This window comes from Danio rerio, chromosome 19 (genome assembly GCF_052040795.2).
Source record: "Danio rerio strain M-AB ecotype USA chromosome 19, GRCz13ab, whole genome shotgun sequence".
Classification (NCBI taxonomy): domain Eukaryota; kingdom Metazoa; phylum Chordata; class Actinopteri; order Cypriniformes; family Danionidae; genus Danio; species Danio rerio.
In genome coordinates, this window is record NC_141039.2 from 26,714,294 (window position 1) to 27,002,651 (window position 288,358).

A 288,358-nucleotide genomic window follows, 5' to 3' on the forward strand; every position below is an offset into this window, starting at 1 on the left:
AATATATTAAACAAACTCGATTAATGTAACCATTTTGCAGCATGACAGGTTTTACAGCTAGGGTGCGGCCATCTTGGAATATCGATGTATCTGACGTCACTGGGCTAGTTCTGTTCCCATAGCTGAACAGATGCAGTGGAAGTAATGGACTGAACATTGAGACAGTTAAATTTAACTTAATTCGTGAACACAGGGACGTGAAACTGGTGCAAATACAAGCATCAAATGTGCGTCTAATGTTTTTCTTTTTTCTCCCTTTAAAATTACTGATTGTTTGATGCACTTTGGTACACTCTACCTGTCTGGATTTCAACCAGGGTTTCAAAAAGGTCCAGTGGTGACGTAATAGGGTACTTTCACTTTTCACTACTGCAGCTGCTAACCTCTTTTCATGTTCAAACCAAACTAAGATCAGCACGGGTTTTCATATGGCAGGTTTTTATGTCCTTCGTTAATGTTGAGAGATCAAGTTGATCAACTTGAAATAAGAATATATCTTGACATACACAAAGACGTAACTTGGTAAAGCATGAAGTCATGTACTTTAGCCCCCCTTTGATTTTTTTTTCTTTTTTAAATATTTCCCAAATTATGTTTAATAGAGCAAGGGTATTTTCACATATTTCTGAAAATATTTTTTCTTCTGGAGAAAGTCCTTCTTGTTTTATTTCAGCTAGAATAAAATCAGTATTTAATTTTTAAAAGCCATTTTAAGGACAAAATTATTAGCCCCTTTAAGCTTATTTATATTTTCGATAGTCTACAGAACAAACCATCATTAAACAAAGAGAAGTGTCTTGAAAAATATCCAGTCAAATATTATTTATTGTCATAATGGCAAAGATAAAATAAATCTGCTAAAAAAATTGACTATCCGTTAAACAGAAGTTTTGGAAAAAATAAACAGGGAGCTAATAATTCTGACTTCAACTGTATGATTTTAATCATTAGACTCAATGTAAATCCCCTCGTCAGGCAGTGCTGGAGCAGCATGAGAAAGTGGACCAAAGCTCATTAAACGAACAGTATTTAAAAAAAGAAGAATAAAAAACATGTGAATATTTTTTTTATATATTAGATACAACTTTGATGCTTGATGATTTGTTTATTTATATTAGCATCAGCTGTGTTATGTAAATCCACAACTTCACGCATTGGGTTAAATAAGGCTTTACAGTCTCCATGTTCAGTCCACAACTTTCATTGTATCTGTTCAGCTGAGGGATCAGAATCAATCCCGTGACATCAGACACAATGATATTCCAAGATTGCGGCACCACTCGCGCTGAAAGCTATAGTAAAACATGCCATTTTCTTCAAAATGCTTACATTAATCGAGTTTGGGTGGTGCAGTGGTGCAGTGGGTAGCACTGTCGCTTCACAGCAAGAAGGTCGCTTGTTCAAGCCTTGACTGGGTCAGTTGGCATTTCTGTGTGGAGTTTGCATGTTTTCCCCATGTTTCAGTGGGTTTCGTCCAGGTGCTCTGGTTTACCCCAAAAGTCATGAGCTATAGGTGAATTTGGTAAGCTGAAATTATTCATAATGTATGTGTGTGAATGAGAGTGAATGGGTAATTCCCAGTAAGGGGTTGCAGCTAGAAGGGCATTGGCTGTGTAAAACATATGCTGGAAAAGTTGCCGTTTCATTCCGCTTTGGCGACCCCTGATTAATAAAGAGACTAAGCCGAAAAGAAAATGAATGAATGAATGAATGAATAATCGAGTTTGCTATATATATTTTCATTAAAGTAGAAACCAATGTACAAAATAGTGTAAACTTGACTGACTGCTTCACTTCCACTTTAAAAGCTAAAGGGACAGTTCAACCCATAAAAACAATTACCCCATTAATTACTCACCCCTAGGTTTTTCCAAACCCACAGGACTTTTCATCACCTTGAAGGTCATACACAACTACGACTTTCAAGACCCAGAAAGGTAGTCATTCCTGGGGATTGATTGGGTCTTGTTTGGGTTTCCTCTGGGTCAATGGAATACCTTGGGCTAAATACAAAAACCAGCTGAGACTTGTCATAAATAGAGTGAGATGCTATGTACAAAATTCACTCTATACCCTTAAATTTTGCAATATTAGAGAGAGCAGCCATTTGTAATGGTGTCCAAAACCATTTAGATCTTCTGAAGTGCACTCCATCAATACCACAATGCACCGCCATAACAAGCATACATCTGAAGTACACTCAATGGCTAGAGATTTTATTCATTCATTCATTTTCTTTTTGGCATAGTCCCTTTATTAATCAGGGCTCGCCACAGAGGAATAAACTGTCAACTTATCCAGCGTATGCTTTACGCAGCAGATGCCCTTCCAGCTGCAACCCATAATTGGAAAACATCAATACACTCTCATTCCCACACATACACTACACTCTCAGAAATAAAGATACGCAAGCTGTCACCGGGGTGGTACTTTTTCAAAGGGTACACATTTGTACTTAAAGGGTCCATATTGGTACCTCAAAGGTATATATTAGTACCTTAGTAGGAACACTTTTGTACTTTTTAGGTACTAATATGTACCCTTGAGGTATTAATATGGAAAAGGTACCACCCCAGTAACAGCTCGTAAATCTTTTTTCTGAGAGTGTACAGACAATTTAGCCTACCCAATTTACCTTTAGCGCATGTCATTGGACTTGTGGGAAAACCGGAGCACCAGGAGGATAGCCATGTGATAAATTAGCATTAGTTGTTAAATTAAAGTTTGTTTACATGGCAGAAATCAAAATACATTGTTTCATTGCTAACAATCATCTCATTAAGTGTTAAATAACTCAGGGTCTGATCAAGATGTAAAATTTAATCTGAGGGATTCATCAACCAGCAAAGCAAATGACATCCGTTTTGTTTACAAAACGCTCCATTTTTTTGATGTTGAAGATGCTAATGTTGCGTGGATGCCAGATGCACTTTAAAACTAAACTGCACTAAATAAATAGCTAAAAATTGCTTCTCAGATTTTATTACATTATCTTGATTTGTGTTCTGAACAGACATTATTGGTTAGATCTTTTATATAGCTTTATAAATTCTTTTTTCTATTTTTGGCTTTGTACTTTCAAACTGGACTATAGTCAAACTTTGTTGTGTCCTCGTTCTGAGTCCCGGCATTTGACTTCTGACATCAATGAACAAGACATCAATGTTCATCTCCATACCTACACATTAATTAGATGAGCTTTAATTCAATTAGCCATTTGACATGACCAAAAGAAGCAAAACAGAGAGCTTTTTTGAAGAATATTCATAACTATTAGGAATGCTTATTAAGTGGTTACAGAAAAAGGAATAATAACATAAAAATGACAAATTTTTCATTCATGTCTGCCAATGAGAAGCAATCACTGGGTCACGATGGCAAACTTCAAAAACAAGATGCCAGATGAAGCCGGTGACCCAGTCAGCTTCAAACCTGATTCATAATTATATTAGGTATCAGAGAAACTCAGTTTGCTGCCATGTGGCAGAGTTGAGGGCGGGTGTTGTTGCCGGGGGAATAGTTATTTTTTGCCTGTGACTCGATTTGCTCTAGAAACATGACTAATGAGATTGAGGAAAACAAACTTGGTCACAGATTGGCTGCTGGTGCAGAGTTTACTGACCTGAAAATCCTTCCAAGAGTCTTGACTTTATTTTGAGAAGTTGAATACCTCTGATTGACAATGGGTTTTTACTTTTTTTACTTTACTTTATATTTATATCTTATTTTACATTATTAATGGTTTTTTGGTGGTTGTTCGAAACTACTTAGTTTATTTTTTATTGCTTAAGGGCTCTTGAATAATTTAAAGGAATGTGTAATTTACGAACTGTTATTAGCTTGTTATAACCGGTCCCCATTAAATGAACTATAGCCACACTCTAAAAAGGAAATGTATTACTTTGCTTAAAAAAGTGAGTAAACCTGTTGTAACTTTAAACTATTAAGTTTACTCACTTTGTTCAAAGTAAACTAATTGATGTAAAAGCAACTCATTTTTAAAAGTAAGAATTATAGACTCAGTGCTCCAGTTTATGGATAACGTTTTTGATGAAAAGTTAATAAAGGTTGGAAATATCTTGGTATGGATGTACTGATAATGAACATTCCTAAATATAGTCTCAGCCTTGGATGTTCTGAGACCTTTGGGTCCTTAGCCGTCCTCTGATTTTGAAAATATAAGTTATAAGTGTACTTATAATCTAATGAGAATTTGTTGGCATGTAGATGCAATGTAGCTTCAATTCAACAAACGGACCATCAAAATGAAGTGTGAGCATCAAAGTCAACTTGTAATTTTTAAGGCAATGGGTTAACTCACTTTTGTTAAGTAAAGCAACTAATCTCTTTTTACAGTGTATCGCCTAATAGAAAAACACCTAATGCTACAGTCAAATCAGCCAGTTACAAACTACAAATCCTGACATGCACCTCGCACACACCTCACTTACACACACAGTACTGAGTCTTGTTCTACCTGTAGCATTATGAACTGTTTCTCCTTGCCTTGTTTTGATTCTATGCTTTGTTTGTCATTTTTTTTTTATGTTAGCCGCCTGTAACAATCTCTTGCCTGGTTTTGACAACTCTTTTGGATTGCCCTTTTTGATTATGTTTGCTCCTGTGATCGACCCTTGCCTGCCTGGCCATTCTTTGTTCCCCTTCGGGGGGAACTCCAGCACTATAAGTGGATTTGATGTTCTAAATCCACGTATGGGAGATTGGGTTTAGAAGCTACTTGTCTGAAAGAGTATTGAACGGGCCAATGAAAGCAATGAATTGGCAGCGTAAGCTTGCGCAGGTGTGCTGCATCGCCAATTAACTGAGCATATAAGCACACCTGGCAAACGCTATCCTTTTTGCTTCAGAGACTTTTCTGATCGAGCTTCATGAGGGTTGCTCTTGCTGTCTACAGCCACATCGAGCGAACGAGTGTCTCCCGGTCCAGAGCGAGTCCACGCTTTGGGTCCGGTCCTCCAGAGCGGTGCGTATTGTTGCAGTTTTCCAGCAACACAGTCGTGCAGCACGTCCTTTTCAGGATGGTGCTCCGACTGTGCGTTTCTGATTGCGGGGGTTTCCTGGCTCCGGATGATGGGCACGATCACTGCACGATCACTCCTCGGGGTGGTTCATGTCGTCACTGCGATGCCATGACCGTCGCGCAGTTGAGATCGCAGCTAAATTTCGTAAGAGAGTGAGCCACCCTAGTCGCCTCCTGCTCTGCAGCGGGCGTTCGGGCAGATCTGAGGGTTCCAGCGAGAGATAATCCGCTGCCTAAGGGCTCGCGGACCTCTCGCTCCTCCAAGCCCTCCATCCAAGCTTCGGGTACTGGGAGTGATCCGTCTAATCAGATGGTAGCTCTCACGCTCGCTGACACTGGAGATCAGATGTCCTCCGCAGCATCGGAGGGTGAGCTTTCATTGTCCAACGATGATCCGGACCCGCTCGCCCCCAGGCAGGTGAGCGCTGTCAAAACGGATCCTGAAACGGACGTGTTAGCCATGCTTCCCCGGGCTGCTTCGGCCGTGGGTTGGAGATGGTTTATACCCCAGCTCCGCGGCCGGACCAACTAGAGGGGCGTTCCCTTCTTCCCGGCGATGCACAGTAGGCTCACGCGGTCTTAAAGGGCACTTTTTTCTGCTCGTGCTGCGTGTCCCTCCACCCTCACCACTCTTGGTGGTGGAGCGGCCAGGGGGTATGTGGCGATTTCTCAGGTTGAGTGCGCGATGGCGGTTAATCCGCATGGCGCCTCTTCTTGGCGGGGTCTGCCTCGTCTCCCATCCAAAGCCTGTGAGTTTTCAGCTCCCTCGGAGCTAGAGCTTAGAAAGCTATGGACCAGGCTGCATCTGCCTTGCATGCGATAGCCACCTACCAGCGCTACCAAGCGCAGGCGCTGGCCAAGCTGCTCGAGGGTGGGTCCAACCCAGGCTTACGAGCTCCGCACCGCCGCCGGCTTAGCTCTTCGGACTACTGAGTCTGCTGCGTGTGCTTTGGGGAGGACGATGTCCACACTAGTGATCCAGGAGCGCCACCCCTGACTAAAACTTGGCTGGTATGCGCGAAGTCGACAAAGTCCGCTTTCTTGACTCGCCCATATCCCAAGCTGGTCGGCGACACTGTCTGCGAATTCACCCAGGAATTCGAGGTAGTGAGAGAGCAGTCTGATGGGTGATGTCTTATCGGCGGATCCGTAAGCCCGCTCTGCCCGCCGTGCCATCCATACCTGCTCCTCGCCGAAGGCGCCCGCCTACGAGAGCTGCACCGCACACGCCTCTGACAAAGCGAGCGCGTGGAGCACCTCGGAAGCAGGCAGCTCCTCCTGCCCAGAACGCCGCTAAGTCCGTCAACGGACCGCGAAACCATAACCTCATCATCCAGTTCCTTAGAGGCGCTAGGCGAATCAATTGCCCCCTTCTCACGCCCTCTTGGGATCTCGCCCTCGTTTTCACGAGCCTGCGATTTGATCCCTTCGAGCCACTCGATTCAGTATCCTTAAGATTTCTGTCCCTGAAGACAGCTCTGCTGGTCGCGTTGGCCTCCATTAAGAGGGCCGGGGACCTGGAGGCATTTTCGGTCAGTGACTCGTGCCTGGAATTCGGGCCGGGTTTTTCTCACGTTATCCTGAGACCCCGCCCGGGTTATGTGCCCAAAGTTCCTACCACTCCCTTTAGAGATCAGCTAGTAACCCTGCAAGCGCTGCCCCAGGAGGAGGCAGACCCAGCCCTTTCTTTACTTTGTCCAGTTCGCGCCCTGCGCATTATGTGGACCGTACTCAGTACTTTAGATCTTCTGAGCAGCTCTTTGTCTGTTATGGCGGACAGCAGCAGGGAAGTGCCGTGTCTAAACAACGATTATCCCACTGGATTGTGGAGGCCATTTCATGTGCTTATTTGAGCAGAGACCGCGTCCCCCGGGAGTGCGTGCACACTCCACTCGGAGCGTTGTATCCTCTTGGGCGTGTGCGCGCGGCGCTTCTTTAACAGACATTTGTAGAGCTGCGGGCTGGGCGACACCCAACACATTTGCAAGGTTTTACAATCTGCGAGTGGAGCCGGTTTCCTCAAGGGTGTTAGGTAACCCTTGGTGATTGTGGAAACAACTCGGTGGGGTGTTGTAGCATGCTTGCGGTGCCCTTTTTCCCTAACACGGAGAGATGTGCACCCTCCTGTCTGTCAGTAAAGTTCCCCATTCGGTGAGCCCTGCAGATTCCTCCGAGGCCCCCAGCACTGACTCAGCGGAGGAGTCACTCGCTGGCCCACTACGTTAGGTCTGCCCGCTGGTCAGCCCGCGTTTTTGGGTACAGGTGCCTGCTATGGGCGATCCCAGCTGGTGATCCTCATATGCTTTTCCGCCACAGTTAAGTTCCCCCCATGGGTGGACCCGTGCCTTCCCTATCCGCTAACCACCTTCTTATGCGCACTCCCCCTTCTTAGGGTTAGTCCATATGTAATTCCATTGTCCCCCTATTGGGTGCGGATGGTCGTATTTTCCTAGAATTATCTAGATGCTAGCGACTCCCCAAAAAAAATACCTATTCCGTAAAGCTTCTTTGAAGTGGGAATAAGTTAGGGCCAAGGGCACGTTGGAGGACCGCGCCTTCTATGATTTGGGTGCGTCACGCTTGCCTGACTGCCCTCTCATTGGAGGCGTTGGTAAGGTGCAGTCATTATGGCGCTTTCAATGGACTCCCATACGTGGATTTAGAACATCAAATCCACTTATAGTGCTGGAGTTCCCCCCGAAGGGGAACGTTCGAGGTTACTACAGTAACCCTTCGTTCCCCGAGGAGGGGAACAGAAGCACTATACTCTGTCGCCATAATGACTGTCCCTTAGCTGTTAAAAGTCTCTTCAGCTTAAAAAGGATAGCGTTTGCTGGCGCCAGGTGTGCTTATATGCTCAGTTAATTGGCGATGCAGCACACCTGCGCAAGCTTACGCTGCCAATTCATTGCTTTCATTGGCCCGTTCAATACTCTTTCAGATAAGTAGCTTCCGAACCGAATCTTCCATACGTGGATTTAGAACATCAAATCCACTTATAGTGCTTCCGTTCCCCTCCTCGGGGAACGAAGGGTTACTTTAGTAACCTCGAACGTTCTCTGCAATTGGATCCTCACCTCTGTTGTCAGCATTCGTATTACATCTAACTTACACTCTTAAAAGAAAAGGTCTCTTAGACTTATCAATTTTATTTAGGTTACATGCAACAAAATGCATGATAAGCTTTGTTTTAAGATTAACATAACAGACATATCTGTGTCCTTATTTAATGTCATTTTAATCTCTGCGTATAAAATATGATGCACTATTTCATCTTCAGTTATTTCAAGGCTTACTTTGTGTTATTTATAGAAGCCATTTGTTTGTTATTTCATCAAGGAGCTGTAAAGGCTGCTTTCACTTATGAAGTGGTCTGAAAATTTATGGCCCGCAAAAACACTTACAAAGCTAAACACCTTCACAAATGCATCTCTCACTTACTGTACGCAGTCTCAAGCATCTGTTATAAGCAAAGCATGCTGTAGTAAACATTTAACCAAGCATCTTCTCAGAAGATACAGTTGGGACATAGAGTCTCATAAATAATTATGAGACACCAACATGTAATTGATAACTGAAGTCTTCTTTCATGTCACAACATGCAACTTTGAAATATGTTATAATGCATATTTCAAACCTGGATGAAAAGTCATGACTAGATTTCTCCTGTGAAATATGAATGGATGCTAAACGATGCAACACAAACAGCTCTGCAAAAATCTCTGAAAATGTTGTGTAACATGAACCTTTAAAGGGCACCTACGATGAAAATCGGACAGAACAGTGTGTAGGTATAATGTGTCCATTGTCTTATCAGAGTGATATAAACTCAAGTCTTTTTAAAGAAATGTACTTGACGTTAAAATAGGATTCATTTTGAGATTTTGAGGCCCACCGCAACGTGACGTAGTAGGAGTGTGGCTTTCCCCACCCATGGAATTTATTGACAGGTGCCATGTCTCTATAATAACACGTACTGTATACACATGTCCATTTCTTGCAAATAAACTGGGATTAAAAATATGTTACAGCTCTCTGATCAGCTGCACCTCAGTTATTAACTTTATAAGATTAAATGTTTTTAAAACGCTCTAAAACCAGCATGGTTCAAGAAAATGCAAATGTGTGTGTGTGTCTGTGTGTGTGTGTACTGCATCAGTATTTGTGTGTGACTCGTCATTTCAGAAAGATTTCATCCGTGTCTGTCTCTTTCACTGATAGCTGTTTATCTGACGTAAGGCATGAGACAAAAATGCGCAGGTTGGAGTGGTGGGCGGGGAGAAGCAGCTCATTTGGATTTAATGCCACAGGCTACAAAAACAGCTATGTTCTCAGACAGCTGAATGGGCATATTCTACAATATTTAACAAATAATCTGATGGGTATTTTAAGCTGAAACTTCACAGACACTTTCAAGAGACACCAAAGACGTATCTTATATTTTGTAAAAGAAGTTAAAAAAATCCCTTTAACAATTGTTCACTAAAAAGTTCTTTGGACAACTAAACAAGATTGCTTTTTTAAGTATTTTAGTGTATTGTTCAATTGTTTATTTCAAACACAAGTTTATCTTTGACATAAATTGTTTTTGTTTAAATGCCTCATTTTTGTGTGTAAAAAGTATACTGTATGAAACCATATTACAGTAATATTAAACCTAAAGCTTTGTAAAATGCACAAATATACTGTCAATAAAATGTTCAGGCTTCACAAATTTAAAAAGCATCTACACTACATGTCCAATAATTATTGCAACGATTTCTTAGTTTTTTTCACACTTACAATTTCTTGTGCCTTTCTTGGACATCTTTTAAAAAGCTTATTTTTAATAATTTTTATTACCAGCATATTTTACCATTAAGGGCCCTATCATACAGCACAATAAGGTGCAAGATGTGTTTGAAACAAATTTGTTATTATTTTCAGACCAGCACAACCCTAATTTTGACATTTTGCACCACATTATTTAGATAGCCACTTTGTGGACTTGTAGGTGTGCTGGTCTAAAAAGGAGGTGTGTTAAGGCGCATTGTTGCCGCGTTGCTATTTTGAGGAACTAAAGTAGACTGAGCCATTGACCAACTAAAAACTGGTCAAAAGTCCAGTGCAAATCACATAGGTTATGTGCCTATGCAGGACCAAACACTTAGACATTGCTTAATACACACAGGATGTACAGCAATACACAAATATCTTTACAGATGAAAAAAAAAGGATTAAAATATTACAAAAAATATTTTCTACATAAATATAAAAACCACTGCCTCCATGCCTTCTTTATGTCAGGGGGCTTTTTTAGTGTATTCTTGGCAGTTATCATTTGTATAATGTCATTATTATTAGTAGTATTATTTATTATATGCATAAATAAATTTTCTTTCATAAATTTTTTTTTAGACTCCCACTTGTCGGGTTGTCGAGATGTTTGACGGAAATTAGCACAAAATTTATAAATGGTTCTAAAAAAACAAATCTTTGCACTTAACAAACGAAATTAAATATGTGGGCTAATGAATGTCTTCAGTGAGGTGCGTACAACACCTTTCCTTATCCATGAAAGTAAAGGAGTAAAGTAAAGAGTAAAAGTGAAATATAGAGTAAAGGAAAGAGGCCAAATTTAGGAGGTTTGCTTTTTATCCTTGGGCAGATGGTCTGTTTAACTGTTTTCTCGCTAGTGAAGCATTCAGTTTTTCCTCTTACGAAGTCGCCATGTAAATAGCAAATGCTGGCAAATAAGGCGCAAACCGGATTTTTTCATCCCTAAAATAGCAAAAGTGGATTCATACATGCCCTTAACCCTCTACCGCACGCATTATGATAAATCTCTTTTAAAAAAAACATAAAATTGTTTTTCTTTTTTTTGTAGAATAAAAGTTGCTATAAAATTTTTTAGAAAAATAAATTTTTTAAGGTACTTTATGATATCTTGCCATATGGCAACAATGTCCAACAATGGGATCTAACTTAGAAATGTCAAATTAAAAACTTTCCTTATAATTAATAATGTTATTGTTGGAAATTATTTAATTGGTGTTGCAGTATTATAAGCTTTATCACAGAACTTATAAATGACACCTTAAACATGCTTTCCAACAACTGATATTCCAACAGCTTTCATTTAATCCATTCTTTTTTGCTAAATATTATTAAAAACAAACATAATGTTATTATCATGCATACAACTTACAGTAAATATAAATATTTCCTCCAGTAAATATAATAAAAATAAATAACAAGTCTAGTATATCCAGATGCATCAGAATAATGTACAAGCTAACAATATTTATATTTTATATTTATTTTTATATTTTATATTTTTTATAAATATTTTATGTCTTATCTGCCTCTGAGCTAACTTACCTGAAATCACTCTATCAAATGTCCAATCTGCATCATTCTCATGGTCACTAAAACCCATCTCATCCTCACTTTCATCTGCAGGTAGAGCCAGTTCTGTCCTTTTTTTCTTTTACTTGCATTAAAACATGCGGTGCTCGCTAATACACTGTTCCCTGTATTCATATCTATTCAAAAGTAGTATTGCCATGAAAACTAGATTTTTAGCAAGCAGCTAGCTCTCTGCAACTCTCACATGGTCGCCCACTGAAGCTAAGCAGGGCTGCGCCCGGTCAGTACCTGGATGGGAGACCACTTGGGAAAGCTAGGTTGCTGCCGGAAGTGGTGTTAGTGAGGCCAGCAGGGGGCGCCCAACCTGCGTCTGTGTGGGTCCTAATGCCCCAGTATAGTGACGGGGACTCTATACTGCTCAGTGAGCGCCGTCTTTCGGATGAGACGTTAAACCGAGGTCCCCACTCTCTGTGGTCATTAAAAATCCCAGGATGTCCTTCGAAAAAGAGTAGGGGTTTAACCCCGGCATCCTGGCCAAATCTGCCCACTGGCCTCAGTCCATCATGGCCTCCTAACCTTCCCCATATCATAATTGGCATATCATCACTCTGTCTCCTCTCCACCAATCAGCTGGTGTGTGGTGTGCGGTCTGGCGCAAAATGGCTGCCGTCGCGTCATCCAGGTGGATGCTGCACACTGGTGGTGGATGAGGAGATTCCCCCCCATTGTGTAAAGCGCTTTGAGTGCCCAGAAAAGCGCTATATAAATGTAACAAATTATTATTATTATTATTATTATCCATAATACAAATGCCATTAGCATACAAGTAGTCAAAACTGAGTTGTAAATATGTCATCACAACTTACTGGAGGTGATGTTTCAGATTTTTTGGGGGATCTGACATGAGTTGATGCTTTGTTTTTATTGACGTTGAGATTTGCATTCAGCAACTACTCACAATAAACACCAGTCTGTCAGAAATCGCGCCACAGAAAAACACTGCATGTCATGTGACTTAACCAAAGTACACCATTGGCCAGAATGGCCACACTAAGGTCTTCTCTTTCCAACAACAAAAAATGTAATGTTGGTCTTAAAGATACAATGACAGGGAAATAAACATAAGTATCATCACTGTGCAGCAGAGGGTTAATGCTATTGCGCCATGCACTTTAGAGTTTTCGATCATTAAAATAGAGCCCTATAAAATTGTTTAACATTTTAAAAAAGAAAACTGTAATTTAATAAGTATTTAAATATAGAACTTAATGTCATTCATTGCTGTCAGTTACCTGAAATAAACTGACAGCTTGAGTAAAAAGTGTGAAAAAATACACTTTTAGGTTCCCCAATCCCCAATGATGCTCATGACATATTGAAAAAGAAAATTCAATGTCTAAAGGCAGACAGGTGTGTTCAAAGCTTCAAAATATAGACAAAAAATAGACAAAATGAAAACAAGAGGTGTCAGAAGGGATGAAAGAAGCTCACAGCAGGAAAACAGGTAACAGAAAACAGAGTGACAGTAGAGCAAACTGTCACTACTCAGAATCTTCACGACTGAGATGCACAAACACACACAGAGACTCTCCATACGCCTAATGATTTTTAGACTATCCTAATCATATTTTCAAACAGCAATCTCTTAAACATACTGTAACCTTAACAGACACTGTTAGAAATTACAGTTGAAGTCAGAATTATTCGCCTCCCTGTATTATTAGCCCCCCTGAATTATAAGCCTCCCTGTTTATTTTTCCCCCCTAATTTCTGTTTAACAGAGATATTTTTTTCAACACATTTCTAAGCATAATAGTTTTAATAACTCATTTCTAATAACTGATTTATTTTATCTTTGCCATGATGACAGTAGATAATATTTTACTGGATATTTTAATACACTTCTATACAGCTTAAAGAGACATTTAAAGGCTTAACTACAATAAGTTAATTGGGTTAACTAGGCAGGTTAGGGTATTTAGGCAGGTTATAGTATAACGATGGTTTGTTCTGTGGACTATCAAAAAAAAAAAAAATCTATAACTTAAAGGGGCTAATAATTTTGACCCTAAAATGGTGTTTAAAAAAATAGAAACTGCTTTTATTCTAGCCAAAATAAAACAAAAAAACTTTCCCCAGAAGAAAAATATTATCAGACATACTGTGAAAATTTCCTTGCTCTTAAACTTAATTTGGGAAAAAATTTTAAAGAGGGGCTAATAATTCTGATTTCAACTGTACATAAAATTTAAAGGGACCTATTTGGACCTTATTACAAGATAAGTATTTTGTGTTTTCAGAATGTGTGAAGTTTTAGCCCAAAATACCCATCAGATTATTTGCTATACCAATCTGAAAATGTATTTTTGAGTGAAAGGGAATTGTAGCTGTTTTGTGCATGTACCTTTAAATGGAACGGAGCTGGTTCTCTCCTCCCACTCTTTGGATATTTAGCTTCAGAGAAGACAGCACAATGACAAACAGCAACTCGCAACCCACAGTCACAAATTACAAAGCTAGGACTGAACCAGGAAGTTTCCCAATGGTGATGTAGATGCTGTGGAGTTTATTCAGCCTACCTGCAACAAAGAATAAGCCACACACAAATGCTGTTACAATGCTTGCTGTGCCAAAATCCCTTTAAGGCAAGTCATTTCACTCAGCGGCCATCTTTGAAATGCCTCCGGGTGGTATGCTCAGGCATTCTGTCTGAATTGGGAAACATCAAAGCTTACGATTACATTACATATCTGGAACCACTGGTAAAATTAAACAATATCTGTCTCACAAGTTTAGTTAATAGATGTTCAATTTAAAATCTGCATTTTTTTTTTCAGGTCATCCAAGTTAATGCGCATACGCACTCAAAAGGAACAAGATCATGACACCAACCTCATTTATGGCCGTTCTACACATTATCATCCTCAGAATAAGGCTTCGTCTGATCGCGCTGCTCTTCTAAAGGAGTTCACAACTTGGTCTTGATGGCGAATTTCCTCCAGAAATGAAAGAGACTGTTTGTTTACAAGTTTGTTGGTGTTTAGTTGCTGTCATGTGATGTGCGTTTGACAGGACGGACTGTGCCTCACGTTCATTTCATACAAATTACAAAACCAAAAAACTTTTGTTTTCAAGTGCACTTGTTTCATTGATTTAATTTGACATATTTCTTATGTCTGTGAAGCAAATATTTGCTGAGATTCCAGTGTGTTCTGACCACAAATATTGTCGTAAAAGCCCCAAGGAAAAGTCAGTCTATAGCAATTGATGTTTGGCTCCGGTACTAGTAGGCAAGGCTTCATTCGTCATATTTACAGACACACTTTTCCCCACTCAAAACTGTAAGAGTGACACGTGTTGTGTATTCTATAGACTTTGGCTGTGCGCACATGTGTGTTTAACATGTTGTGCTGTATTTGCTTATCTACCTGCTTTAAATGTGACAGGATGCCCACCAAACATGTAAATGCTGCTATGTAGAAATCCATCATAGCTTAGCTACTGTACAAAATGTAATGTCCTGATTCAATGACAGGGGCTTCTGTTGTGTTAGCCTAATACGTATAGTTCAAAAGGCTATAAAAAAAGTGTACCACTTTGCAAATCCTGTCTTGAGGACAATAATATAATAATATCCATTATAATAATATGATAATATCCATTAATACTGAGGTATGGTAATATACACATTTTAATCATTATCTATGGGCAAGAAAAATCGAACTGCTACATCACAGTGTGGTGGGCCTCAAAATCACTGGTATTTGGATCATAGTTTGACATCAGAAATTGTTAAAAAAGAGACGTGTTGTGTTTATATCACTCCGATATGACTGTGGACACACTATATCACGCACATTTCTATCCAAACAGCTTCCAAAAGTTGATTTTGCATGATAGCTGCCTTTAAAAAATAATAAAGTTAAAATGTTAGTAACTCATCTGCTTCATGAAACACAATGCTTCCATTTTAATAACAGCGCCACTTTAATAAGAACACACACAAATGCCAACAAATCCAACAGACACACAATTACTGCCTGTAACATTTAATTTTATTAAATCATAAAGCCCTCATTTAATTTTTTACAAAGCATATTTATTTTGACAGTTTTGAATAAGCATTGCAGTAAGTAACAAAATTCGAAGGTTTGGGGGGACATCTGGTCACATATTCGAGTGTGGCGCAAAATGCAAAAATACATTAAAAAACCCTTGGTTAAATCTCCACAGTTAAAATGTACATCATTAGAAAAATATACAATGAACATTAAAATATTCTCCATATTGCAAAAATTGCCTGTAGCTTGTGATTCTTGGGTGTTTTTTTTCCTACAGTTTGATGAAGTGACTATTATTGATATTTTAAGTAGTTTGAAACAACATATTATCTTGGTAATATTTTATTAAATAACAATAAATAGCAGAAAAGTACTGGCAAAAGTTTTATAATGGACATGAGCAAACAACACAATGCATTGTTTCAAATGACAAAATAAGTCAATTATAGCCACATTGCTAGATTTCAAAAGCAGAAGTCATGAGAGCATAATGTAAGACCCATAATGTCATTTGAAAAATTAAGTAAACAGAAAACACCCATGAATCACGAGCTACTATTTATTTAAAAGTTGAAATGTTATAAAAAGTGCAAAGATTGTATCAACAGAACATTCCCTTTATAATTAAATAATGATCCAAACTATTGAAAACAGTTTTTGTTTCTTGTGCAAACACTAACACGGGAAGGACAGCGGAATAACAGCACAACTTTTGTATCTTCTTTTCAAACACACAGTTTACACACCTTAACTGTATAACAGCATTTTTAGTCTATTTAAAAATGTTAGTGCACATCTTAAAACACCAAGCTGCAGTTTTTTTTCCAGAAACAGTATCTGTGGTTCAGTTACTACTAAGACGTTGTAACAGCTGGTCAGTGTGGGTTCGGATGTACTGTACCGATATCTACAAAATAGTATTGATAAGTGTCCTGTTTTACCTAAAGTTCTCTGCAACCAGAAGAAAGGTAAGCACTGAAATAGGGTGTCTTTGCCTGATCTCACTCCAACTGATAATAATAAAAATATTTATATTTAAACCAATTTATTAAAAATATATGATTTTATTATACATTTATAATATTACATTTTAAACAGAAGACTATAGAATGCTGCAGAGATGACATACTTTTGTAGGTCAAATCCTGTAAATACATAGCAAGTTAACATTTAAGACTTAAATTCCATTTTAAGTTGTGCTTATTATTTTTTTGTGTGCTTATTATGTTTCCTCAAATGCAATATCCCATTTTCTTGAACTACAAGAAACATTTACAAACCCAATCATAAAACAGTTTTTGGAAGCTTAATGGTGGTGATGTTGACACTGCAGTTATATTTTATAGCCTGATTTAATTCTTATTTTAAACAATAAAATTGTCTAATTATTTTTAGGTTTGCTTGCACATTATGTTAATCTGTGCATTTAAAGACTGAGTAGTAAAGTGTACTAAATGTACCAAATGTAGGATTACACTGTCTCCTATCAACACGCCACAAGACAAGATTTTAGCAACAAACAGTTTGGTTGTCGCAGGACAGAAACATTTAAACGAGAAGTTGAAAAATAAAAATAAAATGATTGAGATTGAGAAAATCACTGCTAATGTTGTCCATTAAGTTGCATTGAAGTGATGCTTTAAAAATTATTAATCAAATAACTAATTAGTAGTTTAAATTACTAAACAAAAATTGAGTTTTGAATGAGGGAATTGGGAACACCAATCACTTTTGCTTAAAAGAAAAATGCATTGTTGACTCATTTAATGTTTTTCACTATTGTCAAAAATACCAGCCGTTCAGAAGAGCAGAATAGTGCACTACACTCCCAACTTAACTTAGAATCTAATTAAGAAATATTAAATCTCCTTAACAATATTAAACTACATGCTGAGTTACTGTTTTTGTTGGTTTGCGCAGATCTTACATTCATATTTACGCCATATGTTAATATGAAATGTTTGCAATTTTATTTTATTTTCAAGATCTGAGAAAACTCTGCTTCTGCTTTCATATCTGCATTATTGTAAAGCTATAAATGTCACATAAAACGATATTCACACTGTTAACATAATAACAGTGAAGAAAGCATGTGTAAATGGGAAGCTGATTTGGGTAGTGTAATTGACAATGATTCCTGGCTGGATCTACTGTTTGTAGCAACCCTGTTTGTGTGTTCACCTCAAATTCTGCTTGGGAAAGTATTTAAAATTTTACATAGATTGTTTATTACACCTGAGGTTAGACATAATATGAATCCAGGTCTGTCTGAGCCGTGTGTAAAATTTAAATCGGACATTAGATCTTTCTATCATTGTATGTGGAGTTGTTCTCTCATACAGCAGTTCTGGGACTTGATTAGACTGCAGCTCAACGCCATCTTTAAATGTACATTTTGACTGGGAGCAAAGACTTGCTTGCTGAGTCTCAATGATGATATACTTTATAATTTTCGGAAAAGGGACCTTTTACATACGTTGGTTTACTTTGCTCGGAAATGTACAATTTTAAATCAGTTTAAATCAATGGCTGCTTGCAGTCTGCAACATAATCCCACTTGAGGTCTTCTCCACAGCCATAAAGAACAAACCTTTCCTATTTTATCGGACCGGGGACCCTTTCTTTGATTATCTAGGAACATCTACGTAAGTCTCTAAGACAAAAATTTTGTCTGTTAGACTCAGCCTGGACAAAAGAAATGTAATATGCCACTTTGTGATATCATTTTGTATTCTATGTGATTATTATGTTTATTTTATTTTATTTGATTTGTTTGTTTATTTAATTACAATTAAGTTTTATTTACTACTATTATTATCATGATTATTTTTTTATAATTTGTTTTTCATGTGGGGGTCAAAAATCAAATCAGAACTCAAATTACATGTATGACAGATATTATCTTTTTACTCAACATAATTATTTTATATGTTTTTGCACTAAAAATGTTCAAAAAAATTATATTTGAAAGAAATAGTAAATAAAGCAAACAACCAGCTCCTGATGTGATCTTTGCCATAGTGGTTTATACTGCAGAAATGGAAACCGTTTCTAAAAAGCAATTTCATGCATCCCCATTACACATTAAACTCCTTCTAACATGGAAAAAACACCTTTTACTATGTGCCGCAGCATTGTGTCTCGTATAGTTAGGACACTGTGTAATTGTCACTGCATAATAGTGTACAATGTACTGTTTCTACTACAGTAAGTACATGCGTAACAAGAACACCATAAAATAAAGGGTTACAGAAGATTCCCACGATGAACAAAACTTGTAAAAATCAAATACATTTGTTGTTAAGAGAGCACACATTTTGTAATAATCAAAAAGTAACCTGAAGGGTCTCTATTATTGACAAAACCAGTAATGTGAACTTAGGCTACATAGATCTGAATTGTTGCACAGATTTACATTTTTCAAATGTGATGCCTATAGTGAATAAGTGTATTTCTGTGTGAATGGTTTCAAAAGTACACTATTGGTGGCAGCAAACTGTGCGACTGATGTAGGAATGGGAAGATAACCGTTTTTAAGATATTCAGCCAACAGTTGACCGTTTCTATGGTACATGTAATTTTTTTTTGTTTGTTTAAAGTTTGTTTGAAGCTATTTAACACAACAGTATCTCCAGCAAAAAATAAATCCAAAGATGACATTTTAAATTGGAAAGAAAAAAGTGTTTTTAAAAATTAATGAAGACAGCAGAAGTTAAAGATTTATTTTAATATTTTAGCCTGACATGTTTACTGCTTCAAAATATATTGTGTTCAAAGGGGAAAAAGTTTTTTTTGTTTTTTTTTTTAAAAACCACACATTTAAATATATATATATATATATATATATATATATATATATATATATATATATATATATATTTTTTTTTTTTTTTTTTAGAGCAGCCATCACAATACCATAAAACCAAAAATTTTTTATCCAAGGTTATCATACCGTCAGACTCTTCTACCCATGCCTAGACTGATGTTGCAACTAATATCGCCAAGAGAACCTTGGCAAAACAGATTGCCTCAATTGCCAAGCCTGAAAAACTATAGTCCAAACCTTGTTTCCTCAGGACTGTGATGATGAGGATGATGATGTGGATGATGTAAATCAGGGGTCTCAAACTCGCGGCCCGCGGGCCATTTGCGGCCCGCAGTGCAATATTTTGTGGCCCGCACCGACCGCTGTACACTGACAGAATCCGTCCACACTACGCAGGAGTTCTCGAGCGCTGAAAACGGATCGTTTTCATTCTGAAACGCTGCTGCTCCGTCTCAGTGTGGATGGGGAAAGACGGAGACATCTGAAAACGGAGGCGGGGCTGCAGACATTCGCCTCTCTGATTGGGGCTTTTCCTCAATATTAAGTAGCCTAACAGACAGTTCAGTCCTGAATCTTCTCCGTGTAAGTTCAGACTTCGCAAGTTTGATCAAGGCTGCATCTCTTCTTCTCAGTTTGATATGAAAAACATACCGAGGACACGGGTAAATCTTCACAGGGAACAGTGTACTTTATAACTTCATTCACATCACCCTGGCTACGTTGTTTCACTTTCTCAACAATAAAATGTAAACATGATATAAGGAACTGCCTCTTTTTATTTTAATATTAACAACTAAACAGACAGCAGAAATGTTGAGGCGTCGTGCTGCATGAGCGTCATCTTCCCTGTGTGGATATTTATAACAAAACGGAGCCGATAACAACTGCCTCCTTTCAATTTCAGTGAAAATACGAAACACACCCTCTCTTTTGCTGAATATTAATTTTAATAATCGATAATGGCCATTATAAAAGTATAACATACAATAAGTTTATACATTACAGGAAATAAAGGCAAGCGATCAGTCAATATACAGAATGTAGGCTACGTGCTTACATTAATCATTAACTTATCTTTGCGCTCAGCCAAAACAGGTTACCTGAGAACAAGTAATAGATTCCAGTGACCAAAGTCAGGGAATATGTCGTTAGATAAAGACAACAAGATGAATGAAATATCACGTTTAATAAATATAGTGAGATTAGATCCAGCGGGAGATGCTTGATGAGAAGTCCGACTAGCAGAGCTCTCATCTGGGTAGACAGGCTGCAGCGCTTGCCAAAGTGTGTGTGTGTGGTCACGTGATGTGCGTTTTCAGCGTTTTGGTGTGGACGAAGAGCAGTTCAGAAACGCTGGGTAAAACGCGAGTGTGGACGCAGATTGTTTTCATTCTAAAACGCCGTTTTAAAACGCACTAGTGTAAACGGGGCCTGACAGAATCAGCGGAGCGGGGAGAGAGAGCGCTCCTCGCTCCGCTGATTCTATCCGTACACAGCGGTCACTGGCATTCCCCGCCTGCCGTGTAAACAAAGGGGCGGGGATGCCGGTTACGTCACCACGCACCCCGCCCCTTTGTTAGACGCTGTGACGGGCGCCCCGGCCAGAACCAAGGTAAGCTGTTCCCGCCCCTGCCTGCCACTTAGCTACCTATCTGCAGCCTGCCACCTACCTAGCTACAGCCTGCATCTTATATATATTATAGGTAGATACAGACTGGCACAGACTGATGTGACTGGAGTGGGGTGGGGGTGTTTTATTTATACATATATACGCCTGGTGAGGGAATGGAAGTTTTGAGTGTGTGAGAAGTATGTGAGAAGCTATTCTCCACCTTGAACTTCAATAAGTCAAAGTACAGGTCTAGACTTAATGATGATCATCTTCAAGCCATACTGAGGGTCTCAACTGCTTTCGCTCTAAAGCCAAATGTGTTTCAGATTTGTGAGAAGAAGTGCTGTCAAGTCTTTGGCAGCAAGGAGTAGGCAAAAGATGCCATGTTCAGAAGAACTGTTCATAATCTTCACTCAATGTTTTATTAATGTTCAGGACACTTCATGTTCAGAAGACATAATTAAAACTGTTAATAATGACATTTGAGGACTTTTTTTTTGTGAAATCCCTTATGCGGCCCAGCCTCACCCAGACTTTGCCTCCTGCGGCCCCCAGGTAAATTGAGTTTGAGACCCCTGATGTAAATGGTTGGCCTACAAAAATATGCAATCACTGAAAAAAATATAGCACTCTATTAAAACAACAAAGTGCATTGCTTAATATGGCAATACTTTTAAATATCCAGTCCTATATTATTAAGTAAAATCTAAGGCAGTCATGGTCCCATCTCTTATTGAATGGGTGAATACTGTTTTATACCATTTCCTGCGAAGCCCTGAAGGTTACTGGGGCAGGAGTAAGGTAAATCCCGTTCGACTTTTCTTGAAGTCTGAGATTGTCTGTCCTGGTTTGGTCTCTACAGTGATGCTTTTTGGTTTGCCGCCCATTTGTACCTGGAGTCCAGTGGAGCACACTTTCACTGGCAGAGGAGTACTCTTCACTCTGAAATAAAAACATGACATAATTACTCTCAATTCTGGACAATGCTGAATATGTGCCAAAAATAGCGTGTGACAGCTCCCTGTGGCCTATACAAAGCAGTCAAAGCTTCACACACAATTGTGTTTATTCTTTGTTCTAGTAGCTCATGATGGCAATCCAATGTAGAAGCTAGATATTTTTCATATTTTTCCAATATGATCTCCACAGTACAGTTGAAATCAGAATTAGCACCCCCCCCCCTGTTTATTTTTCCCCCTTGTCTGTTTTACGGAGAGCAGATTTTTTTCAACACATTTCTAAACATAATAGTTTTAATAACTCATCTCAAATAACTGTTTTATTTTATCGTTGCCATGATGACAGTAAATAATATTTGACTAGATATTTTTCAAGACACTTCTATACAGCTTAAAGTGGCATTTAAAGGCTTAACTAGGTTAATTTGGTTAACTAGGCAGGTTAGGGTAAATAGGCAAATTATTGTGTAACAATGATTTGTTCTGTAGACTATCGAAAAAACTAAATTGCCTAAAGGGGCTAATAATTTTGTCCTTAAAATGATGTTTAAAAAAATAAAAAACTACTTTTCTTCAAGCCGAAATTAAACAAATAAGACTTTCTCCTGAAGAATATATTAATTATTATATTTATTATTAATTATTAATTATTATTATTATTAATAATAATAGAAATATTATCAGAAACTGTGAAAATTTCTTTGCTCTGTTAAACATCATTTGGGAAATATTTAAAAAAGAGAAAAAAATCAAAGGGGGGCTAATAATTCTGACTTCAACTGTATACATTTCTGTTATGTAACTTGATGCACAAGCAGGCTGGTAGGTCACCCAATCTGCTTCTATGTTATTAAGTACACGGTGCAGGACATTAGTTGGTGTTGGCTTGGCAGCCAATGGGCCTTCTCCACAGCACTTTAAAGAGCCCCTATTATGGATCTTTGAAAATGACCTTCCATGCAGTGTGTAGCACAACTCTAAGTTAAGTGAAATATCCAGCTAAGGCTTAAATCTGAAAGTGCACCGTGTTTAAAACTATTGATTCATCTTTAAAAAAGTTGACTCAAAGTGGTTCGAATGAATCGCCGTGGTAGCAATTATTTAGCTGTGATGGCATGACGTCTAGACGGATCTCAAGCCCCGCCCAATTGTTACATGTGCAGACCTGGTAAAATGAAAACCTCCGGCCCCGCCCACAAATACCGTAGAAAGAAAATGAGGATGACAAACACTGTAGCAGATCCCGGTTTAATCAAGTCCCAAAGACGCTTTGCTCTGAAGTGTGAGGGAAAGTTAGGGTTATTTTCCCTATCCGGAGGCTGTGAAGAGTCAGTGGTTATTTTTGCAAAAATACCTCAGCATTATAGCCCCAGCCTTGTGCTGTTCCCATCATTTTTCTAATGTGTGCTTCAATAATCTACATGCTTACAATAGGGGATTTGTCGGTCATTTGTTAAAGGAAGAACAGAAAAGAATATTGATTTATGGGACTTGGTCAAAGCTCGACAGTAACTTTACAGTACACAGTTGATGGATCAGTTTCTTCCTCCATTTCACAATTGTAAGTAAGTGTGTTTTAAATGGTTGCCTCCTTGTTTTCTTTAGCTTCCAAATTATTAATTTAATTGTGTTTTGTTACTTGTAACCGCTTGTAGTATATCTGGTTAACTCTTTGTGTTCTTATATCGCGTCTAAAGCCACGTCAAAAACACAATGCATGCCGCTTTGTTTATGGATTTAAATGCGTGCCAACAAACTGCCATTTGTCATTGTTACAGCCACTGCCCGCTGTTCCTACACATGTGCGGCGGTCAATTTTCTAATTAGTTAAGCTTTTGGCACTGTGTGGATTAATACTGAATGTGTGACATCATGGTTAAGAATAGAGCACTATGCTGGTGTATTGCTTTAATGCACTCCTGTATTGGGCTCACACATACAGTCTGCACTCTGACTACTTCAAAATTGTTGATAAGCTGTGCTGGGCATTTCTCTCTTTCTTGCGTTGAATGCAGTTGACCAATCACAGCAGACTGGGTCATCGGACCAATCAGTTTAGGAACAAATGAATCACTGAACGAATCATATGGGAGTCGTTGGGATAAATAGGTAAAAATAAATATATATGATAAGACAATGAAAGTGTTTTTTGACCTTGCATGCATATCAGCTTTTTGTTGGAGACCCCAAAAATCAAAATAGGACCTTTTTAATGCATAATAGTTAGGGGCTCTTTAAATGCTTAATGTTGTTACACACTGTAATGTCGCAACATGTTTTCAGAGACCCTCCCCCACCCCAGCTCCACCTGTATTTATATCTGCTACGGAGGTTACATATAAGTTTTGAGCAGTGTGTGTTATATACAAGTCTCAGTACTTGCTTTGCCATAATAATTCCAGACCAAACATGTCAACTTTGCCATATGCGCATATTCATTACCACACTAAATTCTCAGAAAAAAGAGATATATATTGCTAAGATAAAAATTTGAGAACAACTAACAATCTTCAAATTTTCGAGGTCACAGGACAGTTATGTGAAGTTAAAAACTGTTTTTTATGATGTTAAAAACAGTATAAAAACAGTATATGATGATATTCTGAAGCACAGCATAAAATCTTAATGTGAATATGTAAAAAAAACACCACTGATCAAAATGAGAGAACATTGGTGTTGATCTGCATCTGCTGGTAGGTTGCTTTTTTAGCTACAAACCCTATTTAAGGCTGCATAACTGTCCATTTTTCACTGACTCTGCAAGATGACCTTTAAAAAGTTACTGAAACCATCTGACAACACGTTGTCCAGATGAAGGTCAAGAACCTTTCAGCCACAGCAAGACATCACTTCAACAACAGTTGAAGTCAGAATTATTAGCCCCTTTAATTATTAGCTCCCCCTGTTTATTCCCCCCCCCCCCCCATTTCTGTTTAACAGGGAGATTTGTCATTTCTAAACATAATAGTTTTAATAACTCATTTCTAATAACTGATTTATTTTATCTTTGCCATGATGACAGTAAATAATATTTGACTAGATATTTTTAGACACTTATATACAGCTTAAAGTGACATTTAAAGGCTTAACTAGGTTAATTAGGTTAACTAGGCAGGTTAGGGTAATTAGTTATTATATAACGATGGTTTGCTCTGTAGACTATTGGAAAAAATAGCTTAAAGGGGCTAATAATTTTGTCCTTAAAAGGGTGTTTAAAAAATTAAAAACTGCTTTTATTCTACTTGAAATAAAACAAATAATACTTTCTTCAGAAGAAAAAATATTATCAGACATGCTGTGAAAATACCCTTGCTCTGTTACCCATCATTTTAGAAATATTTAAAAGAGAAAAAAATTCAAAGGACTAATAATTCTGACTTCAACTGTATGTAATTTCTAAGAATATTACTTTACATTATCATTGACTCATTTATTCCCCACAAAAGGCTGTTTATGCACAAATGGCAGACTTTTGAAAGAGTAATGTGAAAAAATCATTCAATCATTCAGCTTAATCACTGCAGTGTTTCTGCAGGCTTTAGCAAGATAAATTGAAGCATTTTATGACATTTTTAAGACCATTACTAATGAAATTTTTGCCTCATACAGGGCTAAATGCTAAATAGCTTTTTTAATGGAAAAGATTTTTATTTGCCCTGTCAAACTTTTTTATATATATTTTATTAAATTTAATGAAACATTAATAATAATTTAATAATACAAAAAATAGGGTGAGGCAGTGGCGCAGTAGGTAGTGCTGTCGCCTCACAGCAAGAAGGTTGCTGGGTTGCTGATTCGAACCTCGGCTCAGTTGGCATTTCTGTGTGGAGTTTCGCCTGTGCTCCGCTTTCCCCCACAGTCCAAAGACATGCGGTACAGGTGAATTGGGTAGGCTAAATTGTCTGTAGTGTATGAGTGTGTGTGGATGTTTCCCAGAGATGGGTTGTTGCTGAAAGGGCATCCGTGGCGTAAAAACTTGCTGGATAAGTTGGTGGTTCATTCCGCTGTGGTGACCCCGGATTAATAAAGGGACTAAGCCGACAAGAAAATTATTGAATGAATAATACAAAAAATTGTTTAGTTAATTATGAGTAAACTATTTTAAATATTGTGCAAGCTCTAGTTATATATTGTACATAACCATTTTTTTCAACAAAACCTTTCTTAAAAAAGTAAAAATGTTTTAAAGGTTTCACAAACTATATTAAACTAAATGTGTGCACAGCAGTCTGTCCAGGTCAGCTTTTTCAGGAGTGCATGAAGAACAATTAAGAAAGTGTTATAGTAATGCAAATAATTAAACCATTATGGTAAATGGAGTGAAAACTTACATTCTTAAATATTTTTTTTTGTCTCACTCAGGCGCAGAATGCACACTGAAGTTTCAGTCAGCTGTCTGGTGTGTTCATGTGCAGCTTTTTGGCTCAAATGGGACCAGAAGCAGCTGATCTGAGGGGACAACACAGTCTGTATGTTCTGGGCTTTGCAGAATTTGGAGTGAAAGCCCAGCAATGAACAAAACTCTCATCAGAGAATCACAAGAACAGTTTAACCTTTGCTGATGAGCAATTATGTGTGGACAGAGGAATAGTCCACTTCAATGATGACAGCAAGTTTAATTTATTTGTTACCGATGGGAAACAATTTGTATCAAGGGAACCCAAAGGACGTCTTTGTTCAGGGGATATTTTCTGCAGATTTTCTGAAGTCTTATATACAAAATTAGACTTATATCTAAAATTAGAATTAGAAAAAAAACAAAATTTCTGGGTCTTATATACAAAAAAACTAGGTTAATGTATCTATATTATACCTAATTAAACCTAAATGTTATTTTAAGTCCATCCAGGATTTGTCAACCTATTACATAAGTGGTTCAGAGACAGGAAAGTGGGGCTCAAAATGTCCCATTTGATGGAGTCAAAAATAATGTTATATGTAGGACAGAAAAGACGAGAAGAGACACCTCTGCTGTATATGATCCTGTCTCTATTACCAAAATGCTAAATCCTCTTACTTCCTCTGAATATTTAAGCATTATTATTATCAGAGAAGTAATGTATTTATTACTTCAAAAAATACTGATCCGACAGTTTTGAAAATGATTTGATCACATCCTTTATGACTTTATCTTGTAAATTTTTGTCAGATTTTTATTAAATGAACATGCTCTTTTTTCCAAAAAGATCAAGAAACATTCTGTTTTCTGTTACATTTCTTCTTTAAAAGCATGATCGTATTTGAATTCTGGTCTTATATTCTCAGTGGCCTTCTTTTTTTGAAGCAGAATCAGTCTTTCTATCAAGTTTTGTCTTTCTATCCCACAACAAACCCTGTAAAGAACCACTCAAACTTTCCTCATAAGCCCTTCAACAGGTGGACAGCAGTCCGTCATGAAAAAGCTGGTTGTGGGTCACGCGATTCCTCATTCTCTTGTTCTCATTTCACCCAGCTGTTCCCTTCAGGGCTCAAAGACACAGTCTACACACCCACCAACCCACTGACCCTCTTCTGATTCACCAACTGGAGGACAGTATCAGTGTGGGGTAAAATTAAAGAGTAAAGAAACAGCTTCTCCCTAACATGCCTCATCTTTTATTACCTCACATCATTCTATAAGAGTTGAATTGATCTTTAAACCACAAATTAATATTTGGTAATTTGGTAATATTTGATAAGTTAGTAGATCGTTTTGCTGTGGCCACCCCAGATTAACAAAGGGACTAAGCTGAAAAGAAAATGAATGACTAAATGGCCTTCCTAGAATTACCTGCATAACACTTCACTTTTAATGTTTAAAAAGAGTTATTTTTCTCATCTCATGCATTACAGTTTCAGGTTGCATCTAATTTTAATAAATACTCTTTATTGTATTACTTTAGGGTCATGTTCACCATGACTTTCTCATCCTCACATGCTTTTTTTGGTTGTTTTTTTAGTAATGCAGTATTTTACTGTAAAATGTAGAAACTTCTTTTACTTTTTGTATTGTATATCCAATGACAAAATCCTGACAACCACAGCTGCCTTTTTTTTCTGCTACCATTGATTTTACAGATTGTTTTTACAGTGTACACCAAACCTTACTCTAACACTGACTGTGTTAAAGTGCAAGCTATTTTACCTTTTTTTTTTACATGGCTGGCAAACCCTGTTTCACAATACACATATGACAGGAGAATGTACCAGGTAAGCCACAAAGCAAGTTTGTTACATTTAAAAGCCATATATATGAAAAGAGATATTTGACAATGATTTAATGTGGTGATTTACAAACTATGCACCATGGTAGATGCTGTAAAGTCTTAAAATTGTGCACTAAACCATATGGAAATGTATCTACATTACATTTAATCATTTAGCAGAAACTTTTGTCTAAAGCGACTTACAAATAAGGAGATATTCAGCGGTTCAACAAGAAAAGGTGAGACACGCAAAAAGTGCTAATTATTCAAGGATGCTATTTAGGCTAATAAATCAACAATCTGCACAGTAATCCCACATTATATGAAAAGGAATAAATTTTATCTTTTTTTTACAGCCTTTAGTGTTCATTTTAGCTGAAATCTGCAGCAAATTGAATAAACAGGTATGATTTTTTAAGTATTACAACAATGTTGATAGACACATGTTTTTTTTCCCCAATGAGCCAATGTTCTTACATTTGTAGATTACGATTTTCAGAAGGACTTGGTTATGATTGGCTAACATTGAGGAACTTCAAGAGCATTATGCTTCCTCACTGGTGCAGATTTGTGTTTGACTTGACCTGTACTTTTCCAGGAACATGACGTCCCGACCAATGAGAAGATGCTGCAATCGGGTTGCATTATTTATTTTCATGAAAATCATAGGACAGAACTGGGACACAGCAGTAACTCCGTAAGGCTCTTGCGCTCCACCTACATTTGTTTCATTCAGCTTTTATAAATCACATGTGAGTGTACATCTCCATGTCCATTACAGTGAATCACTGACATTCGGGCCATGCATGAAACACACACTTCATTACACGCTGTAATCTTTTTTGCTATTCCTGCAAGCTACTCCCTAAGAGTGGAAACCAGCTCCAGAATACACACGCAACTGCGGCAGTCTGCATCCCCGGGGCCCCGCTGTCATAGTGTGTACTTTTTGTTTACCATCACACCATGAGTTTGGGCCCCTGTGGGCTCCGACTGCATGTGTTTGTTTGCAGTCTCCTCCTAATGGCCTGTTAAGTGCGGCACAAGCTAAAGAAGTAAGAGTAACTCAGCAATGTTCCAATTAACACACAATGTTCAATTTTGAAGTGTTGTAATTAAAAATGTGCTTTTGTTCCAACAATGAAGAGATTATTTAGTAGAAACAAGAACAATAAATATAATAGTCTCATGAATTTTGTGGCAAACACTGAAGAAAAAAGATTGGTCAAATGTTATTGTAGTATGTTTTACACGAAACTATACCATTTCAGCTTTTCTTTTATAAAACTTCATGCTTAAATCATTTAGGTTTACCAATAATTGTAAGGACTAGATATTTAGATGATATGAGCAAACATTTTCACTCTGTTTACATGCAACTGTCATTATTCAGAATTTTACTTTGATGTATCAAATAATATAGTGATTCATAGTAAATACTACAGTGTTTTTGGATGATACTATAGCAAAGTGTATTATGCTGTATATATCACACTATTTAAAAAACTTAGTTAGTGAATGCTACAGCACATGGTAGTATTAATATTGAACAGATAAACTGTGATAAAGCCTTTAGCTGTAGAAAGTTATAGTGTTAGGTACTTTAGTTATTGTGTGTTATACTGTATATATGTAGCTGTTATGACCACAACCATAGAATTGCCAATTGATTTTACTCTAAATTGCTGTAGTATTTTTCTTATATTGGAACATTCTTAAAATAACTAGTGTTTTAAGTTGATTCACCGGCCACTTTATTAAGAACACTGTACTAGTACCGGGTTGTCTTTAGAACTGCCTTAATCCTTCATGGCATAGATTCAGCAAGGTACTGGAAATATTCATCAGAAATTTTGGTCCATATTGACATGATAGTATCACGCAGTTGCTGCAAATTTGTCAGCTGCACATCCCAAAGGTGCTCTATTGGATTAAGATCTAGTAATGCTCAATTGGTATTAATGGGCCTAAAGTTTAGTTTGCTAAAGAAAATATTTCCACACCATTACACTACCACCAGCAGCCTGAACCGTTGATACAAGGCTGGATGGATCCAAGCTTTCATGTTGTTGAAGACAAATTCTGACCCTACCCTCCAAATCGAGACTCATCAGACCAGGCAACGTTTTTTCAATCTTCTAGTGTCTAATTTTGCTGAGCCTGTGTGAATTGTAGCCTCGGTTTTCTGTTCTAAGCTGACAGGAGTGGTACCGAGTATGGTCGTCTGCTGCTGTAGCCCATCTACCTCAAGCTTCGATGTGTTGGGCATTCAGAGATGTTTTCTGCATACCTCAGTTGTAATGAGTGGTTATTTAAGTTACTGTTGCCTTTCTTTCAGCTTGAACCAGTCAGCATCAACAAGGCATTTGCACCTACATAACTGCCGCTTACTGGTTAGTTTCTCTTTTTTTAGGCCAATCTCTGTAAACCCTAAAGATGGTTGTGTGTGAAATCTTAGTAGATCAGCAGTTTCTGAAGAACTCATACCAGCCCATCTGGCATGTTCAAAGTCACTTAAATCACCTGTCTTCCCCATTCTGATGCTAGGTTTAAACTGCAGCAGATCGTCTTGACCAACTCAATGCATTTAGGCATGTAGTTGCTGTCATGTGATTGGCTGATTATGAATTTGCATTAACAAGCAGTAGAACAGGTGTACCCAATTAAGTGGCCGGTGAGTGTACATTCAGCGGCACCTTCATATTTACAAATATTTAAACTATTTGTCAACTGACTACCCTGACTGCCAAACAACTTTAAATGACATTCAACACTGACGTAAAATATTTAAATAACAAAATAATCTAAAACCTTTTTTTAAATTGTGTTTTTGACAGCAATTTTGGATGTCAATTTGACATAATTTTGAGATAAAGGTACTTTACATTCATTGTAGAGAGACAAACACTACTGCAAATAAGTACTTTTCAATTGAAGCTTTCAGATGAATAAAACTTACTTTACTTTTAATACTTGTTATGTCGTTACTTTGGTGGTCAAATGGGCATCAATGTGTGGATGTCAAATGGATGTCAAGGTTTTTACATCAAATCAATTTGCTGTTTTTTTATGTCTGATTTGACGTCATGTTTGATGTCAATTAGATGTTGTTTTGACATCATGCTGCCCACTGGGTTACATCAAATACAAAACAAATTTCCATGTATGATTAATTACCACAGTGATGATCATATGTCTTTAAGCATTACTGGATAAATTTACACAGCAGTTCATTGTATTGTTCTTTTATTCTTTGTAAATTCTCTAAATAAACAGTTTAGGGATTCAGAGAGAAGGAAAAAACATACTTTTGTTAGCATATGCAACATATGTCTCTCCTCAAAATTATACATTATTCATCCATATCTTTTGTAGTGTAATGCTATAACTCATAAGATTATTAATAAAACTAAGTCATCCAAGGTGAGTGAAACTCTCTTCCACCTTTCACTCTGCCACCATCACTCAGTTTCATCCTGAACTAAACAGACTTTTGCATCTCCGCTGCTTTTAAAATCATTTTCACCTCAGGCATTCATCAATAACTCACACTTCTTTTAGCCTCTTTAAAACTGTCATCCATTTCCCTGAAGGGGAAGACTCTCAGGACAGGACCTGAGAATGCACATCTGTCAACGACCAGACAGAAGAGAGAAACTCTCTCAGAGAAACAAAAAGTGGAAGCAGAGATACAAAACAAAGTAGGAGATTGATTGAGAGAAGTACAGGGTATAATAACAGGTGTCAGAATGTACAAAATAAAGTACTATTACTTTCAGAGTGATAAATCACACTGAAATGAGTGAATGCCAAGTTAGTTTAAGCCATAAGCCAATGTTTGAGCAAACTAAAGTTGCACATTATTTGAGCAACATTCAGACAACTGTTGACATAAAGTCTTTATAATTTTATTGTATGTGTGCATATTTGAAAAAGTCACTTCAATCAAATCAATCTTGCATTTATACATCATCCATCCATTATACTGTTTATCTGATGCTGGTTGCAGAGAATTCTGCATTCATTTGATTTAAAAAATCTGTAAAAGTAGAAATAACCAACCCAAGCTCATTCTGGAAACGTAGCTCCGCGGACATTTCTGGAGACCGCGATTTACGTGGTCGGAGGTACGTATGGCCGCGTTTAAATTTTTTCGAGCAAGCGCTGCGGGGCAGTGTGACGCCGCTCCGCTCCTCCTTTTCGCGCTTGCCGGCTGACGCCTTGCCTCCGATTGGAGGGCTTTCCCGATGCAACCAGTTTGTCCGCTTAGGCCCCGAGGAGGAGGAGCCGGCCACGGGGACGACCGGGATCGAGTTCCAGAAATCAGGTAAGATGAAAAACAGAATCCAAAAAATAAGGGCGAGAAGGAAATAAAATAAGAAAATAAGGGCTTTTTTTTCTGGATGGCTTAGGGAAGGAGGAGGAGGAGGAGGAAGAGGAGGGCGGCCGGGTCGGCCGGCTTCCCGGTCGATCGTTCAGTTGTTCAGCCAGCCAGTCGGACGGACCGTCGCTCCACAGTGGCCTCCGGCGGCTTTTCACGTGAGATCAGTGCAGGCGCGAACGGCGCGCGCTCCCGAGAGGCGCTCGAGACACGAAAAAGCGTGCACAGCGGCCTCTTGCGGATCCGCGAAAACAAAAACTGCTCGAATACGAACCTCCCAGGACGTATTTCGCGGTCTGCAGAAACATCCGCAGGGCTAGGTTTCCACAATGAGCCCGGGTTGCAAGTAACAGGACATATTTAAATACAATGTTTAAACAAACATTGCCTATTTTAATATACTTGATATTTTAAATTTAAAGTATATTGACATTTATTTATATTTTATTATTATAATTTATTCCTAAGATGCATTTCTCCAGTCTTCAGTGTCAATCTATTATGACATTGTAAAACCTGATAAGATAAGATAACTCAAACTGTTTGAGGAAACCGACTGCGACAAACCATTTAAGTTTTGAAACCAAATGGTTTAACTACTGTAAACTTATTGAGTCATATGCACACATATTATTTGTGTTTACATCAACATATATTTTTAGAGTATTATTAGTAACAAACATTTTAAATTTTCAAATCGATAAAAATTCAAACAACTGTAGCTAATCAAATGGTTTGGTATTGCTTCTAAGATTGAGTTAACACACACACAAAAAATCATTCATTCATAACTCATTCGTTATGAGATCTACTTGATATAATCAGTTCATGAATTATCATAACTCTTTTTCATTAAGTCAAAATAACTTTTTAAAACATTATAAGTTAAACTAACTTATTCATTTAGTGATTTTCACTGTTGGCTTTTACAGTGTATACATGTGTGATACATCTGCTGTAGGATTCTTTCACGAAAAAAAGTTCAAAAGATATTTTTTTGGAATTTTAAGATGTTTTTCTCTTTATATCTATTTATTTATTTATTTTTATTGTTTTCTTTAAAGTGAAAACATGCAGAATCACAGAAATTCAGTCTAAATTAGGGATTCTCAACCGTTGGGCCTCAGCGATCCTGCAGGTGGGCCACAAGATAAAAGAGCCTAGAGAGCTCCTATTATGCATTAAAAAGGGTCATATTTTGGTTTTAAGGGTCTCCAACAACAGTCTGATATGCATGCAAAGTCAAAAAACACTTACATTGTCTTGTAATATGCATTTATTTTTACCTAATTATTCCAACGACTCCCATATGATTTGTTCAGCGATTCATTTGTTTCCAAACCCCTCCTTAGCACGATGCTAATCTGTGCTGATTGGTCCGATGACCCAATCTGTTGAAACTGGTTGACTCCAGAGTGCAGAGTGCAGGTATGAGCCCAATGCAGGAGTGCATTAAAGCAATACACCAGCATATTGCTCTATTCTTAGCTATTAGTAAAAACAATGACATAGATTCAGTATTGATCCATACAGTGGCAAAAGCAGAACTGTTTTGAAACTTGACAACCACACGTGTGTAGGAACAGCTGTTGGTGGTCGTAGCAACGACAAACGGCAGTGGATCTTGAGCTCACAAAGGCATTTAAATCCATGAACAAATCGGCACATATTTCATTCTCAACGTGCCAATAGACGCGATATGAGAATATAAAGAGTTAAGCAGATACAGCGACATGGTGCACCTTCAGATTTAGGCCTTTGCTGGATATTTCACTTCACTTACACACTGCATTGAAGGTCATTTTCAAAAACCCATAATAGGGGCTCTTTAAAGTTAATTTTAATATTATGCTATAATTATTTGATTTCATTATTAAATATGTCATATTAAAATGATCAAAGTAATGGCATTTCCGGTTTTCTGTGACTGATTACTTCGGATTCAAAAACAGCCTTATTGTTAAATACACACATAATTGTGGCTTAAACTTCTAATCACGGCACGGCAACAAGAACTACATTCTCAGTTCTATAAAGCAAATTGTCACGCAAGTGTAAAGGTAACGATGATTACTTCAAAATATCCACGTTGTCCAAATTAATGTCCTGCGAATGTTTATAACAAATAGAAAGAGATGGGCCTCAAAGTGAAAAAGTTTGAGAACCCCTGGTCTAAATCATCCACTAATGAATAATGAATGTTATTTCATTTGATTTACACCATAAAAGCTGCACTAGAGAATAAATAATATGTAATCATGAAAATACTTACATTGTCATAAGTCCACTGCATTCACCTGTACTGTTTAACCAAAACCTAATCTATATACACTAGTATTATAGGAAGAAAATACCAAACAGTCACACAAACACATTTTTGTCCAACCCCTCCCCGGTTATATAGCTTTTTGTATGCACAAAGTAAAAGCCTTCAGGGCCCTTTGACAAACCACAGCAGTCATAAGACTCCATGAGGAACCATTAAGAGTCCGCAGATTAAAGCCCATTTAAAACACACTCAGCAACACGTGTACATTTACACACACACACACACACACACACGCACACACACACACACACACACACACACACACAGACACACACACACACACACACACACACACGCACACGCACACACACACACACACACACACACACACACACACACACACACACACACACACACACACACACACACACACACAATGCTCCCCATCATCTCTCCTGCAATCCTAATTAGCGATTCCTCAGCTGCTTGGCAACTATCGTCGGGGCAACAGCATCATCTGCGTCCCACAGAGGTGTAGAGGAACAGGCTGAACTGGTTTACTAAGTGTGAGTAGGGGGAAACAGGGCCAAATGCCTGCAGATCCTCCATGTGATGTGACACGATCATTATCACTATAGAAAATTTAAGTAATAATTAAACATGAAAAAAAAATTAAGTAGTTGCCAGTTGCTAAAAAAACAAACAAACCTGAAATTCAAGTTATTATTTACTAAAATTCTCACCCTAGCCCAATACCCATCTGAATATTCATTCTTGTAACACCATGAGATGTTTTTTGGTGTCACTGACGTCAAAACTGTGGGAAAACATTTGGTGCATCTGAATATGTCGAAATGATTCATACAAAGATTTGTGTTTTTTATGATCCAATTTATGATCCAAACAAGTTTATGATCCAAACCAAGAGAATGAACGTCTGATCTCAGTCAATAAAATCAAAAATCTAGTTTTGACTACCAGAAGCTCCTCTTTATTAGTCCCTTAGGGCTTAGTCCCTTTATTAATCCGGGGTCGCCACAGCGGAATGAACCGCCAACTTATCCAGCAACACACTCATACACTATGGACAATTTAGCCAAACCATTTCACCTGTACCACATGTCTTTGGACTGTGGGGGAAACCGGAGCACCCGGCGGGAAACCACGCGAATGCAGGGAGAACATGCAAACTCCACACAGAAACGCCAACTGAGCCAAAGCTTGAACCAGCTCCTCTTTATATTAAAAAACAAATACACGTTTGACAGTTTGACAAATACGTTTCACAGTTGCCAAATTAGTGAAATAAACGACCAAAGTACCAAATAATACCTGCCATGAGTATAACTGCATTCACCATCAGGAGTCGGTTTTCACTTTTGTAGGAGAATTTTGCTTTTACAATCCAAAATGAGCGCCTGATAGCTCCGCCCCCTCCGCTATGTGAGCAAAGCAGTGGCGGTTGACCATGTGAAGTGTCCATCCTTCCACACTTATTATTTTTATTTTCATGTTTTCAGTGTGAACACACTACTTACACTATTTATACTAAAAAATGTGTGCATAAGTATGCGATTTGGGATGCACCTATAATCAAATATTCATCAAAATGGAGTCAGAAATGAAAGCTTTGCTGCAATTGCTTTTGTCAGAAAATGATTCTTCAGATATGCTTACTGACATTTCTGAGTGGCCTGGTACTGCGCTGCACAGGAAATCATTAATCATTTACTTTTTTGTTTATTATCTAAGTCTGAATGATCTTTTATTTTTAAAAATCTTTTATTTTAAAAAATGACTATATTCTCTCGCTTACATCTCGGTCACTTGAGCGCCCAAATTTTACCCACAAGCAGCAAAATGAGAAAGAAACAGACGTCTTTGGAAAATTTCTTTGCTAATGGGAAAAGGCCCTGCGAACTGCCAAGGTATGAATCGGCAACCAACAACGACAACAAATCAGATGAATCCACCATGTCTGTGCTAGAAGATCAACTACTGGAGATCGCAAATGACGGCAGCCATGGAGATGTTCGCATATCAAGTCTTTTCTACAGTTTGCGCAAGTTCGTTATTTCCAATGTAGGTGGAGGTAACTTCTAGATGCAACCAGTTGAAAGAATGCTGCGAGCGCACCAGAAGTCATGTGACAAGAAATTACCAATTAGCTTCATATTTTGTACGGAAAATACAGATTTTAATTATACCAGACAAACAAAGAACAACCCAACATTGCAGTGCTTTGTATTTTTTTTCATTAATAAAACTTGTATCAGAGTGACAGCAATGTTTTGTCAGCTTGTCATACTGTGAGAAAAAGGTTGATGGTCACCTAGCAATCTACGAATCAACAAAATCTGCCGTGTCCTGTTTTTTTTATTTTTTTTATGAGGACGTCTAAAAGTGAGAGCAGTTTTACTTTCTTTAGAGAGCTCGTGTGCACTTGCTGTGCTTCTGAATTCGAAAAAACAAACTATTTGAGCAGATTATAATAACGTGCTGGTGATTAATGAATTGCTTCTGGCATCTGATCCTCAGAAACGGACAAATGCGAGAGTGAAGCGCGAAAAAACAAAGAAGAAGCCTGAAAATTATTCTGTGTTTAACTATTATCATCACCTATTAGACTTTTATGAACTCGGAATTACTTTCTAACAGAGGTTACATGTGCTGCTGAAGAAGAAGAATACAGATTAGAGCTTCGCCCTGACCAGTGCTTCTCATATGATGTGTGAGAGACCCATACAGCTTTACTTTGAGTGAGATTTCCTCGAGAGAAAATGAGGTCGACTGAAACTTTGTGTCGTACACCACGCCAGTTTTGGCAGTGGAAACACAAGCCTGATAAAGGTGACCCATACTGATCTGTACTGTAATATACCGTACTGTACCAGTCAGTGTAAACAGGCCAAAAGATATGATTCAATAAAATAAACTATATTTTTATTCAACTAATGCAGGTAATTGGCATGCTGTGATCTATTCTGTATTTTGTTACTGTAACTTGACAACTCTTGGTAACAGTTTACCTCATTGTAATGAAAAAGCAGCATCAATATTCATCAAAGAAATTTATACTCAGAATCACATGAGAATAAAAATCTCAAAAAATATATTTTTAATTCCACTTAAATAAACCTGCTGCTCAACTAACTCTCTCATCCACATTAAGTGCAATGTTTTGTTATTATGTAAAACTATAGGACATTATGCTGATGAAGTGTAATATCAAGTGGTCAAATTTAAGAGGGAAATAACTCTGGAACGACTCAATAAATAGAGGCCTGAGTAAATTAATGAAGACAGCAACACCTTGTGTAAGGGTTATATAATCATACAGTTCACCTCACAGATTAATTGTGGCCTGGTTAAGCTTCAGTGACACTGAATGTACATCTTGGAAAGATAGATCGAGATAAGCTGCTCACCAACCGAGTGAGTATTGATACACAGCATCACACCAGAGGAGAATTACGCAACAGGTTCTTCCTTCCTATTAGACGGCGACACACACAGACACACACACAACAGGGATGATGTCACACCTTGTAACAATAGAGCTGATTATTCTGGTCATAATGTCTGTAGATGACATAAACACAAACTCTGTTAACCCCCCTGCCCGAGTGGCACATACACACATACTCACACACACACAAACACATTGTGTAAGATGCCCACCAACAGATTCAATGAATTGTATTTAGAGGACAGTTATTCTATAACTAAACATCTAAACGTTCATTTTCTTTATATTCATCAACAACAATGAATCAAAATCTACATATGAAGTAGTGCAAACTATTTTCAACATGGTAACAATACTCAAAAAAAAATCTTGTTGAACTAATCAGCGTAATCCAATGATTTGGGAAAAATCCCGTGACACTGAAGACTAAAAATGATAATGCTGAAAATTCAGCTTCGACATCACAGAAACAAATTACATTTTTAACATTTAGACAGAAAACAAATATTAAATAAATAGCACAGTAATCTTACTAGTCCCATTTTTGAAAGGTATGCTATCATTTAAAATTGTGTAGTTAATAAAATAATTTGCAATCCCTTTTTATTAAACTAAAGGCCATTGTAATCAACAGGTGTCATGGATAATATTAAAGAGAATAGAGCAATTTTACTGCAATAATGTCTTGAAATTCAGCATCTAATCAATTGTAAATGTATAAACGTTATAACATTATAAGACTTCCTTATATTGTGATCATTAATAATATGCTTAGTACATGTTGACAAGTCAATGTAAAAATACATTCATTCCTTTATTTTTCATCGGATTAGTCTCTATTTCAGAGGTCACCACAGCAAAATGAACAGCCAACTAGTCCAGCATATGTTTTAGGCAGCGGATGTCCTTCCAGCTGCAACCTAGTACTGAGAAACACCCATACATTCTCACATTTACACTCTCGTACACTAAGGTGAATTTGGTTTTACCCAATTCCCTTTAGCTCATGTCTTTAGACTGTGGGGGAAATAGAAGCACTTGGAGAAAACACACGCCAACACTGGCAAGACATGCAAACTGGCCCAGTTGGGACTTGAACCAGCAACCTTCTTGCTGTGAGGCAACAGTGCTTACCACTGAGCCACTACACTGTAAAAAATATATATTTCTCCTATAATTTGATAAGCTTTTAAGCTTAGCAGTATACATAGGCAAAACTGATATATTAATATATATTATATATAGTTTTTTTCAAATGTATAAATGATATGTTTATCATATCTTTAATCAAATTAACTTCCCCTTCCTTGTCAACATCTCTTCTCTGATTATGCATTTACCAGCACGCCGGCAGGATCAACCTGTCAACCACATGCGATCCACCAACATGCAAACCACATCTATTCAACCATCGAATTATTGATTGTTCCACTCACAATAGTAGAAATAAAAACTCTTGCTAATTCTGTTTTATATAAATCTTAACATTAATATCAAACCCAGCCACTGAAAAACAATTTACTGAAAACCATGTTAAGTAAAAGTCATCATGCTGCTGATATAGTAAGTCTGTCTGGGTTTTTAAAAAAAAAAAAAATTTATTTATTTATTTATTTTTTTTACGTGTGTTTTTATCCTACTAATTATACAAAACACTGTTCTGAGTAACTTCACTATAATACCTAATAAAACGTAAGGCTGAAAGAGACGAAAATGGCTGAATGGAGCATTCACTAAACTGGATACATCATTTTATTAACATGTTAAATCCAGCAGTGTTGTTTATTCATATTTTACTCAAAATTAGGTTTAATTGACTCAATTTCTGCAAAGCTAAACTATACTATATCATTTATCTACATAGGTGAAAGATAATTCATAACAGGTCATTTTGGAAGATTGTTAAGATGACAAACAACCTCTTCAAAACCCCTTCGGCTCCAGAAGTTCACAGAGTCTCACACACCACAGCTACAAAAAGATCCTAAGATCTAAACCAACACTGCCTTTGGCCAAACCGTCCTCAACACACACACACACAGCACACACACACAGCTGTCTCAGCAGATGGCCAAAGAGGGGTTTAAACTATACCCATCACACACACACACTGGGTTTTCACAAACAAACACACATGACCCAGTCATAATGTCTGCTTGAGTCAGGTGAGGGTGCGTGACCTACAGGGTAGCCCAGAGAGTTTCAAGACACACATGATACCAGTATGAAAAATCAACAAAAATTACCATATTAATCACATAAAATTACCATCAGTACAAAATGTTTAGCACAGCCTTGTATGCTTAATTTGAGCAAGAAAAGATATCCATCCTAAAACATTAAACAAATGTTATAGAAAGCTGAAACTTAACTTTCTAAAACATCAACATATTGTTACAACATACTTTATTATTTTTTTTATTAAATTAATAAGCAGATTGGTTGTATTTCTTGAAAAGTATTGCTTCAAAGAATGATCTGCCAGATAGAACCTTATAATTCCAAGCGGAAAATGACTTTTTAGAGTTAAAAGCTTCTATCAGCTATTTTTTTTTTACCTCAATCAGCACATTGAAGAAGATTTTGATACATTTTTACATTTTAGAGCACTTTTAGGGTCTCTTGTCATGTTAATGTATGAAAGAGAACTGTTACACACACCTTGTTTGCTATATGGAATGTAAACACTTTGAAGCTCATTATCTTGAAATCATTTAGAACAGATAGAACCTCATAATTCCAAGGTGATGAATAACAGAGATAGATAAATGGATGGATAGGATATTTTAAATTATTTCTAATTTTCATTAAGCTTAAATAAAAACTAAAATATAATCATGCAGATTAAATAAATTGATACATTTTACTAAAGCTATAAATTAAAAAGAAATTTGACTTTGGGCCAGAAAACCAAGTGTCCTTTTTTAATATTTTGATCCATGCATTAATACGCTAAACAAAGAAGATAAAAAGAATAAATAAGTTTTCCATTGATGTATGTTTTTTACATGACAGGACAATATTTGTTCAAGAGACAACTACTTGAAAATTTGGAGTCTGAGAGATTTAAAAATCTAAATACTGAGAAAATCGTCTTAAAAGTTGTCCAAATAAACTTAATACACTGACTTGCTATAAAAATAAGTTATTTTTTTCGTATATTTAGATTAGGAAACTTAACTTACAAAAATTTTTTGTGAAACATCATCTTCATTTAATGAGAATATATAACTTTGACCCACAGAATGTATTTTATGACAATAAATTCCTGATGATTTTATGACAATAAATTCCTGATGAAAGATTATTCCATTATGCATTTTGGCAAGTGCAGTGTTAAGCATATAGAAGTACACCCCTCATAAATCAGTAAATTAATGATGGACCTTCATTAAGCATTTGACTTTGTGAGGATATTTGGTAAGATATCAGGTTAGGACTACATTATTTTTGAGTAAAGTTGTATCAGGGCGAACAAGACATGCTGTTCCAAGAGCATGGTCTACTTGGCAAAATTACCATCACCTTCTGTTTAGTGCTGAGTGCTGACGAGGTTATTTTTGAATCCATTCAACTGAAATACCTCACACACTGCATACACAACTACAGGATTTTTAAAAATGTATTTAAAATATGCCTAGTCTGCTCACCAAGGCTGCATTTATCTGATTATAAATAAAGCAAAAACTGTAAAACTCCTCATTTGTCACCAAAACATTGTTCTTATTGAATGATTTTCTGCTAAATAATAATTTATTATTATTAGTGTTCAAAAATATGTGGCTACTTCATATTTTATGAAAACTGTGATATTTTAGTACCGTTCAAAAGAACTATTAAAATATGTTTGCTTTTTTTGAAATTAATTTCAATTTGCAGTGAAGTACATTTTGTGATGAGTTCTAGAGGCAATTCAAATGGAAGGTTATAACTAGATTTTTCTCCACTGTTATTTAAAATAGAACCTTTCCTGCTTTGACAAGAATACAGAACGTTGGTAACCACATCCATATTCTGTGATTTATCATAACAAATTTTACTTGCTGCAGCTTTGAAGTGCATCACATGAAGATGGCTAAATACATCATATATTGTTTGGATTCAAAAAGTATGGGAGCTGTATAAATAAATAAATAAATATATATGTAATTATTATTATTTTATTACTTAATTGTTGTTATCATTATTAGAATTATTTTCTCTCCTCCTTTATAAGTCCAAAGGAAGTTTTTGTTCTCTACATGCGTTTACTCATACTGTATTTAATTCCGAAAATGCTCAAAATAGAAGTAAATGTCTGAGTGAATTTTATTGTTAGTTTTGAAATGAATGGATGAATGAATGAATAAATAAATAAATAAATAAATAAATAAATAAATAAACTCCAAAAATGCCATTTCAATGCCAATCATTGAAATCTCTGACACTTACAGATGGTCACAAATCCAAATATTAAATCCAAGTCTTAGGAAAAAAAAAAAAAAAAAAACTTTACATATTATATACAGTAGAAGTTTCTGTTTAACAGAGAGAAGATTTTTTCAACAAATTTCTTAACATAGTAGTTTAGGTTATTAACTAGGTTATAACTAGGTTAATTAGGTTAACTAGGCAGATTAGGGTAATTAGGCAAGTTATTGTATAATAATGGTTTGTTCTGTAGACTATCGAAAAAAAAATCACCTAAAGGGGCTAATAATTTTGCTCTTAAAATGGCTTTTAAAAAATTCAAAACTGCTTTTATTCTAGCCGAAATAAATCAAAAAAGACTTTCTCCAGAAGAAAAAATATTATCAGACATACTGTGAAAACTTTCCTCGCCCTGTAAAACATCATTTGGCAAATATTTAAAATAAGTACCGATAAAAATAATGGCATGACTAGAGTAAATTCAGCATTGAATCATTGGCCCCTTTCACACAGTGATACTGGAAAATATCTGGAAAATTTCCGGAACGACTTTACCGGTATATTCAAAAAAGCGCTGTTCACACAGGCAAGAACGTTACGGATTTTTTCCAGAAAGGAGCATTCACACATCCATTCCAAAATACCAGTAAATTCTGACATCATTAACCAGAAATTACCTCTAAACGGCTGCACTTGTATTTGTAAACATTTGACTACAAACTCTGTGGATGGATCAGTATTGTGAACAACTTCGATGAAAACATATAGAGAAACACTTTCGCATGTCGAGATGTACATGATATGTGTGTGTGCTGGCACTCCGGGCTGTTTCACGGGCACACATAAAACTTGAAGGTAAACAAACAACGGCTTATCATAAGCATCTCATCGATAATTATTTACACGGTTGGCATTAAGATGAACATATAAACGTTATCTGAATAACTTCTAGCAGCTGAATGTGTCTGGGAAAATATTTAAAGGATTTTATTCTCATAAACCGCGCGGACGTGAATGCGTCTGACTGTTCTGATTGGCTAAAGTAGACGTCTCACGTCAGCACGTTCTAGACGTGCACGCACTTTTTCCGGCAATGTTTCTTCTGCGTTCACACAGCGCAGCATTCCGGCAAATTACAGGTATTGTTACAACTTCTCTTTCTTGAAAATAGCCAGAACAAATTTACCAGTATTTTCAAAAAGATCCTGTTCACACATACACACCTTTCCGGAAAATTGCCGGTAATTTTCCCGAAAGGTCTGTATGTGTGAAAGGGGCTATTATTTATTACAACGTAAAACATGAAAAAAGCTGTTTTCACAGAAAATTACATTTCACAATAGTACATTGCTGTTGTATATTTAATCAAATAAATGCTTTTGTGAGGAAAAGAAATATCCTTAAAATGTACTAATCTCTAACAAACATTTGACTTTTGAAATCTAAAGTCTTGTCCTAAAACATCATCAAAACATCAATAGTACGTTTATGGAAAAGTAATCCATAGTATTTAAAACAATTACAATGGTGCCACATCCATGCTATAGACTCTGCGAGTGAATGAAAATGAAAAGACATGATGTCATAATGACGGTATGTAATATTTTACTAGATATTTAGCAAGATAGTGTCCAGCTTAAAGTACAATGTAAAGACTTAACAAAATTAATTTAAAAAATTTGCCAAGTTTGCTTAATTAGGCAAGTCAATGGACAACAGTGGTTTGTTCTGTAGTCACTTGAAATAAAAATCTTTCTAATAATATTGAACTAAGCAGTTTTTTACATTTAAATATTTTACAGCCAAATTAAAAGAAATAAGACTTTCATCAGAATTTTTTTAAATGTCTTTCATCAGAAACGTTTTTTAAAAAGTTCCATTAAACATCATTTTAAAGAAATTTCTTTAAAAGGTACTTAACTTCTGAAAAACATTTGACTTTTGAAATCTAAAGTCTTGTCTTAAAACATCAATATTTATTTAATGAAAAAGTAATCCATATTTAAAGCAATGGGGATGGTGCTACATCAATGCTATAGACTCAGCGAGTGAATGAAATGCACGTGCATGTGTCTTCACCCCCTCACACCCACACAAACACAGGCACACATTTGGCTTCCTCCACACTTCCCCGGAGCCTCTGACGTCTCCTTTTGATGATGTCTTAAAGAGGGCATGACCTGCACATTGACTCGCAGATGGCAGCACAATGGCTTTAAAGCAGACATGGAGGAGCAGTGATTACACACACTCACACACACACACACTGCCCACACCTGCTATACATAAACACACATAAACACACACAAACACACACACACACACACAACCAGGCTGTTGTCTGACACGAGTACTAATGTTGTCTCCCCAGTAGAAGGTTCTGTGAGGATCCTGAAAATGCCATTGCATGAATGAACTTCTCATAACATGAGCCAGCATGTATGTGTGTGAATGCTTTCAAAACAAAAAAAAAAGTGATACGAGGTACCATATATCAAACTCTTATGATGGAATGATGTTGTATTTTAACTTAATAACTAAGTTTTAATGTTAAAGAGAGTATATTAGTTCAAAAACTTGAGATTTGTAAAAAATGGTTTGTATCTGTAATGTTCACCAATGCACGAGAGCATATGTGTTAATAAAAAACTAACTAAAAGTGAAATTTTAAAATATTACTACATTATTTTAAATCAAATATGCACTGCCTTAATGAGACTTTATAAACTTCATTTATATGTACATTTATTTTCACAATAAAGTAAATGATGGCAGAATTAAAATTTTTGGGTGAACTGTCCATTTAAGAAAAAAATCACACATATTATTTACGCTGTTTTGTCTATAATGAAATTATGAAGTTTAACCCTTTTAGCGCCATATTGCCAGCAAAAAATAAAGATAGTTAGTTTAAATTTTAAAAATGCTCAACATAGATTTAAATGTCTGTGTGAAAAGTTAGTTGTGAAATGAATGAATGAATGAATGAATGAATAAAGATTTTGCCAACTCCAAAACTGGCAATTCAATGCCAATTATTCCAATCTCCGACACTCAAAGATGATCACAAATCCAAATATTAAATCCAAGTCTTCTGAAGCGACATGATCAATGTTTATAATGAACAGATTTAATTAAAACTTTTACTACCAATGTTTTAAGGATTCAGATTTGTTCACGAAAGCTCAGGTGTGCTTGCTTTATGGCTGGAAACCCTAAAGTTCATTCTTGTGCTTCACGCCACATTTCAGCTTCACATTTTTAAAACAAATTTAAACAAATTTAATTTTTAGTTTTATTAAATCATTTCTATTAACAATTTTTTTGTCTTTACCATGATGACAGTGCATAGCATTTTACTAGTCATTTTGCAAGATATAGTATTCAGCTAAAGGGCACCTATTTTAACCCTTTTTCAGGATTTAAGATAAGTCATTTGTGTCTCCAGAATGTGTCTGTAAAGATTCAGCCCAAAACACCCATCAGATTATAGGTTTCAAAATATTGAATTTCCTGCTCTGAACACAGTGTAGCTGTTTTTGTTGCCTGTGCCTTTAAAGCTAGTTCTCCCCGTCCACCGTTCTCACGTGTCTGTCAGTGTGCCTCAATCTCTGCCTCGGCTGTGTCAGAAAAACAGCACAATGACAGACATGAAGGAAGCAGATCTCACATAACGTTTGTGAGACTTACTAAAGTATTAACTTTACCAATGATTATTTGATGTATTTGTTGTGGAGTTAATTCTGCAACGATGAGTCACAAGAGTGATGAGTTTGAGTTACAAAGTTCACAAACACACAGTGCATGCATTTAACTTTGCACTGTTTTTGCACAGCAAATGTGACAGGATACACATTAAGATCCACTGCTGTATAGATATCGGTTATGTTACTGTACAAAATAAACCTGATTTAACGTTCACAAAAGGATTGAAGCGTCTTATTTTATAATTGTACTGACACACAGCTGTGAAGATAAAGTAAAGACAGTAAAATTGCTGTAATTACTATAAACATACACTGTTTTAAAACTAAATCTTAAACTTGTAAAACTCATTCTTGATCACATTTGATTAACATAGAGAGCCAAACAGATCTTTTAATCCCAGTTGCTTTGTGCATGTCCTGTCTTATTGATATGATTTTACGCGTTACTACAGAAACATGGTAATACGCGGCTGTCAATCAGTTCGGTGGGTGGGGAAACCACACTCCTGCGTCACGTTGCAGTTGGACTCAAAACGGCAGGGATTTGGATCCTTTTTTTACGTCAGGAAATTTAAAAAATGTAATGTTTTTATATCACCCTAATATGACTGTGAACACACTATACCTACACACAGTTCTGTCCAAACAGCTTACACAAGATGATTTTCATCATAGGTGCCCTTAAAGTACAATTTAAAGGCATAACAAGATTAATTCAATTAATTAGGGAATTTCAGTTAATTAAGCAAGTCCTTGAACAACAGTGGTTTGTTCTGTAGTCAATTGAAAATAAAAATCTTGCTAATAATATTAAACGTAGCAGTTTTTTTTTTTACATTTAAATATTTTTCAGTAAAATTAAAGAAATAAGAAAAATGAGAAAAATATAATAGGAAATATTTTTAAAAAATATGACAGTGTGCTCCTTCAATCTGATCACCATATCAAGCGATCTTACCTTATCTCATATAATATAGAAACTTGATTCACATGGATTTTAAAAAAATGTTTCCTTACAAGCCTTTGAAAGCATAAGAGTTTTGGGTAAATAGACTTTCAGTGGAGAAACAGAAGCCTCTCTGGTTTAAAAATAACTTAATATCTTTTTTAAAGTTTAACAAAAGTTTTACGGGCTTGGAAGGGTAAACGATGACAGAAAAATATCATTGGCCCTATAACTAAAAGTGACAGTATGTTTATATCCACAACAGTAATGTGTAAGCATCAGTAAAAGAGACACATGCTTTAGTAGCAAAAATACTTGCAAATATGCACAAAAGTGGCTTTGAATTTTACCGTGTAAAGTGGTCTGTAATGGCGCCCACCAACTCTCCTACGCGATCTTGATTTGGATTTAGTTGACCCCTCTGCAGGTGCACTAGAAAGTCATCTTGAGTGGCAGTGTGTAGCACCACCAACTGGTCGCTGCCACTTGTTACGCTTAAACCAACCACCTGTAAGAGTGAGAAAAGAATAAAAGAGCAATTCAAACTTGTGAAAACACGTTAGAAAGCATGTGTTGCACAGTGATGCCAAAGCAATTGTGTAAAAAAAAATCCATGTTTTTTTCCAACAGATGCATTTTTTCTACTTTCAACTACTGGTATGCTGTCAACCTTTGCCTTTGCAATCCCAAAGTAAGAAACTCACTCACAGTGCAGTTACTTTCTTTGCTTTAGCACATGATTGACTCAGTAACCTTGAGAATGAGTAATATGCTGGAAATAATCATGAATGAATGGCTTGATTGTTGCAATTACTCAAAGAGTGTGACCAATCAAAGTTGTGCGTCAGAAAAAAATGTGTGTGTGTGTGTGTGTGGCTGGTACACATGACTCTAAGATTAGAAGCATTCCTGGGGATGCTGTATGCATGTACGTGAACGTGCATATCCATGCGCATTTATGTTGTTGTTTTGTATTTTATGTGTATTTATGCATGTATGTTTAAAAAAAAAACATGAAATAGTGCACTAAATCTTTTGTGGGAAATTCTATTGATGACTTTTGCTGCACTGCACGCACTTTCGTCTAATCAAATGCTTCCTGCAAATGTCAAATGTCATTAAGCTAGGTACACACTTATGTTCTGTTTGTAGACTCTCATCAGTTTTTTTAATGAAAGTAAGGTGTAATTTACACAGTGTTCTTAGACAAAACTGCCCAGTTGTTTACATGACAACAGCGATTTGGTAACTGAAATTGGTAATGAACTGAAAACGGTTTCAAAGTGGAAGTTTATGAAAATGCCATCGTTGTTGTGTCTGTGTAAACACCCCCAAAAAAGTTATATTCAGTTTGTGGGCTCTCATGCTGTGTTACCTTTAGTTTCGTGCATAGGCCCCAAACACTTTTGTCTAATTGTGTTTACCTGTGCTTTGTTTGGTTTCTCGTTTAGACACGTTTTTAAGCTCTCAGTTTTGAACTGTATTATTTGATTCATGTATTCTATATCACAGTTTTTGTAAATAAAGCAATTTACGCAATTTTTTTATAGACAAAATTGCCCATTTGTTTACACGACAAAAGCATTTTGGTAACTGAAAACATATAAATTTGTTAACAGTTTGCATGTAAACACCCAAAAATGATTACCTTTGAAAATGCTGAGTTCATGACAGCTTTGATAGCTTTAGAAATGTTTCAATTGAAGCCATAAGCGAAAACAAGCATACAAAACAATAGTGGAGTACATTAAAGTGGTTTTGTTGCTCAAGTGTTTGCTAATGCTTCAACAGGAAAGTGTGGATTTATTTCACATTAGAACCAAAAGTGTAAACACATCATAAATGCATATACAGCATATTCCAAATAAACATCAATGCTGAGATGCCCAGACATACAGGTACTTCTCTACAGCTGCTGTTTTTAAAAAAGTGACAGCACCAAATATGGCCTGGCATATGTTAAACATCATTCTAGCTGTACTTCTGGATAAGTGTGAGGGCAGATCATTTTAAAAATGTTGTGTATATGAGAATTTTTTTTAAAATGCAAGAGAAAGCGTCTCTGTTTTGCACTTCATCAATGACATATAAACGGACCCTAAATCTACTGCCACTGAAATCCACTGCTTTTCTATTTTAGTAAAATTCGTATAATGACTTAAATACCTAATAAAACTATTTCCTATTATTTTTACCTTTTATAAATAATATTCAGTGTTTCCTCTAGGGTTTTTTTTCCAGCTATGGCGGTAGGCCTTTTACACAGATCTAGCAACTACCTGTGGCATTATTTCAATGAAAAATGTCATAAGTGCAGCAGTATTACAAGTTGAGATTGCATTCATGTAATACAAGCATGCAAATATCTTTGCCTGCGCACCGATTTCCTCAGTTCGTGCACAAAACTTCTTGCATGCCCACTCAAATATATGCTGCTTAAGTGCAGATTTTCTTTTGCGCTCTCAAATAGACACTCATTTGTGATTTAGTGCATTTTTGTAATGAGTATGTCTCCAACATTTAATAGATTGGCTAGGAATATTTGTGAGTTTTGGAAAGTCTCCAATAGACCTATAAAGTCGCATTAATGTGTCCTGAAGCAAAGTGAAAGGGCTATAAACTCCAGCAAGATAAAGTCATTGTATGCAGAGCCATAGATCTTTATCTATAAAGTATAATTATGGAAACTGTGTTTATCTTAACTGAAAGCATCATGCTCCTGTCAGTGAGCATGTCATCTTAAAGCGATAAACAAATAACGCACAGCACTACTTTGATTACAGAAAAGTTTGCACTGTTATAATTCACTTACCTTTTAATATGTTTTGTTTCAATTATAACCCGCTATTAAAAAAAAAAAAAAACAATAACTGAATGTTTTGAATCGGAAGCTGTAATGTAGCCGTGGCAAGAGGAATTTTGGTGTGGCACCCACCATGGAAGAATGAATGTAGTGGAAACCATGATATATATATAAGTTTATTACTGGGAGACAACACAATATCCTGTTAATATTGGCACTGGGCCAAATTCACACTACGAGCAATTTGCAAGGGCAAAGCAACAATTGATCGTTCCTTTCAAAAAAGAGTGAGAAACATCCGGCAACCTCCATCTACGCAAGCGTCAGCGATCATTGGCGACCAGGTGGGCATGTCGGGCGATGCGACAAAGTTAAGAATGCTTAAACTTTACGCAAATGAAAAGTTACAGCCAATAGGAGCACCAGTAAAGCTCACATGATCCTCTCTTAGCTATCAGAGGCCTGTTGTATTCTCTGTGCTGTAGACTTACACAGACCTGTGTTTGCAGAAGGTTGCCACCCAGAGCGACGGGCAGCTATAAAGTCGCTGTGTGAATGAGGCAATAGTTTCCCACCAGTGATGATATACAGCCATATCGCACTGCTACGAGTGTGATAATCGTGTAAATAAAAAAAGAAAATCAAACACGAGTTTCAAAAAACTTTTTTGTATGAGGAACTACTTTCTTCCACCATTCATTCACATCTGTAGTTGACTTCAGAACAGCAGACCGTTGCTACTTCACCAATGTCACTTTAGAGCTACTGTTTGAGAGATTCTCTAGCATAATATTTAAAGTAATGACAAAACAGGAGATTTTGCTCACATTTTAAGATTATAAGGCTGAACTGTATGAAATGCCATCCTTATACAGAGATTTTAGTATTTCTCGAAAGCCGCAAAGTACAAAAAGCCACAAAAGTACATTGTATTGTCCAACAGCTGCAATGTTTGTCAAATGTATTTAGAGTGTCCTCTGCTTGTTGCTGAATGTGGGAGGAGTAATAAACAAGGTTGCTGTTATTTGCAGAATATCGCACAGCTAACTGCCAATCAGATTCAAGAACTATTATTTATAATATAGGGTTCAAGGATCTTTTTTAATACCTATAAAAACTGTGCATACATTTATTCAGTGTACTGCAATGATAAAAATGTGTGCGTTGCTGTAACTAAAGCAGCCTAAGGCCATTTAAAACACAAGCCTTCAAATTGTGAGACACAAACAAATTTTAAGGGGTCTTGTGAGCATGAAGGTTCATTAAAGGCTAGTGTGTGTTTATAAGTATGCATGAATGTGAACAGTTATGAACAGTCGGTGCGTCACCGCGGTGCCTGAAAGAAAGCGAGTGATCAGGCAGCGTTAAGCCTCTTTACTGCCACTTGGATGAACACACAAACATGCGCCCATGCACATACACACATGCACGCGCAGGTTAATCGCTCTGTGCCCTGCAGAACACATGGCTGACCTTGCTGTCTGAGAGTAAGGGAAATGAGGGTGGACCAGAAAACACAATCACAGAGAAACACGCAAAGACCTAAATAGCATTTTTGAATTAACTTTCAAAGAGCAATGAAGGCTATCCCAGAATGCTCTGAAATCAAGAATGCAACACATGATTAACAGTTATAAATACATCATTGTGGGTTTTAATGCTGTGCTTCCTGTCATAATTGCATATTTCTTTTTAAATAAAGGATATAAGAACAAAAAAAAAATATTTTCTCAATTTTACACTTTTTTTTCTTGTTTCCACAAAAACCCTTAAGTGAAAATTTCTTCATAGTCAAATTTTATATTGATTTCAATAATATAAAGAGCCTTTTATTATTTTTGTACTATAAAGCCTCTTTTGTAGAATGTTTTCATGGATGTAGAGCTTCTCCATGGAACCCTCAATGCAAATAAAGACAAATTAATAATCACAATAAATCTCCAGTTGACTGATTACATTAATGGTTTAACTGGCATCATAACTGCCTGGTTATCATTAAAACATGCTGTCAATTTAAATCAAGAAACTGGTTAATATGTTGAATTTACAGGGTTAAAAAAAACAATAAAAATCAATGGTATGTTTAAATAGGTAATTATTTAATTAAGTATGCACTTTGTTGAAAACATTTCTAGAACAAAAATCTGAGCATTTGATGAGGTCAGGTCTAAAAGGTTTAATTTTGCTGACATATCAGTCAAATGTTTTTACAGAGGGGATTGTGCATATCTGATTTGATCACTTAAAGAGTTCAGATGCAAAACTGCCATCTGAAATTTTCTTCTAAAATGAGCATTTTACTCAACAGCCAGTGTTTATGTTCAGTTATTTCAATTTAATACATGAAAAGAACATATTTGTTGCTATAAAAAATACAGAAAATGACATATTTCGATAAAAAATTAAGAAGGCCTTTAGAAGCGTTATCCTGCTGGAAGTAGCCATCAGAAAATACATTGTGGCTATAATGGAATGGACATGGTCAGCAATAATACTCAGGTAGGCTGTGTGGTTGACAAGGCCTACTCACACTATGCCATCCGTACCGTGCCCAGGCCCGTTTCCCGGATCGTTTGAGAAGTGTGAGTGCGTTGAATCGGGCTCAAGCACGGTTCACTTGGCCGGCCCTGGCCCGGTTGGAAGAGGTGTGCCTGAGCGCGGTACACTTGGGCTTTGGCGCGGTACGCTTGTGTGTGAGCGCGAAACGCGCCAAAGCCCGAAACCGAAAGCGAGACGTGACTTTTAAGGGACTTTTTGATATGGATTTATTAATCATTCTTACTGTTCAGTGATCGCAAACTGCCGTAGTTTATTAAAGACGAGAACTCCTCACAGCACGCCAGCTGCGCGCCTTCAGCAGATCTCCACTATGGCAAGCCGAAGGTATCGGAAATACACTATTAATCAATCGCGTTTACAATTAAAACGCCGCATTAAACGGCGCTAATACCATTTCAAACGCCGCTAAAAACGCCGTTCTGGTTGCAAACGCCGCAAATAACGCGCGTAAACCTGTAAAAAACGCCGTTTTTAACGCCGTTTTAGTGTTAGTAAAAAGCGCGGCTTATGACGCGTTCCGCTTGCCACAAAACGCCGTTTAAAACGCCGTTTTAACCCCACTGAAACGCGCGTTATAAACGGCGCTTTCCTGAAGTATAATGAGCCACTCCCGCTGATTTCCACAGCCAGTAAGCTTGAGCTGCTCTCACCCAATCAACGATGAACAGAACCAGACAAGACTAATTCACCACTGATCGTGGCACTCTGAACTGATAGCAAATGCTTATTTACAAAGTACCTTTTAACATAGATAGATTCCACGTCTTTATGCTTGTTAATGTTCATTTTAGATAGATGGCATCAGCAGAAATATATTTTTGTAAGTGCCTTGGCAAAAGTGACCGGGCATGTTGTTGTAACCCTTATTTCTGGCTGTTTACAGACCATTCTCTCCAACGTGGGCATCGCAAATAAACGCTGGATACCAGGGTGATAATTCGTTTCTTTTATTTAATCTGGAGCATCGACATAACATTCACAAACAACATTACAACAGCATTGCATCTGCCGAATTCCTCCACTTCCTTTTTCCCTCTCTCTCCTGCTTTCCAGTGCGCCTCCCTTAAAGGAGCCGGAGCACAACAATAACTTTCTCAACTAACACATATTAAACATTGTAACAAACATATTGAACGTAAATAGTTTAAGTAGATTCAATAACATTTTTACAGTTAAGTATTAATTAGCAAAATATAAATTAAAATAATGAATAAAATATAAAGTTACATTGACGTTACATTGACATAGCAGGTCTATGCAAACGCAAACTGACTCAATACTATTAGGGCTGGATGGGCAACATCAGTTGGAGGGCTAATGCAGATTTTAGCTCCAGCCCATCAAGCTCCTGCCAGCTTTAGTGGTCTTGAATACGTTGGTTAGCTTGTTTGGGTGCGTTTGATGTGCGTTATAGCAAAACTCCACAATGCCATCCCTGACAGGCCCTGCGCCAGGGGCATTTTAATAGGGCAGACCTTATGACTGATTTTGGACGATCCTGTTCCTTTCATTTAGGCTATTTATTCACTTATTTGTTATTACTTTGCATTGCTGCCCAAGTTACTAGCTTAAGGCAGTATAATATATAGGTACTTTTATTGTAGTAATAATACGCACAGTTTCATTATTACTGGCTTTATCAATGAAGGTAGTACAACAATACCGTTTATATAAATGCGACAGATCTTTCAGTGCCAAGGGCTTTATACATTATTTTCATTTATCCATTTTCTTGTCGGCTTAGTCCCTTTATTAATCCGAGGTCGCCACAGCGGAATGAACCGCCAACTTATCCAGCAAGTTTTTACGCAGCGGATGCGCATGCCCTTCTAGCCGCAACCCATCTCTGGGAAACGTTACATTATTTTATTCTCCTTATTTATTTCCGTTTTATTTCAAATAATAAATGTGTACAGTTTTAGGTAAAGACGTCAAACTATGCATGCAAGCTTACCACGGTTAGACTATTCTATACCGATAAATAAATAGTGAAATCAGCAAAATCATCACGCTTCACGTACACTGAAAAAATTGTTCACGTACCCGTACCCAACCAATATAAATGAGAAAAAGTTAAATGTTACAATAATGTCATTTAAAAAAAAAAAAAAAAAAAGTAGCTATTTGTGTTAATTAGTTAAATTTTAAAGCATTAGTGTAGACAGAAAAATACCTTAAAAAGATAGCTACCTAAATTCACAGTTATTACCGAGAGAATTGGTTAAATTTTGGCATGGATAACACGCAACTCTAGACTATATACCTTTTTTATAATTTTAAAGGTAAAAATAAAGATTTATGTTAGGTTATGATAAGTGTGCAGTTGTCCGCTTTGCAAATGTAAAAACACCATCATGAACCATAGGCAGTTTGCATGTTCTCCCTGCGTTCGCGTGGGTTTCCTCTGTGTGCTCCGGTGTCCCCCACAGTCCACATGCGGTACATGTGAATTGAGTAGGCTAAATTGTCCGTAGTGTATGAATGTGTGAGAATGAGTGTTTGTGGATGTTTCCCAGGGTTGCGGCTGGAAGGGCATCCGCTGCGTAAAAACGTGCTGGATAAGTTGGCGGTTCATTCCGCTGTGGCGACCACGGGTTAATAAAGAGACTAAGCCGACAAGAATATGAATGAATGAATGAACGTTCTTTCTGTGTGGGATGTCTTGTGGGGGAAAACGGAGCATCCGGAAACCCACGCCAACATGAAAAAAAAAAAACATGCATCTCCACACAGAAATGCCAACTGACCCAATTCTGATCTGTCGACCAGCGACCATCTAGCTGTCCGAATTGTGCTGCGCCACCGTGACGCCTATTTATTATTTTATTTGCAAAATTACCTGTGGCTAAATTTTATTTAATAATTAAAAATTAAGATTAACGACGCTCCAGTCAAACGTTTAAATTTAAATAGCAGTTTTGTATCCAATGCATTAATTAAAGATTACAAAACAATTCTAAATGTTTTATTTAAAAATTGTAAAAACTGCTTGATTATTTAATCATTTGGTAAAATTAAATACAGATTAACACGTTAAATATTTAATTTATAACAATACTTTTTTTTAAAAAATCACACAAAACACAAAAGTTAAGAATCATAAGTATTTAGCCTGGTCATTTATTGTAAAATATAACAATGTATATGAAACGCATATATCTGTCTTCTTGTTTACATTTAAATAAAATAAAATAGTGAAAATAATTAATTAATTTAATTGAATGTGCATTCATCTAAATTAAAGTTATTATTATTATTATTATTATTATTATTATTATTATTATTATTATTATTATTACTATTATTATTATTATTATTATGTCTTCACGATCTAACGAGCTACAATAACCACTTGTTTTAGAAATTTGCCTTTTTGTCCTACATCAAAGAGCATCAAAATGGAACACAAAAAAACAGCAAAAATGCAACGATCCTGAAGAGCATAAACAGCAAGCAAACCTTTTTTAAAAGACACAGGTGTTTAGTGCAAACTGCGTGAGCTCACCCTCAAGAGTAAAGGCGGGGCTCCTTACTGCATAATCAGATTGTTGTCTTAGTCTGCTACAATGACTGTAATTTTTTTTATTTCTCTTTAAAATAACATGGCTGCTAAAATATTTTAAATAAACGACAATACAACGAAATCATGTTTAAAAAACATTTTAGGGTCAATAATAGCCTCCTTGAGTTTTTTTTTTATTGTAACAAATCACTATAAAATGACTTAATTAATCCTACCATAACTTTACCCTATAATTAACCTATAGTTAAGTTTTTAAAGTGCACTTTAAACTGATATATTAAAAATATCTAGTATTAAAATAGTTATTAAAACTATTATGTTAGAAATGTGATATAAAGAGAGTGTCAATATATACTGACACTCTTTTTTACTGAACCAGAATTATATTGCATATAACAATTAGGAATATATATCAACATATTTTATGATGTTATTACCTTAAATTGTGATATTTTTGTTAATACAGTCTATGTGTATGAGTTAGCAGGTGGTTCAGTAGCTGCTAACTCATACTCATACATACGCTGCACCTCACTTTCACTTCGCAAACGGGAGAGCACGATTTTTTCGCAGAACTTGCTGTTTTAAAAGACAGAAACAGTTTAAACAGCCTAAACGCAGATGTTAGGCATTATTTAATATATTATTACAACATTTAATTATTTTAAGACTTTAGATGACATTGATGTTTGTAATTATTTTGAACGCATGGAATAACACTATTTTTGTACGCTAAATCCAGCACCGCCCGCTCCTTTCCCAATAATGTCAAGACACAGATGCTTACTGTCAAAGACAATATTTTTTTCGTTATGACATAATTCGTTTCCTTTTTAATTTTAATATTTCATTGAAATCTAAATGTAATAAAACACATCAGCACCAAGGAAAAATCAGACGCTCAAAACATAATCTTTAAAATTGCAAATATATGTCAAAAGATTGTGAGACAATACATTTGGTGAAGCATTAGGCTAATTAAATCCTCACTTTCCACTGACTGAAAATCATCCTCCCGCACAGCTGAGTGGACAGGCTCAAACAAAAATATATATTTTTCTTAGAAAAAAAAATATTTAAAAAAAAATTTCGTATAGTTTTTCTCTTTGTTTCAATAATTTTGATGTTCAGTTATTTTCTAGAGAAAATATAAGAACGAATAACATTTGAGATGCTTCAAATCCGCTATATGCTTCAACAATGCCGAATCACTAATTCGGTTGTCAAAATAAATAAAATAAATAAAAATTAATAAAAAAATGTATTCTAGCCTAAATAACATTAATATTATATTAATGTTATAACATTAAAGTGAAATATTCAGTATCAGAGAAGCCTGTATTAAACTGTTTTCCATGTTGTACCGGTCAATTACAATTTAACTAATTTAATCAAATAATTTATGCGCAGGACAGGCATTTACAAGTTCGTATTCGCAACAGCACTGAACATGCCCACATTACCATACTCAGTTGAAAGGTGAAATAACTCAAACTCCTTGTGAGAATGGAGATGTCTGCTTATTTAAGCCAGTCTGTAAAATAAAATTCCATGCGAGATTACTGCGCAGCAGCTGGATCTAATCTGTCTGATGAAACGAGACAATTTCCATGGCTCATGTGCTAATAATGAGACTGTCTCCACTCCGTGCAGGGGATCATATTTGTCTCATTAGATTTAGACTCAAATGTCTAAATTAAGTTTTTCTGTTTTAAAGAGCATTTACTCATTTTGAACCTTGTATTAAGCAATAGTAATCTGAATGGTAATTTTTGCGGAAAAACGCTTTAAAACACACAAACGCACACCTTTATTTGTTGTCATTCTTTCTTGCTTTGAATATATCACACACCGTTTAATCAGTAATCAGTTTAAATTATGTAATAAATAAATAAATGAATAAATAAATAAAAATAAATAAATAAATAAATAAAAACCAGCATTAATTTGCTCCCTCATGTTGGGTACAGTGCGTACTGCAGGCCCACTGCACATATACAGACCCATGTCACAGACACATTTTTTACTAAATAACCTAGACTATACTATAAAGTAAGACCTTGCCTCTTCTGAAAGAATTTGGAGAGATCTGCTACCCGCGTCAGGTCAGGTGCACACACGCAGCAGCAGAGGCGCACTCAACTCACACGGGAGAAAACTGTACTAGTTAACATAAAGACTAGCAGCCTAATTCATTACATGATTTGGTAAACTAATTCTTTGAATACAACTCTCTTGAGCTCTAAAAGGAAAAAAAATGCAAAAAAAAACGTGCTGTTAAATTAATATTAGCAGAGACGCAACTGCCAGTCATTTGTACATCAGGTTTTTTTTTCATATTGGAGTAGCCTAATTAAATGTTTAGTGGGACACTGCACATTATCACAGTAAGCTACACTATAATTAATATTTAAATGTATTATATTCATTATTATTAACATTATTAAAATTAAACTTAAATTGACATAACGCAGAACCCTTTTAAATGTTTGCTTTCATTTTGACATAGCTAAAGCGCATTAACAGTTGTGAAAGAAACATCCCATTATGCAGCAACAGTCAAGTTAGGGCACTTAAAAATGCCTTTTGCGTTTAAATGAAACATACGAAAATATATTTTAGGCCTATTTTAACAGCTAAAATACAGTTATCATATCGATATTGTTTTGATAGCTCATGGCCCTAAATAAAGACAATGTAACCTGAAAACAAGCTATTATAATAGGCTTAGCAAATAAATAAAATCAAAAAATAAAACATAATGGTTTATGATGGCGTTTTTACAAATGCCAACCGGACAATATCAAGAAAAGAAACCACACTTATTATAGCCTAACATAAATCTTTACTTTAACCTTTAAAACTATGAAAAAAAAAGTTATATACTCAGGTGAGTTACCTGCGTGTTATCTATGACAAAATTTAACCAGTTCTCACGGTAATAACTAAATGTATGTATCTTTTTTTAGGTATTTTTCTGGCTAATGCCTTAAATGTAACTAAGTAACACAAATAGCTACCATTTTTTTATTTTTTTAAATGACATTTATATTGGTTGGGTAAGGCTACGTGAAGCGTGATGACTTCCCAGCTAACATAAGACCAGCGGGCCACTGGCGGCCCGCCGGCGGCAAAGTCGGCGGTCCACCGGCAGGCGCCGCCCGCGGTCCACCGGCAATTTCCTCATCGTTATTCCAGCGGCCCACCAGCGGCTGCCGCCGCTTTTCCGACGGTGGTCCGCCATCGGATCGCTGGTTTTAAATAAGTGTTAGCTGGCGGCCCAGGGTCGGTCCACAGGTCATTTTTAAATATTGTTTTAGCCTGTACAATTGCATTTAATATTAATTTGTCCAATAATTAAATCAAGTACAAAATACCTAATCATTATAAAATTTATTCATAATACTACATAACGAGCATACGTTAAACACTTAGATTATGGTGAATTGTTTCAAAAACACATACGTTAACAAATATAACAAAATAAATGTAAAATGCATATAAACTACATAAAATTACGCTTTACAGTAGTTTCATTAGTTAATGTTAAAGGGTTAAATATGAACTAAGTATCACCAATACTTGTACAGCATAATTAATGTACAGCATTTACTAATGCATTAATAAAATCCAAAGTCATGCTTGTTAACTTTAGTTTATAAATTGTGAATTAAGATGGAAAAACAATGAACAACTTTTTTTTTACCATTTACCAACATTAGCAAAGATGAATAAATACTGTAATAAATGTATTGGTTACGTTAGTAAATACATTAACATTAACTAATACATACAACCTTATTGAAAAGTATTACCCATACAACAATAAGTTTGTCATATAATAAAAAGACGAACTTTGAGTCTTATCATTATATATAAAAATAAACTATAAAAAACATTATAACATTATAAAAAATATTATTTATAATTTAACATTATTATAATTATTTATTATAATATATTATAACATTAATATAACATTTAACGTTAATATAAATAACATAAAAAATTCATTACATTGTGAATAAATATTAACATATTACAATAAATGTAAACATACATTATCATTACAAAATCAAACTGTAAAATATCTGGAAGTTTTTAAGAACTACACTGGGGCAGCACAGTGGCTCAGACTGTTACCTCACAGCAAAAAGGTTGGTGGTTCAAGTCCCGGTTGGGTCAGTTGGCATTACTGTGTGGAGTTTGCATGTTCTCCCTGTTTTGGTGTGGGTCTCCACCACAGTCCAAACACATGTGCTATACTGTAGGTGAATTTGAACATTGTGTAGAAGTGTCTGTGAATGCGAGAGTGTATGGGTGTTTCACAGTGCTGGGTTGCAGCTGGGAGGCCATTTGCTGTGTAAAACATATGCCAGAGTAATATCCAGATTCTTCCGCTGTGCCGACCCCTGATATTAAGCTGAAGGAAAATGCAGTTTCTTTTGTCTGCCCCCTCATGATTAGCAGATCCTAATAAAAATGTCTTGGAGGCTCCCTTCCGCTGTCTCTCTTGTAGCAGGCTTCTTTCTTATCCTGAAATAACAGAATCATCAGTTATCATTTTTGTCCATCATCAGTAACTAGGTCACTATGAACATTAATGTTTGTATTTTTTATTGTCTTTTATTGGACATCAAGACTGAATTGATTTGATTGATTAAATTCATTTACAGTTAAGTAACACTAAAATATGTTTACAGTTTAAAATAATAATTTTCAATGTCAATACATTTTAAAATGTATTTGGTAACATTTTATTTTGATGGTCCATCTGAGTATTAGTAGACTGTCTGCTTAATATCTGCTGATACTGCTCCTTCAACAGACACTAAACTGACAAGAAGAAACTTTGCAACTACATGTCAACTTACACTAACCCAAACCACAACCCTTACCTAACAGACTACTTATAATCTAATAAGAATTAGTTGGCATGTAAATGCAGTGTAACTTAAATTCAACAAACTGACCCGCAAAATAAAGTGTGACCATGTAATTTATTAATGTAAGGTCAAAGCTGATTTGTCAGCATCATTACTCCAGTGTCAGAGGACTCTTCAAAAATCATTCTAATAGGCTAATTTGTTGCAGTTTATTAATATTAACATTTATATATTTCTAACAGATCTGCACAAAACACCACAGTCCTTAGCAAATATTTAATGGTGCATGCTGTTTATGTGCAAATTAAGCTTACATGAGTTTTTAAAATAACATGTAAAGTGAAACCTCTGATAAGATTGTAAAGCAATTTGGGTCCACATTACTTCATAGTGCTACATAAATGCTTAAAGTATACATTTATTTGCAGCTAAGAATGTCTAAATCATCTTACAGATATGAATGGCAATGATCTGTTTGCAAACATTTAAAATAAGAAATGAAAAATTGGACATCTAGTGCATAAAGGGAACATATCTCAAAGCATTATGAATATTTCAAAATAAATACATTTTGAATTGAAATCTACATCAATTTTCAGATCTTCGTTTTAAAGAACTGCCACTCTGACACACACTGTCATTTGCTCATTACTGTCTGGCAGTCAGTCAAAACTTTACTTACATATAAATATGTTCAGAAGCTGATTGGCTCTAGAACCATTGGGCCCCTTTAAGATGCTGTTGAAAACAAAAGAAAAAGAGAAAAAAGACATGACATAAATGAATATGAGTTGTGCATCATGCATGTACCAAAAAAATTATATTAATTTTTGGGCTTAAGAATGAGTTTAAGTGTAAGGGACCTAAAAATATATATTTTAAATGTGAATCCTAAAATGTAATTCATGGCTGTACTTTAAGGCTGAATTCAGCAACATTATTTTAATCTTATGTCACTTTATCCTTCAGAAATCATTCTAAGATGTTGATTTAGCATTTAAGACTAATAATGAATGTTAAAAACAGATGTGATGGCAAATACTTGTGTAAGCTATTTTCTTTTTTTTTTTCCAGGATTTATTGTTTATTGTTAAATAGACCCTAGACCTTAAACGGTCAAGTATACTACTGCAGTCAGTGAGATTTTTTTAAGAAATGCATACTTATTAAACAAGGATGCATAAAACTGATCAGAAAAGAGTTAAGATTTTTGATTCAAATACTGTTCAATTTAAACTTTCTATTCATTAATGAATTCTGAAATAAAACATAATAAAAATAAGAAATATTGCTTGATCAGCAGCAAACTATAAATACAATATTACATTTTGGACTGGAGCACTGGTGCTGTAAATTCAGCTTTGAGAAAAGCGAAGTAAAAATTTGTTTAAAACCACTCATTTACGTTTGTATGTCAAAACCTTAAAATAAATGCAATCAAGACATGTATCAGATGCATGATAATATAGGGATTTATTATGAAAAATGCACATGAATCTATTTAACAGTTAATTATAGTCTTACCTGTGTTTCCTCCATCTCTGTGATCAGCTCCCCTTCATCTTGGCTCTTCTATTTTGTTGTAGGGGTAATTTTGTTACTCCTGAAACCACAGAGCACTTTTTGAAATCAACATTAGTTTACATTACTGTGAAATATCAAAGTAAGGTAACACATGTGTACTAACTTTAACGTTTTAATTTGCTCTCCTTAACAGTAAAGTGCATATTTTAGGCTAAATAAAGTAGACTACCTCCAATAAAACATTGACAAACCTCTCATGTACACATAAAGATGTAATTAAAAGCCAAAACTTGTATAAACAAGAGCTAGTAGCCTAATGCTAACGTTTCCTCTGCTAAGATGCTAACTGACTTTTTCCAAAGACACAACCGTCTCTATAAAATACATATTCAACTGAAAGATGTCAATTGTCAGTAAGAAAGGTGTCAGAAACAGTTGTATGTAACATTTGCATGATTTTAGCGACTAAACTTACCTGAAATTAGTGAAAACTGCCGCATGAGAGAAGTGCTGTTGACGGTCAGGGGTCGTGTCGTGTCGTTGCTCCATTTCCATGACAACGCTCTCTGCTGCAGTGCTTGAATGAGGCTCGGTAATGCACACTTTAAAGTAACGCAGCCTGAACGCAGCATTTACATAAACTTTTAAACAATTTAAAAATAGTTTAATATTAAAAATAATATTAAATGGCATTTAATATTAAATCTTGATTTTTAAACGTATTTTTTGTGTTATGCTGATTTCACTATATCGGTATAGAATAGTCTAACCGGGTTAGCTTGCATGTGTGGGCATAGTTTGATGTCTTTACTTAAAACTTTTAACATTTATTATTTGAAATAAAACGGAAATAAATAAGGAGAATAAAATAATGTAAAGCACTTGTTTGGCGCTGAAAGATCTGTCGCATTTATATAAACGGTATCACTATTTCATTGATGTAATAATGAAACTGTAAGTATTATTATTACTATAAAAGTATATTATACTGCCTTAAGCTAGTAACTTGGGCAGCAATGCAAAGTAATAACAAATAAGTGAATAAATAGCCTAAATGAAAGGAACAAGACGGTCCAAAATCAGTCATAAGGTCTATTAAAATGCACCTGGCAGGGCCTGTCAGGGATGGCATTGTGGAGTTTTGCTATAACGCACATCAAACGCACCCAAACAAGCTAACCAACGTATTCAAGACCACTAAAGCTGGCCGGTGCTTGATGGGCTGGAGCTAAAATCTGCATGAGCCCTGATGTTGCCCATGCAGCCCTAATAGTATTGAGTGGGTTAGTTTGCGTTTGCAGACCTGCTTTCAATGTAACTTTATAATTTATTCATTATTTCAATTCATATTTTGCTAATTAATAACTGTAAAAATGTTATTGAATCTACTTAAAAGATTTTCTATTTACGTTCAATATGTCTGATACAAGGTTTAATATGTGTTAGTTGAGAAAGTTATTGTTGTGCTCTGGCTCCTTTAAGGGAGGCGCACCGGAAAGCAGGAGAAAGAGGGAAAAAAGGAAGTGGAGGAATTCGGCAGATGCAATGCTGTTGTAATGTTGTTTGTGAATTTTATGTCGATGCTCCAGATTAAAGAAAAGAAACGAATTATCACCCTGGTAACCAGCGTTTATTTACGATGCCCACGTTGGAGAGAATGGTCTGTAAACAGCCATAAATAAGGGTTACAATAACATGCCCGCTCACTTTTGCCAAGGCACTTACAAAAATACATTTCTTCTGATGCCATCTATCTAAAATGAACATTTACAAGCACAAAGACGTGGAATCGATCTATTGTAAAAGGTACTTTGTAAATAAGCATTTGCTATCAGTTCAGAGTCCCTTCTTCCGCTACGATCAGTGGTGAATTAGTCTTGTCTGGTTCTGTTAATCGTTGATTGGGTGAGAGCAGCTCAAGCTTACTGGCTGTGGAAATCAGCGGGAGTGGCTCATTATACTTCAGGAAAGCGCCGTTTATAACGCGCGTTTCAGTGGGGTTAAAACGGCGTTTTAAACGGCGTTTTGTGGCAAGCGGATCGCGTCATAAACCGCGCTTTTCACTAACACTAAAACGGCGTTAAAAACGGCGTTTTTTACAGGTTTACGCGCGTTATTTGCGGCGTTTGCAATCAGAACGGCGTTTTTAGCGGCGTTTGAAATGGTATTAGCGCCGTTTAATGCGGCGTTTTAATTGTAAACGCGATTGATTAATAGTGTTTTTATGAGCTCTTGGGCTTGCCATACTTCTCATTCCTGCAGCACGAGAGCTTAATGATTGTTTATGAGCGCCAAAAGTGGCGGATCTGTTCGGTAAAATATCTGACTGTGTGTCCCCGCATCCCTAAGGACTGTTTGGCGAAATATTTGACTGCATGTCACTGCATAACAAACGACTGAAAGGATATAACTAGAGAAATCTTCACTGTGCTGCTAAATGAGAGCGTATGGCAAGCCGTTTTAACATTTAAACCTTGTTCTGACTATCCATAAATATATTTAGAGATATAATTATATATTTTGACAAGTCATTATTATAATTCGACTTGTCAGAATGACAATTAGAGATATCTGCAATTACAATTGTACTAGTACGAAATCAGATTGGAGATATCTGCAAATATATTATGACTAGTCATATTCCTCCATTGACTTCCATTGAAAAATATTTGCAGATATCTCTAACTGAGTTTTGACTCGTCAAAAATCCAATTCAAGATATCTACAACTGTAATTCGACTATTAGTAAATTAATTAGAGATATCTTCAAATATATTTGTAAATATCTCTAAATATTACGAATTAAAGACATCTCCAAATGTATGACTAGTAAAAACTCAGTTAGAGATATCTCTAATTACAATTGTGCCGAGTCAAAACTCATTTAGAGATATCTGCAAATATTTTTCAATGGAAGTCAATGGAGGAATATGACTAGTCATAATATATTTGCAGATATCTCCAATCTGATTTCGTACTAGTACATTTGCAATTGTAGATATCTCTAATTGTTATTCTGACTAGTCGAATTATAATTATGACTAGTCAAAATATAATTAGAGATATCTCTAAATATATTTATGGAGTCAGAACAAAGATTTAAATGCTAAAAAGGCTTGCCATAGAGAGCGCTTCTGAACAGCGCAGCAGCGATGACGTAAGCGTGCCGTGGCCCGGTATGGTGTGAGCGCGGGCCGTCGGGGGAGACGGGAGGGGGGACAAGCGTGCTTTGGCCCGATTCGAGGCAACTGTACCTAGTGTGAGTACGGCCTGACACGATGCCCAGTTGGTACTAATGAGCCCAAAAACAAAAAATCCTCCACACCATTTCACCACCACCACCACCACCAGCCTGAACCGTTGATCCAAGGCAGGATGGATCCATGATTTCATGTTGTTGACACTAAAATCTGACCCTACCATCCGAATGTCACAGCAGCAATCGAGACTCATCAGACCAGGCAACGTTTTTCCAATCTTCTATTGTCCAATTTTGGTGAGCCTGTGCAAATTGTAGCCTTAGTTTTCTGTTGTTAGCAGACGGGAAAGACACCCGCTGCTGTAGCCTATCTGCCTCAAGGTCGGACATGTTGTGCGTTCAGAGATGCTTTTTTGCATAGCTCGGTTGTAACAAGCGGTTATTTGAGTTACTGTGCCTTTCTATCAGTTAAAACAAGTTTGGCCATTCTCCTCTGACCTGGCACCAACAGCCATGCCACATTCCAATTCACTTAAATCACCTTTCTTCCCCATTCTGATGCTCAGTTTAAACTGCAGCAGATTGCCTTGACCATGTCTACATGCCTAAAGGATTTGAGTTGTAGCCATGTGATTGACTGATTAGAAATTTGCATTAATGAGCAGTTGGTACTGTAGGTGTTGGTAGCAGTTGGTAGATGTGTACCTAATAAAGGGGCCATTGAGTATATTTTTAACAACTTGTTTTATTGAATAAAATGTTTTATTTAATAAGGTGAATTATTTATGAACATATCCTCTGCAAAAAGCTTCACAATACAGTGCAAAACAGTGAAGTTTGGTGTTTGTAAATGCTGCTGAAGTGAAGATTTGTACAAGAGATGAAGTTGAGATTGAATTTGAGATGAAATTGAAATTGACAAAAGGAACAATTAAAAGTATTTTTTCTCTATTGGTCTGAAGATAAATCACTTTATGAAAAGCCAAACATTGCACAATTGACAGGCACATTTACTGTACCTGTAGTGTCTTGCTCTAAGATAAGTGTAAATGGCCATAAGGTTGAACATCAGCAGACACAATCAGCCCCTGTGCTGCATTAGTGAGTCCTAGTGCGTCAGTCTATGGTGAAATGAGATTAAAAGCGCAATGAACTAGTGTGTCACAAACAATATCCTAGTCTGGGACGGCCTGAACCCATCCAGTGTCCTCTGGTCTGAGCAGAGGGGGTTGTGAAAGTTCATATTGTGCTCTTGGATTGTAACCTGTGGTGCAGGGCTGTCAGTCGGGCTGGAGATTATAATGCAGCAAATCTCATAAACCTGTCTCGGGCATATTATCATATAATCTACATTATGAACATTTGTTTATTTATTTATTGATTATATATACTGTATGTATAACCTGTTGCTCATTTTTATATTGTCTGTTTTTGTTGGTTTTTGGACCTATAACATTCTGACACAGAGACTAACTATGGAAAGTAGCCTTTGGGCTAATTTTGTTTACATTCTTGAGTAATATTGATAAATGTGCGCTGACCCTCATTTGTGAAACAAACAAACAAAATAAATGAAACAGCTCAATTTATATTTTAATTATTATAGTAATAATAATACTTATTATTATTATTATTATTATTGCTGTTATAATTATTTCAGCTATAGAGTACAAAGCAATATGGCTCATTTGAATAAAGTAATGTTCAACATAAAGTAAATCAACTTTATTAAAATATGCTGACACTGACAAGACAGCATCAGAAAAAGACATTCATAGAAATATTTTTCATCATTTTTTAAAAATAAGTTTTACTTTTGAAGAAATACTTTATTTCTTTCGCTTCTATTCTTTCTTTATTCCATCCACCCTTCCTTCATCCTTTTTCCTTTTCTTCTTTCTTTCTATTTCTTTCTTTCTGCTTTAAATGTCAGCTTCTCAATTTTTTATTAGGACAAGCTAAGATGGCAGTATATAGTATGAGAAAGCAAAAAAATCAAGGAAATTTGAGTCACAACGTGTTGGTAGTTTTTGTTAATTCTGTCAAATCAAGATTTCTTGTTGATTTTAGGTTTTTTAAAGCTATGGATGATCTTCCTTCTTTTGACTTGATGTGGTGTTATGCCGCTGCTCTGTGTGAGCTTTATGAAAATGAGTTGGTCTTTGCTCCTATTTTGGGTTATTTTTTTGTATTTTTTCTCACTTTTTTGTGAGTTGATTGTTTGAATAATGTATTAATGTTTTTGTAATAAAGTGTTGTGAAAATAAATTTCTTTCTTTCTTTCTTTCTTTCTTTCTTTCTTTCTTTCTTTCATACCAACCCTTCTTTGTTTGTTTCATTCTTTTATTCTTCTATCTATCCATCCACCTATCCATCAATCCATCCACCCATTCATCATTCTTTTTCCATCCATCCTATCTTTGTTTGTTTCACTATTATTCTTCCATCCATCCATCCATCCATCCATCCATCCATCCATCCATCCATCCACCCATCCTTCCTTCCTTTCTCTCTTCATTCCATCTGTCCTTTCATCCATCCATCCATCCTACCCTCCAACTTTTCAATCCATCCATCCATTTATCCTTCCTTCCTTTCTCTCTTCATTTCATCCTTCCTTCCTTCCTTCCTTCCTTCCTTCCTTCCTCATTTCATTCCTCATTTTCATTCATTTCTTTCTTTATCTCTCTAAAACAAGAACTTCTCATACCCAGGAAATACAGGCCTATATGATTTATGTTTTTATGAAACTGACATTCCACACAAACCACCATGTTCTTGTGTTATTCTGTTATCTTTTTGATATTTAACACTGTGCAGTGTATACTGTATGTGTGCATAACTGGGATGATACATAGCTCTAACTGAACTGGCCAATCACTTCTCTCCATCTCTCTTTCTTACTCACTCTCCTTATGATATGCCTGGCCCTGCTTCCAGCAGAGACGTGTAAAACATATAGATATGGATCAATTTGCTGATTTATTGTGTGTGTGTGTGTGTGTGTGTGTGTGTGTGTGTGTGTATTGTTACAGGGAAGCTCAAACCACAGTAATGCAGTCTGTGAGCAAATCCCTCTCTCACTGTATAGGATATGAGAATGTAGACTGTAGACTGAATGTAGGTCAGACACCTCACACACAGACTGTTCTGGTCACTGAATTCACTCAGACGCAGCCACAAGTTTGCGAATGACCCTGTTAAATCATCTGTCGTGGCTGGTCTTATGAAGTACTAGAGCTGTCATCTAATAAAAGAGCTCAGTTGGCTGTTGTAAGCAAAATTCTATGAGCTAAAGCCATGCTAAAAATCCAGCATGACTGCAGCACGCTAACACTTTGACCCACATTTGCACGGTTGCATAAAACAAAAACAAACAAAGACAGTGACTGACACCGAGTTGTTTCTGTTTTCAGTTTTTTGTGTGTGTGTGTGTGTGTGTGTGTGTGTGTGTGTGTGTGTGTGTGTGTGTGTGTGCTTTCTCAGTTTAACTAGGGCAGGGCTGAAATGATAGACTTCTCACTTATTATGGATTATCAGTTTGACATTTCAAAGTTGAATATGATTAAAGGTGCTATAGGTGATTATCTTCAAAAACTATTTTTGTTATGCTGGCTAAATCCATCCATAGTCAAAAACGTGTTTAAATTTCTGGTCACCTTTTTTAAAGGTACAATTCTTGCTATTAAACAACTGTTCACTATGATTTTACCTCAATAAACTCTTAATTTGCTTCTTATTGATATATAGTAAGAGTTTGCTCAGGGTGGATAGGCAAATGGGTTGTGTCTCATTGCAATTAGTTTTTATTTCACATGACTTTTCAGGGCTCAAAATAAAGGATTTACCAAATTGATCTGTACTGGCTAAAGGTCCTATGTCACCAGTTAACTACAACACATAAATGGGGAGTTAACCTCATATTGAAGCAATGCTATTGTTAAAAAATGTTTATAATTAAACAATATTCATAAATATACCTGTAAGCAAAATAAGGCAGGTAAAAAAAAAAAAAAGAGTACCGTATGTGATCATGAACGATTGATCACGTGGACACGGTTAATGTTAGGCCTGTTAATAATCTGTTCAAAGAATAAATAAAGCGAAAGCAGACTCTACTGCTGCTTACAAAAGGATTTTTTTTTTTTAACTTGAGCTCTTGAAAGCAGCAGGACTGTGGGTGCATGGTCATTGCTTTTCGTCTAGTCTATTTCAAAAAGAACCGAACGCACTAGTTGTGCTTCCTAGGCATGGTTGCTTTGCGAAAGTAAGCGGGAGCGTGCACGCTTTTTGACAGTTGTGTACATCACATCACCTGCTCGAACACAATTATTGGATAATGTGCAGATGTTTAGATAAATTATGAACAACACTCCGATTTAGCAGATTTGTCACAATACAAGAGACCTGCAGAAGAGAAAGCAGAAATAGCAAAAAAGGTCCGCAAAAGATTCAGTTTGGTCTTGTAATAAGCCACTAGTTAACAGTGAGAATTGCTACCTAAACTAAAGTGTTAACCATTTTCTCACAATATACATTTTAGCATGAGCTCTTTTATTTCCCTATCTAAAATGGCTTGTTCAAGAATCTGGCCTCTTTAAACCATGCCTTTCTATGAGCTTATAATGCTCTGATTGGTCAGATTCTGCTGCTGTGTTTGTTGTTATTACTTAAAGCACATGGTGGAAATGTAACCAATATTACTTTATCTGGATTTCAGCTTTAAAGGCTTCCTTCTTGCACTTTTAAGTGAAAATATTTCAATAATAATTTGAATAAATAACTTAATTTTGACAAAAATGTCACATAGAACCTGATATTTAAGGTGACAAATTGGTGGCATCAGTTTTTCTGAACTACCAATTCAAGCAAAATCCAAGTCCTTCAGAAGAGAATGCAAAGTTATTTGCCTTTATAGCACAAAAAACTGCGTCTTATTGACATGTCAACTACACAAACCAAACAACTACATCTACAGTCTTTGAATGTCAAAGTAAACAATGTTCGCAGGCACAAAATGAAAATCTAAAATTTGATTAAAAAAACTACATATACAGGAAGTAAAGCTGAAAATACTGTTAACTATCTGCAATTCTGAATCTGTGTTCTTTTTGGATACAATAACTCCATTTATGAAGCACTTTGACCCTTGAAACTTTGAAGACCTTCTATATTCACAAGAAACTACATTGCACACTACAGAAAAACTATCATTTAAAAAAACAGGGGTAGTAAACAAAACTAAATCAACAAACTTATGACATGTTTAAATTAGTTCAAGTGGCATGTAAACTGATCATCATTTCGTCTTTATAAAAAAATGAAAGCACAAAATAATGATGATTACAAGCTTATTATACTTGTAAGTCACATTACATTTGCCTTGGGAAAGTCGTTTATAATATCAGCAAGAGAAAATATAGCAATGAGTACACTGATAAATGTTCATATTACAAATACACCTGCTCTTCAAATTGTAATGTACTTTAGAATAAATCCATCATGAAAGGTTTTTACAACAGCAATTGTTCAGATGTTTATATTTAAAACAAATTAGGGTCCCACTTTATATTAAGTGTCCTTAACTACTATGTACTTACATCAAAAAATTAATACAATGTACTTACTGTGTTTATAATGCAATTGAGAACACTTGTGGTGCTTTTGAGTTGGGATAGAGGTTGGGTTATGGACAGGTTTGGTGGTGTGGGTGGGTTTAAGGGTGGGATAAGGTGTAAGGTATGGTCAACAGAGTATTTACAAATGTAACTACAAAAGTTAATTACAGATGTAATTACATACATGTATTAATCAAGCATAAGTACACAGTAAATACACAATAAGTACATTGTAACAAACTATTATATATATTATATTAGTTATCATATTAGTTAAGGCCACTTAATATAAAGTGGGACCCAAATTAGACACAAGGGCGAGACAGTGGCGCAGTAGGTAGTGCTGTCACCTCACAGCAAGATGGTCACTGGGTCGCTGGTTCGAACCTCGGTTCAGTTGGTGTTTCTGTGTGGAGTTTGCATGTTCTCCCTGCCTTCGCGTGGGTTTCCTCCGGGATCTCCGGTTTCCCCCACAGTCCCAAGACATGTGGTACAGGTGAATTGGGTAAGCTAAATTGTCCGTAGTGTATGAGTGTGTTTGTGAATGTGTGTGTTGATGTTTCCCAGAAATAGGTTGCGGCTGGAGGGGCTGTGTAAAAACTTGCTGGATAGGTTGGCGGTTCATTGCGCTGTGGCAACCCCGGTTTAATAAAGGGACTAAGCCAACAAGAAAATGAATGAATGAATGAATGAATCAGACGCATTAATCTTTAAAAATATAAAACTACTGCAATGTAAATGTCCTAATTTGATGGATGCATCAAATAAAATATTTAAAACTCATTGTTACTTATTATAATATATATAATAAAAAAGGTATTATCCCATAATTTTTGTGAATTATTACTATACACTATAAAGATTTGGAAAATCTGCTTTACATGTACATGAACCATAGATATATACACTAGATATTGCATACAGGCCCTGAGCATGTGTCAATACCACCGCCACATTCATACAGTGCTCCCAGGACAAAAGCCATTCAACCGCACTTAGTGAAGACCAATGCCAATCAGAATATGCTGGACTTTTGCATTGTGAAAGGGTGTAGTAATGAGCGAACTAAGAAACCAAAGCATAAAGAAATTTCATAGGTTATATTTAGTTTTTTACGATTTTGCATATTATGAAATTGTATGATCAACAAGTGACGTTATTGATGAGAATACAGTCACTTACTGCATTCACTATAAAGCATAGGAGCACAAACTTGCACTAAATACTATGCTGGTTTTGTGGAGAAAAAAAAACACACAAAAAAAAACTGCGAAAATGTAATGAAACATGACAAAAGATGCTGATGCAAAAAATATGTATTATTGTCGCCAAAGAGAATGCTAGTTTTTGAAGCAACTTTAGGGTGCTTGATAACAAAACAGTGCCAAATATTTTTTTCATGATTTTATTAATCATATATATACTATTTAGATTAGGAAGGTGTATATTATGCTCACTGAGATGGAGGGACATCGATGCTTCACACAAATTGTTCATCATGGCGATTCATTCACAAACGAATCCCTCCCTCTATAACTTGGGAAAGGGGGTGTTGGAATAATCAGCGTTGGGCAAGCTACATGGAAAATTAGTTACTCTACTAAAAATGTAGCTTAACTACTCCAAAAGTTACCGCCTGGGAAATGTAGCAAACTAAGCAAAAAGCTACATGGCAAAAGTAGCTTTGCTACATCTAAGCTATTTCTTTTTTTTATTTCATTTTTAAATCAAAGCAACTTTAATCCAAGTCAGTTCTGTCTTAATGATCAATAAAACTGTCAAAGAAACATATGAGGCATAATTGTTAAGTTCATTTATTCACTGCAATTGGCTGTTCCAAACAGATACATTTTTTACAGCATTTGCAAAAATAAAAAATTAAAGAAATGCTGTTACACATCTACAACACTACAGTTATGTATAGTAAAGTGAAATATATAGGAAAGTATTATAGTATATATAACACACACACACAAACACACACACAACACACACACACACACACACACACACACACACACACACACACACACACACACACACACACACACACACACACACACACACACACACACACACACACACACACACACACACACACACACACATATATATATATACACACACAGTTAAAGTCAGAATTATTAGACCGCTTGTTTATTTTTTCTTTAATTTCTGTTTAACAGAGAGAAATTTTTTTCAACACATTTTTAATCATAATAGTTTTAATAACTCATTTCTAATAACTAATTTATTTTATCTTTGTCATGATGACAGTAAATAATATTTGACTAGATATTTTTCAAGAAACTTCTACACAGCTTAAAGTAATATTTAAAGGCTTAACTAGGTTAATTAGGTTAACTAGGCAGGTTAGGGTAATTAGGCAAGTTATTGTATAATAATGGTTTGTTCTGTAGACTATGGGAAAAAAAAATTGCTTAAAGGGGCTAATAATATTGACCTTAAAATGGTGTTTAAAAAATTAAAAACTGCTTTTATTCTAGCTGAAATAAAACAAATAAGACTTTCTCCAGAAGAAAAAAATAGTATAAAAAAAAGATACTGTATATATATCTGTATATATATTCAACTGTATATATATCTATATATATATACACTTCAACTGTGTATATATATATATATATATATATATATATATATATATATATATATATATATATATATATATATATATATATATATATATATATATATATATATATATATATATATATACATACATTAAATATAATACATTTTAAATATATTATAGTTTATAGTATATATAGTATAATATATCAACGCCTATATTATTATTGTTTCATGTAAGTGCAATTGGGCACATTTGCAGAACAAACAGTGAATAAATTTAAACCAATTCAACTCTAACAAGAGCACAGCATCAGAATTAACTTTAAGACAAGTACTTCGGGTTATGGTCCTGCTTCAGAAATAATTACACTACATTCATCTTTCCATCAAGCAAGTTTCTCATGTCAGCCCAATGATTGATTGGCGACATCACCGACTGGAGCGAGAAGTGACAGTAACTCAACAAAAAGTTTGTTTTCGACCACCGTAAAACACAAAGAAGAAGAATTCGCCATTGTTGCTATCATATGGATTTACTTTCATCGGCCAGACACCGACTTCACAACTCCGTGAATTGCGGTGGCGTCACTTAATGATCAGTGATCTGTAAATGTTGCTTGTGTGGACACTACGGCCCTACTTGCTTGAAATAATAGCTTTGCTACTGAAGACCTATTTGATTTAGAAAGTAGTGACGTTACCACTACGCTACTGCCCAAGAGCGTAGCTCTCTGTCGGCAAAGTGGGATTGACTCACATTCATCAATGTAGAAAAGTGATGTAAGATTATGATTTTCGTAATTTAAAAACTATTTGCATACTAACAAACAGGAATTTTATTTGTATATATATATATATATATATATATATATATATATATATATATATATATATATATATATGAGCAATATCACACAAGTAGCAGTGCGATATGGCTGTATATCGGCACTGGTAGGAGGCGTGCAATGGCACTCGTGTGATATTGCGTTTATACAACAGTTTGACGGCATAATTGTGTATATAAAATCAAAATCCAACATTGAGAGACTCAAAAACACTTTTGTATGTGGAACTACTTTCTTCCACATTGGATTTAAATCATAAGCTGACAGTTAAACAGTTGAGCGTGCATCTTTTAAACTTTAGATCCGTAGTGTCTGCTTTTTGCTGGCTGTATGTTGGGCGGAGTAATACACAAAGTGTAAAAAGGCTGTAGGAGTTCTGATATTGCAGAATATTGCACAGCTATCAGCCAATCAGATTTGAGAACCAGACATAACTGTTGTGTAAATATATATATATATATATATATATATATATATATATATATATATATATATATATATATATATATATATATATATATATATATATATATATATATATATATATATATATATATTCATTCATTTTCTTGTCAGCTTTTTCCCTTTATTAATCCGGGGTCGCCACAGCGGAATGAACCGCCAACTTATCCAGCAAGTTTTTAAGCAGCGGATGCCCTTCCAGCCACAACCCATCTCTGGGAAACATCCACACACATTCACACACACACTACGGACAATTTAGCCTACCCAATTCACCTGTACCACATGTCTTTGGACTGTGGGGGAAACCGGAGCACCCGGGGGAAACCCATGCGAAGGCAGGGAGAACATGCAAACTCCACACAGAAATGCCAACTGAGCCGAGGTTCGAACCAGCGACCTTCTTGCTGTGAGGCGACAGCACTACCTACTGCGCCACTGCAGTTTATATATATTATATATATACATCTCAATCTTAATCTTTAGGTTTTAATATGCAGTAGAATGTGTCTGTGTGTGTGTTTGTTTGTTTACATTTGTTCACATTTGTTTATGTGGTATATGAAGAAACAAAAAACATGCCTTGTAAATCAAAACCCTTAAAATCAGAAGAATGGGGTCTTTTGACAATTTTTTTTCGCCACAGATTTGGTTTTAGGGGTAGAGGTAGGGTAAGACCATATCATAAGCAGTTTTTACAATAACAACTACAACACGCCCATTGAGAGTAGACCATATATGTGTGTGTGTGTGTGTGTGTGTGTGTGTGTTACACATGAAATATTTGCACATACCAGCATCCCTGTACATGAAAGACTTACCGAATCAAGCGCTATCCGTTTCTGCACTTTAAAGTGTTTTTTGGGCTCCAGTCTGTAAATATGTTTGTCGGTGATGAGTAGAGCTCTGTCCTTTGTGTTGTTGAACCAGTTGAGCTGAACAAAAGAATAATCAGAAGAGAAAGAGAGAGAGAAAACCAGGTAAACCAACTGCCTCTGTCTGAGCTTGACTACAATAATAAGTAATTCAGGACTTTTTGAAATTCATATGCAACCTTTGCATCAGCAGCACTGTTTGGTGGGTTTATGTACAGCTCTATTGTACAGAATGTTCCAGGCTATAAAAATAGGCTGTGAAATTGGGTTGGTGGTGCGGTTGAGTCTCGCTGGGAAGGGAAGATAAACTGGACCAATGGTAGCTGCATCTTTAGCTGCAGTGCTATGATAGTGTGTGTATATTACAGTGTTTAGCTCAAGGCAGTCAAACATCCAGCATTGGGCTGTGCTTGTGATCTCCACATTGGCTGTGGTCAAATGAGCAATTTATATGTGAGAATATGAGGAAGTGAACTAGACTTTGTGACTTGAGGCTTGGTGAACTAAAAAAACGAATATATTTATTACATGTGTCAGGTTTATCTCATGTAAAAACTTGTTGAAGTTGAACAGTTGAAGTCAGAATTATTAGCCCCCCTGAATTATTAGCCTCTCAGTTTATTTTTTCCCAATTTCTGTTTAGCAGGGAGATTTTTTTTTCAACACATTTCTAAACATAATAGTTTTAACAGCTAATTACTCACAACTTTTTTTTTTAAATCTTTGCTATGATGACAGTAAAGATTTTACTAGATATTTTTCAAGACACTTCTATACAGCTTAAAATGAAAATGTAAAGGCTTAACTAGGTTAAATAGGTTTACTAGGCAAGTTAGAGTAATTAGGTAAGTCATTGTACCCAAGGTTTGTTCTGTAGACTATCTTTAAGCCTTTAATTGTCTCTTTAAGCTGTGTAGAAGTGTCAAGAAAATATCTAGTAAAATAGTATTTACTATCATCATGGCAAAGGTAAAAGAAATCAGTTATTTGAGATGAGTTATTAAAACTATTAGGTTTAGAAATGTGTTGAAAAAATCGTGTGACTTTAACTGTATATATATATATATTAAGGTTTAAGGGCGTAAATAATTTGGACCTTAAAATGGCTTTAAAAAAATAAACACAGCTTTTATTCCAGCCAAAATAAAACAAATAATACTTTCTCCAGAAGAAAAAAATATAATCAGACATACTGTGAAAATGGTCTTGCCCTTTTAAACATCATTTGGGAAATCAAAGGGGGCTAATAATTTTGACTTCAACTGTTTTTACTTTATTGTTTTTCAGACATTAAATAAATTTGCTCTCGTTTACCTTCTTACATTCAATCTAAACTTATTTGGCATTTGAATTATTTTGACTTTTTTTTTTACTATTGTCACTCTATTACATTTTTTTCAAACAGTGTTATTAACTGATTTTGCAGCATTATTTTACTTGCTCAGTTTTCTATTCATACCATTCTTAAATTATTTGGACTTCTAACATTACTTGTCTTAATATTTTAATTTTGAATTTGGCATGTTTAGTTGGACTGCTGTTATTTTATTATTTATGCCAATATTTCCCATATACTGCACTTGACTGTTATTTAATTTATTTTATAATACAGCTGTTTTTTTCCACTTGTGGCATTTTTAAATTTTACTTATCTAATCTATTGGCAGTGGGCATTGGTTCGAGTCTCTGCTAAGTCAGTTAGTATTTCTGTGTGGAGTTTGCATGTTCTCCCCATGTTCGTGTGGGTTCGGGTGTACCAGTTTCCCCCACAGTCCAAAGACATACGCTATAGGTTAATTGAATAAACAAAATTGACCGTAGTGTGTGAGTGTGAATGAGTGTGTATGGGTGTTTCTCAGTACTGGGTTGTGGCTGGAAGGGCATCCGTTGCCTAAAACACTTGATGGAATAGTTGGTGGTTCATTCCGCTGTGGTGACCTCTGAAATAGAGACTAAGCCGAAGAAAAAATGAATGGATGAAAGAATCCATTGGCAGTATTGTCATGCTATTCATTTTTATGTAGCTTGTTTACTTGAGCTATTATTTTATTTAACAGTATTGTTTATTTACTCTATTTGCACTTTTGTTAAGTTAACTATAAAAATGCTGCTTATTTGTGCTTTTTTAATTTAATTTCTTCAAAATGTTATTAAATTTTTCATTTCCTTTAATTTTCCAATTTAGTTTGCTTATTTACTGCATTTGAGCTGCTGTCATTATATTTTATTAAGGAATGTTGTTTGTTTACTTTATTCGGTTATTATATTTCCTATATTATTTGTTCTTGTTAGTTCATGCTAATATTGTTTTATTTTATTTCTTAATATAGTTTGTAAGGCAACACGGTGGCCCAGTGGTTAGCACTGTCGCCTCACAGCAAGAAGGTTGCTGGTTCGAGTCCCAGCTGGGTCAGTTGACATTTCTGCGTGGAGTTTGCATGTTCTCCCTGTGTTTGTGTAGGTTTCCTCCTGGTGTTCTCGTTTCCCTCACAGTCCAAAGACACAAGCTATACATGAACTGAGTGTATGTTTGTGCATGTGAGAGTGTATGGGTTTTTCCCAGTGGGTTGGAGCTGAAAAGGCATCCGCTGCATGAAAGATATGCTGGATAAGTTGTAGGTTCATTTAGCTGTGGCGACCCCTGATGAATAAAGGGACTAAGTTGAAGGAAAGTGAATGAACGAATGAATGAATACAGTTTGTTCACTATTATTTGATTTCATTACATTCCTTGTTTACCCCAATAACATCATAGTTATTTTAATGGTTAATATTGACTGTTAACAACGTCATTACAATTCTTAATATTGTTTTTTTTTTAATTCTGTCTAGTTATTTAACTTTATTCTATCACGCCAAACATAATGTTATTGTATTTATTTGTGTTAATATTGATAGTTTGCTCATTCAATACTATTGTTTCATTTTTTAATATCCCTTGTTTACAGCAGTTATACTATTTTTTTTTTAATTGTTAATATTGCTTGTTAAAGTCCCCAAGAAATCAAAACTAACCAAATGATTTTGTTAGTTTACATTGCCAGTTTTGTGGTAAACAATTCATCTGTGCATGTCAATAAAAACAAAATAATTGTTTGCCTTCTGATCTTTAATTGAAATCTGAAAATGCACTTCCTGTTTGTTTTCAGTTAATTTATCAGATTAGGTGATTTTGCGGTAAGTGGCTAACACTGCTCCAACTGTCAGTTTTGACAACAAACAGAAACGGTTAGAAGTAGTCTGTTAGGTTGTAATAACTCTTCTAAAACCCTTTCCAGATCTTTCTGAATGAAATGCCCACTTTACTAGATCTGTTCAGCTTAGGTAGAAAAAACAAGCCACGCCTACTGTTTGCTCATTAAAATTCTATTTCTCTAGGAACTGCTTCACAACACGAAAAGAATAACGATCGCAGCTTTCGGTTCACGGGGACTTTAATATATATTAATATACTATATTAACAATTGTATATAAGTTTTCCCTCTGTTTAGTTATTTAAACTTTATTCTTTTACACCAAAATTATTTTATTGCACTTGATCACATTATGTACCTCTTTCTATTGCTAATTTAAATTAAATTCAATTTTACCCAATTCTACCCCTTAGTTCCCCTCACCCCTACCTCTTGTTTCGTGCGTTCACGTCAAGGGGTAGGGTTGTCCAAATTCTCTTTAGCTTGAAGGCCTAGGGTTAAGGGGAATGGTTGAATCGCTCTTCGAACAAAAATTTTTAAGGACCACACTCAAAGAAAATTTCCCAGAATACACCAGGCACGATGGCAGATAGTCACACCCGGTAGTAAGGAGATCCACAATTTAGTATTTTTTTGTCATTATTATGAATTTTTACAAAAAAAAAAAAAAAACATCACTGTGTACGTGTTTTATTGTCATGCTTAAAATAAAAAAAAAAACGCTACAATAAAAACAGCTAAATTTCGCGAAATATAATCCATAATCATAAATCCCGTACAGCAGTCCCACAACATTTTGTCACTCGATGAGACTCAAATACTCTGTCAGAAAAGTCTAGTGGCTGGGAATGTGCTTTTTACGGTGTCTGCTGTAATGTTAATGTTGTTTTTTGATGTGTTTACATAGATGAATATGGCCACTGTGTTAAATACACAGTATTACGATCTTATTGTCACATTAGATCGTTATAACATAATATATGGCTTCAGTGACTTCCTGAAGATAAATACCAATAAATAACTCAAGTGGAATAACTACAGCAGTCGCGATTGTCTGATCTCATATGAAGTAAGAGATCGCAATGACATATGATGATGTGTGCAGGTGCTGTTGTGCTGTCCCAATTCTCTTTAAAGGCCAAGGGGAAGGGGAAAGGTTTACAAAAATAGAATTGGGATTTAGTCTTACTCATCCTCTACTTGACTTTTTTTCTTCAGTAGTTGCTTTACCCCCATTATTCTATAAATATTTTCTTAAGTGAACAATTCATAAATGTTTCAGAGCTCTTGCATGTGATTATATAGTAAGGAAAAAAATTTTTTTTGTGAACTATCCATTTAATGCTTTTGCGTTTTTATGTGTAAACAGCTATAGTTAAATAAAAAAAAAAAAAGCCTACCATCCTGACAGCGGATGAGAAGAGGACCTGTCCATACTGGTCTTTGTTCTTCAGCTCTTTAGTGATGCGAACAAAGTTGGAGCTCATCAGAGGAGAGTCTTTAGCCTGCAGTGAAGAAACACATCGCTGGATTGATGATTCTGAGAAGCTTAGTCACAGCAGCAACACAAACAGCATGCACGCTCCTGCTTCCATGGTTTCCTTCATGATAATTTCAGAACAATCCATGACGGATTTAAAAACACTGGCATCATCATCACCAGCCCACTTCGGCAATGCGTCAAACAGATTTGACACTTTATCTGCAACAACAGATTCTCAACTGTGCTTCATGAATAAGCTCTTGACTCATTTAGACCATCTGAAAACTTCAAAGGTCTGTGAAAGCTCATCGTTCATAGAAACTGACGACAGGAATACGGATTCAGTGTGCATTCTGCTTTAAAAATGTGTTGTGTAATACAGAAATCACAGTGAGTTGTGAAATTCAAGAGAATTAGTATGAATAAAAGAATACTCTTCCATTGAAATACTGTATAAAGCACATGTTCAAGGACTCGCTCTTTTTCTCACCATATAACGCCGTTTTGAAAGTTTTTTTAAATGCAAAGAACAAGCCAAGAAATGTTCATTTTTCTGCACAATAATGTAACAAACAGCAAGCAATATTTTAAAAGGGTATTATATAAAAGGATAAAATATTTAAAAATTGCCATTGAGTAGAAATATGTATTTACCTAGGTATAGCTGAATAATAAGAGTTTAGAACATGGGAATGACATTTCCTATAAATCCTAAATGAGCAAAAGACCTTGATTTTTCATTTTGGGTAAACTCTCCCTTTAAGTGACAATAGCCCTTTGGTAAACCAGATTCTCTGGAAAGATCATGCCAACATAAATATGCCAGGACTATCAACAGATCTAAGGTGACCTTTTCAGTAGAGAAATCAGGGCATGAGGATAGTCTCGTGAATGCTGTTACCTCCTGTGCCACAAAAGTCTCTCACTCAAAAAGCAACAGCTAAATTTGGTGGCCATGTGCAACAGCACGTCTGAAATATCCCCAGCCAAACAGCCCAATCTGTGTTAATGACAGTAATTTAAAAGGTTAGAGAAAAAAACACATGTGAACTTTTGAGGGTTAAAGCAGGCCAACGTTTGATTATCCAGCTAACAAGCAGCAAATTAGATCTGCTGACCTGCCATTGGTTGATAAACAAAACAGTTTAGTTTGGACAAAATGATAACTGTACCATATAAATGGGACAGATGATAATCCGCTTGTTAAGTGTGACGTCACGTGAAGGGGCTTCCGGGTCCAATCGCTCTATCAAACTGTATGGGGAGACTCATCAAATGGTAATAAAAAACATTTACAAAGCGATGTAATACTTTCGAAAATTACGATCCCAATATGTCCATGCCTAATATATAATGGCCAGAAAGTGATAATTTTTTTTTAAAAATGGTTAAAATTTGTATTTGTTATGCAGCAAGTCCAGAGACATAGTGTACACTATGGTTTAATATAAAATTCACCTTTAATGCTTAATAGGACTAAAAAGTGGCCATAAACACACATTTTCTTAATTCAAATGAGTAGCGGCTTGGACCCGGAAACAGTATTCCATACGTCACGACTTAACAAGAGGATGGGCCTTATCCTTTTTCCTTCATGGGGTTTTAGTGGAATTCCATACATGACAAAAATAAACATCATAATAAATTTGTTCCCTTATTTAAAGGAGCCATAGAGTGCATTGATTAAATATTTTAAATTTGTTTATGATTTCTACATAGGAGGTACATGGCTTAAGTAAGTTTAAAGGTTCTCAATAAATAGGTTTTATAGGCTTATTTACAGCCACAGAAAGAACCCCTAGAATGAGATGCTTAGTTTTGATCATATTTGGAACCTCTGAAATTGAAAGGTCTAAAATGACACTTTGTAGCTAGTGTCAGTGCATGAAACGCACATGCACATGTAACGGTGGCCAGCTAGTGAAGAGCTGTACAGGTAAACCTCACTCCTCTGACCGCTAAGGCCGTACTCACACTAGGTACAGTTGCCTCGAACCGGGCCAAAGCACGCTTGTCCCCCCTCCCGTCTCCCCCGACGGCCCGCGCTCACACCATATCGGGCCTCGGCATGCTTACGTCATCGCTGCTGCTCTGTTCTGTGAGAAGCGCTCTCTATGGCAAGCCTTTTTAGCATTTAAATCATAGTTCTGACTCCATAAATATATTTAGAGATATCTCTAATTATATTTTGACTAGTCATAATTATAATTCCACTACTCAGAATGACAATTAGAGATATCTGCAAATACAATTGTACGAAATCAGATTGGAGATATCTGCAAATATATTATGACTAGTCATATTCCTCCATCGACTTCCATTGAAAAATATTTGCTGATATCTCTAAATGAGTTTTGATTAGTGTCACAACCAGCGATCGCTCCCCAGAGGATCGCTGGTTCTCACACGAACTCCTGACTTCATTTCCGCATTCCCCAGGACTACACATTCATACATGCACTGCTCCCAAACACGTACGCCTGCTCATTCATGTATCCTGATTGCAAGCACCAGCTGAGCCTTGTTCACAGACTGATTACATCCCATTCATAAGCCACCCTCTCACGCTACCAGGTGGCCGAGTCTTGTTTTCCTAGTAACATTACAACGCGTTTCCCTGTCTGGTAACAGAAGACTCGGCCAGAACATGGATCCAGCGGGTATTCAAATCATGCGCCTCCGTCAGGATGCCCGGTCAATTGAGGAGTACGTGGAGAAATTCATTGAACTTTCACATCTGACATCTATGAGTGAGTTATGTTTAATGATTTTCTTTCGCGGAGGACTTGCTGAACCACTGTACTCCTACATGCCACTGCACAATCCCCACTGGACACTGCCTCAGCCAGAGCCTACGCCGCAGCCAGCGCCTCAGCCAGAGCCGACGTCGCAGCCAACGCCTCAGCCAGAGCCAACGTCGCAGCCAGCGCCTCAGCCAGAGCCGACGCCGCCGCCAACGCCTCAGCCAGAGTCGACGCCGCTGCCAGCGCCTCAGCCAGAGCCGACGCCTCAGCCAGAGCCACCGCCGGAGCTTCCCGGGTGGTCGCCGCCGCCTGAGCTTCCCGAGTGGTCGCCGCCGCCGCCTGAGCTTCCCGAGTGGTCGCCGCCGCCGCCTGAGCTTCCCGAGTGGTCGCCGCCGCCGCCTGAGCTTCCCGAGTGGTCGCCGCCGCCGCCTGAGCTTCCCGAGTGGCCGCGGTCGCTGCCTGAGCTTTCCGAGTGTCCGCCGCTGCCGGAGCTACCAGAACGGCCACAGCTCCTCGCCCTGTCGGCGCCATCCAGACAACTCGCCCTGCCGGCTCCCTTCAAGCCTTGAGCCCTGCCAGCTCCTCGCAGGACTCCAGGTCCTTCGCTGCCACGCAATCCAGGACCACTGCAGCTCCACTCTCCGGGTCTTCCGCAGCTCCAGTCTCCAGGCCCTCCGCAGCTCCACGCCCCAGGTACGCCCCAGCTGCATGGTCCTGGCCCTCCATCCCTCCCCCTGTTCTGCCTCCGCTCCGCCTCCCGCCTGAACAGTAAGTGGAGTGTCTGGAATCCACTCCTAGAGGGGGGGCTATGTCACAACCAGCGATCGCTCCCCAGAGGATCGCTGGTTCTCACACGAACTCCGGACTTCATTTCCGCATTCCCCAGGACTACACATTCATACATGCACTGCTCCCAAACACGCACGCCTGCTCATTCATGTATCCTGATTGCAAGCACCAGCTGAGCCTTGTTCACAGACTGATTACATCCCATTCATAAGCCACCCTCTCACGCTACCAGGTGGCCGAGTCTTGTTTTCCTAGTAACATTACAACGCGTTTCCCTGTCTTGTTTCTCCGTGTTTCGATCTTAGCCTTGTATTCTAGTTATCCTGTTAAGCCGCCTGCCTTTTGACCTTCTGCCTGTTTATATCGACTATGATTCTGGACTGCCTTCATATACCTGTTTGCACCTGATGACCATTGCTTGCCTGACTATTGAATAAACTGCATAGTGGATCTTACCTCCTGTGGTCTCCTGTCACTCCATCCCAGTCGTGGTTACAATTAGTCACAATTGTAATTAGAGATATTTCCAAATGAATTTTGACTAGTAACAATTGTAATTAGAGATATCTCTAACTGAGTTTTTACTAGTCATAATACATTTGGAGATATCTTAAATTCGTCATATTTAGAGATATTTACAAATATATTTGAAGATATCTCTAATTAATTTACTAATAGTCGAATTACAGTTGTAGATATCTTGAATTGGATTTTTGACTAGTCAAAATTCATTTGGAGATATCTCTAATTACATTTGTGACTAGTCAAAACTTATTTAGAGATATCTGCAAATATTTTTTAATGGAAGTCAATGGAGGAATATGACTAGTCAGTCATAATATATTTGCATATATCTCCAATCTAACTAGTCAAATTATAATTATGACTAGTCAAAACAGCTGACGTGCAGTGAGGGGTTTGCGTCTTTAAGAAACTACGGCAGATCACTTTGCGTTCAGTGATTTGCGATCACTGAACAGTAAGAATGATTAATAAATCCATATGAAACAACCCCTTAAAAGTCACATATCGCTTTCAGTTTCGGGCTTTGGTGTGTTTTGCACTCACACACAAGTGTACCGCGCCAAAGCCCAAGTGATCCGCGCTCAGGCACACCTCTTCCAACCGGGCCAGGGCCGGCCAAGTGAACCGTGCTTGAGCCCGATTCAGCGCACTCACACTTCTCAAACGATCCGGGAAACGGGCCTGGGCACGGTACGGATGGCATAGTGTGAGTAGGCCCTAAAGATGCTCTAGAAACAGAAGCTAGAGGCCATGGTCTTTAGCCTCCTTGGTAGAGCAACCGACTCCCATGCGAAAGGTCGTCGGTTCAGCACCATTTCGGAGCGGTTTGGGTGGCGTTAGACCGGCAGGGTAAATTGGTACTATTACACACACATCATGATGAAATTTGAACTTTAAAGTAAAAATAATCATACTTCATGTAAAAAAAATAATAAATTTATCAAACTGCACTGAAAAAAAAAAAGTTTACGCTTCATAATGGGTGTGGAGTGCTGCGACCAGAGAAGAAGTTGGCGTGGCGGCAGAGCAGGGGAGCGAAGCAAACAACTGTAAGTTGGCTCACAAAATGAGACAAACTGTGAGGAAACCCATGATTTTATAGTTTACGAAATAAACAGTAAGTAATTTATTGCCCTGCTACTTTAGTAATTCGTAATTTTATATACACATAACCACAATTTGTTTATATCATTATAAAGACAATCGTGTTTATATAAAGACTATAAATGAGGACTTCTCTCCTCTTCAGTCCCTGGGTTTGAATGCAGACACAGTGGATAGCAGTGCAGCAGGTCCCTTGCCCTATTTATTTAAACCATTAGCCCTGCCGGTAATCTGGAGGATTTTAAACATAGGGGAACACTGCACTGACGCGGTCTCACCCAGTCATTGGGTCTCACTCTCACAGCTTGGCAGGTCTGCCTTGCTTTTGGAAAGCACGTACACTCATGAATAATTAAAAACCAGGGTCATCTCAAAATATAAGAAAACTCAGCTATGAATAATAATGAAAAACCAACACGTCATCACGCCACTAGCAGATGCGCACTACATCACCGATTTTGATCCTGCCCCCAAAAATATTTTAAACCCATAAGATGAAATTAGCTGACAGAAGCTCAAAATTATCCAGTTTACCCTACAATTAAAGCTAACAGGTGCTAACATTGTCTTAACTGAAGCTCAACACACACAAATCTGTTAAGAATTCAAAAAACGTACTCTTAAAAAAAGATCAAGATAAAAAAAAAACAAAAAGAAAAACTGTTTAACTTAAAAAAAGAAGTAGAAACCTGGTTAACTCTCTAAATGAAATTAATGTCAAAACATACGTTGTTGTGACTTCGTATTATGCTATGTTTACAGTATGAATATATGCCTTGTTAACAATCAAATTAAAGTGGTAGAGGGTTGTTTTATCTTAGAGGAATGAGTAAGCTCAAGTAATGTAAAAATTCTGCACACTAAGCAAAGTGAAAATTCAAAATAAGCATCTAAATGAAAAACTCACATTGGCCAAGTAGTCTCTCTCCCAGGAACGGCTGTAGCCCCAGTCCATTCTCTCCCCGCTCAGAGCTGAAAAAGCAGCTACTTTTGCCCTCACCTCAGCCATGTCAGATGGGGGGATGTTTTTGATCAGCTGCCTTGCCCACCATCTAGGAAAGAAGCAGTGGAAGCATTAGAGAAAGGCTAAAATATAAAGAAAAGAAAAAAAGGCATTGTGAAGATGAAGTGATGCTAATACCGGCGGTACAGGTGTTGTGTAATTCTGTGGAACTGTGCCAGGGCTGCAGGTGGTGTTGGCCACTCCACACTCTTCCCATAGTCTGCCATGTTTCGAACGCTAGCAAAACGTCTCTCCACTTCCCAGAAGTGAGCCTTCACTTTATAGCATTTATAATAACCCATTATAGTATAAATTGCTCTTATTTTTCGACATCGCATACGTGCTAATGCACCTCGCCAAACCTGCAGAAAAACAGACATACAAGTTGAAGAAATCACATAATCGTTCTTTAAATATCAAAGATTTTACTAATGTGTAGTAACAATAGTTCAATTGAGCTACAAATTATAAGGGTAAACAGTCTGTGAATGTATATTTCCCACATCTATTTGCTGAAGTGGACTGCACTTGAAAATGACAGCAGGGTGGGAAACACAGCTGGAGTAAGTTTTTCAGGATGAATTGCACGCTCCTTTTAGACACGCACTCATGAACTTCCTTAAGCACCTCCCCACACGGGAATTACTGCTGCCATTTTGAAGTTCCATCCACTTCATCTACTGGACGAGGAAAGTTTACACATATAACCCCTCAACCCCTTCATTATGGTAAGTGCACAGTTTTGACATTACAACATCGTCTTGCATTTGCTGTGTCTTAGGGCATTCCTTTAAATCATTATCAGACGCTCCGTCAGTAGAGGGCACTTGTAATTTTATCATGACATACATCAAGAAGTCAATGAATTGGAAGGAATTTAGAGAGGGAAGGGCAAAAAAATGAGCTTGAACGCAGTCATGAATGAAGAAAGGAAGGAGGGAAGGAAGGAAGGAATGAATGAGTGGAAATGTAAAGGAATGAGAGACTAAACAATAGAGTAAGTTTGCAAATGAAAGACTAAATATGCATGTAACTGAAGAAGTCAGAGTGTGAGTGAATGAATGAATAAATGAATGAATGAATGAGAGATCAAGTGATTGAGAATGTGAAAGAGGGAGAAAGAAAGATCGAATGAGTAAGTGAGTGAGTGAGTGAGTAAGTGAGTGAGTGAGTGAGGGAGGGAAGGAGGGAGGGAATGAGTGTACGAACGAAAGACAACACAAGTTAGTAACAGAGAGTAAGGAAGTCAGAGTGTGAGTCAATGAATGAAAAAATTAAAGAATGAACAAATGAGAGATCAAGGGATCGAGAATGTGAAAGAGGGAGAAAGTAGGATCAAATGAGTGAGTGAGTGAGTGAGTGAGTGAGATAGAGAGAGGGACTAAACAGTGAATGTACGAACGAAAGACAACACAAGTGAATGAAAAAAATTAGGAAGTCAGAGTGTGAGTAAATGAATGAATGAATGAATGAATAATCAAGAATACAAATGAGAGTAAGCAAATGAGTAAGTGATGGAGTGAATAAATGAATGAAGTAATGAATGAACTAGAAATCAAGTGAGTGAGTGAGACAGGGTCATCTGCACAGATATATGTCAGCTGCCGGGTGGTCTCATCTGCTGTGCATTACAGAGTTTCCCTGTCGAGTTTTGGCTAGGTTGTTCTCTAGTTTAAGTTAGGCAGCATTAAGTGGGTCAGCAGTAAAATCAGGGCAAATCTCATTGCAGATAAATAATTAAATGCAACAAGAATAATTCAACAATCCTAATCCTTACCACAATAACACTTATTAGAGTCACACACAGCCTACACACTGGATGAATGAGTGGGAAAATCAAGAAATAATGAGCAGAACATTAGTATTTATATATCCATACCCTCATGTATTATAGCCCACTCTAATTATTCATAGATGATTGTGCATCATAAAAAGATGAATATTGGTTTAAAGGTGTTGTATTTAAGTTTTTGACCCTTATAAACCAGAAAATACAAAAATGTCCTTGCAGATATTTAAGAAACATGCCAAGGGAACATATTGTTTATCTGATAAACAATACTACATTAATCTATTCTCTTTTCAAAAAGTCAATTCTGTGTCAGAATATCTATCTTTGCTTTGGTCTGTGTAACTCCACCCACTGCCAGTTTACACAATGTCCTCAGGTGGAGAGTATCAGCCTTCGAAATAAGACGCAGATTCAGAATTATAAAAATCCATGATAGGACTATTTATTTGTCAATAAAAATATTACAAATGTAAACATTAGCTGACAAGCTTTTAATGTCAGGCTCGATTTTCAGGCTCCTGTTTGTGCTGTCAATCTGGCAACCTGCATGCCCTCCCAAAGGAGTAGGGTCCGGGTGAAAAAACACTATCCAACATTTTGAATTTGGGCCGCAATACATAGTTCAATCACTAGCTGTCAATCCTACACACTGCACCTTTAAGATGTTCTTATATACAGTTGTCACTGTCACCAATGATCCAGCCTGTGCAGATCGCTTAAGAACTACAAATCTGCCACTTTAATGAACTACAAATGTCATCATGCACTTCACTCACACACCTGGCTCAGATTCCGCCTTGATAGCAAACACACACAGCTGAAGCAGCTCAGGACTAATCAGATGGACTATAAACACAGCACACACACATCATTGCTGAGTCTTGTTATACTATTTGTGAACATTATGACACATTTGCCTTGCCTTGCTATGTTTGACCTTTGCTTTGTTTCTGTGTTTGTAGTTTACCGCCTGTACCGACCAGTCGCCTGTTGTGGTGGGCAAAGCGAGGCTTTACGAAACCCTGAAACAGTCGAAGCAAATGTGTCGAAACTTTGAATCGTTTCGAAACCCCACTCTACGTTGACACCTAGTGGTCATTGTTTATGTATTGCACTAGAACAGCTTCAGCAAAGAACAGTTGAGCAAATTTAGGTATTAAACCCCGCTTTGTATGATTTAACCTTCAAGTGATTTAGTGGTGTGGATAAGGTTTCTGACTACCATGCGGGGATAGTGGTTTTGAATCCAGGCCGATACAGCTATTTTGAAATGCTTTAATATCACTTTGTAATGCTCTGTTCTTGTATTGTTTTGTTTCAATACTGGTCTGACATTCGAATAAACAATATGTGAAAAAAATTGTTTGTCTTGTTTTGGTCATAAAACAAGGTTGTTGCTAGATCAGACATGGTTGTGGCCAGAAGTTAACAAGAATTATTTATATTATTCTTTAAATTTCCCATTTATTGTATTTTATTAACGTCTACACAAACCCTAAACCCTACCATTACAGTACTGCAAAAATATTAATTATTGTTTTACAGTGTTCCAAAAATGATGCTAGATTGATGGCGTATCCTCAGCTGCATCCTATCTAGACTACACCATAAAATAGTAACATGATTAAAATACATAAAAGCATGACTTTGGAGTATTTGTACAAGTCGGGATTCGAACCCAAAAGTCATTTGAAGCACAATAACAATGTGCACTTGCACGGTCCACTAGGCTATATGACAAACGTTTTTTTCTGATCATGTCAGTCAAATGCAGATTCGCCAGGTCTTGAAATGCTTCTAAACTGATTGTTGCTTTGAACTGCTTTAGTCACGTGACCAGGTGTTTCGAAACACTTTAGTCACGTGACCTGGGTGCTTCGGATCATGATTCATGCAGTGTTTTGAAACACTTGCGCTTTGGGATCTCGACAGTGTCGAAACATTAGTTTCACGTCAGCCATCCCTACTGTTTATCGAGCACACTTTGGATTACTCTGCATACACCTGTTTGTTCTTGTTTTGACCCTTGCTTGCTAGACCATTCTCTTAATAAAATCTGTATTTGGATCGTCAACTCCGTTGTCCAGCATCCTAAAATTACATCAATGTTACATACAGATATCTCTTTTTATACTGTGTATCCCCTAAAAAGTATATTAAAACATGTAAATAAGAATGTAAAAATAGATTTATGGTCTGCAAGATCAAAACTCTGTTTGTATGATGTTAATTAGACCCACTGATGTAATGGTACATAGAGACCTGCTGTCTAGGTGTTGTGATCCCACTTCACATTCTTGTCACCTCTAAACACGCAAAAAAAAGTAAGCAAGTCAAGAATGATTGCGCCAAACAGCTACAGAGAGCAAGAAAACAATAAAATGAAACAGAGGAAAGACAGAAGGCAGAAGTGGTACAGCCTTAGTGACAACAAGAAAACAACACTGACAGACAGAGACCTGAAGTGCCCCAGGAAACTGCCAGACAGATAAAGAGAAGTGAAAAGAGTGTCTGTCACCTTCTGTAAGAACAGCACTAATATGGGGATGAGCGCGGCTCTCTCTTGCTCCAGGGTGAAGAGTGTGCGAGGGGTCCTGACGAAAATTTTGTTGAGGCCGTACGCAACATCATCCTCAAAGCCATGCTGGTTCACTATGGCCTCCACAGCCTCCTGATCAGTGCTCATCAGGTGATTAGGCCACGTGTACTCACAGGTCATCTTGTACCTGAGAATAAAAACGTCATATTGCACTATGAATGAATTACTGATTTACCATTTATTAGCACTTTAGTCCATTTAGCTTGAAACTGGATTTCAGATTCTTAGAGAATGTGATGCATTTCACACATAAGACACTGTTTAGGGAGTATTTCTAGCACTAGTAATTTAATAAATGTGGTTTTATTTTTGTTGGTATAAAACTAGACTAGTCCACCAACTTGACCAGTACTGAACAGTACTGCAATTTGAAATAAATGTTGTCTTAACAACAAACTACATTTTTTTAAATTTTATTTAACTTTTTTCGCGTTTATTTCAAGTAAAAAGGGCATTGGAATAAACAAAATGTGTGAAGCAGTAACCTCTAATGTCTTTTGCATGAATAATAATGCATATGCAACATATCTCACCTCTGCAGAAAGCGTGCATAAGGCTGTCGGTAGGCAAATCCAGCTCGACGCACACGGACATTCTCCAGCAGTCCCAGATATGCCACTTGGTGCTGACAGCGTCCATCATCAAACAGCAGGGGAGACTTCACCTCATTCGGCTTTATACAGCGCACATAGTAAGGCTCCTGTTGAAACAATTTATCTCAATTTATTTGCAGGAATTACTAAAGTAGGCAGGTTTAAAATATATGGCTTGAATTCATTAGCTGGACTAATAAAAACAGGCACCCAGCAAGCAATAATAGAAAGTATCATTAGGTAAATACTACATGGCCTGCAGTGTGAAAAAGCAAGAATCAATCAATTAAACTTCTCCTCGCTGACCTTTATTCCTAGAAACCAAAAGCTCACTTCAAGACTGAGCCGTGTTACAGCGATTACGTCAATTCCAAGAAGTCTGTGTTTTCCACTTCATTTGAGAGCAACACCATTGCCTTTTTCTGCCTAATGAACTTACAACACAGCCTTCTCATGCCAACCATCTGTTTGTTTGTTTTTATAGTCCATTCTTTTATCCGTCCATCCAACTATTTGTCTATTTACTATTATTTCATTACTTCATGTGTCCATCCATCCATCCATCCATCCTTTTGGTCTGTATCATGTGTCCATCTATTCATCTGTCTTGGTTGTTTGTTTGATAGTTTATCCATTCTTCTATCCACTGTATCCATCTATCTGCGTCTGTCTGTCTGTCCGTCTGTCTGTCTATCATCTGTTAATTGTTTGATTGTATGTCTATTTGTCTGTCCATCACATCCATCCCATCATTGTCCTTCCATTTATCCACTTATCATCCATCCACTTATCATCCATTCATCCACCCATCATATATCAATCCTGTATACATCAATTCATCCATTCATCATATATCAATATTCATCCATACATACATCATTACATACATACATACATCATATATCAATCCAATATTCATCCATCCATACATATATACATCCATATATCATCTTCCATCCATCCATCATATATCAATCCTATATTCGTTCATTCATCCATCCATCCATCCATTATTTCTATCTATCTATCTATCTATCTATCTATCTATCTATCTATCTATCTATCTATCTATCTATCTATCTATCTATCTATCTATCTATCTATCTATCTATCTATCTATCATCTATCTATCTATCTATCTATCTATCTATCTATCTATCTATCTATCTATCTATCTATCTATCTATCTACGTGTATCTATCTATCTATCTATCTATCTATCTATCTATCTATCTATCTATCTATCTATCTATCTATCTGTCTGTCTGTCTGTCTGTCTGTCTGTCTGTCTGTCTGTCTGTCTGTCTTATATCAATATTATATCCATCTATCTATCCATCCATTTATTTGTATATTGACTATCCAGCTGTCTGTTCTGATGTACTGTACATCAACAAAACCTTGGTAAAAAAAGAAATGAGTTAAAAGACTCAATCAAACTAAATTTTAAGGTTTGTTTAAGGTAGACGCAGCAAGGTACCAACTGAACTTATTTTTTTATTCAGTTCTTTTTTCACAGAGCATCCAGAATTTAAAGAGAGGCTGGACAGGGTAAGCGATCAGATGAGGTACAGGTGTCCCCACAGGACCAGAGGGAAGCCAGCCAGTCTTTTACTGTGACCTAAAAAAGCAGAAGCTGCCCTGGATGCAGACCCACTTTGCCCATACAAACACACGTGTACACGCACACACGTGCAGCCTAGCAGACACAGAAACCTTCATGGATGCACTGGGTCATCCTAAAATAACAGCACCAAATGTCACAGTTTCTTTAACAGGATAGGAGAGGAGAAAAAACGAGAAGAGAGGAGAGGAGAGCTGCTCACGGCTCATGGATTTAGCAGGTGCTCTACTGCTGTTAACTGCTTTATCAAATACAGACAGTCTCCATTAGAGAGATTACATTTTTCAACACGTCTACATAAGAGATTACCTGAGCTATTCTGAGAGACCCCCACATTTCATCTTTCCGCAGCAAAGAGTATTAAAAAACTAGATTAAATCCATGCTTAATTCGACGGACAACATATGCTCTTGAAGACATAATGTACTGTTCCACAACAGCCCCTTTCTACACCAATGTGTGAGATTTTAAACGACAAACACAACAAGCTAAGCTGGCCTGGAAACTGTGCACAAATGAACTGAAATCCTTAAATAAGAATGAAAAACGATTGACATGGATTATGATAAAAAAATGAATGGAAAGGTTAAGCAGCAGCTAGACATGCATTATATACTGTAGCAATGATCAAACCAAGTGACATTCATTTAAAATAAGAGAGCAATTCTATGCAAATGTCAACCTTGCCACGAAAAAAATTAAGTTTTCCCCAAAATATGAAAACCGTTTTTTTGTGTAAGCAAGTATTTTACAGTACTTTTACAGATTTGCAGTGGTCCTAAGATGACCCGCATGCACAAAAGTACAATTACGGACAGCACTAAATGTCTAATTATGCACACATGTTTATACTGTATGAAGCACGTTGTCAGATTATGCTTAATATGATTATTGACCTTTTCACAGACAACCATGGTGTATTTCATCAACTGTAAAGGTTTGTTCTACTACTTTTGGTGTGTATTTCAGCATTTGAAAACTAAAATTAGTCTCTTGTTATTAAATACACTGATAATTTGTGATGTATGACAACCGCGGTGCACATCTTTCTGACCACCGTTGTGTAGTGAACTCATTAAGGGTTTTTGAGCAGCCGCAGACTGAATTGTGAAGGTGGATTTGGTTTATTTCTGTCATTGTATTTTATTTTGTTATAAACAACAGGGACGTTCAGAAAGAGGTTTGGGTGCTCGAGCACCTGTCCTTTTTTCTCTCAGAGAGAAAATTCCCCGTAAAATGAAAGTGTCCCCTCCTTTGCGCAGTTTTGCCTTCAAATTGTTTTTCTAAGTGAACAAACAACTTTCTGTGGTAAAGTAATTGCCCTGTGTGCCATTTTACTATGCTGCTGAGGAGAAGATGATGTTTGCAGCACAGAATGATGTCGCTCAAAGATTATGTAACAGTCAGAAGAAATCCGACATAACCATTCACACTGAACGCATTGCAAAACATCAGTCCTGTGTCTGATGTAATACTACATATGAAAGTGGCACAAATCAGATCTGAAAAGATCAGATTCCATGTGGTTTGGGCTGTTCACACTGTCAATACCTGAGTCACATGTGGGCAAAAAAAATCTGATTCGGGCCACATTTGGCTGCAGTGTGAACGTAAGTTAAGTTTAAGTAGATTGAACCTAAATCAATAAAGTTGTCCCAAAAAAAAAACTCAATACTTGTGTTGTTTCAGCTAATTTTAAATAAGTATTTTGAACAAACAGCAAATTTCATTTTCCAGTGTATATCAGTAAAGGGTGTTGTAATAATTGCTCAGAAAGTGAAATTAGTTTAGAGAAATCTTGAGCAGCATTTGTTGGTTTGACATTTAATTCATTCATTCATTCATTTTATTGTCGGCTTAGTCCGTTTATTAATCCGGGGTCACCACAGCGCAATGAACCGCCAACTTATACAGCAAGTTTTTACACAGCGGATGCCCTTCCAGCCGCAACCCATCTCTGGGAAACATCCACACACTCATTCACACACACTCATACACTACAGACAATTTAGCCTACCCAATTCACCTGTACCGCATGTCTTTGGACTGTGGGGGAAACGGGGAGGCATCAGGAGGAAACCCACGCAGAGGCAGGGAGAACATGCAAACTCCACATTTAATTCAATGCAATGATATTTATGCATACAGTGCTCAATATAATTGAGTACACCCTATTTTGAAAATTTGTACTTTTATCCATTTCTCAGTGAATATGGGTAATATATTTTAGCGTGTTAGAACAAATCTGATTTATTATATTGATATATTTATTAAATAATATTTTAGTCAAACAATAATGATACAATAAAATTCATGTAAAAAATTGGGGAAAAAATACAAACTACAAAATTTTAAAATTTTAATACAATTTTAAAAACATTTTGCTTCTCTTTAATTTGGCTCTTTTTAATTAAATGTTCTTTTCCTAATATTTAAGTTTGCATGTACTAATTTTGAACCATTACCATGAGTTGTTTTGTTATATAAGCTTCAAATTTGGCTTTAGTACTGACTAATCTAATGTATATGCACAATATAATATTGTAAAGCTAGCTATAGAAAATATTCATTTAAATGAGAGACTTGTGAGGTGTGTACTCACATATGTTGAGCACTGTATGTACATGTACCTTAAAGCCCAAATGTTTTTGAAGTCAGTGTATGACATTTACAGCACTCATTTCTTACCTTACAAGCCAGTTTGTCGACTAGAGCAATAATAGAGTTTTTGAAGAGTGTAGCGGCTGTCAGAGGCCGTTTGGTCACCTCTGTAATACTCATTTTCCCATCAGGCCACATTTCTTTGAGAACGGGGTCAGAACTAGGAGAAAAGGTATAAAAAAAATCATTAACACTTAAACAAAATAAGAAGTATGAAACAGCAAGTAAAAAAAGAAATATTTTGTTGAAAAGAATAAACACAAATAGAATATTAAGACTAACATAAGATAAAAACACAAGTGCCCTACTTTAGCGAGTCTTTGAATACACAGTCTTAAAGGGATAGTTGTCCAAAAAGTGAAACTTTTCTCAACATGTATTCATCCTTAAAAAGATACCTCACCCAAAAATAAAAATGTACTCATTATTTATTCACCTTGATCTCAAAGCTTTATAAGTGTCTTTATGCTAATGAACACTAAAGATATTTTGAAGATATTTTGAAGAAAGCTGAAAATCAAAGCAGTAACCACTGACTTCAACAGAGAAAAAACAAAACAAAACAAAACAAGAACTATAGAAGTCAATAGCTTCAGTTTCCAGCTTTCTTCATAATTTTTTTTGTGTTCAACATAGGAAAGAATCTCAAATAGGTTTGGAAGTGGAGGCTGAATAAATAATAGCAGAATTTTCATCTTGAGGAGAATCATTGCTTTGACATATTATGTAAAAAAGAATGGTTCACTTATCATTATTCAATTATCATTATAAATGATTAATTCATACACACTTGTTTATGCCAAAAATGTGAAATGGATATGTTCAGTTAAAGTAAGTTCAATTTCAACCATAAATTAAAATTTGGTCATCAATTACTCATTTTCACCTGTTCCCAACATTGAGTTTCTCATTCTTTGTTAACATAAATTTTGTCGCCTATCCACATTTTAGGAACAACAAATAATAACTTCTAGTTGATCATTTGTTATAAGAAATAGCTAATATGAAAGGCAAAGGTCTCTAGATTATGCTTATTTTACCAAAATAAAACATGTTCATGCCTTGATTTTTTATTATTAAATTAGGACAGTAAAGTCTGACTTTTCTGAGACAAAAGTCTTGTCACTTAGCAGAAAAAAATGTACAGTATAGAATATAAAGTTATGATGCAGAGGAAAAAGGTATAAAGATTGTGTATGACTCCAATGAGCTTGGACGACTACATCCATACATCTCTCTAATGACTCAAATAACTTATTAATAAAGTCATCTGGAATGGCAAAGAAAGAGTTTTTGCAGGACTCCCAGAGTTCATCAAGATTCTTTGGATTCATCTTCAATGCCTCCTCCTTTATCTTACCCCAGATATGCTCAATAATGTTCATGTCTGGTAACTGGGCAGGCCAATACCTGAGCACCTTGACCTCCTTTGCTTTCAGCAACTTTGATGTGGAGGCTGAAGTATGAGAAGCTATGCTGCTGAAGAATTTGCCCTCTCCTGTGGTTTGTAATGTAATGGGCGGCACAAATGTCTTGATACCTCAGGCTGTTGATGTTGTCATCTACTCTACAGATGTCCCACATGCCTCCACACTGAATGTAAGCTCAAACTATGATTTTTCCTTCACCAAACTTGACTAATTTCTGTGATTTCATCGAAAAAAACTACTTCTGCCACTTTGCCAAATCATCAACTAGAAGTTGAGTTATTATTCTTTTTTTTTTTTTAACTATCCCTTTAAGTTTCAAATACACTGTAGATGACATACGTCAATGACATGTTTTTTTTTTCTTTCACATCCTTATGGGTTGTGTAAGACATGATGAAGAATAACTGACGACAGGATGTTCTCTTTTGGACATATTGATTATTTTGTTGAAAGAAAGGTTAAAACCACTACCTGTTGTACATCAGTCGCTTGAAATCTTGAAAAAGCGGGTCCTTGTTCTTATCAAGAAAGCCATCAACTGAGTACCTGAGAGGAAAGCGAAAAGAGAGAAATTAGCGCCAGGCTTGAGATGGACAAGGAAATTGCATTAATTGACTGACTCAGAGGCTGAAGCACTCAGCGAACAGTCCTTCATCTATGACTCAGATCACATAAGCACAGATGACTCACAGCGCAGGCAGGTAAACCAACACCTGGACCATTATCTTAACAGCATGACACGAACTAAATGTTTCAGACGGCTACTTCAGCGAAGCCGGTTATTAAAAGATTGTTTTAAAAGATTCATTTGGGTACCTTTTTGACATTTGTATAGACACAAGAGCAGACATAGGACAGGATGTGATGCGGAGGGTTGAGCAGGACGTGACACGATTCCATTTTATGCCAGTCTGATTCAAATGCCATCTCTATGCTGATGTGACACCGGCTTTAATACCCTTTTGTCTATATATGGAGCAGTTCTGTTATATAGGGCAATTGGCAATGCACTAAGCACTGTGCAAATGCTAACCTCTTGGCTTATATGATAAGACGTTTGGACCAAATAACTTTTAGAAAAAGCAGAGGACATGGTTTCATGACAAGGTTTCATTTATTTGATCAATATAGTAATATATTATAATATTATGAAACATTTTTACAATTAAAAATAACAGACTGACCATTTTTATTAAATGTAGTTTATGTATGTGATGACAAAGTCAGGATCATCAGTCCCGTCTATAGTGCCACATGATCCGAAATAATATTTTGTGAAACATTTAAGGTTTTTTGATGAATATAATGTTTAAACAGAGCAGAAGAAAGAAATTAAAATATGTTTTAGAACTAATAGAGGGAAAGTAAGCTATGATATATATATTTTTTTTTGTGAATTGTCTCTTTAAGATTATAAAAACTAAGTATTGAGTTATTTTAAGTTTATTAATGTATTATTATTACTGTATTCTTTGTTGAACGGTTCATCCATACATCTTTGTCTTAATCTGGGGTGCATTTCCCAAACAACGACATAACTTGTGGCTAAACTATCACAGTATAATGCATAGTATACTGTAGGAAAAGAACGATGTAGTGATGAGTGTTTCCCAAAACCGTCGCTGCTTTGTCACAGATCCATCATTTGAACCACGTTAGTTATAACGTAAAATGTCCATAATTATGCTCTAAACGGGATGGAGTAACAACTTCTTTAGAGAAGAACCCCATACTTTTTGAGTACATTTTATTGTTTTCCATGTACATGATCTAAAAAAAAAAAAAAACATGCACTCGTTTTCCATATTGATTGAAATATATGTAAACGACACATATAGCCTAGGGCCTGTGTTTCCTTTACAAATATTATTGAGAATATTCCATATTCTATTCTAAAACATAAAAACCACTTAGCTAACACGTAAATATAATGATATAAATTGTTTAAAAGTTATCTAAATCATTAAGCTAATGGTTGTAATTTACAGGCCATTCATTAAGAAAAAAAAATCCTACTTAATAATAATAATTATTATTATTAATTTTTTATTATTATTGCTATTATTATTAAGCAGGATATTGTTTTTTTTTTGTTGTTTTTTTTAAGTCTACTTTTACCATTTGACACATTCAAAACACTGCAGAAATGTTTTAGCCGACAGGCCCATATTATGTAGATCTACAGTACAGGCACATTTCTTAATAAATAACCTAGATTAAAAGCATTAACGTATGCAATATTTTAGTTTTCACAAGCTTTGGTGATGTAACGTAAATTCCGCTTTTAAATAATAGGTCACTTAGAGCTTTTGTCATGAGCCATGGCTGCATTCAAATTTACAAAAATGTTTTTAAAGTGCACTGCGAAAGGAGCGCATTTGTCAATATAAAGAAACTGAACTGTAAAAATACTTTGAAAGCAAATTACACCTAAGAGAGATGACTTTTATGCTTTTTTAATCGTTCCAAGCCTAGCTTTTGTCATGAGCCATGGCTGCATTCAAATTTACAAAAATGTTTTTAAAGTGCACTGCGAAGGGAGCGCATTTGTCAATATAAAGATCGCTAAAACTTAACTGTAAAAATACTTTAAAAGCAAATTACACCTAAAAGAGATGACTTTTATGCTTTTTTAATCGTTCCAAGTTTAAATGTTAGAATGTTCTAAATCTAAATGAATAGGGCAGAGTGTGGATGACTGAGAATAGAACACAACCAGAAACTATGTTTCTAACTACAGCTCTCTAGGTGTAGTTGCAAGCATACAAGTTTGCAATGCGGTTACCGAATGTTTGTTAGAACGATGGATTTGGGAAATGCCGAATTAACGAACTATGTTTGTAATGGCGAAACTTGCGACCTTAGTTGACAATTTTTTATATATATATAAAAAAAAAATCAAAAACACAAACTAACATGAATATATATAAACTTGGACAAAAAAAAAAAAAAACATCCAGAATGAATTGATATATTGAATAAACCGATACATATACATCATATACATCCATATAGTATTTATGGATAAAGTATGGGTAAAGCTTTCTATTGATGTGCAGTATGTTTTTATGACTGAACAATATTTGGACAAAACATGCCAATTAGAACATTTGTAATAATAATTTTAAATACTGAGAAAATCACCTTTAAGGCTGTCTAAATCCAATGCTTAGCAATGTATATTACCAATTAATGAGTTCTGATTTAATTATAGTAGGAAATTTACAAACATCTTTAAAGAACATGATATTTACTTAGTTTTCTAATGATACAGTGCAGGAAATAAGCATTCAACACATCACCATTTTTCTCAGAAAACATATTTCTTAAGGTGCTTGGAATTTTCATCAGAGGTTGGTAACAACCAAAGAAATGCATATATGTAAGGAAAACAATATTAACTAGTATAAAAAATTCATAATGTGTAATCAAATAAAATAAAAACCATTTTAAAAATAAAATGGCACAGGAAAAAAAAGTATTGAACACATGAAGAAAGGGAGGTGTAGAAAGGCAGGGAAAGCTCAGACAGCAGCTGAAATCACTTAGAAGTTATTCAGCAACCCTCTGCCCTTCATCATTGCAAAATAACATCAGCTGCTTCAGCCCAACCTCTACATTACAACCAGGATGACTAAGATGAAACCTGGGTGGACAGTTCAGCAAGCCAATGATCCAAAACACAGCCACGGAAAGAAAGAAAATCAAGCTGTCAATGGCCCACCCAATCACCTAACTTCAATCTAATAGAAATTACAAATAAAAAGATCAGATTTGATAGACAAGACCCAAAGAACCATCAAGATTTTTACACTCCGTTGAAGAAAAAATTACACCTGAGCAGTTTGTGTTTCTTTATTCTCCATATGAGGGGCATCATTAAGCTCCCATCCCCACTAAAGCCTTTTATATAAAGTATTAAATGCATTTCAGCAGTTCAGTTCTTTCTCCTTATGTCATTCCATTGTTATAACATGAAACAATATTTTCAGATTTTTTTGTTTTGTTATATTTTTATGTTTTAATTGTTTGGGGTTTAACCAAAATCTGGTTCAATTCCATGTCAACAGCTCCTTTAGAACTTTTTTTATCAGAAAAAACATGACATGTTGAATACTTTAAACAGTGCAACACATCTGAGCTAAAATTACATTGACAAGAGTAAAAAACAAAACAAAAAAAACACTATAAAATGCTAGTAAAAGTAATCATTGTTAGTTCATATTACAAAACTAATCTTAAGGAATGAAACCTCTAAATCTAAAAGATCTCTCTGACCCCAAACTTCACCATGGTTGCCAAGAATGCCACACAGCGACAATCCTAAATGCAGCTGAATGTGCCAAGAAAGCTCTAACAGCAAACAAAAGAATTAGCTATTCGCTGTGATTTGTTGGTTACATAAAGTGTAATGCTTGAGAGGAAGGACTGCATGTGCTGGCCAGGTACAAAATCACAGCAGCCCTGAATCCATGCAGCTTTGTGGACCGGATTAGCAACACAGATGTGCCACACCAACAGTCCAACCCACGCACACAGACACGTGTTCTTTCACTCAAGTAGAAACAACATGCAAGCTCATATAAATTTGCTTACACATTTGCCAAAGACCTGCACATTTATTCGCACACACACACACATAATCAAACATGTGCAAGGACACATGGCTGTGGAACAGCAATATCACTAGGGTAAAAGCAGTTCTGGGAGGACAGATGCTGCCCTGTGGCCCTTTCTGCAGTAGATCGGGCCAATTCCAGAAAACAAGGTGAAAGTCAGGGTACAACCGCAAGCTTCTGAGGGAACAGTCTGTGCTTGTAACATACAAAGCAAACCAAAGAGGGACAATTCTCAAAAGTCACAGTGCTATAGAGGAAGTTTGTTTGATGGAAGCTAAAAATAGTGCTTTCAAAATGCATCTGCTACATTTTTGGCGTCAGTATTCGTTTTCATTTTCGGTACAGTATGTTGCTAGTATTATTGCAACATGCTAGTATGTTGCTAGTATTAGACAGTATCATTATGGAGTGTGAAAAATGGTGATGAGATAAGTTTGTAGATCGAATGATAAGGGAAAAAAGGAAGCAAGTTGGAATGGAATATTTTAGCTTACTTATTGTTGAATTACAATCAAGGAGAAATACACATTCACTAATGTTTTAAACAAGCTAAACATGTTGGAGTCGCCTCAAAGCAAGATGGTTGCTGGTTCAAGCCCCGGCTGGGTCAGTCTGCATTTTTTTGTGGTGTTTGCATTCTCCTCATGTTGGTGTGGGTTTCCTCCAGGTGCTCTGGTTTCCCCCACAGTCCAAAGACATGCAGTATAGGTGAATTAAATTAACTAAATTGGCCATAGTGTTTGTGTGTGAATACCAGAGTGTATGGGTGTTTCCCAGTGATGGGTTGCAGCTGGAAGGGCATTCGCTGTGTAAAACATATGCTGAATAAGATGGCGGTTAATTTTACTGTGGTGACCCCTGATAAATAGAGGGACTAAGCCAAAGGAAAATGAATGAATGAATGAATGAATGAATGAATGAATGAATGAATGAATGAATGAATGAATGACACATGCTGTAATGAATAATTCATGTTTTATCAGTTTGTGATCTTCTGGCATGCCCATATCTGAACATCCAATCAACAGGAGGTACCAAGAACTTACCTTGGATACTCTTGGATACATGCCAGAATATGGAACATCTAACACTGCTTCTGCTTCAGTGGTAATAACAGTTTAACAAGAATGCTGTATTAAAACAGTATAACAGTATTAAACAGTACATTATCATCACATGACCTCATGTTGTTGGATTTAAGTGGAATCCAGTTATCACATCAGCACTTCTTAAATAATCTGAAAAAAGTGAAACATATTTTGTTCTAAGATTTATTTATTTATTTAGTTCATAAAATTAAAGTCACTAAGGTCCAGTACTGTTTTAAACTCCACTCATTCACTGCAAACGGCTGCCAGATTTAGAATTTTTGTCGTTTAATGACTCTTAGTCTTGCTACGACTTTTATTTATCTTACGCACTTTAAACAGTAATTAGTTGATTTTACCTAATAAAGAAAGTAATCTCATTGCCATAAAGTTATGAGGTAAACAATTTATGTGTATTATTATAAAAGTCAATGGGTTTACTGACTTTTTTAAAGTGAAATCAACGTGTTGCTTTTAAGGCAACAGGTATACTCACTTTTTCAAAAGTAAAATAACTAGCTGCTTTTCACAATGTGCAACATAGAGCTTTTTTTGGTAGAATTTAAATATATTTAGATGTTTTATGCATGCATTAAAAAATAAAAATAATGAGCCAGACATTATGCTTTTAAAAGTGAATGCATATGGTCTTACATTGTCTGACAAAAGATATAAAGTATGTACACATTTTATATTCACAGTGAACTGAACTTGGCTGCAATAAATTAGGAATGGGCTGTATGAATATGTATGGGCTGATAAACAGGTATGAGACCAGAAATATGATAATTAGCATGACATCAAGAAACAACTAGCAAATTGTCAAAAAGCAAATGAAATATGAAATATACTTAAAGTAAATATAAATAAATAATAAATAAATAAATAAATAAATATACACACACACACACACACACACACACACAAGGTCAAGCAAACCAAGCATCAGAATAGGGAAAAAGGTGATATAAGTGACTTTGAACGAGGCATGGTTGTTGGTGCCAGGTGAACTGGTCTGAGTATTTCAGAAACTGCTGATCTACTGAGATTTTCACACACAACCATTTCTAGGGTTTACAAAGAATGGTCCAAAAAAGAGAAAATATCCAGTGAGCTGCAGTTCTGTGGGCGCAAATGCCTTGTTAATGCCAGAGGTCAGAGGAGAATGGCCAAACTAGTTCCAGCTGATAGAAAGGCAACAGTAACTCAAATAACCACTCATTACAACCGAGGTATGCAGAGGAGCATCTCTAAACGTACAGCACATCCAACCTTGGAGCGGATGGGCTACAGCAGCAGAAGACCACACTGGGTGCCACTCCTGTCAGCTAAGAACAAAAAACTAAGGTTATAATTTGCACAGGCTCACCAAAGTTGGACGATAAAAGATTGGAAAAATGTTGCCTGGTCGGATGAGTCTTGATTTCTGCTGCGACATTCGAATGGTAGGGTCAGACGTTGGAGTAAACAGCGTGAAAGCATGGATCCATCCTGCCTTGTATCAACAGTTCAGGCTGGGAGTGTAATGGTGTGGCGAATATTTCCTTGGCACACTTTGGGCCCATTAGTACCAATTGAGCATTGTGTCAATGCCACAGCCTACCTGAGTATTGTTGCTAACCATGTTCATCCCTTTATGATCACACTGTACCCATGGTCTGATGGCTAATTCCAGCAGTATAACGCGCCATGTCAAAACGCCAATCATCTCAGACAGGTTTCTTGAACATGACAATGAGTTCACTGTACTCAAATGGCCTCCACAGTCACCATAACTCAATCCAATAGAGCACCTTTGGGATGTGGTTGACAGCTAACAAATGTGCAGCAACTGCGTGATGCTATTATGTCAATATGGAGCAAAATCTCCAAGATATATTTCCTGTACTTTGTTGAATCTATGCCATGAAGGATTAAGACAGTTCTGAAGGTAAAAGTGGGATCCAGGATGTGTCTCAATAAAGTGGCCGGTGAGTGTATTTATGTAAGTATATATATATCAGAGGTTGCGTTAACCGAATATTTTTAACCGAGAGATTTTTTTCAGCAGTGACGGAAAAATCTAAAGGTGAACCGTCATTTTGGCAGATTATCATGAATGTGATCTATGGTCATTTGTAGCTAACTGTAATTCCCACTCCTGTCCAGCTGATGGCGATTGCCCTTGTTTTGTCTCCTCTTGTCACCGCTGCGTACAGTTGCAAAAATGTCACAGCAGCTGAGTGTGAGAAGTTTCTTTAAACAGCCAAATAGTTGTGATATTAATAATAGAGGTGAAAAAAGAGGAAGTGATGCAGTGGACGATGAAGAACAGACAAAAATACGACCCAACCAAGCGGCAGCTAGCAAGGAGGTCAGGTTTATTGTTTTTATATTGATGTTCTTGTGCACTACAAAATAATTCATTCATTTTAGCATTATTTGTTTCTTGCAATTAATAAACATTTATTATTATTTATTTTGTCCTTTGTATAATTATTTTTGTTATAGGATATGCATGCTGTTTGCTTTTTGTTCAAAGGTTAAACACAGTGTCTACACTTTGTGTTTATATTATAGCCTGTTGCTATATAAACTCAATATCAAAAGGTTTTATATGAAGGTAAATGAAGACTCGCTCGCTTATGGCTTCCGCATCTGGCACAATTGACTGGGGCCGGAATCGGGCAGTGAGTCCACAGGCATCCCGCCAGAGTACGGCAGCCGGAGTCTCCGGCAGGCAAGAATCTAGCCGGAACTGGCCAGAGTGTATTTTGCTATCTGGGGTGCGTTGGAGTGCGTTGTGAGCACTACCGGACTCAGAGGAGTGCTCCTCAGTCTCCCTTGATGCGTTTGATAACGCACAGGCAAGCACCCAGTTCAGGTCGAATCAGGGGGAAGATATGAGTTAAGGCAGATAGGAGTTTTTGTTCATTTGTCAAATAAATAACTGAATAATTTAGCCTATATGCTCGTCGTGCAAGTTCATTATTAAAATATGAATAAAAAAACGATCAGAAAGTCTGCAAATTAAATAACGATCAATTATAAGTTATGACAGATATTTTACAACCCTATCCGTCAAAATGTAAATATATGCCATGGTTCTCAATATAATAATGAACTGTTCGCTACGACCTCCATGGTTCAATACGCGTTTGTGAACCGCGTTTTTTTTCGGTTTTGCGTTTAAATAATTTATGTGCGTTTTATATCTCCCCGAATTGACTTTGTGTGCCTGTAAGTCCATGAGCTGAGATGAGGAAACTCCTCCCCGCGAGTAAATATCCAATCACTATGCTCTAAAGTTAGGGGGCGCTTAACCATCATTCCACACTTTAACATGGCAAGCGGCGGTGGAGTGAGGCTGAGGCAACAGTACGAGGAAGCGCCGGTGTTTAAATCTGCGGTGTGAGGACATTTCGGTTTTGCCGGTAAGTATAATGCCAATAAAAGAAAAAACGGTGAACAAAAAATAACTGTGTGCAAGCATTGTTTTAACCATGACTGCACATTTGCAGACCAATCACCCAGCAATATCACTGTCTGAAGGCAGGATAGCAGAGAAGGTAGTAAAGTCCTCCAAATAGCAACAATTCCTCGCTGAATGTTTTAAGCAAACATACCCAACTGGTTCCCAAAGACACATAAAAATAACAAAGGCATTGCGGGTGTTTATTGCTAAAGATTTGCAGCCGTTTTCAGTGATTGGATATGTGTGCTTTTGTCATCTTATAAAAGCACTCGATCCGCGTTACAGACTACAGTCTCGCATTTTTTTTTAGCTCCGAGATAATTAAGATGGTTTATTTATGCTTACTCAAGCACAAATATGTCTATTTGAAATGGCCAATTTATCTTTATTTACTTCACATGTATGTTTATTTTCAAAGTGTAGGATTTTATGTGTTCCACCGGTTTGTACATGGGCTACCAGCAGCTGTGAGATAAGCCATGACAACCAAATCAAACCGAAAACTGTGTTAAAAAACCAAGGTATGTCTTGCAACTGTGTCTTGATACTGTATCATTGCAACAATACTCATTGCACTGTGTACTGTGCTGCAGAAATAGTACATTATGTTAATATGCTATTCCCAAGAAACAGACAGCATAAAAGGAGAGATGCAGCGGAAGTAGAGGAGAAAAACGGAAAGAGAGAGAGAGAGACAGAGAGTGAGGGAAATAGGTCATGGATTCAGGGGGGTTAGATGAGGGTCTGGTCAGGGTGTATATTTAGCGAGACCTTCCTCCATCACTGACATGGCTGAGCCTGAGGGATCTCACAGATTTGAGTTTGAAAGTGTGACTGAGGGCTGACATGCCATTTTTTGACAGTCTTCATCCTAAGGGAACTTCCTCGATTGCTTGTCTCCATGGGAAAAAGACAGGAATACATCTAGGAGATCTGTGTCACCAATGCATTCTCAGACAGATCCAAAGTGATTGTCACAGAATTGTGAGCATGTTTGGTGGTTTAACATGCAGGCTTGTCATAATAGTGCCATTCAATGCTATGGAATGAGTCCTCTGCACTCTTGACCTAATTATCAAGCATGCACCACGTGGTAGTCGACACAGATCATCCCATTTCTTGGACTAGTTGCTAAAGAAATGCTGACTGTACAGTTTGCTTTTTCCTTCTGCTTTCATGGTTCACTCGCTCAGATTCACTCGTAGACTTGAAAACAGTTTCAACATGAAAGAAAATTGCAGCAAAGCACTACGAAACTTCACTTCGAGACAATTTAGCTTTAATCGGTTACTTCCGCAGTTACACTCGAGCACATGCTCATTAAAGAGCAAAAAGGAAAGCGAAGTCAAAAAATGTGTCATCTATTTTCAGAGCTAAGCCCTCCAGTAGCTTCGTTCTGCTCCTCTTTCCTCAATGAGAAAAAGGTCTCGCTATTTTCTAAATGAGGACACAGCCTTTGCTGAGGTACAGCAAACTGCAAGACATCTGCACCAACAGCAATTTTGTATATTTATATAAAAAAAAGAAATGCACCCTGCAACCTTTAAAGTAACTTCACCTTCACAGCCATAGCTAAAGTCAACATGAAATACTCATCCTTCACTCTTTCAAATATGTCCTAGTTTTCAAAAGGTATCATTTCCCATGCTTTGTTATGTTGAAATTAATATAATAACAAGATGACTCAGATTGTAGTAGACTGGTCACACCTAGAAACATTTAAAGCTGATGTGAGGTCAGTCCATCTTAAGTGGTCTAAAAATTGATATGGTTTAAAATTTTCTCTCTGTCTCTCTCTCTTGCTGTTTTCTCTCTTTCTTTCTTTCTTGCTAAATTTGCTATTCATACATGTGAGAAACACAGAACAAAATCATGTCAAAGAGATTGTTTTTAATATTAATAAATTCAAAAGTGTTGATAAAGATGTTGATGTTGCTTTTGAATTTGATAAAAGAATTTGAAGATCTAATCACTTTTAAAATGATTTGATGTTGTCAAGAAACTTTGTGCTGTTTTTGATGGGAATCTGTTTTTCTTTATGATGCTATTTTATAATGTTAATTACAGTGGCCGAGAGAGCTTAACATGCTGCTATTTAATTACGAGAAATGCTAGCAAATTAAAAAAAGATCTTCATCTGTTGACAGCACATGTGTTGCAAACAAATCAATAAAACACAAACAAATCAGTAAAACACGCTGCAACACAACACAAACAATTTACAAAACTGCACTGCAAATTCTCACAACACTTTCAAATAGCACGGAACACAATGGAAATGTTTCAAGGGGACATTAAAATGTGACAGACCCAGCTATTTAGATTATGGTTATTTAGGTTAATAAAATACAAAAGACAAGGATGTTAATCAGGATGTTAAAATAAAAAAATTTAAAAAAAATAAATAAATAAAAATCACCATTCAACAATCGCCTACGACTTCAAAACAATAAGGCTGCATCTGAAATCCCATATGTCCATACTATATAGTATGCTAAAATCAGTATGCGACCTGAGTGGTATGTCTGAATTCATAGAATTCAAAAGTAAGTATGTGAGAAAAGACCCTTTTCACATTTCCACGTTTCTCAGTAACATCATAGTTGGGAAAATTTAAAGAGCAGCGAATGGGAGAGTACAACAAATTGGCCGTTTTCCTATATGTACATATACGTTTATATAGGTTCTTTCCGTGTGGGAATAAAAGAAAAACTCCCTGATGAGGTTATAAAGACTTTCAGAAAAAAGGGGAAAAAATCGTGTGAGACTGATGACGGCAGCCAGAGGAGAGAATAAGGTCAAATATTCTGTCCTGCCCCATAGACGCTGTGTTAGAAATGCCTTGCACAAGTGGCAATTTGTTTTTTTTTATAATTTGAAGCAAAGATGATATAAAACATTTGAATACATATAACTCTTTATACATTTTTTTAAAATCTAATCTAAATATCAACCTAATCTAAATATTAATCTAAATATTACTTTCAAGGATTTAAGATGCTGATGACTGTTAAACATGTCATAACAGGCTCGTGAAAAGAAGCCAGTACCCGGATAACCTACTACTTCCTGCAAGATTCAGAAGTGCACATTGGATGGATGCTACGCTATCCCATAATGGCCCGCTAGAGAATTCATGAAAAGGAGTGAAGCGACGCTACTCATGTGAGTGTGTCACATGATCATGACAAAATGGCAGGTGTAGTATGCTCGAGTTCTATTCATACTGCACGTACATACTGTATACAACTTACTTTTTTTAACGGCCGAGTAGTACATTTAAATACAGTAATTACTACTGAGTAGTAGGCGGTTTCAGACGCAGTCATAGTCTTGGGTTTTTGGGTGTTATGAGAAAATTCAGCGTGCTTTCGTAACTTGTTCACCTTATGAAAAAATGCAGCACGTTTTTTAAATTTGTTTGCATTGTAAGAATTTGGGGCGACGCAGTAGGTAGTGCTGTCGCCTCATACTGTAGCAATAAGGTTGCTGGTTTGAGCCTTGGCTGGGTCAGTTGGCGTTTATGTGTGGAATTTGCATGTTCTCCCTGCATTCACGTGGGTTTCCTCCGGGTGCTCCAGTATCCCCCACAGTAAAAACATGCAGTACAGGTAAATTGGGTTGGGTAAATTGTCCATAGGATATGGGCTTGAATGAGTGTGTATGGATTTTTCCCAGAGATGGGTTGCAGCTGGAAGGGCATCCGCTGTGTAGAATGTGTGCTGGATAAGTTGGTGGTTCATTATACTGTGGCAAACCCCAATTAATAAAGGGACTAAGCCGAGAATAAAATGAATGAATAAATAATTGTAAGGATTTGCAGCACTTGTGCTGTCCAATGGATGAAGATCTTTTCTCAATTTGCTGGCGTTTTTTTCTACTTGCATGTGTTTTCTTAAATTGCAGCATGTCAAGCTTTCTCGGCTACCATAGTTAATGTATGTATAGTCATGAAGTTAATTGTTAATAAAGTTTTTTTTTTATAAATTATTTCTCTCTTTCACCAGAATAAGTTCTTAACCAAACTCAGCATGCATAAATATATGTTTCATTCAAAAGAAAATTAAATAACCCAACGCGAGACAGATCTGAGTCAAACATATATTTTCAAACGAAATTGCGTTCAAAACTTAGCACTACACAAGTGCATCATACTAAAGTGCTGGAATTTCAAACCCCAATCATTGCATCCTACCACTTTTCAGGTCTTATTGGGTTAATTTGGCAAAGCCATATGAATGCACTGTGGACCAGTGAAAATAAACAATATCCCACTTTTCATTATTTAATTAAATGCAAAAGATAACAATCAAACCACGGCTTTCAACAGTTACTGAAAATTTACTTTGATTCTGTCACATTGTAAAATCTCATTTAACTTTTTTGACATTTATTTTTTTTTAGACTGAATGGATGATCAGGTTTTCAATGAGGTTGAAACCCTTTTATGTAAAACTTATATAGCTTTCATCTATTTTTCACAAAACAGATTTTACATTCGACTACACCTGTTCAAAAATAGCCTTTTTTATTAGTTGAAATAAAAAAAGCAGTAGTATCTCAAACTTTGTCATCATCACGCCATCTGCACTTGTCATGTTAAGGACTTTTAAAACTTACGTTACATCTCCAGCGTAGTGTCGGATACGAAAATCTCGATTGAACTCCATAGTCTTGTCAGCGGGACAGAGCTAACAAGAAAAAAGTAAACTTCAGTGGTCAAAACATCAACGTGGACTCCATGTGTTTGTAATTACATGAATATAACGTGTAAGAGCACTGCCACCTTCTGACCCTGCAGCCACAATGCAGAAGTGTGCAGTTCAACTAAGGCAACTACTGTACAAGTATGGTCAAAAGAGGGAAGCCGTTTTGCTTCACAATTTAGGACAGGCCTACAAACAAATGTTGATAAGATGTGACTAGAGGAGTGCTGAGGCAGGACTTTACTTCAAAAAGTAATTAATTACTAATTACATCAATAAAATCAAAAGTAACTTAATTTTTTATTAAAACATTTAATTACTTGACTTAATACTACTTACTACATGAATATAAATCTCAATGCATAGAATTTAAATTAATTTGAATTCTTTTAATTTAAGACATTTTGACATTTTAGTTAGATTTTTTTTAAAAAAAATACAAAATAATGTAAATAATATAATTTGAAATGACAAATTTCCTTCTTCATTGATAGTTAATCATGTGTAATTGTGCATATTTAGCATTATTAATAACAAAAAAATGCAAAATGATGTGAGTGGGCTTAACAAACCACCTGTAGAAACCCTCTTCTCTCATTTGCACCTGACACTTTATCTAAACTCCAACTTACAAAAACTCAATTAGAAAAACGATGTTCACTATAAATGTACCACGTCATGTTGCACTGCTTGCTTCCATCTTGAATAACTCTTTTTTTCACAATATTAAACCTTTAATATTAACCCTCTCTTGCACAATATCTTGCACAACATTGCTCAGTCTTATCTGTATAGTTAAGTATCTTATAGAATATAGCAGTTATGCATAGTTTCTTTTAAATAGCTGTTACGTCCAGAGTTGTGTTTGTATTTATGCATAATTTATGTAGCAATGTTGTCCTGCGAGACACAACATTTCGTTCATCTGTATGTCCAAACATGTAGCGGAATGACAATAAAGCTCAACTTGACTTAAAAATATAAAATATATATCTCAATATGTCTATTTTTATTTAAAGCTTGTGTAGTCAACTTGATCAATGTTATCTTATTTAGCTATACTTGTTTTAGCTATAGCTTACACTCACCGGTCACTTTATTAGGTACACCTCACTAGTACCGGGTTGGACCCCCTTTTGCCTTCAGAACTGCATTAATCCTTCATGGCATATATTCAACAAAGTACTGGAAATATTCCTCAGAGATTTTGCTCCAAATTGACATGATAGCATCAAGCAGTTGCTGCAGATTTGTCAGCTGCACATCCATGAAGTGAATCTCCCGTTCCACTACATCCCAAAGGTGCTCTATTGGATTGAGTTATGGTGACTGTGGATGCCATTTGAGTACAGTGAAGTCATTGTCATGTTCAAGAAACCAGTCTGAGATGATTCGCACTTTATGACATGGCACGTTATCCAGCTGGAAGTAGCCATCAGAAGATGGGTACACTGTGGTCATCAAGGCATGGACATGGTCAACAACAATGCTCAAGGCATTGACAAGATGCTCAATTGGTACTAATCCCCAACACAATTACACCACCACCAGCAGCCTGAACTGTTGATGCATAGCAAGATGGATTCATGCTTTCATGTTGTTGACGCCAAATTTTTACCCTATAATCCAAATGTTGCAGCAGAAATCGAGACTCATCCGACTAGGCGAGGTTTTTCCAATCTTCTATTGTCCAATTTTGGTGAGCCTGTTGTGAATTGTAGCCTCAGTTTCCTGTTTTGACCTCTGGCATCAACAAGGTGTTTGCGGCCACAGAACTGCCACTCACTGGATATTTTCTCTTTTTCAGAACATTCTCTGTAAATCCTAGAGATGGCTGTGCGTGAAAATCCCTGTGGAGCAGCAGTTTCTGAAATACTCAGACCAGCCTGTCTGGCACCAACAACGATGGCACGTTCAAAGTCACTTAAATCACCTTTCTTCGCCATTTTTATGCTCGGTATGAACTGCAGCAGATCATCTTGATCATGTCTACATACCCGAATTCATTGAGTTGCTGCTATGTGATTGGCTGATTAGAAATTTACATTAAACAGCAGTTGGACAGGTGTACCTAATTAAAAGGCCAGCGAGTGTATAATTAATCTGCTAAATATATCTCAACTTTTCTAAATCTATTTATACAAACTACACTGTAAAAAATGCTGGGTTCCACACAATTTCTTTCATATTGTCATAAAACAAATTGATTAAATTAACTTAATTCTTTTAACAAATTTAAGTGGATTGAACATAAAACAGTTAAGTTGTTTTATTAGAGTTACTAGTTACTTTATAACTACACTCAATGATAATGAAAGAGTGAGTGCTTACTTTCCGGGAGGTGTAGTGAGGATGCTGGCCCAGCTTTTTGTTCATGCTGTCCAGGCAAACTGTATCTGTGACTTTCCCTGCAATGAGACAGGCTTCATCCAGAACAGAGATAATCCCCTTATGAGGCTGCTCCACTAAATCCACAATGATCTGATTGTTAAAGTATTCGATCTGAGGAAAAACCATAGTCCAGTTAAAAATAAAAGATACCTGGATTAAGTTGTGCTACTTTATGTATTTGTGCATTATGCTCACATGTTGCCACGTGATTCCCTCTCTCTGGTACTCCTCCTGCTCCTGTCGCAGAATTAGCTCAATGAAGAGCTGCTGTAGCTTTTCATTGCAGTAGTTAATGCAAAACTGTTCAAAACTGCAGTTAGAAAATGGAAAAATCAATCAGTTTCAGCTATAGTGATATTAACCCTGTGAAGCCTAATATGTATGACAAAATATGTATATGGATAATATTTAAATAAAACCAGTGTAGTTAGTGTTCATCTTGAAATATATATTACAAAATAATAATACTTTAATAATGTATTCGTAACAGTGTTAACAATAAGTTATTAATGTGTTATAGATGCTAGCAAAGACTTGACAGCAACAAGGCGTGTGTATCATGACATGAAGGAGTGTGTTCAACTGTTTTTTCAGTAAAGTTTTATAATGATTAATTTGTTTACATGACTTTCCAACTAAAAAATAAATTTTTTCCATGCATTTTGACCAATCATTAACCATGATTTTATTGTAAATAAATCATTGTTTAATTATAGTAAAACTATGGTTATAGTAGGTTATAGGGAACAGGGTATTTTGCTGTATAGATTACCACTTGTACAATTACAGTACTACAAATACTATGATTAAAGTATGATTAGTGTATCAAAAAATAATTTGTGTTTACAATTGTTGAACTTCAAAACTGTTCTTTTTCTTTGTTACTGTGTTCTTTTCATATATAGTGTTTCTTACCAATGTGATGCCGCCATCTACTGGCCTGGCATGCATAATACAGCATTTTAGTAGTTCTTGAGGTGTCAACTGTGTGAATGTTGATCATTTTAACAATATTGTTGTTATGTAAACTAAGGTACCATTAGAAACCTTGTTTGCTTTGAAATGAATAAAACAGTAGGCATTATAGGGTATACAACTACGCAAGGTAAAAATAACACTGACCTGTTATTGTCAAAGATCTCAAAGCCATAAATGTCCAGCACACCAATAACAGTGTTCTTCCCGTGGAGGGCAGGATTGTAGTCTTTTACTTCAATAACGCCATTGATCCGACCAACAATCCATGCAAATAACCTCTCATATAAAGCCTTAAAATGAAAGCCATATCAGAATTACAACATATTATATGAATACAGCACAGACATATTACATTTAATGTGGTCATACGGGTCATACACCAACATTTTCCCTCCTAAGCTCCACTAACAATATTTTAGTTTCCACCCTCTCCATGACATTGAACAGACATTGTTGATGTACTGTGGGTGTTCATGCAAAAAAATGTCTTCACATTGATAACCAAAATGTACCCTTATAATCTCTAAAAATAAGACCCTAATAATTTTTGAAAATACAAACCACAACAAATAGAATATTTAAAAAATGTTTTTTATGTAGTTTAACCAGGGTAACCAAATATTATTACACACATTATTTTGCTACACTAAGTGTACTTATTATATTTGCTATATATATAGCAAATAGATGATGCATTTAACGATACCCGTTAAGCTCCACTTACAATGATTTAGCACCAAAGTAGCCGGTTTTACATTTTTCACCCTCTCCACACTAAACAGGCATTGTTGATGCATTGTGGGTGTTCAGACATTAATGTATTCATGCTTTGATGTCAGTTTAGTTTCATAATGAGCTGTTTCTGCAGTAATATACTTTCTGGAGAAGGACTTTGAGTTCTGAAAGTTGGTAGATGTTTACAACACACTGCTGGAACTGCTGTTTTTCAAAAGATGAAGGAAAGTGACAATTTTCACTTGACCTCTTTAGGAGTACTTGCATAATATGAATAATGGGACATTATTCATGTTATGATGAGGCACAAATGAAGTTTCTTTAACCTTGTTTTATACCTTGGCAAAAGCGTCTCTTCCATAGCTAGCTTCCTGCTCGCTGTGTCCTTTTTCAATGACCTCTCCACCCCCAGTAGCCACTGTGCGATACAGCAATGCTTTTCTTGTGTTCTCAGGCTCTGTGGACGTCAACTCAGAAATGTTTTTCAGCATGTCTTCTCCAACCAGCACGACATGTTCGCCATCACTCGTAAACTGAAGGTTACCCTGAAACAGTAACATCACAAAAGCTTAAAATTAGTAGTTTTCAATATAAAATAATTTCAAATAATACTGAAACAATATATAAACTAAGCTAAAATAAATTGCAAAATTTGTCGTTACTCTTTCATTGAAAAAAAAAAAACTTAAACTGAAAAAGGTCAAATTAAAGGTGCAGTAGGTGATTTGCCTTAATGCTAACCGGTTAGCATAAAATCTTTGGAACACAATCCCTCCCCAGCTGTCCAAAGCTACACCTTCTGAAACACGAACGGACACATTTAAGATGACAGAGACCCACTAGATCATGTCATTCGCCAGTTAAAAAACTTTATAGTACTTTAAAATACTACAATTCTGAATAAAAAAACTGTATTATATCTAGCACATTTTCAGTTGTGTAGTTACCAAGCAAAACATGTCATAATGTGGAATATTTCATGCATGCAAGAATTGCTGCTCTTATTCTCTAATGCGCTTTGTCCTAAACCGACTACTGTATAGTGGGTGGCCGCCGGCATGCAGAAATTACACTTATTGCTAAGCCATGCTTACATGATATTTCAGACCGAATATTCAGAGAAATGTTAGCATGGTAAACAATATAGTGAGCATGTCACAGGTTGACATTGTTCAAAAATAAACCAATATGAATAAAAAAACAACTTTACCTCAGTGAAACAGGCTAGGCGGAATAACGCTATTTACTGATGTTTTGTTGTTAAGCTAAATCGACATTACCGATGCTGTAAAAGGTCCCTTATGAAATTATGAAAAAATAGTCTCATCAATCTTTCTCCGGAAGATTCCAGTGGCTGAACAACACCAAAGAGGATAGAATCACCAAGAGGCGACACTGTAGTGCAATTTGAGTAACTAGATGCTGCTAGATGCCACTAGATGGTGCGACGGATATTCAAGATTTAAAATTTCAATAGAACAACAGCATATAAATAGTCTGTAAAATAAGCTATTGAAAGTACTGATGATTGTAATATTAAGTGTTGTATTGTCGACGTTCAGGTTGTATCTCAGCTTTAATGCGCTTTTTTAAATAAATAAATAAAAAACAGAGCAGCTGCTTGCCATCGCGACAGCAATAAGTTCCAATAGACGGCCGATCGCTTTCACTCCAGAATGGCGGAATCACGGGGCTGTCACTGGGCGCAGCTGTTGCAATGGAACATTCTATTGAGTGTCACCTCTTGGTCATTCTAAGCTCTTTGACAACACTTCTGTGCATATAACCCAATTGTAAAACAACACAATCTTCATAGGCTTTGCTTGTCTAAAAGACGTTTAAAACATAACATTACCTGTCTAAAAGAAATACTTCAGCCATGGGGTCATCCTGACAGTTTGGGCTACTTATGGACTACTTATACTACAATTACAGGAATTGTCAGTCCGACAAAGTTTAATTGGATGAATATTTTTTAGTCTTATATCGGAATATAAAAACACATATAAACACATGTAGATCATTTACTTTAATCATTACTATTGGAATGTGAAGAGACTGTCAACCAGCACAAAAAAAAAAGATCACCTACTGCACCTTTAATCAAACTTGACTGAAAATAAACTAATGAAAAGCAGGTATTGCTTTTCAATTGTGGGTCAACATAAGCATTAAAAAGACAAATGTATGGCAGTGGCCAGGACAAAACTGAAGTGTACTCAAAATTTTGGCCACATCTGTAAATATGCAAGCTGATTTCTTCATTTAATTTGTAGCATTGTTGCTTGCTTTTTTAACCGAGAACAATTGATATCATAATCTTGGACAATGGGACTATATTGTAATGTATGAGATAATAAAAGTGGGAATAATGAGTGAATTATAAAGTGAAATTTGTAGACCTAGAGAGTCATAAAAGCTACAGTATAGTCATTAAAACCTTTAATACTACATTTTGTGAAGTGTTATCACAAACCATTTAAATTTATCTGCAATAAACAACATTAGGAAAATTAATTATTTTAAAAATTCATGATCATTTATACAATAGTTTCTCATAGATCTATATTTGGCCAACCTAGTCAACCTAGTTGAGAACTACGGCTTTAAATTTTGGCAAATATTGATTTACCAAAATATCAAATTAAAAGCTACAAAGGCAAAGAAAAAATGTCAGAAAGCAATATTTCACAGCATTTGTTGTGAGACTGACCAGGTGTAGGATGGTACTGAGGGTCTTGTAGATGGAGCTGATTTCTTCAGCAGTAAAGCCAATCACCTTTAATGCTGCCATCACAGCTTTATGACATTGGGAGTCATTATTGGATGCCTTTGAGGATAATTTTTGCAAAGGGGAGAAAAAAAGAATGACTAAGACATAAAAACAACATTTTGTGCATTTTGCATCACTAATATTGGTTTTAAAAAGAGCACTAAGCTATACGTTTAGTCTTGAAAACATGTATAAACTACACTACTGTACTACTGTAGTTTTTGATAAGTACTTACAAGTGTGACAGAAGCTCCTTGACTGGTGTAGGTATATTCAGCAGGATCTCTCTGTAGATATAAGGACTTGAGCAAATCATCAGACCCTCCTCGTAACAACTGCATAAACACAACACGTGAATATTAACTTACATACTGAATAATGTAAAAACAGTTTGCGCAGTATTTGGCACTCTTTGAGTAATATCATACAATCTCATTTACTAAAACTTGGAAGAAGGTCTCACCTGATAAAATGAATGGAAGTTTCTTTCTCCTTCTTGCTGCTGAACAACTCTTGACTGTAAAAACAGCATAGTATTTGCATTAAATTGTTATTTCTGTGTCTTACATTGATTAAAAAAATAAATAAAAATTGGTAAACAATTGGTAATGATGAATGTGCCAAAACAAATCTCTGTTATTTTTTGTAAAGGAAGCAAATCCTAAAAATGAAAGCTAGTCAAAATAACATCAATCGAACACCCAAAAACAGTATTTATATACACTTATATTTACCATGCTGAAAAAAGCATATGCTGATGGTAAGGTATATGTTGTTTGCTGGTTTATGATGGTACTTGCTGTTTTTTTGCTGGTCCTGACCAACACATGGCCAACAAAGAACTAACCAGCTTAAACTATCATAAAACATACGTTACCAGCAGCATAGTTTTTTCAGCAGTTAGCATTAAAACATTAAAACAGAGTTTTATGCTGTTAATTATATTAAGAATGTTTCAACTGCTTTTTCAGTACATTTTTTACATTTCACATATAAATCAATTAGGCTATGTTACTCATACATTACATCATAATGCCACATAATGTTGTTTTGCCTGTGCACATGGCTCTGAATGTGGGATTGGCTTGCATTGGAACAACAAAAATCTATTTCAGTGTTCTACTCAATGACTGTAAAGAAAATGTGTTCTACTGATCACAGCAACAACATCAACAATAAGCTAGCCTACAGTACCTATTTGGGTGCGTACTATCCCTTTAACGCAAATTAATTAGATGATAATGGTCAATGGTCCTGATTCAAAACTAATAATTCATTCATATTACTTTAAAAAATTATAAATTCCATATTCAGATGCCAAGGTCTTGATGCTTTGTATTGAAGCAATCCTGAATTCTCACTTTCTCCAGCAGGTAATTGTTGATGTGTCCTCCCGTAGGATCTCCATTAAAGTTGAAGTTGATGTCCATGTATTTCCCAAAACGACTGGAGTTATCATTGCGGTTGGTCTTTGCATTTCCAAACGCCTCTAACACACAATTGGACTTCAGGAGCACGTTCTTCACACTGTGGCAGGATACAAATAAAGTCATATGAAAAAACAATAAATGTGTAAACAATCGTGTTTTTTCAGTCAGTGGACACCTACGGTGTGCAATAATGAGCAATGTTATACTGCCATCTAACGACAGTCAGAAGATATAATTTTAAATTTGTTTGAATGTGAAACATTTTCAAAGCGGATACATTTTTATCTCTAAATAAATTTAATTGCCAAACATGCAACATATCTGTCGTCAGATAATCTGTTACACAGTATAATATAGTGAAATACATCCAATTAATCGATTTATATAAGTAAATGTAAAGATTAAAAAAAAAAAAACTATTGGAGCTGTCAACATCTCCGAGAATCTGACCTCTCGACCTCTGCCCTCTGGCTAGGGTTGGTGATCGCTGCAATGTATTGCATAATATATTTGCTTGCCTCGGTCTTGCCTGCTCCACTTTCACCTGAAACACAAGGAAATCATTTTATCAGTTTTATTCTATCTCATAAAAGGTACTGAGCAAACTATGCACGGTTTATTACACCATATAATTTCACTGTTGGTCCTCCTAGTTCTATAGTTTTAATTAAAAGAGCACGAAGAAATAAAAGCAACGCTACTGCTGTACTGTATATGTAAATTTTTTTCAGTTTTTTCAAATCTTTGTTAACCCTTAAGGTGAATGGCCAGTGAACATTTTAATAGCAGAAATAACAATTAATGATAAAAATTATTTTACAGATTCATATTTTTTAATAAAATGACCCCAACTTAAAAAAAAGAAATATATATATATAGTTTGCATGTTCTCCCTGCCTTCACGTGGGTTTCCTCCGGGTGCTCCGGTGAATTGGGTAGGCTACATTGTCCGTAGTGTATGAGTGTGTGTGTGAATGTGTGTGCGGGTGTTTCCCAGAGATGGGTTGCGGCTGGAAGAGCATCCGCTGCATAAAAACTTGCTGGAAAAGTTGGGGGTTCATTCTACTGTGGCGACCCCGGGTTAATAAAGGGACTAAGCCGACAAGAAAATGAATGATATATATATATATAAATCCGGTTTTAAATCGGATGTGTGCAAGCATTTCGGTTAGGGGTGTTGTTGTTGACATCGCGCACGTACTGAATAGCGGTGTTGTCGCGTCGGGCTGGATGGAGGGTGTGTCGCGTCGCGGGGGTACTTTTGATCATTTTGGAAGGGCACTTTCTATCCAAGACTAAAAAGGGCATGTGCACTGCACAGGTTGAGCCCTATGTGTGCACTTGCCTGCAAGTTGGGGAATACGACTAATAACAGTCATGGGGACTGCAGAAACACAGCACACTGTTCAGATTGATGCAGACATTGACTTGTACCGCAAAGAGACCTCTATCTCACTCATGGCTTGTCCTCTCAAGTTGGGGAAAGACAATGCACAACGTTACCCACTGCTGTCAACCTGGGCCAAGTCATATCTCTGTCCCAGAAACCTCCGTCCCAAGTGAGAGGGGTTTTTTCTGTTGCAGGGGACATTGTAAATGACCAGAGATACCAGCTTTTACCAGATTATAGTTACTGTATATAATTTTCCTTAAAACCCATCTCTATCTAAGTGAGTGAGTGAGTGATTAAATGTTGAATGTGATGAGTTTTCAACAATACTAAATTGAAACTTTATTTTTTTACATGGTTTAATAATTTTTTGTTATTAAAATTGAAAAATTGAAGTTCCTGTTTCAAAGCTCACAGATAGATGGCTAATTTGTATGTCATTGACACTTTTGGCACTTTTTTGGGGTATTTTCATTAGTTTTGTTTTTCCTGTAAATGATTCAATAAATACCGTACCGTGCCATTCATACCGAGGTATTACCGTACCGTGAAATTCTGATACCGTTACATTCCTAATATATATATATATATATATATATATATATATATATATATATATATATATATATATATATATATATATATATATATATATATATATATATATTTCCCAGAGATGGGTTGCGGCTGGAAGGGAATCCACTGCGTAAAAACTTGCTGGATAAGTTGGTGGTTCATTCCGCTGTGGCGACCCCAGATTAATAAAGGGACTAAGCCGAAAGAAAATGAATGAATATATATATACATACATACATATATGTGTGTGTGTGTGTGTGTGTGTGTATATAGTTAAAGTCATAATTCTTAGCCCACCTGAATTATTAGCCACCCTGTTTTTTTCCCCCATATTCTGTTTAACGGAGAAAAGATTTTTTCAACACATTTCTAAACATAATCGTTTTAATAACTCATCTTTAATAACTGATTTATTTTCTCTTTTCATTTTTTATTTATTTATTTTTTCTATTGTCATATGTTTATGAAGGCTGTAAACTTATAGGGTACAATGATTGTCTTAGGGGTAAATTTTGACCCACCAGCTATCGGAAACATTTTTACACCACAAAACCTACAGGCACACACATGCACACAGATATACACCCAAACACATAACTTTTAGACCCTTAGGACAAACCTTAAGACCATACAAGGACTATACAAGGTCATCTGAAGGAAAACAAATCACAGAGATTACAAGTGGTGCTTGAATAATTTAACAGCACATTCTCACTTTTGGGCTAACAGCTCATTTATCAAGGAGATTAATGTCATATTGCTAATGCCTGTGCAGATGTATTAGTTATGTACCTGAAATAACAATGCATGTGTCTTTGGCTCGTCTTTTCATGGCTTTATAAGCTGCATCTGCAACAGCATAGAGGTGAGGTGGATTCTCATACAGTTCTCTTCCCCTGTAGTCCTCAATGACATCCTTCCCATAGATATCCAAATGTCTGTAAGGGTTAACGGACACCACTACTTCTCCAATGAAGGTGTAGATACGACTCTTCTCAAACCTGAAAACAACAGCCATATGTGTCAAGCTGAACAGGCAGAAATAGCTTTAACAAGACTAGACTGTTTTCCTCCCACGTGCTGGTCTGGTTTAGTTCCTGATGACCAAATAGGCACATTATGATACATATATATGGTAACATTATTAGATTTGTTTGATTGTTATTTTATCATAAATTTTAATGTACAGTGTTCAGCCTATATAAGTATATCCCTTACAAATTTATCTTTTAAATTCATATTTTTAATAGAAAGCTATACAATATTATATTTGTGCATATAGGTTAGATTAGTCAGTACTGAAGCCAAATCTGGAGATAATTTAACAAAATAACTTATGATAACGGTCCAAAAACTACTACACCCAAATTTATGTTTTAGAAAAATATTAAATGCAAATTTAAAATAAAGGGAAAAAGAAGAAGCTAAAATATTGCATTTTTTAATTTTATTTTTTATTTTATTTTGTAGGTTGTAATTTATTTTTGCAATGTTTTGCTTGAATTTAATTGTATAATCTTTCAATTTCTAAATATGTTTAATGAAAAAAATAATTTTTAATAAATATATTTGTTTAATAAATTTGTTTAGTTTAAATACACCAAAATACATTGCCTATATAAGCTGAACAATTGATAAAATATACATTTTTAAAATAAGGTGTACTTAATTATGCTGAGAACTGTACTTATTGTTAAAGAAGATTGTTAAAGAATCCTATGTAATTTTGTTTCCCAAGAAAACATACCTTGCATCTTGACTTGGACAAATAAGACAAAATATATTGAGGAATAACATGTCTCAAGATGATTAAAAAATCCTGTAAGTTGCAATTTTATAGTTATTTAGAACAAAAACACTCAAAAGCCATACGTCTGTTTGTTTCTTTTTCAAATTAACTCTAAATATAATGACAACAAGTTGAAAGTTCTATTTTTTAAAACTCATAGCCAAAATAACACATTTTACTTATATATATTACATATTGACAAATTTTGCTCCATTGAGTTTATTCCCTAAATTTCCCATGCTTCATCTTCAGAATGTCTTAAATAATCTTACATGAACCTTTATAAAAACTATAATAAAAAAAACTGTCTCAATATATAGCTTTTATTTACAGTTGAAGTCAGAATTATTAGCCCTCCTTAGATTTTTTTTCTTCTTTTTTTAAATGTTTCCCCAAATGATGTTTAACAGTGCAAGAAAACTTTCATAGTATGTCTGATAATATTTTTTCTTCTAGAGAAAACTTATTTGTTTTATTTCGGCAGAATAAGAGAGAGGGGTCTGGCTGCAGACCTGGTGCAGTGCAATCTGGGCTGCATCCAATGCTTTTTAATGGGCTCCCCTAACCCTATGAATAATGGATTATTCATATATATATATATATATATATATATATATATATATATATATATATATATATATATATATATATATATATATATATATATATATATATATATATATATATATATAATATATATATAATCCATTTTAAAGTCCAAATTATTAAACCCTTTAAGCTATATATTTTTTTCGATAGTCTACAGAACATACCATCGTTATGCAATAACGTTAACGTTATACAATATGCTCTAACCTGCGTAGTTAACCTAATTAACTTATAGTTAAGCCGTTAAATTGCTGTTAAACCTTCTCCTAAACATTTCTTAAACTAAGGAGATGGTCATTGATTTTAAAGAGAGAACACAAAGCAAAACTAGTTTTACGTTAATTAATGGGGAATAAATTTAGTAAGTAACAAACTATAAATATTTGGGTTTAATGTTGGACAATAAACTGAAGTGGGATGTATGCACTGATTGTGTAGGGAAAAAGCTTCAACAGAGAATGTATTCTTAAAGACATTATTGTCTTTTAATGTTGACAACATATTGTTGATCATGTCTTGCAACATTTTGTTGGTATGGACATACTTCTGAGGCCCAGAAGTGGTCACTGGGAAAGCTGGTAACAGCAGCCAGTAAATTGTTGGGAATAAAACTAAAGAGCATTGGTAGAAAGAATACTAAATAAGGCTATCATGATTGTCAATGATGAGAGACATCTTTTAGAAACACCTTTCAATTGTTACCATCAGGTCTTCGATATTTTGTTCCCAGGTGTGTAAGAAATAGGACAAAATTATCATTTATACCCCAAGCAATTAATTTTTTAATTTCCTCCTCCCTCAGTTGATGGCTAGTAGACTGGATATTTATTCAGAGAAGGGGGTTCCATGTTTTTAAATGATTTATATATATATATATAGTTAACTAAATAGCTAACTTGTTAACTAACTTAAACGTCCCTTTAAGTTGTATAGAAGTGTCTTGTAAAATATCTAGTAAAATACTTTCTACTGTCATAATAGCAAAGATAAAATAAATCAGTTTTTAGAAATTAGTTATTAAAACTATTATATGGAGACATTTGTTGGAAAAAGATTCTCTTCATTAAACAGAAACTGGGGGAAAGAATTAACAGGGGGGCTAATAATTCTGACTTCTACTGTATATTTTATGTATTATTTATTTTAGTATTTTTAAGCATCATTTATATTTGAAGTACCAGATGGATGCTACACAGTGGTGATGTGTGTAGATACCTCCTCACACAATTTTAAAGCACTTTAACTGTATGTCCATACACAATAAATGCCCAATTACATTATGTATAATTATTCAGTTTTTCTGGAGACAACTGAGAAATTTAAACAAGAGGAAACAATTGACTTCACGCTAGGTATTATAAGACAGTAAATTTCTCAATGTCACACGCCCATAATCAGCAGGAAATGATACAAGGCTGGGAAGTGAGAACAGGAAGTGCAGTGGGCTCAAGATGACTCGCTTTCTAAATTTCAAACAACACACACACACACAAAAAAAAAAAAGTGTAATCTTGGTTAAGTATAAATTAAATGCTACGTCTTCCTGGTTAAGCACTACAATGTGGAGTCATTATAATATACTTTGAAATCTTACAGACACATTTAATATATAACTTAAATAAAACTAATGTTTTGTAAAATCTAATGTTTAAAGATTCAGTTTGTTCCCTCTGCCAACTATTAGTGTTTTGACGTGTGATTTGCTACACAGTCATATGAGGCCTGGTCAGACCTCAGCTGACGAAAAGCACAAAATGTACAAGAAACAGGCATTTTCCCCGATGTGGTTTCAAATACGCAATAATCTCTGACAAATCAAGTATATAATGACACTTGCAAACGAACACATTTTAACTCTACAAAAATCTTGCGAAAAGGTCATCGGATTCAACCCGATGACCTCAGATGTCACACTTGGGAGTCAATCATTCATGTTAAAGGAATGGAGAACTCGAAACTACTAATTTCATCACCAGAAAGGATCAGATCATCCGGGCTGACCCTTATCAGCTGTGTTAATGTATGTTTATTTTGTTGTTTGTCTTAAGTGTTGATATGAACCACTTAAAAGTAATATTTCAGCTACGAGCGGGAAAGTCATGAGTGTTATGACACATTGTTTCCCCTCAACTTTTTTTCCTCTTCCTTTAAAAATGTCATTTTCTTGCCTGTGTGTTTGTCTACCAAGAGGGAAGTGGTGAACAAGGTATTAAAACATTAGTAAATAAATATTAGCAAATAAAATGTTACTTTTAATAAAAATACACTTACTTTTGATAGTGAAACCAACTTCATAGGCAAATTCTTACAGATTCAAGATGTTATCAAAGCTTCCAGATTCCAAACTATTCAACATCTACACCAAGTATCATTTTCTACATCATCTTGGTAATAGTTCATTAACCTCTGTACATATCACAGCTTAATGTGAAATAAGTAACTCTTACCTCAACTTCAAATTCTCCATAAACTGCTCCATAGTCACTTCATCTAGAAGCACAAAGTCTGACTTTCCAAACTCCAAGCCCTCCAGCTCCGCCATCCCTGCAACTGGAGTGTATCTGGAGGACAGATGATGGAGAGAAGAGTGGAAGATGGAAGGCAAGCACTGACTGCACTCTTCTCAAAACCGGTAGACAAATGTGGAGTAGGAGTGGCCTTAGTCTTGGTCTTCGCATGCTCAGAGTAAGTGCTCACTTCTCAGTGAAGTCACTGTGGTCTTCGGGTTCCAGCATGTCATACTGTTTAAGAGAACAATTTTCTATTAGTGTATTTTTGTTCACGTGTGGGCAGGATGTTTAAATGCTTTTTCACACTTGTGTGAGCCACCACATGCCTTTTTTTTTTTAACCAATACTTTGTTAGTTACTTCCCTTGTGAAAAAGATCTTTAATGTACCTTTAAACACACTGAATTAATTATTAAAATACATTTAATAATAATAATAATACAGAAGTCAGAATTATTAGGCCATCTGAATTATTAGCCCCTGTTTATTTTTTGTCCCCAATGTCTGTTTAACTGAGAGAAGATTTGTTCAACACATTTCTAAACATAATAGTTTTAATACCTCAATTCTAATAACTGATTTATTTTATCTTTGCCATGATGACAGTAAATAACATTTGACTAGAGTTTTTTCAAGACACTTCTATGCAGCTGAGAGTAACATTTAAAAGATTAACTAGGTGAAGTAGGTTTAGGATAATCAGGCATATTATTGTATAATGATGGCTTGTTCTGTAGACTATTGGAAAAAAAAAATCTATATATATAGCTTAAAGGGACTAATAATTTTGTCCTTAAAATTATATATATAAAAAATAAAATAAAACTGCTTTTATATAGGTGAAATAAAACAAATAAGACTTTCTCCAGAAGAGAAAATATTATCAGACATACTGTGAAATTTTTCTTGCTCTGTTAAACATAATTTGGTAAATATTTAAAAATAAATTAATTTTTAATTATTTACTAATAATTATTTACTAATATTTCTGCCTTGAACTGTATATCTCTTGTTCAAATACATTACGAATGGCAATTAAGCTATTTATTTTCAGTGTTCTTTATTTCCACCTGGGAATGCTCATCCTGAGATCCCTAGAGATTGTGCAGCGCCATTGATGGGATCCAAGCTCTTGGAAGAGATGATCCAACCATCGAGGACTTCCAGGACAAAATATACACTTTATACACAAATACACTTCATTAAACATCAATATAATAAATTAAATATGTATAAAACTTATATTTTATTGTAAATTTAATTTCATGTGATTGTATGCAATGATGTGCACCTTTTGTAAAGCTGCTTTGAAACAATAATTACTCTATAAGTGCTATACAAATAAATATGAATTGAATTGCATATAAAATTGTATTAAAGTCCCAGTTAAAGATAGAAATGCTGTCATTTTTACTCATCATCCATGTGTTTAGAACCTGCCTGGGTTTCTGCAAAAAAAAACAAAAAAAAAAAAACACTACACACAAAAAATAATTTTGCTGCCCGTTGAAACTACATATTTAAAATAAGCTGAAACAAAACAGTTCTGGGCATTTTTGGAAGAACCCTACTTGTTTTATGTCGACAGTTACAGTTGCTACATTTATTACAGTGTGTACATTGTAAAAAACACAATTCCTTCATGTTTTACCAATACAAATGTTTTTTCCAACAAAAAGTTTTTTACAAGCTTAAGTGGATTAAACAAAAAAAGATTAAATTGCACAAAGAATTACCCTAAAAAGAATTGTGTTGTTTCACAATCCAAAAACTCATTTTTAAAACGTAGTTTGAACAAGCTAGCAGCAAAAGTTATTTTTTGAGTGTAGAACTCGAAAGAAGATATTTTGAAAAAAAATGTTATCTAAACAGTGGATGGTCAATAGTGATCACTACTTCATTAGTCTGTGATACATTTGAAATCAGTTACGAATAAGCGTAGTTAGTTAAAAACATTACATTAAGTTTGCAGTGGTGCAATTAAGTGCATTGGTGATATTACAGTATAATTTAGCTCACATTAATTATGTCAAACTTTTAGCATTGATTAAAAACACAAGAGCCAAAATTTAAAAATAAGACCATAACAAATGTACTAAAGTCACATTTAATATAAGATACATTTAAAATCAGTTACATGTTTTATGTATTTAGTTTGTCAAAATATGACATTAAACATAATTCAAGTCTTATATATATTATCTTGCTTATAGTCATTAAAATTGAAACATGAACTTAAAATGAACTATTATATATGTGAATTGCATATATTTCTAAGTATCATGTTTCCCAAATGAAAAGTGGTTTTAAAAATCAGTTGCATCTTATCAATTTAAAATGTGATACAAATTGAAATGAATGATAATTCACCCAAAACAAACAATTTTATCATATACTCAACTTTGACGACACAAACTTTTTCTGATGAATACAATAAAGGATATTTGGCAAAAATGAAAGAAACCTGCAACCAGTGATTTTATAGTATTTGTTTTTCCTATACTACGGAGGTCAATAGAGGTTTTCAACATGTTGCTTTTTTGTGCTTCATCAGACAAAAAAAAAAAAAAAATCATAAAAATATGGAATAACTTCAGGGTGAGTACATTTTAAGTGAACTATCCCTTTAAGATGCGAAAGCTAACTGCTCTTTTAAAATGTAAGTATGCTACATGCTAAAAGCATGACAAAACACTTTCTTTTTACAATGGTTTCACTGTGTGCTTTGTGTCCTTTCAGAATGCTTTGACGTACACGATGCAGTTATGTCTAGTTTATTCAGTATAAGACAAATAAGATCATTATCATACAAGAGGAATCAGAAGATGAATGGCATTTCTGAAAAAAGCTCATCCGCTTTCTCTGGTTCTGTATGGAGGAATGTGGATCATCAACTACTGTCAAGATCTTGATCTTTCACATTAGACTGAGTTTGTGCTGCCCACACATGCTAATCTAGAATCAGTTCCATTCTCCAAAAAAATCTGCTCACAACCATAAACAACAGACAAAACAAGAGACAGACAGAAAAGGAAGCACAACACACCATTTAAGGAGAAATGAGGGGGTGCTGGGAGAAAATGTGATACAAATCAGCAATAAGGCTATTAATTAAATTGAATTACTCATTCCAAAATTAGCAATCTCCTACTCAATCAAGTTACATCAACTCAATCAAGTTACTTGCAATTATGACCAAATATTGTTTATTTAAAGTTGTCATATAACTGGCAACCAAAAAGCATTTCAGATTCCAATACAAAAGAAGGATGTTTAAGCATTAGCACGTGAGAAGAATGTTGCAAACTGGTAGCTATTGATTTGCATAGAATTTATTCTGCTATGTCAATCGCTTACAATAAAATAAAATAAAGACTCTTTCCCTCTTACAATTCTGGACAGTACAAAGAAAGAACATTTTTAAAACATTTATTAAAAGGAATCTTTATGCAAATACAGTAGTTTGAAAACAAGAGAATGAGCTTATGTTAATCAGCAGTCATAGTTTTTATGAACTAATTTAACAATCAGCTATTATAAACATCAACAGATTGATTAGAGCTTAACATCAATCATTTATTAATCTAATTGATCGGAATCTGTATTCTTTAAAATTACAAAAATACCTGAATTATTCAAATGCCCCTAAAGGTTAAATTATAATGACCAAAATATAATTAAATGCAAAGCTTGTGATTACAGTAGAATGAGATTAGAAAAACTGTAATTGAAATACTCAAAAAATAATTCAGTACCATATCTCACTAAATACAATATTACATCAGATCAATTAAAGTGATTGTTTTACAAATCCCAATCAAGGACTCTCTAAACAAAAATAAATCTATTTTTTACATTCAAATTCTTTCTTTTTTCAGTTAGTCTGACAGAGATCAGCTCAGCCCTAAGTCAACCACAGGCCTCACTTCCTGTCGAATACAGAAAAAGACACTTCCTCATTGAGTCTCCATGGTAATGCAGGGGAGATTTGACAAATCGGCAATGCAGGACAAGACTAAAGAAAGTGCAAATACTAAGAAAAAAAAGTTAAACAAAAATTTATGTAAAAGACATTCATTGGATATGGTGATTTTCTTTATCATATAATTAATTATAAATCAATCGTTGTTGCTTTTACAAAATGCTCAAGAGAGTACAACTTAATAAATAGATGTGATAATGACCAAGCACTAGTGTTAAATCCTGCTGTTGGAGGGACACTCTCATGCAGATTTTAGCTCAAACATAGTTGCCTAAACATTTCTTGTCAATTATGATCTTCTCCACTTTCATAAAAATTAAAATAATTATATATATAAATAAATAAATAAATGTGGTGCTTGCATGCATGCTTCAATTCTGGTAGAATATTAAATGGGACACCCTATGGTCTCACGGTCTTAAGTGACACATGCACACGAGTCTTACTTATCCCTTGCTCAAAGATGTTGAATGTAATTTTTTGTCAAAATAAATGATCATAACCCTCAACCTAAAACCTATCACCTATAACAATCATCTATCCTCAATAGTGTGAACACTGGGCTTTCTGTGCACCATAAAATCATTTAGAGCGATAAACTCAAATCTGTTAATTGAACAATAAAGAGAAGGTGGAGAGGATGGTGGTTATTTAGATATAAGTTCTGGCCAATCTAATTTTAAAAAAAGACAGAGAAAGTTAGTTTCAAAGAGATAGACCATTCTGTCATAATTTACTCACCCTTGACTTGCTCCAAACCAGTGTAAGTTTATATATATTAGTAAATATAGGATATGCAATGTATTTTGGTGCATTTAAACAAAACAGATTTATTAAACAGATATATTTATTAAAATAATATTTTAGTCACCAAACACCTTTAGAAATTGAAAGATAATACAATTAAAATAATCTAATGTATATGCAGAAATAAAATATTGTATAGCTTCCCACTATAAAATATTAATTTAAAAGATAGATTATAGTTTTGTGAGGGGTGTACTGATATATACTGAACACTAATATATATATATATATATATATATATATATATATATATATAAACCTGTTTATATATTACCTACCTATTGGCTTCCATTGTATTTGCTTTTTTCCAACTGATGTCAGTGATTACAGGTTTCCAACACGCTTCAGTTTATTTTCTATTATGTTCAACAGAAAAAAATGTCAAAGGTGGGTAAATGATGACAAATCCTTTATTTTTGGGAAAAGTTTCCCCTTAAGCATTTTTGAAAAGTTTTGATTTTGTTTTTGGGGTGCACGTTGATTTTCATAGTTAGCTGTTTTAATAATGCATTATTTTTCAACATATTTCAATATTGTAGTACCTCTCTTGTCAGTGTACCACAAAGCACTCCATTTAGTTCAATTTTTTATGAATGCCCACTTTCCAAAAAACAAAATGTGCTCTGATTGGTGAGCTGGCGTAGTGTTATAATAATTGTTTTTGGCTTAACTTAAAAGATATATCTGAATGATTGAAACTAGAGGTATACCTTAACTTTAAGATTTTAATTATCATGTAAAATAAATCATGGGGATCACAGAGATCTATCTACAGCATATAGTAGGCCTATGTGTGGGTCAGTGAAAGGGAAACAAGACTGCATCATAGCAAAGTATTCAAAACTTAAGACGAAAAGGTGATACAATAAACTGAGTAGTACAACAGCTACAGTGCAACTGTGTGTGACAAATGTTACACACGCTATTTTTGTTTGTTATAGACACATTTTTGCATTTCTACCAATCAGCTTCTGCATCCAGTGTGAAACAAGCAATTAAGCATGATACCAACTAGGGATGTAACGGTATTGTAAATACCGTCATACCGCAATATTAAATTTTTTCGATATTACCGAAGTCGCATGACTCGGTAAAACTATAGGTCTTCTGAGAAAATTTGCTCAGGCGAATGAAGCGAACGGGAGGTAGCTGGAACTTCATTTCCCATCAGCCCCGGCGTGGCCATAATCCTTTGCGGTCTGCTGTCGCTACAGATCCAGTAATGCGGAAATGGAGTGTGCTGCTAGTAGCGGAGATGAAAAAAAGATGGAAATGATCGAACCTAAAGCGGGTGTTGTCGCCGCGCGCGTGCTGAATAGCGGTGCTGTCGCGCGCGTTCTGATCAGCTGTGTTGTGGCGCGCGTATTGTAAAGCGCCGAGGGGGGGTTGAGCGCGCATACTCAAGAGAGGTGTTATCGCGCGCCTACTGAAGGGCTGGACTGGACGGAGGTTGTGTCGCGTCGCGGGGGCACTTTTGATCGTTTTGGAAGGGCATTTTCTATCCAAGACTAAAAAGGGCATGTGCACTGCACAGGTTGAGCCCTATGTGTGCACGTGCCAGCAAGTTGGGGAATACGACTAATAACAGTCATGGGGACTGCAGAAACACAGCACACTGTTCAGATTGATGCAGACATTGACTTGTACCGCAAAGAGATCTCTATCTCACTCATGGTTTGTCCTCTCAAGTGGGGGAAAGACAATGCACAACGTTACCCCACTGCTGTCAACATGGGCCAAGTCATATCTCTCTTGTCCCAGAATCCTCAGTCCCAAATGAGAGGGGTTTTTTCTGTTGCAGGGGACATTGTAAATACTCAGAGATACCAGCTTTTACCAGATTATAGTTATATGATAATTTTCCTTTAAACCCATCTCTATCTAAGTGAGTGATTAAATGTTAAATGTGATGAGTTTTTAACAATACTAAATTGAAACTTAATTTTTTTACATGGTTTAATAATTTTTTGTTATTAAAATTGAAGTTCCTGTTTCAAAGCTAACAGATAGATGGCTAATTTGTATGTCATTGACACTTTTGGCACTTTTTTGGAGTATTTTCAAAAGTTTTTTTTTTCCTGTAAATGATTCAATAAATACCGTACCGTGACATTCATACCGAGGTATTACCGTACCGTGAAATTCTGATACCGTTACATCCCTAATACCAACACATGTCTAAAACGTAAAAGATTGTTGTCTGTATGAGATTAACCAGGTCCTTCCTCTTTTGTGTTTTGGTTAGCTTAAATTATCAAATGAATTTCTTTTGGAATTCACAAATAAAAAATAAAAAAGCCATTCACCATTGTTCTTGAAAACTGCTTTCTGTTAGAATAAGAATACCTCACTTTGGAGTTGATGTCTGAGCTTTGTAACTTTGCCACAGCAATATTACATACTAATAAAGACTATAAGAAAATATTGCCAGGAAAATAAAGTTGTCATCAGTGTGTCTTATTTATTAGATTTAGTCACTTTGAAAAATTTTTGATGAATTTTTGTATTTGTTTCAGGTCGAAGAGCAGCTAAGATTTTTGGTATTGGGTTAGATTTCTGGGCTTCATTAGATGGTTTTGAATTCTGCTGATCATAATTTGACAGTTCCCGGTTTACTTGATTACCCTGAGATTTGTGTTTTGATCGAGTGGCGCTCTGTGAGCGTACACGTTGTGTCATAGATTTAGGTGTTCTACCTCTTTCCTGTGGTACTTCTAGCTGCAATTCAGAGTCCTTTTGAAAACGTGAGGCAGAAGAGCTACTCGCAGAAGTAGTGTTCAGAGCAACAGGACGTTCAAGTTCAAGATTCTCCATTCTCTGCCTTGTGTTTTTTCTTGTCAAAGAGCTGCTGCGTCGCAATACATTCCTCTCCATGAGTTTTGCTGGTGCAAATTCAACCTTTTCTCCAAGAAGCCTTTGCTTTGCTTCATAACTGTTTTGCGATGACCCTACCACTTTAATAATGCTACCTTTATGCCTAATTAAAACTTTGTAGATCTTTTGAAATGAATTTGCTTTCCGAAAAATCTCGTTTGTATGACTGTCATCAAGTTCATTCAGATCTATTTCTTGTGTGCATAGAGAAGACCTGAAGTTTTCTATCAATTCACGCAATTCTTTTGCTGCTTCCTCACAATCTCCTCTAGAGAGTTTAACCATAACAACCTCTGAATCAACCACTGAAACGTAACTAATATGAGTGCGATAATCTGACTGTATTTTTTCAACAGAATCTTCATTGAAATGCATTATGTATTCCATCACATCTGGATCTGCATGGAAGGAATCCTCAGTTTTCCTGGGAGACAAGCGATGGATGCTTGTGGGTGTATCTTCATAGTTCCTGGAGGGACTGTTAAAGGAACTATCTATCCTGGAGCTTCCATTGTGTACTGAGGAAGTCTGCAAAAATGCCATCTTGTTTGGAGATTCTGACTTTACTCCTGAAGATGTGCTTCTAGACATAACATACACTGAGCTGCCATTATTGGGTCTGTATCTTGATGTGACATTGGATCTGGATTTATATTCATAGTCACTTGAGCCAGCTCTGGAGGCAGAGTCTGAGTAGCCATTAGTGTAGTGAGAAGGTGTCCTTTGAGAGTGAGTTTCTTCAGCAAGAATCTGCATCAGCTTTGGATAAACAAGTTGAAGCTTGAGAAAGGAACCCTGCAATTGCATCTGCCCTGATCTGGTCGGTGTCACCTGAAAGCCATGGTTATCAAGAAGTTCTACAATCTTCTTGTGGCTGGAGAACAGGTTCATATTGAGAAATGTTTCGGCTGGCATGTCCAGCTAAGAAAATGAATGGAACATAAGCATGTCAGGTAAACATATTTGCCATTATTGATCTACTGTTACTTTAGTTTTAGGATACATGTACTGTAAAACAAGATGATAATCAGGAATCAGTAGTAAATTATGAGACATGCTGACTACTATATTCACTTGTAAAATGCACAATTCTGTATTGTTTATTTACAAATAAATTTCTTACCAGAGGCAGGTCCACCTGCTTAACAACCAGTGGGTAAAACTGACTCTCCACTTGCAAAACATGAGTGTGTTCCAAGACTCCAGGAACTAAAATTTTGGATATAATATTGATAATAACAACAACAACAATAATTATAAAACACAAGACTTGTTTGTCAGTATATATGGTAAAAAATATAACAATGGATAATATCATACCCTCTTCTGATTCAAAGACTACATAAGCCTGGCCCTTGTTGGAAGTGGGATAAATCACTGTTAAAACATCTTCTCCTTTGTTACAGCGCCTCAGAAAATGGATAGTTAATTTGTCAATCATTGCATCTTCTCGGTAGCTGTCCGGGAGCCCATTCACTTCAATAACCATTCCCGTCATGTCCATCCTAAAACTGAGCAATGAATAACTGTTAATGATTGTGATAAAAGTTACAAATAACCAGTTATTACAACACAAAATTACATTATATTTCTTTCTTTAGTTAAAGTTTAGATGTCTGTTCATATGAACAAAATATTGGACAAACAAATTAAACCAATGCTGAATACTTTCTAAATGTTACCAATACCACGTCAACTACAAACCAAAATCAGAAATAAACTATAACAATGGAACCCAGATTGAATGCATTCAGAAAATAACGCATTTGTACAGACGTTAACAAAAATATGAAATTAATAACTTTATTTATCTCACAAATTGTTCCCAAATTCCTCAACAATTCAGCAACACGAAAAAGAATGTACCTAATCCCTACTGAAACGGCGAGTGTTTAGACCTTGTTGCTAGTGCACGTTTGTTTACATTTCAGAATTCGGTTGTTAGTTACATTACTGAATACAGGATGAGATTGATTGTAATTTAAATTAAGAGTAACGTAATGTGCATTTAAATATTATGTATTAAGAGTAGATCGCAAATTACTAGTTGCTAAGGTAACAGAAAAAGAAAGTTGTTGGGATATAAAACGTGGCAAACTAGTTTTACAGCTGGCGTTTTACCAAAACATATCGCCATAGTAACAGGAAATCCCATAGTTTTACAAGTAAAAGCGTACGGTGATTCTTGGTGGATTCCAGATTTAGAAATTTACCTGTGGTTGATTGTATAATTTCGTTCGCCAGGATAAAAAATTAAAGAAATACTCCCTCGTGTTGAAGCGAAAGTGAAACTGCGCTGATCAGAGCTTGATGAAAACAAGGGGGCGTGCCTGAGCTCTCACAGAAAAATTACGAGTAACTTCCTTTAAGTATTTTAATCTGCAGCGGACTGGAGGACACTTTACAAAATACGGTTTTCTTTGAGTTTTAGAAAAGTTTTTTTTTCTGTTTTAAAAAAGCTAAAATTTGCATAAATGTCAAATTAAATGTATTTAATCAATGACTTATCCAAGACTGGAAATAAATAAAAGCCGCTAAACCAAGATACATGTGATGAATTTGTTATGCAATTTACAAATTCAAAGGAATAAAATTACTTTAATTTGTATATTTTGGCAGTCATCAAAACTAATCGTAAAGAGAACAATGCAAGTCCATAAAAAATTGATAACCACTTTTCCCCTTATAGTCTACACTACAGTTCATACAGCATTTTAAATAGTTATAAAACTGTCACCTGTTATATCTTTCTAAATTGTACGTTATGTCTACCTTACGGAGTTAAAAACAGTACGGTTTCAATATATATTTTTAATAAACATCACCAAAGGGTCACCCAAACGTCACTAGATGGCGGTGTGTACTGTAAACAAAACCAGATTAGTGCAGTAGATCTCTGGTTTGAGAATATCTTTAAACTGCAATATTGTGAAAAGGTTATACATTTCACTGTATTTTGCAATGTGATAAAAATACAAAACATAACACCAGTATTAGAGAATGTCCAAAAAATAAAAATCTAATATTGTGTATTCCACTGATAAACTTCAAGACCCTCATTGTGGATTGAAACTAGTGTTATTGGTGGAATTTGTGCCGGCTTCCAACTCTTACCTTTTTGTAGGAGAGAAAAAAAAACCCCTGCACATCTGAAGCTCACTTGAATACAACTTCATGACCTTTGCTCAATTTGAAAACATAATACAAAGTTGCAAGTCTAGAAGTTTTTTCTTCTTCTAGACATTTAAATAGAATATATTTCAGAGCAGTAATCAAAATATCATAAAACTGTGATCTCTTTTATCCAAGGTTAATCATACCGTCAAAATTTACTACTAGCCCATGCCTTCTGATTGACTGATATCTGTAAAATTTAGACACTTTGATAGTGATGTATTATTTGGTGAAAACCATAAATGTAACTTTAATTACCCATTTGTTTAATGCTAAAAATGTTAGGTTGTATTCGTAAGACAGCTCAAATGATCACAAAAACAAGACAAAACCGTTGATAGATGCAGAATGAAGAAATCCCACATAAACATGTTTTAAAGACAAACTGAGAGGGGCAAAAAGCAGAAAACAAGCAATTTTTTTATAATATTTCTTTATTTAGTTTCATCAGATAAAAAAAAAAAACTTAACCCACACAAACATTTCTTTGCAAATAATTTCACATTCAATATAACTTGCTATATAACTTACTATTTGAACCAACACATTATGCAAAAAGTATTACAATCAACAATTTTACATTATTCAACAATATTCAATCTTACTTGATTACCAATTTATGATCCAACATCGCAGCAAAGCCAGCGTTCCTCACTGTAAAAGGAAGAAGAAAACTTTAACATTTTATAGATGTAGTGTATAATTGTGGTGGATTGATCACAAATGTTTGAAGATTACATAACCAAACTGAGAAGGGAATCCCAGCAGGCCTCAAACCACCTCAAATCTCTCTAGCAGACTTTACAGGAAAGGCAAGAGTCACAAAGACTCAACCTCGCTGAACAGCCTGCAATGACGGTTCTGTAATAAACCGCTGCTTTGAAATGGGTCCAAAACATGCTTAGCAAACTTACTTCCTGCAGCAGCTGAGAATCGCCATCTTGTGACCAATCCTTAGGAATGAATGTCCATCACAGAATTCAGGGAAATTGTATGCTGTAAGAGAAAGACAACTTCAGTGAATAACTTTACAAGCAAAGGTGAGACATTAAATCACATTCCTGAAGGAATGTTTATCTGGAGTTTCTATAACCACGCTGTATTTAGTAGACAACAGGGTCTCAAACCACTCCATGTCTATCTAGCAGACATAAAGGAAAGGACAGAGTCACAGGAGACTCAGCCTCGCTGAACAGCCTGCAGAAGTACAGCACAGCAACTCCCCAACTTACAACTACAAGCTTCAATCACAACAAAGAATCCGTCAAGAATCATTTTACACTTTAACGGTTTACATTATTTAACAATGTAGCATTTTCCACATTCCTAAGGCTAAGCAGGTGCTTTTTTTGTTTATGTGAGAGCATTTTTGTAACATTTCCTAAATCAAAATGATTAAAAGCAAATGAGGGAGAAATTGTTTGTGAAATTTAACAATTGTTTGCCAAGATGCTGAAAATAAACGCAAAAATAAACTGGACAACTTTCCAGAATGATGCATAAAGGTTATCAATCTAAGCCATAGATATGATTTAAAAGACGTTAATTCCTGATGCAAAAAAGAGCTAACAAAAAAAAAGGTTTAAATCGAATTATCGAATAGCCAATGTGGCCCACGTGGACGCTTGTGACCACGTGCATATATCGGAAAAACGTTTTAAAATCTACATATCATACAAAAATACGACTAAGTTACATTACACAGGTGAAGTAAAACAAGTTTACAATAATGACCTAAAACGGACAAACGATATGTTACAATAATGACGGAATTAAATGCATTCATGTATATATTGATGCATACAAAATTACCTTTAAAACATTGTACAACTACATACCATTGTAAACAAGACAGACAATAAACATAATGCTGAAACATTTAAATACTAATAATCAAATCTCACCTTTAAATACAGACTCAACGCCACAACTCCTGCTACCACAGCCGTTCCCCTGTGAAAGAACGAGCCGGAAATCACGTCATCAGAAAAGCGGCCTTTTCTTCTTCTGACATTTAATGGCTAGGGCTTTTGGCACGTCACTGCCACCATCTGAACATGACAGTAAAGTACAGAAAGCTTACAATATTTTGGTAAGTGAACATTCTACCCCGACATGACTGAAAATGTGGCTATACAGTACTGTAGCCTGGTATAACCATTTACTGAAATTGTTTGTTTTGACGCTGTAACTGTGTGCAAATCTGTTTCCTTTAAGTAGATAACAACAGCTGTGCTAGGTTTATTGGTTCCACAAACTTGCAAATGCTATTAAGACATTTTACTAACAACCAAATTATATTATTTGGTAATATGATAATTAATAGAATAATTTTATTAATCTGTCTTTATGACAAATTGGTCTGCAATACATATATATTTTAGCGTAATTGTTGGCTTGTAATAAATTCACATTTTTGAAATATTTTTTCACAGCATAGCTACTTGTAATAGGGTATACAATATATACAATACTATTAACAATTACCTGCAGATTCCAGTGAATTTTAATCATTTCAATATTTTGATCCTTTTATATTCAGAACTGTTCCTGGACCTGTGTAGCTGTCTGCTCATCTAATAAGGTGATGGAAAAATCCTGCTGTTTACTCATAAGAGGGCAGCATAGCACTAGTAATTATGCTGGCATCACACACAGAATAGCCTAAACTAAACTTTACTTGTTGAGCCATGCCAATACCTATCTACCTACCTACCCACATACCTTTCTGTCTGTCTGTTTGTCTGTGTGAAGAAGGTTCTATAAGCGTCTGTGTGTCTGTCTGTCTGTCTGTCTGTCTGTCTGTCTGAAGAAGGTCCCATAAGCGTCTGTCTGTCTGTCTGTCTGTCTGTCTGTTTGAAGAAGGTCCCATAAGCGTCTGTCTGTCTGTCTGTCTGAAGAAGGTCCCATAGGCGTCTGTCTGTCTCCCTGTCTGTCTGTCTTTTTGTCTGTCTGAAGAAGGTCCCATAAGCGTCTGTCTGTCTGTCTCTCTGTCTGTCTGTCTGTTTGTCTGTCTGAAGAAGGTCCCATAAGCGTCTGTCTGTCTGTCTGTCTGTTTGTCTGTCTGAGGAAGGTCCCATAAGCGTATGTCTGTCTGTCTGTCTGTCTGTTTGTCTGTCTGTCTGTCTGTCTGAAGAAGGTCCCATAAGCGTGTGGTCTTTCTGTCTGTCTGTCTGTCTGTCTGTCTGTCTGTCTGAAGAAGGTCCCATAAGCATCTGTCTGTCTGTCTGTCTACCTGTCTGTTTGTCTGTCTGAAGAAGGTATAATTTCTTTAAAAAAAAATATATATATATAAAAATATTATTTCTTGTTTGGTCTGAGATACCTTAAATCTTATCTCAGCCAGGCAGTGAAGATTGCTGTTTCTCAAAGAAATCAAATATAAAAAGCGGCGATTTTGTGTGGGATGTCAATTAACCGGAAGCCCTGGGGCTGGCTGACTGAAATTAAAATCCTGTGTGCATATACCACATTGAACAATTAAGATTTTACATTTAACATAATTCATACAAAAATACCATATAATATAAAAGTTCACATAATTTCTTTCAATCTACGATTGACTCTTCTCAAGAAATATCAGATTTTTATTTCATGTTTCAGAGAACAGTTGTGACATTTGCACCAACAGTTTAGTGAATATTAAGACAATGTGGCAATGTAATTAAGACTTTTTTTAAGTTTATTTCTTTATTCTTTGTCTTCTTCAGAATAGGATATGCAGTCAAGAGTTTTCAGCCATCTTCTGAGTATAGTCAGGAATGCAGTGTTAGCTGATCGATCCCCCAGCAAGGAACAAAGAAGGTAAAAGTTCCGGAAGATGCTTTTTTGTCTTTTACATATAAATTAACTAATGGAGCTAAGTAATACAGGCATTAGAGCCAGAATTCGTGCTTATCAAACTCTGTATTGCCAGTAGAGGACAAGGAGAAATCTTTGCCTTCTGTCTCTGCACTCACCGACTGTCACTGTTTGTCCACTCATTCTACAAGTGGTTATGCAAATGTGCCCTTCATCTGTTTGTGTGACAGCAACACAATGGCCCAGTGTGTTTGAAGCTGAAACACGAGGAAGGTTCAGGTTGACACATGGGTTTTGAATCAGACAACACAGACAGCCACACTGCAATAAGAACACACAGCACTGTGCCAAGACAGCTAAATTGGGACAACATACAACTGTGCCAAGAATCAGACATCAGAGTTGTGTCATGAAATCAAGCTCTTAAGCAGATGGAACAGCAAACTCCCCTGTGCTTACAGACTTTCACTTTCTTAGTCCTTATTTAATTGCTTTTTTCAGAAAATCCCAGGTCTGCTTAGCATATCAAAATCTAAAACTGATTAAATCAACCTCTATTTAAAAAAGTTTTGGTATTAATTATAGTTGTTCATTTGATTTAATCAATCAATCAACCAACCAACCAACCAACCAACCAACCAACCAACCAACCAACCAACCAACCAACCAACCAACCAACCAACCAATCAATCAATCAATCAATCAATCAATCAATCAATCAATCAATCAATCAATCAATCAATCAATCAATCAATCAATCAGTCAGTCAATCAGTCATTCTGTCACTTATCAAGTCAGCAAAAGTCTATAAATACAGTGCTATGCATAAATAAATGCACCCCTCAATGATCACTTTTAATATTTTGCATAGGATACTAATCAGAAATATATATTTTTTGTATATACATTAGATTAGTCAGTACCAAAGACAAAACTGGAAATAATCTAACAAAACTCTTAAGATCAGAGTCCAAAAATTAGTATGGCCAAATTAATATGTGGATTAAAATAAGTAATACAATTTTAAAAAACAGGAAAAATCAGGAGAAACATAAAAATATCAAACTTAGCTGATATTGTGTAGTTTGTAATTGTTTTTTCAATAATTAAAATTTTTATTCCTAAACATGTTAAGTGACTTAACTCTTGGCCTGATGAATATAACTTTTAAATAAAATGGTTTTGTTTAAATTAATCAAAATATGTTGGCTATATTTCCTTACAAATGGATAAACAGTTTCATTATATAAATTTGTACAACAGTTCTGTCTGGTTCTCAAATCCGATTGGCTGATAGCTGTGTGATATTCTGCAATATCAAAACCCCTACAGTCCACTCACCCTTCTGCATTACTCCGCCCACATAAAGTAACAGCCGATCAATAAACTCACTACAGTTTGACAAATATTGCAGCTGTTGGACAACATAATTTTGAGGCTTTTTAGGTGAGAATGTAGTTGTTTAGATAGCAACTATGCAGTTTATTTATGAGGATAGTGCTAGTGCTATTTTAAATATTTATAAGTTTTGAGATACATTGTGTCGGCATCCATCAGCCTGTCATTGAGCAGAGCAAAGAGGGTTGATATTGTCCATCCACAAGATGGCGACAGAGATCGCATAATAAGCCTATAGAGTAGAAAAGATGTAATGTGTTTTCAAGCTACAGCTGATCAAAACATAATAAAAATGGTCAGTGGCATTCTAAGTCGATCTCTCCTTTTTATGTTGCAGTGCTGTAGTATATTGTAGTATATTGAGTGTGAGATGAGACACACATATCAGGTATTATATAACCGTGAGTTACTTTTTGGTTGGCCATTTGTTTGTTTTTAATGAGTCTCCATTCAGTAAAAAGAAAGAAAGAAAGAAAGAAAGAAAGAAAGAAAGAAAGAAAGAAAGAAAAAAGGAAAAAACTTGTTTTTACTTATTGCAAACACAACAGTGATCTGGTAGTGATTGCGTTGCTTTGTTTTTTTTAGGGGGTTAATTATTGTGATCTCCCCATTGCAACAGAGAAATACTGGGAATGTCAAGACTGATAGCATTTCATGCGGTTCAGCCTTATAATCTGAAAATGTCTCTGTTTTGTCATCACATTAGACATTATGCTGGAAAATTATTCAAATACTAGCTCTAAAAAGACGTTGATGTGTTAGTAATGGCTTCTGCTGTTCTGGCATCAGCTGCAGAGGTGAATAAGTGGCGGAAGAAAGTTCCTCTCAACGTTGGATTTTCTTTATTATATACATGATTATGCCATCAAACTGTTGTATAAATGCAATATCACATGAGTAGCAGGAAAGAGGAAGTGCATTTACAGAATTTAATTAAAGATCAAAAAGGCAAACAATTTTTTTCTTAATGACATGCACAGATGAATTGTTCAGCACAAATCTAACAATATATGTGAGCTAACACAATCATATGGTTAGTTTTGATTTATTGGGGACTTTAAATTAATGCTATGGTTCAAACCTAGAATATATAATATAAAAAACCTCAAATATAAAAAAATGTTGATGACTTTATTATTTAAACTCAGTGTATGTTTATTATACACTTAATTTCATATTATTATGTTTATTTATTAAACCCACAGAAATGTACAGTAGTATTTTCATGTGAAAGTACTACTTCAACAAAAAATAGCATTTTTAAAACTTAACAATGACCATGATTTTCATTTTTATTGACAATTGACATTTATTGACATGCTAGGGATTTTCCGATTAATATTTTAATAAGGGCCCTATGAAGGGTTAATGATGTGGTGATTTTATTTGTTTCAATGTAACTGAATTGAACACTGTTTTTGACGTCTGCCCTTAAAATCACTTGACCTTTTAGAAACAGACCTGGAATAAATTTCTGTCATATACTTCACTATACACCAGTTAAGAAGTACTTCTCTAATAAATTTGCAAAAAGTCTCTAATGAGCCACTCGCAGAAAAAAACGAGCCATTAAAATAGTTGTTGAATTAGAGCTGTCTGGCCAGAGGACAGATGATGTCTCTCTCTCTGTAGGCCATTAAGAGCAGTAATCTAGCTAACGCAGCTAAAGTGACGCACTTCGCCTACAGTAGGACTTACTCTGCTGACAGCAGCAATAACCTCGAGGTCAGACGTCACTTTCCAAGAACCTAATAGATGCTGGTTTAAAGCGTGACACTGCGGGTTTTTCCATGCATCATGCATGTCAATTTTGAGATTTAAGGCTTTTTGAGTGTGTGCATTAAAGTTTTAGTGCGTGTGCATGTGCGTGTGTGTGTGTGTGTGTTTTGTAATATATAACACCCTAGATGCACATTTAAAAGGGTTAGTTCATCCAAATATGAAAATTCTGTCAGGTTATTCATCCTTTACTTGTTTCAAAAATCTTTTTTTTTCTTCACACTGTATACACTCTCTCATTGTCTCATATATAACAAACAATTTTAATTCATGTAGTTCACTTCTGAATTCAGAGGAAACCCACGCTCACACAGAGACAACATGCAAATTCCATAAAGAAATGCCTCCTGGCCCAGTCAGGACTCGAACCAGCAACCTTCTTGCTGTGAGGTGACAGTGCTAGCCATTGAGCCATCGTGCCATCTCTTTATGATGTTGCAGTTATGAATTTGGGTTTGTAGATTGCACTTTATAAAGACTGTTTTATTAAAGTAAGTTTTCCCTCGCACTCAGAAATAAAGAAAAAAAATCTGTCACTGGGGTGGTACCTTTTCAAAACTTTTGTACCATATAGGCAGACATTAGTACCAATAGGGTACACATTTGTACCTTTAAGTAGAGATGTCCAGATCCGATCACGAAATTGGGCCCAATCCATGGTTTCAGACTAGATCGGAATGTATATTATATATACTGTAATTATTTTTTCAACACTACTATAGTTAAGGTGTAGTTAGACCTCTTTCTTGACTTCACACAGAAACAGCAACCTTGCGGCATGACATCACTTTGTTGCAGAGGCGCTATTGGTTAAAGGTTGTTGCTAGATCGGATATGGTTGTGGCTGAAAGTTAATGAGAATTATTTATGTCATTCATTAAGTTCCCATTTATTGTATTTTATTAATGTCTACCCCAACCCTAAACCAACCATCACAGTAATGTAAAAACAGTAGTTGTATAGAGTATTATGTAAGTTATCTATTAAATTACTTAATAAATTGTATTTTTAATGCCAAACCCCGCCCCAACCCTAAATCAACCATTACAGTACTGTAAAAATATTAATTATTGTTATACAGTGTAATAAAAAATGCTGCTATAATTCATGCTGCTAATAATGACTTTACCTTGTTTAAATGCTGGAGAACACGAAAGCAGCTTGAAGCCGAAAGCGCGATATCTGTGGTCCGGAGATATTATAAAGTTGATGACGACAACATCAACACAGCAAACTGTGAGATGTGTAAACTTTGGATTGCCTGCTGGGTATTCTAAGTTTAGGTGCTATTTGTTTTTATACTAGATTTTTTACCTGTTGCACTAAAGTCCAAGAGTGAAGAATTTATGTTTATTACTTAATTGTTCAAGCTACCTCAAAGAAAAGTGCTTTGTTTGTTAACAGAGTTGTTGAATGTTAAAATAAGGTGAGTTATATAAAAAATGAGGAACATTCTCTATCTGTTTTCTTTGCTTTCCTTTCTTCTTATTATAGAAGGATCGGATTAGGTTTTAGGAACGGTAGATACTCCAAATAAAGAGACTCCGACTCGAGGAAAAAAACCTGATCGAAACATCAGACATTATTTTAGAGAGTGCTGAAGCTGAATCTCCAGCAGTACATGCCATACATAAAGTAACAGCTTTTATTGTAAAGTTTTTTTTTTATATTTGTTTTACAAAGTTAAATACATTCATGATTGCCTGATAATAACAAACATGTACAGTACTTAATAATGATCAAAAGAGATTTCCAAAATCCCCTCAGTAAAATCTTTGACTGTAAAAAAAATGTAACAAGTGAGTTCATTCGATTTTGTGCTTGAAATGTATGCAAATGAGTGCATAATATAATTTGCATATTTCACCAGCATTTTAGGAAACTAGGGTAGGTAGGAAACAAATTCCTAATGCAATCAATCAACCAGGGAAGAATATTGATAAGTATTATCTTTTGTACACTAGTTACCTGCAGTGACTTTAATTCTGGAGGTTAAATGATGCACAACTGGCTCAGACTATATTTACTCACAGCCTCAGAATAAATGCAGTTGCTTTAGCGTGGAGTTACATAAGCAGGGCAGTGAATGATGGCTTTGTGTGAGTGTGGCAAAATCTCATCAGATAAAAAAATGGGGGAGGAACACAGTGTTTAACAACATTAAGGGCAAGAGGGCACAAACTGATTTAGAATGAGGTGATTCATTGATGTTCTGTCACGGAATTGTTCAAATACTGTTTTAACAAACAGTGCAATTATACAAGGCAGTACAGAACATTCAGTGAATGAGCATTCAATACATAGTGATATATCTGTGGCAGCTGAAACTTTGTGAGCCAGCTAGTTCACAATTTGGTTTGTTACATATTTTTTACTGTCTGAGCAAACTTAACTAAAACATAAAACCCTTTTTTTCGATTGGGGTTTTATCATACTCTTAAGTTTATTTTTTTCTAAAATTATTTGAGTTTTATTAAAAAAAATTTATTATGTACAGTATATTATCTATAAAAAGATTATTTCATTAAACTTATATATACAGACATGCCATTTTTACATCTTTTATTTATTTAAAAATGGAAAACATAAAATTACAAATAACTTAAAGATATTATTAAACATTATAATGAGTATATCATTAACTGATAATAAAACACTTTTACAAATTTTACTATGAACTTAAGATAAAACTAAACAAAGTATATTTCATTGTTTATTAGTAGTTTAATTTAAGACTTCTTCAAAAGTCCTACTAAATTACAGTGTATTGCGTATAAAAATAGAGCAATAACACAACTTCAAAAACAAGACCGATAGAATATTCAGTCACTGAATACAACAATACATCTATAATATCTGATCATTAGTGCCCATAATAATCTCAATGAGCCAGTGCAATGTTTCGATATAACACCAGTGCAATGTTTCAATATAACATCAGAAACATGTTGACCTTGATGTCAATTTTCCACTGAAAGCCCTGTGAGACACAGGGAGGTGAACTGCTGATAGTCGTGTACACAGCTGCCTGTGTAACTGGAGAACATTGGGAAGATTTGGAAACTTGCAGATCAACGGTTTAAGGTCTTATTGACGTATAATCAGGGTTCATAAAATTCCAGTCAGCTGACCTTATCAGTGTATTAAATTAAATGAGGCAAAACAAGCACACAGGTTTCATAGCATGGTGTCATAGCAGGCCTCGAACACCAGAGAAACTGGAGTCAGCTTCAAACTGTCTCAAGAGTTCCTTTTTCACACTCTTTTTCTCTTCTGCAGGCTGTAACAAGCTGATAATTCAACTGTTTTCTTTCACAGTTTTGTTTTTAGTGGCGTTTTGTTTCCTGCGTTCACCCAAAACTAACAGTTCTGTCACATTTGTCTTTTTTTCTAATGTTTAAAAGCATTATGTTTATAATGTTTAAACTTGTGTGTAGTCTGCACACTGGATGAAATTATTTAACTCGGGCATTTTAGACTGAAAAAATGTAGAAAACACATCTCTAGTTCCTTGCAAAAAACAAATAAATAAATAAATTAAAGCCAAATTGTATCAACGTGGTTGATTCTTTTATTTATTTTTAATTGCACTGAACTGGTCATGTTGTTAAAGTCCCAACCTAAATTCCTGCAGAACCTTAGCATTGGTGCACAACCATGATGAAAGCACATCCCATCCCAACTATAAAAAGCAAATATTTTTGAAAATAAGACTAGATCTTACTTTTGTATGATAAAAAACGTTTGCCCTTTGTGGATCCAGCCACCAGGGTGTGCTCAAAATGTTTTTGCATCCCTTTTCAGGACATGCAAATCACACTTGATTTCACCAACAAGGCTTTTACCAACATTTGATGATTACCATCAACAGTTCAATAATGCTGTAACTCAAGAGACGATAATGAACATCTGCAATGAACGTCATAAACTAATGTTTTGGAACTGCAACTTTTGACATGTGTTAGTTATTTTACTTGTATGACATATGGTTAGGCCCACATGGAATCTGTATGCGTGCAGAAATCTGCAGATTTCCAAAGATTTTTAGCCCATCATTGAGTCTATTTATTTACTTGTGTAAATGTGTGCAAATGTATTTTTATTCATTTTTTAAAATTAATTTTAGTATTATTATTGACTAATATGAAAATGTTCATATGATTTATTTTCAATACAGTTTGTAAAGCCATATTTTCTTTCTTTTAGTAGATACAGTTGAAGTCCATTATTAGCCCCCCTGAATGATTAGCCCCCCTGTTTATTTTTTCCACAATTTATCTTCAATGTAGAGAAGATTATAAACATAAACACATTTCTAAACATAATAGTTTTATTAATTCATTTCTAATAACTGATTTATTTGATCTTTTCCATGATGACAGTAAATTATATTTGACTAGATATTTTTCAAGACACTTCTATACAGCTTCAAGCGACATTTAATGGCTTAACTAGGTTAATTAGGTTAACTAGGCAGGTTTGGGTAATTAGGCAAGTTATTGTATAAAGATGGTTTGTTCTCTAGGCTGTTGAAAAAAAAAAAAAGCTTAAAGGGGCTAATAATTTTGACCTCAAAATTGTTTTTAAAAAAAATCAATAACTGCTTTTATTCTAGCCAAAATAAAACAAATACGACTTTTTCCAGAAGAAAAAATATTATCAGACATACTGTGAAAATTCACCTGCTCTGTTAAACATCATTTGAGAATTATTTAATAATGAAAAAAAAATCAAACTGGGGCTAATAATTCTGACTTTAACTGTATATTATATGAAACTTGCTTTGTTTACCAAATAAGTAAACAAAGTCTAGTTGGATTTGCATAGTAAACATTAAATAAAAGATAAAAAGGTTATTTTTTATATAATATTTAATTTCATTTTTCGTTACAATATTGCAAAAATATTTCTGTGTAAACCCGCAGATTGTTTACAAAATTCTGTACAGAAATAGCATAAATATCCGCAGATTCTGTTTGGCCCTTCTTATGGCCTTAAGGAGCTGTATGTAAGAATTTTATGTATGAATCTTTTTTTTTTTTTTTGTATTGCCAATGTTTTTAATGACTTGTGATGAAATTTAAAATCGCTTTGCTAGACCTGGGTCACTTGCAGATCTTTTCACACTAGCATTACAAGTCTTTTTTGTCAGTATGATTATTGCTATTACTAATATTACAATTATCTGTACAAAAAAAAATAATGTTTGTACAATAAAAATGAACTTAAAGACTTCCACTATACTTTTTTGTTCTACGTCTTGAGTATTATATTCAGCTTTAATTATCAAGAAATAATTAAGTCTAATTTTCATATTTGTTGTGTGCTTGCTTTATTTAGTTAGAAAGCATTTGCATCTTTATTCTGTATTATTTATAATTTGAGTTATATAAAAAATGTCTATTCCTACATTTTGGTCAACTCTGTTACATCACCTACAAAAAAAGGTATAACAGTCTTTAAAGCACTGATATAAATAGTTGTTAGTGTTTTCAGTTCCTCTAGCGGGAAACTCTGGAAGTAACTGATGCATGTTATTTATAATTCTTTCATTTTTACAAAAGGTTTAGGATGCACCAATATTTGATTATATTTCTCAATTCTGTTATTGAGATATTTTAGGGAATTTCATATTCACTTTTAAAAAATAAAACAATAGCAATATGAAAATGCATAAACCGGTAAGCACTATTCACAATAATTGATTTTTTTTATTACCATACCTTATCATTTTCACTGTGCTTTTAAAACAGTTGCAGTTCACTTCAAGCTCCACAGATGTTCCAGATAAAAGAACCTCTCACATTTTCTTTAGAGGTCAGATTCAACGTATATAGCTCTTTTTAATCATCTAAATTCTACAGTACATCCTGATTGATGTATATACTGTAGGCAAAACATTATGAACTTTTAGTTCTTCCCAGGAATTTAAGAAGAAAAACAATAAAAAATTACACAAATTATTTATTAAATTTACTACATTTTTTAAGGTAAGTGGTTGCAAACAATTTTTATGTGCTGTTATGTGAATAATGTTCAGTAATGTTCAGCTTAATTTGTTTTAATTCAGCGCATATACATTGTTTGCAACCACTTACCTTAAAAATTTAATGCAATAAAATTAATAGATATTTTCAGTTCTTTTTTAATAAACTGTTTGATAATTTGGTGTACAACAAACAAACCAACTTATTGTTTTCTTCATTTTGAGAATTATAGTTACCAATAGTCTGAGTATTTAATTTATAATACTCATTATGCAATGTATTTCCCTTTAGGCTGTGCTGAGCTATACACTGCACAGCTGACGCTTGAACAGTGTTTGGTTTGTCTCTGTTAATATTATATACCAAAGGCAATCACTGGGTGTAATGAATGGCGTCATGGAGGACTTGTATTTGCAGTGTCATCTTCCTGTCTTTTAGTCACGCTGTAATGCCCACTCCGCTCCTGCTATAGTGGCCTGATGACTCAGGTCTTATGAGCCACCATCAGTGACTGGATGTTCTGCTGTAGTGTGACACCAACACGGGTATAATCCTTCCTGCTTCCATCTTCTTCATCCAGCACATTTCCACTCCTTAGCTCCATCTCTCCATTCATTCATTCATTCATTCATCCATTGTGTTCTCTCCAGCAAGCTCCTCCCATGCATCTGTAGTTCACCTGACTGGATAAATCCAGGTTATTTGTAGCAGTCCAATCCCGGTATAATGGAATTATCACCTGACACACTGTACTGTGTACTGTGACACAGCATGTGTGTGTTGCCAGTTGAACTGACCGTCTGAGATACTCAGACATGACAGAGGTTAAGTGTACAGTGACAGATCATTCTTTGGCCATTCAAGAACAGTACAGCCTTCACACACTATTAATTCTGCAAGTTAGAAGGTCCATTTTGTTAAGAGAGTTGAATTAATGCATTTTAAAGTGTACTTTTAAAGTAATACCTGGTTAGAAAAAACAAATCGTGCTGCACTGAACCCATGACATTAGTTGAGGCAATGTCTCAGTGACATTTTGGATAGATTTACTCTTTTGCAAATAAGTCAATCTTTAAATAGCTTAATTAAAGCTATTTTTGGTTTCTGGCTTTGCGTATTTAACATATTTAAGTTAAAATATTTTAGTTGATTCCAGCTGCAAGTCATTATATAAACTCTTATGGAAAAGTATTGGCTGAGTAAAAAGCAAAGTGTGAATTGCATGTTACCTTTCAATTGTGAATGAAAATATTTTATAGATTTAAAAATTAAAATAATAGTTTAAATGTTACAATTAGGCGTACAGTGCTCAGTAGGTAGTGCTGTCGCCTCACAGCAAGAAGGTCGCTGGTTCCTACCTCGGCTGGTTTCTGTGTGGAGTTTGCATGTTCTCCCTGCATTTGCGTGGGTTTCCTCTGGGTGGTCTGGTTTTCCCCACAGTCCAAAGACATGTAGTACAGGTGAGTTAGGTAGGCTAAAATTGTCCGCAGTGTATGAGTGTGAATGTGTATGGATGTTTCCCAGGAATGGGTTGCAGCTGGAAGGGCATCCACTGCTTAAAACATGTGCTGGATAATAAAGGGACTAAGCCGAAAAGAAAATGAATGAATGTTACAATTAATAATATATTACATTTTAAATGTATATGCTAAACTGAAGTGTTATTGACCGACTTAAATGGGTCTTAAATGCATATTAATATGTACATTTTAAATGGGTTATATTGTCTTTGAATAAATAGTTAAATAAATTGTTGAATATATACTTAAAACCTAACAAATATATGCTTTCTATGTCACTTTTATTATTATTTGAGGTCATTTAATCAATCAATCAATCATTCAAACTTAGTTAAAGTTCATTTATTTATAGAGCACATTAAAGAAAATTCACAAGACTGACCAAAGTGCTGTACATAAGACAAAGTAAAATAAAAAGACAGAATATAAAACATAGAAATAAGACAAGAGAGACGACTGAAAAAAAATGTAGCTGTATAAAGGACCTTTAAAAACACTATTCAATTGAAGTTGTGTATGCACCCTATATCTACACTTGCTGTGCATTTGTGTGACACTTGAGAACTTTAATGTTTGCAGACTGTTAGCTATGTATATCTTCTGTTAAAGCCACAAAAAGGAAAGTAGTGTTGGGGATGTTTGTTTGTATATTTTGTTTTGTTATTGTTGACTGTTTGTTTTTTTATGTTTTGTACAAATGTATAAAAAAATCCTTATAAATAAAGTATAAAAAAGTTTTTTTTTTTTTAAGTTATGTTTTAGAAGTGATTTAAAAATAGATAGTGATGGAGCCATTCTAATTTCAAGGGGCAGGGTGTTCCGTAATTGAGGACCAGCCACAGAAAAAGCTCTGTCCCCTCTATGTTTCAGTCTGGATTGAGGAACTAAAAGAAGATTTTGATCACTAGATCTAAGAGATCTCACGGGAATGTAAAACTGCAACAGCTCTCAAAGATAGGTTGGGCCTATATTATGAAGGGATTTATATACCAGTAAAAGCACATTAAAATCAATTCTGAATTGGACAAGCAGCCAATGGAAGCCCCTTAGAAGAGGGGTAATATGGTCATATTTTCTGCTATTACAAATTAATATATTTGAGATTTTGAAATGCCACAGTAAAGTGCATTGTAGCAGTCTAACCGTGATGTAATAAAAGCGTGGACAGCCTTCTGTGGTGGGATTTAAGAAATGTTTGATTTTAGAAAGCAAATGGAGTTGATAAAAACTGGACAAAAAATACTGACAAAAAACACATTCTTCAAAACAAATAAAAAAACTTATTTTAATTCCAATGGTGTAGAAAATTACATACTTCAAATTACACACTACTATACATCTAAAAGATTTAAAGTGTAAAATCAATGTAGCTTGCCTTTTTATGATTTTCCGCAGACACTTTATTCTATTTCCGGGTTTTCTGTCTATTCGGAGGTTTGGCGTGAGTTTAAAGCAACTTTTATTTCCAGCTGGACAGTCATTCTGAGTGTTCAGACTTCTCATCTGCTGTCTGGCTGTTCGGTACACAGTGTATCAAATCCTCCACCAGTCTGTCTCTTCACATCTGCATCACAATTACTGCACGGTGGATTGCCTAACAATTTAGCATAGCAATTGAAGCACAGTTCTGATACAAAGTCTCTCTTACAGGCATCCTGTGTGCAGGCAAATGATGGCAGTGCAAACAAGCCTTTTTCAGTGAAAGAAATTTCCTTGTATGGTGTTTAATCTCTTTTTGATTCAGACAATGCAAATTAGCATGTTAACACTGAACAAACTTCACACAGCAAATTAATGCAGACTAGACATGATCTGCCAGACAAAGTGACTTTCATTGAGGGGCATGTCAGATATCAGAATTACCAGACAGACTAATCTGGTTTGATCTCATTATCTTGAGCGCTACCAGCTGTAATGGTTTATGTATCTTTGGATTTGAAGTTACAAACTTTATTGTTGTTAATATACTAGGCATTTGTATCATATTTCATGACCATTAAATAAAGTATGTCCTACATATGTATCTTGTGTGGGACGGATTACAAAATTGTCTGGTCAGTTTTCAGTTTGATTCAGTTTACATTGTAAAATAAATCCCCTGTTGTAACACTTACATGCCATTTAGAAATACCATACATCAGCATAAAATACAAGCCTTTATATGCATATATCTGCCATTTACAGTATTTGAAAATAAAAAAGTATTCTCTATGACTCGATTTTCAGTTTTTCAGTAAAAAAAATCTGATGTTGTTTGTTAATGTTTATGATGACAATGTGTTTATGTTGGCTGCTGTCATTTAAATAATTCTTCCACAAATGGCTTTAAACACAGAGAGCGCTGCAGCCAGCAGGTACTGTGGGGTCACATATTACAGTTAGAAACACTCCAATCACTTGGTTCCCCAGCAACTTATAAAAACAAACAAACAATTAAAAAAAAAAAAAAATGAACGCACGAACAGTTCATTTTTTTCTCATGAGTTGTCCCGCTATTTATGTATGTTTGGAATGTGTGTTAATGAAATTCAAAATATAGCATTCTACATGTCCTGTTGTAGCTGTTATATAACCTATATATGTACCTATATGTTTCAGTTGCGTTACTTCATATTTTAAAGTGCCCATTTTGTATAAATTTCAGTGAAAGTAGTATGTCATCAATTTCCTTTCAATCTATTTTGGGAATACTACGACTTTGGTTGTACAGTACATGTGCTTCTCAGATCACACACAGACATTTGGCAACTACTATAAATGTGAATTCAGAGACATCAAGTTGCTTGCTTTTGTCTTATTTACACTACAAAGACATAAAACCGGAAAAAGGTTTTGCCTTTTTAAGCTTTAAATAGATCTGTAAAAATAAATATATTGTGTTAGAATTATTGGTACATGTATACCTGTATATATTTATATATTGGTACATGTATATACATCAAGTCATGTCTGAAATATAAATGCCACCATAAAGTCGTTATTTGGATCTTTATCAAGCCCAGAGTTTCCTAGTTGGGGTCATGTCTGTAAGAAAACATGTTAGACACTATACCTAGCATCTGTCTTGACAGTATGTTTGTAGAAATTAAAGTATTTCTTTTTCTCATTTACAATAAAAATTGTATAAACTAGCGATATGGTGGCTCAGTGGTTAGCACTGTCACCTTACAGCAAGAAGGTTGCTGGTTCGAGTAATGGCTGGGTTAGTTAACACTTCTTTGTGGATTTTGCATGTTCTCTCTCTTTGCATGTAAAACATTTGCTGAATAAGTTGGAGGTTCATACCCCTGTACTACTACTGTTTCACCATTTTAAATTCAGGTCATTGCCGTTACGTTCTAGAGTGCAAATGTAATGTACTATGAACCTGTAGGAGTTTGTCAGTAATATTTGACAGATCTTATCAATTGTTTAATGTGTTGTTGGAGTGCTTATTTAGTTTGCTGTTGTTTTATATTATCTTTATTTAAAATAAGTAATTTGCAATTTAATCTGGCTGTCCTTTACAGCTAAGTGTAAGTTCGTGCCATCCATACCTGCAGTTTGTCTCATGTTCAGAATATACTTAGCATTGCTTGCTCAGCACTCTGGTAGTGGAACACATTCATTACTTGAAAATAGCAATTATGACAAACAGACAAGAAAAAAAAAAACATTATAATAAATTTGATCATTTTCATGTATTTTATTAATTTTATTAAGATGCCAGCAGAGGTTTTGGATGTTGCAACATTTTTCAGAAATGAAAATAACCAAAAGTCCATTTTTAATAACCAACATTCCCAGAATATCTTATTTATGATTTGCAGATTTCCAGAAAAATACAGTCAAATGACATTTAAACAAGATGGTAGAGCTTTCATTCTTGAGTAAACTCTTTAAAATCTTGTTAACAGATTTTCTCTATACAGCATAAACATGAGGATGTCTTTGAATAAAGATAATTTAATTTTTACAATATATTCCCACACTGTTTTATGAATGAAAGACTATGTCCTGTTTGAGTGCTTCTAACTTGTCAGTGTGAATGAGTCCAGAGACTCTCGACCTTTTGCACAAGAGCACAAAGGAGATTCAGGTTAAGTGGAGATCGAGTAACAAGCACTAAATCCATTTGCCGTAACTCTCCATATCAAACAGCAGAAGAGCCACCAGTAACCATAGCAACAAGACTAGGGACTTTCCATTTGCCTGCAGGTCCTAGTCACCTAAAGCTTTTATATACACACACACACACACACACACACACACACACACACACACACACACACGAACAGCAAGTTCAGCAGGGGGTTATTGTGTGGACCAGACGGATTATAATTATATGGGTTGTAATACTTTTTTGAACAATACCAAGCTTGTCAGTAGTAAGCTCATTTTTAGGTCAGCATTTAAAACTGTAATATTAGACATAAAGCCATTCATTTTTTACATTTATTCATAAATTTAGCAAATGCTTTTATTTGAAGCATTGGTGTAAAAGGGAAATTGGGTAGAAATGTTGCATTCTCTTGCATTGAGTGGGTTGCTGCTGGGTAAAGATCATGTTCTGGTGCTCCCTAAAACTTGGACACTCCAAATCTCTAGGTCTTATGGATTGTACACCCTCAATTTACAACACCCCTGATCCAAATAGACTACATCTTAGGGGATTATGCACTGGAGGATGTATTTCAAAAGATGGTGTTGATGGGTGATGCATCTCGGGTTGAATCTTGAGTTAATCAAGAAAGATACCCATAGTATTTAAATAGGAACAATTTAATACATTCTAGTGAATATCAGAACATTTCTCTGATATTAAAGTATATTTGAAGAATATTAGAGCTAAATGTTATTTAAATGTCAGAAAATTTTACATTTCCTACACAGACCAATAATTTCACTTCACGGAACATTGGTGTGTATTGAAGAGCCATGAATATTGATTTGGACAAGTTTATATGTATCTAGTTTAACACGGGCTCATTTGAAATACATGCCGTGGGCTATATTTTTACTTCAACATAAGTTTACCTGCAGGTTTGTAGGCAATGGAATGGTATGGGGCAGTATGATACCACAAAACACTTTAAAAGCTTTTATGATTTGTATTTAAATGCTTTTAACTCACCCAAACATTTCTTCTGTGGTCAGTTTGCTCGGAACCTCACCTTGTACAGAGTCGTATTTAGGTCCCGTTTACAATAATACAGTTTAGTTTTAAAACGCATAAGCTCTGTTACAGTTACACCTCGGTTTATACTACCCTGGAGTTTTTGAGCCTCAAAATCAGAGCGTTTTGGAAACGCTGAAGTTTTGGTTTTAAAACGCTGCTGCTCTATGTCAGTGTGGATGAAGGAAAATAGATAAATCTGAAAATGGGGGCTGGTCTGATTGGGGATTTTTCCTCAATACTAAATGCACAAATTTCAGTCTTGAACCCTTTCCTTAAGTTCAGACTTTGCAAGTTGATATGGAAAACAAACTCCCAAAGACACATCTGGTAAAAACAGTGTACTTTATAACGTCATTCGCATCACACTGGCTGCGTTGTTTCACTATCTTAACATTCATTCATTCATTCATTATCTTTTTGGCTTAGCCCCTTTATTAATCTGGGGTCGCTATTTTTGGTACAATACTTTTGACAATAAAAACGGACAAAAAATCGTAGCACACCATAGTGTTCCAAACCATAATGCTCAGTGGAAATTGGCCATTGGAGTCAAAAATAAAAGCTGTCAGATTCTTAGAGATTTTGCAAAGGTAAAGAAACCTAAAACATGACTTTGACTTACAGTAATTACAAGTTGTTGTGTGCAGTATAGGCATCAAATGAACTTTGATCCAACTGGCACATTTGACATTGAGGCTGCAAGTTTACGATTTCTTCCAATTTGGGCAATTCTTAGCCAGATTACAATTGAATTTGTATTCTTCAGTCAACAAAACAAGAGCTATTTAATCTCATTCAGGATCAATGAATTAATGTACTCAAAAGTGATGACAAAAGAATGTAGCAGACTGTGAACATCTGTGAAGCTCATTCTAGGATTGATCAGAGCTCTCCAACTGACAGGTTCTCACAGAAACAGCTTTCAACCACCAAGGGAAAAGACTGACCTGTTGTGTCAAGAATGAACTTTGGAAACAACACATGCCATTAAACAAGCAGTGAAGAGCATTCACAACACCAGCTGTCAAAAGACCCCTCCACGGGAGATGAAGCTATTATTAGTTTTAAATGTGGAAGAGACACTAAATCAACAGGCCTAATTTTTCTAATGCACGTCCACAAGATGCTTCCCCAGTGAGACATCTATTTTAGCAGGGTAAACACAAACGCTGAGTGTCATGATAATAAGAATTGTTTTTATTATTTTTGTTAATTTATAAAGTCTACATTTGGTTTTACCCTTTCTGCAGAGGAATTGCTGAATAACTGAAAAATTCTTATTTAAATATTGTTAGCCCCAAACAACTTAATATAATTGTACATTTAACTTTTGCAAGATTAAATTTTTATTGTGTTTTGTTTAAAGTAGTATTATTATATTTTCAAAGTTATTATAAAGCATGCAGCAATTTTTTTATATATTGTTTTTGAGGCGAAACAGTAGCGCAGTAGGTTCTGCCTGACAGCAAGAAGGTCGCTGGTTCAAGCCTCGGCTCAGTTGGCGTTTCTGTGTGGAGTTTGCATGTTCTCCCTGTGTTCGCGTGGGTTTCCTCTGAGTGCTCCGGTTTCCCCCACAGTCCAAAAACATTTGGTACAGGTGAATTGGTAGGCTTAATTGTCCATAGTGTATGAGTGTGTGTGTGTGTGAATCTGTGTGTGGATGTTTCTCAGAGATGGGTTGCAGCTGGAAGGGCATTCACTGCGTAAAACCTTGCTGGATAAGTTTAGCGGTTCATTCCGCTGTGGCGACTCCGGGTTAATAAAGGGACTAAGCCGACAAGAAAATGAATGAATGAATAATATTATCTTTGAATAATTTTCATTTAGGTTTGTTGTGTCATGATGCTACTGCCTTATTTGAATTTCCCCTGGTGGATTAATAAAGTTGTTAAACTCATGCCCGAAGCTAGGGAGGATTTGGGTGGTTCGGAAGATCCACCCCTCACTGACAAAGTTTCATGTCCCATTCACAAGCTAATTTGTCGTCATTTGACGGCTACACCATCATAAATAGTAAAAAAAAAAAAAAAACATTAAAAAAAGCTTTAAGACCAAGTGGATTTCGAATGTGACTTCAGTTAATCAGTTTTGGCCAATGCAAACAATTAATTTCATCCAACATCCAGCTGTGTAAGAAAACATCTGACATAAGTGAAGTCATCTTTCACTAATGTATTGTTTTTAAATAAATAAATAAAAAACTATTCAACAAGGAACTTTTATTCTAGGGTGTCTCAGTGGCACAGTGGGTAGCACATTCTCCTCACAGCAAGAAGGTCGCTGATTCGAGCTCTGGCTTGGTCAGTTGGCATTTCTGTGTGGAGTTTGCATGTTCTTCCCGTGTTCGCTCCAGTTTCCCCCACAGTCTAAATCTGCATTCCAACGTTTTCTTTACCGTCAAAAATTAAAGTTTATATCTTGCGAGAGTTATGAGATGTAAGCTCAGGATTATGATAACAAAATAAATAATGATATAGATTAGATTTTTTTCAATAGAAGAAGTTGATACATTAATATTAGATACACTCACAGAAGTAAATACACATAAATATAAACATTTGTACCTAAACAGTCAATATTTAAAGACATATATTTGTACCTAAAGTGTATGTATTAGTTCATAGCATTTTTGATATATTTTTTAATAAAGTACCAGATTTTGAATGTTTATTTCTGAGATTACATGTTGCTTGTTTTATTTATATGGGTAACAGTTTAAAAATAGGGTTTATTAGTTAATGCATTTACTAATCATGAACAACAAATGTACAGCATTTATTAATCATAATTGAACATTTATTAATGCTTATTAACATCCAAGTCCATGCTTGTTAACATTAGTTAATGCACCATGAGTTAACATGACCTAACAATGAACTACTGTATTTTCATTAACTAACATTTACTAACAAATACAGTGGTAAATGTATTGTTTATTGTTTGTTCATGTTAGTAAATGCATTAATTAACATTAACTAATGAACCTTATTGTAAAGTGTGACCTTTGTATGTTCATAATATAAAAGATGAATAACTCTGAAATAACTAGGTTGTAATAGACTGCATGCACAAACCTATTTGGTCATTTTTAAAGAAATAAATTATTTATTCTGTAGACTATATTTCTCTGTCTGTTGTGTGTACGGTACAGTATATGTATTTTCTGATCGAAGATTTGTGTGTGTAAGTTTGAGCGTGAGAGCGCTCTGAAGTCTGGTGGAAAATCTCCTGCTGCTGTAGAGGAATGCAGTCACGACCCACTGCCAGCACTCACACGCACAGTCTATCTCTCTCTCTCTCTCTCTCTCTCTCTCTCTCTCTCTCTCTCTCTCTCTCTCTCTCTCTTACTGTAACCTGGTTTAAATATCACTCAGACACCACTGACTGACACAGCAAATGCCACAGCCTTCAGTAATATAAACCTCTACATTACATGTTGATCAACCAAACATTCTGCAAATTCAACAAACACCTCCAAAGCAGGAAAAAGAAATCGACATTTAAAAAGCTGTAATGCATTGCAGTTCAATGATTACTCAAGATGCAGAAAATGACCATTCATTTTCCAGTATTTCCAGTATTTCCAGGTCACTAGTGCAATAGAAACCTTTTTGGCATCTAGCATTTGATCTTCTCTGTATGGAGACGGTCAGATGTTCTGTCTTTATTTGAAGAACAAGCTGTAGAGTTTTAAATCATGCATCAACAGGATCATCAGGTTTTATTTATGTAGCTTCTGTTGAAATGGTATGTTTAAATCCTGATTTATTTATTTTTTTATGAATATATTTAAATATTGACTTATTATAATTTTATTTATGAATTATTTAAATAGTGTATTTTTGGTCAATTGCATTCAATCCTTTTAAGATGAAAGAGTGCGGGATAAAAATTACAGTCCCGATAACTGATGTGTTAAATTGAATGCTAAAGCAGATCGATAAGTACCACTAAAATCATTTTAAATGCAGTTCTGTGGTGTTTTCATGCCTGTTGAATGTCTTTTAAGTTCAGTATCCAAGTTGATTTGTCACATGCAAATTAATTTTTATCAGAACACACAGTATTTACAGTTCAAGACAAAATAATTGCAGTAAACTACCATACTTTATATTGTGTTAATACAAGTATAAACATCTACGCATTGGTATAATTGTTACACAAAAAATGCACAACCAAATGCAGGTGGTGATGAGACATATGATGAGCTAACACCTTTTCCACAAACAGAAAAACATACCAATATATAGAAGGTGCTCAGTGTCATTTACTAAACACTATCACGGTAACAAAACATGACACTAAAATAAAGCAATTTACATTATTTGGCAACATTAGATGTACAAACACCAATCTACATCTCTAATGAAGTAAAGTACTAAAAAGAACCATAGTATTTTCACCAAATAACATATCATATTAAGTATAATGGTGGTATTTCTGGGAAAGTCAATGTACAGTTATTCAACCTATGTATTAAGAAAACGTACCAGGTAACAGATTTTAACTTTAGCATTTTTACTATTTCTTACTGCTAAAATCACAGCAAAAAATGGAGCTCATAGTGCATTTCTTTACACTAAATTAACCATTTACTAGATCATTTATGCACATTCAAATCCAGCCATTCAATACTGTACATCATTGACGTAACCTGACTAACTCCACATCACTAGGTCATGTGAGTGTATGCTTGTCTATGTTTAGCCGCTTGTTAAGTTGTGACTTATGGAAGAGTGTTTGCAGGTTCAAGCCTCTAGCAGTTCATGAGCACTGATAGGCATATGGGTGGCATGGTGGCTCAGTGGTTAGCACTGTCACCTCACAGCAAGAAGATTGCTGGTTCAAGTCGCCGCTGGAACAGTTGACATTTCTGTGTGGAGTTTGCATGTTTCCACTGGGTGCTCCAGTTACCCCCACAGTCCAAAGACATGTGGTATAGCTGAATTGAATGAACTAAATTGTCCGTAGTGTAAAGGTGTGTGTGCAAATGAGTGTGTATGGGTGTTTCTTAATACTGGGTTGCAGCTGGAAGGGGATCTGCTGTGCAAAACATATGCTGTAATAGTTGGCGGTTCATTCCACTGTGACGACCTCTGAAATAAAGACTAAGCTAAAGGACAATGAATGAATGTTAGGCATATCACACATCAAAATGGATATATATATATATATATATATATATATATATATATATATATATATATATATATATATATATATATATATATATATATATATATATATATATATTTTTTTTTTTTTTTTTTTTTTTTAATCCTGGTGTTTGCTACCAATCTAGACACAACAATTATAATGATTTATAAAACACAAATTTGACCATTTAAACTGGACATGGATAAAATCATTACGATCATGATATGCAATAGCATTACTGTATTAATGTTATCATTAACATGCTATTATAAATGTAAATAGAGCATCTGATAGAATGTTTTCACCCAGAATCTGACACATGACGTTTGGGTTAAGATTGATTGCTGTAATAGTAAAGGACAATTTAAGATTTTCCCACAAGGATGACTATAGCAAATATTTTAACTTCAGGATATTCAGGGTTTCAGATTTTCGGAGATTAACTTTTATCCAATGAGCTTTGTTCACTTACTGTATAACAGGGTTGCTTTTACAGATATAAGTGTTCGTGTTACACATGACTGTGTGTGGGCCACACAAATTCCCATGCACTCAAAAAAAAAAAAGTCCATTCAGGTTTTGTAGCGTTATGTAAGGCCCTTTCTGTGAACATTAGGATTAGAGCGCTCATGTGATTCTTTACGGTCTCTAATAGCTGAAGGAATGAGCTTTGGCAGTCTCACATGACATCGAGTGCAGGAAAGGTAACACTCGTGAAACATATAGAGTAACTGGATTTTCTTATGTACTGTGAACATGGAATAAAGCTGTGTTTCTCTATACGCTTAACAATGGTGTTTTTTTTTTTTTTTTTGGTGAATATCGTGTGATTTAAACCGGTCCTAGAATAACAGCGCAAAGGCACCACCACACTTACTAATGCATATGCATTTACATCAGATTCTGAAAGGATTCTGAAAGACTGCTAACAGTATATAAATAACTTGAATAGATGATTCTGACAAGCTGAAAAGGTTGTACTTTTTCTTTTTTTTTTGCTTGATAGTTTTAAAGTATTCGTTCTCCCTACATGGAAACTATGTTATTAATTACCAGCCGATTCGAATGTTATTACTTGATTGAATGGGCGTTATCAGTGGTTATCAGCTGATAGATTAGGCAGAAGGCTGTACGTTTGACACCCAGTGGTCGAACTAAGTATTGCACACCTGGTTCAAAACAAACGCAAGAGCAGGTTGCCAGATTGAGGACAGGAGCGAGTGATTTAAACCGTGTTCTAAATAAAAGCAAAGGCACGTGTTAGAGAGAATATTTTCCATATATTAAAAATTGTTTCCAAAAATTGTCTATGTTCTGTCACCCCTGTCCACATTAATTCCATTGCTACTAACCTTGAAAACCCTGAAAATCCCCTGATCCCTGATGAATACAAGGACCTATCCGAAGCTTTTAGCAAGAAAAAAGCCACACATCTCCCACCTCACCGTGAGTATGACTGTGCCATTGACCTGTTACCTGGTACCACGCCCCCTCGTGGGAGAATCTTTCCCTTGTCTCAAGTAGAAACTGAAGCAATGAATGCATACATAAAGGAGGAATTGGAGAAAGGATTCATCCAGCCGTCTACGTCACCCGCATCTGCTGGTTTCTTCTTTGTGGAGAAAAAGGATGGAAGTCTGGGCCCCTGCATTGACTATACAGGTTTGAATGAAATTACTGTGAAGTACCGTTACCCATTACCCCTGGTCCCTGCTGCCCTAGAACAATTACGCTCTGCTAAATACTTCACAAAACTTGATCTTCGCAATGCATACAACCTTATACGTATTAAGCGGGGTGAAGAGTGGAAAACCGGCTTCTCGACGACCATCGGCCACTACGAATATTGGGTGATGCCCTTCGGCCTGGCAAACAGTCTTTCAGTCTTCCAAGCATTCATCAATGAGGTATTTCGTGACATGCTGAACCAATGGATAATAGTTTATATTTATGACATTCTAGTTTATTCTGAGACTCTTGATGACCATATTTGCACGTACGAGCTGTATTACAGAGACTGATTGAGAAGCAGCTTTAGGCCAAACTGTCCAAATGTGAATTTCATCGAACCCACTCCTCCTTCCTGGGTTACATTATCAGCGCTGAAGGAGTCGCCATGGACGAGGACAAGGTGAATGCTGTGTTGAATTGCGCCAAAACCTAATACGGTGAAGGAGATGCAACGTTTTCTGGGGTTTGCTATCTTCTATCGCCGATTCATCCGAAACTTCAGCTCTGTAGCCGCTCCCCTCACTTCAATGGTGAAATCCAGAAACCCCAAACTCAAGTGGAACCCCGATGCTACCCGAGCCTTCAATCATCTCAAGTCCCGTTTCTCCTCAGCACCCATTCTCTGTCACCCAAATACCAAGTTAACATTCGTCCTTGATACTGATGCATCTAATACAGGCATCGGAGCCACACTATCACAGAGATAAGCGGAATCCAACAAGCTCCATCCCTGCGCCTTTTTCTCTCGGAAGCTGAACTCAGCAGAACGAAATTATGATGTAGGCAACCGGGAACTCCTAGCGATGAAAGCTGCTATGGAGGAATGGAGGTATTGGCTGGAGGGAGCTAGACACCCGCTCACTGTGATAACGGACCATAAGAACCTGGAGTATATTCGATCTGCCAAAAGATTAAATCCCCGACAGGCTAGATGGGCTCTGTTCTTCACCCGCTTCAACTTTGCTGTTACTTACATCCCTGGACCAAAGAACGTTAAAGCTGATGCTCTCTCTCGCCTCTTTGAAGAGGATCCTAAAACAGATCACGAACAACCCATTCTACTCGAGTCCATTATTCTAGCACCCATTTCCTGGGATATCGACGCCGAAATTGCCCAAGTCACAAACCAACATCCATCACCCCCATCCTGTCCAGCTGATAAAGTGTTCATTCCTCAACCACTCAGAAACCGTTTCATTGAGGAAAGGTGAATGTATAGTATGACATATCCTATGTCATACCCTAAGTATTTATATTATTTCTTAAATTACCCATTAATTGTATGTTATTAAGGTCTACGCAAACCCCAACCCTAAACCCAACTGTCACAGTAATGAAAAACAAATCTGGATCTAGAGTCTTCTCTATTAGTATAGCTGATTAACCATATGGATGGATGATAACAACCTTCTGAGCCTACCTGTAGTTGTTTTTACAGTTTTCACTTTTCTAAATTGCATACGTTTTGCAAATGTATCCCACATCAGGTCAGGGTTCTGACATTATTAAATGTACATGCTAAGTGACTGATACCACATTTGTTATGGGATAAATATGTGATAAACATTTGTTTTGTAGTTCTATTTTCAAAATCTGAGGTAAACTATTTGCTGGCACTTTCAGTATACTGTAGGACATCTGAATTAACCCCCATGCAGTCCTACTAATTGTAATATTCAGTTATTCAGCATGGAGGTGTTTTCTACAGTGATTTTAGGGCTCACCTTATGTCTAAAGTGTTTGATTGCAGATTCTAAAACTGAGCATGTGAAACGTGAGAGTGGTTGCTGCATTCGGAAAGGGGGATACATGGATGTAGGGCAGAAATTTATCCATCCTTTAATTAGACACCTTTCTGGTCACTCATCCAGAGCTGTAGCAGATAAATTCAAGAGAAAAAAATATGCATCTGTGTGTTTGAATTGCAGGGACTTTGCATATTGTGGAATACTTTTGTTTAAATGTACGTATAGCCCTAAATGTTCCTAAACTGAATTTAAAGGTACATACCTTAGTGTATGAATGTGTGTAAATGAGAGAGTGTTTCCCAGCATAGTTGTGGTTGAAAGGGCATCCACTGCATAAAACATATGAGTTGTTAGTGGTTCATTCATTCTATGACGACTCCTAATAAATCATGGACTAATTCAAATGAATTAATGAATATGTTTTAATTAAAATATTCATAAACCACTAGTACAGTTTTATATATTTTGATGACTTATGTATTTACCATAGGGTATATGCTGATGCTTGCTAATAGGACTTTTAATTTGCCAGTAACCTGGGTTAATCGTTTCCAGTGAACTGCATGCCAATGCAAAAACGGCACGTTTAGGGTCTGTTATCTTTAAAACTCAGCGATCTCCACTGGCTGAGTGACATCTGATATATCTGATATAAAGTGGGTCTCAGATTGTACAAGAAACACTGCATTAAATTACATTTTCCCTGCCATGTCTTTACAATATGAGCATTTATTTTACCCCAGTATACACAATGGAGCTTCTGCGCTAGCCTGCCGATTCTGATGGGCTAAACTGCTTTTTGTATAGTTTTACGCTCGAGCAACTAAATGAATGCCAACGTCTGTTTGACTGATTGTATTTTCATGAAATTACAACATCGATGCTGTAAAAGGAAACGTATAAAATGGAAAAACAAACTCACAAAAACAGTTTACCGGAAGTTTTTCAGTATGGGAAAAACACTAGCTTGGCATATACCCTATACCCCAATGTTTAAAAGAATGTTCAAATTCAGAGAAATAAGCAATTTAAACCTGCTTCATCCACACGATTATGACCTGAAGAATAACAAGCAGTCAATTGTGCAGTGATGTGCATCTCTCTTTAGCAATTGCTTCAATGGTTTCGTTTCACTTTGATGGCTTTCATTCTCACACTATATCATACAAAATTTATAGTAGATTGCAGAGCATCAAACTGTGCCTTTTTTGTTGCGAATACGTGCCATCTACACTACCTGACAAAAGTATTGTTATCTATCACAGTTGGAAGAGCAACTAATAATAACTTGACCTAGTTGATCATTTAGAAAAGTGGCAGAATGTAGTTTTTCAGAGGAATCATCTGTTGAACTAATCTCAATCTTCACAAATACTGCAGAAGACCTATTGGAACTCGTATGGACCCAATATTCTCGAAGAAATCAGTCAAGTTTGGTAAAGAAAAAATCATGGTTTGGGGTTACATTCAGTATGGGGGCATGCAAGAGATCTGCAGAGTGGATGGCAACATCATCGGCCTGAGGTATCAAGACATTTGTGCTGCCCTTAACATTACAAACCACAGGAAAGGGCAAGTTCTTCAGCCGGACAGCGCTCCTTATACTTCAGCCTCCACATCAAAGTTCATGAAAGCAAAGAAGGTCAATATGATACGATATTATATGAACATTATTGAGCATGTCTGGGCTTATTGAAGGTAGAAGGCATTGAAGGTGAATCCAAATAATCTTAATTAACTCTGGGAGTCCTGCAAAAATGTTTTCTTTGCCATGGGAGTCATACACAATATTAATTATTTTTCCACTGCACAATGACTTTACTGTTCACTATTTCTGTTAAGTCACAAGACTTGTCTTAGCAAAGTCAGACCTTCCTGTCCTAATTAAATAATTAAAAATCATGATCATTTTATTTTGGTTATATAATCTAGAGGTCTTTGCCTTTCGTATAAGCCACTTCTGATGACAAATGACCAACTAGAAGTAAAGTTATTTTTTAAATGTCCCTAAAACTTGGATAGGCAACAAGACTTTTGTCGTGTATAGTGTAGTAGGAAAAATGACATTTTAGTATTGTTGGAAACCAACACTGATGGTTCTTGAATGGATAATAAAATAAATTTCAAGAATATTTGTTTGATTTATGTTGTGCCAGCATTTATTGTGGCACATGATATTTATTGGTTCAGATATTATTGAATGGCTCAAATTTTATTAAATGTGAAAGTTTCAGATTTTGCCCCACCATGTTTGGACATACTAGTTCTTAACATAGCAGCTGGGAATGCAACTCTAACCAATAGTAGGGTAGGAGTTACTGCTCAAACAAGAAAGCTAGGTTATCTATAAATGTCCAAATATCTGAGAGAGAGAGACTCATGCTGACAGTGACAGTCACGTCCTTCAGAGGGTCTGCAATTTTCCGACTGCTCATATCAGCTGTGTAAATAGCATGCTGCTGCACAATACTTTGTTCAACACGGTTGTGAACATGATCAAACCCCGTGTGAGTCTGCTGGAAATAGGAGGGGATCAGGCTGTGGTTTCAATGTTTATAAATCATCTCAGTTTAAAGAGAAGATTGAGTTTCAACAACATCAATATGTTTTTTGTGATTTGCACCACAGGAATCCACTTGTTCAAGGTCTGTAAAAAGAGACATTGCATGTAGTTAGATTACTTAAAAACAATGTCTTTATCTTTAAACATACTTGAGAAAATGCATCTACGTCAACAACATTGTATTGAAAACACAAAGCATAAAACAAAACCATAGATGTAGCCTCAAGCAAAGCAAACACTCCTTCCAGAATGTCCTCTTCTATCATCTGAAGCCCTGGTATTAATGACAGCTGGCCTGAGAGACTGAAAGTTGTCTGTTACGTCAGTTGAACGTCAGTGTGGCTATTTTTAACGCAGGTTTGAATGATCAGCACTGTAATTTATTGAATGGAATGTCAGTGGTAAAAATAAGTAGCATTTTAGTCATCATTACAGTATTTTTATCTCTGCAGGGAGTGAATATGGTATTGTGCTTGCTAAACCTCCTTTTTAGCAGTGCAATGTAATGCAACATGACCTGTCTGGGCCTTTTACAAGCAGTCATGCACAATACCTGCAAGGGGAGAACAGTGCACTACATCAATAGCATTTTGGCTATTGATAGCACTTGCTTTTGAAATGTTTATCAAAGCCACTTTTATTGACATTTTAGTAGTTTTTGAAATTATTATTGCCTGGTTTTACCATGTAAATAATAGTACAAAATAGGTCAATTAACTGCCTGTAGATTTATATGTTATCTTACAGACTTTTCTTTATATATATATATATATATATATATATATATATATATATATATATATATATATATATATATATATATATATATTTATACAACAGTTTATTTTAAAATGACTACAATCGTAAATAAATGTAACTTTGTTAAACTACAAAGTTAAAATTTCAAAGCATAATACAAATATACTATATGCAACTGTAAACTGAAAAAAAATTGTGTCAAAGCAGCTTCACAGAAGTTCTGATAAATTGAAACAGTGTCAGTTCAGTTGTCAGAGTTGAAGTTCAGTTCAGTGTGGTTTAAATTTCACTGCTGAAGGTCCAAACACCTAAATCCATCGACGCGCAGCTTCACAAGTCCCAAACCATGCAAGCCAGTGGTGACAGTGGCGAGGAACAAAACTTCACCAATTGAAGAAAGTGAAGAAAAAAAACCTTGAGAGAAACCAGGCTTTGTTGGGCATGACTATTTCTTCTCTGGCCAAACTTCTTGTGCAGAGCAGCAGTCTAAGCGCTGGAGGGTAAAGAACCCTGGATGTCCATCGCAGAGAAGCTACAGATGGGAGAGGTCACCAGCTGGTGTACAGTCTGGCCCATGAGATGATCTAAATGATTCCACATTGAAATGAAATAATTTTCCATTCTCAGGTGTGTGGGGAGCTAAAACTGTCTCTCCGGCAATCATTAGTATTAAAGACTTATTCTCTTGACCTCCTTATCACTGCATGTCAACTGCATTCATTCCCCACCTGCAGATTTCATCCTACAATGCCTCTTGCCACATACCTCCTCTGCCCCTTTCTTCCCCATTCCTAGAGAGAAAATTGGCCTGTAGGGGTTCACATGCATGCTACTGAGGGGAAGTATCCTTAAAAGAATATCTCTGCACCTTATTTACTATAAAAAGTGTCATATGCAGAACCTTAATGTAAATAATGGTACTCTACATTACTAATGTGCGGCTTTCTAAGGTTTAAGATTCCCTTCTAAGGGCCTACTCACACTATGCTATTCGTACTGTGCCCAGGCATGTTTCCCGGATCGTTTGAGAAGTGTGAGTGCGCTGAATCAGGCTCAGCGGTTCACTTGGGCTTTGAAACTAAAAGCAAGATGTGACTTTTAAGGGCTTGTTTCATATGGATTTATTTATCATTCTTACTGTTCAGTGAACGCAAACTGCCGTAGTTTATTAAAGATGCAAACTCCTCACTGCACGACAGCTGCGCACCTTCAGCAAACATCCTCATTCCTGCAGCACGAGGACTTTATGATTGTTTATGAGCGTCAAAAGTGGCTGATCTGTTTGGCAAAATATATAACTGCGTGTCACAACATCCCTAAGGACTAAAGCGATAAAACTAGAGAAATCTTCACTGTGCTGAGCGAGAGCGCTCACTGAACAGTGCAGCATTGATGACGTAAGCGTGCCCAGGCCTGATTGTAATGTGAGTGCGGGCCGTCGGGGGAGACAGGAGCGGGGACAAGCGTGCTTTGGCCCGGTTTGAGGCAACTGTACATAGTGTGAGTACGGCCTAAGGGTATCACCCCAATGAAAAGAGTGTATATCTTTTTCGAATACTATTTTGTGTACATACAGAACACGCAGTAATTTATGTTTGCATATTCACGTTATTCGGTTCTATTAGGACTACGTGATTAACCATATTGAAATCACAAAGAAGGGAATCTGAAATTCTTTAAAATAAACAGGAAATGTTTATAGCAGTTGCTGAATAAACAGAAGATTTATCTGTTTTAATTGATTCAGAAAGTCTAATAAGCACAACTATGTAATCACCTCACATTTGTTTATTTAATTTTTTATTTCATTCATTTTAAAAACTCAACTGAAGTTATGAGGTGAGTTTGGGGAAAAAACGCAGAGCGTAGGTCTTTGACAATTGACACAAACAAATAATTTTTTGTCATATCAGCTGCTTACACTGAATTTAAATTTAAAATCTAATTGGGTAAAATGGGTGTTTCCAAGTGCTGGGTTGCGCCTGGAAAAGCATCCACTGCATAAAACATATGCAGTTCATTCTGCTGGGAATAAGCTGAAGGAAAATGAATGAATAAATGAATGGATGAATAAATGAATGAATGAATGAATGTTTTAGAAAAAAAGATATTTTAAACTACACTATCGCAACTAAGATGTGTATCGATGTTAATTTTGTCAATGAAAATAGTTTGACACAAACAGAAAGTCTGACAGGTCTACATCTGTAACTTCAAACTGGGCTCATTGGGGAAAGGTAGCCCCGCGGACGTTTCTGCAGACCGTGAAATACATCCCGGAAGGCACGTATTCAAGCAGTTTTTGTTTTTGCGGATCCGCGAGAGGCCGCTGTGTGCGATTTTTTGTATCTCGAGCACCTCTCGGGAGCCCGTGCCGTTCGCGCCCACGCTGTTCTCGCGTGAAAAGCCGCCGGAGGCTGCTGTGAAGCGACCATCCGTCAGACTGACTGGCTGAACGATGGACTGGCTGAACCAATCGGCAGACCTCATCCTTCCCTAAACCCAAGTGACGGTTTGCAAAAGCCGTCCAGAAAAAAAAAATCAAAAGCCCTCGTCTTTGATTTCGACCACGTTTTCGGATCCCGCCGCGTTCTCGCCCTTGTTTTTTGGATTCTGTTTTCCATTTTACCTGATTTTTGGAACCACTCTTACCCGGACCCGATCCCGGTCGTCCCTGCAGCCGGCTCCTCCTCCTCCGTGCCTCCGCTCCACCGACGTAACGCTGCGAGCTAAGCGGACAAACTGGTAGCAGAGGGAAAGCCCTCCACACGGAGGTGAGCCGTCAACCTGCGAGCGCGAAGAGGAGGAGCGGAGCGGTGTCACACCGCCCCGCAGCGTTCGCTCGAAAAAAACTAAACGCGGCCGTACGTACCTCCGGCCACGTAAATCGCAGTCTCTACGTTTCCAGAATGAGCTTGGGTTGGTAACTTGACTGAATGTGCGTGCACTGGTTATAAAAAAAATAATATTCGTTACGTTTTTAACATTTAATTATATTTTAGTCTTGTCTTTTTCATTAAATTTCACATATTTTGATGTGTTGATTTGCCAACTACTTGATACTACATATTTGTTAATTCCATTTAAACTAAATTGTGTTACTAATTAGTAACAAATATAATTACATGTGCTATTACAAAAATATTTAAATACATGACATTCAAGTTTCAACAGAAATTACATTCATGTATATTTGAGTTTCCCGTAAATGTTTGTTAGAACATTTAAATATACACTTTACCATATTTCAAAGAGAATGTAATTATTAAGTTACATATACTTTCTACTTGCATATCAAGTCCTCTTTTTAAAGTCTTTTTCACAAGGGAAACTGATTATGCATTAATATGCTATAGTAAACTGGGCACAATATAACCAACAGGTACATAAATGGTAACTGTAAATATGTTCAAATTGATTTCATGTTAACTTTCCATGACCTAAATCTTTATCAGTGTTCATTTCAACAAATCACAGCAATTAATCAGCTTCTAATTAAATAAGATGAGAACAGCTCATTTACAGAGGGAAGAAAATACCTCCTCGTGTTGTCACATGATGAGCCAGGGTCAGGACACGCTGGACAAACATGATATTGTTCGTTTATCTGAGGAATCCTCAGGCAGTGGCAAAAGAGTAGGTGTCCGAACAAAGGGGAAAAAACTGCTCCGCAAATGAACATTCCAGAACGAGAAGGCAGGGGGGAGATAAATAGATGTAAACGGTAAACAGATTACAGAGAACAATGATGACAGGGCAAGAAAACAGAAGAAGAGCAACAACAATTGTGTAACAGTCGATGACTTTAATTAGGATACCATTATCACGTTATCAAGAAAGTTAAAAATCCAATTAAATAAACTCAATTCAAACAACAAACAAATAAAAAATTAATTAATAAACAAAAAATGTGAAACATTTTTGAAAAAAATCCTCAAATAGTTAGCAGTTGCCTGTTTGTGATTTTCATTTGATTTCCAATTGCTTTCGAGTTGCATTACATGACCATGATTGCTTTTCCAATAACGTATAATTTAATAATGTAACTTTAAAGTTTAACAAAGGGACTTTTATTAACAGCTTTAGTAGTCAGAAAAAAGGATTGTATAAAAATGTTTCTATATATATATATATATACTTAAAAAAACAGAATTAACAGCATATAACAAATAACAAATAACAGAAATGTTTTTGAATCATACTCAGTTAAATAATAGTTAACCCAGACAACAAATTGTTTAGAACTACTAATAATGTCAAACAAAAGTCACATCGTAAAATTTTTCAACATCAATACACAAACTGAAACAGTTAATAATCAGCAGATATATTTACAAAAAAAAATGTTTTCCTCAATAAAATAATATGTTTGAATGTGGACCACATGCTGAATATACACTCACTGGCCACTTTATTAGGTACACCTGCCCAACTGCTCGTTAATGCAAATTTCTAATCAGCCAATCACATGGGAGCAACTCAATGCATTTAGGTATCAGAATTGGGAAGAAAGGTAGATTTAGCTGACTGTGAACGTGCCATGGTTGTTGGTGACAGAAAGGCTGTTTTGAGTATTTCAGAAACCGCTGATCTACTGGGATTTTCATGCACAACCATTTCTACAGAAAATGGTCCAAAAAAAGAAAATATTGATTGTGCAGCAGTTCTGTGGGCGCAAATGCCTTGTTGCCATAGGTTAGCAGTGAATAGCCAGACTGGTTCCAGCTGATAGAAAGGCAACAGTAACTTAAATAACCACTCGATACAACCGAGGTATGCAGAAGAACATCTCTGTATGCACAACATGTCAAACTCTGAGGCGGGTGAGCTACAGCAGCAGAAGACCACACCGGGTGCCACTTCTGTCAACTAAGAACAGAAAATGTCTTCTGCTGCAACAATCAGATGGTAGGGTCAGAATTTGGCGTCAACAGCATGAAAGCATGGATCCATCCTGTCTTGTATCAATGGTTCAGGCTACTAGTGGTAGTGTAATGGTGTGGGGGATATTTTCTTGCCACTCTTTGGGCCCATTAGTACCAATTGAGCATCATGTCAATGCTACAGGCTAGCTGAGTAATGTTGCTGACCATGTCCATACCTTTACGACCACAGTGTACCCATCTTCTGATGGCTACTTCCAGAAGGATGACGCACCATGTCATTAATCGTGGATCATTTTAAACTGGTTTGTTGGACATGACAATGAGTTCACTGTACTTAAATGGCCTCCACAGTCACCAGAACTCAATCCAATAGAGCACCAATAGAACGGGGGGCTCACATCATGGATGTGCAGCCGACAAATCATCAGCAACTGCCTGATGCTGTCATGTCAATATGAAGCAAAATCTTTGAGGAATATTTCCAGTACCTTGTTAAATCTATGCCACGAAGAATTAAGGCAGTTCTGAAGGCAAAAGTGGGTACAACAAGTAAGGTGTACCTAATAAAGTGACCGATAAGTGTATATATACAATAAGTATACTTAAAGCAATTAAAAAATATATTAATTGGAATTTATATAAAATGCTATATGTCGAAGTAGAATGCTTTTTTAATCAACACTGAGCAAGTTTAATTTCAAAATTCAGTTTTCTTTTTATCATGATTAAACTTAAATGCTTAAAGTTGAACGATTAAAGTTGAAGTACTGTTAAATGTACTTTATGTATACCAAAACATATTTTAATGTCATTTCAACTTATAGGCCATTTGTCATAATAAAGTTGTAATTTAACACTTAATATGTATTACCTTTAAATGTAATAATTAAGTACACCTAACTATCCTTTAATTAGAGTCATATTATACACAAGTAAATATATATATATATATATATATATATATATATATATATATATATATATATATATATATATATATATATATATATATATATATATATATACTTACATACTGTAAGACCTGAAGTCCACAACTTGTGACATTACTTACAGGAATGAGTCCAAATTCACACCATTCTCAAGTAAGTCTGAGATGCGTCATGACTATTTTTGCATAGCAGTCATGGTAACATATTTTATTTTGCCCATGGGAAACTCTAGGTCTTTGACAAGTAAACAGGAAGATACATCTGTTATTGGTCTTCATTATACTGACATGTAGCTCCAGTGTTATATAACATACAGCAAATTATATTCTGAGCCTGAAATGAACTCATCCGATATTAGACTTGCTGGTCAGAGTGAAATGTTTGCAGACCTATCTGCTGTAGTGCATCATTAAAAGTAAACAACGACCCTAACAGACAGCATTTGAGACATTACAAAATCCTTAAAGGGGTCATGACATGGATATGTCTGATAATGATATTCTGTGTGATAATGATACATATAATTAGTAGTAGTATTTAAATTAAATGTTCCTTGTTTATTTATAAATTATAATAACCTTGTTATTTTACTCACACCCATAGTCATTTTTACATAAAAAATTTGTTTTTAAGGGTTGATGAAGTCTAGGTGGTATACAGCTGTGGAAACACACAATACAATAATTCATATTTTGGGGGTTGGGTTTGGGATATTCATTCATTCATTTTCTTTACTGCTTAGTCCCCTTAATAATCTGGGGTCACCACAGCAAAATAAACTGCCAACTTATCACGCATATGTTACTTTTACGCAGCGGATGCCCTTCCAGCTGCAACCGTGTTTAGGATATACACATCAATAAAATACTATTTAATGAGTAATTTAATAAATAATTTAAATAACTCTTACTAACTTCCGGGTGCAAATGTATCCCTTCTAGCATCAATCTGGTTTATACAAGTGCCGCAATGCCAACTTGCTACTGTAGACATAACAATATTTCATAACACTTACCAACCTTCGAGTTTGTCAGATTGGTCCACAGCTTTGCAACTGACAATATAGAGCAGCACTTTATGTCATTCCTTCATTTCTTTTTGGCTTATACTCTTTATTAATCGAGGGTTGCTACAGAGGAATGAACCGCCAACTTATCCAGCATATGTTTTACACAGCGGATGCCTTTCCAGCTGCAACCCGTCACTAGGAAACACCAATACACTCTCATTCACACACATACACTACAAATAATTTAGTTTACCCAATCCACCTGTACTGCATGTCTTTGGGCTTGTGGGGTAAACCAGAGCACCTGGAGAAAACCCACACGAACACAGGGAGGACATGCAAACTCCACACAGAAATGCCAACTGGCCCAGCTGAGGCTCGAACCAGCGACCTTCTTGCTGTGAGGTGATCATGCTACCAACTACGCCACCGTGACGCCCGGCACTATGTAAAAGTTGTAATTCTTTTAAATTGACACAGTGGCTGCGTCCGAAACCATATACTTCTATACTATTTAGTACGCTAAAATCAGTATGCGAGCCGAGTAATACGTCCGAATTCTTAGAATTCGAAAATCAGTATGTGAGAAGTACCCGGATGACTTACTACTTCCGGTGAGAATCTGGAGTGCGCATCCCATGCACACTGTGCTATTCCATGATGCCCCACGAGAGAATTCATGAATGGGAGTGAAGCGACCCAACTGACACAGGTAGGTCACATGACCATGACAAAGTGGCTGATGTACTGTAGTACGTACTTTTCTAACGGCCGAGTAATACGTTTAAATTCAAATGCAGTACCTACTGAGTAGTATAGGTGGTTTCGGACGCAGCCAGTGTCTAAAAAAATCTGCGCTTAGAAAATTGCAGTTAGAGGTTCCTTTTTAAATATTTTTATTTGGCATTGAGTGTTTTTTGTTTTTTTTATTAAAGTTAGAAAAGTGTGTTTGGTGTGGTTGGCTGCATAAAGTTTCCTACTATTTTTTTTTTTTGTTAGATATTATCTTTTTACTGCAATGTGGCTGCTTGTAAATATAAAAAATGCTTAAAAGGTTTTAAAGATCATGATAAACCTTGACAGCTTGTAAAGAATTTGCATAATACCAGTCGATCTTAATTGGCAAAACCCACCAAGCAATTTTGTGTTTAATATACATCTAATAGACATCTAAACAGAAATCTTGGCTGAAACAAGATTAAATTGTGACTGTCTGAAATTCTATTAGACGTCTAACAATAGTCCAAAAATAGACTAGTCATCACTGGGACATCTGACCAATCAGAGCAGAGTATATATACAGTATATTTGACAATAAATAAATTAGAACTGGACCACAAAAGAAATCATTATTTATTTCTATTTTATTTATTATCTACAGTTGCAATCAGAGTTATTAAACCCACTGAATTATTTCTTTGTTATTCAATTGTTTCTGTTTACCGGAGAGGAGATTTTTTTCAACACATTTCTAAACATGATAGGTTTAATAACTCATTTCTAGTCACTGTCTTATTTTATCTTTGCCATGATGAAAATAAATAATATTTGACTAGACACTTCTATACAGCTTAAAGTGACATTAAAGGCTTAACCTGGTTAATTAGGATAACTAGGCAGGTTAGGGTAATTAGATTAGGTTATTGCATGATGATAGTTTGTTTTGTAGACTATCAAAAAAAAAAAAAAAAAATAAATAAATAAATAAATAAATAAATAAATAAATAAATAAAGGGACTAATAATTTGACCTTAAATTGTTTTTTTAAAAACCGCTTTTCTAGCTGAAATAAAAACAAATAGACATACTGCGGAAATGTCCTTGATCTGTTAAACCTAATTTGGGAAATATTTTTAAAAGAAAAAAAAAAGGGGGGTTTAAAAAATCTGATTATAACCGTAAGTATGAACAATCTTTTATTTTGAAAAATCTTTTATTGTGAAAAATTATTGTTTTCCCTTGCTTACATCACTTAAGTGCCCAAATTTTACCCACAAGCTAGCAAAATAACAAAAAAATAGACGTTTTTTTGAAAGACGTTTTCTTTGTGAAGAGGAAAAGACCAAGTGATGGACCCACGAACTGCCAAGGAATGGATCCGCAACCCATTTGTCAACAAATCAGATGAATCCAACTTGTCTGTGCAAGAAGATCAACTTTTGGAGATCACAAATGATGGTGGCTGTTGAAATATTGCGTCTTTTCCAAATGCAAGTTCGTTGTTTCCAACGAAGCAGCTTGCGCTTGCATATTGGAAGCAATGCGCTCGTGCTTTCCAGGTGCACCTAGTTCAAAGCATCTTAATAGCTTTTCAGAATGCCTCAGACGCATCGCGAGTCACATGACAAGAACTGACAAATCAGTTTCGTAATTTATATAGAATATACAAGAGCACCCATAAACTACAGTGCTTTTACATTTTCTCCATGAATAAAACTTGTATCAGAGCTACAGCAATATTTTGTCAGCTTATCATCCCCCCTCTGCTCGTGGGTTAAATTGTCAATGGCTGACCAGTCTGTCGCAATAAAAAGGTTAGGGACCACTGTTACAGAGTGTAAACAAAATACTGTACACTGATTAAAGGGCTTTGACTTTTTTGTCACCCACAATATTTCTTCATAAAGACATGAGGCAATTATAATTTTTTTGCAAGTGAAAACTGATTTAGTTAATAGTTCAGATTCAATAAATCAAACATATATACATCATTTTTCTTGAATAAATGCAAGGCATAAAATACTTGAGTAAACACTGAGCACATTTAATAAGTTGTGTATACTGTTGATGAATGTTAAAGAGATGAGAGGTGTTTCACACAGCAGTGAATGTTCTAGCAGCTCTGAGAGAGTCTTCAGGCCATAGGGTGTGGAGGAGTGATGGGACAGATGATTCAGGGAGAGGTGTGATGAACAGATGAGCTGGACGAGTGCATGGAGGATGGGGTCTGTGTTGTGGAGGTGGAGATTTTTGGTATCAGCCTCTTCAGAACATCACCATCAGCCTACTCTGAATCTGAGCCACTCCATTCCTTCTGTCCCATACGCTCTCTCTCTCTCTCTCTCTCTCTCTCTCTCTCTCTCTTTCTCTCTCTCGCTCTCTCTCTCGCTTTCTATTTTATGAACTGTTTACATTCAACATTTCAAAAACGGATTTTGTATATTATTTTTATCATTGATGAACATGCTTTTGTGTCGTCTTTTTATGTCAAGTATTATCACAAAAATTGCTAACTTGTAGAAATTTATATTATTTTATTTGTATGAAAAGGTAAGATTTTAAAAAGGTGGCTTTGCCCCAAAACCCACTGTTAACCCTACCCTTCATTGTGGGATGAGCAAATCATACAAATGAGATGTGCAAATTAATGCAAATTAGCCACAAAAACAAAAAGTTACAAATTGCTGTAGAATTGCATCATATTGTTCCTTAAAAAATGAAACATAAGGCCATGGTTAGTGATGTGCAAGTATTTATAGTAGTTGTTTTACCAATTTATTCTTAACTAAATGTGTTTAGTGCTGTGTGCAGAATGACCATTAGCCAGTCAGACAGTTTCTCAAGACAAGTGACATAAGCTCTGATTAAGACACTACTCTTTCATGATTGGTGATCTGAAGGATCAGATCCAAATTAAGTTTTTGTTAGTGTAATCAGGCAGGCAAGGTTCAAAACAGGGACAGATGCCAGCATGAAACTAATCCAAAAGACGAAAAGGTCGAGGCAGGCAGTGACAAACAGTAAAAACAAACAAGGTTCAAAACATTGGTAGACAATCCATGAAAATGCTTATGTGATGCTCACTATACAAACCAAGACTCAGCATCAGTCCTAATGAACTGCAGCTGTGCATGTGTAATCAGGAGGTGAACTGAAACTGGTGTGTGACTGCAGGGCATTATGGGATTTGTTGTCCAGTTCAGTCACAGATATGATAGAGTGTAGAGTGGCCTTTGTGTATCTGGTAGGCAGTCTACTTGTTGACTGTAACATTGAGCATGTATTTTGTGTGTTTGTTCTGAGCTCTGCAGATTCATGTAACGTTTCATAACCATAATATTATCTTGTAGAAAGTTTACCACAATAAAAAATAAAAATAGCTGAAACCTCACCTTTACATTGCTGAATATATTAAAATGTGGAAATTAATTGTTTATGGAAAAAAATTGTCTTTAAAAATTAAGAAATCTGTGAATTGCTATATGCACCATTTATGTTGTTACTGTCATTTATTTTATCAGGATTTTTGTTATTTAATCAGTATTTTTGTATGAAGCTTGTTTAAAAAGAAGGCTTTTGTAAGGGGCAGCTGTGGCCTAATGGTTAGAAACATGGGGTCCAAACATGTCAAGCTCGAGTCCTGGCATTGGTAGGAATTGTAGGGGTTGTCAGTAAATAACAAGCGCTCTCACCACCCGATCCCTGGGGGCTGTAGTAACGGCTGCCCACTGCTCAGGATGTCTGTGTGCATTCATTGCTATGTGTAGACTGTGATGGGTCAAATGCAGAGCACAAATACAAAGTATGGATCACTATACATGGCTACATGTCACAATTTCATCTAAAGATTTAGTTTTTTTGTTTATGTATTTAAGTATGCTTTTGTATTAAATTTGCTAACATTGCTTTTTTAAATAAAATGATTCATTTTATTTTTAAACTATATCTGTCACACTCAAATAAATGTTCAGATAGGAATTTATTTGACACAGTCAAATTCAACAAACTGGTGCAACAAATAAGTGCGGAGCTAGGGCTAGAGGAACAGGACAGGGATCAGGCAGGAAATCAGGCTCTAGCAGAAACTCCTCACGGTCCTGATCACAGACAGAAACACACACATAAGCACACGTAACGAAATGACAAAGACACACAGAAAACATGGCCCATATATATACCCGAATATGAGCCTCAGCTGGCGAGCTAATCAAGCCAGCTGAGTGCCGTCATTACACGTGATCAAAACAGATACACGTGGAGAACAAAAACAAACCAACATGATCAAACAGACACTCCGGAAGAGCGCACAAACCTGCAACCGTGACATTACCCCTCTCTCAAGAGCACCTTCTGGTGCTCCCAGAAGCGCTTACCTGGCGATTGTAATCATCGATAAGAGAGTGATCCAATATGTCCTTTGCAGGCACCCAAGTTCTCTCCTCCGAACCGTAACCTTCCCAGTCCACCAAGTACTGAAATCCTCGCCCCCTCCGTCTCGAGTCCAGAATGCGCTTAACCGAATAAACGGTCTCCCCATCTACGAGACGCGGCGGGGGGGGGCGGAGTGGGTGGGTTAATCGCCGTATGAAAAACGGGCTTTAATTTAGAAATGTAAAACACGGGATGTATTCTCCTGTACGCTGGAGGAAGTTTAAGGCGGACTGCCACCGGACTAATGATCTTGATGACAGTGAATGGGCCAATAAATTTAGGTGCAAGTTTATTGCATATGGAACGCAAGGGAATATTCTTAGTTGAAAGCCACACTTTTTGACCAACGACGTAAACGGGAGGCTTCGACCGGTGGCGATCGGCTTTAGCCTTGGTGCGCGCACCCACTTGGAGGAGGGTCTTTCTGGCCCTATTCCAAGTGCGTCGACACCTCTGGACAAAGGCGTGGGCAGAGGGGACCGCGATTTCAGATTCCAGACTGGGAAAAGCTGGTGGCTGGTAACCTAAGCTACACTGAAACGGAGAAAGGCCCGTAGCCGACACTGGTAATGAATTGTGTGCGTACTCGACCCATGGGAGCTGCTGACTCCAAGAGGAAGGATTCTGGGAAACCAAACAACGTAACATGCGCTCGAGATCTTGGTTGGCCCTTTCGGTTTGTCCGTTACTCTGAGGATGAAAACCAGAAGAAAGACTTACAGTCGCTCCCAATAAATGACAGAATTCTCTCCAAAATTTAGAGACAAACTGAGGCCCCCTGTCAGAAACCACGTCCGTCAGGAGGCCATGAATGCGAAAGACGTGATTAATGACAGCCTCCGCTGTCTCTCTGGCTGAGGGTAATTTGGGCAGAGGAATAAAATGAGTAGCCTTCGAGAACCGGTCCACAACGATCAAAACAGCCGTATTGCCACCAGATGACGGGAGACCGGTGACGAAATCTAGCGAAATGTGCGACCAGGGTCTCGAAGGCACTGACAGCGGCTGAAGGAGTCCAGCAGGGGGGCGATTAGAAGTCTTAGAAAAAGCACAAACAGAACAGGCCAAAACAAACTCCCGTATGTCCCGTGCCATAGCTGGCCACCAGAATCGCTGTTTAACTAAAAATAATGTACGACTCACCCCTGGATGACAAGCCACTTTGGAGGAATGCCCCCATCGAATGATGTCAGACCGAATCCCCTCCGGCACAAACAATCGACTAGGTGGGCATCCGACCGGGGGCGTTACCCTGTCCAGGGCTGTGCGAACCCTGCTCTCGATCTCCCATGTCACAGCAGAAATACAAATCCTCTGGGGAACGATGGGCTCAAGAGACGTATTGCGCTCGGAAGAATCAAAAAGACGGCATAACGCGTCGGGTTTGATGTTTTTGGAACCCGGCCGATAAGAGATGGTAAAGTCGAAACGTCCGAAAAATAATGCCCACCGAGCCTGCCTGGAGCTGAGTCGTTTGGCGGACCTGATGTATTCGAGGTTCTTATGATCGGTCCGAACGATAAAGGGAACCCCCGAACCCTCCAACCAATGACGCCACTCCTCCAAAGCGAGTTTGACAGCCAACAACTCCCTATTACCAATGTCGTAGTTTCGTTCTGCGGGAGATAATCGGTGAGAAAAAAAACACGCACGAATGAATTCTGTCATCCAAGGCGGCGCGCTGGGACAGGATAGCGCCCACCCCCACCTCTGACGCGTCAACCTCCACCACAAACTGCCGGGAGGGATCAGGTGTCACTAAAATGGGAGCTGAAACAAAGCGGCTCTTCAGATTGGAGAATGCAGCCTGTGCTGCGCTCGACCACCTGAAAGGAGTTTTGGAGGAGGTTAAGGACGATAGAGGGGCGGCGAGCTGGCTGAAATTGCAAATAAAATGCCGGTAAAAATTGGCGAAGCCCAGAAATCTCTGCAGGGCCTTACGAGACTCCAGAATTGGCCAATTTACCACAGCCTGAACCTTCTCTGGATCCATGCGCACCCCCTCGACTGACACAATGTGTCCTAGAAAGGGAACAGACTGTGCATGGAACACGCATTTCTCCGACTTGACAAAAAGCCCATTCTCTAGCAGCCGCTGAAGCACTCGCCTGACGTGCTGCACATGTTCCTGGAGAGAACGAGAAAAAATCAGAATGTCATCCAGGTAGACATAAATAAACTGATCTATCATGTCTCGCAACACGTCATTTACAAGTGCTTGGAAAACCGCAGGAGCATTAGAAAGCCCAAACGGAAGAACACAATATTCAAAATGCCCCCTGGGGGTCAAAAACGCGGTTTTCCACTCATGGCCCTTCTTCATGCGAACCAAATGATATGCGTTATGGAGATCTAATTTCGTGAAAAACAAAGCCCCCTGCAGACGCTCGAACGCTGAAGACATCAGCGACAAAGGATAAGTATTCTTCACCATGATGCTGTTCAGCCCTCGATAGTCAATGCAGGGTCTAAGAGACCCATCCTTCTTTTTCACGAAAAAGAACCCCGCCCCCACCGGTGAAGAAGAGGGCCGTATGATCTTGGCCGCTAGAGAATCAGAAATATATTTTTCTCCATGGCCTCCCTCTCAGGAATAGAAAGAGAGTATAACTTGCCTTTGGGCGGAGACGTACCTGGCAATAAGTCTATTGCACAGTCATAGGGACGGTGAGGAGGCAGAGAAGCAGCTCGAGACTTACTGAACATTCTCTTTAGGTCGAGGTACTCACTGGGCACGTTTGACAGGTCCATGCGCTCCTCCTGAAACACAGAACAAGAAACAGCAGAACGAGCAGACGAAAGACAAGACTGATGACAATTCTCACTCCACGAAAATATAGTATTAAGACCCCAGTTAATATGAGGCTTATGGAGAATCAACCAAGGATGACCTAAAACCACCGGTGTGTTGGAACAGTCTGTTAAACAAAATGAAATGTTTTCAACATGATTTCCAGACGTGATCAGTTTTATGGGTTTAGTGGAGTGAGTGATAGTGGGAAGGGAAAGTCCGCTGAGTGCACATACTGCAATGGGTTGTGCCAGAGCTATAACCGGAAGTTTAAAACTGAAAGCAAAACTGGAGTCTATGAAATTTCCCTCCGCCCCGGAATCGACAAGGGCGTGGGTGTTCTGGCTTCCGGAACCCCATGTTATGGTGACAGGTAGTAATGTGGCCGCCGCAGAGGATTTGTCCAAACTGATTTCACCCATCAGTAACCTCTTACCTACTGATGGGTGTTGTCTTTTACGGGACAGGAAGCCACCCGATGCCCCGCCTTCCCACAGTAAAGGCAGAGTCCCTCAGTTCTCCGACGGCGCTTCTCCTGCACGGACAAGCGGGATCTGCCCACCTGCATGGGCTCCGGGTCAGCGCTACTCATCTCCGGCGCCACCGCCGAGACCGGAAGCTCAGGAACAGGACCCGGAAATCTGCCATGCCTCAAGCGACTCTCACGGCGGAGCAATCTGGAATCCACCCGGATAGCCAGATCCACTAATTCGTCCAGTGTTTTAGGCAGATCTAAAGAGTAGATCTCATCCTGGAGCCGATCCGAAAGCCCATGTAAAAACATGTCCCATTGAGCCTCCGCGTTCCAACCGCTTTCAGCAGCCAACGTGCGGAACTCGATAGAATAGTCCGCCACGCTCCGATTCCCCTGGCGGAGCTCAGCAAGGACTCGGGCGGCCTCTCTCCCCGAGGCGGCCCGATCAAAGACCTTTTTGAGTTCTTTGGAGAAAAGATCGAAGGATGAACAACATGGTAGCTTTTTCTCCCATGTTGTGGTACCCCATTGGGCTGCTCTTCCAGACAAGAGGGTGATTACGAACGCCACCTTGGATTGCTCAGACGAAAACAAGGATGGCTGCAGGGTGATGTACAAGGAGCATTTGGCCAGGAAGGACCGACACAAGTGGGGCTCTCCAGCATAGCAGGTCGGAGGAGGAAGGCGAGGCTCAGCAGATCGGCTAGCAGTAACAATCACTGGCGCAGGCATCACCTCCGGGGCTGGTGCAGGAGCCGCTTGAGCTGCTCCAGAACCCAGCTGTTGAACCTGCGTAGTCAGCAGTGAAACCTGCTCAACCAGGGCCTGGATAGCCTGTGCTGTGGTGGCCAACGCTTCATCTTGGGGATCGATCCGGGCATTGCTGGTTGTGAGGAACTCTGAAATCTGTGAAGCACTCGCTGGATCCATGGTGAAGGTCAGTTCGTTTTGTCACACTCAAATAAATGTTCAGATAGATCCAATTGCGAGTGAACAAAAGGAATTTATTTGACACAGTCAAATTCAACAAACTGGTGCAACAAATAAGTGCGGAGCTAGGGCTAGAGGAACAGGACAGGGATCAGGCAGGAAATCAGGCTCTAGCAGAAACTCCTCATGGTCCTGAGCACAGACAGAAACACACACATAAGCACACGTAATGAACTGACAAAGACACACAGAAAACATAGCCCATATATATACCCGAATATGAGCCTCAGCTGGCGAGCTAATCAAGCCAAAAACAAAACAGATACACGTGGAGAACAAAAACAAACCAGCATGATCAAACAGACACTCCGGAAGAGCGCACACACCTGCAACCGTGACAATATCATAGGATTCTTCCACTTCGGTCTTGTTCATTTTTGTTTTAGTGGCAAAGACCAGACACTAGTTTTATCTTGTCTAGCTTGTTGTGCTCAGCTTAAGTTTTCTTGGGTCGAGCGCTCATTTTTTCATCATTGTTTGTCTTAGTCATTGTACAAGTGCCGTCTTGGCTGTTCTCATCCTGATGTGTTTGTTGTTTTGTTTGCGGCAAGGTGTTTTCATTCTCAGCGCTCCAGTCTAGTTGGTTTCAGGGGGTTTTTGGCCACAGGATTGGAAGCCAGCATGCTGCATGTGAGAGCACGGTGTCTTCATTTATCATGTGCTCATGTCTTGCATTCCGTTTGTGTTCAGGCTTCATACAGTCTTGGAAAACCTGGAAAAGTCATGGAATTTTGGCATGGCATTTTCCAGGCCTGGGAAAGTTTTGGAAAAACAGAAAAACCAAAAATGTTTTACAAAAGTCATGGAAATTAGTTTAACAAATATCTGTATATATGAAATAGGGCTGCGCGATATTAGAAAAATCTAAAATTACAATATTTTGAATTTTTGTGATATATATTGCGATGTGAATACAGTTTCAACAGATGATTTAACAAGTTTATTTGGATTGATTGGGGTTTTTTATTGAGGAGTAAATATTGATTAATATATAACAAATGAATTACAAGCATAGATAAATTAAATATGGCGAGGCAGTGGCGCAGTAGGTAGTGCTGTCGCCTCACAGCAAGAAGGTCGCTGGGTCGCTGGTTTGAACCTCGGCTCAGTTGGTGTTTCTGTGTGGAGTTTGCATGTTCTCCCTGCCTTCGCGTTGGTTTCCTCAGGGTGCTCCGGTTTCCCCCACAGTCTAAAGACATGCGGTACAGGTAAATTGGGTAGGCAAAATTGTCCGTAGTGTATGTGTGTGTGGTTGTTTCCCAGAGATGGGTTGTGGCTGGAAGGGCATCTGCTGCGTAAAACTTTGCTGGATAAGTTGGCGGTTCATTCCGCTGTGGCGACCCTGGATTAATAAAGGGACTAAGCCGACAAGAAAATGAATCATAAATAAAATATAGTAAAGATAAAAGTGAATTACAGTTTTCAGGTATTCACTATTTAGCTACAGAATACTGAATAATCAACACTGCATAGACTTCATTGTATATTATTTAATCTTTATTAAAGTTACAAAAAAATTCCTGTGGCAGAATGTTTTCAAATTTGAAATATCAAAATGTTCACAGTCACAGGCCTTTAAGATTAAAATGCACTCACTATTTTTACTCACACTTGTTTCAGTACTGTAGGAGTTATTAAATTGTATTATTTTTGTGTTCATTAAAAAAAAAATAAGAAAACTTATAAATGTTTCATGGAATTTTACTAGTAAAAATGTGTATGAACTGTTACGTCTTACACAAGTCTAGGGGAAAAAAAAAATACAATGGACGCAACAATATTAATTTAAAGAGCACTAAACTGGGACCAGTCACAACACAACAACAAAGAGTAAAGTTCCAAAAGTTTATTTACAAAACCAAACACACAATGTTAAGGAAGCTCTAGCTTCAGGAGTGGACTAAAGCCAAAATAACAAGCAAAACAGGGTTCTGTCTGGGAGTAAAGCCTCTAAATAAACTACTAGAAAACAATGATGAAAATCAACAACAAAACTACACTGACTCCCTGACTGACCTCAAAACAGGAGAAAAAGTCCAACAAAAAGGAATGGCCGTCCACCTCCTTACTGCTTCCTGGGAAAAAGCAAAAGAAAGAAATCAAAGTTTAAACTGTGGTACTGCTCTTAGCCACAACACAGAACAAGTACCAATCATACACAAATTGCATCTCAAATTACAACAGTTCAATAGTTGTCAACAGCTATAATTCAACTGAAACCCAGCTAGTGCTCTGGAGAAAGGTTCCTCTCTAGCTCCTTTCTCAGCATCCAAGTGTTTGGCCTGTGTTTTTATCCCCTCTCACGTCTCCATAGTAAGTGCACACAGCTGTGGGAAGTAATCAGCAACCTGCTTGAAACTCAGGAGGGGAGGAGTCAAGGCAACAAAAGAAGAACAGGGAAAAAGACATTTGACACAATATAAACAAAAAATAACTTTAAACTACGTCTCTCAACGTAACACTCCCACCCATAAGTTACAAACAATTCCAACAAAAAAAAAAATATATATTTTTTTTTTTATAATTGTTTGTAAACCTATGAACCAGCTACTTGTGACATTGTCCTACTGGTCTACACTATATACTCTAGAAAGAGCATCAGCAACAACATTTTTGGCTCCTTTCCAATGTTTAATATCCAAATTGTATTCCTGAACAATTAACGCCCACCGCATTAGTCGTTGGTTTGAATTACGCATTCTGGATAAGAATACTAAGGGGTTATGATCAGTATACACCACCACTGGATTACAACTACCACCCAAGTAGACCTCAAAGTGTTGCAAACCCAACAGCAAGGCTAGAGTTTCCTTTTCGATGGTACTGTAGCGCTGTTGACATTTTGTCAATTTCTTGGAGAAGAAACTCACAGGATGTTCTACACCAGTGGGGTCTTCTTGGAGAAGTACAGCCCCTACTCCAGAATTACTTGCATCCACCTGCAACTTGAATGGAAGTGTGAAATTTGGAGCAGACAGCACAGGAGCATGGCACAAAAGGTCTTTTGCAGCATTAAATGCATTAACACAGCCCATATCCCAAATAAACCTTTTAGAAGTGCTGAGGAGGTCTGTCAGTGGAGCAACTACAGAAGCAAAATTTTTGCAAAAACTTCTGTAGTAGCCAACCATACCCAAGAATCTTCTTAGCTCTCGTTTGTTGGTGGGGACAGGAAAATCAAGTATGGCAGCAACTTTTCCTTCAACTGGCTTTACTTGTCCTTGGCCCACCTGTTTTCCAAGGTAAGTAACTACAGCCTTTGCAAACTCACATTTCACCAAGTTTAAAGTCAATGAAGAATCAGACAACTTTGTAAAAACTTGGTCAAGGGTGTTTAGATGATCTTCCCACTCGTCTGAATAGACCACCACATCATCTAAGTAAACTTCACAGTTGGCAACTTCTGACAATACACGCTGCATTAAACGCTGGAAGGTTGCAGGTGCGTTACGCATTCCAAAGGCCATCACAGAATACTGGAGGAAATTGTCAGGAGTGACAAAAGCAGATATCTCTGAAGCTCGAGGTGTCAACGGCACCTGCCAATAACCTTTTAACAAGTCAAGCTTGGTGACATAGCAAGCAGAGCCAACCCGGTCCACACAGTCCTCCATCCGAGGTAGCGGGAAGGAATCTGGTTTGGTGATATTATTTACCTTCCGGTAGTCAGTGCAAAAGCGGAAAGATAAATCAGCCTTGGGGACAAGTAAACATGGAGAGCTCCAAGGGCTCTGGCTGGGAGTTGCAAAACCATGCTGTAACAAGTAGTCAACTTCCCTCCTCATCACATCTCGTTTGAAAGGATTGACACGATAGGGATTTTGCTTGATGGGTAGAAATTCACCTACATCAATGTCATGCATGAGTATGGTGGTTTGACTTGGAACATCAGAGAACAGATTGGGATACTCGTTTATGAGCTCCACTATACTTGAACGCTGGTGCTGGGGCAAGTAATCAAGTTGGTAGTCCAAGTTAGCAAGTATAGCAGAATTATTCAATCGCATAGCTGACATTCGGTCCTCATTCACAATCAGATCATCTTCTGGGGAAAGGTATGCTGCAGTCAGCACTGTAGGAACTGTAGTTAAGGTGCCAGGGTTAAGTGGTTCTTGTGCAGTGTCACTTACGATGTAGGATTTCAACATATTTATGTGACACACTCTAGTTTTCTTTCTACGGTCTGGTGTAGAGATGATATAATTGGTTTCACTCAGCTTCTTTTCGACAGTATAAGGTCCAGTAAACTTCGCCTGCAGGGGTGTACCAGGTATTGGAAGCAAAACTAAAACCAAGTCTCCAGGCAGGAAGTCACGTTTCACACTCTTCTTATCATATCGACATTTCATCTTGGATTGTGATTTCATCAAGTGAGTCTTGGCCACATCACAAGCCTTGTGTAGTCGTTCACGAAAGGTGCTAACATAGTCTAAGATGTTAATAGACTCTGGGCTTTTCGACAAAAACTGCTCACTTAACAGCTTCAGAGGCCCACGGATGGTGTGTCCAAAAACAAGGTCTGCAGGGCTGAATCCTAAGGATTCCTGTACGGTTTCTCTAACTGCGAACAGCAACAAGGGCAAACCTTCATCCCAATCCCTTCCGGTACTCGTACAATATGCACGCAACATTGACTTTAAGGTTTGATGAAAACGTTCCAACGCTCCCTGTGACTCTGGGTGGTATGCACTGGACAGCTGATTAGTAACTCCCAATTCTTTACAAATTTGAGTGAATAATTTAGAAGTGAAATTAGTACCTCGATCAGTTTGGATGACTTTTGGCAATCCAAATGTTGAGCAGAACTTAACAACCTCCTTCACTATTGCCTTGGCTTTAAGAGATCTCAGTGGAATAGCCTCTGGGAATCGAGTGGCTGTGCACATCAGGGTCAGAATATATTGATGTCCAGACTTCGACTTTGGTAGGGGGCCAACACAATCCAGAATCAGTCGTTCAAATGGTTCCCCCACGGCTGGAATTGGATGTAGCGGAGCTGATGGGATGGTTTGGTTAGGTTTTCCTGCAATTTGACACACATGACACTGTTTACAGAACTTTGACACACTTGATTTAAGTCCTGGCCAAAAGAAATATCGAGAAATGCGTTTGAAGGTCTTGTTAACACCAAGATGTCCAGAAAGAGGATGCTCGTGGGCAAGCTGCAACACAAAAGATCGGTAAGTAGAGGGCAGAACAACCTGATAGATTGCTAAAGCATCATCCACATCACGATCCTTCCAGCGACGCATTAAAACATCATCTTCCCACATGAAAAAGATACGTGCATCACACTGCTCGCCTGGTTCGATGGCAGCTTCCACACAGGACTTAAGAGATGGATCAGACCTCTGAGATGCAGTCAAGTGTTCTTTATCCATTTTTAATGTCTCCACCTTAGAATCAGAGTTCAGCAAATCATTAGACACAGACTCAGGTTTAATCAATGAACATTCCATAGATTCAACTGTGGGATTGAGGAATGAGTCAGCCAAGTCTATGACTTCCTTCCATTTTTGGCTCTGTGCTCGAGTCACTACACAAGCAGGAAATGCAGAAGGGTACTGGATAGCAACATCAGATTCAAGTGACATATCTGGTTTATCCACAACAATTGGACAAGGGAAAACTTTACCACCCGCCAAGTCATTCCCCAGGATAAGGCTTACTCCTTCCACAGGCAGTTCAGCTCGTACTCCAAGAGGAATGGTGCCTGTAACCAAATCAGACTTTAGATGAACTGTATGCAATGGAACTTTTACACATCCCAATTCGATACCTCTGACTAACACATCAGTTCCGGCATACGTTTCTGGTGAAAATGGCAAAACATCAGCTAGAATAAATGATTGCGAGGCTCCAGTATCGCTCAGAATTAAGATGGATTTGCCAATAGAGTCTTTGCTAAGGGAAACAGTACCATTGAAAAGGAAAGGTTCATAACCTGCATTTAGGATGGAACTGGTAACAGGAACTGATACTGATTGAGCAAAAGCCACACCCTTAGATTTTGCAGTAGCGTTCTTCTGCTTCCAGGCTTTACAATCGGAAATCAGATGATTTGAATCAAGACAGTAGAAACAAACACGCTTGTTACCAGAACGCTTCACTTCAGTTTTACGGCCTTTCTCTGGTATATCTTTTACATTGTTAGAGACCTCTTTCCCTGATTCAGGATCAAAGAACTGCCGCCTAGACTGACGTGAAGATGAAAAAACAGTCTTATGGGTCAACACAAATTCATCAGCTACCACAGCTGCTTCAGAGAGTGTACTCACTTTCTGCTCATTCAGATGAACCACAAGTGATTCAGGTGCACTATTTTTAAATTCCTCCAATAAAAAGAGCTCTTGCAATTCCTCAAGGTTTGTAACCTTACTAGAAAGACACCATTTTTCAAAAAGAGCCTTCTTTTCTCGTGCAAACTCTACATATGTCTGTCTGGCTGATTTCATTAACGTTCGAAAGCGTTGCCTATATGCTTCTGGCACCAATTCATAAGCTCTCAACACAGCTGCTTTTACAATCTCATAATCAAGAGACTGTTCAATAGAAAGTGACGAACATACTTCTTGTGCTTTACCTACTAAATTGCATTGCAAAAGCAACCCCCACATATCTTTTGGCCATCCCAGCTTTGTAGCAATACGTTCAAAGGCAGTAAAATAAGAGTCTACCTCTGCTTCTCTAAAAGGTGGAACAAGCTTAACATACTAATTAACAGTACTAGACTGCAACTGTGAACTACTCAGCATTGGTGTAGAGGAAGCTCTAGTACGGGGGCGAGGAATAGGCTTAATGCGTAAAGCTTCTAACTCAAGCGTTTTCAACTTAATGTCTCGGTCAGCTTCAACTTCAATTGTATGCAGATGCACTAACTGGAGCTCACGTTCTTGTTTTTTTAACTCCAACTCAAGCTCTTTCAATTTAACAGCAATCTTAGGATCTAACGGGGATTCAGCAGACAACACAGCTTCTGAAGCAGAGATTTCACCCTCATCTCCCCCTTCATCAAAAACATTTGCCTGTGATTCATCTGGCAAAATACCTGCAGCAATTAGCTCATTATACAGCTCCTCTTTTATCAATTGCTTGGTAGTTTCTCGGGTCACTGAAATATGAAAGAAATCAGCAATCAGTAACAGATCTTTTTTCCTGCATCGATTAAAAATATCTATAGATGGAGCAAGTGTAAATTCGGTCAAATCAAATTCCATTGCGTGTCCACACACACACACACACACACACACTCTTCCACACCAAAAAAAAGCAGCCAAAGCGTTCTACTCAACACCGTAGGCAAGATACAAGAATACAAATAGGTGTGATAATGGGAGATTCACCAATCCAGATAAACTACTGCAACAACCAAATATTGGTCCAAAAAAAAAATTTTTTAGTGAACGAGCCCCCAATAATATGTTACGTCTTACACAAGTCTAGGGGAAAAAAAAAAATACAATGGACGCAACAATATTAATTTAAAGAGCACTAAACTGGGACCAGTCACAACACAACAACAAAGAGTAAAGTTCCAAAAGTTTATTTACAAAACCAAACACACAATGTTAAGGAAGCTCTAGCTTCAGGAGTGGACTAAAGCCAAAATAACAAGCAAAACAGGGTTCTGTCTGGGAGTAAAGCCTCTAAATAAACTACTAGAAAACAATGATGAAAATCAACAACAAAACTACACTGACTCCCTGACTGACCTCAAAACAGGAGAAAAAGTCCAACAAAAAGGAATGGCCGTCCACCTCCTTACTGCTTCCTGGGAAAAAGCAAAAGAAAGAAATCAAAGTTTAAACTGTGGTACTGCTCTTAGCCACAACACAGAACAAGTACCAATCATACACAAATTGCATATCAAATCACAACAGTTCAATAGTTGTCAACAGCTATAATTCAACTGAAACCCAGCTAGTGCTCTGGAGAAAGGTTCCTCTCTAGCTCCTTTCTCAGCATCCAAGTGTTTGGCCTGTGTTTTTATCCCCTCTCACGTCTCCATAGTAAGTGCACACAGCTGTGGGAAGTAATCAGCAACCTGCTTGAAACTCAGGAGGGGAGGAGTCAAGGCAACAAAAGAAGAACAGGGAAAAAGACATTTGACACAATATAAACAAAAAATAACTTTAAACTACGTCTCTCAACGTAACAGAACCCTGTGTGTTGGTGTTGTCAAAGCATGTGGCTTGGTGTTTACATTGTGGCTGCATGATATAGTGTTGTTTTTCATGTGAACACGCGGTTAATGAGTCTCTCATTAGCTGCGTGTTGTAGTTTTGTTTTTTACGTGTCCTGTTTTCCTCCTTGGTAACCCATTATTAGTTCAGTTTACCTGTTTGTTTGCCAATTATTTTTCTTTTGTAGTCTCCTTATTTGTTTACTAAGGTTACACTTTATTTTGATAGATACTCTAACTATACATATTTTTGCAATGAAATATCAACTAACTCGTATTTAAGTATTAGTAGTCTTAGCATACTTTTAGGTTAGAGTTAGGTTTACAAAGATACTAGGAGTGCCGTAATGTTTAGCAATCACACAGCATTTAGAACAGCAGCAATGCATAACACAGCATTACTCTGGCACAACACATTCATCTCCCAGTCTCAAGGGAAGCGTACACACACCTGCACCTGCGGTTGGTGCATCATGAGGACAAGATCGTATCCAAGAAAGAGGTCAGAGTCTGCAAATCCACCCTGCTTGCTTTCACAGAGGAGACATTTCACACATGCCTGTAATGTTCCCACTGGCTGGAGGCAGAGTTCACTGCTCGTCTGTAAACTTGTTTGCGCTTCTAAAAACAGGGGTGTGTGGGTAAGCGGGATATAAAGCCAGTCTTTCTGTAGGGATTGCGCAAATGTCTAGTCCATCTTATTCCGGTCTGCACTGAGGGTCTGACACACCAACACACGAAACACATACGGGCTGTAGAGTTTCCCTGATCATATTTCTTCTGTAGCACTGTACAGTAGATCATATTTAATATTTGCCTGTGTGTATATATACAGTGTACAACTTAAAATTCAAATGCCGTACCTTGGAAATGAGTCATAAACAAAAAATAATGTCTCCTCCCCCTGCCTACTTTATTCATTTCACAAACTGGATCTGAGCCAAGCCTAAATACACTAAATAAGCATTTTTTTTTCACAAGTAGACTTCAAGAGAGCCTACTCAAGCATAAAATCAGCAAGAATAACAAGCCTTTTTTTCTGTAATGTTACATTTATGGAAATTAGAAGATAACAAATGTGCAGAAAGCAAAAAAGATGATAGCGATTTCTCATCCATACACACACAAAATGGAATCCTGTATTTAATGGGGTTGCCACTTACAAAAGTAATGTGTACCATGGCCATATTTAGAAAAAAAAAAAAAAAAGAATATCTTTAACTGTTATTTTATTTCTTTTGGGAATTATATTGGGGTAGTGGTGTTTACTAGTGTCAATGCTGCTCTACTCTACAAAAAAGTTTATCATTCAAACATAATCTGATATCTGGCCACTATAGTGAAACCCTCCAGAGGTTCTCTAGCTTTAAAGCCCTGATATACTTCTGTATTTAACAGACCTGTAGCCAGCCTGGTGAAAGGGGTGGTTCTTTTTTTCTCAAAATATGGACCTTTTTGCAGTTATTTACCTCATTTTCTATTTATTTATGAGGTTTAAATACTGCATTTTAGTGATATTTTAAGCTATAGTTGAATTAGCTTGTCGGGTGCTCATTATAACCACACTTTTTGGTGTACCAAAATATTTCATAAAAATTTACAAATAAAAAATGAATAAATACTTATTTTTAAAATATTTTATTTCATCATTTATCATTAGCAAAAAATAGGAATTTATTAAAGTTTTAAATTAAAAACTGTAGTGTCATTTATTATATGCAAATAACAAACTGGCCAACACATTCAACTTTCCTCAGTCAGAATTTGGCCACTTCAAAATTTAAAAATTAAATAATACATAATTCTAGCCTCTCCTGTAAAAAAGGTGCATTTGATTGAAAATTCATGGATAACAACAATAGCATTAGTATTCAAAATAGTATTCAAATTTACTTTAATATGGTCCACTTTTGGTGCTTCACACCTTTTAATCTGTTATATTTTGTTTCACGAATAAGGTCCTAGATTTAAAATAAAAGTTACTTGTAACATGTTTTCTCTAATTAAAAACAATAATGTAGCGAAAGATTAATTCACTCTGATTATTTGTTTTCTTGCACAGCTGGATCTTGGAAAAATAATAGTTTGCATTGGCCAAAACTGATTAGCTTAAGTCACACCGATATAACAGCCAACAGAGAATTCAGCTTGGTCTTAAAGTCTCTCCCTCAGGCTACGGGCCTACATTGGATAAAGTGCATCTGTACTCACTCAGTGACCCTGCCTGAGACTAACGCCAGGTATACTCAACCACGTGTGCTATATATCTGTGCATGACTGTAATTTGAAACTGTATTTACTGTATGCTGTTACTATGTGAGAATGATCTGGCAGGAAACCATTATCAACCGGACAGAGTTGGGACAAAATGTTCTAGCTGTAGTGTCTGACTTGGCAGGCATGTACAGTATAAGTATAATAACTTACTGTATGAGACAGACTGTTTAATATTCATAAAGTGAACACAAACTCTCTTTTTCAGAACATTAGCATTAAAGCAATAGGAAGTATTTGTTTCTTTAAAAGAAAAATTTAAACTTGGGATGCCAGAAACAAAATGCCACTATATGTCAGCACACCACCCAAGACTATTGGTGCATTTTTTTTTTTTAATGTAAGAAAATTTGAGCAAGCATTTACAAAAATATGCTAAAGTTATTCACACTTTATAAACTATTGACTAAGCACAATGAACTATTATACAAACCTTTAACTATGACTTTTGTCTCAATACATTTCTAATTTGCTGTTTATTAATAGTTATTAACCCTTGTGTACTGTTAAAATTTACTAGCCTTTCATTATGTTGACTTTCATTACAATGCTTTTTGGATTGCAAAACTATGCCACCACATAATCACGTATTCTTGATGTTGGTGGATTCCTTGTTGGAAAGAGGTACAATTATTATTATTTATTTTTTTGATTGATTGATCATTGTATTTATTGTGATTATCACTAAATGTATTGTTAAAATTTGTAAAATTTTTAAAAGATTTTCCCATAAAATGTGTCAAAGTAAGATTTGTCACCAAAACCATTCCATGCTGAAACACTTAAAAAGTGTGGGCCAAATTAAGACTCAAAATCATCACAGAGTGGATGAAAACATCCTCAACAGCACACAAGGGTTAAGGTAATAGTTAGATTACTGTATAGGGTTGTAGAATAGGATCATTCAGAATACATATACTTTGTAAGTGGAAGTAAAGAGTCAATATTGTAATAATAGGAGGGTAATAATAAGGCACTACTTAATAGTAAAAACTGAACTGAAGTGTTACAAAAATTTTACATGCATTTGCATTATTCATTTGCATTGATGGAATTCACATCTGAAAATTAATGACAGAAAATTCCCACAGAAACAGAAGTCACTGTTATTGGCTAGAAAAAAAAAAAAGAAATAATACAAGTGAATATCTATACTTTTACTTCCCTAAAATATATATTTATAAAATAAATAAAGATAATAAAGTAAAGGTAACTGCAACTTTTTATCATACAATTCTTTTACAATTTGTTTATTCTTTACAATTCTGTTGAGGATATGTTGAGGTGATAGAGCTTTTTCAGTAGCAGCTCCAAGACTCCAAGACAACAATCTTCCACTCTCCATAAGAACATCTCCACCTCGTTAGCTTTTAATCTTGTATTGTGAGTTTATGTACTTTGGTTCCTTGTATGTTTGCATTTATTATGTGTTTTTATGTATAGCACTTTGGTACCCATTGTGGTTGGTTGAAAGTGCTATAGAAATAAATTGAGTTGAGTTGAGTTAAATAAATGTTTTTCTTTCAATTCTTATTATTGGGCAAATTTGAGTTAGAGAATCCATCACAAGCAATGTCAACTGAAAAAGGGAACAGAATGCTAAGACAATTGCAAGAAATAAAGTTGCAACAATAAGAAAAGTCAGATTTGTGATATGCAAGCTTACAATGAGTTTCAATAGTATTACAGAGTAAATCTGTAACTGCAAGAAATAAAGTTGCAATGCAATAACTCAGAATTGACAACATAAACTGAATTGTGAGAAATGAAGTGAAAATAGTGAGATGGCATATTAAGAATACAATATATAAGAATTGAATATAAATCTACTAGATCTCTTTGATCACAGAAATACTCAGGGCCTGTTCTAAACCACGGTGTGAGCATTCGGTTGATATACAGGCCACATCTGGAAACAGCTTCTGGATGACGTCAGATAAACCCCAGAGGTATAGTCCAGACTGAGAACACATCTGCTTACTGGCCCATTGTCTTTCTAAAATGACTTTTGGTACTCATCGTTCCGAATGTGTTTTTTGGGGATGTCAACCAGTGGACAAAAATTCAGATGAAGGCATGATTGTCTCATTACGATGACGCAGAAATACATTCCAAAAATGCTTTTGTACCCCTTCATCCCTTTAAAGCTGTAACTGCAGAATATAAACCCTTCAGAGAGATAAGGGTATAGGGATGAGCCCTTCCAAATAAAATAAAAAGGTCCTCAAGTTAACATAGATTAATTGAGGATTCAGCAACTGTTACTGAGTTTCTATGATTGCTAATGTTTGAAGGTATAGAACATTTTTTTCAAACTGCAATCAAAGCTGACGGTATTAAAAATACTTTAATGCTCAACAAACCTTAATTATTGCAGACCTTCCTGCCAATAAGAATCAAGAATTTCAACAGACCATAGAATAATGTAGCTTAATGTAATGTAACAATTGTAAATGTACTATACAAAGAAACATGCTGTGCAATTCCTAACACATTTTGAGTGGTTGCTAGAGCTTTGTGGAGATGAAGCCAGTGATACACTAAGCCGTCTGTTGGCTAACATTGAGTGTGTGTAAGGCTTGTTTTTTATGGTGTGTTCCACACGTCAGCTCTTGTTAGATTCACATCAGCAGCAATTGCTGAGTCAGCATCTGGGCCATTGATATTTCACAAAATGCAGACACAGAATACTCATGCTTGTCTCCTGTAATCTTTTGATGTCTTCAAGCACCGCTTTTTGGCTGAAATGCAAGAAATGCAAGGCGACAACACAGCCAGCTTTTGTCACCGCTTGTTCTTTGTCATCTGCTTGGTGTGTCATGACCTGGTGAGTCTGGAACTCACTAAATAACTTTTGCCTGAGGTTGACACAAGATCCCAAAGGTTTGAACATTTTAATCATTCAGGCTGAATAACTGATTTCACTGACAAATCACAAAATTGGATCTAATTCCAAACCACTTATCGATTAATGTTGCTCAGATTGCAAAATCTATCTGGCCCATTTTTGTGCCATAACCTGGCATATGTTCTGGCCCACTATATGAATGGGTCCCCCAAAACACTTGAAGCCAACACATACATTTTGTTCTTAATGTGGCCCAAAACTGGCATAGACAATATTAGACAAATCTGGTTGAGAAGAGGATTGGTCCTCGGCCAATACAGGTGCAACCAGCCTGATCTCACGAGGAGCGTAACTATTTTACGTTCTGTCAGTTTAGTGGCTAATTCGTACAAGTTCAGTCTAACGAATTTTTAACGATTTTAAAAAGGAGACGTGGCACCTAACCCCAACCGTCATTGGGCGATGAGCAAACCGTCCTTAATTGTATGAATTATATCACACGAATTCATACGAATTAGCAACTAAATCAAAAAGTTGCAACTTGCCGTGAGATTGCGTTGGGTGCAACCTGAGTTCACTTAAACAACCAATGTGTCACATGATGTGATTAGATCTCCAAACAGTACAGAAAAGTATATGAATCAATCATTCATTCATTCAATTTCTTTTCGGCTAAGTCCCTTTATTAATCCGGGGTCACCACAGCGGAATGAACCACCAACTTATCCAGCACGTTTTTATGCAGCTGATGCCCTTCCAGCCACAACCGATCTCTGGGAAACATCCACACACACTCAATTACACTCATACACTACTGACAATTTACTGACAAACCCACGCAAACGCAGGAAGAACATGCAAACTCCACACAGAAACGCCAACTGACCCAGCCAAGGCTCGAACCAGCAACTTTCTTGCTGTGAGGCGACAGCACTACCTACTGGGCCACTGCGTCGCCATGACTCAATCAATAACATTAAATTCAGATTTTTGACAATGTAGCAGGAAGAGAAAATTATTATACAATACAGTATAAATCCAAGTGTAGGTGCACACGTGTGCTATTGTAATATATTAGCAATGGGAATTCTCGCTGGGAAGTTTTGCCATTACAAACAAGCACAAACACCTAGACTACCTGACAAAAGTCTTGTGGCCTATGCAACAAACCATAACTTGACTTCTTGTTGATCATTTGGTATCAGAAGTGGCTCATATGAACTGCAACTAATCATTAATCATCTCTAAACACAAGCAAAATATTTAGTTTTATTCTAAGTAGAACAGCTTTTCAATCAGTGAAACGTTGCAGTTGTGAAGGAATTGTGCTTAATCAAACACTGGACACCAATCGCAATTCAGAAACCAAACCTTTTTTAAACGTTGTCTGGGCTCCTTCAGTGGCCTTCAGTGGCCCATTATTTTCTTACTGATGCAGAGACTGAGTCGACAGTGGTGCATTTTAGCCCAAAAGTGCTTGCTATCTGGGTCTCTTAGGGCCTACTCACACTATGCCATCCGTACCGTGCCCAGGCCCGTTTCCCGGATCGTTTGAGAAGTGTGAGTGCGCTGAATCGGGCTCAAGCACGGTTCACTTGGCCGGCCCTGGCCCGGTTGGAAGAGGTGTGCCTGAGCGCGGTACACTTGGGCTTTGGCGCGGTACGCTTGTGTGTGAGCGCGAAACGCGCCAAAGCCCGAAACCGAAAGCGAGACGTGACTTTTAAGGGACTGTTTCATTTGGATTTATTAATCATTCTTACTGTTCAATGAACGCAAACTGCCTTAGTTTATTAAAGACGCAAACTCCTCACAGCACGCCAGCTGCGCGCCTTCAGCAGACCTCCTCATTCCTGTAGCACGAGAGCTTTGATTGTTTATGAGCGCCAAAAGTGGCGGATCTGTTCGGTAAAATATCTGACTGTGTGTCCCCGCATCCCTAAGGACTGTTTGGCGAAATATTTGACTGCATGTCACTGCATAACAAACGACTGAAACGATATAACTAGAGAACTCTCCACTGTGCTGCTGAGTGAGAGAGCGTATGGCAAGCCGTTTTAACATTTAAACCTTGTTCTGACTATCCATAAATATATTTAGAAATATAATTATATATTTTGACAAGTCATTGTTATAATTCGACTTGTCAGAATGACAATTAGAGATATCTGCAATTACAATTGTACTAGTACGAAATCAGATTGGAGATATCTGCAAATATATTATGGCTAGTCATATTCCTCCATTGACTTCCATTGAAAAATATTTGCAGATATCTCTAAATGAGTTTTGACTCGTCAAAAATCCAATTCAAGATATCTACAACTGTAATTCGACTATTAGTAAATTAATTAGAGATATCTTCAAATATATTTGTAAATATCTCTAAATATGATGAATTAAAGACATCTCCAAATGTATTATGACTAGTAAAAACTCAGAGATATCTCTAATTACAATTGTGACTAGTCAAAACTCATTTAGAGATATCTGCAAATATTTTTCAATGGAAGTCAATGGAGGAATATGACTAGTCAGTCATAATATATTTGCAGATATCTCCAATCTGATTTCGTACTAGTACAATTGTAATTGCAGATATCTCTAATTGTTATTCTGACTAGTCGAATTATAATTATGACTAATCAAAATATAATTAGAGATATCTCGAAATATATTTATGGAGTCAGAACAAAGATTTAAATGCTAAAAAGGCTTGCCATAGAGAGCGCTTCTGAACAGCGCAGCAGCGATGACGTAAGCGTGCCGAGGCCCGATATGGTGTGAGCGCGGGCCGTCGGGGGAGACGGGAGGGGGGACAAGCGTGCTTTGGCCCGGTTCGAGGCAACTGTACCTAGTGTGAGTACGGCCTTATAAGGATAATAACATGAAGACAGATAAGAAAAAATGTCCTACACTAATCTGGCTCTTTCATTTTAAAGGAAAATATTCTAAGATAAATGGCAGAGAATTTCTCTATATATATTTATTTTGCTGACTAAGAGCCACTGATGATATAACATATGTAAGCTCAGAGATTGAGCCCAGAGGACAAATCATTCGTTTAAGCTTGTGGCTGAAGGGATTTACCATGTCCTCTTTTCGAGATGGCCTCATGTGAATTTGAGGCCAAAAAATTTTATCTTTTTGGCTAATACCTAATCTATTACTACAAATGTCATTGCTGGAGTCATGAGTATTTACTAACTACACATTTAATTACAATTTTGAAATACATAAATCAAATATTTTCTGTCTTTTTTAATTTGCAGAAATATTTTTGAACAGTCGTACATACAGTATAGTCTATGCTACATTCAAAAGTTTGAGAGCAGAATTTCATTTATTAATTTAAGAGTTTGATCATACTCATCAAGACTGCATTTTGTAAGATTCCATTCTATCAGCCCAACAACAGAATCTGATGAATGATCAAAGGTTAAAAGCCTTTTTAGTGCTTCATGTGTTATTTATCAGAATTAATTTAGTTTATTTATTTAGTTTTATTTATTTCAAACTGACTCCGATTTTAAGTGACCATCAAATTTAGACTGTGTTTCTAATTAGGAACGGGTCACATTTGTCATTTATGAATCAATTTAGAGTTTTGATTTATAGCCTATCCCATACTCTTCAGTTATACGTTCATTAGGGATCCAATGCTGCACAGAGTTTGCATGCCCCAGGGTTTACGTGTTTCGCACGGACAGGATCTCAACACTCTGAATTTAGTCAGAGGATGCCGGTTTACTAATACCCAATTAGTCCAGTTGCCTTCTGCTCACGCATACTAAAAGTGTAGTTAATTTAGTCATTTCCAGAACACTTGCTAAATCAGAAATAACCAAAAATCAAATAGTCTCTGAGCTGAAGTGCCGACTGCTTCAAACATTAATTAATTCATTCATTTTTTTTTTTTCGACTTAGTCCCTTTATTAATCTGGGGTCACCACAACGGAATAAACCGCAAATTTATCCAGCATGTTTTACACAGCGGAAGCCCTTCCAGCTGCAAACCATCACTGGGAAACATTTATATACACTCATTTACAATTTAGCTTACCCAATTCACCTGTACCACATGTTTTTTGGATTGTGAAGGGAACCGGAGCATTTTTGGGAAGGCTTTTTAATATTTTTTTTTTTTGTAAGGCTAACTGTCATCTGTCATTGGGTGAACTCTGACTCATTGGGTTTAACTGAGGGCAGGATTTCCATCCAATAATTTTGTTTAGTAAAATAAATAAATAAATAAATAAAAATACACAATTAAATGCAATGAAATTGGTCCAAAATGATTTTATCAAATAAATAATTTTGTATTTTTATTTAACTTAAACTCAAAGGTCTGATAATATCATGTATGACTATTATGTGTCATACATTTCAAAGTCTTATTACTTTATTTGAAGTTATCCTAAATGAACTATAAGCCATTTTTAAGCATATTTATTGAGTTACATATACAGTTGATTGAGACTGATCTCAGAACTTATTTTAGGTCAGTTATTGCTCACTGAGCAAAGCAACAAGTGGCATTTTTACTAATTAAGCTGCCAACATCCAAAGCATGAGTGATTCTGCAAGGTGGTAATTCATTCATTCATTTTCTTTTCGGCTTAGTCCCTTTATTAATCCGAGGTTTCCACAGCAGAATAAACCGCCAACTTATCCAGCACATGTTTTACACAGTGGATGCCATTCCAGCTGCAACCCATCTCTGGGAATCCCATCCATACACATTCATTTACACTACGGACAATTTAGTTTATCCAATTCACCCATACCGCGTGTCTTTGGACAGTGGGGGAAACCGGAGCACCCAGATGAAACCCACGCGAACGCAGGGAGAACATACAAACTCCACACAGAAACACCAACTGACCGAGCCGAGGCTCGAACCAGCGACCTTCTTGCTGTGAGGCGACAGCACTACCTACTGCGTCACCGCAAGTCGGTAATATCAAAAACTCAAAGCTTTAGATGAAAATCTTTTAAATCTACAAACTAAAGTGAAGATTAAACTCTAACAGTCTTTGCATTAACTTTAAACAAGTAAGATTACTTTTATTGTCAACATTTCCCTCTCTTAAATCAATCCCACACAAAGCATGTTTCAGCTCATTTTAAACAGGTAATTTAAACAAGCAGCAGTAATAATTTTTTGAGTGTAATTAATATTGTAATTTCAAGAGTTCACACTTAGCTGATAATTGATTATAAAGCTTGTTTGGCATGCTGTCCTGGGAGAGAGCCCTGAGCTCATAAGATCCTCAAGTCCAGGGCCCCCTCCCGTTTGCAAGGTGAGAGGGGAGTTTGAGCTCAGGTAGATCTCAAGAACTCCCCTGCTATAGTAACTAATAAACAGATAGTGATTGCTCTTAAGCGATAACTACTTACTTGGAGCATGTCTATGGTGCCGATTTGGATTAGTCAATTAACTTAAGTTGCATGTTTTTGGATGGTGGGAGGAAACCGGGAAACCCAGGGGAAACCCTTGTGAACACGGGGAGAATGTGTAAACTCCATACAAAACGTTGTCTGGCTCGGTAAGGACTAGAACCAGTGACGTTCCTGCTGTGAGGCTAACCACTGGCCCACCGTGCCACCCAGCTAGGAAAGGAGGAGGAGTAGGGGTGAAAGGGGGGATTCTTCAAAACAAAGATGGCTGTCATATGGAACATTTATATAGTGGCTTAGGAATTGTCTGATTGGTAAATCACAAATTGAATAATGCTGGGCCAGCTGCAACCAATCATAAGCATGTAATCCTCTCAAAATTAGTCCATTAATAAACTTTACAAAGTCTCAATTTACTCTAGTAAAATATTAATTCCAAACTTTTGAACAATATAGTGTATATAATTTGCATTTTTATTGTTATTTCCTTGTAGTTTGGACACACAGTGTTTGCAAAGGCTATGAAAACAAGAAAAAGAAAACACACATATCCAGATAATATTGTTGTTGTTATTGAATCACTTTTCACTGTAATAAAATAACACCGAATGCTGTTCCAAGAACATTGTTTCAATTGGCATCATTTATAATATTCAGCCCCAGCTGGGCATCATCACAGACCCAGCTGTGCCTTGGATTCTCTCCGTATCTCTGTTCAAGCTCATCTCTATTCTCTCTCACTGGGATTCTGGGTAATTCAGCTGTGATTTTCCATGATTCAAGGTCATGTGCTTCTTTGCCATGGCAATGAGATCAGATGGTTCACATCCACATCATCCCCATGAGACCGGTCCCACTGTGATGCCATCTCCATAGCCACACCATCACCCCGATCTGGAGGCCTAAAAATAAAAGCTCTATTCATGGTGAATGAGAGAATGAGAGAGAGGGTAAGAGAGAAAGAGAGAGAAAGAGAGGTTGGGCGGCACATTTGCACACAATTCCCCATTGATTACTGCTGTTTGTGAACATCATGTCAAGTGGGAAGGCTGACTGAATGACTAACAGCAATCAATACACATCTACTAATTTGCCATGACGAAAATCAGCGAAGGTTCACGTCAGAAACCCACTCCATGACAACTGTCAGTCAGGGTACCGTTCAGATAATTATAGACAGCTCTGGAAATGAGGTTGAATTTGCCCTCTGGCCAAAGAGTTATTTAGTATATATATATATATATATATATATATATATATATATATATATATATATATATATATATATATATATATATATATATATATATGTGTGTGTGTGTGTGTGTGTGTGTGTGTGTGTGTATGTGTGTGTGTGTGTATATATGAACTGCAGGTATATGCACTGTATATGATGGGTTTAAATAGTTTAAACTTCCCTTGCGAAAAATCTCTTTTAAAATGAATAGTGCATTGGTAATGAGTGTGGGGTAATTAAAACTGTAGTCTGTTACAAATGACACATTTTAGACTGTAAAAAAAAAAGGTTCATTAACAGTTTTAGTATTTTGTGATTAACAAGTGTTTCCATTTAATTACTGTTGTGAATTGCATTGTGGGAGCTCGATCTCTGCTCTGTCTACTTTTATTGTTGAAAATTCAACTCCACTGTTTAACAAAGTGACCTTTATTGACATTTTAATAGTTTGTAATAATATAAGAAATTATACATTAATACTGAACAATAATTCTGCAAAATAACAGAAAATGTACTGGCTTTATAATGTAATATATAACACCAACCAAGATGATATATAACTTTAAACTACTCGAAATGTCGATAAAAGACACTTTTTCAAATGTTTCATGGTTAAAAGTTATTGGAAAAGGGCCCATAATACAATTCAAAAGCTTAAATGAGAAAAAATAAAAACATGAATCACAGATTGTGTAAATCTGCTAATTTACATTTAAGATTAGTCTTTTGTGTCTCCAGAATGTGTCTGTCAAGTTTCACAATGTTGTTGTAAAGTTCACGCACACACAAACACACACACAGCAGACACACAGAGCGCACACATTTAACTTTGCATTATTTTTGCATGCAAATGTCAAAGGATACACATTAATATCCACTGTTGTATGGATATTCGTTATGTTAATGTACAAAATATACCTGATATAACATCCACAAACCGAGATCTTTTATAATTGTACTGACCCACGACTATAGTGATAAAGTAAAGATAAAATCGCTGTAATAACAAACATGCACTGTGTTAAAAATGTTTTAAACTTGTAAAACTCATTCTTGATCATATTTGATGATGATTAATGATGATTGAGAGCTGAACAGATCTTTTGATTCCAGTTGCTTTGCGCATGTCCTGTCTTGTTGATTTGATTATACACATTACTACGGGGACATGTTAATACATGGCTGTCAATTAATTTGAGGGAAGCGGAAACCACATTTCTATGTCACGTTGCAGTCGGCCTCAAAATAGGAAGGATTTGGTTCCTATTTTAACGCCAGAAAATTAAAAAAAAGGGACTTATTGTCTGTATATCACCCTGATATGACTGTAGACACATGCTTTCCTGTCTACACTCCACTGCCCTATCCAGATTTACAAAAGGTAAAAAATCCATTAAATAAACATTAAAAAGTCAATAGTTTACAGGTATTGTATAGACATTTTGTAATCCTGTCATCTGTAAAAAGTAACTTAGATATGAGCATTTTAAAATGTAATCAAATACAACTACATTTAAGGAATCTTAATCCAGATCACATGTAATGTTACTGTCTATGTTACAGTCTTGCTTCTCTCCTAAAGGCATATAGTGCTCCATATCATTCAAGCAGAACAAAAAGACATGTTGGTTGTTAGGTAACATCCAGCAAATGATGAAGTGACCTAGTAAGTTCTTACATTAAAACTTCGTGTTACGCAAAGAGTCTCCTTACATCACGAGTTCAGTCTTCCCGCTTGAATACTTAAAGTGATTTAATCAGTTAATGTACAAAATAGGTCAAATTCCTTTTAAACTCCTGTTCCTTGTATAGGGAAATATAGGACAAATCTTGAATGGAAAAATCATTTGACTAGCAAAAGCTAGCATTTGCATAGTTACAAATCAACAAGACATTGCATGCACCTGGAAATATGTGTCAAAAATGTGTTTCAAAGTGTGAATAATCCCTGCGATTAAAATGCTAACCTCTAATCTGATAATAATCTATTCAGATTATGAAATAATATTATCAAATCAGATTTGTGGTAGCAGATTACTGTACATTATAAAAGTGAAATCATCAACTAAAAAGGACTCTGAAACTGAAACTGTCATAGCCACAAGACCAGTAGCTACTATTAATTTTACATAATCATAACGATTAAACATAATCATATTTTTAATATATTTACAATTAAAACACTGGGCAGCACGGTGGCTCAGTGTTCACCTTACAGTAAGAAGGTTGCTGGGTCAAGTGGAGTTTGCATGTTCTCCTTGTGTCCTGCGCCTTCTCTGATTTCCCCCACAGTCCAAAGACATGCTGTATAGGTGAACTGGATGAACTAAATTTCCTGTAGTGTGAGAGTTTATGGGTGTTTCCCAGCACTGGGTTGCGACTGGAAGGGCATCCGCTGCATAAAACTGACAGTTTATTGTGCTGTGGCGATCCCTGATAATCAGGGACTGAGCCGAAGGAAAATGAATAAATGAACGAATTAAAACACTTTTAAAATCCCAACAACTTTTGTTTAACGATGTGCAGCACTACATGTCCCGAACCAAGCAAGCCAGTGGCAACAGTTGTGATGAACAAACTTCACCAATTGGCACAAGTGATGGAAAAAAAACTCAAAGAGAAACCAGGCTTAGTTGAGCACGACCATTACTATTTTGGCTAAACTTGCTGTGAGAAGCTGCAGTCTAGGTGCCAAAATCTGGAGAATGCTGGACGTCCATCGTGGAGAAGCTGCAGGTGTGAGTAGGTCACCAGGGGTGATTAGGCTGGCCAATGGGATCCATATGAAAACTTGCCTGTTACTGTGTTCTTTCAGGAATCAGTCTCATGCTCTCCGCTCCTCATGACCGCCATAGCAATAGCTCAGGAAATGGCCTGGGCATATATACATACCTTTTAATTTACAGGTAACATTGGCACAGGTAACGCCATGGTCTAAACTATCACTTTTATGCAGACGATATTCAACTTTATTCTGTCTGTACACGTATTTCATCCGCCCAAATTGATGAAATCTCTGCTTGTGTGAAGGACATTAATGATTGGCTTACCTCAAATTCTCTGAAGCTTAACATGGACAAAACTGAGATCATTTTCACTGGCACCCCAGCACTTACCAGCAATATTTTGACCAGTTTCTCCTGAGATTGCTGACTCTCACAATAAATTATAAAAAATTTAGGCGTAATCTTTGACTTCACACTCTCCTTTCAGTCTCACATTAAATCTGTTATTAAACCTGCATTCTTTCATTTACATCGCATTTCCCAACAGCAAGGATGCTGAGACTTTCTTCCATTTTTGACAGTCCATTTTTGTCTTCACGCATTGACTACTGAAATGCCCTTTTTCATTGATCTGTCTGCCAGCCTCATCTCCAGATTATAGTGTATGTACCCACTCATACCAAACTCTTATAACCCCAATCTTTTATGACCTCCATTGGCTCCCAGTTGCATACCATATTAAATACAAAATTCTCCTCCTTGCATTTAGATCCCTAAATAGCCTAGCTCCCTCTTATATTTGCAACATACTTGTCCCCTACACCCCAACTTGTTTATTACGCACCGCTGACTCTGGCCTTCTCGCTGTCCCTCGGTATCGCCTCTCTTCAATGGGGGGCAGATCATTTAGTGTTATTGCACCCAAACTGTGGAACTCTCTACCACGCTTACTCCATTCTGCTGATAATATCTCTGAATTCAAATCCTTACTTAAAACTCACTTATTTTCAGAATGCTTTGCTTCTGATCTGCTAAACTGACCACTTTATCTGATCCACCTGCACCCTGCTTATTTGCCTCTTAGGTCTTGTTCTTGAATTTCCAGTTTGTTTAATTTGATTTCCTGCATGTTTGTGTATCTTTTATCTGCTGTACTGTCACTTTCTTTGTAAAGTGTCCTTGAGCTCTGGTAAGGCGCTATATAAATAAAATTATTATTATTATTAATGCAATTTTTCACACTGAAAAATTGCAAGAATTTAAGTTACTTTTACTTGTGAAAAGATCATGTACTTACATGATCTTTTAAAAGTAATTCACAAATCTAAACAGTAAGATTAAAGTGTTTTACTGATGAATGATTTTTCAGATTTCACATTAGTTCAACTGGACCCAATGTTCTAATATTCTCCATCATACAGCCAAAAAAAAGCCCAGGGCAAACTGACAGAAATGTCTCTGCATCCTGCTTACGCAACAACTCAACTTAACCTAAGGCCCTAGAGTGAGAGCGGATATAGCCAGAGACAGAAGGACATGAGGAGAGCGGCAATGAAAAAAGAAGAAGTTGAGTACAACAACGTCAGTGAACTGTGCTGGAGAGACCCTAAGGCAACTGAGCTGATTGTGAGGCAAATGCACTGAAAAGCAGAGGATAAACGGTCTTGCAGTCCCAGGACACGAGTTTATGTAATGGCAAAAACTGACGTCAATGGTATTGGGAGATGAGACATTTGCTTTTTGACGAAAATTACAAGGTAACTGTAATCAAGAGACTTTAAATTAAAACTGGAGTATACAATAAACATACAGACTGTGTAGAAACAAATTGGGACACTGAGGGTCTCTTGAGGGTCTCATAGGGACCCAGTTTCTTTAGTGCAAATGCCCCATAAAACTAAGCCTTGACTAGGTTACCCAAAGATATCCGTTTCATATTTGATTATCAGGAAGTCACACTTTAAAGTGCTGAAGCAGATTTTCCATAAATGTCGGATGACTTTTTGTGTTAAGTCTGTATGGCTGTAAGCCTTCACATACAATGACATCATCCCATAATGTGATGAAATACAGTTGGGAGCATGTGGTTTGCTTCCAGCAAATGGAGAAGCTGGGTAATCTGTTCAAATGAAAACTCTGGAAGGGATAATCAGGTCTAAGAATTTACATAAGCTTTCATTTAGAGCTGCGCTATTGTCGCTGGTAGTCAAATCATATGATGGGTCTGAGAGTGAAACAGTAAGCCGTAGTCATGCTGTAATTTGGATAGAAAATTTTGGGAAAGATATGACGAGCTATGAAGTGTTACCAGGTGAGAAGACTAATTTCTTCACACTTGTAATTTAGAACTTTTTGGTTCACGTATGGTCTTATAGTCAAAGTCATTTCACTTTTGTTGACCACAAAACCTGTCGCAAAAGCACACACTTCTCCCCGGAGAAACATCAGTCTATAGAGATTGACGATTGGCTTTTTGACTATTTTGACTGTTACACTTTTCCCCATTCAAAACTATATGAGTGACACGTCTTGTGTAATCTATAGTCTTTGTTGTAGTTCACCATTGTTGTTCTGGTTGTCCTACGGTACTCTTATCTTAACTAATCGCATAAAATCCAAGTGAGCAGTACCATCACTAAAATGTGACATACACACACTGTTGATTACTGATTGGTCCGAGAGAATCCACACTACACATTTGATCAGTCAGCGGGTGATGATCAAGTCTAAAGGCTGATTTAAATGGTGTTCTAAATAAAAGCAACGACACCCAATAGAAGGAATATTTTTTTATATTAAAAGGTGTTTTTGTTCTAAACAACACCTCAAATTGATATATTAGAAGTGGCTTCTATTTCTCACAGGTAAACAACAGGATAAACTGACAGTGTTTTCCCAAGGTACACATCAAGTGCTTTATTCCCTAATAATGTGAGTTTGAAAGCCATTTTACATGACATTTATTGCCATATACTGAAAGCAGCAGCAGTTCTCCGGAGATCTTTAAAAAATAATAATAATAATAATTTAAATTGATTTTCAGAACTGTGATTCAAAACCAAAACAGTAATTCAGCATGTAATAATATTAAAGAGGTTTAATATGTTATAATTAGATTATTAACCTTACAATTTGGTAATATAATTTTGTATTTAAATTTCTGTCTGGTTCAAACAGCCAAATCACTTATCTCTGCAAATTACATTGTAACCTGCCCACCTAATGTTTATGTTCGTAATTCATTCATTCATTCATTCATTCATTCATTCATTCATTCATTCATTCATTCATTCATTCATTCATTTTGTTTTCGGCTTAGTCCCTTTATTAACCAGAGGTCGCAGCTGCGGAATGAACTTATCCAGTCAACTTATCAAGCATATGTTTTATGCAGCAGATGCCCTTTCAGTAGCAACCCAACACAGTGAAATTCCCTCACACTCTTGCGTTCACACATATACACTACGGCCAATTTAGCTTATTCAATTCCACATATCTTTGGACTGTGGGGGAACCTGGAGCACCCAAAGAAAACCTACTTGAACACGGAGAACATGCAAACTCCATATAAAAACACCAACTGACCAAGCCGGGGCTTGAACCAGCGACCTTCTTGATGTGAGGAGATCATGCTACCCACTGTGCCACCGTGACAGCCTACGTTTGTAATATTTATATCATTTAATAACCTCATGTGTAATTCTAAATCTGCGTTGTTATTTCGGAGTTTGCTACTGTCCACCAGAGGTCACATTTCGGTCACGGACGCATGCTTTAAGAGCCTTTCTGAATGAATGAATGAATGAATGAATGAAATACGTGGGTTTCCACCAAGGCAACCCATGGTGGTGAAATATAATTGGCTAAACTGGCATTAGGTGGGTTAAAAGAACCAAAAGAAAGACAGACATTCTGGTACAGAATGCCCGTTTTCAAAGCAGAATATCTGACTTCAGCATTGTTTTTCAGATAAACAAGATTGTTCACTTAGTTTCTTAAATATCTGAAAACATATTAAGGTATTTTTATACTTTAGAAGAGTTAAAAACTTACACACAGCACCTGAAATAGTTAGCAGCATCTACTGCTGTATTGTTGGAACTAAACTATTTTTACATACCACTGCTAAAATAATGCAAAAATAACACCTGAAATGACAACATCGTTGTTCCTTTTGTTGGTTAGACGAAGATCCAGTGAGAGCAGGATGAATGAATGAAAACATTTTCAGGAAGTCATGGTAATAGAAGCGGCGCAACTAAAATTATAATCCCACCCATTTTAAGTGGCATTAAAGTGATGTGAAAATGCAAACCGAGCTAGGGTGCGTTTCCAAAAACCATCGTTAGAAAACTAAGGTCGCAAGTTCCGTCATTACAAACATAGTTTGTTGATTTGGCGTTTTCCAAATCCATTGTTCCAACATTTGTTCCAACATTCGCCTCTTGAGCTGTAGTTAGAATTATAGTTCCTGGTTGTGTTCTATTCCCTGTTTCCCCGTTATGCCCTATTCAGAACATTCCAATATTTAAACTCGGAATGATTAAAAAAACATTAAAGTCATCTCTCTTAGGTGTAATTTGCTTTTTAAGTATTTTTACAGTTCAGTTTGAGCGATCTTCATATTGACAATAGCACTCCCTTCGCAGTGCACTTTGAAAACATTTATGACATTTTGAACGCAGCCATGGCTCATGATGAAAGATATAGGTGGCCTATTATTTTAAACCGAAATTCACATCTCCAAAGTGAAAAGAAAAAATATATAGCATACGGTAATGCTTTTAATTTATAGTAGGTTATTTATTAAGAAATGTCCCTTTACTGTAGGCCTACATGATATGGACCTATTGATTAGAACATTTCTGCAATGGTTTGAATGTGTCCAAATGTAAAAGTAGACTTTAAAAAAAACTATATTCTACTTAATAATAATAACAATAATAATAATGATAAAATATTTATAATAATAATTATTATTATTAAGTAGGATTTTTTTCTTTTTCTTAATAATTGGCCTACTGTAAATTAAATCCATTAGCATAACAGTTTATGTGATTTATATATAATATTTGACTGTTAGCTTAGTGGTTGAGATAGAATATGATACAATAGAATACAATAGAATATGGCATGTTCACAATAATGTTTGTAAAAGAAACACAGGCCCTACATGTACCGTTTACATATATTTCAATTAATACTGGAAAACAAGAGCATGTTTTTACCAAAAATAATGTTGTATTTTTTTAAATGTGTGTCCATGTAAACCAATATTATTTGCACAAAAATATGGGTTTTTTCTCCAAAGAAGTTATGGACATCACTATAGAAGTTTTGCGTTATATTGTATAACATGGCTTAAAGGATGGATCTATTACAAAGCAGCTACGGTTTTTGGAAACACTCGTCACTACATTGTTCTTTTGCCAAACGATGCATTGTACTATGACAGTCAGCCACGATGTCATTGTTTGAAATCGCCCCTGATCAAAACTGAAGTCAGCTGAGTTTTGCCAAACTTTACCATACCACTCAGTGTAAAAGCAACTTTAGTAACTGCACTGGTTATAGCAACCATGAAAGCTCTATCATCTGCACCTCAGCATTTACCTCAGCTACTATACAGAATTACAGAAATAAAGGCGACGCTAGCAACTATGGCAAACACATAACAATGTCTTTATTAGCAACATCAGCAACACTTTAGTAACTAACAAGCAAACATCCGTGAAAATTATAGTAAACTTGATCCTCACACTCTCAGAAATAAATGTTCAAGAACTGTCACTGGGGTGGTACCTTTTTAAAAGCTACATATTTGTACCTAAAAGGGTACATTATCACATCAAGGGTATATATTAGTACCTAAAAAGTACAAAAGTGTACCTTTTAAAATGTTAAGGTACAAATATAATCTTTTGAGGTACCATTATGGACCCTTTAAGTATAAGTGTGTACCTTTTGAAAAGGAACCGCCCCAGTGACAGCTCTTGTACCTTTATTTCCAAGAGTGCAGGGGTATGTTTGTTAAATATTTTAAACAACAGACAAAAAAACAGTCACGTCATGGACTATGCTTTCTAGTTCAAGCCACACTGCATAATTTCTCAGTATGCTTGTCGGTCCTACAGTAGGTTTTCATATTCATCACACTATCCAATAACATTGTTATCATTTTCTGTGCCTGCCAAGAGTGTGAGGAGGAGTGTGTTTCCAACAACAGACAAAAAAACTGTCACGTCACGGATCATGCTTTCTAGTCCAAGCAACACTGCATTTTCTGTGCCTGCCAAGAGTGTGAGGAGGAGTGAGGAATGTGACTAATACTTTGCCAGGCCTGCAGGCTTCTATAGTAAAACAGGCTGTTTAGCTACCCTGCTTTTGGTATTTCAAATGTTCACTTTAAAATTAGTGTTTTATTTATTTATTTAAAGCTCCTCATCTAAACAGGCATTTGTATTGCATTTAAGAATAATGGTCAACATCCCCAGTATTTACCCAAAACGCATGATACGTGATCATTCATGATCACTAGACATGAGCATATTTTGCCGGAATCCTTAAAGTCTACCGCTTGTGCAATATGGATAGCTATGCCTCCACTGGTTCTAAGACCCAATCCCAGTTCTATTTTGTATCCCAACACCCTCCCCTTGGCCCTTGAAGCAGAGTGTAAAGGGAAAGGCTTAAAAATTTTCCCTAAGTAAAATGCTCCGTATGAGATTGATGATCGCGCCTTTTGCAGTTGTGTTATTTTTTGGTATTTATCTTTTGGTATTAAATCACTGAAGGCATATATTGTACTATTATACCGATCTAATGTGACAGTAAGATCATAACTGTACTGTGTATTTACACAGTGGCCATATACATCTATGTAAACACACCAGTAAACAACATTAACATTATAGCAGACACTGTAAAAAGGTCATACACAAACACTGTTATGAATGTATTAAAACATATGCTTGTTTGTTGTAAAAATTCGTAATAATGACAAAAAAATACTAATTTGTGTATCCCCTTGCTTTCGTATGCAGCAAGGCTGCTGTTGTAATTGGTGTATTCTGGGAAATTTTCATACCCCTTGGTTTCAAGTGAAAAATCTCTGTTTCAATGGGTATCTAGCCCTTCCCCATAGCCCTACCACTTAAAGCTAAAGGGAATTGGGATGCCCATGCCCCTTCGCGTGAACGTGCAAAAGTAGAGTAGGGCTATGGGGTAGAATTGGGATTGGGCCTAAACCCTCCTTTTTTGTATGGATGCCAGGTATTTATGTAAAAAAAAGTATGCATTTTAAAACCATAACATTTTAATGTAAACAACACCTATGCTGACAGAGAGAGAATGGATGGCAAACAGAAGCTACCATACGGTAATACTTTATAAAAACACACTGTGAATCGTTTAATAAGCATTAGCAAATAGTGAATTTATTACTTGTTAAACATGAACAAATGTTTATGAACAGACATTAACAGATGTTAGTAAGCAGTTTATACCTGCATGTACAAATGCTGTATGTTTACCTTTTAAGCACATATTGTCACAATCACAAGCAATCTAATCCTTGTAGATCACTGGTAAATACGCAGATCGCTGAGGGACTACAAATCCACCATTTTATGGACTACAGATCCAGTCATGCACCGCTCAAACGCACCTGTTTCGGGAGTCGCTCATAAACTGATTACATGGACTTAATAAACTGCACACAAACACACACTTCAGGTCTGAGTCTTGTTCTGTTATTGTGAACATTATGACGCATTTTCATTGCCTTGCCTTGTTAAACCCTTGCTTTGTTGTTTTGTTTATTTACGTTGTCTACCTTACCTTTTGACCATCTGCCTGTTGTATGACCACGACTCTGAATTTGCCTCTGTTTGCTTCTGTGTTGACTGTTGCTTACCTGACCGTTCCATGTTTAATCAACCTGCATTTGGATTTGCAGTTCCTTTGTCTAGCGTAAATCACATTAAACATATGTAATGTCCTTAATGATTGCATTTTCATCCTTTGTTAATTATTATTTTTCATGACTAAATGAAGTATTGTATGTTATTAAATGCTTTATTAACTTAACTTCTTCCAATTTTGTGACCTAATCTACAGTAGGACTATTTATGCTTTTTAAATCCCTTTTAAATGACCATTAAAGGCTCAGTATCAAATTAGCAATAAATGTTAGCAATCTTGTCTAAAATAAGATAATAAAACTTCTTTTGATCATGCTTCTGTAAAGTTTACTTCAGTTATCAGAATTTTGTTACAGTATTATTCTGAGTTTTAAATCTGACTGCAATTAAAAGCGATCATTAAATTTAGACTTTCTTCATACTGTGAAGCTAATCACTAAAAACAAACACCACAAATAAATTTATTCAAACACCACAAATAAATGTATTCATTTAGATTTTATTATAGATATTATTATTATATAATATTCTGAAAATGACATACTTTCAACTATTCATTCATTGTACAGACACAATTTTATATAGAACCTCACAATGACTACAATCACAGGTCTCGCAATCACAAACTCACCCGTTTATATCTCAGTTGGTTAGTCACATATGCTCAAAACTTATAAAAAAGTGTGTTTTGTTTGTTTACTTACATAGTCAGTGGTTGGAGTAATTTAAAAGATATTAAATGACGCTTCTAGCAGCCATGTGAATTAGGTGTTTGCTAATAAAGGAGCAAAATATGTTGTATGGGTAATTTTTGAGTATTAAATACATCTGTGTGTTTTATTTTTATGTGTTCTTATCATAAATAGAAAATAAGTGTCCTGAATGTCCCAAAGGTGGACTGAAGACTTCATTTATAGTTGTCTACATCATGTCTACATAAATGCAAGACATTGTAAGCACTTGCAAGTTAAAGGTCACACCTTTCGAAGTAATCTATATTAATTTTGCTCGGGCACTGTGAAGTTAAGTTTTGGAATTGAAATGGAAGATGATTTTTTAAAACCTTCAAGTTCCATTTCACTTTCTGTGCATGTGACTGTCTGTATGTGCATTTACGTTTAAAGCCCCAGGTCACGACCACATGATATTTATATGTTTGTGTGTCTGTGACGTCTTGTGACGCGAACATTCTTTCTCCACTGAGACGTTCCAACACCATTTTTTACACAAGCATGGAATGCAACCTCACTACGCAAGCAATTATTTGTGAGAAGACAAGACGAGGCCAAGGGAGGTACAAAAAAAAGCAATGATATCCCTGGAGAGATCGCTTAGTTTCAGGTATCGAATGCAGCGTTCCCGTCGTGAATAATGAAGAGGTGTTCTCCCCTTTTCTTTGTCAGAATGTTCCAGAACAGACCCTCTTTTGTGGCTTGAATTTCCTTTTCTTTATTCAGGATTAGTTTGATGCTCTATTCCACACGCTATTTTAAAATGGCTTTTATTCTACACACTACAGTTAAACTTTGAAAGCTATAGGTTTACATTCAAGAAAGAAAAAATAACTCCTTGTTTTTGCTTTTTTACTTCAGATATGTTCTGTTATCTTATAAAATTATAAAATCATGTGGTAGTAGCCATGTATTAAGAGGGAAACAAACTTTATTTAATTATACTGTGGTTTAACTACAAACAATTAAAAAAGGGTTACATCTTTACTATAATAAAACCATGATTGATATCTGAAAGGAAGTGTACATCTATCTGGATGTTAATTCTAATAAATTAAATATTAGAATTAAATAAATCTAATAATAGATAAAAACTGGATGGATGTACATTATTCCTGACTTAGCTTGTTTTAGAATGTTGGTAAGCTGAATTAGCATGTTTGCTAGCACATTTATAGCATGTTTTAACACTTTGTTAGCATGTTGTTAGCATGTTTATTACAATTTTTGCTTGTTGATTGAGATGTAATGCTACTAATACATTTTAAAATGTTTTGTTAGTTTATTTTTCACCTCATTGCTAACTAACATGATTTAGCTTATTAGTTTCATGTCCAAACTTTACAAAAATTAATAGTGGTTTTATTCTATTTCAAGAGTTCATTCCTAGCGGACACACAATGTCATAAGATGTTATTATTAGGTTAAATTTAGGTTGTCATTGTTTAAGGACATTGTTATTTTGATGTCCTACAATGATGTGAAGTGATTGTTGATTTTTGGTTGTGTTGGAAAGTGACCAAAATTCAACGTCAAGCCAACATATTAAACTGACGTCATATTGACGTCAAATACTGACATTAATTCATCAAGTATGGCAACCAAAATCCAATGTCTGATAGACGTCCACACATCGTCAAGCTGTAATATCATTAGATGATAATATATTGTTTATAGGTTGTTGGAAAGTACCCAAAATGCAACATCTGCCCAATGTTTAATTTTGACATTGACCTGACATTGAATTCTGATGTCAACCCAATTTAAATTTCCAATCAAAATGCAACGTCCCACGATGTTGCGGTACATCAATCTAAAATCTTGTTAACATCCTGCTGAATTTGATCTTTTTTTTGTGAAATACAGTTTTTAGAAACACCACAGTTAAACTATGGTTCCCCTTCGGGGGGAACTTCAGCACTATAAGTGGATTTGATTGTAAAATCCACGCATTGGGAGGTTCGGTTCAGAAGCTACTCGTCTGAAAGAGTATTGAACGGGCCAATTAAGAATGAATTGGCAGCGCAAGCCTGCGCAGGTGAGCGGCATAAGCAATCAACTGAGTATATAAGCTCACCTGGCGCCAGCAGACGCTATCCTTTTCGCTTCAGAGACTTTCTGATCGAGTCGATGAGGGTTCCTCCTGCTGTGACCAGCGATTCTGAGCGAACGAGAGCATTCTCCCGGTCCAGAGTGTGTACATGCAGTGGCAGACGGTCGAGCTGGGTTTCTCCCTTGCCTGGCGTTCTTTGGGTCCGGTCCTCCAGAGCGGTGCGTATAAAGTTGCAAACTTCACAGAAAGAGCAACACAGTCGTGCAGCACGTCCTTATCAGGACGGCGCTCCGACTGTGCGTTTCTGGATGCGGTGGTTTCCTGTCCTCGGATGATGGACGCGGGCACTGCGTTGCATGTCTGGGGGTCCAGCATGTTAATGCGCTGCTCGCGGGCAGTTCATGTCGTCATTGCGATGCCATGACTGTTGCGCAAGATCGCGGTTAGCCTTTGCAAAAGGGTGAACCACCCCAGTTGTCCCCTGCTCTGCAGCGGGCACTCGGGCAGATCTGAGGGTTTCAGCGAGAGATAATCCGTCGCCCACGGGCCCGCGGACCTCCCGCTCCTCTAAGCGCTCTATCCAAGCTTCGGGCGGGGGAAGCGATCCGTCTAACAGATGGTAGCCCTTACGCCCGATGACACCGGAGACCAGATGTCCACCGCGGCATCGGAGGGTGGGCTTTCATTGTCCGATGATGATCCAGACCCGCTCGCCCCCTTCGGGCTGGTGAGCGCTGTCACTACGGATCCTGAAACAGACATGTTAGCCGTGCTTTCCCGGGCTGCTTCGGCCGTGGGTTGGAGATGGTTTATCCCCCAGCTCCGCGGCCGGACCGACTAGAGGGGCGTTCCCTTCTTCCCGGAGGTGCACAGTAGGCTCACGCGGTCTTGTAAAGCACATTTTTCTGCTCGTGCTGCGTGTTCCTCCACCCTAACCACTCTTGACGGTGAAACAGCCAGGGGGTATGTGGCGATTCCTCAGGTTGAGTGCGCGATGGCGGTAATCCGCGCGGCGCCTCTTCTTGGCGGGTTCCGCCTCGTCTCCCATCCAAAGCCTGTAAGTTATCTACCTCCCTCGGAGCTAGAGCTTACATAGCTGCGGGCCAGGCTGCTTCCGCCTTGCATGCGATAGCCACCTACCAGCGCTACCAAGCGCAGGCGCTGGCCGAGCTGCACGAGGGTGGGTCCAACCCAGGCTTACGAGCTTCGCACCGCCGCCGACTTAGCTCTTCGGACTACTGAGTCCGCTGCGTGTGCGTTGGGGAGGACGATGTCCACATTAGTGGTCCAGGAGCGCCACCCCTGGCTGATATGCGCAAAGTCGACAAAGTCCGCTTTCTTGACTTCCCCATATCCCCAGCCAGGTTCGGCGACACTGTCTGTGAATTCACCCAGGAATTCAAGGCGGTGAGAGAGCAGTTGGTGGGTGATGTCTTATCGGCGGTCCGTAGCCCGCTCCGCCCGCCGTGCCATTCATACCTGCTCCTCGCCGAAGGCGCCCGCCTACGAGAGCTGCTCCGCCCCCGCACACGCCTACGGCGAAGCGAGCGCGTCGGGCACCTCGGAAGCAGGCAGCCCCCCTGCCCAGAACGCCGCTAAGTCCGGCAACGGACCGCGAAGCGCCCCTGGGACAGGCCATCTGGAGAAGAGGGAACTTGCTCTTTCCCCGCTGGAGGGCGGGGCCCCATTTCCAACGGCACTTTTTACTGCCATGAAAACATTATGAAAGGGCACTTTTCACTTCCCCAGATGTGACAGCCCGAAATCTGCCAGTCTGGGACGCTATGCTTTCTAGCTTGCAGATTCGGTGTGTTTCGCCAGTGGCTCACGAGCGCTGGGAGGACGGTCTCCTTTCTCCCACCCCTCAAGCCTCCCCTCCGGAGCTCGGGTTTGGAGTGAGAGCAAATATCTCACCTCCAGCTTTTCCGTGGGACCCGCGAGCTTCCCGGATCAGCACACCCACTCCGCGCTGCCCCACTGCTGGTACGTCAGCGATTGTAGCGATGAGTCCATTAGCGAGAGCTCTGCCTGCCTGGTTAGCGCGGGCCAGCTCTTCGCGGTGGCTCATACGCACAATCAGACTCGGCTATGCGATTCAGTTCGCGAAACGGCCCCCCAAGTCACGGGTGTGTATTCACCAGGGTCAGCCCCCTGTCCGCCCCTGTCTTGCGAGAGGAGATTGCTGTCCTCCTGGCGAAGGATGCAATCGAGCCGCTCCCTCCAGCCGAGATGGAGAGCGGGTTTTACAGCCCACGCTTCATCGTGCCAAAAAGAGCGGTGGGTCACGGCCAATCCTAGATCTGCGCGTTTTGAACCGCTGCCTGCACAAGCTGCCGTTCAGAATGCTCACGCAGAAGCGCATCCTCCGGTGCGTTCGTCCTCTGGGTTGGTCTGCAGCATTAGACCTGATGGACGCGTATTTCCATGTCTCCACTCTTCCTCGCCACCGACAGTTTCTGCGGTTTGCGTTTGAAGGTCGAGCTTGGCAATACAAAGCCCTCCCCTTCGGGCTCTCTCTGTCTCCGCGGGTCCTCACCAAGCCCGCGGAGGGTGCCTCAGCGCCCCTTCGGCTCGCGGGCATCTGCATACTCAATTTCTTTACGACTGGCTGATTTTGCCCTCTCTCGGAGCAGTTGATTATGCACAGAGACAAAGTGCTCTGGCACTTCCACCTGTGGGGGTTTCAGGTCAACCGAGAAAAGAGCAAACTCGCCCCCGTGCAGAGGATCTCTTCTCTCGGGCTGGAGCTGGACTCGGTCACCATGGCAGCGCGCCTCTCCGGAGAGCGCGCTCAGCTGATGCTGTACTGTCTGAGAGAGCTCGACAGTAAAATAGTGGTCCCACTGAAACTATTTCAGAGGCTCCTGGGGCATATGGCATCCGCAGCCGCTTCATGCCGCTCGGATTATTCTATATGAGACCACTTCAGCACTGGCTTCACGATCGAGTCCCCAGACGCGCATGGCACGCGCGCGCACACCGAGTCTCTGTTACTGCGCTGTGTCGCCGCGCCCTCAGCCCTTGGAGCGACCCCTCGTTCCTACAGGCCTGGGTGTCTCTAGAACAGGCGTCCAGTCTTGTTGTCGTTTCAGCAGACACTTCCAACACGGGCTGGGGGGCTGTGCGTTGCGGGCATGCGGCTGCGGACCTGTGGAAAGGTACCCAGTTGCATTGGCATATCGCCTGGAGCTGTTGGCAGTGTTCCTCGCTCTCCACCGTTTTTTTCCGGTGCTGGAGCGGCAACACGTGCTGGTCAGGACGGACAGTACGGCGGCGGTGGCGTATATCAGCCGTATAGGGGGTATGCGCTCTCGCCGCATGTCTCAGCTCGCCCGCCGTCTGCTCCTCTGGAGTCATCCGCGGCTGAATCGCGGCACGCCATTCATATTCATGCAAGCTCAACCGTGCAGCCGATGCGCTCTCATGGCAGCCTTGCGTCCTGGAGAATGGAGACTCCACCCCGAGTCTGTTCAGCTGATATGGGCGCGATTCGGGGAAGCCCAGATCGATCTGTTGCTTCCCCCGAGATCGCTCATTGCCAGTTGTTCTTTCCCTGACCGAGTGCTCTCGGCACGGATGCACTGGCTTACAGCTGGCCTCGGGGCACGCGCAAATACGCGTTTCCCCCAGTGAGCCTGCTCGCGCAGTTACTGTGCAAGGTCAGGGAGGATGAGGAACAGGTTGCTGGTTGCGCCCCTCTGGCTCAACCGGACCTGGATGTCAGAGCTCTCCCTCGCGATAGCCCTCCCCTGGCAGTCCCTTCGAGAGAGCACCTACTCTCTCAGGGACAGGGCACCACCTGGCACCCTCGCCGATCTTTGAAGAGATTTTTAGACGCGAGGAAGACTTAGGTAACCTCCGATTGCGGTGGCTAATACCGTCACTCGGGCTAGAGCCCCCTCCCCGAGCGCGCCTATGCCCTGACGTGGAGTCTATTCACTGAATGGTGTGTCTCTCGCTGAGAAGACCCCCGTAATTTGCCAGATCAGCGTTGTGCTTTCTTTACGCCGAGAGAAGTTGGAGAGCAGGCTGTCGCCCTCCACACTCAAGGTTACGTGGCTGCCATCTCCGCTCTCATAACGCGGTGGCTGGCAGCACCGTGGGAACGCATAACCTCATCATCCGGTTCCTCAGGGGCGTTAAGCGAATTAATCCACCCCGCCCCCTCTCATGCCCTTTTAGGATCTCGCCCTCGCTACACAAGCCGCGTCAGATCCCTTCGATCCTCGACTCAGTATCTTTCTGTCCCTGAAGACAGCTCTGCTGGTCGCGTTGATATCGATTAGAGGGTCGGGGACCCGGAGGCATTTTTCGGTCAGTGACTCGTGCCTGTAATTGGGCTGGCTTCTCTCACGTCCTGAGACCCCGCCCGCGATATGTGCCCAAGGTTCCTACCACTCCGTTTTAATACGAGGTAGTGAGCCTGCAAGCGCTGCCCTCGGAGGAGGCAGACCCAGCCCTTCTTTATTGTCCAGTTCGCGTTTTGCGTATTATCCGGACCGCATTCAGAGTTTAGATCATCTGAGCAGCTCTTCGTCTGTTATAGCGGTCGGCAGCAGGGAAGTGCCGTACCGAAATAAGTTCCCACTAGATTGTGGATGCCTTTCTTTCACTATCAGAGCCGAGATGAGCCGCGTCCCCCGAGAGCGCGTGCGCACTCCACTCGGAGCTTCGCATCCTCTCGAGCGCGCGCACGCGGCGCCCCTCTAACAGACATCTGTAGAGCTGCGGGCTGGGTGACACCCAACACATTTGCAAGGTTTTACAATCTGCGAGTGGAGCCGGTTTCCTCAAGGGTATTAGGTAACCCTTGGTGATTGAGGAAACAATTCGGTAGGGTGTTGAAACACGCTTGCTGCGCCATTTTCCCTAACACAGAGATACGTGCGCCTTTTTATCTGTCAGTAAAGTTCCCCGTCAGGTGAGCCCTGCAGATTCCTCCGTGGCCCCCAGCACTGACTCAGCGGACCCCTGGGCGGACCCGTGTCTTCCCTCCCCGCTAACCACTCTTTTGCTATGCGTACTCCCCCTTTTTAGGGCTAGTCCATATGTAAATTCTGCCATCTATCCCCCCTTGGGTAACGGATGGCCTCCGCAGCGTCCTCCCTATCGGGATTGCACGCTTCCCAACGTACTGTCGTATTTTCCTAGAATTATCTAGATGCTCACGACTTCCCAAAAAATATATATAAATCCGTAAAACTTCTGTTGAAGTAGGATAAATTAGGGCCAGGGACACGTTGGAGGACCGCGCCCCCCATGATGTGGGTGCGTCACGCTTGCTTGACTATCTCCTCATCGGGGGTGTTGGTAAGGTGCAGTCATTATGGCGCTTTCAATGGGCTCCCAATGCGTGGATTTTACAATCAAATCCACTTATAGTGCTGAAGTTCCCCCCGAAGGGGAACGTTCGAGGTTACTAAAGTAACCCTTCGTTCCCCGAGGAGGGGAACGGAAGCACTATACTCCGTCGCCATAATGACTGTCCCTTAGCTGTTGAAAGTCTCTTCAGCTTAAAAAGGATAGCGTCTGCTGGCGCCAGGTGAGCTTATATACTCAGTTGATTGCTTATGCCGCTCACCTGCGCAGGCTTGCGCTGCCAATTCATTCTTAATTGGCCCGTTCAATACTCTTTCAGACGAGTAGCTTCTGAACCGAACCTCCCAATGCGTGGATTTTACAATCAAATCCACTTATAGTGCTTCCGTTCCCCTCCTTGGGGAACGAAGGGTTACTTTAGTAACCTCGAACGTTAGTGTAGTATGGATGGTTGGTAGTTGGTTTAACAAAAAAAAAAACAAAAAAAACATTTTCTATTCACTTTTTATAGTTAAACCACAGTTACTTGTGGAAGGCTGTAACAGTAGGCTTTGTTAGTGGTGGATAGATGAGCTTCCCTTTGACATAGAGACAGACTATTAAATGAGCCTTATGCAACTCTTTTCTAAGTCTCATTTCTTAGTCTTACACTCACAAAAGTACAAAAAGTACAGAAGCTCTCACTGGGGTGGAACCTTTTGTAAAGCAAAATTATTGTACCTAAACTAACCATATTGGCAGCATAGTGACAAGCTATACTAAACTTTAGGTACTAATATTCATTATTATTATTATTATTATTATTATTATTATTATTATTATTATCTTTATTTGTCCAGGAAAGCACATTGAGATTAAAAACCTCTTTAAGAGGAGAGTCCTGGCCAAGATTAGGCAGTATACAGTTCACTGGGTTTAACAAACAAACAAAAAACAAGGTTACCAAAAACAAATAATAATAATAATAATAATCATAATAATTATAATAAATTTTATTTATAGAGTGCTTTTCTCAGACCCAAAGCGCTACAAGGCATACAAGGCAAACAGTAACAAAGCAGAACAAAAACAAAACGGTAAAAAAGGCCACAATAAAATATGAACAAATCAATACAATTGGAAGTGTCACGATAACCAGCGATCGTTCTCCATAGATCCATGGACTACACTTCCGCCTTAACCTGAACTACATATTCAGACATTCACTTCGCACAGACACCCATGCTCACTCATCTAGACTGATTACACCCGCAACACCTGAGGACTATCAGAGACTGATTTCATTCACTAAGCCACACATTCATCCTTTTAGTTTGCCGAGTCTTGTTGATCAGTAGATGACATTACAACGCATTCTCCCTGTCTTGTTTCCCGTGTTTCGACCCAGTCTTGTTTATCCTTGTTCTCCTGTTTAGCCGCCTGCCTTACGACCTATGGCCTGTTTGCTGATTACGATTCTGGAATGCCTACACATACCCGTTTGCACCTGTATTAACCATTGCTTGCCTGATGACGAATAAACCTGCATTTTGGAGGGCAAAAGACAGCAAGACCCGCTGGCAACGGGGCTTGCTGCTCACTCCACCATTACACAGCCAGTTCACAAGATGGCTTCCTGTTCCGAGTCCGTTCCTGTTGCTGAAAGGCCATCGCCAGAGCTGTCAGATCCTCAGTCACTGCCAGAGCTGCCAGATCCTCCAGAGCTGCCAGATCCTCAGTCACTGCCAGAGCTGCCAGATCCTCTAGAGCTGCCAGACCCTCCAGTGCTGCCAGATCCTCCAGAGCTGCCAGATCCTCCAGTACCACCACATCCACCAGAGCTGCCACTGCCAGAGCTGCCACTGCCAGAGCTGCCAGCGCCGCAGTCAGAGTCGACGCCGCAGCCAGCGCAGCAACCAGAGTCGGCGCCGCAGCCAGCACCGCAGCCAGCGCCGCAGCCAGAGTTGACCACGCTGCCCGACTGGACGCCGCCACTTGAGCTTCCCGAATGTAGTAAACCCCAATCTTAAAACTGCAACTTGGTTTGGAGATTATTTCGTGAAAACGGTGCTGCATATTTAAAAGTTTTTTTTGCACCACTCGTATTGACAATAAATAAACTTCCTTACACTATAGGCTATGGGTAGAGACAGGTTTTTTAGACATGTAAATTTGGGTATATCAGGGCAGTAAACCCAGAATAGATTTATAAACAAAGATATGCCAATGCTTGAACCACGAGTGGACAAAGTGCACATCCTACCTCAGTGTACAACACACAATGATAAGGGAGGGATTTAAGATTTAAAGTTATAAATCTCAGTGCACCATGGTAAACAGTGTCTAAAGCATGCAAACTCTTGAGAGTATGCATGCAAATAAACAACATTGCCATAGTTCAATACAAACAAGTTTCTTTTCAGCATTAAAAGAAAGACAACTTTTAATTCTAAAATAGAAGCCTAAAATCACTTTTATTTTTTTCACCAATTGCTGAACATGAGAGCCAAAGGAAAAATGTGTCATCAATTAAAATTCCAAACCTGTACTGAGACAAAAATTCGATCTCTGAACCTTGAATAGTAGTAATTCTGATTAATTTGTTTTAACTTGGAAAATAACACGATTTGTTGGTAACACTTTATTTTGATGGTCCATTTAAGTATTAGTACACTTTCTGTTTAATATCTGTTAATACTGCTCCGTCAGTAGATATTTAACTGACTATTAGAAACTTTGCAAGTACATGCCAACTTACACTAACCCTAACCCCAAACCCAACCCCAATCTAACAGTCTACTTATAATCTAATGAAAATTAGTTGGCATGTAGATGCAATGTAACTGAATTCAACAAATGGACCATCAAAATAAAGTGTGACCGACTTGTTTTATCAGCATTTAAAACGCAAATAAATTATGTTGAACTACATTGAAAGCAACTTGTAATTGAAAAAAGGGCCAGATTGGGTGTAGATGCAGCTGTCTATATAACTGCAATGCTATGGAACTTTCAGATACAAAATTTAGCTTTTGAAGAGTTATCGCCTCATTGACAGCTTTTGCATATTTATTTCTGAGAGTTCACCCCCAAATCACATAGCAGTCTTTTTATATTCAGTCTTGGGACTGTGGAAACAGCATGTTTTGTTTGCACAGAAGCCTATCAAAACCAGATTCCTTCATCTATCAAAGTGAGCATACTGAATTGTGTTGATTCACATTCTCTCTCTCTCTGACAGATTCCACACAGTCATGATTGTTTTGAAGGGTTTGGTGCATGAAGGGTCATTGAATGCTCTCCAAAATAGAGCCTCTCCAGTCCACACAGCACCTGCAGTTCACAACCTTTTCTTTCTTTAGTTCTTATGTAAGAGCGAAGGAAAAAGTCAAAACTTGCTGCTTGCCAAGAGAAAAGGCTCATTTCCCCTGAGTGCAGAGAGGCAGATTGAAGAGACACATATTGTAATTGGGATCATTAAATGTCGCCTCACCTCCCTCACTGATACGCTTGATTTAGTAAGTCCTCCTGCTCAATCAAGCATTTTGTTTTGTGGCCAGTGACAGCATGCTGGTAAAGGAGACAACCACGTGTAAAGGTCATAAGAAAGAAACTGAATCAATATGTAGAATAAGATTGCACAATATTGCTAACTGAGGTAATGCATGCATATATGTGATCCTGAACCACAAAACCTTAGCCTAAGTGTCTTACTGTTGCATGGGTGTCTTTGTGGGAACAACAACAACAACAACAACAACAACAACAAAAAGCGTTTTATGAGTCAAAATTACTTATAATTATTTTATGACAAAAATAACTAGAATATTATGTAAAGATAATTTTCCATAAGGACGTTTTGTAAGTTTTCTTATTTAACTTCATTTCTGATTAGTAATATTATTGTTAAGAACTTAATTTGCACAATTCTAAAGGCAATTTTCTCATTACTTACATTTTACAACTCTCTAATTTCAGATATTGAAATAGTTGCGTTATTTTATCCTAAAAATATGTATTTAGTCAGATTTTCAGATGACGTATAAATTTTAAAAATTGACCTTTATGGCTGATTTTAGGGACCAGGGTCATAAGTTTTATATTGAATAATGGCAATTTCTTTAAAATAATAGGCAACAGATTTATCTGAATTGAATCTGAATAAGGGTATATAATCATTTTACATATTGTCTCTCTCTCCCACACACTCACACAAACACTTGTATATGTGTTATACTGTAAAAATAAGTTATCACATGAACTTACCCTTCCCCAAAACCCTCAGAGAAAAACTGGGTTTCAAAAAATTTTGAAAAACAAAAGACCCTGTTAAGTGTTTTGGATTATCAGGACACAGTGCATGTTCTAATAAACCTGTTTCATATTTATAATTGTTTAAATCGGCCAATATAAGAAACGCCAAACAGTTTTTTATAGACTTCCAAAAATTTTTGCTCAAAAAGGGTTAAAAAATGTCAAGAAACTGTCTAAAAAATGAAAGAAAAGATGGCATGTAATAAACATTTATTCAATACATCCATGTGTAGAAACATTTTTTAACATGATAATTCATTTGACAGCCCCAATAAAGATTATATACAGGCCTAAATATGTGTATAAATATGTTATTGTGTTATATGAAAAATCAGAAACAAACACCACCACACTTATATAAAATCCAGGAGAATATAAATAACGTACCCTGCCATGTAATCGCTACAATAAAATCTCCGTCTTGTTTTGCAATAATCCAAGTCTTTACTGGTGTTTTGGCAGAATAAATAACCGTAACCTGAACATTGAGATGCGCAACAGTGGTGAATGTTACTGTAAGTTCATCGATCAAACAAAAATTAAATGTAACCCCTTTGACAAAACTAGACGTTTTTACTGTGGAGTATTTATTCCCCATTACAAAAATACATAAACATGTGTCCACACTTTTGTATGCTTTCATCGGTTATTTTGTGATGTCTGAAAAATATCTGCATGGGGAACAACTATAGTAGTTTATCATAAACATGTTTTTAAACCACATAGTAAAGTGTATAATGTGTACAACTCATTGTTAGTAGGAATACTGTAGCATAGTAAACTGATAAACTGTAATTAATACTGTAACGTTGGTGTAAACTCGTTTTCATTGTGCTTATAGTGAAGGAAACTGAAGCCTATTGAATAATTTGTTTATTACTACAGTTGTGTTGTATCACAACAATATAATTACTACGACAGTTAAATTTTTTATTTATTTATTCATACTGTATTTAGTATGCTTCCAAACACTATAGTATTTTCCATGTAACTTTATGCAGTATGTACCGCATCTATGACAAATATATTTTAGTTCAGTAGAAAACTCTGCCCTCTTCCTTTTGCAAGGATTATGCCCAACATGTGGTTATTTTCTATGTATACTTCCTTTGAAATATGGTAAAAATAAAAAAATAGAGACTTTCCTCCATGTTTTTCCATTCATTTTTTTCTTTCTGCCCTCCATCTGAATTTTCACATCATCAGAACCACGTGATTGAATACAACCTATAATTCTGTGTCCTCATAAACCACATAAACCTGCACACATACATGAGTTGAGTTTTCATGTTGTAAGGGGTCATCCCATAGATGTAATGCCCTTACCTCAACCCAACCCCTAAACCAAACCCTTACATTCATTCATTTATTCATTCATTCATTCATCATTCATTCATTTTCTTTTGGGCCTAGTCCCTTTATTAAGCGTAATGAATCGCCAACTTATCCAGCACGTTTTTACGCAGCGGATGCCCTTCTAGCCGCAACCCATCTCTGGGAAACATCCACACACTCATTCACACTCATACACTATAAACAATTTAGCCGACCCATTCATCTGTACTGCATGTCTTTGGACTGTGGGGGAAACTGGAGCGCCCGGAGGAAAACCGACGCGAATGCCGGGAGAACATGCAAACTCCACACAGAAACACCAACTGACCCAGCCGAGGCTCGAACCAGCGACCTTCTTGCTGCGCTCAGCAGTTTTACATTTTCTAAATACTTGATTTTTTTATGATTCATGAGCAATTTTCTTCATAGAGCAACAATATAAATGGGGCCAACAAGGTCAAATATGTTTGGTGTTATAACAGGTGACCTTTGAAAACTCATTTGGTAAAAATGATACAATTGATGTGTCTTTGTAAACTGTGAATGTTTACAATTCTTCACCAAACTGACAGTTTAATATCAGACACTTTACAAATGAATCGATTGCATAACAATTTTGAGGGCGTCCTTCAGCTTGTGATGTAACCAACGAAGTGACCTGTTTGTTATCTGACCTGCTGCCAACACTCTCGTTTCAGTGACCGCATGCAAATATAATGAAGGCTGGCCGGCAATGTTCATCCGACACTAGCATCCGTATGACACAGCTCTCTGATTCACTAACCCTGCTTAAACCCGTAATCCCATTCACTACAGTAGCACACAGCTGAAGGACTGTTGTATAACCCCAGAAACATCGCACTGCATAGTGCTTTACATTACAGCTCAATGCATTTAGTGCATAGCAGCTGGCATAATTGCATCTAAAAACCATAGTGGCAGATTATACTTGACCCCTGCCAAGATGATGACCAATACTGAGAAGATATTTGGGATTTTTAAGCAGAAACCCCTCTATAGGCTTCATGAAAGCTGTGATGTAATGATAATGCAGGCATTATGTTTTATTAACCAGGCAACTCTGAGAAATTATTGGATTTCTGAGAACTGCTGACGCATAAGAGGCAAGGACTATTTTGATGATAGGGTCAGCCTTTACATTGTGCGCAGCGCTAAAACAAGTGCCCTTCCTCAGACACAAGGTAAATTAAGGCATTAATCTGAATGCTGGAGTGCTAAGCTGTCATTGCTTCACAAGGGTATGTTCATCTCGAAAAGCAAGTTTCTATTATGTCAGGATCACAGAACACATCCTGATTTTTAAGGTCAAATTATAAATCTCAGTTGAAATGTCCCTGCAAACGGCTAAGTTTTAAGTTTCTATGTATTGGAAGTTGAATCAACAAGCAAGTAACAAATCACTGGGTGTTTCCCAGTGTTGGGTTGCGGGTGGAAGGGCATCCGTAGCATAAAACATATGCTGGATAAATTTGTGGTTCATTCTGCTGTGGCAACCCCAGATTAATAAAGGGATTAAGCTGAAAAGAAAATTAATGAATGAATTAATGAATGACATTTTCAGTTTTGTAGCATTAAACTCAACATTTATGTAATGTACATCTTAAAACCATGGATGGAAATGGCAAATGTAATTAGGATTTTACATGGATTGTGATGCAGAAAAGCATTGCCGTTTTGCATATTACATTTCAAAATGAATTTTGCTACTCATATCCTTCAATAAGTCACTTAAACTATAACTGAATTATGGGTGAAACAGGACTTCTGGTCACCCTGTCTTTATAAACAATTACAATAACCCTGGATGGTTGAAGGTGTTTTATGAGTTTTAAACTCAATGTTTGCTTTCTGAAATGTTAGTGCATTGTACTCTTAATGTCTTTGTGTTATGAGATTAATGTTTGCTTTTTGAAATGTAGTTGTATTGTGCACTACTGGGTCATTGTACTGTAAGTATGAACTGTATATGCCGCCATACAGCGTACAGAATATACACTACCTGAAAAAGTCTTATCATCGATCCCAGTTGTAAGAGTGTCAGAAGTTAGATTTTCTGATGAATCATCTGTTGAACTGCATCCCAATCATCACTGATACTGCAGAAGACCTATTGGAACCCACATGGACTCAAGATTCACACAGATATCAGTCAGGTTTGGGGAAGTAAAAAGTCATGATTTGTGGTTAAATCCAGTATGGGGGCATGTGAGAGATTTGTAGAGTGGATGGCAACATCAACAGCTTGAGGTATCAAGACATTTGTGCTGCCCATTACATTAAACCACAGAAGAGGGCAAATTTTTCTTCAGGACAGCGCTCTTTCTCATACTTCAGCCTCCTCATTGAAGTTTCTGAAAGCAAAGAAGGTCAGTCTGCTCCAGGATTGGCCCGCCCAGTCACCAGACAAAAACATTATTGAGCATATCTGGGGTAAGATAATGAAGGAGGCATTGAAGATGAGTCCAAATAATCTTGATGTACTCTGGGAGTCCCGCAAGAACGCTTTCTTTGCCATTCCAGATGACTTTGTAAATAAGTTATTTTAGTCATTGCAGAGATGTATGGATGCAGTCCTCCAAGCTCATGGGAGTCATGCACAATATTAATTCTTTTTCCACTGCACCATGACTTTATATTCTAAATTGTACATTATTTCTGCTAATAAGACGTTTGTCTAAGCCAAATCAAACCTTGCTGTCCTATTTAAATAATTAAAAATCAAGGCTTGATCATATTTTATTTTGGTAAAATAAGCATAATCTAGAGGCCTTTGCCTTTCATGTACAGTAAGCCACTTCTGATACCAAATGATCAACTTGACATCAATTTATTTTTTGTTGTTCCTAATACGTAAATAGGTGACATGACCTTTGTCAGGTAGTGCATATTATATGTGAAAACCTTTTCCCTAAAAATGTATTACATTCATGAAAATGTATGTAAAGTATAGACAGCCAGACATTACTGTGAAAATAAATAATTTAGATTATAATTCTACATAAGATTATAACTATATTGGATTTATCATAGATATAACTGGATTGATTAAACAGATTTGCAATTATAAACTAGAATTGGATTATAAATGCCTTTTTATTATATATACAGACTTGAAAGAAAATGTTTCCATCTAATCCTGTAAAAAGTTAATGTAAGATAAATATTATGAATGAACCGAAAGGGAAATAGAGCATGGACAAAATCATATAGATTAAACCTCTCTCATCTCATGAAGTGTAGCACATGCCTCTCACATGGATTTACAATAATCCTTCATTCCTAATCTGGAATGAATGGCGAGTCTTTCTTGGAACTCAACAATGACCATAGGCGAAAGATTCATGAGACCCGAAGCGCGTGCAGACAACCCAAAGATGCAAACTGTACCCAAGGGTGCGTCTAAGTCCCAGATATTGGCCTATATAAAACCACACTGAATTTTTTAATGGTGCCTCTAGCAATATGAATTGCAATGGAAATTGATTTAATATGGAAAAAGCAATATGCCTATCAATACTGCATTGAGCAAATGAGCAACACAAGAGCTTATGATTATACTATACTGCAATGCTAGAATAAAATTGTGCTGACATTTTACAATAACTTCCCATGCAATTAACAGAAAAAACAAGTAGCACATTAAATTAAGCATTACATTCATAACGTATTTAATCAAACAGATTATTGATGCAAGAGTTTTTTTTTTTCAGTATTTATACCAAAAAGAAAGAAATATGTAAATGCTAATGGCTAACAGTGCATTTTCTTGCTTTAAAAGGTTTTATTTACAACTTGCAAAATTGTTAAAAATATATATATTTTTTTAACTTTAAAAAAATATATAATTTTAATAAAATTTAATTTAAGGTAAATTGCATTAATGTAATTTATCACACATCTTTGACATACAGTACAACATAAATGTTGAAATTAAAGAGGTGGTCCACTAGGATATCATATTTTAAACCATTGTTGATGTGTATGTAGCTTTTTAACTTTATGTAGCTGTGTGAACATAAACAACATCTCTGAATGTAGGACGCACAAAGTTCAATGCAACAGTATACATTTACAAAGTTAGCTTAGCAAAGCCTACAGCAAACAAAGTTTGGGGAGTACAAAAAATACATCCAAGTTAAAGGGGTGGTCCAGAATGTAATTTTAAAGCTTGGTTGTGTTTATAAGATGCAAAGCAATGTGTGCTCATGTTTTACTTGAAGGAAATTGCGTTATTTTTTTCAGATATCTCACTTTGATTATACACAGCTACTCAGCTAACATTAAAACTACTGTCGTATTTCCTAGTTCCTCTAAAAGGCCCGCCCTTAAGTGACTCTGATTGGTCATCGTCATAATATGCTGCTATTCGTAGATCGGCTCCACATCACGCCCTTAAAAGCATGCGCTTTTCTGCTGTGTAAACATGCAGTCAACCTCCTGCCTGCTCACTAAAATAAAATCTGACAAGTGTCTGTAACGAGTGAAAATGGGGTGCGGCTCCTTTAACACCGTTTGTGTGTGCGTCTATTTGTGTGTGGTGTGAATATGTGAACTTTCTGTAACAAGCGCATGTGCGCGGGACTTTCTTTCTGATGCTCGGATTAAGTTATTTTCTGTAATATATTGTGACAGAAAAATAAAGCACAAGATGTGGAATGCTACCTGTTGAGCCTTAATTTATTATTCTGCTGCAACCACGAGTCAGGTAAGCTAACCTGTATTTTTTTTTTTTAACTCAATGCGTTACACGACGTCTTTCATGTGTATCCGGAATATGCAGGTGTAAGTAATATGAATTATCCACATATCTTTTGCGACTTCATTCAGAGATGTGAAACACATGGAAAAGCTGCCTGAAGACAATCAGTGCAGTCGCGTGCGCACACACATAAGAGACATGAACGTGCTGATTGAGTGTGTGTGTGTGTGTGTTTACAGCAGTTTGACTGATAAATATGAATTTGTAGCTCAATCATTTGCCCGCAAAGCAGCATTTCGCATTGTTTACATCGTTGCTACAGCATACTGTTAGCGCTAGACACTTTACATGTCATGATCAATTTTAACAAATAAAAACACTTACTTGTAGCTTACAACTTCTGCTTTGAGGAGATTTTAGCCGAATCCAGCACTGGACTGGGAGAGATTCTGGAGCTGTTTTGTCAAATCATGCTTGATGTGTGTTTTATAATTTTCTGGAACATAATTAATATTGTACTGTTGGCACTTTTGTCTTTGTGTCGTGTCCTTTGGAAGCCCAAATACAGAAACAAACGAAGCTCTGTGGAAACAGCCGTGTTTAGACATTATTTTTAGCTCCATCTCTGCTATAACCTTACAGCGCATCTGGCCACGGGCCTTACCTGCGCAGTGTGGGATGCGCAGTAAACGAACTTGTGATCTTATAGGGGGCGGAAGTATTTTTTGTAGTCCACAAAATTCATTCATTGTAGGCTTTCTAAGCCTGTAAAGCTCTGTAAAAACCAAGGTCTCCCTTTGCATTGAACTTAGAACTTTTTACATTCAGAGATGTTGTTTATGTTCACACAGCTACAATACACATCAACTAAAGTTTGAAATATGAGATCGTAGTGGACCACCCCTTTAATGTGATTACAAACGCTTCAGTTTACACACTTACACTACACGCATACACCCCATGCTTCAAACGGGTGTGGCCAGAGGTGCTGTAATGTTATAGCAGAAAAAGCTAAAATGCCATCCAAACGCTGCCATTTCCACAGAGCTTGTTCTGTTGCTGTATTTGGGCTTCCAAAGCACATGAAACAAAGAGAGAAGAGCTTACAGTTTAATTTTAATTATGTTCCAGAGAATTATAAAAATATATAGCTAGCATTTGACAAAGGACAGCTTCCAGAATCTCTGTCAGTTCAGTGCTCAATTTGACAAAAAACTCCTTTAAAGGAGCTGCTCCAACCATAGAAGAAGCTGTGGACTGTAAGTGACAACCTTAAGTATTTATTAAAATTGATCTTTCACATGTTTCTAGCCAGTGTGTTGTAGCAAGTGTAACCCAGCCAGTCCTTCACCACCCAACCCACTCTGAGCTGGGATCGAATTAGCGACCTTCTGTATGGACATCAGTTGCTCTACTAAGGAGGCTTAATGCTGCATCAATCGCGAGTGATTTACATGTTAAGTCAATACAAACGTGCGAATAGACATCCTGCGGCGCGATACACGCGAATGGCGCGGCACGAATGACGCAAATTGCGTGAATGGCGGGATACCAGCAAATGGCGTGGCACGAATTGAGCATTTTGCGCGTTTGACGCGATTAAAACGCGTTTCGCACGAATCACTCGAATTCAAAAATCTGAACTTCAGCGGACATTCGCGCCGCGTTAACCAATCAGGAGCTTGCTCTTGTGGGGGCGTGATTGTGATGTATCGGCTGTTGTCGGTGTTCATCAAACTGGGCTTGGCTCAGTCAGAAGCACCACTGAAAGCCTCTGTCATCCAGGTTCAGTTTCTGGAGAAGTTTATGAGCTCACAGAGCTGGATGCACCTCTGAAAGGATGTTATGGAATCAGACACGACCCTAAACGTATCTACGCTGTTTTTCAGTCTTCACAAAGCACATAAACACTGGTTTTTTTTTTTCATAAAATCAATGTTGGCCATTTAGCTATAAAGCTAGAGGCACCGGGCAGACAGAAGCCCTGCCCATCACTCAAATCCACGTCTGTTCTGAAGTGATTTTGACGCGTGAATGAAGCGGATTTGATGCTCAAATGAAGAGGGGTTTGACGTATGAATGAAGCGAGTAACCTCAAATGTTCACGCAGCTATTTACGCGCGAATATCGCGATTTATCCGCGCGTTCCGCGTCTGGTGTGAACACAGCATTAGGCCATGGCCTTTAGAGCCTGTTGCTAGAGCACCTTTTTAGGGTTCAGGAAACAACAGAAAATGCTGTTTGGAACCATTAACAATTTAGCAACAAATTCATATATATCCGTCAAATCGATGTGAACACCCACAATCTTGACCAGTGATGCAGTGTCTCTCTATGCGGCCGCTTTTCATGCGTTCTACATCTCAAATAACAAACTCGCAAAAGATATGTGAACGTTTCATATTACTTACACATGCTTATTTTGAATATATGTGAAAGACACTTGTCAGATTTTATTTTAGGAAGCAGGCATGAGGTTCAGCTGTGTCCTCACACAGGCTCACACTGACACGAATACATTGACTGACAGCATTTACACAGAAGCGGCATAGGGCGTGCTAGTAGAGGGGTGACTGGACTGGATGTGACACTTCCTGGTGACGTCGAGCCGATTCGCGAATCACAGCACATTATGTTAGCTGATCAATCAGAGCCTCTCGAGGGTGGGCTTTCGGAGGAACTAGGAAATATGACAGTCGTTTTCATGTTAGCTGACTAGCAGTATATAATCAAAGTAAGATATATAAAAAAACGTGATTTTCTACAAATGATGCATGAGCACACGTTGCTTTGCATCTTATAAGCACAACCAAGCTTTAAAAATATACTCTGGACCACCCCTTTAACAAAAATTTTTAAAAGTCTCTAGTTGTTCTTTTAGACCTTCTTATTTGTTAAATATACAAAACTACAAAGGATACATTTTGTGAAAATAAAATAACCTTAAATGAGTGACATATGGATACATGTAAATTCAAATAAATAATATTAATAAAATATTATAAATAAATAAATAAATAAATAATAAGCAGCATTTAAAGCAACATTTAATTATTTTGATGCTGAAAACACAATGTGTAGGCAACATAAATTACTTTTTTAGCTCCCTAAAAGTGTAATACATTATATTTGTTGGAATTTTGCATTTCATTGGTTGGATTGTTTAATTAACATCTGTCTTGTGTTCTGGGTCTCTAATGATCACATAATAGATCTCACACTGTGTTCACTTAGATTATTCTCACAGGGAACAGCTTAGTGTCAGGAAAATGTGAGGCTATTTCTGGCACATGACTGTCTGCGCTTTCAGATCAGGTGAGATCTGGGTCAACCACTGAAGTCTATATGTTCAGCTTGCTAATGCAAATTCATAAATCACGCTAAATGAAAGTGCACTGAACTGCACCAGCCAAATAAAAGTGAATGAATTGTTCATATTAGCTGCTGTATGTTGCTTAATGTGCTAAAAAGGGAATCTTGATTCAAGTGGTTCATCCATAAGTCTAATCAATCCTGTCCATAAGTCTCATCAGTGCAAATTCAGAGAAGGTCAAAGGCTATTTACAGAGCGTCTTAGACAGTGCACAGGTTCAAAATGTCATCTCTCTGTCTCTGTCCTCTGCTTCCCATACTTCATCATGAATAAGCATGAGTGAGCAATTCTCAAACAGCTTCCCTATAGCGCTGAATGATTAGAGCTGATTATCACCCTGAATGATTATGCTGTTTACTGAAGGGCAAATTTATTCATCGGTTCACAGTTCAAGTAGGTGTTAAAAGACAACTGGATTTTCAGAGAAAGATGTGAGTGGTGCTTACCAGCGCAAAACTCATGGTTAGGATGGTTATGATGGGATGTGGGCGATTGCCTCCAAGTATGCTCTCGCTACTTTTGATTTGAATAATGTATTATTAATTGTTGAAGATTAGGAAAGTCTATAGAGTTAAGATCACTGTGAATTCACGAGAACTACAATACATTGAGCAAAGCTTTCATTCATCCAATTAAAAAAATTAGGATAAAGGTTTACATCTAAATTTGATCACTAGACCCTATAAAAAATAAATAAACAATAAACAATATTTTCTATCCTCATCAGAACAATTTTATATAATCTGGTACAAACCTGGTCTTGTTAAGGAAAGTCAATTAATTTAAAGTCTTGTTCTAAACAAGAAGATATAGCTTTAATCAAAACAAAAAGTCCCATAAAATCTTCATTCAACCATTAAAAAATGTAAGGTAATGGTTTCACATCTATTTTTTTCACATGAGCCAATGAAAAAATAAATAATTTGCCTTAAACAACATTTTGTTAAGTCTATAAAAGTAATACACATGCACTGGCTTGTGTGAACAACCTTACAATTTTACATCGGTCAAAACAAATATTTCTTAGTTAATCAAAAAAATTTATATTTAACTGTGTTTTAAACTTTAAATATATTACTTGAAAAATAGAAATAATATGCCTTGAGTTCAACACATCTGAACACACATCTGGCATCACTAGTCTCTTACTTTCAACTGCTGTGATCTTAATCCACAGTCTCTTTTTAAGATTGCTGGCTGTAATAATCTAACCCATTAATGGACATCTCATGTCAGCCCATGGTTTTTGTGGTTTCTGAGCATTTCATCTAATGTAAGTCCACAGTCCATAAGAGTAGACGAGTGTCATCCAGTCAAATGGTGGTAAGACTTGACATTGTAGCATATATAGTGGAGGAACGTTCGAGGTTACAGAAGTAACCCTTCGTTCCCCGAGGAGGGGAACGGAAGTGCCATGAATGGGACGATTCGGATCAGAAGCCGCTTATCTGGAGAGTATTGAACGGGCCAATGAATGAAATTAATTGGCAGCGTAAGCTTGCGCAGGTGTGCGACATCTGCAATTATCTCAGCATATAAGCACACCTGAAGCCAGCAGACGCCATCCTTTTAAGCTGAAGAGACTTTCAAACAGCTAAGGGACAGTCATTATGGCGACGGAATATGGCACTTCCGTTCCCCTCCTCGGGGAACGAAGGGTTACTTCTGTAACCTCGAACGTTCCCCTTCGGTTGGGGAACTTCAGTGCCATGAATGGGAGAATATGGAAAGCGCCATAATGACTGCACCTTACCAACACCCCCGATGAGGAGATAGTCAAGCAAGCGTGACGCACCCACATCATGGGGGGCGCGGTCCTCCAACGTGTCCCTGGCCCTAATTTATCCTACTTCAACAGAAGTTTTACGGATTTAGATATATTTTTTGGGAAGTCGTGAGCATCTAGATAATTCTAGGAAATACGACAGTACGTTGGGAAGCGTGCAATCCCGATAGGGAGGACGCTGCGGAGGCCATCCGTTACCCAAGGGGGGGATAGATGGCAGAATTTACCTATGGACTAGCCCTAAAAAGGGGGAGTACGCATAGCAAAAGAGTGGTTAGCGGAGAGGGAAGACACGGGTCCACCCAGGGGGGGGACTTAACCGTGGCGGAATAAGCATATGGGATCGCCTAGTGGGGATCACGCATAGCAGGCACCTATACCCAAAACGCGGGCTGACCAGCGGGCAGACCTACAACGTAGTGGGCCAGCAAGTGACTCCTCCGCTGAGTCAGTGCTGGGGGCCACGGAGGAATCTGCAGGGCTCACCTGACGGGGAACTTTACTGACAGATAAAAAAGGCGCACGTACCTCCGTGTTAGGGAGAATGGCGCCGCAAGCGTGTTTCAACACCCTACCGAGTTGTCTCCTCAATCACCAAAGGGTTACCTAATACCCTTGAGGAAACCGGCTCCACTCGCAGATTGTAAAACCTTGCAAATGTGTTGGGTGTCGCCCAGCCCGCAGCTCTACAGATGTCTGTTAGAGAGGCGCCGCGTGCACGCGCCCAAGAGGATGCAACGCTCCGAGTGGAGTGTGCACGAACTCCCGGGGGACACGGCTGACCTCGACTCAAATAAGCGAGTGAAATGGCATCCACAATCCAGTGGGATAATCTTTGTTTTGATACGGCACTTCCCTGCTGCCGACCGCCATAACAGACAAAGAGCTGCTCAGATGATCTAAAATTCTGAGTACGGTCCACATAAATGCGCAGAGCGCGAACTGGACAAATTAAAGAAAGGGCTGGGTCTGCCTCCTCCAGGGGCAGCGCTTGCAGGTTCACTACCTGATCTCTAAAGGGGGTGGTAGGAACCTTGGGCACATAACCGTGGCGGGGTCTCAGGATGACGTGAGAGTAATCCGGCCCGAATTCCAGGCACGAGTCACTGACCGAAAATGCCTCCAGGTCCCCGACCCTCTTGATGGAGGCCAACGCAACCAGCAGAGCTGTCTTCAGGGACAGAAATCTTAGAGATACTGATTCGAGTGGCTCAAAGGGATCGGATCGCAGACTCGTGAGAACGAGGGCGAGATCCCAAGAGGGCATGAGAGGGGGGCGAGATGGATTAATTCGCCTAGCACCCCTAAGGAACTGGATGACCAGGTTATGCTTTCCCACGGTGCCGCCAGCTACCGCGCTATGATAAGCGGAGATGGCGGCCACGTAAACCTTGAGAGTGGAGGGCGACAGCCTGCTGTCCAACTTCTCTTGAAGGAAAGAGAGCACAACACTAATCTGGCAATTTCGGGGGTCTTCTCTGCGAGAGACGCACCATTCAGTGAATAGACTCCACTTCAGGGCGTAGGCGCGCCTCGTGGAGGGGGCTCTAGCCTGAGTGATGGTATTAACCACCACAGTCGGTAGGTTACCTAAGTCTTCCTCGCGTCTAGGGACCACACGTGGAGGTTCCAAAGATCGGGGCGAGGGTGCCAGATGGTGCCCTGTCCCTGAGAGAGTAGGTCCTCTCTCAAAGGGATCCGCCAGGGGAGGGCCGTCGCGAGGAGTGAGAGCTCTGATATCCAGGTCCGGTTGGGCCAAAGGGGCGCAACTAGCAGAACCTGTTCCTCGTCCTCCCTGACCTTGCACAGAAACTGCGCGAGCAGGCTCACTGGGGGAAACGCATACTTGCGCATGCCCCGAGGCCAGCTGTGGGCCAGTGCATCCGTGCCGAGAGAGCCTTCGGTCAGGGAAAAAAACAACTGGCAGTGAGCGTTCTCGGGGGAAGCAAACAGATCGATCTGGGCCTCCCCGAATCGCGCCCATATCAGCTGAACAGACTCGGGGTGGAGTCTCCATTCTCCAGGGCGTAACAGCTGTCGTGAGAGCGCATCGGCTGCACGATTGAGCGTGCCTGGGACGTGAATGGCGCGCAGCGATTTCAGCCGCGGGTGACTCCAGAGGAGCAGACGGCGGGCGAGCTGAGACATGCGGCGAGAGCGCATACCCCCCATGCGGTTGATATACGCCGCCGCCGCCGTACTGTCCGTCCTGACCAGCACGTGTTGCCGCTCCAGCACCGGTAAAAAGCGGTGGAGAGCGAGGAACACTGCCAACAGCTCTAGGCGATTGATATGCCAATGCAGCTGGGCACCCTTCCAGAGGCCCGCAGCCGCATGCCCGCGACACACGGCCCCCCAACCCGTGTTGGAAGCGTCTGTTGAAACAACAACATGGCTGGACGCCTGTCCTAGAGGCACACCGGCCTGTAGGAACGAGGGGTCGTTCCAAGGGCTGAGGGCGCGGCGACACAGCGCAGTAACCGAGACCCGGTGTGTGCCCGCGTGCCATGCGCGTCTGGGGACCCGATCGTGAAGCCAGTGCTGAAGTGGTCTCATATGGAGCAACCCGAGCGGCGTGACGGCGGCTGCGGATGCCATATGCCCCAGGAGCCTCTGAAAGAACTTCAGTGGGACCACTAGTTTGCTGTCGAGCTCCCTCAGACAGTTCAGCAACAGGCGAGCGCGTTCCTCGGAGAGGTGCGCTACCATGGTGATCGAGTCCAGCTCCATCCCGAGAAAAGAAATCCTCTGCACGGGGGCGAGTTTGCTCTTTTCTCGGTTGACCTGAAGCCCCAGTAGGCGGAGATGCCGAAGCACCTTGTCCCTGTGCATAATCAATTGCTCCCGCGAGTGGGCTAAAATCAGCCAGTCGTCGAGATAATTGAGTATGCGAATGCCCGCGAGCCGAAGGGGCGCTAGGGCACCCTCCGCGAGTTTGGTGAAGACCCGCGGAAACAGAGAGAGCCCGAAGGGGAGGACCTTGTACTGCCACGCTCGACCCTCGAACGCAAACCGCAGAAATTGGCGGTGGCGTGGAAGAATGGAGACATGGAAATACGCGTCCTTCAGGTCTATGGCTGCAAACCAATCCCGAGGACGAACGCATTGGAGAATGCGCCTCTGCGTGAGCATTCTGAACGGCAGCTTGTGCAGACAGCGGTTCAAAATGCGCAGATCTAGGATTGGCCGTGACCCACCGCTCTTTTTGGGTACGATGAAGTATGGGCTGTAAAACCCACTCTCCATCTCGGCTGGAGGAACCGGCTCGATTGCACCCTTCGCCAGGAGGGCAGCAATCTCCTCTCGCAAGACAGGGGCGGACAGGGGGTTGACCCTGGAGAAATACACGCCCGTAAACTTGGGGGGCTGTTTCGCGAACTGAATCGCGTAACCGAGTCTGATTGTGCGTATGAGCCACCGCGAGGGGCTGGCCCGCGCTAACCAGGCAGGCAGAGCCCTCGCTAATGGAGTCATCGCTACAATCGCTGACGTACCAGCGGTGGGGCAGCGCGGAGTGGGTGTGCTGATCCGGGAAGCACGAGGGTCCCGCGGAAGAGCTGGAGGAGAGCGATTCGCTCTGGCTCCGCACCCTGACTCCGGAGAGGGGGCCGGAGGGCTGAGGAAAGGGAGACCGTCCCCCCAGCGCTCGTGAGCCACTGGCGAAGCACGTAGAGTCTGCGAGCCGGAAGGCAGCGCGTCCCGGACTGGCAGAACTCGTGCAGTCACATCCGGGGAAGGGAAAAAGTGCTCTTTTACTGATGTTTTGGTGGCACTGAAAAGTACCGTTGTTATCGGGGCCCCGCCCTCCAGCGGGGAAAGAGCAAGTTTCCTCTTCTCCGGATGGCCTGTCTCAGGGACGCTTCGCGGTCCGTTTACCGGACTTAACGGCGCCCTGGGCAGGAGGGGCTGCCTGCTTTCGAGGTGAACGCCGCGCCCGCTTGGCCGGAGGCGCAGGCGGGGGCGGGGCAGCACTCGTTGGCGGGCGCCCTCGGCGAGGAACAGCGGAGGTGGATGGCTCGGCGGGCGGAGCGGGCTTACGGCCACGCCGATAGATGACATTGCCCATCGCATCCGACTGCTCTTTCACCGCCTTGAATTCCTGGGTGAATTCACCGACGGTGTCGCCGAACAGGCCAGCCTGGGATATGGGCGAGTCAAGAAAGCGAACTTTGTCAACGTCGCGCATATCGGCCAGGTTTAGCCAGAGGTGGCGTTCCTGAACCACAAGTGTGGACATCGTCCTCCCCAGCGCACACGCGGCGGACTTAGTAGTCCGAAGAGCATAGTCGGTCGCGGTGCGCAGCTCATGTAATAAGCTTGGGTTGGACCCGCCCTCGTGCAGCTCGGCCAGCGCCTGCGCTTGGTAGCGCTGGTAGGTGGCCATCGCGTGCAAAGCAGAAGCAGCCTGGCCCGCAGCCTTATAAGCTCTGGCTCCGAGGGAGGCAGACAACCTACAGGCTTTGGACGGGAGGCGGGGCAAACCCCGCCACGTAGAGGCGCCGCGCGGACAAAGATTGACCGCAATAGCGCGCTCCACTGACGGGATCGCCTCATACCCCCTGGCAGCTCCGCCGTCAAGGGCGGTGAGGGCGGAGGCACTCGCAGCACGGGCAGAGAAAGGTGCCCTCCAGGACTGCGTGAGCCTACTGTGCACTTCCGGGAAGAAGGGGACGAGAGGCTTCGAAGGCTTCGCCTTCTGGTCCTCTACGTAGCACCCATCTAGTCGGTCCGGCCGCGGAGCTGGGGGATAAACCATCTCCAACCCCACGGCCGAAGCAGCCCGGGAAAGCACGGCTAACATGTCCGCTTCAGGATCCGATTTGACAGCGCTCACCTGCCCGGAGGGGGCGAGCGGGTCCGGATCTTCGTCGGACAGTGAAAGCCCACCCTCCGATGCCACGGAGGACATCTGATCTCCGGTGTCAGCGAGTGTGAGAGCTACCATCTGGTTAGACGGATCACTCTCACCACCCGAAGCTTGGATGGAGCGCCGTGAGGAGCGAGAGGTCCGCGAGCCCGTGGGCGGCGGATTAGCTCCCGCTGAAACCCTCAGATCTGCCCGAGCGCCCGCTGCTTTTTTAGAGCAGGAGGCAACTGGGGTGGCTCGCTCTCTTGCGAAAGTTAGCCGCGATCTTAGCTGTGCAACGGTCATGGCATCGCAATGACGACATGAACCGCCCGCGAGCACCGCATTAACATGCTGGACCCCCAAACATGCAATGCAGTGATCGTGTCCATCATCCGGAGACAGGAAACCCCCGCATCCAGAAACGCACAGTCGGAGCGCCATCCTGAAAAGGACGTGCTGCACGACTGTGTTGCTCTTTTAGGAAAGTTGCAACTATACGCACCGCTCTGGAGGACCGGACCCAAAGAACCGCAGGCAAGGGAGTAACCCAGCTCGACCGTCTGCCACCGCGAAGACCCACTCTGGACCGGGAGACACACTCGTTCGCTCTGAAGTGCTGATCAGCAAGAGGAACCCTCATCGACTCACTCAGAAAGGATCTGAAGCGAAAAGGATGGCGTCTGCTGGCTTCAGGTGTGCTTATATGCTGAGATAATTGCAGATGTCGCACACCTGCGCAAGCTTACGCTGCCAATTAATTTCATTCATTGGCCCGTTCAATACTCTCCAGATAAGCGGCTTCTGATCCGAATCGTCCCATTCATGGCACTGAAGTTCCCCAACCGAAGGGGAACTGTGACGGCAATTTGTATTCAAAAACCCGGAAGCGAGTTAGCATTTTAACAGTTCCAGTTCCCTCGTCCCAAAGTCAATAGGTTTTTTGTATGGGTTATCAGTAAAATCGCTTAAACAAGGTTCGTGGCTAACACAAACTCAAGATACTTTCACGTTTTGTTGTACGACATAAAACACATCAGTTACAGCACACTCTTGAGTTTCTAAATTGGTTATGCTTCTTTAAAAAGACGGTTGCTCAAGTTGCTAAATGGGACTACAGGCAGTGTCGAGAACATTATACGTCATCGAGCTGATCTGGTCTGGAGCGCAGCTCTCTTGTGTTGGGCATTTGGATTTGTCTGTTATTTAGGTATTTTCATGAATAGTATTTTATAGTTTGTAGTATTATTCTAATTGGGAATTCAGATTGTGTGTAGATAATTCTTTCACTTGTAAAGAACTTCGAGATTTACTTTAATAAACAATATTATGAAGATACTGCTTACCAGTGCAGCCTGTCTCTTTCCTGCTCTCGGTAATGCAAACGTGTGAATAAATGTGTAAAAATACATTCATGTTAACTGTCATTTTAACGTGATCAAGTGATTTTTTTATCTTTTTTTCTTCATCTGAACACATTGTAACTGCATCAAAACTGCAATATTTACACCTCTCTATAAAAATGTATAGCAGATGTGACTGTATGGGCTGCCTTTTGCTGTACTTCGTGACAAAAAAACAAAAATTTTATGTTGTTCTCGATCCATGATGGGACTTGCAGGCGTTTGATAGACTTTCCTCATGCCTCATTTCTGTCGTCTGTTTGCACGCGAGCGATACACTTATTTAAACCTGTCTTATGATGTAGGCACATTTATACACAGAGTTTTAAAACTTTTAGAACAACCATAAAGCAAAACAGATGTATTTCCCACGTAAGAACGATCCAAAAGGCACATAGATCTGTTTTTTTTGCGTATTTATTTGTTTATACCATGGATTATAATATAATAAACAGAGATTAACTCTTCGTCATGGACATTATTTCTTAAAATAAGCTTGATAAGTCATCTGTAGCAGGGTGGTGTTGACGTCACAGACGAGCGCCCCAAGGGCTCTGTAGTCCGTTTATAGCCTAATGTTAGCTTTTCAATTCTTGCGTTTGCATTTAAGACCCAAAAGTACTCAAAGTTGTATTTTCGTGAGAGGAAAACGTGTAAGTGTAATGAACAATGTTTGAACACAGAGCTTATTATTTGCAATCTTCGAAAAGCCTACAGGAAAATCCTATAGGGATTTTCACGAGGGAACCAGTTTTATGCTTGCAGCCAATAAGCCTACAAAGTGACGTCATAGTTCCTTTACTCTATTATAGTTTGCCAGTATTTCATAGATTGCACTTACTAATTAAAGTTTAAAATCCTATGTAACATTGCAAGTTTTAGATTAGTTTCAGGTGTTTTCAAATTTGTCTGTCCATTAGGATGTACAATGGAATATGTTACTGAAATTAAATCTCCAGTAATGTTGGGACATTATGTGAAGTGATGAGGAAAATGAAGATAAGTTTTTATAAACAAGATGACCTATACAACAAAAACCTCAAAATTAAGTAAAAATGTTACAACCTTAATGTTTGTAATTTTGAAAATACATTTCAAGATTATATCAGCAATTGCATATTTTTTGTATTTTGTAATGATATATAATGTTCGGGAAGTACAACTATTCTGACCTTGTGTCCATTGAAATGGGCATAATATAATATACTTTTATTATTATAATTTGGTCTTTATAGGAGCCTCAAGAACTGTGAAAACATACTTTTAGATATTTTTCAGAAACTTGGAACATAATTCGGAGGGCTTAATATTTTTTCATTATATCAATGTGTTCAGCATCAAGAAACTGCTTTACACATGTTTCTGTGGGATTTAACTCATTGTCCTGCATGTAAATTGATTTCATATTGTTAGATAAATAAAGAGAAGGAACCACATGTTGCTGAAGAATCTCAACCTACATTTTTACTTAAAGCGTAAAATACATTGCTCTGGGTGCAATTGGATGTACGTTTCGGATGACAAATCCATTACAGAGTCACTCTACATTTTATTGAAATGTGAAATACATTAATTATGTTACTTACAATTTCTTGTATGTGTCAGATACATATTTAGTAGATGTCTAAAAGATGTCTAAAGGCTGATTTGTAAAAATGCTGGGTTCCACACAATTCCTTTATGTTGTCACAACACAAATCGATTGAATTAACTTAATTGTTTTTGCAAAATTAAGTTGATTGCAAAGCAATGCAATGCAGCATTGGTCATGTGATCACACAACGTTTGTAACACTTTATTTTGATAGTCCATTTGAGTATTAGTAGACTGTGTGCCTAATATCTGTTGATACTGCTCCTTCAACAGACCTTTAACTGACTATAAGAAACTTTGCAAATACATGTCAACTCACATTAACCCTAACTCCAGCTTTCACAGTCTACTTATAATCTAATAAGAATTAGTTGGCAGATAGATGCAATGTAACATAAATGTAAAAAAAAAAAAAAAAAAGTGTGACCCAACGCAGAAGTATAAATAAGCCTAAAACATACACAATTTGGCTAAAACAAGACTAAATTCGGGCTGTCAGTAAAAATCTAATAAACATCTACTGTAAGAATGCCCCAAAACTAAAGACTAGTCATCAAATACACATGGATGAATACACTTGAAGTATATTTAAAATAATTTTAATATAATTAAAATGTTCTTTAACACACACACACACACACACAGACAGACATACACAATTGATCTATTAAAAGTGGTTTACTGAAATGTTTAAAAATCCCCTTTTTAAAGCCTTTATACTGATAACTTTATTTCTGTCTCTTTTCGTCCTTCCTCAATACATATAAATAGATCTGAGTACAACATATTTTCAGAAGGAACTGAAAGTAGCAGCTCTTCTTTGAACTTTGAAATCCAAAAAAAAAAAAAAAGAAACTCACTGTTGGGGCTTTCAAGAAAGTCAAACAGGCTTGGCATCAGCCACATGCAGTCACAGATTATCATGAGTGTTTGTCATTCCACAGCACAAAGCATTCTCTAATCCTCTTCCGCATAACATTTCTTCCCACACGAGAATAAGAGAGTCTGCAAATATGAGTAGCATTATAATCAACTGATGTTGTATTTCAAATTCTGTGTCAAATGCTTGTATTCGTATTTCCAGCAGCTGGTCTTTGTAATACTATGATGTAACAGTATCTTTACTGTAGGTGTTTCTCGGTGTCAAGCCATGGCTGACATCCCTATTTTCATTAGTCAGGGATTTTGAACTGACTCCTACATAAGACTTAAACGTTGTTGTGTAACATATCCTGCATTATGCTTTAGATTCCTAAATGGTGGTGCTTCTGATTGAAAAGGTCTGCTGTTTCATTTTTAAGTCAGACTGATTTAACACTATTTCTTTAAAACACTCAAACATTTATGATCAAAGAATTTTCTATTCTCTTATTACAAATGTTAGCCAAACATTGTTACAACATGTTTTTTCATGAGACATGAAGGGTTAACAATTGTAATTTTAATGCTTTGTTTAAGTTTTCTTTATAGCATCGGAAAATTTAATGGTAAATCATAACAGAAAATAAATGAGAATAAATTTAATACACTGTACAGTAGCATGTGATTTAGCTCAATCTACACTGTAAAAAATGCTGGGTTCCACACAAACCCTTTATGTTTTCCCAACACAAATCAATTAAGTTAATTCATTAATCTTTACAAATTTAAGCGGACTTAACATAAAAAAATTAAGCTGTCCCAAAAACCCTTAAGAATTGTGTTGTTTCAACAATTTTATTTAAGTAATTTATAGTAATTTTTAAGGTATTTAAATCTGATATTATATTAAGTTTTTCTGGTGTCTGATTCTAATAAATATACACTCCAAAAATGACATTTGCTGTTTAAACTACTTCTTTAAAATTAGTTGTTATTTTGAGTTTTTTTGGCAACAACTTAATTGTTTTATGTCTAATTCACTTTAATTTGTTAAACCTAATAAGTTAACTTAATTTCATGTCCTTCATGTTGTTCTACCATGATTGTGTGGAACGCAGCATTTTTTGCAGTGTATTTGATTTGGTAATACAGCATGTTCTAAGAGTGTCAACACTTTCGACTGGCTGATTGAAGTCTGGGTCATACTTTATTAAAATTTTAAAAAGGTGGTTTGCCATCTCCAGGTTGGGAGAAAGTCCTTACCCCAGGTGAAGGAGTTCAAGTATTGTGGGGTTTTGTTCATGAGAGAGGGAAGGATTGAAAATGAGTTTCCTTTGCAGGGTGGCAGGCCACACCCTTATGGATGTGTTTCAGATGCCTCCTGGATGCCTACTTAGGGAGGTGTTCCGGGCATGTCCTCTGGGAGGAGGCCTCGGGGAAGACCCAGGACATGCTGGAAAGACTAGCCTGGGAAATGTCTGGGGTTCATAAGACTGCTGTCCCAGCGACCTAGCCCCGAAAAAAGGAGGTGAAAATTAATGCATAAATGAAAATTATTAAATTAATATTATTATATATAATTATTTACCGGGGGCTGCACGGTGTTGCAGTGGGTAGCACGTTTGCTTTACAGCAAGAAGATCGCTGGTTCGAGCCTCGGCTGGTTCAGTTGGCATTTCTTTGTGGAGTTTGCATGTCCCCCCGTGTTCGGTTTCTTCTAGGTGCTCCAGTTTCCCCCACAATTCCAAAAACATGTGGTACAGGTGAATTGGGTAGGCTAAATTGTCTGTAGTGTATGTGTGCGAATGAGTATGGATGTTTCTCAGTAATGGGTTGCAGCTGGAAGGGCATCTGCTGCGTAAAACATATGCTGGATAAGTTGGCGGTTAATTCCGCTGTGGGGACCCCAATTTAATAAAGAGACTAAGCTGAAAAGAAAATTAATGAATGATTGAGTTATTTACTTGGCTGCATGGTGAAGCAGTCACCTCACAACAAGAAGGTCGCTAATTCGAGTCTCGGCTGGGTCAGTTCTGCATTTCTGTGTAAAGTTTGCATGTTCTCCCGGTATTGGTGTGGACATTTGCTAGATAATTTGGTGGTCCATTTCACTGTCACAACCCCTGATTAATAAAAGGACTAAGTTGAAAGAAAATGAATGAATAAATAATTATTTATTATTTATTTTTTAGAGAGAAAGGCAGCAACTTCTAGCTTGAAAAAAAACCAAAGCTAAAAAAAATTCCAGTCATACACTGAACCGTCACACAGATCTAAATTTACTTTAACAGGAACTTCTGCTATAAGAAGATAACTGCCATTGATTGATGAAAAATAACCATCACTTTCAGTTCCCTTGATGAAAGCATCATGGGACAAATAAGTATAATTTGACTAAAAAACTAAATGTGACTATAACTTGTTAACATATCAAAAAACAGTGGAAAATCTATTCGGTTTGACAACCAGAATACAGTTTTACATGTCTATTCTTGATTTAAAAGTGAGAAAAAGTAGTCACAATTTAAAAATAGTGGGGATATTGACCACAATGAAGTCGATAAATACAGTGCACCCTAAACTGAACTATACACCAATATTTCTCACAACCTCTCTGTCTATAAAAGCTGAATTAATACATTGCGAATAATAAACAAAAAACTGACTTATAGATGCATAAAGACATTTGCAGGCGTTGCAATGCTATTGGTGAAATTGCTTTTGTGTCCTCCCTTTGAGCCAGCCAAACTGAGTCTGCAAAATGCAGGAAGACATAAATATCGAGATGCCCACTAATATAGAAAGAGGTAGGCAATAATAAGGATATAATGGTTTCATTAAACTTCCTGTGTCACTAAGTCAGCCGTTTAGAAAGCACAGCCTTGCGAATGGCATTCACAGAAATTATACTGAGGTGTCTTCATTTCACAGAAGACCATAACATAAAACTATTCAGCAGAGGCGATGAATGTGCACTGGGTATAGAAATCAGTAATAAAATTTTTGATTGTCTCTTTAAAATGATTGTTATCGCTGGATGGTCTTTGTGATTTGATGAACCTTATAGTGTACTTGCTATTATGCTTTTAGCTTTGAGTTATGATGTGTTGATTTAAATAAAGCTGAATGAAAGTGTGTAATGTGTGCCCTTTTTGCTGAATTAAATGTTATACTTCTCTCCTACTGATTTTAGAGTGGTAATAGTGCATTGTTTGACCCAGTTTCACACACAATAGGATGTTGCTTTTAGAAATTTTGCTTTTAGCAACCTGTAAGGGTTTTTTTTTTTAAATAAAAAGGACATATTGGTTTTGCAAAAAGGTTATTCCAGACTACATTTATTAAATACAAAACAACTGTAATATGCAACTTTGGTAAACTATTAAATTTCATTGTTTCACTATAAAAAATTAGTATCTCATATGGATCATAAACAGCAATAGAATATACTGAAGAATACTCACTCACTTCGTTTTGTTCTCCACTTTATTAGAAGTCACAACAGCTTAATAAACCACCAATTACTCTGGCATATGCTTCACACAACAGATGCCCTTCCAACTTGTAGCAAATTCAGCTCATGAAATTATGAATGTTAATAATTAATATTATTTTATGATGAATATTTGTGTTGACTTTATTGTTAATGGTAACCAAATTAAAATTACATCAAATTGAATTGCTCGTTTGTTGGAGCCTACAATTTATTTGTCTATTAATTCAAAGATCAAGTAATTTCCTGGTCTGGAAAAAATAATAAATCTTATTACATTGTCGGCTTAGTTCAACCTGTAGATTTATCTTTGGGTTCAAGTAACTTGTTCTGTGTGTAAAAACAAGCGATCTGAAACATTAAATAATGATTACAAAAAGGTATAGACAACACATATATTTACAACATGTACTCGACTGTTATTAGTAACTGACTGTAATTTAATGTGCTATGAAAATGTGTTTTTAATTTTATTTTCATAGGACAGTTATATATAGATGCATTATTTGCAGAATTTTAAAGCAGTTTAATAATTTTTGTCATTTAATGTGACTAAGCATAACTTTACGGAGAGCTTACGACCTACTAACTACAGTTTCCCTTAAGAACATGTGGTGCGTCGAAGTGAGAACAAATCTAGTTACAAACTAGCTAGTAGTTACTAAGCCTCTAGTGTGATTTTATAATCTCAACATGCGTGACGAGTACCAAAATACAAAGCATGCAGTTGTTCTCTAAACCACATTAGCTGTGCGTACATACCAAACACTTCTGTGATGTTGTTTGAGTGCAAGTTGTGAAGCAATACTTCAAAGGGTTTTAATACAAAGAAGATTGATATACCACGAGTAAATCACCAATAAACTCTATTTAGCACAGACATAACATTCTGCCTAAGACACAAAGAACATAAACATACTCAAAAACATTACATACATCCTAGAATATAGTAATGACTATTTTAAAAAGGTCAGTTCTGTTCACATGTGGTTTTGAGGCTCGGCTATCATCATTACCATGGTCACTCGGGACTTTCGGTATGTCCTTACTTAGATATGTCTTTGGACTTAGGTAACTAATCCTGGTGAAGTGAGTTTGTGGGTTTCGAGGGCTGCTTAAAAAGTTTATGTAACAATAAAATATGTTTGTTTTTCCTTCATGTGCTTAAATGCAACCCATCACTGAGAAGAGAACCCTTAATGCTCGGAAACACACTCTCACATTTACATACTACGTTCAATTTAGTTTATCCAAAAATCCTATATTGGATGTCTTTGGACTGTGTGAGGAACCAGATCTACTGAAGAATAATAGATTAGACTAGATAGACTTTAGACATCAAAAGCTAATAAACACACAGAATTAGAAAAGTCCCTGTTATTTCATGAAACTAAGTGATATTTCTGAACTCAGTGTCATCAAAATAGGCCTAATATTTGGATCGAATTTCATAAATGTATTTATATGTTTTGTGTTGAAATATTAAAAGCATTATACAGTTAAAAGTACTACTGTATGGTCCATACAACATATGAACATATAACATATTGTATAAGTCTGTTTTATTTTTAAATTAATTAATTTATTCACAATGGCTTCTTTTTAGTTTGACAAATTTATTATAAAAATCACAGTAGATGTTTTTTTTAGTTTTATAATTTATTTTACAGCTTTCATTTAATCCAATTCTGACACCATCTTTGACCTATATATAACAAATGACGTATAGCCAATATTTAACATATCTTCTATCCCCAACCTATTTGCACAATGTGGGCCAGGTGTAGCAGCAAATTTGCCTGAACACGCATTTACTAACCCAGGGAACTAGAAAAACCTGCCAAGTCATTGCTTTTTGCTATTATTTATGTAAGATGTTCCTAAAGCATAGCGAGGGACCTGGGAAGCCATTAGAAGCTTATAGCACAATTAAGCAGCACAGAAGTGGACGCAGGTATTGCCCTAGTGACTGATGTAACCTGGAAACTGGTTTCCCTTGGGCGGATCCAGAACACCCGTGAGACGAGCTGCCATTCGACACCTGTCGCTTTTGTTTTGTTTGCAAGACTCAGGAACAAGGTAGCCGGGAGGGCAAGAATAGATGCGTCACTAGTCTCTTGTTTCAGCTATCACTGAACTATGAGAAGAGCGAACGAAGAGAGGCGAGAGATACTTAACGAAGAGTGATGAGGCCAATAATTTGCTGATGTTGGAAACTGAGGAGATGAGACTGCCGCTAACAATACTGCAGCACTAGAGATTTAGACACACACCTACACACACCCACATGCAATTGCACAGGCAAAGAAATGATGCAAAATGATGATCTGCTGAGGATACGGCGGTAAATTTCTGTTCGGCTTTTAAAAGGATTTCTAGTGCTGATAGAAGAAGGATCCCGTTTGGATTGAGGGACTCTGTGATAAATGAACATGAAGACTGGAAAGAAATCATTCATAGGTAGGATCTTTTTTTACTTTTACTTTGATTTAAGTTTGTAAATTTTCGGACACTTAATTTTACAGTGTCTTTGTTACGAGTACTAACTTCCAAACTTATTCCATGAATGCTGTTCATATTGTTAGTTACTAATTATTTACATTGTAATTACAATGTAGTAACTAAAATATAGGGTAGAACTTAATTTTACAGTCCTGATTGGCATGTTAATAGTGTGTACTATAGTAATCATAGCCATTACACACTGTAAAAATTGCTGGGTTCCACACAATTCCTTCATGTTTTCCCAACTCAAATCGATTAAGTTAACGTAATATTTATTTTATTTATTTATTTTATTTTTTTACAAATTTAGTAGATTGAAGATAAAACAATTAAGTTGTCCCCCTAAAAATTCAAGAACAACACTGTAAAAAATGCTGGGTTCCACACAATAACGTCATGTTTTTTTCATCACAAATCCATTGTTAACGTAATCCTATTTACAAATTTAAATGGATTGAGCATCAAACAATTAAGTTGTCCCAAAAAACACACTAAAAATTGTTGTTTCAACTCATTTGAAATACATAGTTTCAATAAGTAACAAATGTCCTTTTTTAAGTGTATGATTATTCAGCTCATTTAAAAAAAAGTAGTTTAAATAGGCAGCAAAATCATTTATTTGAGTGCATAAAATGGGTAGTAACTAAGTACTATCCCTAAATCTACCCCCGGGTTCCACACAATTGATTTATGTTGGGACAACATGAAGGAATTGCGTTAACTTATTAGTATTCACAAACGTAAGTGGACTGAACATGAAATAATGAAGTTGTTCCCTGCAAAAAATGTAAGAATTTTGTTGTTTTAGCTCATTTTAAATAAGTAGTTTGAACAAGCATTAAACATAATATTTTAGGGGTAGGTTTTCCATTTATGTTCCCCAATTTTACTTTATTGTTGAAGTGTATTAGACAACACAAACTTACATTAAGACATTCTTTTACACTATTGTCTACATTTGCTAGTATGAGGTTGTTTGTTACTGTAATCAAATGTAATGGGTCTGAACTAAAATGAACAAACAATAAATGTTTGCTCATTGTTGCTTGTTGTTAATGAATGTTAGTTAGTTGATTCATGTTAACAGCCGGACCTTAATGTACAGTGAGACTATTTAACTTTAGCTTTTACTTTTAGTTTACCACATGCGCTGACCTATCAAGTTTCATTTTTGTGTGTTCTATCTTCTATCTTCATTTTTCTGTAAAAAAAATAATAATCAATGACAAAATATATATATAGCACTACTCTGAAAGCATTTTGCCATTTATCTTTTTTCACTACATTTAGCAAGTCTTCATAAAAGCATCAGAATTCAATAATTAATCCAAGCTAATCACATAACAAACTTTAATTTGTATCGAAGAACTTGCAAATCAGACAAAATGACAAAGATACAAATTCACGTAGGCTACTTAAAGTCTGCATGAAATCAAAATTTGCTCTGTTTATTTTGCTAGCACACATTGTTGGTCTTAATGAGAATAATTAATCCACGCAAGCTAATCCACTGACAAAAACTGTTTGTTCTGATAATCTTTAATCAAAAGTCGTCTCTGATGACATCAGCTTCGCGACTTGGGTAGTCATGTCCTTTAATCATTGCTTTGCTGCATGTGAAAGATGAGAGGAGGTGTGCAAAATTAAAACCCCGCCCTCCACTCAATATTCAGTTTCAGCAGGAAATACATCATACAAAATAAAAGTCTGCAGCAACTTCTGGTTCTTTAACAGCTTAAAAAAAGGAAAATAGCTACAATCCTATAAAACATTGCAAATTAAAACTGAACAAAATGTCAAATAAATTTAAAAGTACATGTGTAAAATTGTACACAATATAAATCCATACATTAATTTGTATTATATTTACATTTTTTAATACAACTCTGGTTGGTGAAATTTCCCATACAGCAATGGGCACTGTAGGGTTCCGCATGAATTCGCTAACTACTTCTGTTGTTACTGCTCCTTCAACAGACATTTAATTGACTATAAGACTTTATAAGTCTATAAAACTATAATAACTTTGCTAGTACATGTCGACTTACACAAAATCTAACCCCAACCCCAGCCTTAACAGTCAACTTACAATCTAATGAGAATCAGTTGGCATGTACATGCAATGTAACTTAAATTTAACAAACAGACCATCAAAATAAACTGTGATCATTTTAAAATGAAATGTGTGGGAAAAGATGGTTTCAACAAAATGTATGCAATTGATTAAGAAACAACATGTTTGTCTCTAAAGCTTAATTGGTTATTGTCAAAATCAAAGAAAATAAAATTTGACTTCCACAACCTGGCTGTGTTTTGTTGTGTCTTACTTTGAACTGCACCTTAAAAGCTGTCAAACATTAGTATATCATTGTCCCATTTAGTAAATAAATCATTGATTTACAAAAATATAGACACTCGTAGACATAGAGAGTCAGTAATGTTTATGAAAAACAAACAATTCATTAAAAAAAATACTGAAAATGAACTTGATCTTGAGAACTTGACAAAATTATTATGCTGTTTGGTACAATACACAAACAAATCTCTAAGTCTTTGTGAATTGGAAGATATCTGTCAATATTCTGTATTAAAATATATTATTTCAGATGCATCTTGTCATCTTGCTCTTGTGTTGACAGTTTCAAAATGGAAGATGGCTTATATATATCAACCCATAGATACAGACACTAATGAGGGATCTGTGTACATGTTTCTATGGTTATAGATCATCCTAAATCCTAAATCATGAACCAAAAAATCAAAAAGAGAGTCCATTTATGAGGGGAACAAACCTTGTAGTTTTTGTCAAAAAAATTACCAAAAGCAACACATTTTTATCTGCGGATTAGCTTGCATGGATAATTTTTTTTCCCACAAAACTACAAATTAATCAGTCATTTTATTTTAAGCAGACATTGTGCATGTAGAACAAACACATTCATTACAAATGTGTACAAAACTAAAAATACACATCTTATTTTCTGTATACCCCATATGAGTTCCTTCTTTTTAACCTGAAAACTATTTAGCAAAAAGGAAACAGTTTAAATTATTAACATGACACATATTGTCCTCTGCAGATCAGCTTTTCCAGCCGCATCCATTTATTCATCCATCACACCAGACATAATCCACTTTAGTCGGATCCAGTTGTCTAGGCTTTGATCTCACCGGCTCACTGTTTGTTTCATCTGTCACCTGAGTGAACAAGACACTCTCTTTCACTTTTACATTCACCTTAAATGCTAAACACGCACAGGCCTACTTGGGTATATTCCAAAGAACAGGTTGGATTGCTTGCCTTGTTAAATATCCTGTTTCGCTTGAAAACAGGGATACATTGTTACATTAGAAGGCAAACTGGTTATGCTTTCAGTGAATTTTCTGTGGGAATTCTTTGTTATAGCAGAGGCTCAATTAGGAGTATATAATGGTTATAATGGTTATAATGTTTAGTCGTTTTTTTCGGAGGAGAAAAGCTTAAACATGTTTCAAAATTAATTGTTTTGATTTAATTAAACAAGGGAACAAATTAATGTTGCAGAAATAAATTACTCATTTTAATTTTAATGTATTTGTCCCCATATTGTGTGATACTTGATCAGTCCAGTCCAAATAACCCTAAATAAACCACAAATGATCTTAAATACTCATTTCCTGCTTTTACTGAAAATTGCTTTTGGCAAACATTCAAAACTTAGGGTTTTTGCTTTAGGAATGTATCTCAGGTGCAGCAGGTTTATCTGAAAGAATGCATAATGCAGAGATAAGGTGCCGCTTTTGTTATGTGGTGTCCATTTCTTGTCCTACCTTAACTTAATTTGTTTCTATAAGCTACAGATTATGCGGATTCCTAAATAAAAGCGTTGATTAATATTCTCGTCACTCTGAAACACTGTCGGTAAATGTGTTATTAATGAATGTTACTCCTGTAAATCATAATTTACAATAATTAAATCTGAATCAATTGAAGTAATTATTACAGGAAAAGCTTAAGTAACCTGTAAAATATAGCATTTTACGTCATTATTTTATAATATTGTACACATTGTAAATATGTGTGCCTTAATGAAGCTCAAGAGTCAATAATTACAACATAGTGAAACAAAACAAAGTACCAAAACACAATTTCTGCGCAAAATTTAGTATGAAAAAATAAATAAATAAATAAATAAATAAGTAAGTAATTAAATAAATAAATAAATCCGCAATTGGATGTGGATTGATTGGATTACGTATACAGGTGACAAATATAAATTAATTTAATAAAGACTTTTTAACATTTAAACTTTCTTTACTTTAAAGATAAAGGTCTCTCAAATAATATGTCTATTAAAATAAATTATATGGTATACACAAGTCGACCAATTATCTAATAGTATAAAGATTTTACTATGTGAAATTATACAAATTAAAGACATTTACTTAATAAAATGACAGGCTCAATAATCTGCATAAATCTGATCAGATTTGTACAAATGCAGATTCCATGGACCTATTCAAAAGCCACAGAGCAGTTCAATCATTTCATTCATTCAATACTCATGCGTCATGGTTTGTGCCTCTGTGAAAGTATGCAGAGCATGAAAAAAATATAAGGGAATGGTTTCGATGAAACGCAAGTTGTCACAAGGTCACAACATACATACATACATACATACATATTAATTTCTACATGTATATATACAGTCAGAATTATTAGCCCCTCTTAAATGTATTACTTTAAAAAAAATCTAAATAATGTTAAACAGAGCAAAGAAATTTCCACAGTACAGTATGTCTGATAATAATTTTTTTTCTTTTGGAGAAAGTCTTTTTTGTTTTATTTCAACTAGAATAAAAAAGCAGATTTTATTTTTTTTTTTAAATGAGGTCATAATTATTAGCCCCTCTTTTTAGCTTTTTCGATAGTCTACAGAACAAACCATATTATACAATATATATACAATAACTTGCCTAATAAACAATAACTTGTCTAATATTCAATAACTTGCTATACAATAACTTGCCTAATTACCATAACCTGACAAGCTAACTTAATTAACCTAGTTAAGCCTTTAAATTGCTCTTTAAGCTGAATGCTAGTGTCTTAAAAACATCTCTCCGTTAAATAGAATATATATATATATATATATATATATATATATATATATATATATATATATATATATATATATATATATATATATAACCCTGTTTTTGCTGCTAAATTTTTTGCAAATCATACTAACATTATATAACAGTCAAGTCAATAATAATGAGTGTATTTAGCTACAAGAGTTTAGAAATTGATACAATTTAAAGAACATCCACCTGCAGAGACTCCATACCCATTGCACAGCTCCTAGCTTTTACAACATAGACAACATTACTCGTGAAAAATGAGGAGAATAGTTTCAATTTGATCTGAATCTTTGCCTTATGCTGTTGTTAATTATTTTTCTTTTAAATGTACATTAACAAAGAAGACTTTGTTAATGTCTGGTTTCAATGCTGCACCAACAACTCCTGACATACTGTAAAAAATTCTGGTTGCTCTCTTTACATAACATTGTTTGTTTAGAATGCAGCACTGCAAAGATTAATGATAGAATTCACTGTGACTTAGTGGAGTAAAATAACCCAAGCTTATAAAAAAACAATTTGTACAAAATCTAGGAAACAGCTGCGGATACGTACATCAATTAACAATAATTAATAATTTTACAGTACTGTGATGGTTGGATTTAGAGTAAAATAGATAAAAGATAGATAAAATAGAAAAAATAAAATTTATTGGGTCATTTAATAAATAACATAGATAATATTTAGCACAACTACTGTTAGGTTTAGGTTTGGCGTAGGGGTAGGCATCAATAAAAAACAAATAAATGGGAAATGTAATAAATAACATCAATAATTTTGGCGATGCGGTGGCGCAGTGGGTAGCACGGTTGCCTCACAGCAAGAAGGTCACTGGTTCGAGCCTCGGATGAGTCAGTTGGTTTCTGTGTGGAGTTTGCATGTTTTCCCTGTGTTCGCGTTTCCTCCGCGTGCTCCAGTTTCCCCCACAAGTCCAAAGACATGTGGTACAGGTGAATTGGGAAAGCTAAATTGTCCGTAGTGTATGAGTGTGTATGGGTTTCTGAGTGTGGGTTGCGGCTGGAAGGGCATCCACTGCGTAAAATATGCGCTGGAAAGAAAAGAGAATGAATGAATAAATATTTCTCGTTAACTTCTGGCCACAACCATTTCTGTTCTAGCAACAACCAATTTACTGCCGTCAGTTAACAGTATGTTCTGTTCCTTTTATGGAATAAAGTCTATAAGTTAGCAAAATATATAACACTGTTCTAGTATTTTATGGATATTTTAATAATAAAAAATCATACATATATTGTGCTTTTACAATGCCCCTAATTATTATTGACTGTTTGGGTTTTGAATTGGTTTTAATTAATTAACTCTCTGAAATACTATTATTTTAAAATAACAAACAAAAGAACAACCTCAAAAACAGAAATAAAGAAAGCTGTGAGAGAGTAAATACATAAAACGCAGAATTGTGATATAAGTTATCAAGACTATGCATCCAACAAGGCTAATGGCAGCTAGAAGGAAAGCGAGGTGATTTACATGAGTGTGTGGGCATTGTGGGAGGCTGGCGCTTGATACATCATGGCGATCCGGAAAGGCAATCGTCCCTGAGCGGTGAGAGGAGGTGCAAGAGCTGAGACTGAACTCCTTTTCTCTTCAGATGATTCACTTCCTGCCCACCAGACGCTTTCTAACAGAATGGCACTCGTCCTTTTATGCAAATGCATACACTCTCGGTTCGAGCGGCAAGTATAGTAACAGGAAATAAATAGTAATAATTGGATCTGTGACAACTGTGACAGAATGACTCATTCAGAGGTCCTTCGGTGAGCGGCGGAAAGACCACCTGTACGCTTGGCATATGAGATACTGTTACAGTAACACGGTTATGTGGAAACAAATGCAGGTTATGAAACAGAGGGAATCAAATACAGCTGTTTTATTTCATGTATTGAAACATAAAGACAGGAATCAACATCTGTTATACAAATGTAAAGATAATATACAGGACAAAGGGAAAGACCCAACCTTATGGCATAAATATATGGATAAATGAGGAACCAGACCAGATACAAAAGGAACTAAACAAAGACAAAACAAGAGTCTACAAACAAAAAATATTACAATATATTTTAAAGGGGACCTATTATGCAAAAAATCCCTTTTATAAGGGCTTTAAATGCAGTTGTGTGGCAACACTCAACATTTTCTATTATTTTTAAAATCACACTTCAAAAAAACAGTCTGCAGAAACATTTTGATTGACTTTCTACCTTTGTACATGTCATCAGAGAGGGAAAGCCCTACCCATTAGTAACAATCTCTCCCTCATTGGCATAGGACAGGGATCACCAAACTTGTTCCTGGAGTGCTGACCAGGTTTCTTCTGCTGTCTTTTGAAACAAGCACAATCTCAATTATATTTAAAATGACAGTCACCAAAATGGCTCAATTAAGACTCAGTTTGAAAATTCTTGTACACAGAGACTTATTTTATATCTTGTAAAAAGAGGCATACTGGGTCCCCTTTAAGTGCAAATCTCACATAGTATTTTAAGTGTTTTTTAACTCATGTCCGGACCTGTGTATTTTTGTTTAAAACTTAATATTTTGGGAAAATGCTAAATGGAAACGCCAAGATGTGCAAACATTTTTAAAATGTGTTTAAAAACCTTACAACTGAGAGGGATAAACTTTTTATCTGACAAGAAAAAATGTGCATAACCTAAAATAGAAATATGTTTACAGAAAAAAACTGCTCTATAAGGATCAAGAAAAAAGTCATGTGATTTTGTTTTTACAAATCAGGTGATAAAAATACCTTAGCCAAAGTCCGTCATCTAAGTGGTTCGTCATTAAAGTGTACTCCTAAAGAAGTCTTGTGCCTCCAAAAGCCACAGTGCGTTCATTGTGTTTTCTTTTTTGAGGAGCAAGTAATTTGCACATAGTAACGTCTCCTACAGCGGCAAATTCCTTTTTTTTCCTTTTTTTTTATATTTGTAGCCAGTTTATCAGGAAGTGACAGTTTTGTTCTCAACAGATTGAAACATTGCTTGCAAATGTTTTATGTGGCATTACAGCTTTGCGCATAAGTTTAACTTTTTTACAAATTTAATACATCTAAAAATGTTAAAATAGTAGAATATAATGTACAGCGGTTGTTTTGGATGCTCTCTGTTTTGATAGCATTGTTAAAGACTAATGTCAGATTGTACATGCCCTAGATTGCTTTTGAGAGGACATAGAATGTTTAATCAGAGCTGTTGTTTTGGCATGTCTCCCAGTTTATATTCTTGCTTGTTTTTGAAACATCATAATCCTGCGTTATTTGCAGGAACAACTCCACCTCACACTGTTGGTCCTTTTAAAAAATAAAAATAAAAAAACATTAAAAGAAAAAATGGAAATGTCTGCTGTAAATTGATTCAAAGGATCTTACATCTTCATGAATAAATGCTAAGAAAGGGTTTTTCAGGTCGGAAAGCCAACTTTAGAAAAGAAACTGAAATCGCTTAGGATGTTTCATGTTTTTTGGCATTTTCAAATGTATCCAGATTCGTGTACAAGCCTAAGTGTCATTTTAGTAAGCTTATGGTTTTGACTGTCATGAATGAATGAATGAATTAATTAATTAATTAATTAAATAAATAGACATCATCAATGTTAAGTAAACAGTATTTTACTCATCATAGAATAAGTAAAAAATAATTAAATGTATAAAACATATAAATAAATCTGATATATATATATAAATATAGAAATGCATAACTGCTAAGCTAAAATGAAAAAAAAAATGATCTGATTATGACTGGAAAGTAATCCCTCATACAGTAGAAACTGATAAGCACCACTATCCGGTATTCCACTGAACTAGATGACCTTACACTTAACAACTTCCACATCATTTCTGTCATTTGAAACCTGCAGCTCCAGCTGATTTACGTCTTAACTCTTCCACGATTCCTCTTAACTCTGATCTGTTTGGTTAGAGACTGTACAAAGCATGTAAATCTTAATGTCATGCCCACAGATTCTGCTTGTGCACTTTGGGAAGACTCCTCATCTACAGAAATAACTAGTGATAAATGGTGGCATTGGCAGGGCTATTTTAAAACTATTAACCTCTATGTGTAAAAAGAAAGAATAACAGATTAATTATGCATGTGTGGACCAGATTTACAGATAGATCGGGTTATGCATTCTAGAAGAAATATGAAATAGTACTGCAAAAGTGAAAATGCAAGTGATGATGACTGGTTTTTATATTCTGTATTGTGTGAGTGCGTGTGCACAATGGCCCCTCTCATCGCAGTTCTTCCAACATACCAATTCTATAACTGAGAAAGAGGCAATGCTGCATTATGACACACTTATATAATTTACAGGGTCAGTGGACCACATCTGGAGAACAGGCTGAAATAAATGATGTGGCTCAGAGTACATTTACGTAAATGTCACTGCCTTCCACAAACCCTTGACCTGGTCAGATTTATTCACAGAAGAGAATCTAGCAAAACAGATTTACCAGATTACCAATCTTGCCCAGATTAATAACATGCGTCATCGTCATCTGCATGCTGCTGATTTATTTATTTTTTTGCACATCTGTTCAACCATTCCATCAGCAGGAACATTAATCTCGCGTGCACAGTCATTTTCCCAAACACATTTCTCATTTTTCACCATTTCACGCGTTCCTCATCATTACTGATTGGGATTACGAGTTAATCTGTTTCGCTATGATGAGATTATGAGCCAGCTGTGTAGTAATTTTCCATTGATAGAAAGCGGCCGAGCGTTTAATCTAACCTGACTTGAATGGACGCGCTTCCGTTGCATCGCCCTCTATCGGCCGAAGCGTAGGATCTCGGGATTCCGTGACATCACATTTGGCAAGTCTCCTCAGTTACTCAAGTGATGTCAGAGCCTCGCCTCCACAACCACGTGTTCCGTATAAAAGTACCAGTCCAGCGCTGGAGGTGGAAGACAGTAGCGCTGACCACCCGACAGCCTGGCATCTCAGTCCAGTAGTGCGCTTCAACAAGCGGTTTAGAACGGGAGATCAGCGCGCTCTGAAGGAATACACTCCTCCTGTGGATTTATACTTCTTAAATAAGTGATGGCAGTTACTCAGGCTGGATGTGATTTGACATACTGCAAGATGAGAGGAATCGTGTCTGTTCTTGCCGGTATGTCTCTACAGATTGCGATTATTTGGTTATGCGTTTGGGAAAAGAATGCAATATTTTAGAAATGTAACGAGAGAAATGTCTATAAAGGAGTGGTTGTTTTTTTTTTTTTTTTTTTTTTTTTTTTGAGTGTGTATAAATTTTTAGTCTTTTTTGTGCATTTTATTGTATTATTATGATGATGACGATTATGATGATTAAATTTAAAAGATATTATTCTATGATTAGCCTATTTAGCTAGTCGAATTTTAATAATAACAATAATAATGTGTTTTATTAATTATAAATATTACTTTTTTATTTGGTTTGTTTGATTTTAGTGTAATGTTTCAATAACTGGTCGGTGAGAGAGATTGAAATGATCAATTGTCGTTTTTGATATACAGCGGTTCTTTGTAGAGCCATAATGAGCACTGCGGTCTGTTGTGTAACACTGACACTGTTCTTTACATCAACCAACCTTCACGCGCACGCTAAATCACAACATGTATTAAAAACACGATTTCCGGCAAAGACGCAACGTTCAAATGTTTATTTTGTCGATAACCTTCAGGGTTTTGAAGGGTTTCCCCTCTCATATGGTAGATGTATTCAGTTCAAACGCAAGGTGTTAGTGACGTCAGCTGTGGATTTCCTTCTGACGTAAATGTTTTTTTTTCTTTCCATTTTAGCTTTTATTAAAGAAAGGAAGATGGGCTTGAACGACTTCATCCAAAGGCTTGTCTCCAACCCTCCCATCTGTCAACAGTAAGTATATAATATTTCATAATACACACATGGTGAAATGCAATTGTGTGATCTGAAAAATTCTCATTAGAGTTTCATTAGAATTAGAGTAAATTACATGCATTAAGAAAGCAGTTTAGTTCATTTCAAGCATTCATTCACCAAGGCAGCAGTGTGGCCTGTTGTTTATTTATATACACCTTCATTGAGGTGACTGTACTAGAGGATGTAATCCCATCATCTGAGTTTGGCTGTACATTCCGATGGCTAATTGTATAGGTTAATCTGTACCGGCAAGATAAAGCCAAGCACCAGAATAGTGCTCCACGAAAAGCAGCTGTTTGGGCCGCCTCTTGGCTGCAGTAAGCACCTTTGAGAAAATCCTTAATGTCCCCTAGACTAGGATAAGGGACTAATTCAATTAAGCTTGGCCCATTAGAGTCATTCAGGTCGGACTAATGGAAAAATTCTCACAGCGTCACCCTCCATATGCTCCACTTGTGTTGGAAGATTCTAGTGTTTTTCTGAATGAATTGACAGTATGAAGTGTTTCATGGTTGCAAACTATTTCAAAAGTGTATAATAGATTTGATATTTAGTTTGCTAGTGTTATATAATTGAATAGCCATGCACTGATGTAAGGTCAAAAACTCAGAAATTTTGATTTCACAACAAATGGCCCCTCAAAAACTTATAACAATACTGCCATCTATCTGCCTGCAAAGCTATTACAGAAAATAATACTTTTAAGGAATGTTCTGGATTACATAATTGTTAAAGGGATAGTTCAGCCAAAAAATGAGAATATTACTCTCCGTCAAGTAGTTCCAACTTGCATACATGTTTTTCCAAAAGACATGCTAGTAACCACACAAATGCTGGTCCCACTTCCATATTACAGGGAAAAACACTATCAAAGACATTGGGGAAACCTGTTAGTTACTCACAATCTTCAAAATGACCACATAGATTTTCTGCATAACTGACAATGCGGAATTGTTTTCTTTTTCTTTTTCTTAGTGCTGATGTTGGTTCCTTTCTAAAAATTGATGAGAACCAGAATGAGGAACTGGATGAGAATCTTCTGTGTTTGACCCATCCTAGGAGCTCTTTGGCTGAGGAGACTCAGTACGTTCATTTTTTTCTTCCCTCCTTTGATTTTCAAGCTTTTGTTTGTTATTTTGGATTTCAGCCATTAAGGCCGCTTGGTGTTTACATTACTAATGTTATTTAATTTCCTTAACAGGATCAAACCCTCAGATTTTGACTACTTAAAGATCATCGGCAAGGGGAGCTTTGGGAAGGTGTGTATAAGTATTATTCTTACAGTGAAGATGTCAACATTCAATGTTATAATCAAGAGTGCTAATGGCATCTTATGCCACAGGTTCTGCTTGCGCGGCACAAGGAAAACGAACTCTACTATGCTGTGAAGGTGCTTCAGAAGAAAATCATTATGAAAAAGAAAGAGGTAAGAGCTAATGCAATGCTCACATTGATGTGGAAACATTTTCTGACAAATATTATAACATTCAAACTCAAAACTGTTTTTCAGCAAAAGCATATCATGGCAGAAAGGAGTGTACTAATGAAAAATATCAAACATCCATTCCTGGTGGGTCTGCACTACTCTTTCCAAACCACAGACAAACTGTATTTCGTGCTAGACTACGTCAATGGAGGCGAGGTTAGTATACAATCCATTCACACTCTTAAATAGCCCAAAAGAGATCACTCCCACCTCTGACTGCATTCATGAACTCATGATATGTTTATCTCCAACAGCTGTTTTACCACCTCCAGCGTGAGAGAGTGTTTTTGGAGCCCAGAGCGAGGTTTTATGCTGCTGAAATCGCTAGTGCACTTGGTTACCTCCACTCACTGCACATAGTTTACAGGTATGTGATTGCCAGCAGTGACCCCTAGTGGAGAAGTTGTTGAAGTGCACCCTCATTTTGGTTTATTATGAATTGTAACCATGATTTCTATCTTTATCACAGAGACTTGAAGCCAGAGAACATCCTCTTGGACTCTCAGGGCCACATTGTGCTGACAGATTTCGGTCTATGCAAAGAGGGACTGGATCCCAACGGCACAACCACAACATTTTGTGGAACTCCTGAGGTAAGCCATTCCCATTCATGAAAAACACTTATAGACTGAAGTTGATTGTGCTGAATGTGCCCTGCTAGTGAGCTACTAATAAAAAGGCAACTTCAAAGTCCCTTTACACTTTAATGTTTATTTTCTTATTATTTTAATAATGTAGTTTGAAAGTACTTTTAATTATATTTATCTAATTTATTTAATGATCTTTTATTGTGCTTGATTATAATTTTTAATCTTAAAATTGAAACTCATAATAATGTATAGTCACTAAATATGTTACTATATATAATATTTCAGTTTTTCAGTGTTTTTGAAATCTCTTCCTCATTTTTTTCCACAGTACCTAGCACCCGAAGTACTCCAGAAACAGGCCTATGATCGTACAGTAGACTGGTGGTGTCTGGGATCAGTACTGTTTGAGATGCTGTATGGACTGGTGAGTAGACTTATACGTCTTTTGCCAGAACAGTGATAACATCAGCTATAGCAAAGTGTGAATTCATGTGAATTAATCACTGTGTCTATGTTTTTTTAGCCTCCATTCTACAGTCGCAACACAGCCGAGATGTACAACAACATTCTACACAAGCCTCTTGTTCTGAAGCCTAATGTGTCCAATGCTGGCCGTGACCTGCTAGAGGGCTTGCTGCACAAAGACCGTACCAAGAGACTGGGGTCCAAGGATGATTTTGTAAGTGGAACATCACAGCAGTGCCACCTCTATATGGTTTGCTTCACTGAGACTGAGATTCTAATACAAAGTTTTGTTTATTTGTAGTTGGAATTGAAGTTTCACAGCTTCTTCTCTCCCATCAACTGGGACGATCTCATGGCCAAAAGGATTGTGCCTCCATTCATTCCTACAGTGGTAAGTTAACATTTGACATTGTTGAATACTTGATTATTATTGTAAATCAAGTGTATTAATCACTATTACTTTTAAAATTACTATATTTTAATTGCAAATTTTACAAATGTGTTTTAAATGAATGAACAACAAACTAGAACAGGAATGAGATTAAGGCAAGGCGTAACAGACAAATGTAAATAATACCACATATCCCCATAATAATACATTTCTTAGTTAATTTATCAGTTTTTTTACAGTCATAGCATACTGTTTTACTATATTGTTTATTTTCATGTAATTCAAATGATATGCTTAAATACGCAAACTTGGATTTATGGAAGTGTCATTTCATTAATTTACCAGATTCCAACTTCTTTCAACTTCATTTTGTCTTTCTGAAAAATATTTTCGATTTCTTTTTTAACTCCATAAATCATAAAATCCTGCGGGAAATAATAATTTTTGATAAGTAAAAATTATGAGATAAAAACTCAAAACTGCAAGTGGGAAACATCTACGTTTTAAGATAAAAATTGTTAGTATTTCTCTACATGTAGAGTATTCAAAACCACAGATACAAATACATAAAAACTATAAAGTTAACACTAATTTCATTTCCTCATGTCTGAAAAAATGCTAGAACAAATACCTCACAATCTCTAAATGTTTTACATGTTTTCTCTGTAGTGTCTTGCCTTAAAGTTTACTTTAGTTTAATCATTTTCAATACAATGGTAACACTGAGATTAATCGTTCTAATTGTATATGTAATAAGTGATCTTTATTTTATCTACAGACTGGTCCTACTGACCTCCGGCACTTTGATCCAGAGTTCACCCACCTTCCTGTGTCGACCTCTCTATGCAACACCGATAACCTACACGTGACCAGCAGCGTCCGAGAAGCAGCCGGAGCGTTCCCTGGTTTTTCCTACGGTCCTCCATCTGATGCCTTCCAGTAATGGCACCTTCCAAGACACCTTCCATTCCAGCATCAGTAGAAGCAATGTGACAGAAGTAGGACCACATGATGGGACACTTAGCTCTTCCAATTTATTTTCATGTACGACCTCACAGCACAAATGGACACTCGTGCATGTCTGAGATGAATGCGGAACACTGTAGGAAAGAGACTACAATAAAAACTTCCAGAAAACGTGAATTGTGTGCCAACGGATGCAGAGGACCTGAGCTCATCGAAGAAAGAGCTTAGAAGTGCCTGAGAGATTATTTGTGGGGGAAACATACAAGCAAATTTCTATAAAACAGACAATGGTTTGCCCGAGTTATGAAGATGGCACCAGCTATTGGGCGAAATGCCTTCTGTGATCGTTACATTTGATCAACTTGTCATTGAATGATGTTTTGTTTAATTGTATTTTTCATGCATCGTTGCACAGTGAAGGTGAAGGATCAAGAAAAGTACAAAATATATGGATAGTCATTAAAAAAGGGGGTTGTTATGTCATCAACCCCCATCACAGGATACACAGGCTGTCCGACTCAAATATCAATACATTTTTAGAGCATATGTTTAATATCTTCCTCCTATTGACAAATGTTAATTTAATAACTGCATTATTTATCATTTTAGTGTGGTTTGAATGAACTCTTCTAAAAACTTTGTGAACGGTAGTAAGACATTAGGTTTATATTAGAAGACAAACTAGTTTAGATAACGCAACCAAAAGGATTTTATCTGTGACTATTTGTCTGAATCAGTAGAAGACATCCTGTGTTCCTCCTAAAATGAATGTTTTGTCTTACAAGTACTTTCTTTCCTTTTCTTTTCTCCAATGCCAGCACTTTTACAAAATATGCCAGACACTGTGTTTCTTGGAAAGTCATGTTCTTTTTGTCATACAGGTAGTGAGATGGATGTATATTTTATACATTGTTGTTATCTGAAGCGACTGTTGTACACTGCAAAAACAGCATGTTGATTAGATTGTACTGAAACCATTTGCATCATGTACAGACGTTATATATATAGTAGCCCAGAAGGAACCGTGTCTTTATTTTGTTCAAATTGTGCCTGTTCAGCTAATTTATGTATGTTGTGATACATTTCCACATGTGTCTATCATTCCTGTCTGTATCATTGTGGGTTGGACAGGGATATGGAGTGCTGTGCAATAGAAATGATGACTTGGGTACGATGTGAACAATTTGTCATCATTGGGACGAATGAGCGGTATCGGCTTAATGAAGGAGAGAGGTTTGGATGCCCTCATGAAAAGCATCCCTATTTTAACTGTAATATATTTCATATCATTGGACCAATAATGTGCTATACGTCGTTCTTTAGATAACTACGAACATGGCAATATGGATAAAGTTTATTTTCTTCCATTTTCGGAAGTCATTCACATATATGGTTTTATATTTTTCCATGTATATTTATTTACATGTCACATATATTACCTCTAATGATCAGAGTGTTAAATTCATAGAATGATGAAATGTTGGACAATGATCTATATGAATGCTAATAAATATTTAATAATAAATCTGTGTGTTTTTCGGTGTACTTATTCTATTGCAAATCATTGGCTGTTTTGATATTCTGAAAATGTGTGTCATGAATTTCCTCATACATATATGAAGGCGTCATGCAACTTGATGCATGAAAATAGTAGTTAATGCATGATTTATGTGCAGCAGTGTTCTAATAAACACAAACTAAAAACACTGGAAGACACAGCAAACCAAACAGAAAGCAATCAGAACAGAAAAAGCCATTTAAACAATAAATAGTAGCTATAAATAGTGTACTAAACAAGGAGCAGATAAAGAGAATCAATGAAATACAAGGTATCTGTGACAGTGAAAGACAATGTGAATAAAAAAACATGACAACCAAAAAAAGAATACACAGAAATAAATAATATACAATTTAGTAGTCTTGTGAATAAAAAACCTTGACAACAAAAATAATATACAGAAACAATAATATACAATATAGTAGTCTGTGAAAACTAAATGTAAACCAAAAGTAAATGTGACAGTAGCAGACGTTGTTGGGTTGCTGGTCATGGAGTTCCTGTCTGTTGTGTTAATAGCATTCATTCCTTCATTTTTTTTTACCTCAGTCTCTAATTTTTTAGAGGTCGCCACGGCAGAAAGTCAATGGGAATGTCATTTTTTTTTATATATAGCACTATTAAACACAACCAAAGGTTGACCAATGTGCTGCACAATACAAATCACACAGAGAAAGATATAAAATTATAGCTAAAACAAACAATTTTCACTGATAATTATTAGAGTAAAACAAACAATTCTCACTGATAAAATGCCAAATCAAAGAGGTAAGTTTTCAACCTAGATTTAAAAACAGTCAGAGATTATACAGATCTAATACAGAGGGGCAGAGCACTCCACAAGATAGAACCAGCTACTGCGAAAGCATGATTACCCCAGCATTTCAGCGTCGACTTAGGGATACATAATAGTCTCTAGTTTGATGACCAAAGAGACTGACTAGGCTGATGTTCAGTCAACAGGTCTGACAGGTGAGGAGCCAAACAATTTAGTGATTTAAAAAACCAAGAGAAGAATTAAGGCCGAAAACTATTCCAGCATTAGTTAACACAAAGTATGCCCTACCAGCCACAACCCATTACTGGGACACATTCATACAGACACACACACAGACACACAGACACACACACACACACACACACTCACACACTCACATTCACACTACGGCTAATTTAGTTCATTCAATTCACATATACTTGGAATGTGGGGGAACCCGGAGTAAACCCATGTGAACACGGGGAGAACATGCAAACTCCACACAGAAATGCCAACTGGCCCAGCCAGAACTCGAACAGGCAACCTTCTTTCTGTGAGGTTACAGTGGTAACCACTGAGCCACCGTGCCACTGTGTAAAAGCAAAAAGACACCAAATACATTTACATTCAAAAAGAGTTTTAAAAAATTGCAATACAGTTTGTTAGTTTTTATACAGTTTGTTGAAATCATTTGTTGGAATATTCCTGTGATGACCATCAAAGATGAAGATCTATTCTCATGTAGATCCCCAGTATGATCAAGCTTACCTTTATCCACCTAGTTAGAATTGAAAATAATCCAACATCTTAATTCAGTTTACTACTGTTCACAAAATTTTATTCTTTAATTATTCTCCCAATATTGTTAAATAATTCAACCAATATAGGCAAAATACTGGAGAAGAATATTTCTCAGCAACACTCTTCAGTTTTAAGATTTTTTTTTAGGTTTCAGATCAAACACTGCATGGAAACTGCTGTTCTAAATGTGGCAAATGATTTGTTGAGGATCGTAGATTACAAGAAATGCTATTTTAGCACATCTTGATCTGGCTTATGACCCTATGGTGGATCATGTGATCTCCTTGACCGCTTAGGTCAGTGGGGTGAGAACTAGGAATTCTGGCCTTGCGTAAAGTGGTGCAAGAAAGAACAGTTGCTGTGGTGAGTTTATTTGTCCTTGTCCTCTTTGGGATTCCTCAGGGTTCTGTTCTTGACCTAGTTTTTTTAAAGAATCCTTTGTAATGGATTGGTCAAAAACACAATGCTGTACCTCATTGTAATTATTATGTATCAATATATCCCACAATATATACCTATGTGAATAACACACAGTCATATCTACTATTGTTTTAAATAATCTTGTTATATTAAAAATATATGGCTCCACATTTTCTTCAGCTTAATGAGATGACTTAAAATTTGAAGTTGCAGTTTTTAATTGGTCAGTATTTTCAGTCACTTGACTGTCGTTTATATTAATATCTTCATAGCAATGGTAGCTACAAACCTACTAGTTATAAACGTTAATTTTAAAAAAAGTGATAAGCCATACAACAATCTCTAAGATAGATTGTCTGTAAATTTGAACAAATAATTAGTTGTGTTGCTTCACTCAGAGTACTCAGCAGCAGTCAACCATGCAGTAACGTTAATAACAAAGCATTGGCGAATGGCGAGCGCCGGTCGGATTCTGCGCTGCACATGCGCGTTCCGAACTTTTAGCGACTTCCTGCCAAATAGTTGTCCCTAACAACAAACGGCGCCCCACCGAGGGAATTTCACTTCAAGGGATCATAAAGTTTCCTCGAAAGTAGTGCTTGGTGAAATGGTAAGACTTTCTTTCCCATTCGCTTGCGGCACCCTGTGCATTTCAGCGTTTTAATGAGCAGTTTAGTATGAAATGCTAAGGTCAGCAAGCCGCGAGCTAAATAACACACGTTGGCTAACTGCTCAAACTGTGCTAAACGCTAACCCTACCCTACAACCACTGGGAAACAGTTTTCTCCTACTTCGTATTATATATATCGACGCCGTTATGTTTGTTTACAAATATGATTACATTCAATGCGTGTCTTATATTAAACCGCGTTGCTTATTTACCACCCACAGTTTTGGAGAGAAACACTGGTCGTGTCTCAAACCATACCGACCATCCTATCTAGGCAGCACTTTTTGGCGTCATATAAGCAAAACGTTGTCTTTGTGATGAAATACTACAAAAAAGGGAGTCTGAGAGCAGATGTGAGGTCCTCACCTTCACCGCTCAGCCGTCCTCCAGTATCTGAGGTTCAGTCTCCCTTTGTGATGCCTCTGCTGCTGTTTCGTTTTGATGGTAACGTTAGTGTTCTGTTCGCACGTTTTATACAGCAACTCCTGCAGTCGAGCTCCACTGACCTATATTTTTTTAATATGATGTGGATGTTTTTAAAACTAAATTAAATGGGTATTTAAATAATTGTAAATTGCGAAATGCACATGATCTCTTAATGTAAAAATATTATTTATATTATGAACATTATTTGTTTGGGTTCTAAAGATTTAAGTACATTCATCCACCCACACACAAACAGTGATACACAGTGATACACAGTGAAGGTAAATACATTTATAATGTTCATAGGTGTTAACAATTAAGTAGTATCAGTACTGGCCAAAATGTCCATCTTGGTGTAATAAATCTATACATAAAGTTTACATAATCACAAAGCTTTGACTTTAAATGAATGTGTTTGTATGAAAGCTCTAATGTTTGTTTAATGACTTCCAACAAGTCAAATGTGTTTGTTGTTGTTTTAGTGCAGGAGTGCTCAACCCTTTTCCTGGAGATCTACCTTCCTGCAGAGTTCAGCTCCAGCCCTGATAAATCACATTTAAACTAATTAGGACCCGGACTGCTTTACAGGCAGGTGTTTTTGATATGGGTTGCAACTAAAATCTGCTGAAGGTAGATCTTCGGGAAAAGGGTGGGTTTTAGAAGCGTATAGAGCTAGTGAGATTTAGTTAACCTGTCATATTTAAAGCTATGGTGCACACTTTCACTTGACTCTGTTTTTTTTTTTTTTTTTTTTTTTTTTTTGTTATACAAAAACCAAACATGCTCCAAGGTTAAAGCAAAGATCTGACTCTAACCCATATTATCTGGGGTTCAACCTAGTTCATCTGATATGGGTTCACATGAGGCAAGCTTAAAGTCGTCTAGTTATGTTTAACGTGTTTACATTTGTTTATTATTAATCTGAAATGTGTTTTTCTACAAATTAAATCAGTGCGTTTAGCTTAAGAGTTTAAAGTAACTTAAAAGAAAATAACATAAGCAAATTTGTCAAATGATATTTATGGTGTATAAATCCAAAATTAAAGAATTTGCCAAATAGTAAGTATTGCCGGTTTGCCAAACATTGACAAAATTTTGATACAGTGCAAAACTGACTAATAGTGTTTTACACTCTGCAAAATAAACATAAAGAAAATAATTTAAAAGCTGTTTTATTTGCACTATAATAGCAACATAAATAAAAAATGTACGTTGTTGAACGTTACCTTTCATGTAGTGAAAGAAAACATCCTTGGTTGCAAGTTGCGTTTGTAATTTGATGTCCCCCAAATCCATCTTTCCAACGAACATTCGCAAACTGTGCAACAACACCTCTAGAGCTGTAGTTAAGCTGCGGTAACACTGGACTTGTCTCCCCATAGACTTCCATTCATACTCATGCGAAATCGTCAAATCGGACACGCAAGGTCATGCGTCAAGTTTCGCAGGTTGCTGCGGTGCAAAGTTCAAGCTTGGTGAACTATGACCTGCAAAATCGTATCACATGACTGCATGAGACCAATCGAGGATCAAAACATGACCTCTCTGGACAGAAATTTAAAACATGGAGCAATCGCTCACTTTTTTTTATTGTCTAATAATATTGTTTAATCCCGCCCCTTTTCGCAGCACCATACGACATATTTTCGCTCACACAAACTCTAGTGTGACCGCAGCTTTAGAAGCATAGTTCTTGGCTGTGTTCTATTCCCAGTTAGTCCCTCTGCCCTATTCCTTTCAAAAGTGCAATATTTAAACTCAGAATGGTTTAAAATAATAAAAAAAGAACATTAAAGTCATCTCTCTTATTTTAATTTCCTTTTAAAGTATTTTTCTACTGTTCAGCTTGGCGATCTTCATATTGACAATTGTGCTCCCCTCTTAGTCTACTTCGAAATAATTTATGTTGTTACTGTCAGAGCCGTGGCTCATGACGAAAGGTATAGATGACATATGGTTTTAATTTATAATAGCATAAGCTATTTAATATGAAATGTATGTGAACTGTATTGGGCCTATGCTAGAACATTTCTGCAGTGGTTTGAATGTGTTAAAGTTGTAAAAGTTGGCTACTAGACTGCTTAAATAGACTACTTAAAATGATATATTTTTAATTTTTTAATACCAATTCAAATCAAAACCATTAAAGTGATGATTTATATATGAGATTAGAATACGTGTTAGCTTTTTGTAAGTGGTTTTATGTTTTAGAATAGAATATGGATTTTTCTCAATAATATTTGTAAAGGAATCATAGGCCTTGTATGTGCTGTTTACATTTATTTAAATTAACATGGAAAACAAAGACATGTTTTAACCAAAACTCATATTGGATTTTTTAAAAATGTGTCTGCGTGTTAAAATAATTTGCACAAATAAGTTACAGCGGTTTTTCTGAAGAAGTTGTTACTCCGCTCTATTTAGAGCATCATTATGGATTATAACAGCACAAACTTTTCTGTAACCGTAGTAGTGCTGTGCGTTATTTGTTTGAACTTTTAAGGTTACATGCTGACTGACTGACTGACTGACAGGTGCGTGATGCGTTAGGCCAGCAAACACGGCATATAGCCGTTACACTTTACTTCAGGACGCATTAATACCGCTCTGTAGGTCTTTTGGAGACATTCATAAATATTCCTAGCAAATCTAATAAATGTTGGAGACATACTTGTTACAAAAATGCACTAAATCACTTTTCAGCAGCGTTTGTTTGAGAGCGCACAATAAGAACTGCGCTTGGGCAGCGTATATTTGAGGGAGCATGCAAGAAGTTTTGTGCACGAGCAGAGAAAATCGGCAGACAAGATAGATTTCTTTTGCTCCCATAACTCCATGGTCAGTTTTTCTGGAATATATAATCAGATGTTTCAATAAAATGTTAACATACTTTCTATGTGAGCTTATGTTTTGAGTTTTTACTGCAAATGTTACATCTTTAACGCTGGAATTGCTCATAAACAGATTTTTCAATATAATATTAACATATACTTTCTCTGATTTATAAGTTTTGAGTTTTTACCTCAAATGCCACATCCATAATGCTGGAATTGCTCCTATATTTCTTTGTTCTAAACAAATCATTCACAGACACATGCATAACATTCAGACTTCATCTTTAAAGAACCTACTAATTCAGAGTACTACTGCCTTTGTTTTGATCAAACTTGTCAAAATCTGAGACATTTGTGTCATATATGTTAAATATGTCTAATAAATTCATTATTAACTCCTGGAACACTGCAGGAATCACAGGACCCTACTTTTATCTTTTTGTATTTCTCTGTATTTTCCATTGTTTTGTACACTATCTTTCGTTGTATTTGCAAAAAATAATAATTTCAGTTTTGACCCCCACTGACATATGGGGATGAATAAAAAGAATTTAAATTTTTAGTTGAGGTATCCTTTTAAAGATTAGTTTTAGAAAACCTGAAGTCTGTTTTTTTTTTTTTTTATCCAAAGCACGTTCCTGGGACATTGAGCTGGACATTGCATAAGTGTTGTTCAGGGCTACACGTGATTCATTAAACACTGTAGTTTCACAGTAATGAAGCGTCTGCTAATTTGGCTCAAGTGTAAGCAAGCGTTTGACCTGCTTCCACACTTTTATTCATTTTCCAATTATATAAATGCAGTTAAAAGAAGGCATTTGATGAATAAAATTAGGTTAGATCTTATCCTCACCCACCCTGTGGATGTGACAGCTTGCGGAGAAACACCTAATGCCTTTGATCTAATCAGGAAAGAATACAAGCTTCCTAGTTTTCACCAAATGTAGGTTAGTATACATGTAAGGAGACACGATCATATAATCCAGTCATGTGCGCTGGAAAGTGGGAGGGTATGGAGGAAACATCTGGTGCTTTTGTGGAGGAGCCTCACGTGCATCACCTGCCAGGCATGAGCTCACCTGCCACCAGGGTGACTGTGGTATTAGGACCCGCAAGGCCCACTTTTCCCCCCTGATTTTCCCATAATGCTCAGCATCGTCATCACGCACATGTCAAGGATCAACCTCAGTCTGCATATATAAAGATGTCTCGACGTGTTATAATTGTGTCTTTCATTTAGGGCTTTGGCCAAAGCAGAATCAGCGGCAACTGCTGAGACTGACGGCACAGATTTCCCTGAGCGGACGGTGAAGACGTCCTCTCTCAACGGCATGGACGAATCACAGGAGGTGCCCGAGTTACCTGTGAGTAAACTGACTCTCAAAAAACGCTTAGCTAACATATATAGTTATATATTATTATTTAATACAGTTAATATATTATGTAGTTGATATTCTACTTATTCAACAATGAATAAAAAAGTGTTTGGTGTATTTTAAAAGCTTATTTTGTGGTTCACTTGTATGTAGTCTTGCAGTTTGAAAAATTAAAAGGTGATGTTTACAAGTTTTAACTAAATGAATATGCTTATAAGTGATTTAAAATGTGCTCAGAGTATGCAGTTTGTATTAAGTGCTTGGTAATAGCATATGTGACTTATACAACATAAGGATTTAAATTTGTGCTATAAATGTTATTTGTTGTAGTATTAGATTAAAATGGAATTGGATCATTTAGTCATCCTCTTGCCATTGCAAATGGTTTTGTTCATTTTTGAATTACAAATATATTTTAATGAAATATGTGAGATTTTACTGTCCCTCCATTAATAATCTGTTATGCTTGCACTATTAAGTTTTAAATAATAGGGATAGACATCAGTCCAAACAATTTAAGCTTAATCTAAGTTATGCAAAAAGACACGTTTGGTTTATGTAATAAACTAAAAACGACATTGATTTTGCAAAAGCTCAAATGTGCACTTCAGAATGAATCTAATTGGCTCTTGGATATCAACCAAGCATGCTTGATCCTTCATGATCTTTAAACTAAGTTCACTGATCAGTATTGGTAAATGAAATCTGCAAAAAAAAAAAAAAAATCAATCAAATTAACTCACGGTTTTAAAAGTGTCATGCATAAGATGCTGCAATAGAAAAATCATGATCAAATGCAGCTATCTAGCTTTATGTAGTGTAATAAATGTAATGTTTTTGTTGTTTTTATTGAATAGACAAAAAAAGCTCGGCATGATCCAGAAGTGAGTCAGGAGGGTGATTCACGGTAAGCAATTTTGTTTGAGAGTGGGGTTCATTTTTAAATATTTTTTAGAATGCACTTTTATTGCTAGTTGTTGGTAGGGCTGTAGATTGAGATGATGTCATTCTTAATGGCAACAATCAGTGCTCTGTTCATATCTTGCCCTTCAGCAAGGTTAAAAAAAAACTAAACAATAATAGGGCAGAAGTAAAGTACAAAGAGTGTCTTGTTAGAGTAAAAGTGACTTCCTTTTGGATAACTGCCAAATTTTAGTCTTGCCATTAATTGCCTTTTACAAAATATCTGAAAATATTTGGCCTAAGAAGTGCTCCAGTCACTCCAATAGCTACTCACACGCAAGACGTTTGTACGTCCTTATTTTCAAACTTCATTCCATGACTTGCATACAGTTGTGCTGGTGAAACATGGCACCATTGTGATCACTGATTATTGTTGTGTTGTGTTATATATTCAAGAGAACAACAGGACAAGGTTGTAAAAGTCTTTGTTTTGCAGTAGCGTCGTTGCTAATGACAGCAGTGACTCCCCAAACCGGGATGAATCCTCAACACAGTCAAACGTCAACTCCTACCCTCCATCCTCTGTCACACACTTGCACTCTAGTAAGCAGGTTTCTGCATTGATACTTCATTTTTGAATTGTGTTGTAAAAGAACCATGTGTATGTTTGGCAGTAAGAATACAATGACTTCTGACACCTTTTTTCACTATTAATTTCTATTGTAAACAATACTATTTATTAGGTATTGTTGATGCACTTCATATATTTTTCATATAAATGGTTCAAAGTAAAAACTCCATTTAAAACATATTTTATATTATTTTTTTAACATTTATATTTATTATTATTATTGCATTTAGAATTTCTTTGTAAAATGAATTAGTTACTATGAATGAAGTTCACAGTTTCATTTGCAGTTATTTCAAAGTTATTTCAGAAAGATTTTAAACAGTCTGTTGTCCTTTTTATTTGGAACTTGTTAGTATAACAGTACCCTTCAATTTCTTTGAAAGTTCCTGGGGCTCCAGACCAGTCTAATCAAGAGACGATATCAAGATCCCAGGGCTGCGTCACAGAAAATGCATATACTCACAACGGTAATGACCCTTTCTCTGTTATGCTGAGACATAAAATATGATACTGTTGTACCAAAACCTCCTTATTGTCAACAGCAGTGACGTGTAAAGACCTCGCCACAACCACATCAACTGAATATACCTCACAGATGTACCAAGGAAGCAAGTAAGTACTGAAAGTTATTTTAAATGGTATGATGTCTTTAAAATGCACCAGATCAAGTGTTTGATCCAACTTTTTGCCTATATTATTATTTTATTTACAGTTAATCCATCAAATATTAAAAGGCATCTAATTAGATTTTACAATTTACTCAAAACAAGACTTTCTGCAGCAATTTTACAGATGTACTGTATAATAAATATCACTGTTCTGTATGAAATATAAAGAGAAAATAATCTGAATACACAAAATGAGGGATAATTTCATGGCGGATAAAAGTAGAGCACAAACCAAAACAACCTAATAGTTTTTACTATGTCAATTGATTGTTTGTAGAGCAATATTATTATTATTATTATTATTATTATAAATAGAATGAGAATGATTTGTTTCAGTTCTTTTAAATACAAATTCCTAAAACTATAAGTAAAAAGTAAAATAAGTAAAAGCCGTAATTTAAAAATCAATGGTCACATTCGCAAAAAGCTGGATAATCGTTAAGTATTTAATTATTTGTATGTTCTAACCAGTATGTACATAAATTGTATTCTAAAGAAAAATAATATCTATATGCACAGCTAATCGCTAAAGATTACAATATTTATTCAAACACCCACCTAATCTTGTTCCTCAATCACAACAATTCACAAATAAAATTAATTCACAAACATTTGATAAATATGATCACATTATACATTCAAATCTGCATTTGAACTGTAGAGAACAGTTCAGTACGGTTATGAAACTGCTTCAGTATTTAGATTTTTAACCACATAGTGTTGTTATTTGAGTTACAAACATTCAAACGATCACAGATATAACTATTAATAGATGTATAATAATATAGATAAAGAAATATAAACATCATTGGCCACAGTTGCGGCCAATATAGACTAAATCACCTTTTGAAAGTAACTGGACACTGATGATAGGTAGTAACACTTAACCAGTAATTCAAGCAACTGGTAAAAATGCATGTCAATGAACAATTTATTTAAGACATTTGGTTTTTATTATTTCATAAACGAATCATTAGTAAAAACAAGAGCATGGTTTATTACTAGTAAATTAGTGTTGAATTCATCTTGACAGTATGATTATTAACAACTTCAAATCCCTTTTACGTAGGTAATAAACCTAGTTAATGCCAACCTGATGAAATTGTCATTTTGCTCTTAAGTGTTGTAACTCTCCTCCATTATTCTTCAGCACCGCTGTCACCGCATATGCCAGTCAAGTGGCTTTCCCCTCCCTGGGCCAGTCATCAATGTACAGCGCCTTTCCTCAGTCCGGCCAGACATACGGACTGCCACCATTTGGTCTGTGCTTCACCCAGTTGCCGTCTGTGCTTTAATTCATCAGAAACACTTCACCCAAACTCATTCCACTTAAACCCTCACCCTGCATTCACACTGTACGCCAGCTGTCAGATCAGTTCACATCTGCATTACATCCTGTTCCTAACCGCCCCTCTAATCAGCCCTTTCGTCTCTGCATCCCTTCTCTCCTCCACTCTTTGCCCTCTCCCTTTGCCATCTATCCATGCACGGCCTCAGGCGCCATGTGGCCAGGCTTAAAGACCGAGCTGCCCGAGGCGCCCTCTGTTGGTCAGACGGGATTTCTCAGCTTCAGCTCAGCCTATACCTCAACCCAACCCAACCAGATCCACTACTCCTACCCCAGCCAAGGCAAGCCTGCTACTGCTATCTGTCACTGTGTGTGTCTCTACACACTCTCCAAATCTTACAGCCTTATCAATACAGAAGCGCTGATTGGTATAGGCTGTCCACTGCCATTAACGCTCATATAACATTTCATTATCATCCTGAATTTTAATGCCGATGTTTTGGTTCTTTGGTATCCTCTATAATTATTTTTCCCCATTCAGGTTCCTGTTTTACTACATCCAGTGTGTACACTAACATCCCCCCATCAACCGCAGTGACCACAGCTGCTGGCACACATCAGGTGGGTCCTTAATTTAAAGTCAGTAATATATGGTTGTGTTTGTATCCCAGCAATTAAGATTTCGCTGTTTGAAATACACGCATTGAGCATTATTCTTATAATCTAATCAAGTTAAACATGGTCTGATTTAAAAAGGCTAATATAAAAGTAATTAAATGCATGACCAGGGCTTGAGCATCACTTGGGCGTCTGTCAGTAGTAGTGACTGCCTGCCTGGTTTTTGTCAAAAGGCACAGGTTATACACAATGTGATGGAGATGGCTGCCTTGTAATTGTCTTTGCAGGTAAAACCTTGCCTGGAGATGTAGAATGATCAAGCGATATTTAAATCTTAGGATATCTTACTTCAGATTTCACACTGCTCAAAGTTTAGATAGATTAAAAATGAATCCTGGGCATTCATTTGCTGAGGTTTCACACTGGACTAAACCCTGGAATGGAATACTTTCCATTAATCAAAATGTTTTTCCCTGTACCATGCTTTTTTATCTGAACGCGTTCTTAGATTTGTTTTGCCTGTTGCTATGGTCATAGCCTGGTTTTTTTTCACTGCCAATTTTATTATTTTTACATTTGTTATTCAGCAATGAAATGTTTGGTTGTATTTCGTGTGTTGTAATGGTGTGAATGTATACATACATTTACACTTCATTACTTTTTTGACCTCAAGAGTGATTGATTGTAGTTTATATAAAGAGAACACTAAAAACAGTTTAAAGCCTACTTTAAGATTTCATACATAAATTCATTCAAATCTCTTCAACAGGAGCATTGGAAAAGCATCAAAGCCGTCAATAAAATAAATGTTGAAAATGTAATGTTATTTAATATAAACAATGCAGATGGCATGAAAGTAATTCTTTATAGCGTTCCCAAGTCAAATTTTGCATTAAATTCAGCGATCATAGAATTGCTAAATTCTTGAGGGACTGATTAACAGCTGCCTGTTTTGTTATTCGTTATAGGGCATGGAAAGTCAGCCTTTTAGTCAGTAAAAGTCTGGAAATTTGACATTTGGTTTCGAGTGGGAACACTGTGCAGGCTAGGCATGTGATAGTATCTGTGTTTCATTGGACAAGATTACTTAAACTTTTATTATGGTGTTCAAAAAACACTTTGTTAAAAATGGTTTTAACTTGCAAAAAGCCTGCAGTGATAGTTTCTAACACTGGCCTCATGTTTGCCTTCAATTTTTTAGGAGTTTACAAGTTACAACTCTGTTGGTCAAAATCAGTTTTCCCAGTACTACGTTCCTCCTCCCAGTTACATGTCTGCTGGGCTGCCTAGCACTGATAGAGATGGAGCAGGGGTGGTGGCACCTGGATATCCTGCCATTAAGACAGAAGGCAGTGCCTCTGCAAACCTGCCCAACACTACAGGTGACTTATTTTCTCTTCAACTTTAGATTAATTATTTTAACTTATTCTAAACTCCAGTGCTTATATGAAGCGGTATAAATGATATGTGATTTTAGCTATAGGAAAGTTATGTGTGTGGTGTCATTTTTGAAATGGCTCCTTGAAGCTCAGATTAGCTGTTATTATTATTTAATCATAGTTGTCATAACTGTCAGCTTGTCAAAATTATATAGTAATTATATTGTTTAATAATATCAAATAAAAGTATTGAAATTATTTTTTTTGTTTGTTTATCAAACACCCCTGTGCACTGCACTATGATTGTCATTTGTGAATGCCCCTCTTTCTTCTGGTTCTTTATTCATTTTATGTTTTGTCTCATTTCATCAGATGCTTCCCCAGGTGTGACGCTCCCAACCGGTGTGGCTCTGCCCGCTGGCATGGCCCTTCCCACAGGAGCACGAGACCAAGACGAGCAAAACCGCAAAACCCCTGCTGGCAAAGCTAAAGGCAAAGCCAAAAAATCTGACGGTTCCCAGTCTACAGACAATGACCTTGAGGTACTAAAGTAACCTGTATAGGTTTAATCTGTTTATAAGCTTGTTTAACACTGTACTAAATGAAGAGTACTGTAATAGTGAATCTTAAAATAAACATAAATATTTTGTTCTCAGCGTGTCTTCTTGTGGGATCTGGATGAAACCATCATCATTTTCCACTCGCTTCTCACTGGCTCATTTGCACAGAAGTTTGGAAAGGTACAGTAGTTTGCTATTACAAACATACAGGCTGCGTTTTACATGCATCCAAATATTCTGTTTGTCATAATCAAATGTTTATGTAAACACATTAATTGAACTGAATGAGCTAGATCTGGAAATAGATTGGAAAAGCTGGTTTGTTCCTTTTCTATCTGATCTGTTCTATCTAAACTAGGGATGCTCATTTCGGTTAATTTTGCTAACCGACAACCGCCGCTCATTAATCGGTTATTAACGGTTAACTGGTCAGATTACTATTAATTTTATATTAAAATAAATTGACAAATTATTTTGTGTCCGACACATTAAATATTGCATAAAATACTGATTTATTTTTATATGCTAGCATATTAATAATAGAACAATACAACAGAGCATTTTCAAGCACCTGCAGTGTTTAGCACAGAAGAACAGAATAAACTAAATAAAATGAATAAAATAAATAGGACTGCCCTAAATTATTTTCCACTTAAATAATTAATTTATATTACAAATCGAAAACACTGACTGATTATTTTTAATAACCGGCATAGGCTGTTTTTTTCCAATCATATTTTTGTCTTCTGTCAAATAAAATAGCAGACTTCTTCAAACCACTCGCTCCACGGAAAATATGCATTTATTTAATGCCCCGCTGTTATTATTATAATCACAAAACCTTTTTACATTTTTAATAGAAATCATTATTTTAAAGATTATGTCTTGACGTGATTTCCTTTCTCTCCATCGCGGCTCAAGTGCGCGCGCTGCGTGATGAAAAGACAACAACACGCGCGCATATGTTGACTTTTTGTAAACAGTTTTGTTGTTTAAATATGATATTGCATTAATGTGCATACATGCTTTATAAGCTGTAAAATAAAAGGTAAAGCCTATTTGTTGCGTTTATGATGCAGATCCAGGTCAACATCAGCGCTTTTTTTGGCATCAACACGTCTGTTTCAAGCAATATTCTTCTTCCATTTTGCTTCTTTGGCAAATGTGTCTGTAGGCACGGGTTATAAGTTATCGTCCCGCAAGTTAACTATGTCTTGCAGTTGAACAAGTGGCCGGCCACAGCTAACGTGCTTTTTTCATTCCAAAAACGCGAGGCGCATCTGCCTTTATATGTTGACAAGGAAAAAAGAAGAGAAGAAGCGCGGTCCTCTTATGAAACGACTGAATCAGCTGGGTATCGATTGTGCAAAAGTGTTGCTGTATATGTTGATGAAATTGTAATATTTAATAATATTATAATATTCAAGATTTGTACATTCATACAGCTCTGGATAACTTAAAACAGCGATTAGACCTTCAGAGCGGCATTAATGCGTCCTGAAGTAAAGCGAAACGGCTAGAAACTCCAGCATGATAGAGTGATTATATGCAGAGTCATACTTTAACTATAAATAAAGTATAACTATAGAAACTTTGTTCATCTTAACTGAAAGCTTCTGCGTGTTTGCTGACCTCACGCATCGCGCACCTGTCAGTCAGTCAGTCAGTCAGCACGTAACCCCAAAGGATTAAACAATAGCGCACAGCACTATACGGTTACAAAAAAGTTTGCGCTGTTATAATCCACTTACCTTTTAATACGTTTTGATGCGATTATAATCCGCTATTAAAAACAACAACAACAATAACTGAATGTTTTGAATGGGTATGTAGCCGTGGCGGGATGCATTTTGTTCCCTGCCATGGAAGAATAAATGTAGCGGAAACCAAGCTCTTTAAAAGTTCTCTGTAGTTGTCTTGACAACACAAACTGCTGCTCTGGGATGAGCTGCGTGCAAAAGATGCCCCTCTTAACGCAAAGGCGCATTCAATCGGCCCCTTATGCAGCCAAACTAAAAATATATAAAATAATAGTTTTAATCGTTTAACTGATAGCATTAATCGGTCACAAATGCACCCTTTCGGTTTAAGGTTAATCGATTATTTTGAGCATCCCTAATCTAAAAACTTAAATCTGATTAACTTCTCAGTCATATTAGGAATCGTCTGCGGGACATAACATCACATATTACACAGTGCAAAATTCATGTTCTATATTAAGAGCTCCTTCATAACAGATCATTCCCATCAATTTTAACTCCATATCTTCATCCAGAGATGGCAGGTTAATGGCAGAAGAATAGGCATTGCAATAGTGTGAAAAAGCCACACAGGATGTGGTAAAGCTGCTTGTGTATTTCTTTGTTTGTAAAGATGTTAGTAAACCTTCTAAAAAAAATAATAATAATAATAATATTGCTGATTTATGAATGTGTATGCCAACAGGGTAAAAATAACAGTTAGCTTTGTTTGTATCACATCTATGCTGTCTCGCTCTCTACAAGTGTGATATGATGTCACATGTACTGTAGATTGCATGTGCAAAAGTTTAATCACAATCTACTGTATATAAAACGCAGCTAAGCAAATGTTTGAACCAGATTACAATGTTTAGAGTACATGTAAACAGATCTGCCATCATTCAGTTCATTCTGATTTACAAAAGTTCATGCAACAGATACTTTTTTTTTTCTTTTTTCTTCTCAAATTTCTATTTCTGTTTCTTTTCAGGACCCAGCAACAGTTCTCAATTTGGGTCTTCAGATGGAGGAGTTGATCTTTGAGCTTGCAGACACGCATCTCTTCTTCAATGATCTGGAGGTGAGTGGAGAATAAGAAATGTGTCCGTGTGCTCTGTTACGTTCATGTAAATAACATTTAGGTCTTGTGTCAACACAGGAATGCGATCAAGTCCATGTTGATGATGTTGCCTCGGATGACAATGGACAGGATTTGAGGTAAACATGGTCAAAACTTATAATTACAGTTCTTTAAGTGACCATAACATTATTTCTGTCTAGCTTTAGCCACATGCGTATGTAGAAATTTTAAATTTGATTTGTGCTTTGAATGCTTTGAAATAGTTGTGTTGCTGGACCAAATGTCGGGCTCTGATTTTCATGATGCTAAAATACGGAATCCAGTCATAAAAATTAAATTTGCTTTACTGTTTAAGTTTAATATAATAAACTAAAGAACACTAAAGTAGGCCTGAATATACCTAAACAGATTGTAATGTGGACTTGTGTTTGTGACTGAATATTAAACAGCAAAACATTTATTTAAATGTATAGTTTGTATGTTATGTCTTTAGGCCTATATTAATAAATAAAAATATATTCATTTATTCATTTATTTTCTTTTTCACCTTTTTTTAACTTATCTAGCATAATATTTTACATGGCGGATGCCCTTCCAGCCAAAATCTAACACTGGGAAACACCCATACACTCTTGCATTCAAACACATACACTACAGCCAATTTAGCTTATTCAATTCACCTATACTGCATGTCTTTTTACTGTTGAGGAAGTCCATGCGAACACGGGGAGAAATAAAAATATATGTAATATAATAAACAAAAATAACATCAAGGATCTTATCTAAATAAATAAAAGTAAAAAATATATATCTACTTGCAGAAACAGGTCTGTTTTATTCAAATATTTACTTTTGATTGTGGCTGTGTATTAGTTACTTTTTGTAATTTTTATTTTTTTTTTCTCTGTGATTTACATCTAATATTGGCCATTTTGGACATTTTTAGCAACTACAACTTCTCCAGCGATGGATTCAGTGGACCTAGTGCAGGTAGTGGTCCGGGTTCAACTGCAGCGGTACAGGGAGGAGTGGAGTGGATGCGGAAACTGGCTTTCAGATATCGCAGACTTAAAGAGATCTACAATGGATACAAAGGGAACGTAGGAGGTAATTACTTTACTTTACTTTTATTTACTTTACTTTACTTTTACTTTACTTACTTTACTTTACTTCACTTTTTTACTTTACACAGAGTTTCTGGACAGAAATTAATTTTCATGATAGTTCATCTTATGTCTGTTTAGAAGCACAGTGCATTTTTCCACTAGGTGTCACTGTTGTTGTTGTTGTGTTAAATTGCAGTTCTCTGTTACTCTTGCTAACATACTTTACATATTTGGTTGGTCACAAATCAAGTATACTAGAATGAAGTTAATGACAGCCTCGTATGCTTCATGATGGGTCTGACAGAGGTACGTGTAGAATAACTGGTTAACT

The 288,358-nt window shown here is 37.0% G+C and overlaps 4 protein-coding genes, 2 long non-coding RNA genes and 2 other non-coding genes across 28 annotated transcripts in view; 3 read left to right on the forward strand and 5 right to left on the reverse strand.

Annotated features, from left to right (window-relative positions):
• Positions 1 to 19,256: 19,256 nt before the first annotated feature.
• On the reverse strand, positions 19,257 to 126,792 carry myo1g (myosin IG). Of its 4 annotated transcripts, XR_015516132.1 has the most exons (23): positions 126,630 to 126,792; positions 122,577 to 122,785; positions 120,269 to 120,362; positions 119,750 to 119,915; positions 118,852 to 118,905; positions 118,625 to 118,723; positions 118,329 to 118,445; positions 115,954 to 116,160; positions 115,025 to 115,170; positions 114,098 to 114,212; positions 113,843 to 114,013; positions 111,426 to 111,496; positions 98,116 to 98,190; positions 96,242 to 96,374; positions 91,870 to 92,036; positions 91,256 to 91,463; positions 87,084 to 87,307; positions 86,850 to 86,994; positions 80,698 to 80,802; positions 76,050 to 76,163; positions 47,565 to 47,722; positions 21,469 to 21,830; positions 19,257 to 19,559 (listed from the first exon to the last, which is right to left on the reverse strand). XR_015516132.1 is itself a non-coding variant. In XM_087294905.1 (22 exons), exons 1-22 carry the CDS (start codon positions 126,722 to 126,724, stop codon positions 21,671 to 21,673), a joined length of 3,033 nt encoding a protein of 1,010 aa, XP_087151031.1. In that variant the 5' UTR covers positions 126,725 to 126,792; the 3' UTR covers positions 20,205 to 21,670. The 4 variants fall into 4 exon arrangements, 2 of the variants coding, with proteins under 2 accessions (XP_087151031.1, NP_001038686.1); XM_087294905.1 differs by lacking the exon at positions 19,257 to 19,559 and having other exon boundaries at positions 20,205 to 21,830; NM_001045221.1 differs by lacking the exon at positions 19,257 to 19,559 and having other exon boundaries at positions 21,671 to 21,823; positions 47,594 to 47,722; positions 126,630 to 126,724.
• On the reverse strand, positions 60,497 to 63,067 carry LOC147839597 (uncharacterized). Its single transcript, XR_015516808.1, has 4 exons — positions 62,985 to 63,067; positions 62,510 to 62,588; positions 61,668 to 61,723; positions 60,497 to 60,635 (listed from the first exon to the last, which is right to left on the reverse strand). It is a non-coding gene; the product is annotated as an uncharacterized LOC147839597 (long non-coding RNA).
• Positions 126,793 to 131,937: 5,145 nt separating the features above from the next.
• On the reverse strand, positions 131,938 to 139,490 carry rbm43 (RNA binding motif protein 43). 4 transcript variants are annotated; one of them, XM_087295803.1, is made up of 7 exons: positions 139,433 to 139,490; positions 138,443 to 138,524; positions 138,142 to 138,182; positions 135,675 to 135,865; positions 135,478 to 135,563; positions 133,649 to 135,275; positions 131,938 to 132,491 (listed from the first exon to the last, which is right to left on the reverse strand). In XM_087295803.1, the coding sequence occupies exons 4-6, from the start codon at positions 135,856 to 135,858 to the stop codon at positions 133,938 to 133,940; spliced, it is 1,608 nt and encodes a 535-aa protein (XP_087151929.1). In that variant the 5' UTR covers positions 135,859 to 135,865; positions 138,142 to 138,182; positions 138,443 to 138,524; positions 139,433 to 139,490; the 3' UTR covers positions 131,938 to 132,491; positions 133,649 to 133,937. The 4 variants fall into 4 exon arrangements, with proteins under 4 accessions (XP_087151929.1, XP_087151928.1, XP_087151931.1 ...); XM_087295802.1 differs by having other exon boundaries at positions 138,134 to 138,182; XM_087295805.1 differs by lacking the exons at positions 138,142 to 138,182; positions 138,443 to 138,524; positions 139,433 to 139,490 and adding an exon at positions 136,568 to 136,933.
• Positions 138,250 to 138,381, reverse strand: LOC137488580 (small nucleolar RNA SNORA9). The gene has a single exon (XR_015517378.1). It is a non-coding gene; the product is annotated as a small nucleolar RNA SNORA9 (small nucleolar RNA).
• Positions 138,600 to 138,731, reverse strand: LOC137488579 (small nucleolar RNA SNORA9). The gene has a single exon (XR_015517377.1). It is a non-coding gene; the product is annotated as a small nucleolar RNA SNORA9 (small nucleolar RNA).
• LOC147839598 (uncharacterized) lies at positions 139,485 to 149,748 on the forward strand. 3 transcript variants are annotated; one of them, XR_015516810.1, is made up of 4 exons: positions 139,485 to 139,620; positions 140,071 to 140,112; positions 141,239 to 141,332; positions 148,311 to 149,748. It is a non-coding gene; the product is annotated as an uncharacterized LOC147839598 (long non-coding RNA). The 3 variants fall into 3 exon arrangements; XR_015516811.1 differs by lacking the exon at positions 148,311 to 149,748 and adding an exon at positions 141,560 to 143,219; XR_015516809.1 differs by lacking the exon at positions 148,311 to 149,748 and having other exon boundaries at positions 141,239 to 141,354.
• A 104,133-nt stretch (positions 149,749 to 253,881) lies between these two features.
• On the forward strand, positions 253,882 to 270,737 carry si:ch211-195b13.1. 2 transcript variants are annotated; one of them, XM_087295037.1, is made up of 12 exons: positions 253,882 to 254,233; positions 265,215 to 265,290; positions 266,290 to 266,397; positions 266,516 to 266,573; positions 266,657 to 266,740; positions 266,825 to 266,956; positions 267,055 to 267,167; positions 267,270 to 267,393; positions 267,719 to 267,814; positions 267,914 to 268,069; positions 268,157 to 268,246; positions 269,025 to 270,737. In XM_087295037.1, exons 1-12 carry the CDS (start codon positions 254,200 to 254,202, stop codon positions 269,187 to 269,189), a joined length of 1,236 nt encoding a protein of 411 aa, XP_087151163.1. In that variant the 5' UTR covers positions 253,882 to 254,199; the 3' UTR covers positions 269,190 to 270,737. The 2 variants fall into 2 exon arrangements, with proteins under 2 accessions (XP_087151163.1, NP_001070770.2); NM_001077302.2 differs by lacking the exon at positions 253,882 to 254,233 and adding an exon at positions 264,336 to 264,543.
• A 2,535-nt stretch (positions 270,738 to 273,272) lies between these two features.
• The window catches only part of eya3 (EYA transcriptional coactivator and phosphatase 3), a 25,185-nt gene continuing 10,099 nt past the window's right edge, over positions 273,273 to 288,358 (forward strand). The window contains exons 1-15 of one of the 12 annotated variants that reach the window (XM_087294900.1): positions 273,273 to 273,358; positions 277,919 to 278,042; positions 278,912 to 278,961; positions 279,454 to 279,560; positions 279,972 to 280,055; positions 280,131 to 280,200; positions 281,407 to 281,611; positions 281,754 to 281,885; positions 282,086 to 282,165; positions 283,364 to 283,544; positions 283,914 to 284,083; positions 284,198 to 284,281; positions 286,832 to 286,921; positions 287,000 to 287,058; positions 287,868 to 288,028. In XM_087294900.1, coding sequence (XP_087151026.1) covers positions 281,759 to 281,885; positions 282,086 to 282,165; positions 283,364 to 283,544; positions 283,914 to 284,083; positions 284,198 to 284,281; positions 286,832 to 286,921; positions 287,000 to 287,058; positions 287,868 to 288,028 — 952 coding nt within the window. In that variant the 5' untranslated portion in view covers positions 273,273 to 273,358; positions 277,919 to 278,042; positions 278,912 to 278,961; ... (3 more) ...; positions 281,407 to 281,611; positions 281,754 to 281,758. 12 annotated transcript variants of the gene reach the window in all.

Excerpts from the sequence above, each read along its gene's own strand:
- myo1g (XM_087294905.1), bottom strand. The coding sequence starts at position 126,724 with ATGGCGGAGCTGGAGGGCTTGGAGTTTGGAAAGTCAGACTTTGTGCTT. Across the intron at positions 114,014-114,097 it reads AGGGAATCACGTGGCAACAT|ATCGAATACTTTAACAATCA; the intron begins GTGAGCATAATG and ends GTTTTTCCTCAG. Across the intron at positions 86,995-87,083 it reads ACACAACACCTGTACCGCCG|ATGGTGGGCAAGGCAGCTGA; the intron begins GTATTAGCATCA and ends CTTCTTTCCTAG.
- rbm43 (XM_087295802.1), bottom strand. Across the intron at positions 135,866-138,133 it reads GATCATAAATTGGTAATCAA|TTTTAGGATGGACATGACGG; the intron begins GTAAGATTGAAT and ends TTCATTGCTCAG. Across the intron at positions 135,564-135,674 it reads AGTCTTTGAATCAGAAGAGG|TTCCTGGAGTCTTGGAACAC; the intron begins GTATGATATTAT and ends CCAAAATTTTAG.
- si:ch211-195b13.1 (NM_001077302.2), top strand. The coding sequence starts at position 264,474 with ATGGCAGTTACTCAGGCTGGATGTGATTTGACATACTGCAAGATGAGA. Across the intron at positions 266,398-266,515 it reads TCTTTGGCTGAGGAGACTCA|GATCAAACCCTCAGATTTTG; the intron begins GTACGTTCATTT and ends TTTCCTTAACAG. Across the intron at positions 266,957-267,054 it reads ACTACGTCAATGGAGGCGAG|CTGTTTTACCACCTCCAGCG; the intron begins GTTAGTATACAA and ends TATCTCCAACAG.